Below are 239,383 nucleotides of genomic sequence, written 5' to 3' on the forward strand. Positions count from 1 at the left end.
CGTACAAGAGGTCAGTACAACAGTTTGATAACAGTGGGATAGAAGTGACTCTTCAGTCTTGCGGTAGGTGCTTTTGGGCTTTTGTATCTTTTACCCAATGGGAAGAAGGAGGGGGCATGTCTGGGTGAGTGGTGTCTTTGATTATGCTGGCTGCAGCAAGAGGACTGCACATAATCCATGTCGGGGAGGCTGACTGCGGTGATGTGCCGAGCTGTGTCCACAGCTCTCCACGTTCCTTGTGGTCACAGGCAGAGCGGTAGCCGTACAAAGACGTGCTGCATTCAGATGGGATGTTTTCTGTGGTACATGAACAGAAGCTGGTGAGGGTCAAGGGGAACATGAAGAATTTCTTTAGTCTCCTGAGAAAACAGAAGTTCTGATGTGTGCTCTTGGCCTTCTTATAACCTTAGTCAATCGGGGAGGGAAATAAATGTCAGTTTTGACAATGAATCCCACAGATGAAGGATAGACAGATAATTATTTGGCTTTGAATGGTCAGGATTATGAATTTTTATGTATTCAGATATACAGCACAGGAACATACCCCTCTGGCCCAAAGAGTCTGCTCCACCCAATTATACCTACATAACCAATTTACTCTGTGCTTTCTCAAGGTTCAAGTCAAGTCAAGTCACTTTTTATTGTCATTTCGACCATAACTACTGGTACAGTACACAGTAAAAACGAGACAGCTACATGAAACAGTACAAAAACTACACTGAACTACATAAAAACAACACAGAAAAAAATGACACTAGACTACAAACCTACCCAGGACTGCATAAAATGCGTAAAACAGTGCAGGCATTACAATAAATAATAAGCAAGACAATAGGCACAGCAGAGGGCAATAAGTTGGTGTCAGCCCAGGCTCTGGGTATTGAGGAGTCTGATGGCTTGGGGGAAGAAACTGTTACATAGTCTGGTCGTGAGAGCCCAAATGCTTCGGTGCCTTTTCCCAGATGGCAGGAGGGAGAAGAGTTTGTATGAGGGAAGTGTGGGGTCCTTCATAATGCTGTTTGCTTTGCAGATGCAGCGTGTAGTGTAAATGTCCGTAATGGTGGGAAGAGAGACCCCGATGATCTTCTCAGTTGACCTCACTATCCACTGCAGGGTCTTGCGATCCGAGAAGGTGCATTTTCTGAAACAGGCAGTGATGCAGCTGCTCAGGATGCTCTCAATACAACCCCTGTAGAATGTGATGAGGATAGGGGGTGGGAGATGGACTTTCCTCAGCCTTCGCAGAAAGTAGAGACGCTGCTGGGCTTTCTTTGCTTTGGAGCTGGTGTTGAGGGACCAGGTGAGATTCTCCGCCAGGTGAACACCAAGAAATTTGGTGCTCTTAATGATCTCTACCAAGGAGCCATCGATGTTCAGTGGAGAGTGGTCGCTCTGTGCCCTCCTGAAGTCAACAACCATCTCTTTTGTTTTGTTCACATTCAGAGACAGGTTGTTGGCTCTGCTCCAGTCTATTAGCCACTGCACCTCCTCTCTGTAAGCTGACTCGTCGTTCCTGCTGATGAGACCCACCACGGTCGTGTCATCGGCAAACTTGATGATGTGATTCGAGCTGTGTGTTGCGGCACAGTCATGGGTCAGCAGAGTGAACAGCAGTGGACTGAGCACACAGCCCTGGGGGGCCCCTGCGCTCAGTGTGATGGTGTTGGAGATGCTGCTCTCGATCCGGACTGACTGAAGTCTCCCAGTCAGGAAGTCTAGGATCCAGTTGCAGAGGGAGGTGTTCAGGCCCATTAGGCTCAGCTTCCCAATCAGTTTCTGAGGAATGATCATGTTGAATGTTGAACTGAAATCTATTAACATCATTCGAACGTATGTGTCTTTTTTGTCCAGGTTGGTTAGGGCCAGGTGGAGGGTGATGGCAATGGCGTCATCTGTTGAGTGGTTGGGACGGTATGTGAACTGCAGGGGGTCCATTGAGGGGGGGCAGCAGGGTCTTGATGTGGCTCATGATGAGCCTCTCGAAACACTTCATGATGATGGATGTGAGTGCAACGGGATGGTAGTCATTTAGGCAGGACACTGAAGACTTCTTTGGCATGGGGACGATGGTGGTGGCCTTGAAGCACGTTGGAACATGGCGCTGCTCAGAGAGATGTTGAAGATGTCAGTGAGAACATCTGCTAGCTGCTCTACACATCCTCTGAGCACTCTACCAGGATTATTGTCTGGTCCAGCAGCCTTCCGTGGGTTGACCCTGCACAGGGTTCTTCTCACATCGAGCACAGTGAGACACAGCAACTGGTCATTTGGAGGAGGGGTGGACTTCCTCACTGCCACATCATCTTCTGCCTCAAAATGAGTGTAGAAGGTTGTATACTTTGATAATAAATGTATTTTGAACCTTTGAACCTTAAATTAAACCATATGTCTTTGGTATGTGGGAGGAAACTAGACCACGCAGTCACGGGGAGAACATACCAGTTCCTTACAATGGTGGAACTGAACTAGATCGCGACCACTGTAGTAGCATAACGCTACACTACAGATTGTCTGAAACTACCCTCCAATGTTATCTCAGTGGCCGTGCCAAATACTGAGTGGGAAATAGTGGCTCATTTCAGTGTGAACACTAGCACTGAGCTGCTTCCTTGCTCAGATGATCACTGCAGATCACAGCAGCACCCCCAAAAACCCCCAATTACAATACAATTTCACGCTCCTGGGTCTCAACATTTCTGAGCATCTATCCTGGGCCTGCCATATCAATGCACCTACCAAGAGGGCATAGCATTAGGAGTTTGAGGAGATTTGCCACGTCACCAAATACACTTGAAAATTTCTACAGAAGTACCGTGAAGAGCATGCTAACCGCTACTGCATCATCATCTGGTATGGGGGGGAGGGGTGCATAGGATTGAAATAAGCTGCAGGAAGTTGTAACCACAATCAGCACCATCATGGGCACCAGCCTCCATTGTATCCATAGTATAGACGATGAGTTTCATGACATACGCCAGTGATAGCTTTGGGCTGAACAACTTCGTGGACAATATTAAAACAAACAGACGAGTGAACTTTGGCAGCCAATATTGATTAAGTTTTCAGTTATCATAGAACAGGTACACACTAACCACTCGCCCCCACCGCTTTGCTTTCCCCCATCAACTTTACTCCTTCTCCTCCCCTTCTCCTCCCTCATGACCTACCCATCACTCATCCCTCTGGTTCCTCACCACTAACTATTCCATAGTCAACTATCTTCTCCCATCAGATTCTTCCTTCTTCCCTCTTCCACTTGTCACCTCCCAGTTTCTCACATCATTCTCACTTCCCACCCACTTACCCTTGAAGGGACATTGAAGCTTTGGACACTAACTCACTTTTTTTAATATACAGTATTTCTGTTTTTGCACATTTTAAAATAATCTATTCAATATACGTAATTGATTTACTTGGTTATTTATTATTATGTTTTAGGTTATTTATTACTATTATTTTTTTCTATGCTAGATTATGTATTGCATTAAACTGCTGCTGCTAAGTTAACAAATTTCACATCACAGGCCAGTGATAATAAACCTGATTCTGATTCTGATTCTCTGACCTAGACAGATCTATCCCCCACCAGCTCGTGGTCCTCCCAATCTCTGCTTCATTTTTATTTGGGCTTCCTTTCCAGTCCTAATAAAAGGTCTCAGCCCAAAACACTGATTGCTCATTCCCTCTATAGATGCTGCCTGCCCTGCTGAGTTCTTGAGGCATTGTGTGTGTGTTGCTCTGGATTACCAGCATCTGGAAAATCTCTGGTGCATACTTCCTTCTTAATAAGGAAGTTGAAATTTTAATGGATTTAATCACTTTATTACACACAGTCAATCCTCTGCTTACAAATTCAATTTCTATTTTTTTATTATCATCCTGACAAACCATTGCAGCACAAAGAAAAAGGGAATTCTTGATTCATATGACAATATTGAAGCTACTATAGCACTTTTAAACAATAATGTTTTGTAATATAGGAAATGGAATGTGATATCAGTGAGAAGTGGCCCTGGTCAATGTCTCAGGATCAGAATCAGGTCTACTATCACTGACAGACAATACGTCAAGAAATTGTTGTCTTGTGGCAGCAGTACAGTGCAATACATGAATATAATATCAATTATAATAAGAACACTATATGTATATATAAACTAAGAAATACATATTTACAGTATATTTATGTACTGCATTGTATTGCAGCCACAAGACGACAAAAATACATATGCATATTTCTACATAGTACTGTGCAAAATTCTTAGGCACATATATACAGCTATGATGCCTAAGGCCTTTGCACGGTACTGTACTTATCAATGTGGTGCAGAGAGTGACTTTGTAAATCTGGCGGGAGCAAAGGGTATTGGGAATGGCGAGGGTGAAGCGCCAAGGGAGAGGTGTGGGACAGGTGGCAGAGAAGGAGTGTCAGGGGCAGGGAGTGGTGTGGGTGCAGACACACCCAGCCCTGAGACACCAGGCAAGGTCATTTGATTCTAAACAATTGGTTTATTGATCATTACAGAATGTCTCTGTGGTGCTTCCCACTCTCTTCCCTCTCCCTTCTCCTTTTCCCAACCATGATTCCCCTCTCCATGCCCCCTTCCCACTCTCAGTCCACAATAGAGACCCGTATCAGAGTCAGGTTTATCATCACTCACGTGTGTCATGAAATTTGTTTTTTTTTTTGCAGCAGCAGCAGTACAGTGTAAAACATAAAATTACGACAGTACTGTGCAAAGATCTTTGACACCCTAGCTATAGATATGTGCCTAAGAGTTTTGCACAGTAGTGTAGCTATATAGGTACAGGAGGTATATTTATTAGGCATAGAAGGTATGTACTATATATAAGTAATTCCTAAAGCTGCAAATGCTGGAAATCTGAAATCAAATCAGAAACACTCAGTAAACCAGGCAGTATATATGGAGACTGAATCAGAGTTAATATTTCAGATTTGATGCATGATGAACGGTCTTCCACTCTTTCCACAGATGCTGCCTGACCTGCTGAGTCTTGCCATTCTCCAGACTGTTTTAGTATAGAGTTTGTGCCGTGTCGTATGATGTAGGAAATCATGCTCTTTCCTTACCATTCTTGGCAATTTTTCTACAGAAATGGTTTGCCATTGCCTTCTTCTGGGCAGTGACCCCAGCCATTATCAATACTCTTCAGAGACTGTCAGCCTGGTGTGAGTGGTTGTACAGCCAGGACTTGTGATAAGCATCAGGTGCTCATACGACCATTTACCCCCTGCTCCCATGACTTCACGTGACCCTGATCATGGAGCTAAGCAGGTGCTACACCTTGGCCAAGGCTAGCAGAGGGAATGAATGCCTTATACCCCCTTTAGTAGAGACGTATCTCCACCCCGCCACCCAAAAGTGGTCATAGTTATAATACTGGAAATGTGACAGCCATGTGGCTGCCTGTGCATCAGCCTCCTCACGATAAACAAATTCATGCAGAATTCTCCATTAAGGGAATCACCCTAACATCCCAATTATGTGGATCTTGATTGGCCTCTACACTTTCCTGAGGACCCACCAATAGAAAACACCTTAATTCTCCTACATGGGACTTTCCTCAAATTCCAGGCACCATTGTCTCTCTTAAGTAATATCCTCACAAACATGATTAGGAAAAACTTGTCTCTTCAGGAATCTTGTGCTTGAACACAATCCCACGTAATAACATAGCCTCCTCTTCTGCCACAATGAGGCCACTCTCAGAGTGGAGGGGCAACCCTGATATTCCATCCAGGTAGCCTCCAACCTGATGACACAAACATTGATTTCTCCTTCCAGTAATTATTTTTTTCTCTCTTTTCTTTTCCCCTCCCTGTTCCCTCTTCTTCTATTTCTCACTCTGGCCTCTTACCTCTTCTCTTCATCTGCCTATTGCCTCCTCATGGTGCCCTTCCTTCTTCCCTTTCTCCTACGGTCCACTATCCTCTCATAACAGATTCCTTCTTCTCCAGCTCTTTACCATTCCTACCCACCCAGCTTCACCTATCACCTTCTATCTTGTCTTCCTTCCTCTCCCTCCCACCTTTATATTCTGGTGTCTTCCCCCTTCCTTTCCAGTCCTGAAGGAATGTTGACTGTTATTCATTTCCGTAGATGCTGCCTGACCCACTGAGTTCCTCCAGCATTTTGTGTGTTACTTCTAAGTAGCTGCCTAACAAGCTGCCTTAGATACAGAAAAAGAGGTATTCCTAGGCACTGGTATGTCAAGAATAGTTTTCTTTTCTCGACTTGTATAAATAGAAGAGTTTCGTTCAGTGATAGAAATTCCTTGGTGTACTGACCTATATTTAAGAAGGTTTCACATGTTTAGCATTAACAGTTTATAGAATTTATGTGGATAAACACCAGATAAAATGGGAAAAAAGTGTTCAAAAGGAATGGCAATGAAAGATAAAACTATGTAACCAAGCAGAGCTTCCTTAGCTTTATTGATTTTTATTGTGTGCATTTGGCATACCAATCAACGCGAAGATGTAAGACCGAAATCTGTGTACATTTGCTAAGATAGAATATAAGTGAGATATGATGTACTGGTAAGTTAATAGAGACATAGGGCGCAGAAACAGGCTATTTGGCCCATCTAGTTTGTGCCGAACCATTATTCTGCCTAGTTCCCTCAACCTTTACCTGGACCTCAGCCCTCTGTATCCCTCCCAACCATATACTTATCCAAACTTCTCTTAAATGTTGAAATCGAACCCATATCCACCATTTCTGCTGGCAGCTCATTCCACACTCGCACTACCCTCCGAATGAAGGCGTTCCCACCTCATGTTCCCCTTAAGTATTTCATCTATCACCTTTAACCTATGACCTCTGGTTCTCATCTCAACCCAACCTCAGTGGGAAATGTCGTGATCTATACCCCTCATAATTTAGCATAGCTGATTACTCATTCCCATTTACAAGAATTTTCCTATCCCTTTCTCAGACTGGGCGCATTCATAGTGGCTCGCAATTCTGAAATATCACTTCAATTGTCTCCAATTAACAACGTCACACCAGATTTTAAAAGCAACATGACTCCCCGTGAGGAAAGTGGAATAAATCTGTGCCTGTGAAAGGGTTAAACTCAAATGAAAGGTTAAAAAATGTATGAAACCATATGGAACCTGCCCCCCCCCCCCAAGAGTACAGCTGGAAAACACTTGCAGAAAATAGGGCTCTTATTGACAAGAAGGTGATGCCTGCGGAGTGTAAGCAATCAGAATTCTCTTTAGGGTGGGGTTCTTCACACAATCACATCTGCAATTACAGAATATATCAATAAATCTAATAGTTCTCTTTTTTTTAAAAATCGCTTTACTGGAGTTTAGCAGAGACAAACCGGGTTGATGTTTGACTATTTGCTATTAGGAAAACCTTGGTTCTGTTTACTTGGAGCTTATTAGACCTCATTGAATGCCTATAAAAGCACTTGATCAATAACACTGGGAGTGATGGAGATTTGGCTGGTCAGTTTCGCCCATCTAGCAGAATTGATCACTAGCAACTGCAATCTAAAAATCATCTCGGCAGCCTAGTGGTTGCCTGGCAACAGTGGCTCTCTGGGCAGTGATATTTTCTGTATAGAGTTTCCTCTGAGCCTCTGTGGTCATTTGGTCAGTGGACTATAATCACTCCACGCGCAGAACCACAAACTCTTCCTGCCTGCACCTCCCCCCCACCTCAAAACAAAATCAATCCAATCCAGCAACAACATAATGTACACTCGTGTACCTAATAAAGTGGCCACTGAGTGTGTGTTCATGGTCTTCTGCTGCTGTGGCCCGTCCATTTCAAAGTGTAATGTGTTGTGCGTTCGGAGATGCGCTTCTGTTATATTATGTGGTTACTTGAGTTACTGTTGCCTTCCTATCAGCTTGAACCAGTCTGGCCATTCCCCTCTGACCTCTCTCATTATCAAGGCCTTTTCACCCACAGACTGCCACGTGGCTGCTGTGTGTAAAAATCCCTGAGATACTCAAACCACCCTGTCTAGCACTAACAATCATTCCATGGTCAAAGTCACTTAGAACCTATTTTTTCCCCATTCTGATGCCTGGTCTGAGCAATGACTGAACCACTTCACCACGTCTGCATGCTTTTATGCATTGAGTAGCTAGAACATGATTGGCAGTTCAGATGTTTGCATTAACAAGTAGGCGTACAGGTGTACCTAATAAAGTGGCCACTGAGTGTGTTTTTTTCCCATCTTTAGATCATCAAATAGAATTTATAAAGAATGGCAATATTCTGGTGTTAGAGCACATTTGTAGAGGGTCTTTCGCTTTTAAATGCTCTCGTTTCTTTCAGATTTTTGTCATTTATGTAATTTCTTTGTTAGGTGTGGTGGTGGACTGCTGAGAAAAAATCTTCTATTTCACTGTTTTCTCAGTATGGACTTGTATCCTCGCTGCTAAAAGCTAAGTAAGTCTCACTATACTTGCTTCCCACTAAGCGTGCTGACACAAAATATCACAAACATCGTCATATTTGTAAAAAGGAAGCATCTATAGAGGGGAATAAACAGTCAGTGCTTCAGGCTGAGATCCTTCAGGACTCAAAATGTTGGAGGAACTCAGCAAGACAGGCAGCATCTATGGAGGGAAATGAGACAATGCTTCAGGCCGAGCCTAATATCTCTAACATCGATACCTCAAAATAGAAGAATAAGTGATATCTACAAAGACCTGTTTTTATTACCCATCAACCGTCAGGGTCTTGAACCATTGGGAATAACTTCACTCACCCCAACACAGAACTGATTCCACAACCTGTGAACTCATTTTCAACCTACTCTACAACTCATGTTCTACTGGGGCATAGGCTGCCGAGAGCAGCTCGTCAGAATCCTCTGTCCTGGGACAATCTTTCAAATTGTCCCCAGGTGTAGCTGATCTTCAAAGATCTTTCCCCTCTGGTCTTAGGAGCTTCTCTTGGTGTTTCTGTAGCACTGGGTTTTTATGGGATGGGGTTGCTAGTACCATACCCAACTCTCTGCCTTTTGAGGCCGGGTCTGGGGAATGTCCATTCTGGAGTTATACTGTATAATTTTTTATTCTTTATAATTGTTGATTTTTTTTATTGCATGTCATACCTTGACCAACACACCACAGCAAATTTCTAATGTATATGGTGAATGAAGTTGATCTTTGATCCTCGGCCTTGCAGCTTTTCAAGTTCATATCAGTGTAAGTCTGCCTCTAGACCAGGGGTTGCCAACCTGGGGTCCACAGACCGCTGAGTTAATGGTATTGGTCCATGGCATAAAAAAGGTTGGGAACCCCTGGTCTAGTGAGAGTTGGATGATAGGACTTATGAGGAAACAGACACATGTTATTAATTTCAAGAAGGAACTCAGCAGGTCAGGCAGCATCTATGGAAAAGAATAAAGATTCGATGTTTCAGGCCAAAACCCTTCATCAGGATCAGGAGACCTGATGACGGGTCTCATCGGGAAACGTTGACTTAGATGCCGCCTGACCTGTTGAGTTCCTCCAGCATTTTGTGTGCGTTGCTCTGGATTTCTGCATCTCTTGTGTTTATTAATTTCAAGGACGTTGTGACGATACAGTGTTGGGTGACATGGTAATACGGTTGGCAGCGTGAATTTACAAGAATATGTTCTAAGCACTGCCTAGCTTCCGCCTGGGGGCTTGGTGTTATGGGGTTGGAAGAGTATACTCCACAAGTTCATAATCAAAGTACGTATATCCAAGTACCAAATACCACCTCGAGATTCATTCCACATTCTTATCATCTTTAACATAAGACCGTAATACCTAAGATATAGGAGCAGAATTGGGCCATTTGGCCCATTGAGTCTACTCATGGCTGATTCATTTTCCCTCTCAGTCCCATACTCCCTGTATCCTTTCATAGCCTGACTAGTCAAGAATCTTTCAACCTCTGTTTTAAGTATAAAGACTTGGCCTCCACAGCCACCTGTGTCAAAGAATTCCACAGATGCACCACTCTTTGGTTAAAGAAGTTCCTCCTCACCTCAGTTCTAGAAGGACGCCCCTCTATTCTGAGGCTGTGACCTCTGGTCTTAGATTCTCCCGCATAGGAAACATCCTCTCCACATCCACTCTGTTGAAGCTTTCCAACATTCAATAGGTTTCAATGAGGTCACCCACCCGTCATTCTTCTGAATTCCAGTGAATACAGGCCCAGAGCCATCACTGCTCTTCATATGTCAAACCATTCAATCCTGGAATCATTTTTGTAAACCTCCTTTGAACTCTGTCCAGTGTCAGCGCATCCCTTCTAAGATAAGCAGCCCAAAACTGCTCCCAATACTGCAAGTGAGGCCTCACCAGTGCTTTAGTAACCCTCAGCATTACATCCTTGTTTTTCTATTCTAGACATCTTGAAATGAATGCTAATATGGCATTCACCTTTTAGAAGCAATTCTTCATCAGAATATTAAGTAACATGTGGCAAGCTATAACAATGTTGAGACACGTAGTGGGCTACCTTCCAAGTCTAGGCTAGATTTATCCAGGCTCTGACAATGAAAGTTAAGAACACAAGTTGTCTTCTCAGTGACACTTCTTGCATTGACACAAGTGTCATTTTGTCTAGTGACCCTGTTGACAGAAGCCTTCCCGGAGTTATAAGTTATGACGATAGACGATGGGCTGATCACCAATCATGCTTCTGGTACATAGGTGTGTTGTGATAGATTATTGTAGATTGAAGGCTTTGTGGATTTTGTGATTTTATAAGCAGAATACCATAATTGATATAGCAGATGAGCTATGTGTTAATGAAAAGGAAACCTTTCCTGTTCCTTAAATTGAACAGGTTGACAGATGAGACTTGCAAAGCTCACGTGCATTACTTCAATTTCTCCTTTTATCTGTGGGAACTCACCCAGTCTGTGGAACTGGATGCTTTTTTCCGTCTCTTCTGCATCTCTGGTTCCATTGCAAAGGAAGCGTGGCCCTCCTAAAGAGAGTCTCAATCACATTCTTGTCACAGCGTGGAGCCACGGAGCTGATGAAATGGCAACAGTCACCTCCTTGCTGTCCAGGATTCGGTGACAGTGAAACCCAAGGTAGTGGTGACTTTGGCTCAGACGAACGTGGAAAAGTGGCTGAAAAGTTTTCACTTGGCTGTTTATTTTACTTTTTATGGATCGTGCCCTTCTGGCCCAATGAGCTGCACCAACCAGCAAAACCACCCACTTAACCCTAGCCTAGTTTGGCGGTTGTCCTATCGTGTCGGTCAGTACAGGAAACCTTGACCAATTAACCTACTAACCGGCATGTCTTTGAACTGTGGAAGAAAACCAGAGCACCCTGAGGGAACCCATGCCTTCTCGCAGGAGGAATGTACAAACTCCTTACAGGTGACATCAGAATTGAACTCTAAACTCCAACACACCAGACTGTAAGAGTGTTGCATTAACCACACCACTACCATGACTCCTGAGAAAGAAATTGACATATCCATTCATAGAGTCATAGTCAGAGAGCACTACAGCACAGGAACAGGCCCTTCAGCCCATCCAGTCCATTCTGAACTGTAGAACGTAGAACACTCCTCCCATCCATATACTTATCCAAATTTCTCTTCAATGGTTGAAATCAAACTCACATCCACCACTTCCACTAGCAGCTCATTCCACAATCTTACCAGCCTCTGAAAGAAGATGTTCTCCTTAAACATTTCACCTTTCACCCTTAACCCATGACCTCCACTTCTCATCTCACCCAACTTCAATAGAAAAAGCCTGCTTGCATTTGCCCTATCTATACCCCTCATAATTTTGTATAGCTCTATCAAATCTCCCCCTCATTCTCCTACACTCCAGAGAATAAAGTTCTAACCGACAGCATTCAACTTTGTCCTATAACTCTGGTCCCCAAGTCTTGGCAACATCCTTGTAATTTTTCTCCGTATTCTTCCAGTCTTGCTGATATCTTTCTTGTAGGTGGGTGTACATCAGTGTTTTCTCTGTACAGGTATCCTGGAGAAAACACAACCTCTTTATATGTCAATGGAAAGACAATTCCACAATTATTGTATTGGCAATCCCAAGACAACGGGCATTTAGCCGCAAGGAGATGTTTTCCTTTTGACTCATCTTGTGAGCCTCCTCTAACAACTACTCTTAGTCCATAACATGAGCATGATACTCATTGGGATGTCTATGATAGTAACAGAAATTAGAGCTATCTGCAGATCACTCTGAGCACTCAGGAAGGGTGGCACAGTAGCAAAATAGTTTGCATAACACTTCACAGTGACAGCTGTAAGATCAGAGTTCAGTTCTTGCCACTGCCTGCAAGGAGTTGGCACGTTCTCCCTGGAACTGTGTGGGTGCTCCGTTTTCCTCCCACATTCCAAAGGCGTACCAGTCAGTATGAGGAAATCGTGGGCGTGCTGTGTTGGTGCCAGAAGCATGGCAACGCATGCAGGCTGCCTCCAGCACAACCTCGGACCGCGTTGGTCGTTGACACAAATGACATGTTTAACTGTATGTTTCGATGTACATGTGACAAATAAAGCAAATCAGTGCAGTACCATTCTACACTCTGTGTTCTGTTTTAACTTTGTTCCTCTCCCTCTCCCTCTCCCTCTCCCTCTCCCTCTTCCTCTCTCACAAAGTCCTGCACTATTGCACCTTATCAAGTCATAATCATTTGCATGTAAACGTGCATAGAGGCGTGGAAGCAATAAAGCGCTGCACAGAATCGGAATAGCTGCAGCAAGTTGTCAACTCAGCCAATTCCATCATGGCTACTAGCCTCCCCATCATCAAAGGCACCTCCAAAGGGCTGTCTCCATCATTAAGGACCCCCACCCCCATCGCCCACGCCATGCCCTCTTCTCATTGCTACCACCAGGGAGGAGGACCAGGAGCCTGAAGGCACACACTCAGTGATTCAGAAGCAGCTTCTTCCCCACTGAAAGGACAATGAACCCATGTACACTACCTCAATATACATTATCCTCCGCAACTCCTGCCATCTCCAAAGGGATCCACTAAACATATCTTTACCTCCTTCCCCTCTTCGCTTTCCAGAGGGATCACTCCCTCCACGATTCCCTTGCCCATTCATCCCTCTCCACTAAACTCGCTCTGAGCACTTATCCCTGCAATCGCCAAAGTGCTACACCTCCCTCACCTCCATTCCGAGCCCTAGACAGACCTTCCAGTCGAGGCAGCACTTCCCCTGCGAACCTGCTGGGGTCACCTATTGCGACCGGTGCTCCAATGTGGCCTCCTCTACACCGGTGAGTCCTGTCGTAAACTGGGGAATCACCTCTGCACCATCTGACAAAAGTGGGACTTGCCCGCGGCCATACGTTTTACTTCCGATTCCCATTCACATTCCAAGGTGTCGGTCCATGGTCTCCTCTTGTGCCAGGATGGAGAAGGAGGAGCAAATTCCACCTGGATAGATGGAATTCCACCCAATGGCATGAATAATAATTTCTCCAAGTAAAAACCGAATTTCCCCTCTTTTCTCCTTTTCTTTCTTTTTGGACAATTCATTTAATCTAATTTTTCTTATATATACATTGTCATTTATGGTTTTATTATTATGCGTTGCAATGTCCTGCTGTCACGTAACAATAAATTTCACAAGGTTTGCCAGTGATATTAAACTTGATCCGGATTCTTTATTTACCTTCCCCTTTCCAATAATTATTTTCCTGCAAAATAGCTTGCAGCATTCCCTAGCCAGGAGGATAAACAACTTCCTGGGCACACGGAAAACCTTGCAGAAACTTCAAATGTCTAAATTTAACTTTCTTTAGCACATTCAAACAAAGAAGCAAGTTGATCTCGAAGCAGCCGGCAACAACACCCCCACAGAGCAGCTTTATTATATATCAACCTGATCTAGTTTCTGCCTGAAGTGAATATCAGTTGTTTCAAATCCCCACTGTGCACAAAGTATAGCCCAATTGACAAAAGTGGGACAGCTGTTTGACAGTTTCCAGCCACTCCACAGAAACCCGAATAGAATTGTCTCAGACAGTATTTCCAGCCTCAAAACAATTCATCAAAACATTGAAGGATTTATTTCACAGGCTCAAGGAGGTAGGCATCTGTCAGAAATACTGTATATTAGGTGTAAACCAGCTATTAATTGCGCGCGCGCGCACACACACACACACACACACACACACACACACACACACACACACACACACACACACACACACACACACACACACACACACACACACACACACACACACACACACACACACACACACACATCACCATCCGTCACAATAGACAAAAGGCCTGTTTCTGTGATGTTCTATGGTCAATGGCATATAAAAGGTTGGTCACCCCTGCTCTAGACGAAGGCTTTTTTTAACTTTGCATCATGAATGATCCACACTTTCTACCACCGGCTTCAACGGCTCGACCTCCATCCTTTCTCTTGCCCTTCCAGTCACCTAATCTACCTGACAAACCAGAATCTTCCCAGCCACTTCTCCGCTCCCTTGCTAATAACTGTTAGTCTAACTGAGAAGATTGTCAAAGACCAGGTTCAGTCCTGGCATGTTTGACTGTTTAATGGTGAAAATAGGCTGGCAAATCTCAGAATCAGAATCAAAATCAAAAGCACCTTTAACGTCACCAACATAACGTTGTGACATATGTTGTTCTGCAGCAGCAGTATATTGCAATGTTTAATTTAAAAACTATAAATTACTATTAAGAAATATATATATAAATTATATAAGTAGTGCAAGAAAAAGCAAGAAAAGAAAAAAAAGTAGTGAGGTAGTGTACGGGGGTCCAGTGTCCTTTCAGAAATTATGACGGTGGAGGGGAAGAAGCTGTTTTGAAATATTGAGTGTATGTCTTCAGGCTCCTACAGTTCCTCCCTGACAAGAAGAGGGTACGTTCTGGGTAATGAGGGTCCTTAATTTTGGATGTTACCTTTTTGACCCATCGCCTTTCGAAGATGTCCTTGAGGATGGGGAGACTGGCTGAGTTTACAACTTTCTTCAGCATTTTTTTCTGATCAAGGAAGTTTGCTGTTGCTTGCAAGAACTCGTGTTGGCTGCTAAAAAATTAGCCTCATCCTTTCAGCCTGGACATCGTTTACGGGTGCATGTTCTACCGTACAGGTGATGTCTATGACTGCTGATGCCTTAGGGGGACCTTCCATTGACAAAGTAGTGTTGCTGCCAATTGTCCTTTGTAAAGTAATGGAACTGCTTGAGCAAGCAATCCATTTGTGACCTGTTTAATAGATCTGTGACAGGCTTTGATGTTTCCAGTGGGCTGAACTTAGCTCTTAACACAGAACTGAATGGCCATTGCAATCTTTACTGATCACTGTAAGGAATGGAGGTGAACGGTATTGCAGGCATGAGTGGCTAGAGTTTTGGTAAAGTAAGGCTTCATTAGGAATGATTAATAGTCTCAGCCCGAAAAGTTGAAGCTTTATTCCTCTCCATAGATGTTGCCTGACCTGCTGAGTTCCTCCAGTATTTTGTGTGTGTTAATCTGGATCTCTAGTATCTGCAGAGCCTCTTGTGCTCTGGATGCAAGTTAATTGGAAATGAAAAGATAAGGAAACATGGGATATCTGTCACTTGTTATTGCTTCACAGAATGGCTCCCCCGTCTCTCAGCAAATGATCATTTTAAAACTGAAAACACAAAATGCTGGCAGAACTTAGCAGGCCAGACAGCATCTATGGGAGGAGGTAGTGACGACGTTTCAGGCCAAAACCCGTCATCAGGAGTGAAGTAACATGGGATGGTTGAGGGGGGATAAGAAGTGGGGGGAGGGATGAAGTAGAGAGCTAGGAAGTGATAGGCTGGAGGGAAATGGGCTAGGGGGAAGGTAGAGAATTATGGGAAATAAAAGAGAAAGAAAGGTAGGGCTGGGGGGAGATTATAGTGAGAGGGGAAAAAAGAGAGAGAAAGAGAACCAGACTAAAGTAATAGATAGGGATGGGGTAAGGGGGGGCAGGGGTATCAACGGAGGTCTGCGAGTTGAATGTTCATGCCGGCAGGTAGGAGGCTACCTAGGCGGGAGATAAGGTATTGCTCCATCGACCTGCGTGTGGCCTCATCTTGACGGTAGAGGAGGCCATGGACAGACATGTCGGAGTGGGAGTGGTCTGTGGAATTGAAGTGTGTGACCACAGGGAGATCTCGCCACTGCTGGAGGACCGAGTGCCGGTGTTCGGCGAAACGGTCTCCCAGTCTGCGGCGTGTCTCCCCAATGTATAAATGGCCACATCGGGAGCACCGGATACAGTATATCACCTCAGCTGACTCGCAGGTGAAATGGTGCCTCACCTGAAAGGACTGTCTGGGGCCTGGGATGGTGGTGAGGGAAGAAGTGTGGGGGCAGGTGTAGCACTTCTTCCGTTTGCAGAGATGAGTGCCCGGAGGGAGGTCTGTGGGGAGGGATGGGGGGGGATGAATGGATAAGGGAGTCACGTAGGGGGCGATCCCTGCGGAAAGCCGAGAGTGGGGGGGAGGGGAAGATGTGGCTGGTGGTGGGATCACGTAGGAGGTGGCGGAAGTTACGGAGGATTATACGTTGGATCTGTAGGCTGGTAGGTTGATAGGTGAAGACCAGGGGGACTCTAACCCTGGTGGGCTGGCAGGGGGATGGGGTGAGGGCAGAGGTGCGTGAAATACGGGAGACGTGATGGAGGGCAGAGTTGATAGTGGATGAAGGGAAGCCCCTTTCTTTAAAAAAGGAAGACATCTCCTTTGTCCTAGAATGAAAGGCCTCATCCTGCGAGCAGATGCGGCGGAGGCGGAGGAATTGAGAGAAAGGGATAGCATTGTTGCAGGAGACAGGGTGGGAGGAGGAATAATCCAGGTAGCTGTGGGAGTTAGTAGGTTTGTAGTAGACGTCGGTGGATAGGCTGTCTCCAGAGATAGAAACAGAAAGATCTAGAAAGGGGAGGGAGGTGTCGGAAATAGACCAGGTGAATTTGAGGGCGGGGTGAAAGTTGGAGGCGAAGTTAATGAAGTCGACGAGCTCAGCATGTGTGCAGGAAGCAGCGCCAATGCAGTCATCTTTGAATTGAAGTCGCCTTGCCTTTGAATTCACTCGTGTTGCATTTTAAAACTGAGTTCATTTTCAGTGCCACAGCAAAATCAGGACATCACATTATAATTTTATTTATTTTATTTAGAGATATGGCGTAGTAACAGACCCATCCGGCCCAACAAGCCTGTGCCTCCCAATTACACCCAATGTGACCAATCAATCGACTAACCCGTACGTCTTAGGAACGTGGGAGGGATCTGGAGCAGCTGGAGGAAACCCACGGGATCACAGGAAGAGCGTACAAACTCCTTACAGACAGCAGCAGGGATTGAAGCCAGATTGCTGCCATTGTAATAGCAGTGCGCCAACTGCTGTGCTACCGGCCACCCTAATGAAATTACAATTACAATAGAAAATACATTAAGATTAAGTCCTCAGAATCAGACTCACTGACATACAGTATAGTGTGAAATTTGTTACTATATAGCAGTAGTACATTGCAATACATAAAGTATACCTTAAGTAAAATAAGAAATTGTAAGAAATATATGTGTATGTATGTAAATAATATGCTGTAGGTTTTATTTTGTTTGTTGTTGTTTTCTCTTTTTGTGCTGTATTTACACAGTTTTTTGTCTTTTGCACACTGGTTGTTGTCGATCTTTGTTGTGTGCAGTTCTTCATGGATTCGATTGTGTTTCTGTGCATTGACTGTGAATGGCCACAAGAAAATGAATTTTGGAGAAGTATGTGGTGACATATATGTACTTTAATAATAAATGTACTTTGAACTTTGATATAATTTAAATTAAATATGTCGTACCGAACGGGAGCAAATGAGGTCGTGTTCATGGGCTCAGTGTCCATTCAGAAATCAGATGGCAGAGGGGAAGAAGCTGTTTCTGAATTGCTGAGTGTGTGTCTTCCAGCTCCTGTACCTCCTTCTTGATCATAATAATGAGAAGAGGGCATGTCCTGAGCAATGGGAGTCCTTAATGATGGGTGCTGCTTTTCTGAGCCATCACCTTTTGAAGTTGTTCCCGATGCTGGGGAAGCTAGTGCCTGTCATGGAACTGGTTGAGTTTACAATTTCCTTCAGCTTTTTGTTCAATAAGGCAAATCTGCTGTGGCTTCCAGGAGCTCATGTTGCCCATTAAAATCAGCTGCATCCTTTTAGCCTGGGCATCATTTATAGGACACGCACAAAATGCTGGTGGAAGACATTCTACCGTACAGGTGACGTCTATGACTGCTGATGCCTGAGGGGGTCCTTCCATTGACAAAGTAGTGTTGCTGCCAATTGTCCTTTGTAAAGTAATGGACCTGCTTGAGCAAACAATCTATTTGTGACCTGTCTGATAGATCTGTGATGGGCTTTGATGCTCCCAGTGGATTGGACTTGGCTCTTAACGTGGAACTGAATGGCCATTGCAATCTTTACCGATCACCGGAAGGAATGGAGGCGACGGTGGAATAGATCGCCAGGTGGCTTGGTTTTCTGGTGAAGAATGGTCTCTAGAGTTACTGTTCCTTGGACGTTTGGGGAGGATTGGTCTACCTACACTCAGAGGCCACTTTATTAGGTACAGCTGTACACCGGCTTGTTAATGCAACCATCCAATCAGCCAATCCTGTGACAGCAACTCGATGCATAAAAGCATGCAGACATGGTCAAGAGGTTTAGCTGTCGTTCAGACCAGACATCAGAATGGGGAAGAGATGGGATCGAAGTGACTTTGACCATGGAATGATTGTTGGTGCCAGAGGGAGTGGTTTGGGTATCTCAGAAACTGCTGATCTCCTGGGATTTTCATGCACAACCATCTCTATGGTTTACAGAGAATGGTGCAAAAAACAAAAAACATTGATCGACTGGCAGTTCTGTGAGTGAAAATGTCCTCGATGCTCGATGCTGGGACTAATACTGGGGCATGCATTCTATCCCCCAGTTGTATGCAGAGCTCAAAGCAGAACCAGGCCATTTGGCCCATTAGGTCTGCTCTGCCATTTCATCATGGCCAATCCACTTTCCTTTCAACTCCATTCTGCTGCCTTCTCCCCGTAACCTTTTACGGCCTGAATAATCTGGAACTTATCTTGAATTTGAACCTAATCAAGTTGGCTTGGATTCATCAGCTGCACGGAGAGGAGGAGCCTGATGCATGGGCAACCGCTTGTTCTCCCACCCTGGCTTGCACATGACAGCTCAGACACAACATCCATGGTCGACTCCGACCAACAGAGGGCCTCAATTCCGTCCCCCAGGAATGATAATCCTCATGCTAACATGAACCACGTTATGATTTTGTTTCAGTTCTTGCAGGTCCCATTTTGGCTTTGTTAGCGGATTTAGAAGTTACCCCAGGTCGTTGTGTGAGGGGCTTAAGGTGTACATTAGTTAAGAGAATTTTATTTTTGTTTTTAATGAGCAGCAGATACAAATTTGGCAATTGATTATATTTGAAGCACAGACAGTGGAAAGTCCTGTAAGGCATTTTGGTTGCAATGTGAGGGTGAGCATTAGGTTTTTGCAGTTTCTCTTGCACGTCACTAACAATGATCCTGCAGATTCATTAAGTATATGCACCAGTACATTTTCCAATTGGCTGGTCACAATTTCCATGGCAACGATCAATAACAGCAGGGCCATGCTGAACTTCACAGCAATGCTGAAGTTGTCAATGGCATCAATGAGCAGCAGCAGAGGCAGGAGAAGGGAAAATAACCCAAAGGGACCAATTGCAGATTTACCAATGCCTCACATATCAAATTTCAGTTAGAGTTCTACTGCAGCCTGCTCCTGATGCATGCTTCAGAAGTTTAACCATTCCGACTCATCTGCCTGTCAGTCTGAAATGCTATTGAGAATCAATTTTAGCCCACAATTCACCTTGTACAGTATGTCTGCACTCTCCATGTTACGATGAGACCATAAGACAAAAGAGCAGAATTAGGCCATTCAGCCCTTCGAGTGTTCACTGCCATTCAATCACGGCTGATTTATTTTCCCTCTCAACCCCATTCTCATACCTTCCCCCTGTAACCTTTGACCCCTTTACTAATGAAGAACCTATAACCCTCTGCTTTAAATATACCCAATGATATGGTCTCTGTAGCTGTCTGTGCAATGAATTCCACAAACGCACCATCCTATAGCTCAGGGGCTCCCAACCATGGACCAACACCATAAGCAAGTTGGGAACCCCTGCTGTTGCTAAACAAATTTCTCCTCTTCTCTGTTCTGAAGGGATGCTCATCTATTCTGACATTATGCCCTCTGGTCCTAAACTCCCCCAATAAAGGAAACATCTTCACCTCTACTATATGAATCCCTTTCAATATTTGGTAGGTTTCAATGAGATCCTTCCCTCATTCTTCTGATCTCCAGTGAGTACGGGCCCAGAGACAACGAACGCTCCTCGCACGTTAACCTTTTCACTACTAGGATCATTCTTGTGAACCGCCTCTGGATTCTTTCCAATGCCAGCACATCCTTTCTTAGATAACAGACACCCCTTCCCACAAACTCTCCCCCCACCACCATCCCCACACCCTAGCCACAGATGGCACTCACTGCCGTTAGGTTCATGTATATTTAACGCGGAGGTTAATAGATTCTGATTAGTAAAGGGCATCAAAGGTTACGGGGAGAAGACAGGAGCATGGGGTTCAGAGGAATAATACATCAGCCATGATGGAATGGCAGAGCAGTCTTGAGGGGCCGAATAGCCTAATTCTGCTCTTATGGTCTTACGATCTGACACTGAGAGTTGATTTTGAACTTGCTTCTCAAGCGGGTCCTGCCCCGGTTTATATTATGCGCTCACACATTCTGCTCTGGAGGACTGGGCCTTTTTATGACCTTAGGATATGAACTTTGGTTCTTTGATGATATTGACTAATTCATAGGCTTGACGCCATTGCTTCGCTGGAGTAATGTTAAGAAAACAATGTAAACAATAAGATCCACAAAGGTCAGCAACACAGCCTCTGGCTAAAGTATTGTGGTCCTTACTTCTGGGTTCTCAGGAGACCATATCCAATGTGAATCCTAAAAACAACTCTGAAACTTCTGTGAGTATTTCTACCGCTTCAGGAAGGTTTACTGGCAAATATGACATGTTTATACGCTTAAAGAACTGACATGTTTAGAGAAATGCAGCTTCCTCTGGAAGGATCCATACAGACTGAATATGGATGAGAAAATGGTGAAGACTGGGCAGTGAATGTGGTGCTGGAAGGTTCGAAGGTTTTTTAAATCAAATTTAGAAAGTTGATAAACGACAAATCACCTTTCATATTCGTCAGAGTAAACTCTAAGATAAGAAGCAAAATGATTATTCAGAAGAGATAAAAATTGTCAGAAAACATTTGATTCCATTAATGTAACATAGCATTAACATATTAGCATATTTTAGAAACACGGCTCTCTTCTGATAAACAAACATATCAAAATCAATGCCATCTAGCTATCCCTAAGCGTCAAAGAAATGTATATATTGGTGAGACCCGACGCAGACTGGGAGACCGTTTCGCAGAACACCTACGCTCAGTCCGCCAGAAAAAGCAGGATCTCCCAGTGGCCACACATTTTAATTCCACGTCCCATTCCCATTCTGCTATATCTATCCATGGCCTCCTCTATTGTCTAAATGACTCCAAACTCAGGTTGGAGGAACAACACCTTATATACCGGCTGGGTAGCCTCCAACCTGATGGCATGAACATTGACTTCTCTAACTTCCGTTGATGCCCCTCCTCCCCTTCTTACCCCATCCCTGACATATTTAGTTGTTTGCCTGTTCTCCATCTCCCTCTGGTGCTCCCTCCCCCCCTTTCTTTCTCCTGAGGCCTCCCGTCCCATGATCCTTTCCCTTCTCCAGCTCTGTATCACTTTCGCCAATCACCTTTCCAGCTCTTAGCTTCATCCCACCCCCTCTGGTCTTCTCCTATCATTTCGCATTTCCCCCTCCCTCCACTACTTCCTAGTCTCTTACTATCTTTCCTTTCGGTTAGTCCTGATGAAGGGTCTCGGCCGGAAACGTCGACAGCGCTTCTCCCTATAGATGCTGCCTGGCCTGCTGTGTTCCACCAGCATTTTGTGTGTGTTGTTTGAATTTTCAGCATCTGCAGATTTCCTCGTGTGAGAATTCCAAGGTCAGTTGAAGGGATAGCCAATCAGGACTGAGGCAAATGAACGGGGACCTATTAATTTGAGCACTCCCAGAGAGAAACACCAATAACTGTGCACTGAGGATGTCACCTCGATTGGTGATGCAATGTCTGCAAACTAATTGCCAAGCTCAGCGAACACCACAACATCAAATACATTAGCATGTTCTAAATGTCACTATACACTCAGTGGCCACTTTATTAGGTACACTTGTATACCTGCTCATTAACTGAAAATTCTAATCAGTCAATCTTGTGTCAGCAACTCCATGAATACATTCGGTTGTTGTTCACACCAAACTTCAGAATGGGGAAGAAATGTGATCTAAGTGGCTTTGACTGTGGATTGATGTTGGTGCCAGATGGGGTGGTTTGCGTATCTCAGAAACTGCTGATCTCCTGGGATTTTCACTCACAACGTTCTCTAGAGTTTACAGAAAATGTTCTGAAAAACGAAAATATGTAGAGAATGGTTCAAGCTGACAGGAAGACGATGGTAACTCAAGGACCCATGTGTTACCACAGTGGTGTGCAGAAGAGCATGAACATGCACTCAGTGGCCACTTTATTAGGCTCAGCAGATACTTAATAAAGTGGCTACCAATGCATTTTAAATCTGAGAAACAATTAGCTGATTTAATCTATATTCTAAATCCACATTTACAGCCCAGGTTTACAAAGTGTTTGGATTCAGAGCAGAAGACATCTTTGCACAGTATTAGATATATCCAGAGATAGCAACTATCTTTCGCAAGTGAGATCAGATCTTTATTGCCCTTGGGCTGTAATAAGAATAATATTCCACGGAGAAGGATCCCTGTGGTAAGATGTGAATTATAATTTATAACAGTATTAAATGTAAAAGGAACAGTCAAAGTCCAGCTTTCAGACAGGCAAATGAAATGAGCAAGCTACTTAGCCCACAGAGTTTGGTCGATTCTTCAGTGGATCATGGCTGATCTGTGATCTATCTACATACAATATTGCGCAAAATTCTTAAGCACCCTAGATTTTCTCTGTGGAGTCAAATGTTATGGCCTCCACAGAGCAGTGGTCTCAATATCCTCAAGGTTGTCTGGGATTACCTGGAGAGATGAAAGCAAGCAAGATAGCCAGAGTCTTCAGACAACCAGTGACAAGTTCTCCAAGAGGCTTGGAACAACCTACCAGATGATTTTCTTAATGAAGTTTCACCACAGTGAACCTAAGAGAATTGATGCAGTCTTACGGGCAAAGGGTGGTTACACCAAATATTGATTTGATACAGTTTTTTTTAGTTACTGCTCTTTATAGTATTTTTTGATATTTAGAAACATTTTACTTCATTATTTTTAAAAGTGTTTCCACTTTACAGAATTTGTTACGTATGCCTAAGATTTTCATAAAATTATTATTGGATTCAAACCATGAAGGCTAAAGAGCTGGACGATGCAATCTTTAGCACCCACCAGCCCACTCCTCCACAACCCCAACCACCACTACTTAATCATTTCCTGTCAGTCACCTTATATACAGACACTCCTGTGCCCAGCATCACTTTATGGGCGTACAAACTATCGATGTACATAAGCTATCTTATGTATTTATATGTATTGTGATTTTTTAAAGTTATTTTTGTGTGCTTTATCTTATTGTGTCCTTTTTGTGCTGCATCAGATCTGGAGTAATAATTATTTCATTCTCTTTTATACTTAAGTATTGGAAATTACATAAAACAATCTTGAATGTTAATTGTCTTGAAGATGCTAACTGTCTTTATCTTTAATGTGGGCTCAGATTAAAAAGAAAGAAAGAATGAGAGAGAAAGGCAGAGGTATATCTGCAAACACACAATGCAACATTCATGATGTCTAGTTATTCAGGTGAAAATCAGGAATCATACACTCAGCAGCTATTTTATTAGGTACACCTGTACACCTGCTTGTTAATGGAAATATCTAATCAGCCAATCGTGTGGCAGCAACTCAATGTGTAAAAGCATGCCGACATGGTCAAGAGGTTCAGTCGTTGCTCAGACCAAACATCAAGATGAGAAGAAATGTGATTGTAAGTGATTTTGACCTTGGAATGATTGTTGGTGCCAGATGGGGTAGTTTGAGTATCTCAGAAACTGCTGATCTCCTGGAATTTTCAAGCATAACAGTCTCTAGAGTTTACAGAGGTTGATGCACAAAACAAAGAAAAAACATCCAGTGTGCGGCTGTTCTGTGAGCAAAAATGCCTTGTTAAAGTGAGAGGTTAGAGAATGCCAGATAGGTTCCAGCTGACAGGAAGGCGAGAGTAACACAAGTAACTGTACGTTACAACAATGGTTGTCAGAAGAGCATATCTGAATGCACAACATGGCAAACCTTGAAGTGGATGGAGTAGGGTGGAGCAGAACACCATGGACATATGCTCAGTGACCACTTGAATAGGCACCTGAATGTAGCAGCCAATTTCAGCACATACATACCTCTTAAAGAAACAGTAAAATACTATTTGATCTGAATCCTGGGAAGTGTGATGCTGGGATGCATGGGTAAATACAGAACAGATTTTCTAAGTAAACGTCACAGAGAGGGAATAGAAATTGAGAGAATATCCAGCGCCTCTAAAGAGAACATTTCTATGTGTCCCCTCTACAGTACAGTGACTTATCTTTACGTGCAATGCAGATTTTCTTAGCGATTCCAAGCCCACCATCATCACAGTGGGAATTAAATCTATGCAGGTGCTCATAAAAGTTTGGGGTTGCGGCAAGAGAAACAGAAGACATAATGAAAGCATGTGTGTCTTCCAAACCTGAAATAGAACATAGAACAGTACAGCAAAGTACAGGCTGTTCAGCCCACAGTATCGTGCTGACCTTTTAACCTACTATAAGATCAATCTAACCCTTCCCTCCTACATAGTCCATTTTGTTCCATCATCCATGTGCCTATACATGAGTTTCTTAAATGCTCCTACTGTATTTGCTTCAACCAGCACCTGTGGCAGCATGTTCCATGCACCCACCACCCACTGTGTAAAAAATATATCTGCATAAATTCACCCCTATGCTTTCCTCTAATCACCATAAAATTATGCTCCCTCTACAGTATTGGCCATTTCTGCCCTGAGAAAAGTCTTTGGCTATCCACTCGATTTATGTCTCTTCTCATCTTGTACACTTCTATGAAATTACCTCTCATCCTCCTTCACTCCAGAGAGAAAAGCCCAAGCTCACTCCACCTTTTCTCATAAGACACGCTCTCTAATCCAGGCTGCATCCTGGTAAATCTCCTCTGCACCCTCTCTGAAGCTCCACATCCTTCCTATGAGGTGACAGAAGTAAACTCAATAATCCAAGTAAAGTCAAATGAAAACTGTTTTTTGATAGCTGTTGAGATTTTACTGCTTTTTCTGTCTTTTGTTTGTGTGCTTTCCAGTTGATTTATTTTCTTCCCATCTTCCTTTCCAAACCCCCTCCTCACTCTAATCATCTTCCCCCCCACATCTGGTCTTACTAACCACTGGGAAGAGGTAGACAGATTGTAAAAGAGTTAAGCATAGACCTGAAGGTTTAATTTCGGCTCTTTGGCTTTAGAACTACTGCACCATTAAACACAAGAGATGCTGCAGATGCCGGAAATCCGGGACAATGCACACAAAATGCTGGAGGAGCGCAGCAGGTCAGGCAGCATCTATGGAGAGCAATAAGCAGTCAACATTTCAGGCCGAAACCCTTCATCAAGTCATTGGTTCCTGATGAAGGGTCTCAGCAGGCCAGGCAGCATCAATGGAGAGGAATAAACAGTCGACATTCCAGCCCGAGACCCTTCATCAGGACTTGAAGACCAAAAGGTCGACTGTAGATGCTGCCTGACCTGCTGAGGTCCTCCAGCATTTCGTGTGTGTTACTTTGGATTTCCAGCATCTGCAGGTTCTCTTGTACTCAAGATCAGGAGTATGATGCATACGGATTTATCCAATCCTTGGCAAAGGTATACTGTATGTACCCTATCACACTGTCATGAAAACATGTACTATCATAGAGCATGTGGAATCCATATCAATGCTGTATCAGGCGAAGTGAAGGAAAGCCAATAAGTACCTGAGTAAAGAAAGAAAAAGGACAGCGATACTTCACAGCTTAGCTAGTGTGTTGTATAATTCAGCAACAATTATTTGAGTCGACTCAGTAATAAAGACAAGTGGTTAAAGGACAGCACTGTAATTAGAATTGTACCCAAGTTAAAAGCTCAATAAGTAATTCAGTTTCTAGATGCTCCAGTGCTCAAGTGTGTTCAACAGAAAAAAATAAAGATCCGGGGGAGAGCCATCAGAATTCCCATGCTCAAAAAAGTGTTCAGGAAATTCCTTTATATTCTTTCCCTTCTCTGTGCAAATTGCGGGATTTCAGTTTCTACCTCAACCACATTTTATAGTTTGCAGTCAAGATTTAAAAGTGACTACTATACTGTGCAAAAGTCTGAGGCACTTATATATAGCCAGGGTGCCTAAGACTTTTGCACAGTTCTGCATTCGTAAATGTGGAGCGGAGAGCGAGTTTGTACATCTGGCGGGAGCAAAAGGATGCTGGGAATGGTGAGTGTGGCACGCTGTGGGAGGGGTGTGGGACAGGTGGCAGAGAAGGAGTGCCAGGGGCGGGCTTGGTGCAGGTGCAGATGCACCCAGTCCTGAGACACCGGACAAGGACATTTGATCCCAAACATTTGATCATTGCTGAATGTCTCTCAATTGCTTCTCACTCCCTCCCCTCTCCCTGCCCCCTTCCCACTCTCAGTCCAAAATACAGTCCCATATCAGAATCAGGTTTATCTTCATATGTCATGAAGTTTGTTTTAATTTGCAGCATCAGTACAGTGCAATGCATACAATTGCTACACTACTCTGCTAAAGTCTTAGGCACCCCAGATATTGTGTGTGTGTGTGTGTGTGTGTGTGTGTGTGTGTGTGTGTGTGTGTGTGTGTGTGTGTGTGTGTGTGTGTGTGTGTGTGTGTGTGTGTGTGTGTGTGTGTGTGTGTGTGTGTGTGTGTGTATACACACCTAAGACTTTTACACAGTTCTGTATATAAAAAGAATCTAATAGGAAGAGGACAGTGGACCATGGAATAAAGGGAAGGACGAGGGTAAAGGTAATCTTTACCTCTTCCAGCTATCATCGCCCAGCTATTTACTTCATCCCCCTTCCCCCACCCACCACCTGCACTCTCAACTTTCACCAATCACCCGCCAGCTTGTATTCCTTCCTGTCGCCTACCTCCTTATTCTGGCTTCTGCCCCCTTCCTTTCCAGTCCAGATGAAAGGCCTCAGCTCAAAGTATCCACTCTTTATTCCCCTCCATAGATGCTGACTGACCTGCTGAATTCCTCCAGCAATTTTTTTTGTGTGTTTGTGACTCTGGATTTCCAGCATCTGCAGAATCCCTGTGCCGGTGAGCACAATGAATTAAGATGTTGGCTTGCACCTCTGGGACCTGGTTTCAAGGCAAAACAAATAGGTGCTACTTTAGAGAAGAGTACTATTGTTTATAATTCATGAGATAATTTCTCAATATCTAAACAACTACTATAATGTTTATATATTAAATAACTCTAATAAATCTTGTAATTAGTGTACACTGGAATTTTACAATGAATGTACCGATATTGTTAAACAATTCTCTTATTAGAAAAGTTAGATGGGGATATGAATCATTTGGATAAATGGCTTCTGTTCTACACTAGGAAGAGGCATCTAGCACATTGTAACGCACACGGATTAGGGTGAAAATAAGATCTTACAACCGTAAGTTATCTTCCCTGTTCTTCAATTTAAGCTGCCATGCTGTTGAGTATAAATGATGCGTACTGAAATTTTCAACAGCAATTCAGATTTTTTCAATTATTCAATACCTTGATGGTAATTAAGCAGCAATAAGGAACATGTGAATCGGAGACTTTAACCTTAAAATGCCAATTTAGCACTTGTCTTCAGTTTGTGTCCAAACAAATCACAAATGCATTTAACAATTCACCCAAAAATGTTGTACATATTTCAGTTATGAAAATATGTAAATTATAATGAAGGTGAAAGCGAAAGAAATAAAAAGCCTTTGGATTCGTGCAGAGGCCAGTCCAATGTAGTGCTGTTACAGGCATTGTTTGTTAGTTTAAGGGTTTGAGCAATTTGCTCTCTTCGGTTTTCGTGTGAATCCTTATGTAAATCTGCCTCCATATGAATTTTCAGACAGATGACAATAATTGTTCATTGTCACTGTAATTTCTGGGAAGTCAGTGAAGCAAAAATTAATTGCATTTTAAGTTCAAATATTTCCTAACTAAATTGTACGTTCATACACATCACCAGCACCATCAAGGACATATACACAGAAGTGAGCCAGAAAAATAGAAAGAAAATTCAGAAATCTGAGGTGCAGGATTCCCTAAAGGTTAATTTGCTGGTTGAGTCAATGGTGAGGAAGGCAAATGTGATGTTAGCATTCGGTTCAAGAGGACTAGAATATAAAAGCAAGGATGTAATGCTGAGTCTTTATAAAGCACTGGGGAGGCTCCACTTGGAGAATTGCAAGCAGTTTTGAATCCCTTATCTAAGAAAAGGCATCCTAACATTGGACAGGGTTCAAAGGGGTTTCATGAAAAGGATTTCAGGATTGAATGGGTTGTTTTATATATATAGTGTCTGATAGCTCTGGGCCTGTATTCAGTAGAATTCAGAAGAATGAGGGGTGACCTCATTGAAGACTATCAAATAGTGAAAGGTCAACATAAAATGGATGTGGAGAGGATTATTCCTCTGGTAGGAGAATCTGGGACTAGAAAAGAGGGACATTCTTTTAGAACAGAGATAAGGAGGAATTTCTTTTCTTGGTGAGTGGTGAATCTGTAGAATTTGCTGCACAGGCAGCTGTGGAGGGCAAGTTATTGGGTATATTTGGGGCAGAGTTTAATAGATTCTTGATTGGTCAGGGCATGAAGGGATACGGGGAGAAGGCAGGAGACTGGGGCTAAGTGGGAAAATGTATCAGTCATGATGAAATGGTGGAGCAGACTCGATGGGCCAAGTGGCCTAATTCTGCTCCTATATCTTATGGTCGTAAAAAGGCCAGCAATATCATGAAGGATTCCACTCTGCTCATGGATTGTTTGTGCCATTCCCATCGATGAGGAGGCTGTAGAGTATCGATGCCACGATCACCAGGTGCAAGAACAGTTACTTTCCCTGAGCAGTAAGGGAGGCTCCTGAACCCATCTCACCCCTTCACCACCACTGCATAGTCTACATATGTAACAGTTATCTGTACATTATAGAATAGTTTTTATATTTATTGTGTATTTTATCGTGTTCTTTATATTCTTATGCTGTCTTAAATGCTGCATTTTATCTGGAGTAACAATCATTTTGTCCTCCTTTACACTTCTGTACTGAAGAATGACAATACACAACCTTGAAATAATTAATTAATTAGTTCATTTATTGATTGCTTGATTCACTGATCGATTGATTGAGATACCGCGCAGAATAGGTCCTCCCAGCCCAGCAAACACCCGAGTTACTCCTAACCTAATCACGGGACAATTTACAATAATTAATTACCCTACCTACCTTTTAAATGTGGCAGCAAACCGGACCACCCTGAGGAAACCGACGCAGTCACAGGGAGAACGTACAAACTCCTTACTGGGAATCAAACCCGGGTCGCTGGTACTGTAAAACATTGTGCTAACCCACTACACTACCATGCCGCCCTCTTGAATTAACTTAGCAAAGTGTTAGAAAGTAGTTACACCAGAAATATTTTTATAATCAAAATTTACGAAGTTGGAATTGTTCCCATGCTTGCTCATCAATTCGAAGAAATAATTTAAGAAATACTTAATTTTTGTGACTTATAATCAGCAAATGTTTTACCCACCCAGTGTAGATAATTATTTGGAAGGGTGCTCTGAGAAGCAGAAATCAGAAACAAGATATCAATGCAATTCCTCGTACCAGTGACGCTACTCAATGAGATGTTGAGTGAAATGCTATTCAGTTACATTTTCCTGCACTTACTCCATTTAATTTAACATTTCTACTTAGCAAAAATGTACACTCAGTTACCACTTTAGTAGATACCTCCTGCACCTAATAAAGTGGCTGCTGAGTGTATGTTCATGGTTTTCTGCTGCAGGATCCTATCCACTTCGAGGTACAATGTGCTCTCTGTTCAGAGATGCTCTTCTGCACATCACTGTTGTAACACATGGTTATTTATCATCTTGAACCAGTCTGGCCATTCTCCTCGGATTTCTCTCATTAGCAAGGCCTTTTTGCCCACAGAACTGCAGCTTGCTGGATGATTTTTTTAATTGTTTTTTGCACTGTTCTCTGTAAACATCTAGACATTGTTGTGCATGAAAATCCCAGAAGATCAGCAGTTTCTGAGATACTCAGACCGACCCCGTCTGGCACCAACAATCATTCCATGGTCAAAGTCACTTAGATCACATCGCTTCTCCATTCTGATGTTTGCTCTGAACAACAACTGAACCTCTTGGCCATGTCTGCATTCTTTAATATATTGAGTTGCTACCATATGATTGGCTGATTAGATATTTGCATTAACGAGAAGGTGTAGAGGTGTATCTGATAATGTGGCCACTGAGTTGATGTTTCCCACATAGAAACTGAAATTCACTCAATACATGGAGCACTTGGTATGGGAGGAGGTGGGGTGGCTCTCCAGAACATTATTTTAGCAGGTGGAAAAAATTACCATCCATGTTCACTTCCAAATGCTTGACCCTAATTTTAAAGTCATGTCCCCGTAAGAATCCAAATAGATAATAAACAAAGATCTACAGGCATTTGGGAAGGATTCAGCTGTGCCCACAATATAAAACCATAAGATATAGGGGCAGAATTAAGCCATCTGGCCCATCGAGTCTGCTCTACCATTCCATCATGGTTAGCTTGCTGCCCCTCTCAACACCATTCTCCTGCCTGCTCCTCATAATCATTACTCCCTCCAGGCTGCGCGGGCGCACAGCCAAACAGTAACTGAAATGCCGAGAAATGTTCCCGTGCACATCACCCTTTATTGCCATGCAGGTGGAGTTTTCTTTTATATGTTTTATTAAAATACCATGCAGTTTTCAGGCCATGTAAAAATATTCTGTTCAAGACAATGGTTGGTCCACACAGCTATAAAAAAATAGGGGGAACACTGCCCGTAACCTTTGATGCCCTTACTAATCAAGAACCTATCAACTTCCACTTTAAATGTACCCTACTCAGTTATTTTAAGGCAATTATTCTGTCCAATGCGTTCACCTTACTTGATCCACTATGACATAAAATTTAAACAATAAACACTACAAAAGCTATACATTAATCACACTTTGTGTGCCTTGCATTTAATATAAATATAGGAGATGGATAACTACATTATGTATGCTTTTCACAAGCCTGTTGCAAACATCAGTTGAATTTTTCAGTATTAAGGTAATTGTTGCAACATTTCTTTTAGTTTTTAAATTATAGTTTTTTGATTTAACAACCAATGGAAGCACACACTGGGCAAATTATAATTTGACTGCAACCGGAAGAAGAAGGCTCTCAGATTCTTTGTGACAATCTCTGTTTTTTTAACGAACTATCAAATTGGTTTCAGCTCTTTCCACGCATCCCTGTTCTCTCTTATTTCTCTTCAAGATTACATCTATTCTCAATTTCCACTGCATTTCCAAGTAATAATTTTCATAAAACTTCTCTCATCTTCTTTGATCCTTTTGAAAATTACCTTAAATTACCATCATCTAATTATCTTTCTATTTACAATGCCAGTGCAAAATGTATTTCCTCGAGAATACTACCGAGATCCAAGATTCTTTAATGTCATTTCCAGTACAAAATGTAAAAAAGAACAAAATAGTTGCTACTCTGGATGCAATGTAGCACAAAAAAAAAACAAAATAAGATAAAAAGCACAATTTTTTTTCACAACACAATATATATAAATACATAAGATAGCTTATATACATAGATTGATCATACGTCCATAAAGTGGTGTTTGCCACAGGAGTGTTTGTACATAAGGTGACTCTCACAGGAAATGATTTAGCAGTGGTGGTGGGGGTGTGGAGGTTAGGTTAGTGGGTGGAGGTGTTGATCAGCCTTACTACTTGAGGAAAGTAATTGTTTTTGAGTCTGATGGTCTTGGCATGGATGCTACATAGCCTCCATGGGATGAACAGTCCATGAGCCGGGCACCAAGGAGAACCAAATCCCCTCATTATGTTGAATAATTTCCTTTACCTTCTTATCATGAGCATAAAATGATAACGGAATCACTAATCTTTCCACATAACAAAGGCATTTCATTCCTGGAATGAATCCACCTTGTTACTTTATAAAGAAAGAATCAGGCATAACTTTCGAGCTGTTGTGTTATGGCCACATTACATCATCAACTTTTCAAATGTCTTTCTTGTCAATTGTAAACGAGGGTGAAATCATGAATGCCTCTGATTCATTGTCAGATCTTAATGATGTTGTTCAATCTGGGCTGGATAGATAACAGCTCATTTAAATAAAACATCTTTTTCTGATCGTTGTGCAGTGGGCAAGTTCTGGTTAATTCCAAGAAGATGAAGGTATTTTGCAATGTAAAAAGAGGTGCTTGATAATAATGTTATCAATGCGATGCTTCAAAAAGGGTGGCGTCCGTCATTTAGGACCCCCATCAACCAGGACATGCCCTCTCGCCCTCTTCTCATTGCTACCATCATGGAGGAGGTACAGAAGTATGAAGACACACACTCAACGCTTCAGGAACAGATTCTTCTCCTCTGCTATTATTATTATTATATAGTATATTATTCATTTTATACATATAAATTAAATAAATTAAAGTGGTGTTTACATATAAATAATAATATGTATTATATTAATACATATAAATTAAAGTAATGCAAAAAGGGAGAATTTTTAAAACATTGAGTTAGTGTACATGGGTTCATTGCCCGATCAGAAATCTGATACATTTATCAATAATTGTAATTTATATATTTTTATTATGTATGCGATGTACTGCTGCTGCAAAACAACAGATTTCAGGACATATGCCAGTGATATTAAACCTGATTCTGATGTTCTCCAAAAGCATGTGTACTATTAGTTTCAACGACATACACATGCTTCCAGTGCTGCTTGATGGAGGATTTATAGTGAGACTATACTGCAAAAACAGTTTGTGTTATCTGTGCTCTATCACAACCTGGATAAATGGTTTGAAGTACATGATATGTGTAGAGTTTGCAGATCCAGACTGACAGTTCAGTTTCATATCTATCTGGATAACGGTACTTCAGCCTAAAAATGTGTTTTCCTTTTAAATTTATCCTGCAAGGAATAACTTAATAAATTGCTAGCTTTTCTAAATCTTATTAATTGAACCTGCTGCAGAGTACAGATCATTCATATTATAGATGCAGGAGGAAGAAAACCGCGACCCAAAATATACAAAGTCAAAATTAAGTTGTCGAAGCACGTATACTGTATGCCATTATATACTACCGAGATTTGTTTTCTTCCAGGCATTTATAGACAAAAAATATACACGTAAGCAAAGACTGGCAAACAAACAATGTGCAAAAGAAAGACATCTTTTTAAAGTCTGTGGTCAATTTGTAGCTGTCCAGGTCCTCCAGTGGCCACGGAACCTGGAGAAAGATCACCTCATTAACTGTGTGCCAAAGAGGCGAGCGGCCACGGCGCATCTCCGTTAGTAAAAAGTTCTCTGTCTTTTATTTTTTGTCCCCTTGATTGTTTTTGGGATCTTGTTGGGGCACGGGGTACAAAAATAACGGAGTCAAGACCGAATTCGTTTTGAATATGTAGGAGAAAGGCATGCGATACACCCAGCGCTAACATACAACTGTCCTCGCGTCCGAATCAAATTCCTTTTTGGCCAGATGTCTCACTCTCCGGAAACTACTCTATTTCCAAAACATCTCCTGAGGGCCTTTGAAAGTTGATTGGCTGATCAGATCAGATTTGTTTTCTTGTCGATTTTGTATTAAATATTGTACGTTTATGTTACATACTGTATACAACTGCCTGTGACTGTGATTCAGTATTGCGTAATGAGATTTCTTGAATAAAGCGCCATCGAATTGTAGCCAGTTCGGGGTTATAACAGTTCATAAACAGACCGATGTACAAGTGGAATGTAAAACTCTCACACTTTCACTAGAAGTGATTAAAGAGGAAAGTGATAGCCACTTCTGAACCTGTTATCTGAATTCATAAACTTTTATCTGATTATTCGACTTATTCTTTGCTATAAAATCAATCTTCACGATGTACCAGAGGTAACCCAGGAACCGTTTGACTCGAGGATTAAAGTAACTGGAATACGCTACACGGTTTTAATAGATTGTAGAGGGAATGTACAGAAAGTTTGATCTTGTAAAAGAGATTTCTAATTCTACATAAAATTCCCGTACGGACTAAACTTCAACCATCTTCAACATAGTTTCCCTAAAACACGCTATCAAATTTAATGTGCACCATTCTCTCTGGTGCACAGTCTAATTGCGCTCGAAATTTAATCTGTAAAAAAATAAAGATTACAGAGTCTATGTTTTCAGAGAAATTGCAATGAAGTTGCACATTTACCTCGGATATGACACAAATACAACTTGCGTATACAAAATAAATCCTACAAACACAAGGATACAATTTTATCGGCAAGGTTCCTGGTCACAGATAGAATGAATTTTACTTAATTTATTTTTAATGTATTTTCTGCTCTTTGTTCTATTTGCTTGTAAGTGACATCTTAATGCATTTGTTTGCCTTTTAGTTCTTATCAGATCACACCGTACAAGGCATTAGTGTCGGGTCTTTGTTCGGCTGCGCGGTGCAACAATAGTTAGAACTGGTTAAATTACCATTAAAGCAATATAATTAATTTCATGTTGTTGGGCCAGATTACTAGTGAAGTTGGGGAGAGGACTCATATTTCGAGGTTGCCTACCAGATTAATTTGTCATATTCTTTTACTACATTTGAAAGTTGCAATGAATCCCTACACAACAAGATAAAACTTCTATTTAAGGGGACAATTTCCATTTCGGGAATTTCGGGGACAGACTGGCGCTAAGAATGAAAAGGTAAAAATAGTATATTTGTTTTAAGCAATTCTCATAATTTCTAAACGTCGCTAAATGCGTAACAGGTGGATTTAATCCTATTTCATATATATAGCGAGAGATTGGCGCAAGATAAAGATTTGCAAAATTGGCTAAAAAGTCTTCAAAGTAATATATGATTTTGAAAATTATCTTAATCAGATTAAACGTTTACATTCATTCGTGCGTACCTGCTATATTTTAGCGTTGTTTTGTGTTTGGAACAAACACCGAAATGACATATTGGGGAACATTTCTGGAGTTCAACTAATTAAATGTGAGTTCTTGAAATAAAAAAACAATTGAAAATAAGTAAAAGACAAATAATATTTGACACATTTTTCCCTCTGAATGCTTATACAAATTCTTGATTTGTAACGTGATCGAGTTTTTGCCGAAAATAAATGGTGGCAAACAGTCGATTAAAGGCATAAACTATTTTACTTGCCTATTCATTAACACCATTCTGACACTTACGGATGCCGCTGGAAAAAATCAAACAATCTGAGCAAACTACCTGCTATAATGTTCCGATTCTAAAGGTTCCTGCTGTTTCTAACCAAAGCTGTGACTATAACCACAAAGTTAATTCTGTGCAGTGGCATTTGTTAAGCAATATGAAGTTCTAAATCAGAAAAAGAAATCTACAACTGAAGTGCTAAAAGCATAATCGGCGACAAATGAATTTACTGTATAAACTGAGCGGCCACGCTGTAACCTATACTTATAGATTAAAGCAGCGGAAATTTGTTTCAACTGCCGGCCAGTAATTACATATTTGGAAGGATTATTCTCTTCTGCCTGTATCTCACGTCACCAGCCATCCAACCAAAGATGTACATTCGTTTAAAATGAAATATTGTTTGAAGAATATCGCTGCCTCTGTACATCCGAGGAAATACCCCTCTTCATCGTTTATATTAAATAACGTTAGCGTAGATTCACTAAGACTGAAATTCCTGCGCCGACTGTAAACTGGAAGGAATTAAGAATTCCTCTGTTTTCCGTTCAAATTTTCGTTTGGGTGCGTTTTTGTTTTCAAAACATTGTAATAATATTGGAAGTATTCAAAATCTATGCGGGCAGAAATCTATTATTTGACCAACGTTATGATGATCTTGGACAGTGAATTTTGAGTTTGGCAGCGCTGGGGAATAGAGCTGGTGTAGTCGAGGCAGCAATGAGGAATATTTTCTTAGTTCATTATTTTTTATGATTTGGCGATTTTGAGCCATTCTAAAAATCACAACCATTCGTGTCCATTTTGTAATTTAATTTACGTTTCAAAACTGCGATACAAAACATCTTAAAATTAAAATTCCTGCTAAATACACGGTCAGACAATCTACCCGCGCTACACATGCGGAGTCAGACGGGGCAAACCGTTACTCGGAGAAGGCAACAGAAGCTGTAACAATCTCGGGTTACAGTGTGTCTGCTGGTTTAGTTTCCTGGCAAAACGAATTGTTCAGTGCGCGGGGAGGGGACGGGAAACCTAGTTATCCAAACCAACGCCTATGGTAAAAAAAAAGTTTCAAAATATTGTCATTTATTCTTCCATTGAATCAGCTTTGGTTAATAAAAAAAAACGAAATTTTATTGCAATGTTAACAGAGCGCTTGTTCGTATGGAGATACGAACGCGGTAGGTGATGGAGTGTTTCCCGCAGGAAGAGGGATTTCGATAATACTCCCACCCACTCCTAGCTGAGAGAGCTTGTCCCTATCAAAATCAGGCTTAAAGCCACTGGTATATGTCGTGAAATGTGTTGTCTTGCGGCTGCAGTACATTACAATACATAATTAAAAAGCTATAAATTACAGCAAGAAATACAAATTAAACAAGTCGCGTAAAAAGAGAGTGAAGAAGAAAGAAAAAAAGTAGAGAGGTCGTGTACATGTCTTCACTGTCCATTCAATAATCTGATGGCGGAGGGGGAGAAGCTGTTCCTGAAACGTTGAGTGGTTGTCTTCAGGCTTCTGTATCTCCTCTTGATGAGAGGAGGCCATGTTCTGGGTGATGGGGGGCCGATTATAATTTAATGAATTGCCATCGTTCGGTGTAATCGGCCAATTACAGTTTGTATATCTGCAAAGGCCGCAGTAGCCCGGTTATCAAACGAGGAGTACATATATCTACTGGTGGTGTTAAGGTACTCGCTTAAAATGTGGCGTGTAACTGAGAAAACTCATAATTGCCACTACAATCGTGTTCAAATGCTCTGCGGAGTTAGCCCAGTAGCTCTTGGTTATTTTTGAGTTTTGTACGCCCCAGAGAGAACAATTTTGAGAGTGTTTCTGCATGAATTAACAAATTCAATGAGCTGGTATCAAATAATTCCCCGGTAGTTTTGGGCCATTTACAGAACACAAAACCATGGCATTGTCCGCCGCTTCTCTTATTCAAAGTCTTTCTCTGTATAGCTGTAATCGGATCAATTAGAGATCTGGCCTGATCACTTGTTATAGAAGAAAATGGTCAATATATTGAGCATTTTTTTGAAAAGGGTGGAGAAAGAGTTGTGCGTTACTGCGAAAGTTAGAATGCCCAGTTTGCTATTTATGTACACGTCATGTTCCTTCAGAATATTTGTGAGTGGGGTCTAAAACTGGATTGAAATTCTGAGCAGGGTTCTTTTGGCGATGTTGAGCAAAGGCAAGGCCAATCCAGCCCGATTTTCCTTAACAAAAAGAGAACAGCGTGAAAAATGCAGCCTAAAGGTCCGTATGCGAAATCAATAATCCTATTTTGCTCAAATGTAAAGGCGTTAAATACATTGAGAAGGGGGTTGGGTGGACAGAGAAAGAGGAAGAGATACAGATTGAGAGATAGAGAGGGAGACAGACAGAGATAGCTACAGAAAGGCAGAGAGAGGCAGAAAGTGAGAGAAAAAGAAAAAGAGAGAGAGACAGAGCCAAACGCCGGCTGTACTCTTTTCCAAAGATGTTGTCTGGCCTGCTGAGAACCTCCAGCACTTTGTGTGCATTGCTTGGATTTCCAGCATCTGCAGATTTTCCCTTCTGAGAGACAGAGGTAGAGAGCGAGCCAGACACAGAGTCAAACAGAGAAAGAGACGAAGGGGGCGAGAGAAAAAGAGGGACAAAGAGAACGACAGGAAGAAAGAGAGAAAAAGTGAGAGAAAGAAAGAAAGGAAGAAAGAAAGAAAGAAAGAAAGAAAGAAAGAAAGAAAGAAAGAAAGAAAGAAAGAAAGAAAGAAAGAAAGAAAGAAAGAAAGAGAGAGAGAAAGGCACAGAGAGAGAAACGAAACTGTTTATTTTATGACAAATCACACTGATTGCAAACCACTATTAAAATCTATTTCACTCAAAAAATAGGAATTCTAGTACTGGTCAAATCTATATCCCCCTCCTTTCATAATTACTTTAAATGAGTTTAATTCCTAGATACATTTCTTATAACAATGAAATTTAAGTACCTATTTACGAAGTTGCTACAGTTTCTCCGAGTTGTTAGGATAATAGGGAGACTATTGCTGGCCACCAAGTTTTGATAATAATTCTGTCGTCGTTAAATCTTTCAGTGGCTTCACATAAATGGAATTGATTTGTAAAATGCAAGCACACAATTCAGCCCTTACGGCGAGGTTCAGTTCTGAAGAACTCCGGCTGCAGGAATTTAGCAGTATGTGTGAAATGACCACCACTGTGAAACTTCACAGCCAATGCAGTCATGTGTTTCTCTTAAAAAGACAATGAACCGTGATACTTTGAAACCTTCTGCTCAATAATTTTATATTCGGTACTTGACATTTATGACGTTTTTTGTAAAAATATTCACATTGAATAAAGAGTTAGCCATGTTACATTATGGTTAACCCGTTTTTCAATTGAATTTGTGCTCTGTGTATTAAAGGTTAACACTCAGGGAATCCTTTAACAAGATTATTTAGTAATTCTGTTGATGGAGATTACTTGATTCATTATTATTTATTGATAAACTCCATACCATTCCCGATAAAGTTCTGATCATTTTATGCATGTGAATGAAACGGAGATAGTTGACTGCAAGCAGCTACAACATCAGAAAATTATATTTCGCCTCTCCGCTACTGACTGAAATTTTTATTTTTTCCCTCTTCATGTCGAAACATTTAACATCTTGAGCACCATATCACGATGTCATATACCTTGAACACCCATTTCGAATCATTGTTGACATGGCTCCCAGCAACAAATTAGCTCCTGGGGAGAAATCATGCCGGACTCGCGGAAGTGAGGAAGAAAGGGGGGGCGGGGGGGGGGGGAGAAAGTTACAAAGATGAACACACTGGCTTTCAACAGATCAGCTGTCAATATTAGAGTGCGCGCCTCGATTTCCCCAGAACTGAGGATTTTGCCACGTCGAACATTTCATTTGGCACAAATCGCATCTTTACCAACAAAACAGATGAAACGCCAAAAAGTATTTAAGGGTAAAAGAAGCCGCGGCAGCGGGATGAATGTCGAACATTAATAACCAGCTGCTCTGTGAATATTTCCAAACTTGGTGCAATTTTTTTTTAGACTATGAAGTTTGGAATTCATTCAAGATTTTGCCTGGAAAACTTTTTTTTTAACGTAGAAGTCTTATTTTAGGCATAACCATATTAGGTAGAATTATACAAAGACGAAGCGCGAATAGTTACCGTTCAAATTTTAGGAGATTGTTTAAAATGCACCATGTTGTTTTGTGGCCTAACGCCCCAGGTTCACGTGTTGCGTGATTCTTCATGAATCGCGGAGTAACGCACACGTACGCAAAATGCTGGAGGAACTCTGCAGGTCAGGCATCATCTATGGAGAGGAATAAAGCAACGATGTTTCGGGGATGAGAGACCCTCAGACCTCAGGAGGGGTCTCGGTCCGAAACGTCGACTCTGTACTCTTTTCCATAGATGCTGCCTGACCTGCTGAGTTCCTCCAGCATTTTGTGTGTGGATTACCAGCTTCTGCAGAATCTCGTGTTTTTATGAATCGTATCTGTTTCCTGGGCTGGACTGGATGGCAGAGGCGGGCACACCGTTTTAAATGTTTTCCTGAATAATTTTACTTCTTGTATTCCGAAGGAGCCATCTAAATCCAGAAAGATCGATAGCTGTAAGGGGTGTCCATTACTTAAATGCCGTTGGTTAACCCGCGGCATCTTTAAAATTGAGACTGGATTCGGAGCTCTCCAAATTAAACACACTGCTTATGACTTATTAAGGACCCATTGCTTTGAAATATTCCAATGTAATTTGTGATTTGCTTTAAATAAATTCGGGCCTTCATTCCTTTCGGGATATTATTTACCATCATCTCATTAAATTGTTGCAAATGAATTCAAATGAAGTGAGACAATGGAAATATTTACTCCCCTCAGTTAGCCCTCAACTAAAGCAGCTGATTGAATCGAATCGAATAACCACATACAACACGAGTGAATCTGCAGATGCTGGAAATAAATAAAAACACAAAATGCTGGCAGAACTCAGCAGGCCAGACAGCATCTATGGGAATCTATTCCAGCATCCCATAGATGCTGTCTGGCCTGCTGAGTTCTGCCAGCATTTTGTGTTTTTACGAATAACCACATATGTGTATTTTAACAAAGCACGCAGTTTGAACTGTCTGTGCACGAGCACAAGGGATTCTGCAGATGCTGGAAATCCAGAACAACACACACAAAATGCCGGAGGAACTCAGCAGGTCAGGCAGCATCTATGGAGAGAGATAAACTGTCAACGTTCCGGGTCGAGACTCTTCATCGGGACTATAAAGGAAGAAGGCAAGAAGCCAAAACGCTGTTTTTAAATGTGACGAGATTCTTAATGCCATCGGACATATAAACACAAACAAGGCCGCGCGTCTGGCTAAACTACCCTGTTAAACAACTTGAAATAATCTGTGGCCCGTTCTATCGTTCTCCATTAAATAATGTTCCTGTACTTAACGCTGCCAGTCAGGTGAAATGGATGGAGCTGTCGAAATCTTTGCGCTGTTCTACACTGGAGTATAACACACAAGAACGTCAAGTACTTCCTACCCCTGCCCATCACAAGTTGGGTGGAATAAATGGACTCGAATTTATATTCAAATGGCGGGGCTTTTTTTGAATTCCATGCGCAGTGATTTTTAACTCGCAACCAATTCTTCTCTCCGCCCCCCCTCCCCCCCGACACACACACACACACACACACACACACACACACACACACACACACACACACACACATTACTCGACGTAAACAATACCCAGCACCCAGGTTAAGATGTCAATCTGTATGCGTGGCTGCAATATGTGAAACGCACTTTACCAGCTATTTGCATAAAAAAAACACCAACACTACTGGGACTTGTAAGTTACGCACAATGGAGAAACGATTTCATGGCAATTCACTTGTGGGTATAATAACGTGTAACGGAACTTTAAAATAAAAACATTCTTCGGGGAGCAAACATACACCAAAGCCAATGATAATTTAATGGCAATTTATTCTCAATGCTGTATAAAACAGTATTAAAAGCTTGGGAGATAAATAACGTGGCATCAACAGCGGCATAAGATGCTTTACGCTGAATTCTAAAAATATTTATTTCTGATTCTTGTTAAGGTTATAATAGCACGTCTTTATTTTCAACGACTGCAAACATAATATTTAAAAAGCAAGGTTGTTTAATGTCATTTCCTGTACACAAGTGTAAAGGAGAACAAAATAATTGTTACTCCGGATCTGATGCAGCACAAAAAAAACACTAAGATATAGAATACAATAATAATTTTAAAACACAATAAATATTAAATACGTAACATAGCTTCTATACATAGATTGATTGTATGCACATAAAGTAACTCCAGGCATGGCTTGCCACGATTATTTTCACGGGCGCTCGTGAAAGCACTTGGACTGACTGATTCATACTAGTTAAGGCTGCTTATGCACTGACTGGATTTGAAATCAAAAGATGTAGCGCCCGGGTAGCGGGATTGCCCCCCTGATATCTCGTCATAGTACAGCGAGAACGCGAACAGCGCCGAGGAAAGTTACACGGACAGAGCCGAGACTGCGTGCGAACACCTGTTTACTTACCCGAGGAAAGTTCGTGTGCGTTCGGGGGGGGAAGAATTAATGAAACAGGCCATTTCCCCCCCTCTCCCCCACAGATAATTCCGAGATGAATTTCCTTGGTCTGAAGAAGAGGCGGATAAGAATTAACCCGAGCCACAGAACATGCAGGGAGAAGCGATCAATACACAGCCTGACCAAAGCAGCTGGCAGATGGTTGGGAGAAAAAAACGCAACTGAACTGTTTCTCTCTGGGCCCCGGACGGCCTGCGATCACTTAAGCAGAGGAAAGTGAGAGTCTAATTACATGCAAATTTAAATTAACTATCACACGGTAATTTTGAATGAACAAAGCATCCTGCCTTGGATTTGTTCTAAGTCAGGATGCAACACCATATCTGCAGAATTTGTCTCCAAAATGCTTAGATCTCGAACCACAAATACAACACAGATCACACGAGCGTTGCACCGGCCTGATTTCCTTTGGAATGTTTTGTGCTGATGATTTGTTCGGGACCTTTCTTTGTAATTAATGATCGTATTTAAATTAATTGAAATGGCGAGCTTTCAGAAGCCGGGAGCGGAATGGGGAGCCAGCCGTACTTAAAGGGACCAGACAAGGGGCCTTTCACTGGCGTCGCGTTTCCCCGGTCGAAATTCAACCCCGTTTAATGTTGACTGAATGTTAAAAGTTGAACTTCTATCCACTTGTGCGTTTTTTTTTTAAACGGAGCATCTCGCTGTAATAATAGGACAATATTTGTACCTGCTCCGTTCACGCATTTTCAGCGCATTTGGCCGCGCTTTGACTAATGATACCTTATCGATTTTAGACGAAGCAATGAGGTGTTGCGGATCCCCCGCTTGAATGAAGAGTGTATTTAGTTTTCTAAATTATATTTTGTTAATTATAAAACGGCTGGCGGAGAAATAGGGCTTCGGCAAAGCTCTATAACCGGTGATTAAAGCGACCTTCCCTCTGCGCAATTGAACAGTAGTTTTAAATTTCTCACTACGGAATTCCCATTAGCCCGGATTTGCATTTAATTCAGCAAAAACAAATATTACAAGGCAGCATATACGTAGGGTTTAATATATCAAGGGGAAATACAGTATATAAATAAATTGTTCACATTGTCTGCATCTAATGCCTTTCATATTGATTGCAACAGAAATTCATATTTTAGAAACAAACAAATAAACATTTCCCCTTCGACGTTCCACGTTTGGAAGGGTGAATACGGAATCCAAAATAGGACAAACATACACATGTACAAGAGGAAAGGCCACGCTTCGCTTCATTTCAATTTTAAACCCCTTGGTGCTTAAATGGAGATTGCAAAATGTTCAGGCTGTAACTTGGAACATTACATTTCCAAGTGGCTGTTTCTAGGCTGATTTTTTGAACCAAATAAAGTAAAATATTTTTAAATGAACCTTCTGGGAAGTGTGTGTGTGTGTGTGTGTGTGTGTGTGTGTGTGTGTGTGTGTGTGTGTGTGTGTGTGTGTGTGTGTGTGTGTGTGTGTGTGTGTGTGTGTGTGTGTGTGTGTGTGTGTGTGTGTGTGTGTGTGTGTGTGTGTGTGTGTGTGAAGTTCGTATGGCGAGAATTGTTTCGAACAATACGGGAACAAGTTCATTAAAATCTCCTGCGCAGGGTCTATGTGCCGCCGCTTCAGACGTGTCAGTCCATATCGACTCTGTAGTGATAGTACTCTATAAACACGCGGTATATTTTAGCCGTGAAGCTGTTCTGTCAGTGGATTCGCTTGCTGCTGCGGCCAGTAAACACAGTTCAAAAGTTATGAAGCATTTTCAAAACCTTCGACCTGAGTATATTCTGAATCAAAGCACTCTCAGCTGGATTCTTGTAGTTCTTTATTTTGCAAATCCTCTGCAAGTCCCTTAATGCAACACTTTCATCCCCAAACACCCCTCTCTTTGCAGCTCCCACTCGCAGGGTCAGTGTTTTGCCAATCACGGCCCAGCCTGGAGATTTTCATCAAATCATTTGCAAATGGCTACGAAGCCACCAAATATCAGGGCTGGATCTCAAAATATTCCAAATAATAATCAGAAGTGTCAAAAACATCTAGACTTTTAGAGAGACGCTTAGATAGGCACATGAATGTGAGGAAATGGAAGGGTATGGACATTGTACAGGAGTAAGGGATTGGTTTAGTTAGCCATTCGATTAATAATTTATTTGATGCGGCACGACTTTGTGGGCCGAAGGGCCTGTTCCTGAACTGCACTGTTCTGTATTTTAATCAGATTGAATATCACTGTCAAATGTCGTGAAATTTGTTGTTTTGCGAGAATAACTATATATTACAATATAATATAGACATATATGTGTTTGTGTATGGGGTGTGTGTGTGTGTGTGTGTTCGTGAGTGTGCGTGTAATACAAAAACTGAGCAGAAAATAGTGAGGTAATGGGATGGTGCCCGTGAGTGGCCTCATTATCCGTTCAGAAATCTGATGGCGGAGGGGAAGAAGCTGGTCCGAAAACGTTGGAAGTGTGCCTTTAGGCTCCTGTACCTCCTCCCTGACGGTGGCAATGAGCAAAAGGCATGGGCAAAGCACAACCGTTTGGTCACTTGCAACGGGAATTAGTAGGGGTGGTTATACACACAGGGTGACAGAACCATCGAAAGCAAATGCAAATTGCTGGTTTTAAGTTCTACCTCTCCCCTCGTTTAAATGAAAGCTAATTAATAGGCCCAGAGTAGTCTGGTTTATTTGATTGGCATACTGCGGCGAAACGGAAGTGTTTTCTGATTCTGATCGGAGTGTTGCTTCCCTGCTGTTGTCATCTATCAATATGGCGATAAAATGTTGCTGATAACTTAATTCTTGAAAGGCTCCCCAGCGCTGAAGGTAGTTTTCGATAGAGAGCCTAGGCTACCAGCACTCTGTGACAGCAGAGGCTACTCTAGTTTGAACGGTTGATTGAGATCTCAGTAAAAAAGGAAATCTTAAGTATTAGCGAGTAGAGCAGAAGTAACCGTGTGTGCAAAGCAGGGGCTGCGAATTATCCAACAATAAACACACCGGCTTCAGTACCTCCGGCTGGAAATCTGAAGACATTGGAAACATTATTTTTTTATTTGGCGAATGATAGTGATGTTTATTTAAAAGATGCTAAAATAGTCATTGTTCTCAATTGGGCAGTGATCAGCATGTCTCAATGAAGACTTGCAATTTCTAAATTAAGGGTTTGATCTTATGGCATTCTAGTCACATAGATAGATAGATGGCCAGATAGATAGAAAGAGGGACATGGATGGATGGATGAATGGATAGATAGATAGATAGATAGATAGATAGATAGATAGATAGATAGATAGATAGATAGATAGATAGATAGATAGAGGGACATGGATGGATAGATAGATGGATAATAGATAGACAGACAGATAGATAGATAGATAGATAGATAGATAGATAGATAGATAGATAGATAGATAGATAGATAGATAGATAGATAGATAGATAGATAGATAGATAGATAGACAGCCAGCCAGATAGATAGTTAGATGACCAGATATGCGGAAAAACGGATAGACATTTCAAACAGTTGGGAGTTTGTTTTCGTGAACAGAATTTTTGCAGAGTAGGTTATGCGTCCTAGGTGAATGTGTCGGTTGCTACAATCCTCAGCTTTAAAGGCCTGATCTCCGAAAGCGGGTCTAAAGAGCAAGCCTTTTCTCTATTGCTCTCAATTATCCAGTGAATGAGTTTTAATTGGCACACTGTACTTCATTCCAAAACGATTAAGTTAGGATTAAATCTTATTCCTAAAAGTTAATAAGCGATTTTAAATTTTGTTTGATCTAATTAATCAAACGACTACAACTAACGCAATACCCGCAACCCTGCTTTCCATAACTACATCCTTGTCAATTGCAAAACTCATCCCGGGTATAAAGTTAACTGCTTGGACACAACCGAGTAAAGACAGCCCTGTGCTCTGGTTAATTGAAAACACAAAGAGCCAACAGCTCCATAAGGGGAGTTGGAGCGTGGAAAGCAACCTTGGATAATTTAGCACATACGTTGTTTGATCTGAACCTTCCGGGTTCTAGGTAAATGTAGTGATACGAGCAAGGCTCCGGAAGTCAGTAATGAGATGTGGGACTGGTGACGTCAAGGGTGGATGTGAGATTGCGCACCGACCCTCTGGCTCCCCCTCTCTCTCTCTCCAATCTGCAGCCGTTAAACATCAGCCCAAGGACCCGCACATCAGTCAGAGAGGGCGAGCGGAGCGAGCCCGTAGCACTGAATTCGAGACAGAGAAAGAGAGAGAGAGAGTGAAAGAGAGAGAAGGGGGTGGAGAGAGAGGGAGGGAGAGAGAGAGTGAGAGAGAGAGAGGGGGAGGGAGAAAGGGTGAGAGCGAAAGAGAGAGAGTGAGAGAGAAAGGGAGAGAGAGAGAGAGAGGGACTGCAAAATGCTCGATCGAACGGATGAATAGCTATTGATGCTGATCCCGCTGCAGCGACCATGGAGCTTACAATGGACAATATTGGGAATATCCACGGCGTAACCCAGGCCAGCGACCTGATGAATAGTTCTCACAATCGCCAAGCTTCTCACCGGAGTCTCTCATCCCACGGCCGACCCGCGATGGTGTCCAGCATGGCTTCGATCCTGGAAGGAGGCGAGTACCGTCCGGATCACAGCCTGTCCGCTCCCCTGCACCCGGCCATGAGTATGTCCTGCGACAGCCCCCCCGGAATGAGTCTCAGCAGCACCTACACCACGCTGACGCCCCTCCAGCACCTGCCGCCCATCTCGACGGTGTCGGACAAATTCCACCACCCTCATCATCATCATCACCACCACCACCCGCACCAGAGGCTGGCCGGCAACGTGAGTGGTAGCTTCACCCTCATGAGAGACGAGAGGGGCTTACCGTCCATGGGCAATCTCTACAGCCCCTACCACAAGGACATGGCGACGATGGGACAGCCGCTGTCCCCTCTCTCCAATGGACTGGGAACACTGCACAACTCTCAACAGTCCCTGACCCCTTATGGCGGACACATGGCGAACGAGAAGATGCTCTCCCCAAATGGTTTCGACTCCCACGCCGCTATGCTCTCCAGGGGGGACGAGCACCTAACCCGGGGGCTGGCTGCTCCTGGAGCCGGGATGATGGCCCACCTCAACGGGATGCACCATCATAGCCACCACCACGGGCAGAGCAACGGCTCCATGCTCTCCTCCGAGCGCGACCGCCAGGCCTCCGTGTCCGGATCACAAGGCGGTACCTCCAACCAAGTCGAGGAGATCAACACCAAGGAGGTGGCTCAGCGGATCACCGCCGAGCTCAAGCGCTACAGCATCCCCCAGGCCATTTTCGCACAGCGTATTCTGTGCCGGTCACAGGGCACTCTGTCGGATCTGCTGAGGAACCCCAAACCGTGGAGTAAGCTCAAATCCGGGCGGGAGACCTTCAGGAGGATGTGGAAGTGGCTTCAGGAACCAGAGTTCCAAAGGATGTCTGCACTGAGGCTGGCAGGTAGGACGAATAGTGCACGGAGGGTTTCGGTCAATTGCTTTTAATACCGATGCTAACACAACGCATATAATGCAAACTTAAAACACGCTAAATCATGCAACAAATCCGGGAAACTTTGTGCAGCACACTGAATACCTTTCCTTTGCGTAAAATGAAAGAAATGCTTCACAGTATATCCCGGTCTCTGCGCATCGATCCCCTATATTTCTATTTCTTTGTCTGTTTGACATTGTGTGTGCTTGACACCCGCGCTCACATCGTGTCTCCCTTATCCCATTCACACACGCTATTTACTACAAGAAGGCTTTTCCCATTACCCTCGTCCTCCCAACACCACCCCTCCCATCTCGTGTTTAGCATATGTAAATACCGTGATAATTCTTTGCTGCGGAAACAGATAGAGAAGGGTCGCTGCTACCTGTGCCGTCACACAAGGACAGATTGTATCTAACCTCCCGCTCTTTCCGTGTACGAGTTCTCCCAGGGAGCCATCTCTGCCCATTATACGATTCCTATTGATAAACACATTTGTTTTCGGCCGGCTACATTTTCCGCGCTGAATGAAAGGGGTCTGTGCCTTGTTTTAATTAAGTCTGGGTCTAAGAAACTGTAATGGCATTCCATCGTTGGCACTGGTAGAAAATAATGGTATTTGAATGGGGCTGGTGTGTCAGCTTCACTATTAAAGAAAGGCTTTTAATATTAGACCTGATTTTTACCAACGCTACTTCCACAGTGCAGTATTCGTACCAAGAACTATTCCTCCTCATCCTCTTCTTTTTAAGTGAAAGGAATTAATCTTTTAATGGCCTTTTATAAATGAGTTGTGGGCCACCTAGTGTAATTAATGTGACAATGAATTCAGCGTGTCCGACAGTGCATGGATTCCCCCCGCACAAATTCCGCCGAGTCCTCTCCAGGCAGAGTGGCAGGACAGACATCTGTAAAGCCCTGACCTCAGGTACGCAATCCACAAGGATCCGCATTCCCTACAATTCACCTGCCCCTTAATTAGGTACGAATCGAGGCATCTTTTAGTTACAGTCGATGCGCTATTGAAAAGCAGTTAATGTAATGCAGATTGCCATTGGTTTTACAAGGCTCTGATAAATAAAGATTTAAACTGTCCTGAATTGGTTTTTTTAAGTGTCTCTGGTGTTAAACTCAATCGAGCGTTTGTGTTTTATTTCAGTTCCAAAATGTACCATGTGAAAGTTCAGGCAATTAGCACAATTCAGTTAAACATCACTGGACGTGACAACGCAAACGCAATTAGAATGAAAACATTCAAATTAAGCATTTTTAAAAATATATAATACGTATTCTAGACTTTGAACGGCAATATCTTAAAATCAGAATCAGGTTTAATATCACTGGCACGCCGTGAAATTTGTTGTTTTGTGGCAGCGGTACATTGCAATTCACAATTAAAAAGCTATATATTTTGTCACATAAACAAATATATGAAATAAATTAAATAAGTAGTGCAAAAAGAGAGCAAAAATATAGTGAGCTAGTGTGCGTGGGTTCATTGTCCATTCAGAAATCTGATGGCGGAGGGAAAGAAGCTGTTTCTAGAACACCGAATGTGTGTCTTCTAACACTTTTAAAAAATCTAACATTTTTTAATTAATCCCTTAGTGCAGGTCTCTTTGAACTCGATATTTAAATCTAATGGACTATAAACCACCGGCGCTAGAATATAACATGACCAATATTTTAAAACAGATGGCGTGCACTGCGGATAGCATTTTTCTTTAACTGCTAGATTATATGCACTGAGGCTTTCTGTTCAGGATAAGTTCTTTGTTACCTCAGTTTCTATAACTGATCTGTAATCAGATGCGGGTTGCCTTGGGATCTAGGCGCAACCTAGACTGAAATAATTAATGGTTTGCTGTTTTTGGTTGTGTAAATGAAGAGGTTTGGGGGTATCGTGACAGTGCCCTCCGTGTGATATTGTGAGATAAGCAGGAAAAAAGTCGAAATAGCCAGAATTTTTTCCACCAGGGTGAGACAGAATCGTCGTGTTTCAAACCACAAAATCAATAGCTTCGAATTACAATTCGGAATTCATCACAGTCAAAGAAATCGATTTTTAGGGTTGTTCAAATATTTTGAAATGGGTATAACACGACCAGATAATGTTACATATGAGACTGCATGGAGAACAGAGAACTGCAAGTGAACGCGTTGGGGTTGTCTCAGATATCCTGGATGTAATTGCATGTAAAGTAGCGATGATTGGGGCACCTTGGGGGACCAATGGGAGGGAGTGTGCGGTTTCACTGGGTTTACAAGGGAAAAGGGTGATACGCGAGAAAAGTCGTTTCAGGAAGCTTTCGCAGGGTCCCAAAAGCCCGCTTGATACGTCTCCGTGTTTCTCTATATCGGATCGCTTTCACCTGTCCAGCGGTAATGAAGGTATTGTTTTCAGTAAATGTCCCACATCAATTACACAGAGTGCTAACAGCGTCAATGCCCGTCAATTTTCTAGTATCTGAACCACGCTATAATTTGTACACAATATTCTCGGTAGCACGAGGTGTCTGCGTATTAGGTTCCTCTGCTGCTGTGATCATTATAATTCTGGTCGTCCTGTCGGCGATTAGCTGTCCACACTGGGCTAAAGCTGCGTCCATTCAAACAGGCAACACCATCAACAATTCACGTGGCAACACTTCACCTCTGAGAGACTCCCCAATGACAGGCGTTAACATTGGTCGGGATAAATTCTGCAATCGGCACTTTAACACCCCGTATGCTTGTGTAGATGCGCCCAGAGGTTGCCATTTCCTGGACGTTTTAGGGATGAAGCGGGACGCACCAGCCAACTTTTTATTTAATTAAAAATACAGCACGGTCACAGGCCCTCCGGGTCGACGAGCCAGCGCTGCCCAATTAATATACTTAGTCAACTAATCGTCTTTGGGATGTGGGAAGAAAGCCACGCAGTCACGGGGAGAAAGTAAAAACTTCTTGCAGGCAGCGGCGGGAACTGATCTCCGCTCGTTGGCGCCATAAAACAACGGGCTCACCGCTACGCTACCATGTTGTTTAATGAAACCCCCCATTCATATGGGGATGTCCTCGTTTAGTGAACACACTGAGCGCTGAAATGCCGAATAGACAGATACCTAACATATTTAACCCCCTTTCCTATACCGCGCCTGCAGATTAACACTCAATTATTTAAAAGGGTTTTAACACAACTCTGGGATGGATCCATACTTTGGTGGACACGCGAAATCCAGAGCAAGACTCTCAGAATGCTGAAGAAACTCAACGGGTCAGGCGGTATCTATGTCGACGTTTCGGGCCGAGGCTCGTCGTCAGAGCTGTTGACTGTTTATTCATCTCCATAGATGCTGCCTGACTTTGTCGAGTTCCTCCAGAATTTTGTATCTATACTTTGGTGGCGATCTTGGTATCATTTGGGAACGAAAATGAGCTGGCTTGCGTTTTGTGAGGTCTGTAATCCACGTTATTTGGAGCCCTCCCAGAAGAATTGTTTGACGGCAATACAGAAAAGTTTACTCTTATTCTAAATAGAGATTGGCAAAAAATGGACATTCTTTAACCTGCTCCATCAATTAGTAACATATTAATTCAAGTCTCAGTGCCACGTACAGCCGTACACACACTGCGTACCATAATAATTATAATTATTAACCGCACCCAACCGGAATCATTCTATGCTTTCTTAAATGAAGATCTTAGGAAGCAATTCCAAGGACATTTGCAAATGTGCGACTTTCCATAGCCGGGTGCATTAAAGTGTGGATATATGGATATGACCGTGAATACGTGGATCCCGGATCGGCCTCCACGATCACCCGAACACCCACCAATAGACAGCCCCTTAGGAGATCATGCTCGACGCCAGAGACCACGCAATGACTGTTGCTGACGAAAAAGAATCAAATCTATTTCACCTGTGGGCACCCAGTTCACGTAGAACTTTGAACGCAGAGCAGCACGGCATAGGCGCAATGTTGTGCCGAGCCAAAAATAAAAATAGTAATCAAACAGCTAACTTCTGCCTACACAATATCCATATTCTTCCATTTCCCTCACACCCACGTGCCTGTCTAAATGTATCTAAAAGTCTCTAATGTATCTGCCTCCACCACCACCCCAGAAAGGGCATTCCGGGCTCCACCATATTCTGTAAAATACTTGCTACTCACATCTCCTTTGCAATTACTTCCTCTCATGCCCTCTGATATTAGACATATCAACACTTGGGAAAAGACAGCATATGTATCTAAATGCTTATTGGACACAATAGTCATCGGGTGCCTATAAAGGTAGCACAGGGAAGGTTCAGTTTTCAGAGTGGGCGCGTGGCAGGCGCTGCCAGGGCTGGTGCTGGAGTCAGATACATTAACCAACTCGTAGGCAGGCGCACGGATGATAGAAAAATGGAGAACCGTGGAAGAAGGAAGGGTTAGATTGATTTTAGGGTGGGTTAAAAGATGGGCACAACACCATGGGCCGAAGGTCTGTGCTTACTGTCATGCTCTGCGTTCTATATTGGTCTCTGTCTTTGCAGACTGAGAAGGTGGAACGGTATCCAATGCGTAATGTTCCCGGCGTGAGAAAATGAGTCAGAATCAGATTTAAAGTCAGGTTTAATTTCACTGACATATATCATCTTGTTTTACGGGAGCAGTACATAGTAACAGATAATAAAAACACTATAAATTACAATTATATATAAAAATAAAGTTAAATAAGTAGTGCAAAACGAGAGCAAAACAAAAGAAAGAAGTAGTGAGTGCTTGGGTTTATTGCCCATTCAGAAATCTGCTGGGCGCGTGGAAGAATGATGGTGTTACGGAGGGGAGAACGGGGGTTAGGTAAGGTGGGGAGCCGAGTTTGTGCCAGTACTGAACAGCCCTGTCCATGCTCCGGGGAAACACGTTCTGCTCTCCAACGTGATCCAGCGCTTGCTACCCACATCACCTCGAAGGTGGAGATTTTCTGCCGCACGTCTCTATTGTTCTAGTTAACGAAATCAAAATGGGGTGCTGGATGCAGCTCACCTGGGTTGTGAAAACAGAGATCCACATGTTCCACGCGACGTGGGGGGGGGGGGGGGGTCATCGGGCACGGGACAGGCAGGGCAGCCGGGATGATGTTTGGAAACGCAGCTTTATTCCACTGAGAAATGGGGTTGGATTCCCTAAAATAGCCTGTTCAATAAATCGCCACAGATGCTTCTGCAGAGAGTCAAACTTTATCGATTGAACAGTGATGGTCGCCAACAGCCATAAGGGGAAGCAGACCATTCACCAGGGTACAGACACTCACACACTCACACTCACACTCACACACACACTCACACACACACACACACACACTCACACACACACTCACTCACTCACACTCACACACACACACACACACTCACTCACTCACACACACACACCCACACTCACTCTCTCTCTCTCTCTCTCACACACACACACACCACACACACACACCCACACTCACTCTCTCTCTCTCTCTCTCTCACACACACACACACACACACCCACACTCACTCACTCACACACACACACCCACACTCACTCTCTCTCTCTCTCTCTCTCTCTCTCACACACACACACACACACACACACACACACACACACACACACACACACACACACACACACACACACACACACACACACACACACACACACACACACACACACAAACCCGGACACAAAAAGAATCACTCAGCTTTTTGATTGCTCGTCTACGATTGATGAACTTTCACTGGTAGTTAAAAAGAGAATGGATCAATAACTATTTTTGTCATTCTCTCTGTCGTTGCTTGTGGCATCTCACTGACTCGAGCGTTTTATGGTAAAGCAAAGCATTTCTGGTGAACAGAGAAGCCCGAGGACGGCGAATGGAGAGATGAGTCAGGAAAATCAGCAACAGAAATGCCCCAATTTACATACAAACCATAAAGAAACATGTCCGACCTTTTGCACTTTATGCATTAGTATGCGTTATATACTGACCTGTTTATATGTACTGCACGCATACACTGTGCAAGAACGTGCATGCATTTGTTATATTGACGGGGAGTTAAGAAAACGAGTAATGTGCTTTACTGTTGCTTTGCCGAGTAAAGAAAGCACCTTTAATATTTAGAGCGCCGTCTACACAACGCGATTTTTGGTTTATTATTTGTCACGATTTCAGGCGATCCTTCTCCGGGAGTAATATGAATATCTAGAGAATGATTTGGGAGCATTCACGGCGCACAGTTTAGCGGGGACACTAAACCCCTTGTCGTAACACTGTCCAGCTGCTGAGAGTCTCGGATAGATATAGGACTGTTTATGTGAACTTTGAGTGATACTGGAATCTTTAATTAATGGAATTCTTATCAAAAAGCTGCTGGGGAAACGGTGGAATCCTTCTCAAAGGTCGCCTCTGCGAGATATTGGCTATCTCGTTGTAATTTGCAGAAATTTGAAGGAATCGAAGGGACGTCGGGCTGGTCCGGAACGAAAGTTAAACAGTAACAGTGTGGAGCAGATAAAATTGAGGTTTCAAAGGTGTTCTGCGCCAGGAATAGTGCAAAGTCTCACCCCCTCCCTCCCAACACACACTACACACACACACACAACCACCATACATATTCATATACAGAGTGGGGGGGGGGTACGGTCAGAGAGAGACAGAGAGAGAGAGAGAGAGAGAGAGAGAGAGAGAGAGAGAGAGAGAGAGAGAGAGAGAGTGAGAGAGAGAGAGAGAGAGAGAGTGAGAGAGAGAGAGAGAGAGAGGAGAGAGAGAGAGAGAGAGAGATTCTGAATTTGGTAGATGTGAAGATGTGATAACGATTCGTAAGGACGTGAACACTGCCACAACCCAATCAGACAAAGACCTTTGTGTGTGTGTGTGGTGTTTATAACAAACTGGGAAACACAGGAGCAAGTAATTTCCTCTAAGGAAATATTTCTGTAAATAAATGCTATTAATTATTAGTAAAATTCGGCGGATGCGGGCGTTAGTAACCGACATGAACATGTGAGGTTTGAATATAATGCTGTCGCTGGTAATTCTAAAGTAACTGATTATAACCGATAACTGATACAGGGCGAGAGGCACAGATGAGGCAACGGAGTATTTCTAGGCTTGGGTAGTGGGTAGTATTCAGAGATGAAGGCATTGACTATTGATTCCTTCAAGAACTGAAGCGAATTCTGTACCGATACTCAGATGCTGTATTTAAGAATGCATTTTTAAATAATTCATATTATGGACGCATAAACAGAGCATTGATATTGACTAGGAACCGTATCATTGTTGTATAATTTAACTCGAAGTATTCGAGAGTTTTAGGATCGGTTTAATATCACTGACATATGTCGTGAAAATATATTATAAAGGGCAGCAAGATACTATGCGGCTGAGTATCATAACTATTATGAAACCAACTGTAGTACTATTTGCAATGTTTTGTTAACATGCAGATTACAACGAATAGAAACGACGTCAAATTCAATTGGTCATTTACGTTGAAAAGCAAGACAGTAAATTCTAATCACTAACCAGACGGAGGTTTTAAACTAAGCTGCAATAAAATTATTAAACATTGGTATCCCATTTGACTTTGTTAACCCGAACAGGAAAACAAAACGCGGGAAGTTATTAAAATCCGATTAAGGAAACTCCCCATTGCTCACACATCTTTGTTATATTCGCAGAGTGGATGTGTTCTTCGAGTACAGCACAGGAAAACTGCGCTGCGTGTGTGTGCGTGTGTGTTTGTGTGTGTGTGTGTGTGTGTGTGTGTGTGTGTGTGTGTGTGTGTGTGTGTGTGTGTGTGTGTGTGTGTGTGTGTGTGTGTGTGTGTGTGTGTGTGTGTGTGTGTGTGTGTGTGTGTGTGTGTGTGTGTGTGTGCATATTAACGTGTGTGAATGAGTGTGTGCGTGTCTGTGTATACGTTTGCGTATGTGTATGTATATGTGTTAGTGTGTGTGTGTGTGTGTGTGGGTACAGCTCACAGATAGTGGCCCGGATGACATTTCCAAATCCGCTGTCAACAGGCAAGCCTTCTGGTGACAGTTTCTGCAGTTAAGTCGAATTTTCTCCACATTAGCATTTAGATTTAAGACCAAATTGCACCGACCGATAAAATAATGAATCTCCCTGCTGTCTGAGTTGTAGCTTCATCTCCGAGCCATTAGATCTAAAAGTATATTAAGGAATTAATCAGCACCTCCACCCATTGACACACCCACAACCATAAAGCACTTTATGTACTTACGTCGCTTTATCTAGATAGAATTAGTCCATGTATGTAAACTAATCTTGAGTATATATACGGCCACACTCAACGGTTACTGTACGCTGCGTTTTATAGGATTGTATTTGCATTTATATTTGTTGTGTTTTTTCAATGTTGCATCGGATCAGGGGTAACAATCATTGTGCTCTCCGTTGCACCCGTGTATTGAAGAATGTCAATAAACAACCTTGAATGGAATAGAAATAAGAATACTTCCCATTGCCTCAACAGCATCTTGTTTTTTTTTATTATTTACAAACCGTTTTGTTGTTGCTTTCACGAGGAGAAGAGCGTAAAACCACGGGGTGATTTTCCGAACTGTTCTTTTGTTGCGGCATGTTACCCGAGTGTCGGAATCGGGTAACTAATAAGCCGTGAAAATACCCCGAACATGAATGGAGATAAACCCGGAGAGGCCGCTGTTCCCCCTCCCCTACTCCCCCAAAGGTTACCGCTCCTCAGCATGCCGAATCAACTGCCCCCGCCCCCGCCCACCTCACGAGGTCGCTCGCAGTATGGCGGGCAGCTAAGCACATCGAGACAACTGATCATATGAGCAGGAATGGTCTCGGCTCGCAACGTCGACGCTTTACTCTTTCCCATAGCTGCCGCCTGACCCGCTGAGTCCCTCCAGAATTTCTCCAGATTTCCAGCACCTGCAGGATCTCCCATGTTTATAACCGAGTATATGAACTGCATTGTGACTAGTTTTAACCGCAGGAATTGGAATTCGGTAACTTTGGACACTGACCCAGCCCGTCCCACAGACATCGGCGTTGCTCTTGAGATGCCCAAGTTAAACGACAGTCAGGTTAAACAGCTCTCATTGTCCACTCTGCTCTCCTATCGAAATCCTTTTACTCCAGCCCTTTACCTTCCCCACGCACCGATTACTTTCTAGCTAACCCTCTTTCCCCTCACCCTCCTCCACCCACTTCTTTTTTTTAATCCTGGTGTCTTTCCCCTTCCTTTTCCTGTCCTACTGAAGGGTCTCGGCCCCAAGCGCCGACTGTTTATTCATTTCCATAGCTGCCGCCTGAACTGCCGAGTCCCTCCAGTATTTTGTGTGCTGGCCTAATTTATCCCGGTAGATATTCTCAGAATATGACAGCCAATCTGTACCTAACTGGCGCACAGCCCCTTCAGCAATGCCCATTATAACACTTCAAGACTACGCTGTAAACAAGGGGTTCCCAACCTGGGGTCCACAGACCCCCCGATTAATGGTGGAGGTCCATCGCATAAAAAAAGTTTGGGAACACCCGCTGCAAACACACGGATAATCAGATAAATAAATGGTCGCATTCATTGTGGTGTACGCGCCGAGCCAAACAAAAGTTCCAAGTAAATTTATTATCAAAGGACATATATGTCACCATATACAGCCCTCAGATTCATTTTCTTACGGGCGTACTCAGTAAATCCATGATAGAACAATAACCAAAATAGAATCAACGAAAGACCGCACCAAACTGGGCGTCAAACCAGTGTGTAAAATACAACAAGCTGTGAAATACAAAAAAAGAAAGACAATAATATTAAGTAAGAATCGAGAACATGAGATGAAGAGCCCTCAAAAGTGAGCCCATTTGGTTGTGGGAACATTTCGATGATGGAGCAAGCGAAGGTGAGTGAAGTTACCCCCTCTGGTTCAAAAGCCTGATGGTTGAGGGGTAGCAACTGTTGCTGAATCATGTTCAGTGGAAAGGTCTCAGACCGAAGCATCGTGTGTCCATTTGCACAGACGCCGCCTGACCTGCTGAGCTCCTCCAGCGTTGTGTGTGTGTGTGTTATAATGAAACTCTATTAATGAAGCAAGAATTATGCGTTACCCTGTTTCTTTCCGCCATGCGGTGCAAATCCAACCCTGAGCGGAGCTTTCTGTACTTGCATACACCCTCTCTATTGAGGGAGAGTTTAACTGGAGCATCAGCATTTATGATATCACCCTTATTAAGAGCAGCCAATCAGACTTCATCTAAATACACGGGAAATCAATTAGTGCTTGTGCAGACGTCTCTGGTGAAGGAATCGTCTCCATTACCCAGCACGGTTGTGCCCGCTTCGACTTCCTCCTGTAACTCATTGGCGTCGATTTAAAAAAAAACAACACTTGGGTTCCATTCTCCACTTCCCTCCCGAGAAAGGTTGCGTTCAAACCAGACAGCCACTCACGTCCCACTCCCGAGGTCGAGACGAGTCTCAAAGACTCGTGTTCTCAATATTACTTATTTATTGTTATGATTGTATTTGCACAGTTTGTCTTTTCTTTGCTCATTGGCTGTTTGCCCGTCTGTGTGTGTGTGTGTAGTTTTTCACCGATTCTGTTGTATTACTTTGTTCCTTGTTGCCTGCAATAATTAAAAACATTAATGAGACACAGCACAGATAGGCGTTTCTGGCTCTATGATCCGCGCCGCCGTCAACTCCCCGATTTAACCCGAGCCTAATCACGGGACAATTTACAATGACCAATTAACCATCTTGTCTTTGGACTGTGGGAAGAAACCGGAGCGCCCGGAGGAAACACTCGCGGCTACGGGGAGAACGTGCAAACTCCTTACAGATGGTAGCGGGAATTGAACCCGGTTGACTGTACTGTAAAGTGTGGCGCTAACCACGACGCTACCGTGCCGGCCCCAGTGAATCTCGGTGTAGTGTATGATCACAAAAACGTACTTAGATAATAAATTTACTTTGAACTTTGAACTTGGCCACAAACCGAAACACCGAGGACAATGCCCTTTGAACTAAATATTGCAAAGAAGCAACGACATACAAGTAACCCCTAATTGTGCGTTGAAAATGTAGTTTCTCTCTGAGACTGGACGATATTTAATTGTTCCTCAGGCCGAGTTACTAAAGATGGAAAATATCAATTCCAGATAGGAGTGTGCAGTTCCCGTATCGGAAAGAAGAACATTACATCTTAAATCGATTTGTAATTACAGCTCAAACCCCGGGCGGATGTCCGATTGTTTTAGTTTTGGGTGTGGAGTTGTCAGTGATCAGGAGTTCAGAACTAACCCCCACAACCGGAACTCATTAAATTATTCCGTGAGCCGGTTCCCGATTCAAGGGACCTGGTGGCGTTGAATCGGGTAAATAAACGAATTGGCCTGATCACGGAAGACGGGGATACTCGGAGCCCAGGTAAGCAAGCAGCGGGTGAAGAGGGATCGACTATTGTCACGCCTGGGATCGGAGCACTTGGTATTCTGTGAATTTACCACAGGCGTTTGAAAATCTTTATAGAAGGACGAATGATTATTAGAATTAAAATAATTTATACCATCTTTTATTCCATATTTCACATACTTTCACATTATATTTCCAGTTGGAGAGAGAGAGAGTGTGTGGGGGTGTTTATAAATCTTTATAGAAGGACCAATGAATTATTAGAATTAAAATGAAATCTCTTATTCCACATTTCACATAATTTTGCATTATATTTCCAGTTGGAGAGAGAGAAAGGGGGAGTGTGAGAGAGACAAAAAGAGATGGGGGGTGTTTATAAATCTTTATAGGACCAACGAATCATTATAATTAAATTGTAATACTTTATATCAGCTTTTATTCCATATTTCACATAATTTCGCATTCTATTTCCAGTTGGAGAGAGAGAGTGTGTGTGTGTGGGGGGAGGTTATAAATCTTTACAGAAAGACGAATGATTTTTAAAAAAAGAATTAAATGTAATATTTGATTCTATCTTTTATTCCATATTTCACATTATATTTCCATTTTGGGTGGGGAGGAAGAGAGAGTTATAACCGGATCTTTGGGTTTGTTATTAAAAATGCGGCAGTACGGAGCGTTCTCAGTCTGTGAAATCTCTACAAACAACAATGGAACCATATTTGTTCAATGTCAACAGACGAACAGACTCTCAACGCAGTAGGTACAATGAACTGTATGTATTTTGACATTGCTATTAACAAGCGGAAGTATAAATTCTAAACACGCTGTGAATCCCGATTCCAAGCTGTCATATGTAGTACATTTTGGTTGGAATATTCTATTTTACTCTTCCACTGTATTTTAAGAAAATTATTTTACAGATAATTGCAATCAACCTGTATAAAATGTGAAAATATCTCAAACCCGTTTGATTTATTTAATCAACCGTTTTAAAAAAAAGTACGACCTTGAATGTAGCCAGTGTACACAAGGCGATATCTTTAGCGGCCAAGAGTTGGCCCGGAATAAATCCGTGAATCCAGAGAAAAAATATTAATTTTAAAATTCATATTAGGTAGAATTCTGAAGTGAAACATGTAAGTATTTAGATAGTTTATCTCATATTACTGAAGACAGCAAAACTTATTTTAAATTATTTATCACATCAATTTGGCCAATGGATTACATTAAAACAAGTTCGTTCGTTTGAATAGAAGATAACCAGAAACAATGCAATAATCCGTGATATCTTTACTTATATATAGCTACTTTTGTTCGTCGGTTTCGTTACAGATTTCATTGAAATGCGACGTTATTCCGTTGTGATTTTCAGGAATTTTAATTTAATTTAAGTAGATAATTTCAAATTTTTAAAGAACTTAAATCGGCGAAAATATTCTTTAAAATTATCAGCATTTGACAGAATTGTGTCGCTCTACATTATCGGTAACTCCCGCTGATTTTGCAACGGCAAAGACATTTGTTTGAATTTAACGTACATATTTTCCAGCTTTGAAATTATTTCTGTTAATGTCACTGATTACCTGGTCCGAATCATATTTTGGGCCTTACTCAAAACTGAGTTACTCTGGAAAGTCAAAGCTCTATTAATTATGCTAATTTCCTGGGTGATCGTTTAAGGCGATGAATGGATATTCTGGGGCGGGGTGGGGGGGGGGGGGGTTGCTATAATGTTCTGCTCTCCCGGGGTCCCTTTTACACCGCGGGTTTCTCTCCGGGGCTCCGGTAAACTCACTCCCGCCTCAGTGTCACAACGGCTCCCCCTACTGACCAAGCGCGATGTTTGCGCATCCTCCGGGTTACCTTCCGTGTTGCCGACTCGACAAGTTACATCTCCAGTAAGACCAACACTGACCGTTTCCTCCTAGATCTTTAGATTTCACCACAGAAGGACCAATATGACTTTTATCTCTCAGCCAAATAAGATTACAAATAAAACATTATTGAGAAGCAAACATTTAACTGTCTCTATCAATGAAGATTTCCCAATAGCAGCTTGTCAAAATAATCGAATTCTCGATGCTCGGAAGACAGACGACACAGTGCTTCGATATTAGGTTACAACACAGGCTTGCAGTTGACTTCATAACAAAAGAACTACAAAAATCTTTTAACATATTATGAAGAAGAAGATTAACTTTGGTAGAGCATAAGATCTGTAAGTGCAACGTGTCCTTCACCCTAATGCGAGTGGGACGAACATTTCATAAGCAGGGTGGGTGGGATCCTTCACGACGGTCCTTGATGGCCCTTTTCTGGCACTGACATACAGTCCTGTGCAAAAGTCTTAGGCACATATATATAGTTAGGGTGCCTAAGGGTTTTGCACGGTACTGTATTTGGGAACGTGAAGCTGAGAGTGAATTTGTGAATCTGGCAGGAACAAAGGATGTTAAGAATAGTGAGAGTGTGGGACAGGTGGTAGAGAAGCTGCGCCAAGGGCAGGGCTACAGACACAGCCAGTCCTGTGACACCAGGCAAGGTCATTTGATTCCAAACAATTGGTTTATTGATCATTATCAATGATCATAATTAATGATTATTATAATTGATCATTATTAATGATCATAATTGATCATTATTGAGAATATCTCTCTCGCGTTCCCGCTCCCTCCCCTCTCCGTTCCCCTTTTTCCAACCACGATTCCCCTCTCCCTTCCCCCTTCCCAATAGAGACCCATATCAGAATCTGGTTTATCGTCACTCACGTCATGATTTTGCTTTGTAAAAACGGTACAATGCAATACATAAAATTACTACAGTACTGTTGCAAGTTTAGAGGCTCCCTAGCTATACATATGTGCCCAAGACTTTTGCATGCCATGAAATTTGTTGCTTTACAGTAGCAGTACAGTGCAACACTTAAACATACTATAAATTACAACAGGAAATATTCATTTCACTACCTCGATGTACTGGTGCATGGAAAGACCGGTGTGAATGGTACACAGACAAAAGCTTTTCTGTGTGTTCTGACATATTTTGTGAAATTTTTTGGCTTGAAGCAACAATACTACAAATTACAGCAAAAATATATATGAAAAATTAATTAAATAGTGCAAAAAGTGAGCAAAAATAGTGATGTTGTGTTTAAGGGTTCATTGTTCATTCAGAAATCTGATGGTGGAAGGGAAGAACCAGTTCTTAAAAAAGAATGATAACCAGTAGTTCCTCATTTGAAGGAAGAACATCAGTAACACAAGAGTTTCTGCAGGTGCTGGAAATCCAGAGCAACACACACAAAATGCTGGAGGAGCTCAGCAGGTCAGGCAGCATCTATGGAGTGTAGTGACTAGCACAACAGTACCATTGACCCAGGTTCAAATTTGCTGCGTTTGTGTTTGTACGTTTTCCCTGGGACTACATGCATTTTCTGCGGGTGCTCCGGTTTCTTTCCCAGTCCAAAGACCTACTGGCTAGTAGGTTAATTGTTATTGTAAGTTGTCCTGTGATTAGGCTACAGTTAAGTTGTATGATTGCAGGGTGATGTGGCTCAAAGTGTTGGAAGGACCTGTTCCACCCTGTATCTCAATAAATCAATAAACAATCAATGTTTCAGGCTGACACCGGAGACAATGAGGGGTCTCGACCCGAAATGAGAACAGTTTATTTCTCTCCAACAGTATTAGTAACAGCCTTTGTTAGTGGTAAGATGGGAAATTCGGGATCCTGGAACATCTCTGCCTGTAAATTTCAACTGCTAATTCAGAAAAAAATGGAAATGATTGGTGAAAAATTACAATGAAAAGAGTAACCACAATAGTTACTTGCTGAGAGCAAGCATTTTTATTTCTTTTCAGATAGACCAGGCAAGAGTTCAAGCTGATCATACTGATTCTCTTCTAAAAGTTACATAGAAACATAGAAAATCTACAGCACAATACAGGCCCTTTGGTCCACAAAATTGTGCTGAACATGTCCCTATCTTAGAAGTTACTAGGCTTACCCTATAGCCCTCTATTTTTCTAAGCTCCATGTACCTATCTAAAAGCCTCTTAAAAGACCCTATCATATCCGCCTCCACTACCATTGCCGGCAGCCCATTCCACGCACTCACCACTCTCTGAGTGAAAAATTTACCCCTGACATCTCCTCTGTACCTACTCCCCAGCACCTTAAACCTGTGTCCTCTTGTGGCAACCATTTCAGCCCTGGGAAAAAGCCTCTGGCTATCCACACGATCAATCGCTCTCACCATCACCTCTATCAGGTCACCTCTCATTTTTCTTCGCTCCAAGGAGAAAAGGCCGAGCTCACTCAACCTATTCTCATAAGGCATGCACCCCAATCCAGGTAACATTGTAAATTTCCTCGCACCTTTTCTGTGGCTTCCAGATCCTTCCTGTAGTGAGGTGACCAGAACTGAGCACAGTACTCCAAGTGGGGTCTGACCAGGGTCCTATATAGCTGCAACATTGCCTCTTGGCTCCTAAATACAATTCCATGATTAATGAAGGCCAATACACCGTATGCCTTCTTAACCACAGAGTCAACCTGCGCAGCCATATTCTGCCATCATATTTGACCTACCAAAATGAACCACTTCACACTTATCTGGGTTGAACTCCATCTGCCACTTCTCAGCCCAGTTTTGCATCCTATCAATGTCCCACTGTAACCTCTGACAGCCCTCCACACTATCCACAACACCTCCAACCATTGTGTCATCAAAGGTTGATTGGTACATTGGACTTAAAAAGACATAGAGCTATTGGTATGCATATGCCCTTGTACAAAACTTCAAGAGGTGTGTCGCTGGGTAGTGATTAATATTCTTATGAACTGGAAGTGAAAGAGTGAAATTATAATAACAAGAGAGAAAACAGATTTACCACTCTCGAGTCCATGGACCTCCTGGTTAGTCTATGGCATAAAAAAAGTTGGTAACCCCTGCATTATAGTTTCCAAGTTTATAAAACCATTCTACAGTTGACAGTGAATTCCTGCACCTAGCATCACCTTATGTACATACAATAAGTCTACTGAAATAAACTAATCTTGTGTATATATGGCCACTCTCGAACAGTTATTTGAACATTGTGTTTTATAGGATTGCTTTTATATTTATATGTATCATTTGTTTTTTGTTTTTTTATTGTGTTCTTTACAATTATTGTGTTTTTTATGCTGCATCAGATCAGAAGTAACAATCACTTCATTCTCATTAGACACGTGTGCTAAAGAATGACAATGAACATTCCTGAATCGTGAACCTTAATTTTCAGAAGCTTGAGAATGTAGAGTTCCCATTACAGTTTTCAAGAAGAATACTCAAAAGCCATCAAGGATTGAGGATCAATGTTATTCTCCATGCGTTAAGAATTCGCTGTGGTCTGTTGGTCAGGGCGAGACCTGACGAGAAAAAATAACAACATTACTAACAATTATAAAGAATAAAGAATTACATGAAATATTAAATTAGAAGTTAAAGTACAGATATGGGTTGAAATGTGAATAAATACATAAATACTGGTATGTATTTACAATGTAAACAGCATTATACAAAGTAGTTTAAAGTGTTCCTGCTGTTGACAGTAAACTCTTAATTTTCAGAAGCTTCAGAACATGAAGAGAATTTATGTTGAAAATCTGTATGTGTAGAAAGAGAACTATAATCATCTGTGGTCTAATGGAAGTAGCTTGTGAAGGTGTGCTCAGCGTCAGCGTGCTTTCTGTAAGCAATGTTGTCAGCATCTAATCAGCTCAGATCACCCTGTTTAGTGTGTTACTGGTATCGAAGAAAATAGAAAACTATCTCTCAAGTATTTGTGTTAAACTTCAAAAATCTCATCTGTAAGCAATTCCCACATTAACTACTGAGTTTATTTCTCAAATAGGAATTCATCAGTGTTTATCCGCTTTCCTTCAAGAGTGCTGGATTCAATAAACATTTCAAAGCACACCATGATTTACATGTTACATGGTATAAAATTGATTGGTGTAGTGTTACCAATATGCTGTGAAAACACCAATAACACATGAAGAATTTGTTTAGTAATGATGTAATGATTTCCAGCACCTGCAGGATTTCTTCTGTTTTGTGGTTGTCTATCACTTTCCAGCTGCCCTCCTTCCGCTCCCCCATCTTTTTATTCTGGCATCTTCCCCATTCCTTTTCAGTCCTGAAGAAGTGTCTCGGCCTGAAATGTTGACTTTATTCATCTCCATAGATGCTGCCTAACCTGCGGAGTTCCTCTAGCATTTTGCTTTTGTGTTTTAAGTCTATCGTATGTTAATTTGTACATGATAGCTGCTCATATATTTAATTGTAAATTTAGCTACTAAGCCTGGAGGAACCATTTCTACTGACAGGGGAAGGGGCAAAGGCAGGTTACTGGTGTCTTAAAACCAGTTGCTTCGGGCAGATGAGGCTCATCAGCCATGATGGGCAGCTCATTTAGGAGGAGGAAAAATCTGATCTCAGGCCCCTGCTGCCTTGCAGCTATACCCACTCATGGGGAAGCTTTGGGAGTAAACCTCGAGGGGGAGATCTGGAGCTGGAGTGCCTAAGGCAATCCTATGTTGAGTTCAACGCTGACAGGCCACTCCTGCAACACCGCTGGTGCCAAACTGTATCGGTCTCTGCCGTTCCTTTGGGTTCATCAGATGTATAGAGAAGGGGAGCCTGCTACAGGGGCAACAGCTTGCTCTCCATATTGTACTGCCCTGGTTTGTGTATCTAGACAGCTAGGATGCAGCATCCATGGTCAACTCTGACCAATGGAGGCCAAAGAAGAATTTACCGTATCATAAAATTGGTTCTTGACCACATGACTTTTTCAGTGCTTTCATCAATGAGAAGTGATTTAAGGAATATCTGCAATCAGTTTTATGAATCAATCGCTATTTTTGAACTGGAGACTGGTAGGGGGAGTATAAGGTTGGGATGTATCACAGTGGATTGCTCAGAGAAACAATGGAATGGGTGCAATAACTAAAGATTCATTAGCAAAACATTATCGGACTCTGTGCGACTATGCAGTTATTTTCTGGAGACAAACACAACAGGCAAATTGCATAGAGCAAGGTCTCATAAATAACAAATAAGATTATGAGCAGTTAATTTGTATTGGTGGAATTGTTTTGGGGATAAATGTGAACTCTCAGCTCTTCTTCAAGTAGTGCCTTGGGATCTTTTACATCGACCCAAGTTGGCAGATGGGGCTTTTGTTTTAATATCTCAGTCTAAAAGGCAGCATTGATATGCTAACCAGAATTATTTGCTCAGGCCTAGGAGGTGAGGTTAGTTCCTTCACACTCTGATTAAGTGGCAAAGCAGCCAGCACTATATAAACTAAACTGACATTGATATCTGGGAAAGACGGAGAAAGGAGCCAGGAAGCTTTTTGCACATTGACCTTCATAAATCAAAGTTGGGATGTTATGTTGAGGTTGTATAAGACATTGGAGAGGCCTAATTTGGAGCATTGTGTGCAGTTTTGGTCACCTACCTACAGGAAAGATGTAAATAAGAATGCAGAGAAAATTTACGAGGATGTTGCCGGGACTGGAGGAACTGAATTAAACTTAAAGATTGAATAGGTTAGGACTTTATTCCTTGGAATGTAGAAGGTCGAGAGGAGATTTGTTAGAGGTATACAAAATTACGAGTGGTAGAGATAGGTTAAATGCAAGCAGGCTTTTTCACTGAGGTTGGGTGGAATGACAACCAGAGGTCATGGGTTAAGGGTGAAAGGTGAAAAGTTTAAGGGGAACATGTGGGGAAACTAGGGTGGTGAGAGTGTGGAACGAACCTCCAGCACAAATGGTGCATGCAGTTTCGATTTCAATGCTTAAAGAGAACTTTGGATAGGTATGTGGATGGGAGGGGTATGGAGGTCTCGGTGCACATCAGTGGGAGTAGGTAGCTTAAATGTTTCAGCATGGACTAGATGAGTCAAAAGGCCTATTTTTGTGCTGTACATTTCTATTATTCTATGAAGCAAGTAGCCACAGCCCTTATTCACAGCTTAATTTAAGAAGCTGTTTTAGGGCCATATTGTCCCACAAAACTTTTGAGAATTACCTGAGTTTCTGATCTGAAGCAGAGAAGAAACATCACATTAAATAAACACTTAACCAAAAGCTGGAGAAACTCAGCAGGTCAGGCACCAGCTCTGGAAATGACCAAACAGTTGACGTTTCGGGCCGAGACCTTTCTTTTGGACTGGAAAGGAAGGGGGAAGATGCCAAAATAAAAAGGTGGAGGGGAGGGGGAAGGAGGACAAGCTAGAAGGTGATAGATGAAGCCAAGTGTGAGGGGGTGCTGGGATGAAGTAAGAAGCTGGGAGGCGATAGGTGAAAAAGGTACAGGGCTGGAGAAGAAGGAATCTGATAGGAGATAAATATTATTTATCACAATAAGTAGTATATCTCATCTTCTGCCATTAAGTTACAAAGTAAAGCAGGAAGACAGGAAGCAATCCATTTGCCACAATCAGGAGCAATCCATTCTCCCTATAATGGCCATGCTTCCTGGGAGTTAACAAATAACCAAACTGCAACATGCCACCAACGTTCCCACTATATTTTTTACAGCTGTGCGGATCAAATATTGCTCTGAGCAGGAAATTTTTACATGGCCTGAAAACTGCACAGCACTCCAAAAGTTTATTTTTGTAATATGCATGTCAAACAACTACAGACCACAGCTCACACCACAAGTAAACAATGTCAGGCAATCAAATCAACCGACAGGTGCAAGGCAAAAATAAAGTTTTTTGACTAGGTGGCGTTAGCGGTCAGTAGGTTGGTGGTTTATTAACAGTGAGCTACTGACTTCCATTCTGTGTTTATTGTTACAATTTATGACAATATTGTAACTTGAAGCACGGTCAATGTAAATACATTGATGCTCTAAAATATTTCAAAGTAAAGGTTGCAGTACATTTACTTAGATAATTTACGGATTATATTCATTAATCTAATTAATTACAGAGTATTTCACAATTAGATTAATATAGATTTCAAAAATATATTAGCATTATTTCAAAATTAGATTAACATTATATAAAAGAAAATTCCAGCTGCACAGCAACAAATACTATGTGCGCAGGGTCATTTTGGTTACTGCGCGATTGTGCACCCATGCAGCTTAGAAGGAACAGTGCATGCCACACTTGTCTCTCTGCCCTTTTCAACACAACGATATTGTTGCAGTAATTTGTGCACAGACTTAAGCAAATTCTACTGTTAAGACAAAAGCCTGCCCATCTCCGGCTCTTTAGTTCCTTGTCTGAATAAAAGTGACACATTCTGCACATGCTTTCTGCTATTCTAATGATTCAGCAGAGTTTTTTATCATTAATTTCTTTCTCCTATTTAATTGTTAATCAGTTTCTCCTCTCAATTTCCCTGAAGGCTTTATTTTTTCTAGTAGAAGCAGCCTAGTGACCATCACTTATGTGCAGACAGGGAAAGTCAGGTGATCTTAAACACAAGAGATTCTGCAGATGCTGGAAATTCAGAACAACACACACAAAGTACTGGAAGAACTCAGCAGGTCAGGCAGCATCTATGGAGGGTACTAAGTCGTCAACATTTCAGGCTGAGATCTCATCAGGAGTGTGAGAGTCAAGAGATCTATTGTTTAAAAAATATATATTTTAGCTGAACATATACCTTGTTTGTTATGTGCCGTGTCGTATGATGTAGGTGATCATGGTCTATGACCATGATTGTTCTTGGCAAATTTTTCTATAGAAGTAGTTTGCCATTGCCTTCTTCTGGGCAGTGTCTTTACAAGATGGGTGACCCCATCCAATACCAATACTCTTCAGAGATTGTCTACCTGGCATCTGTGGTCACATGACCCAGACGTGATATGCAACAACTGCCCATATGACCATCCGCCACCTGCTCCCATGGCTTCACTTGACCCTCATTGGGTGGTCTGCAGGCTAGCGGAGGGAAGGAGTGCCTTACACCTCCTTTAGTAGAGATGTATCTCCACCCCACCACCCTAACAGAGTACACTCACCCAATAGTAATCAGTTTTAATAACTTTCTACATATCATGAGGTTGCTACCAAACAATTGATAATGAACAAACAATGATATCAGTTAAAAGATTTTGTAAAGTGGGAAATGTAGATCTATTGATGAATAAAGCCGATAACATAGACACAATAAACATCTGTGGAATGTCTCCAAATAGCAGACATATCGATACTTGTTCTCTATATCAATGCTTCAGTTCTCTTTCCTTGTAATTGGTAATTAATAATTAGTAATTAGTTTATCATTGTCACATGTACTGGGATGTGTAGAAAAACTTCATATTGCATTTCATCCATACAGAATTAGAATCAGAATCAGGTTTAATATCACTGGCATATGGTATCTCATGAAATTTGTTGTTTTGTGGCAACAGTACGTTGCAATATTTAATAATAAGAGCAGTAAATTAAAGTAAGAAATATATTTTAGAAGTTAAATTAAATAAGCAGTGCAAAAAAGAGCAAAATAAAACAATAGAAAAGGAAAAAAATAGTGAGGTAGTGTTCATAGGTTCATTGTCCATTCAAAAATCTGACGGCAGAGGGAAAGAAACTACTCCTGAAACATTGAGTGTGTGTCTTCAGATTCCTGTACCTCCTCCCTGATGGTAGCAATGAGAAGAGGGCATGTCCTGGGTGACGGGTATTATTAATGATGGATGCTGCCTTCTTGAGGCATTGCCTTTTAAAGATGTTCTCGATGCTGGAGATGTTCTCTATGCCCATGATGGAGGCAGCTGAGTTCACAACTTCCTTCAGCTTCTTCAAATCTTGTGCATTCGTCCCTTCATACCAGACGGTATTGAAACCAGTAAGAATGCTTTCCACGGTACTGTAGAGAGTATCACAATACATACAGGTTATTTGTAACAAGGCAGTGCACAGGGAAAAGCACGAACAGCATGTGAAATATTGTGTTAAAGATACAGTTGCACAGAAAGTACAGTGTAGATAGATAAATAATTTGCAAAGTTTACGACAAGGTAGAATGAGACATCAAGAGTGTATCTTTATTGCACAAGGGGCCTGTACAAGGGTCTTTATACAAAGGGATCTGGGAGTTCAGATACATAATTCCCTGAAAGTGGTATCACAGGTAGACAGGGTTGTAAAGAAGGCTTTTGGCATCCTGACATTCATAAATCAAAGTATTGAGTATAGGAGTTGGGTTGTTATGGTGAGGTTGTATAAGACATTGGAGAGACCAAATTTGGAGTATTGTGTGCATTTCTGGTCACCTAATTATAGGAAGGATATCAGTAAAATTGAAAGCGTGCAGAGAAGATTTACTAGGATGTTGTTGGGTCTTCAGGAGTTGAGTTACAGGGAAAAATTGAACAGGTTAGGACTTTATTCCTTGGAATGTAGAAGAATGAGGAAGATTTGAAGGAGGATTACAAAATTATGAGGGGTATAGACAGAGTAAATGCGAGTAGGTTCTTTCCACTTAGATTAGGAGAGATAAATACGAGAGGACATGGCTTTAAGGTGAAAGGGGAAAGGTTTAGGGGGAGCTTCTTCACTCAGAGTGGTGGGAGTGTGGAATGAGCTGCCACCTGACATGGTAAATACAGGCTCACTCTTAAGTTTTAAGAATAAATTGGATAGATACATGGATGGGAGAGGTCTGGAGGGTTATGAACTGGGTGCAGGTCAATGGGACTAGCGGAATAAAGTTTCGGCACAGACTAGAAGGACCAAATGGCCTGTTTTCTGTGCTGTAGTGTTCTATGGCTTTATGGGATTGAGATTGAGTGTTCAAAAGTTTATCTGTGTCGTACAAGAGGTCCACTCAGAAGCCTGTCTTGATCCTTGGCTGCTCGCAAGCTTTTGTATCTTCTGCCCAAAAGACAAGAGAATGAGGAGGGTAAATGTGGTTTATGCTTCTGTCTGTTCTTTTCCCCCGGCAGCAGGAAGTGTAGACGGAGTGAATGGAGGGCAACGAGATGGTCACTCAACTCTTTGCGGCCTGTGGCTTTCAATGTTGACCATATCAATACCCTTCATTTTGAAGAGCGTTGATGGTGGGACCACTGTTCCCGTCAGGTTGCTTAGGTGTACAGCCGCACAGTAACCAAAATGCCGCTGCGCACACAGCCTTACAGCTGGAATAAATACACGAGAAAAAGTTTACAAAATGTGAAAACATTTTCTTTGTTGTACTTTATTTCATTATACCCTTCAGTTGCTAAAAATAATCAAATTATGTGGTTTTTCAATCTTCGTTCTAAGTATTCATAGTGTGCATATTGCAAAACATTTAAAGCGCTGTGCAGTTTGTAGGCCATGTAAAAATTTCCTGCCCAGCGCCATGATAAGTCTGCACAACTGTAAAAAAGTTAGAGGGAACGTTGGGTGGGGCTGACATGTCTGTCCACTCTCCTCTCCTATCAGATTCCTTCTTCTTCAGCCTTTTATCTTTTCTACCTATCACCTCCCTGCTTCTCACTTCATCCCCCCTCACCCACTCACCTTCCCCTCGGACCTGATCTCACCCATCACCTACCAGCTAGACACAAAAATACAACTGCAGATGCTGCGGATCAAAGAATACGTACACAACGCTGGAAGAACTCAGCAGGCCAGGCAGCATCCGTGAGAAAAGAGTAGCCAACGTTTCGGGCCGAGACCCTTCATCACCTACCAGCTAGTACTCCTTTCCCTCCCTCCATTTCCTTATTCTGGTATCTTCCCCCTTCCTTTCCAGTCCTAAAGAAGGGCCTTGGCCCAAAACATCAACTGTTCATTCATTTCCATAGATGCTGCCTGACCTGCTGAGTTCCTCCAGCATCTCGTGAGTGTTGTTTTGGCGTTGTTGTTCTTGCTGATGTTCTTTGTGTTGTTCTGTGAACTTTGTGGGCATGTTATTGTTGGTGCCAGAATGTTTGGTGAATCTTGGCGGGCTGCCTGCAGTATTTCCTTAGGTTGTGAACCCTAAATGACACATTTCACTGTATGTTTCAATGTACATGAATCTAAATTTGAATCTGATCTGATCTTGGGGAGCATCATACCTAATTTTATATCTACCTGAAACCTCAAGCTCAATTCCGGGGCTGGCAGGAAGTGGGGGGGATGTTTGGATAGGGAGCATTGATAGATCTACAAAGAGCTGCCGGCATGGAATTACAGCCTATGTTTATCTTCTGTAGTCCAGGAGAGGCTCAGTATAACTCCTCTACCACCACTCAGGAAGGAGAGCCAAACATAGAATGAGCCTGAGACCTTGAAGATTTTTTCTGGAGTCATTGACAAAGCTATTGGAATAGTGTTTTAGTCATTACACCCCATAAAATATGGATGCATAGGGGAAGCCATGAAGGACACAAACTGATATGATGTTGAGTAATTGAAACAAATAACTCTTCCCTCAGTAATTTGGGAATTTACATCATGGGATGCTAAATAATTTTATTCTTTTAATAAAATTAGCAGGTCAGCTGTTTTGAACTAAGCTCCTAATCTGTGGAATACCTAAAACTATAAGGGATAAGACTCAGTTGATACTTTTAAATGCCAGTTCAAAACTATTTATTTAACCTTGCTTTTTAACTGACATCTTTTTTTCTTTTATTTTCATGTTTATTTTTGTTTCTTTATTTAACTTTGATTTTATTTTCATGTTTGCACTTTATCCCATTGTAAGGCACTTTGAACTACATCGTCTGTTTGAAAAGTGCTCTATAAATAACTTATTATTATTATTATCATCATTATTATTATTATCTTAAAACAAGCCCGAAACTGTATTTACATTAAAGGTGTTTGGAAGAATTACTTTTGTAATCCCAATGAAAGATTTAGGAAAATAACTTGTATAAATTAGAATTCCAAACAGTGGAGAATGTCTCAAAGCAGTGTAATGTTGCTTTCGAATGAATTGCTTCTTTAAATGTTGACATTTCATTTTCAGTGAAATAGCAGACATGACTTTGTGTATCTCAATTCCCAGATGCGAAGCATTTATTTTTAGCTTTACTGGCTGGAAGGACTAGGAAGTAAGAGTCAAGGACTTTCTTCAAAGTTCAAAGTGCATTTATTATCGAAGTATATATATCACATACAAACTTCAGATTCATTTTTTGTATGCAATAGAATCCACAAAAGAACACACACAGCAAAGACTGACAAGCATCCAATGTGTACAAGAGGACAAACTATGCAAATAATAAAAAAGTAAACAAATAAAATTGAGAATATGTACATTGCAATATATAATAATAAAAACTGTGAATTACAGTACAACGTGCATATATATGCAGTAATGAGGTAGTTTTCATGGGTTCATTATCCAATTAGAAATCTGAGGGCAGAGTGGAGGAAACGGTTTCTGAATTGTTGAGTGTGTGCCTTCAAACTCCTATACTTCTTCCCTGATGGTAGCAATGAGAAGAGGGCAGGTCCTGGGTGATGGATGCTGCCTTTTTGAGGCATCTCTCCTGGAAGATGTCTGAGATGCTGGGAGGCTGGTGCCCTTGATGGAGCTGAATATATTTGCAACTTTCTGCAACTTATTTCGATTCTGTGCAGTGGCCTCTCCAGGATAGCCGGTGATGTAACCAGTTAGAATGCACTTCACTGTACAACTGTAGAAAGTTGTGAGTGTCTTTAGTCACATATCATATCTTCTCAAACTCCTAATGAAATATAACTGCTGTTGTACCTTCTTTGAAACTGCGAATCTTTGTCAAACCAAAGAAAAAACAGAAACTGCAGGAAATACTCCACAGGTCAGGCAGCATCTGTTGAAGGAGAAACAGAGTTAAAATTTCAGATTGACATCATCAGAACTAATTAAAGCCTGAACTATTAACTCTGATTTTCTTTCCACAGATGCCGCCTGATCTGCATATTCTGTTTATATTTCAGATTTTCACTTCTCGCATTGAGTTGTGTGTCCAGCCTCCCGTTGCGTTGAGTTCAATGTTCTGAGCAGTGAAAACTAAAACAACAAAAGACCAAAAGAAACAAGAGAAAGAAAGTAACTAAAGGAAATAACAATCATGAATTCAAAATAACATGAAGATGATTTATAATTGATCAACATCATTAATAACTATTGCTGAATGATATAATGCCATTCTGCTTGGTCTCCACTCCAAAGCAATGTACATTTTTAAATGATAATACCATAAGATATCGAAGCAGAATTTGACCATTCAGCCCATTGTGTCCGCTCCGCCATTCCATCATAGCTGATATATTTTTCCGCTCAACCCCATTCTCCTGCTTTCTCCCCATTACCTTTGACATCCTGAGTAATCATGATCCTATCAGCCTCTGCTTTAAATGCACCCAGTGGCTTGGCCTCCACAGCTGCCTGTGGCAATGAATTCCACAGATTCACCACCCTCTAGATGAAGAAATTCCTCCTCATCTCTATTCTGATGGAATGTATTCTGAGGCTGTGCCCTCTGGTTCTAGACTCCCCCCATCTACTCTATCTAGGCCTTTCTAAAAGTCTGGTGGCCTTTTAAGTGGAAAGTTTAACTTTGAAAGTTATTTTAATATCGTGCTTTCTGTCTATGTATGTGTTAAAGACTTGTTTGTAGGAACACAACAAGCAACCTATGAGTTTAAAGCAGGTCATTTTTAAAAAATCTGATTTGTTCACTTCACACTTATCTGTTACCTTGTAATTCCCCTTCACTCTGGGTTTCCAGTTTTACAATTATAGAAACCTTTGTCTCTTTTTCCCAACTACAGAGATCTCAATGCCCATATACTTCCTGCCTTCATAACTCATGATTATGCACATTCTCTTTCCTTCATCTTCTCACACATCTACTATTGTGCTTAGTGTTAAGAGCAATTTTCCCTCTTTGGTAAACTAGTAAATGATTGTAGTTTACTGTTAAAGGCATAGACAGGATAATGTTTCACGTGTAGCAGGTAGCACAGTAGCCTGGTGGTTAACACAGCGCGTTCAAGCACCAGGGATCAGGGGTCAATTCCCATCGCTGTTTGCAAGGAGTTTTTATGTTCTCCCCCTTGATTGTGTGGGTTTCCTCCGGGTGTTCCTGTTTCCTCCCACAGTGCAAAGACGTAGACGTTAGTAAGTTGTGGGCATGCTGTTTTGGTGGAGGAAGTGTGGTGACACTTGCAGGCTGCCCTCAGCACATCTTTGGAATGTGTTGGTTGTTGATGCAAATGATAAATTTTCACTGTATGTTTCGATGTAGGTATAACAAATAGAGCTTATTTTTAGAATGTTATTGTGGTGCAAACATGCATAGACCATAGACGTGAAGAAATAAAAAACTGTTCAGTAAGGAAAATGCTTTATCAGAGAGGGAATTACATTGGTAACAATGATATCCCAAAGTGTAATTTGTTTGTAACTAGTGGATGTGATCCAATAATCTGGATGTCCTTGTAAGCAAGCCACTGAGAAGACCATCCAGGAGTAGTAAGTTATTATGAAAGCAAATTGTACGTAGGCCTTGGTATTGAAGGATTTGACCCCAGAAATGATGGCAGAGTGGAAGAAGATGTTCCTGAAACTTTGAGTGCGTGTCTTCAGATCTGGTATCTCCTCCCTGATGGTAACAATGAAGAGAGGGAAAGTCCTGGGTGATGGAGATGCTTAATGATGAATGCCACCCTTTTTGAGGCATCACCTTTTGAAGATGTCCTCAATACTGGGGAGGCTAGTGGCCACGATGGAGCTGCCTAAAGGTTTGACGTGTTATGCAGTTAGGGATGCTCTTCTGCACACCGCTATTTAACACGCGGTCACCTTCCTGCCAGCATGAACCAGTCTGGCCAGTCTCCTCCGACCTCTCTCTTAACACGATATTTTCACCGCTCACTGGATGCTTTGTTTGGTTTTCATCTTCTTGTCTGTAAACTCCAGAGACTGCGCTGCGTGAAAGTGCTAAGAGATCATTAGTTTCTGAGATATAATAGTGTTGAAGGAAAGGAGCTAAGCACTAAGCACTGATCAGTTCCTATTTGAGAAACAAACTCCATGGTTAATGTGGGAATTGCGTACAGATGTGATTTTTGAAGTTTAACATCAGAAAAGATTTTTATTTATATCGGGCAAACACAAATACTTGAGAGGTAGTTTTATATTTTATTCTATACCAATAAGAAACCAAACAGGATGATCTGAGCTGATTAGATGCTGACAACATTGCTTACAGAAGGCACGCTGACGCTGAGCACACCTTCACAAGCTACTTCCATTAGACCACAGGTAATTCTAGTTCTCTTTCCACACGTATAGATTTTCAACATTAATTCTCTCCATGTTCTGGAGCTTCTGACAATTAAGAGTTCACTGTCAACAGCAAGAGCACTTTAAACCACTTTTTATAGTGCTGTTTACATTGCAAATATATGCTGGTGTTTTTGTATTTATGCACATTTCATTCCACATCCATACTTCAACTTCTAACTTTATTTTATATATAATTTTTTATTCTTTGTATTTGTTGAATGTTCTTGTTTTTTTGTTGTTGTATGTTGCGCCCTGACCAATAGACTGCAGCAAATTCCTAATACTGTACATGTAGTGTGGCATGGTAGCGTAGTGGTTAGCACAACGCTTTACAGCATCAACGAACCCCACCGCCGCCTGTAAGGAGTTTGTACGTTCTCCCTCTGACTGTGTGGGTTTCCTCTCGGTGCTCTGGTTTCCTCCCACAGTTCAGAGATGTGCCGGTTGGTAGATAACTGGTCATTGTAAATTGTCCCATGATTAGGCTAGTATTAAATTGGGGGTTGCTGGGAGACACAACTCAAAAGGCCTGAAGGGTTTATTCTGCACTGTATCTCAATAAATAAATAAATGTATTTGGTGAATAAAGCTGATCGTTGAATTCACTAATAATTAAAGAGTTACTCAATGTCGGTGAGAAGTCTGTGCAAATAGGACAACAGAGTTCAGTTTGCTCAGTACTAGCCAACCTCTCTCTATTGTAAACCAATCAGCACAGTCTTTCTGTCACAATAAATCACAGTCTAGTGATCAGATTGTCCAGTGCACAGCTGTCAACACTTCATTTTCAAAGCTCTTGTGGAGTTACATTCGATAAATTAGATGCAAGCCGAACCAGAACGTCAAACCTTTATGAAAGCAGGTTATATGCTGCATGGATGCCTTTGAAAGGAGAATGTTATGTTCCTATTTTATAGAAGAATTAAAACAAACATTTCACGCCATCTTAGAAGTTTCTTCCCTTGACTGAATTGAGAATATCCCATTTTGGTGAAGACACTCATCTTCTATGATCAAGCTGGATCCGTTTCTGTTTTAGCATTTAATGAAACTACATGAGGCCTCCACTGGTCAGGGTCGTAGCTGTGTCTTAGCTATCTAAGTATATGGCGGGTAGGGCAGTGCGATATGGAGAGCAAGCTGTTGCCCATGCAGTTGATGAATCCAATGCAACGGCAGAGGCGGGTACAGTTTTCCACCAGGGGCATCACAGGAGTTGCCAGTCAGCGTTGAACTCAATGTAGGACCGCCGTAGGAACTCCAGCTCTGGATTTTTCCTCTGGGTTTGCTCTCAAAGCCTTCCCCGTGAGTGGGTGTAGCCGCAAGGCAGTGGAGGTTTGAGATCAGAGTTTTCCTTCTCCTAGATGAGCTGCTAATCACAGCTGACAAGCCCCATCTACCCAAAGTGACTGGTTTTAAGGCATCAGTAACCCATCTTTGCTCCTTTTCCTGTCCGCAGAAACTGTTCTGCCGGGTTTAGTAGAAGGCCAGGAGACGGACTTGGTTATCAGAGGCTATTTGAGACACATGCTATTGAGAGCATTTAATAGGTAGTGGGAGCTCATCCTCAGAACCACTCCTTCTGCAGTTATCACAACCCTTAATCAAACTACATGGTTTATTCAATTCCAAGGGTCATAGAGACTGGGGAATTTCATATTTCTAATGCAAACTTCTTAAAGTCAAATGATTTGATTCAAATTCAGATTTATGTATCACATGTTCATCAGAACAGACGGTGAACAGACGGTTAACAACAAAGGCAGAGCTGGGGGCAACCCACAAGCGACCCACATATTCCAGTACCAAAATAATGTGCCCACATTTTTCCACAGACAAGCAGCAACAGCAACAACAAAAAGAGACGACAACAGCGAAGCAGCTCCCTTCCCCTCCTCTGAGGATATCTGCCAATAGCGATGCTTCAAAAGGTGGAATCCATCATTAAGGACCCCCGTCACCCAGAACCTGCCCTCTTCTCATTGATACCATCCAAGAGGAGGTACAGGAGCCTGAAAACACACACTCAATGTTTTAGGAACAGATTCTTCCCCTCTGCCATCAGATTCCTGAATGGACAAAGAATCCATGAACACGACCTCACTTTTTTCGCTCTCTTTTTGCACTACTTATTTAATTTAATTTTTATAAATATTTTTTCTTTTAGTTTTTAAAAATTATTATGTATAGCAATGTACTGCTGCCACATGACTACAAATGTCATGACATATGCCAGTGATGTGAAACCTGATTCTGATTCTCCCTCGCACCTATCCACTCACATACCAGGCAGTCCTGCAGAGGATGGCTATCTGGCCCTTCAGTCCTTGTGCCCGGATTCTCAGATGCACAGATATTGGGCCTACAGCCGTGCACTTCACCCCAGGATGCTGAACTTGGGTTTGACAGAATAAGCCAATAATATAACTACAAAAACAGACAGCACACTGAATAATACTGAAGTTGCAGACTTCTGTGTGTGTGTGTGTCAAACTGAAATGCCATGTGTATTTTTGCTCGTTTTGGATCTAGTCTATTCTCATTTAGTTGGTTATCCATCATACCCAACAATGACAGAAGACCTGTGTGGGAGAGTTTTTAAAAGCACTGGGACAGTTCCACTCTCTCCACCTCAGACGTCCGAGTCCGGTGGTACAAGTAGACATCACAAACTGGGATCTTCCTTGGTTACAGTAGGTGACCATGACTTTTTCACGGCTTTTTGTCTCCACAAAACGTTGCAGAACCACCTTCCTGGCCTTTGGATCTCACTGTTGATCTCACCCGCCCTGTCCACCGGAGCTGACTTCGCATGTTGGGACAGGCAGGTCCCTGTCTCACTGAGATACGAGGTCTGCCGGTTTAGCCCGCCTGTTGAAGCAGCGTACTGGGGCTGTGGCCACTGTCGCATGCAAATGGCTACTTGGAGCCACAGGGGAGAGCCGAGAGCCAAAGGTGAATGAGCCCCAGACAAGCCCCTTCACCAGAGGTTCTACCCCTCTCTGGGCACCCCATACACCCCATTTGAACATGAATAACTTGTAACAAATGTAGTCATTTTGTAAATGTCTAAAGTCTGGCTTCGTATCTGTGGTCCTGTGACATTTGCTCAACTCTGCGATGAACTGAGGCTCCAATGCCTGGCTTTGTGTCTTTCATAACATTTCAGTTCTGAAGGCTATTTGCTTACTTTTATTGTTTGCATGATTTGTCTTTTTTTTCTCCGTCCTGGATGCTCGACAGTCTTTTTTTAAAGGGGTTCTTTTTGGGTTTCTTTGTTTTGTGGCTGTCTGTAAGGAGACTCATCCCAAGGCTGTACGATGCATACATACTTTGATAATAAATGTACTTTGATAAAGAATGGTGTTCAGATTCAATCTGAGGTAATTCTGGAAAATGGCTTGTACTTCCTGCTTAAGAGAACAGAAAGGATTAGGAGAGGCAGTATTACACCAAGAGAGTCGTTACCATGCCAGGCCCACACACAATTAGACAGTAAATATTGAGTTATCAGTTTATTGGTAGCAATTCACACTAATTAATTTAAAAACAATTGTCTGACTGGCAGCTACCTTGGTGAATAAGCAGTACATTACTGTGCCAATTAAATTAATGTTTTTGTCAAAATAGCAGTAAATATAGCCTAGTCAGTGTCTGAATAATCAATCACTAATACATAAATGCACACACACACAGAGCTTTAGTAAATAAGTTCATTACACTAGCAATTTTAAATACACGGGAGTTAGGACTGCTGCCAAGAATCCCATTTGCTTTTGATTGTGTTGCAAATAACTTTACATTATATAATTTTCCATTCATTAATTGTGAAACATATGAGAACCATCAGAACTTATAACTTTTAAGTATCAATCTTATTGATTCAACAACATCAACAGTGTACCTAATAAAGTAGCCACTGAGTGTATGTTCGTGGTCTTCTGCTGCTGTAGCCCATCCACTTCAAGGTTCGACGTGTTGTGTGTTCAGAGATGCTCTTCTGCACACCACTGTTGTCATGTGTGGTTATTTGAGTTACTGTCACCTTCCTGTCAGCTTGAACCAGTCTGGCCGTTCTCCTCTGACCTCTCTCATTAACAAGCATTTTCACCCACGGAACTGCCGCTGTCTAGATACTTTTTTTTGCTATTGCGCCATTCTCTGTAAACTGTAGAGACTTATGCATGAAAATCCCGGGAGATCAGCAGCTTCTGAGATACCCAACCCCACTCCCCACCCGCATCTGATACTAACAATCATTCTGTGGTCAAAGTCACTTTTCTTCCCCATTCTGACATTTGGTCTGAACAACAACTGAACCTCTTGATGTTATCTACATGCTTCTATGCATTGAGTTGCTGCTACATAATTGGTTAATTATATATTTTTGTATTAACAAGCAGCTGTACAGGTGTACCTCAGAAAGTGGCCACTGAGTGTATAATCTTACGGTATACAAGTATGTAGAACACAGAACGCTACAGCACAGTATAAGCTCTTCAGCTTATGATGTTGTGCCAGTCCTTTAACCTACTCTAAAGTCAAACGACCCCTGCCCTCCCACATAGTCCTCCATTTTTCTATCTTCCACGTGTTTGTCTACGAGCTTCTGAAATACTCCTAATGTGTCGGCCTCTACCACCACCTGTGGCAAGAGCATATCACACACTCACCACTCGCTGTGTAGAAAACCACCCCCCTTTCCTCTTCTCTATTCACCTTAAAATTATGTCCCCTATTCTTAGGCATTTCTGCCCAGTCTCAGGCTGCCCATTCGATCTAATCCTCTTATCATCTTGCACCTCTCATCCTCCTCTACTCCAGAGTGAAAAGCCCTCGCTCACTCCTCATAAGACGTGATCTCTAATCTAGGTATCATTATGGTAAATCTCCTTTGCAACCCCTCAAAAAATTATGGTCTGTGCATCTTTCAACTCTTACGTGTTTTCTCTTGTGGAAAATTCATGTAATTTGTTTGTTGTGTTTTATGGACAGATTTGGTACTGGTATCAGTTTCAATGTTCTCTTTAATTTTTTTTATATAGCTGTGCTGACCTAGCATTGCTCTAAGCATGACATTTCTACATCGCCCGAAAATTGTGCGACACCTTAAATGTTTTTTTTATAATCTGCATACTATGAATATTCAGAATGAAAAATTTAAAAACCACACACGTTTGATTTTATTTATTAATCAAAGGGTATAATGAAATACAGAACAACAAAGAAAATCTTGCACGTTTTGTAAACCTTTGAACTTAGACAGTCAGCGTTCAGAAGGCCAGTGGTTTATGAACAATTAGTTATCGACTTCCATTCTGTCTTTATTGTTACAATTTGAAACAGCGCTGTAACTTGATACACTGACAATGTACATGGGGTGATTGATAAGTTTGTGGCCTAAGGTAGAAGGAGTCAATTTTAGAAAACACAGCACATTTATTTTTCTTCATAGTCCCCTCCTACATTTACACACTTAGTCCAGCGGTCATGGAGCATACGGATCCTTCTTTGTAGAAGTCGGCATCTTGGACCTCCAGAAGTGGTCCACAGCAGGGGTGATTGATAAGTTTGTGGCCTAAGGTAGAAGGAGATAGACAATAGACAATAGGTGCAGAAGTAGACCATTCGGCCCTTCGAGCCTGCACCGTCATTTTGAGATCATGGCTGATCAACTACTATCAATACCCGGTTCCTGCCTTGTCCCCATATCCCTTGATTCCCCTATCCATAAGATACCTATCTAGCTCCTTCTTGAAAGCATCCAGAGAATTGGCCTCCACTGCCTTCCGAGGCAGTGCATTCCAGACCCCCACAACTCTCTGGGAGAAGAAGTTTTTCCTTAACTCTGTCTTAAATGACCTACCCCTTATTCTCAAACCATGCCCTCTGGTACTGGACTCTCCCAGCATCTGGAACATATTTCCTGCCTCTACCTTGTCCAATCCCTTAATAATCTTATATGTTTCAATCAGATCCCCTCTCAATCTCCTTAATTCCAGCGTGTACAAGCCCAGTCTCTCTAACCTCTCTGCGTAAGACAGTCCAGACATACCAGGAATTAACCTCGTGAATCTACGCTGCACTTCCTCTACAGCCAGGATGTCCTTCCTTAACCCTGGAGACCAAAACTGTACACAATACTCCAGGTGTGGTCTCACCAGGGCTCTGTACAAATGCAAGAGGATTTCCTTGCTCTTGTACTCAATTCCCTTTGTAATAAAGGCCAACATTCCATTAGCCTTCTTCACTGCCTGCTGCACTTGCTCATTCACCTTCAGTGACCGATGAACAAGGACTCCTAGATCTCTTTGTATTTCTCCCTTACCCAACTCTACACCGTTCAGATAATAATCTGCCTTCCTGTTCTTACTCCCAAAGTGGATAACCTCACACTTATTCACATTAAACGTCATCTGCCAAGTATCTGCCCACTCACCCAGCCTATCCAAGTCACCCTGAATTCTCCTAACATCCTCATCACATGTCACACTACCACCCAGCTCAGTATCATCAGCAAATTTGCTGATGTTATTTTCAATGCCTTCATCCAAATCGTTGACGTAAATTGTAAACAGCTGTGGTCCCAATACCGAGCCTTGTGGCAGCCCACTAGTCACCACCTGCCATTCCGAGAAACACCCATTCACCGCTACCCTTTGCTTTCTATCTGCCAACCAGTTTTCTATCCATGTCAATGTCTTCCCCCCGATGCCCTGAGCTTTGATTTTACCCACCAATCTCCTATGTGGGACCTTATCAAATGCCTTCTGAAAATCGAGGTACACTACATCCACTGGATCTCCCCCATCTAACTTCCTGGTTACATCCTTGAAAAACTCCAACAGATTAGTCAAACATGATTTACCCTTGGTAAATCCATGCTGGCTCAGCCCAATCCAACGATTGGATTGTTATACAGCTCTCGTTACATGCACGTGCAGTTCAACTCTTTGAGTGATTAGGCAGAAAGTTTGAACTCATCTCCTTCTGCTCTACCACCTGCTCCCAGGGCTTCCCAGGACCCTGATCGGTAGGGCTAAGCAGGTGCTACGCCTCGCCCAAGGGTGACCTGCAGGCCAGCGGAGGGAAGAAGCACCTTACACCTCCTTTGGAAGAGATGTATCTCCACCTTACCACCCAATTGACATTACTGTAAATAAAAGAGACAAAGGCTATGTGCGTGGGAGCATTTCAGTTACCGTGCAGTCGTGCACCCGTGAACAGTGTCCATACCGTACACAATTACATCAAGGCAGTAAAAAGACATCAGAATGCAGAACATAGTGTTGCAAATTTTGTCGATAATGTCCTGTACCATGGATGGGAATAGTTAAATTATTTTTGCCTTTAAGATTTAAGATTCAAGACTGAAGATTGTTCATTGATATTCTTCAGTACAAAGAGTAAAGGAGAGTGCAATTATTGAAACTCCGAATCCAATGCAGCATAAACACACTAAACATAAAGAGCACAATGAAAAAAAACCATATATATATAAAACCAATTCTATATGTACAAGTAGTGGTTATATCATCATCATTTTGTGCCATGTTGTATGACATGGGCGATCATCATCTTCCATCTGTCTTTAATCTGACAAGATCCAATATGCTTTTCAAAACTTTTGCCTGTCTGTCCCTTGACATAACTCATAAATGTCATGTGATGTCGACAACGATGTTTTCTTACCTCAATTTTTCCCGATGTCTGAGCTTCTCTTTCCTCAGTACATGTCCCCGAAATTGCCATTTCCTGATGGACACTTAGCAGTTATGTACAAAGACCGATCTGATTGTAATTACTGCTACACACACCATCGTCCGGTATCCAGGCCAGGCTCTATTCGCACTGCTGCTATTGGGAAGGAGGTACAGGAGCCTACGGACTCACACCACCAAGTTCAGAAACAGTTATTACGCCTCAAGCATCAGACTCTTGAACCAGAGGCAATACTTTCACTCACCCCAACACTGAACTGTTCTCATAACCTATGGACTCACTTACAAGGACTCTTCATCTCATGTTCTTGATCTTTATTGTTTATTCATTTTTTATTATTTCTGTCCATTTTTTATTTGCACAATTTGTTGTCTTTTGCACACTGGTTGTTTGTCTGTCTTGTTGGGTGTGGTCTTTCATTGACTCTATTGTGTTTCTTTGTATTTACTGTGTATGCCCACGAGGAGATGAATTTCAGGGTAGTATATGGTGACATATTGTGCTTTGATAATAGATTTACTTTGAACTTTGATATACGTAGACTAACAGCATAGATAAAAGGATGTATAGTAAATTAAATATACAAACGTGTGTTGAATGACCCCTGGAATCAATTTCAGAGGGGAAGTACAGCACACCATTACTGCAATATCCTAACAGCATTGTCCTTCAGGGCTCTGCAATGTTCACCAAGTGGCAAAGATCACTTGGGCAAAATTCCAAATCCGAGAAATTGAGTACACTGACCGTAAGCCCAATTTTTGAATACACAGCGGTAACACACACAAAATGCTGGAGTAACTCAGCGTATCAGGCAGCTTCTGATGAGGCTGTCTGTTGGTTGGGGTTGACCATGGAGATCACGGCCTAGATGTCTATGTGATACACAAGCCAGGGCAGTACAATATGGAGAGCAGGCAGCAAGCTCCCCTTCTCCACACAGCCGATGAATCCAAAGGAAACGCAGAGACTGGCACAGTTTGGCACCAGCGGCATTGAAGGAGTTGCCAGTCAGCACTGAACTTAATGCAGGACTGCCTTAGCGACTCCAGCTCCAGATTTTACATTGGGATTTACTCCTGAAGCCTTCCCCATGATTGGGTATAGCTGCAAGGCATTGGAGGTTTGAGATCAGAGGTTTTTTTTGCTCCTGCCAGCCGCAACTGTTGAGCCCCATCTGTCTGAAGCGACTGGAGCAAGTAACGCAGCTTTGCCCCCTCTCCTGTCAGTAGATAAAGTTCAGCTGGGTTTAGTCACTAAGCCACAAGTGAAGGCGAAGAGCTGGACTTGGTTGTCTGAGGCTGTTTGAGATGCCTGCCCTTGGGAGCATTCAATAGGTGGTGGAAGCTTATCCCCATTGCCACCCCCAGGTATGACATCCTTAAGGAACCAAGGCAGCAACAATGGAGAGAAATAAACAGTCAACATTTCAGGCTGAGACCCTCCACCAGAACTGCTCCTAATGAATTTTAATACCCCTAACCAGCGGCAGGAAATGCCCCCACATTCTGTCGGCTGACTCTCATGAGAACCAAGCCACTATTTCTCATTATTGCAATTCCAGAGGGCAAAGCTTTGTGTGGACCATGGCTTTTCAGAAAATCAGCTTCAATTTTCACACATAGTTTTGAAAAGAGCGGCATAAGTTTGTCTCTCCTGAGTTGGTTTTGAAATTCTGACCCTCTGTAGTTCTGTACCCTTGCCCATTGGTCAGGGGATGGATTCTACTGTGAGGAACGGTCTGTGGTTCATTTTGGGACAGAAAAGTGAAAAGCAAGCATCTAATCCAACCAATGCTGAACTGGTCCACAACCTGCAGACTCACTTTCAAGAACTCTACAACTGGCGTGCTCCGTATTATTTATTTATTTATCTATTTATCTTTCGGGCAGATGGGGCTCATCAACTGTGCTTGGCAGCTCATCTAGGAGAAGGAAAACTCTGACCTCGAACCTCTGCTGTCTCGCGGCTCTACCAACTAACCATGGGGAAGGCTTCCGGAGCAATCCCCCAAGGAAAAATCCAGAGCTGGGGTTCCTAAGGCAGCCTTACTTTGTTCAATGCTGACTGGCACCTCCTGCCACACTGCTGGAGCAAAACTGTATCGGTACCTGTTGTTCCTTTGGAGTTGTCAGCTGTGTGGAGAGGGGGAGCCTGCTACGTGGGCAATAGCTCTCCATATCGTACTGCCCTGGCTTGCATATCATGTAGACAGCTGGAACACAACATCCATAGTCAACCCTGACTAACAGAGTGTCTCACCTCACCTATCTATCTATCTATCTATCTATCTATCTATCTATCTATCTATCTATCTATCTATTTACTTACTTATTTATATAACTACTGTGTAAAGGTCTGAGGCAGATATATATAGCTAGGGTGCCTAAGACTTCTGCACAGTTCTGTAGTAATTTAATGTATTACACTGTACTGTTGCTAAAAAAAATCATCACTATGCGAGTGATGATAAACCTGATTCTGATACGGGTCTCTGTTGTGGACTGAGTGTGGGAATAGGGCAGGGAGAGGGGGATCATGGTTGGGAAAAGAGGAAGGGAGAGGGAAGAGAGTGGGAAGCACCAGAGAGACATTCTGTGATGATCAATGAACCAATTGTTCGGAATCAAGTGACCTTGCCTGGTGTCTCAGGGACGGGTGTGTCCTCACCAGCACACCCCCTCACCCCGGCACTCCTCGTCAGTCACCTGTCCGACACCCCTCACGCGGTGCTCCACTGTTGTCATTCCCAACATCCTTTGCTCCTGCTAGATTTACAAACTCGCTCTCCACTCTATGTTGACAAAACAAGTACCGTGTTTGGCCTCAGACTTCTGCACAGTTCTGTATCCATCTCTGTCCATCTATTTACTATTTGTTTCCCCTTTGTGTTTGCACGGTTTGTCTTTTGCTCGTTGGTTGTCTCTCTGTCTCTGTGTGTAGGTTTCCATTGATTCCATTGCATTTCCTTGATCTACTGTGAATGCCTGCAAGAAGGCTGACATATGTACTTTGATATCAAATTCATCTTGAAATTTAACTCTTTGGGTTTTATTCACCTTGTGTCCAAATGAAGTGGGCAGACGGGACAGAGCTGAGGTGCCTCTGTATCGCTCCACCCCAGATCCCACTGCAGCAGAACCAGACGGGAAATCCATTCCCCTCATCAACCATGCTTTCAGCTCCCTGAGTAAGATTGATAGATTAGTGTCAATTAGTCATGAATTATGGTCCGTTTTGTAGTGTGTGTGCCTCCCCACTGGGACCTGGGGTGAATCTGTGTGATAATTTACATTGGATTCTTATACCTATTAGTTTTGCCTTGAGTTGAAACCAACTCCCAGAGGTGAAAACCAACATCTTAATTCATTGTGCTCACAGACACAAGAGATTCTGCAGATGCTGGAAATCCAGAGTAACACACACAAAAAAAAATGCTGGAAGAATTCAGCAGGTTAGGCAGCATCTATGGAGGGGAATAAATAGTGGACGTTTCAAGCTAGGACCCTTCATCTGGACTGATAAGGAAGAGAGAAAAAGCCAGAATAAGCAGGTGAGGGGGAGGGGTGGGGTTCAGGGGAGGTGGTAGGTGGTAGGTGAGACCAGGTGAGAGGGAAGGTGGTGGCTGGGGGTAGGGGAGGGATGAAGTAAATAGCTGGGCGATGATAGGTGGAAGAGGTAAAGACGACCTTTACCCTTGACCTTCCCTTTATTCCATGGTCCACTGTCCTCTTCCTATTAGATTCTTTCTCCCTTAGCCCTTCACCTCTTCCAGTATGTCTGCTGGAGAGCGCAACCAGTGGCCATTGCAACAAGTGGTCAGTGTAACTGGTGGGTCAGCTGATTCAGTGTCTAGTGTGACCAGTGGTCAGTGTTACCAGTGTTCAGTGTAACTGGTGGTCAGTGCAAACAGTGAGCAGTGTAATTGGTGGTCAGTGTGACCAGTAGTCATTGTGACTTGTCACTTCACTTCTTCACTTGGGCCCTTGGCTCTAGTGTAACTTGTGGTGAGTATAACCAGTGGTCAGTGTAACTGGAGGTGAGTGTAACCAGTGGTCAGTGTAACTTGTGGTGAGTGTAACCAGTGGTCAGTGTAACTGGAGGTGAGTATAACCAGTGGTCAGTGTAACTGGAGGTGAGTGTAACCAGCAGACAATATTCTAATGGCTTGAACACTGACTCTCCAGCTTCAGGTGACTGTTCCCCCCCCCCCCTTATATATTTCTCTCTCCTCCTGGTCCATCCAGTTCCTCCTACATCCACCCCAGGCCCCATCACCCTGCTGCATTCTCTCCCCAACCACCCACTCCTTCTGCCCATCACTTTATAAAGAACACCTGCTTGTTAATGCAAATCTCTAATCAGCCAATCATGTGGTAGAAGCTCAAAGCATAAAAGCATGCCAACATGGTCAAGAGGTTCAGTCATTGTTCAAACGTCAGAGTCGGGAAGGAATGTGATCTAAGTGACTTTGACCGTGGAATGATTGCTGGTGCCAGACAGGGTGGTTTGAGTGTCTCAGAAACTACTGGTCCCCTGGAATTTTCACACACGTCAGTCTAGAGTTTACAGACAATGGAGCAAGAAACAAGAAAAAAACTCCAGTGAGCAGCAGTTCTGTGCATGAAAATGCCTTGTTAAAGAGAGAGGTCAGAGGAGAATGGTTAGACTGGTCCGAGCTGACAGGAAGGTGACAGTAACTCAAATAACCACAGTGGTGTACAGAAGACCATCTCTGAATGCACAACTCATCAAACCTTGAAGAGGATGGGCCACAACAGCAGAAGATTAAGAACATACACTTTATGGTTACAGAAGGTACCAAATAAAGCGGCCATTGGATCTTGGTTACTGGTTAGTTTTATTATTATTACCATCATCATCACATATGAGATAGGCTGAAACACTTCTGTATGTTTGCCAGCCAGGCAGATTGTAGAACAACGAACAGTACAGCACAGTACAGGGCCTTTAGTCCACAATCTTGTGCCAACCTTTTAACCTATTGGAAGATCAATTTCACGCTTTCCTCCTCCAAAGCCCTCCATATTTCTATCATCCATGTACCTGTCTAAGAGTCACTGAAATACTCTTAATGTATCTGCCTCTAACGCCACCCCTGGCAGGGTATTCCACACACCCACCACTCTCACTGGTCATTGTAAATTGTCCTATGATCGGCCTGGGGTTGAAATGTACCTATTCTGTGCTGTATCTCTAAATAAGTAAGTAAACCAACAAATAAACAAATCACCTTAAAATAATGCCCCTTGTCATCAGCCATTTCTACTCTGGGTAAAAGTCTTTGGCTGTACTCTCTAGCTGTGTCTCTTATCATCTTGTACTCATCTATCAATGCCATGCGTGAGTACAGGGAGGTAACAGAAATAAATCAGAATGTAGAAAAGGTGTTGCTTTTGCTCCATAATTCTGTAGTGATTACCACGGTAATTTCAGGCCATGGGATCCAGATATCCACCTCTCATTTAGTGAAATAACTTATCTCTCAACACCATATGTTCTACCAATTACTTTGTTAGTACTGTCTAGCCTGCACGTTCAGGCACCTCCCAGTCTCCACCCAGCTAACAGGAGTCACTTGCCACTCATTTCTAACTCGTCACCTGCAGCCTATTTGAACCCAGCTCCCATCCACAATCCTTGTTCTCTCATTGCAGCCAGCTGGCTTCAGCCAGTTGCTCCTAGCCTTTAGGTGCTTTGTTGCCTTGTTGTGTTAAGTATCCACTCCTGATGAAGGGTTTCGGCCCGTAACGTCGTCACTACCTCCTCCCATAGATGCTGTCTGGCCTGCTGAGTTCTGCCAGCATTTTGTGTTTTTAAGTATCCATTCTCTCTTGTTTTGTGGCTTGTTATTCTGCAGTTTATTAGTAAAGTTACTGCTCACCACTAAATCATCTCTGCTGCTCTGCATTTGGGTCAAGCCTTTAGTATACTTCCTGACAATTAGTTGCTGATCTAAACTGCCAAAGGAAATAAATCATGGACACTTTCGCTGATCAGACCTCTCACAATTTTATGCAGTTCAGTTAAATCTCAGTTCCTCGCCCTCTGTTCTCCCCTCCCACCCTCCATGTGTACCAAAGAAAATCCAGTCCAGCCTCTGCAGTCTCTCACAACAGGACTGTGTACTTGTGTGGGAAGGTGGGGATTGTTTTCTTGTTGTTGTTTGTAGTGTTCTGTGTTGTTCTGCCAAGCATTGTGGGTAGCTATGTTAGCAACGGAATGTGTGCGACACTTGCAGGCTGCATTTCAGTGAATGTTTCAATGCACTTGTGATATACATTAACCCGTCCACCGTGTCCCCTAACACAACACAACCCCCGGCATGCCACACCCACCATGATCACACCCCAATACACCACCCCCCCAACACACATCCCCAACGCACCACACCCCAACACTCCACCCCCCAACACACACCACAACACACCACAACCCCAACACATAACAACCCCAACACACCACATCCCCAACACACCACAACCCCCAACACACCACAACCCCAACACATCACACACCCAACACACCACAACCCCAACACATCACAACCCCCAACACACCACAACCCCAACACACCACAACCCCAACACACATCCCCAATGCACCACACCCCAACACACCACCCCCAACACACACCACAACACACCACAACCTCAACACATCACAACCCCCAACACACCACAACCCCAACACACCACAACCCCAACACATCACACCCCCAACACACCACATCCCCAACACACCACATCCCCAACGCACAACACCCCAACACACCACACCCCAACACACCACAACCCCCAACACACCACAACCCCAACACACCACCCCCCAACACCCCCCAACACACCACACCCCCAACACACCACATCCCCAACAACAACACATCCCCAACACACCACATCCCCAACACACCACACCCCCAACACACCACATCCCCAACACACCACAACCCCAACACACCACAACCCCCAACACACCACAACCCCAACACACCACCCCCCAACACCCCCAACACACACCCCAACACACCACATCCCCAACAACAACACATCCCCAACACACCACATCCCCAACACACCACATCCCCAACAACAACACATCCCCAACACACCACATCCCCAACACACCACATCCCCAATACACCACATCCCCAACACACCACACCCCCAACACACCACATCCCCAACAACATCCCCAACACACCACATCCCCAACAACATCCCCAACACACCACACCTCAACACACCATATCCCCAACACACCACACCCCCAACACACCACATCCCCAACACACCACACCCCAACACACCACCCCCCAACACACACCCCAACACACACCCCAACACACCACAACCCCAACACACCACAACCCCAACACACCACAACCCCAACACACCACAACCCCCAACACACCACAACCCCAACACACCACATCCCCAATGCACCACACCCCAACACACCACATCCCCAACGCACAACACCCCAACACACCACACCCCAACACACCACACCCCAACACACCACACCCCCAACACACCACATCCCCAACACACCACAATCCCCAACGCACCACACCCCCAACACATCACACACCCAACACACCACACCCCAACACACCACACCCCCAACACACCACATCCCCAACACACCACAATCCCCAACGCACCACATCCCCAACGCACAACACCCCAACGCACCACACCCCAACGCACCACACCCCAACACACCACAACCTCAACACACCACATCCCCAACACACCACATCCCCAACACACCACAATCCCCAACGCACCACACACCAACACACCACCCCTCAACACACCACAACCTCAACACACCACAACCTCAACACACCACGACCTCAACACACCACCCCTCAACACACCACCCCTCAACACACCACAACCTCAACACACCACAACCTCAACACACCACATCCCCAACAACAACACATCCCCAACACACCACATCCCCAACACACCACATCCCCAATACACCACATCCCCAACACACCACACCCCCAACACACCACATCCCCAACACACCACATCCCCAACAACATCCCCAACACACCACATCCCCAACAACATCCCCAACACACCACACCTCAACACACCACATCCCCAACACACCACATCCCCAACACACCACACCCCAACAACAACACATCCCCAACACACCACATCCCCAACACACCACACCCCCAACACACCACATCCCCAACACACCACACCCCAACACACCACCCCCCAACACACACCCCAACACACACCCCAACACACCACAACCCCAACACACCACAACCCCCAACACACCACAACCCCAACACACCACATCCCCAACGCACCACACCCCAACACACCACATCCCCAACGCACAACACCCCAACACACCACACCCCAACACACCACACCCCAACACACCACACCCCCAACACACCACATCCCCAACACACCACAATCCCCAACGCACCACACCCCCAACACATCACACACCCAACACACCACACCCCAACACACCACACCCCCAACACACCACATCCCCAACACACCACAATCCCCAACGCACCACATCCCCAACGCACAACACCCCAACGCACCACACCCCAACACACCACAACCTCAACACACCATATCCCCAACACACCACATCCCCAACACACCACATCCCCAACACACCACAATCCCCAACACACCACATCCCCAACACACCACCCCTCAACACACCACCCCTCAACACACCACAACCTCAACACACCACAACCTCAACACACCACGACCTCAACATATCACCCCTCAACACTCCACCCCTCACACACCACAACCTCAACACACCACAACCTCAACACACCACAACCTCAACACACCACGACCTCAACACACCACCCCTCAACACACCACCCCTCACACACCACAACCTCAACACACCACAACCTCAACACACCACGACCTCAACACACCACACCCCCAACACACCACATCCCCAACACACCACAATCCCCAACGCACCACACCCCCAACACATCACACACCCAACACACCACACCCCAACACACCACACCCCCAACACACCACAATCCCCAACGCACCACATCCCCAACGCACAACACCCCAACGCACCACACCCCAACACACCACATCCCCAACACACCACAATCCCCAACGCACCACACCCCCAACAACATCCCCAACACACCGCAACCCCAACACACCACCCCCCAACACACCACATCCCCAACACACCACAATCCCCAACACACCACAATCCCCAACACACCACATCCCCAACACACCACATCCCCAACACACCACCCCTCAACACACCACCCCTCAACACACCACCCCTCAACACACCACAACCTCAACACACCACAACCTCAACACACCACGACCTCAACACACCACAACCTCAACACACCACATCCCCAACAACATCCCCGACACACCACAACCCAACACACCACATCCCCAACACACCACAATCCCCAACACACCACATCCCCAACACGCCACCCCTCAACACACCACCCCTCAACACACCACAACCTCAACACACCACAACCTCAACACACCACGACCTCAACACACCACAACCTCAACACACCACATCCCCAACAACATCCCCGACACACCACAACCCAACACACCACATCCCCAACACACCACATCCTCAACACACCACATTCCCCAACAACATCCCCAACACACCACAACCCAACACACCACAATCCCCAACACACCACATTCCCCAACACACCACATCCCCAACACACCACATCCCCAACACACCACATCCCCAACACACCACAATCCCCAACGCACCACAATCCCCAACGCACCACACCCCAACACACCACAACCTCAACACACCACATCCCCAACACACCACATCCCCAACACACCACAATCCCCAACACACCACATCCCCAACACACCACCCCTCAACACACCACCCCTCAACACACCACCCCTCAACACACCACAACCTCAACACACCACAACCTCAACACACCACGACCTCAACACACCACAACCTCAACACACCACATCCCCAACAACATCCCCGACACACCACATCCCCAACACACCACATCCCCAACACACCACATCCTCAACACACCACATTCCCCAACAACATCCCCAACACACCACATCCCCAACACACCATCCCCCCAACACACCACACCCCCAACACACCACATCCCCAACACACCACATCCCCAACGCACCACACCCCAACACACCACATCCCCAACGCACAACACCCCAACACACCACACCCCAACACACCACACCCCAACACACCACACCCCCAACACACCACATCCCCAACACACCACAATCCCCAACGCACCACACCCCCAACACATCACACACCCAACACACCACACCCCAACACACCACACCCCCAACACACCACATCCCCAACACACCACAATCCCCAACGCACCACATCCCCAACGCACAACACCCCAACGCACCACACCCCAACACACCACAACCTCAACACACCATATCCCCAACACACCACATCCCCAACACACCACATCCCCAACACACCACAATCCCCAACACACCACATCCCCAACACACCACCCCTCAACACACCACCCCTCAACACACCACAACCTCAACACACCACAACCTCAACACACCACGACCTCAACATATCACCCCTCAACACTCCACCCCTCACACACCACAACCTCAACACACCACAACCTCAACACACCACAACCTCAACACACCACGACCTCAACACACCACCCCTCAACACACCACCCCTCACACACCACAACCTCAACACACCACAACCTCAACACACCACGACCTCAACACACCACACCCCCAACACACCACATCCCCAACACACCACAATCCCCAACGCACCACACCCCCAACACATCACACACCCAACACACCACACCCCAACACACCACACCCCCAACACACCACAATCCCCAACGCACCACATCCCCAACGCACAACACCCCAACGCACCACACCCCAACACACCACATCCCCAACACACCACAATCCCCAACGCACCACACCCCCAACAACATCCCCAACACACCGCAACCCCAACACACCACCCCCCAACACACCACATCCCCAACACACCACAATCCCCAACACACCACAATCCCCAACACACCACATCCCCAACACACCACATCCCCAACACACCACCCCTCAACACACCACCCCTCAACACACCACCCCTCAACACACCACAACCTCAACACACCACAACCTCAACACACCACGACCTCAACACACCACAACCTCAACACACCACATCCCCAACAACATCCCCGACACACCACAACCCAACACACCACATCCCCAACACACCACAATCCCCAACACACCACATCCCCAACACGCCACCCCTCAACACACCACCCCTCAACACACCACAACCTCAACACACCACAACCTCAACACACCACGACCTCAACACACCACAACCTCAACACACCACATCCCCAACAACATCCCCGACACACCACAACCCAACACACCACATCCCCAACACACCACATCCTCAACACACCACATTCCCCAACAACATCCCCAACACACCACAACCCAACACACCACAATCCCCAACACACCACATTCCCCAACACACCACATCCCCAACACACCACATCCCCAACACACCACATCCCCAACACACCACAATCCCCAACGCACCACAATCCCCAACGCACCACACCCCAACACACCACAACCTCAACACACCACATCCCCAACACACCACATCCCCAACACACCACAATCCCCAACACACCACATCCCCAACACACCACCCCTCAACACACCACCCCTCAACACACCACCCCTCAACACACCACAACCTCAACACACCACAACCTCAACACACCACGACCTCAACACACCACAACCTCAACACACCACATCCCCAACAACATCCCCGACACACCACATCCCCAACACACCACATCCCCAACACACCACATCCTCAACACACCACATTCCCCAACAACATCCCCAACACACCACATCCCCAACACACCATCCCCCCAACACACCACACCCCCAACACACCACATCCCCAACACACCACATCCCCAACACACCACACCCCCAACACACACCCCAACACACCACACCCCCAACACACCACAACCTCAACACACCATATCCCCAACGCACCACACCCCAACACACCACATCCCCAACACACCACACCCCCAACACACCACACCCCCAACACACCACATCCCCAACACACCACAACCTCAACACACCACACCCCAACAACATCCCCAACACACCACACCCCAACACACCATATCCCCAACACACCACACCCCCAACACACCACATCCCCAACACACCACACCCCAACACACCACCCCCCAACACACACCCCAACACACCACAACCCCAACACACCACAACCCCAACACATCACAACCCCCAACACACCACAACCCCAACACACCACATCCCCAATGCACCACACCCCAACACACCACATCCCCAACGCACAACACCCCAACGCACCACACCCCAACACACCACAACCTCAACACACCACATCCCCAACAACATCCCCAACACACCACATCCCCAACACACCACAATCCCCAACACACCACATCCCCAACACACCACATCCCCAACACACCACACCCCCAACACACCACAACCCCCAACACATCACACACCCAACACACCACAACCCCAACACACCACAATCCCCAACACACCACATCCCCAACACACCACCCCTCAACACACCACATCCCCAACACACCACAATCCCCAACACACCACATCCCCAACACACCACCCCTCAACACACCACATCCCCAACACACCACCCCTCAACACACACCCCAACACACACCCCAACACATCACACACCCAACACACCACAACCCCAACACACCACAATCCCCAACACACCACATCCCCAACACACCACCCCTCAACACACCACATCCCCAACACACCACAATCCCCAACACACCACATCCCCAACACACCACCCCTCAACACACCACATCCCCAACACACCACAATCCCCAACACACCACATCCCCAACACACCACCCCTCAACACACCACATCCCCAACACACCACCCCTCAACACACCACACCCCTCAACACACCACAACCTCAACACACCACAACCTCAACACACCACGACCTCAACACACCACAACCTCAACACACCACATCCCCAACAACATCCCCGACACACCACATCCCCAACAACATCCCCGACACACCACATCCCCAACACACCACAACCCAACACACCACAACCTCAACACACCACATCCCCAACACACCATCCCCCCAACACACCACACCCCCAACACACCACACCCCCAACACACCACATCCCCAACACACCACAACCTCAACACACCACATCCCCAACAACATCCCCAACACACCACATCCCCAACACACAACATCCCCAACACACCATATCCCCAACACACCACATCCCCAACACACCACATCCCCAACACACCACAACCTCAACACACCACATCCCCAATAACATCCCCAACACACCACATCCCCAACACACACGCCCCAACACACCACACCCCCAACAAACACATCCCCAACACACCATGCACCCCACCACCACAACTTTATCGTTTCCTGTTGGAGTCACCTTATGTACAGATGCTCCTGTATCTAGCATCACTTTAAGGACAAAATAATTAACATATATAAGGCAACCTTATGCATGTATATTTATAATATTTTATTGTATTCTTTATGCTTACTGTGTGTATTTTATGCTGCATCAGTCCAGAGTAACAATCATTTCATTCTCCTTTACACTCGCATGAAACAATAAACATTTTTGAATTTGAATCTTAAATAACTAAATCTAAATCTTGAATCTTCAAGTTTAAGTTTATTGTCATTCAACTATACACATGTATACAGCTAAACGAAACAACATTCCTCTGGGAAAACACAGTACATGTACCATATACAGCACATAAATACACTAACAGATACAAAAATGTATTCTGTAGATGTACAGGTTGACAGAAAGTACATAAATATGACACATTGCTAAATAAACAACAGTATATTGCTGCTGGTGCTGTCATAAATAATGTTTACTGGATGGTAGCTGGGTGCTGAGGTGGAGATACATCTCTACAAAAGGACGTGTAAGGTGTTCCTTTCCACTGCTACTGCCCGTCACTCTTGGACAAGGTGTAACACCTGCATAGCCCCCCAGACAAGGTCATGAGAAGCCATAGGAGAGGAGGGGGATGGTCCTGTGAGTAGCTGGTGCATACCACAAGTCCTGGTTATGTGGCTGCTGACACCATGTAGACAATCCCTGAAGAGTGTTGATAAGGGCTGGGGTCAACTGTCTTTAAAAGATTCTGCCCATAAGAAGGCAATGGCAAACCACTTCTGTAGCAAGATTTGCCAAGAACAATCATGGTCGTGGATAGAGAAAAGAGTAAAAACAGCAGTGTGGAGGAGATATTAAGCACAGATGGAAGACCATGATTGCCTGACAGGACACAAAAATGATGATGATGACTGGGTGTTAGCAGGGTGTTCAAAGGTCTCATAGCCTGGGGGAAGAAGATGTTACCTAGCCTAACCGTTCTCATCTTTATGCTGCCATACCTTCTGCAGGAGGTCAAAGAGATGTGGAATGGATGGGAGGGACCCTTGGCAATGCTGAGAGCTCTGTAAACACATCTCTTCTGGAATACAGTATACCCTGGATAGTGTGCAGGGAGACCCTTGTACCTTGAATCTTGAAGCTAACAGAAGTCATTCATGTAAGACTTTCTCCAGAACTGTATACTTTCCTGATGTAATTCCAGTAACCTTTCACAGAGCCCATTCCAACAAGCTAGTGTTTGAAACACTGTGTTCATTATTAATGGTCTGGTTGGTTAAGCAGGAGTTCTTGTAGATAATGGCCATGCATCCAGAATGACATCAAACTGCTTCTTCCATTGATGTCCTTGTCCATCAAATCCTCCTAAAGGCCATTCTTATAGGTCTCATCCCTTCTCTGAAAAATTTCCTGTTCCTAATTAACTAAAACCAATTTACTGATCTCTCTGCCAAGGGACATAGCTCTTCTTGTTTACCCAACCATTGCCTCTCATTATCTCATCGGTTCATTTCCATACTTTCCCCTCCAGCCTGACAACTCGGATATTTTACTCATATTTCTCTTCTCTCCGTCGCACCTTACATTCAGAAACAGAATCATGAACAAGTCAAGTTCAAGTTTATTGTCATCTGACTGTATATATGTAAATACAACCAAACTAAACAACATTCCCCTGGACCACAAAAAATATATCACATACAGCACATAAAACAAAAAATTACCATAAGTAAGTTAATAAACTATAATTCAAAATGTACGTAGTGCACAGCACAGGTAAACAGGAAACAGCTCGCTGTCCCAGTGACGAGACCTCGGTGGTGGCAGGGTAATCATTAGTCTCACAGTCTGATGGAAGAAGCTGTTTCCCAATCTGGCAGTCCTAGTCCTGATGATCCTGTACCTCCTTCCTGATGGGACTGGGTCAAAGAGGATGTGGAATGGGTGGTAGGGATTGTCAACAATGCTTTGGGCCCTTCATCTACAATATTCCGGGTAAATGTCACAAACAGAGTGTGGAAATTCTTGGTGACCCTGTTGGTTTTTACTATCCTCTGCAGGGTCTTGCAGCTTCCATACCACACAATGACACAGAGACACTCTTGATAATAATTAGGTTTATTATCACTGACATATGTCATGAAATTTATTATTTTGTGGCAGCACTACAGTGCAATACATAAAACAAAATTACAATTTTACAATAACAATAATTTTTTATGCTACTCAGCAGTGTAGCGGTTGCATAACGTATTACAGAGCCAGCGATCACCAATTGGGGTTCAATTCCTGCTGTTGCCTATACGTTTACCCCATGATCACGCGAGTTTCCTCCCGGTACTTTGGTTTCTTCCCACAGCTTAGAGACGTATGACAGAGGGTTAGTGAGTTGTGGACATGTATTGTGGGCACTGGAAACGTGGCAACACTTGCAGGCAGCCGAGCACAATCCTCGCTAATTTGATTTGATGCAACAATGTTTTGATGTACACGTGACAAATAAAGGGGTTTATAGACTGGACAGAAATCTGATGGCCAAGGTGAGGAAGCTGTTCCTAAGTTACTGAATGTGGGTCTTGAGGCTGCTGTATTTCCTTCCTGATGGTACAATGAGAAGAGGGCATGTCCTGGGTGGTGAGGATCCAAAGGTGTAACATCTCCTTTCCAATTTTCCGAAGCCATGCTTTACTTCTGCCTCCTTTCATTTGACCAGGATTTTTGCAGAGTATTTTTTTTTGTCAAGGTGGAACAGAAAGCGAGTTTGTAGATCTGGCGGGAGCCAGGAATGTTAGGAATGGCGAGGGTGAGCACTGCAGGAGGGGTGTGGGACAGGTGGCAGAGAAGCAGCACCAGTGGCAGGGGGTGGCATGGGTGCAGACACACCCAGCCCTGAGACACCAAACAAGGTCATTTGATTCCAAACAGTTGATTTATTGATCATTACGGAATGTCTCTCTGGTGCTTCCCACTTCCTCCCTCTCCCTTCCCCTTTTCCCAACCATGATTCCCCTCTCCCTATCCCCTTCCCACTCTCAGTCCACCATGGAGACCCATATCAGAATCAAGTTTTTTTTGTCACTCACATGTCAAGAAATTTATTTTTGCAGCAGCAGTAGTACAGTGTGCTACATAAAATCACTACAGTAGTGTGTTCAAGTTTTAAAACCCCTATCTGTATGTGCCTAATATGTTTGCACAGTATTGTAAGAGCAGAATTAGGCCATTCAGCCCATCGAGTCTGCTCCACCATTACATCATGGCTGATTTATTATCCTTCACATCCCTATTCACCTGCCTTCTCCCCGTAACCTTTGATACCCTTACTAATCAAAAATTAATCAACCTTTGCTTTAAAAATATCCAATGACTCGGCCCCCATAGCCATCTGTGCCATTGAATTCCACAGATTCACCACTCTCTAGCTAAAGAAATCTCTCCTCGTCTCTGCTTTAAATGGATGCCCCTCTACTTTGAGGCTGTGATCTCTGGTCGTAGATTCTCCCACTAATGGGATCATCTTTCTAGATCTTTCAATATTTGGTGGGTTACAATGAGGTTCCCTCCTCATTCTTCTAAACTCCAGTGAGTACAGTCCAAGAGCCATCAAGAGAACCCTTTCACCCCTGGGATCATTCTTGTAAATCTCCTCTGGACCCTCTCCAATGACAGCAAATTCTTTCTTGAGAACGGGCTCCAAATATTTTGAGTTGTTTTTAAAGTATCCTGAGATATTTTGTTACCCTACAAATAATTTAAAATGGTACTTACTTCTTAGATTGTTCTGGATATCAAAACAAATATACTGATATCCTAAAATCTTAGTACCTAAGTATACACACAGTGGCCACTTTGTTAGGTACAACTATACACCAACTTGTTAGTACAAATATCTGATCAGCCAATCATGTGACAGCAACTCATGCATAAAAGCATACAGACATGGTCAAAAGGTTCAGCTGTTGTTCAGACCAGACATCAGAATGGGGAGTAAATGTGATCTAAGTGACTTAGACCATAGAATTTTTGTGGGTGCCAGACGAGTTGGTTTGAGTATTTCAGAAAATGCTGATATCCTGGGGTTTTCACAAGAAAGATTCTTCAGAGTTTACTGCGAATGGTGTGAAGAAAATCAAAATAAAACATGTAGTGAGCAGCAGCTCTGTGGGCAAAAGTGTCCTGTTAATGAGAAAGTGGGCAAAAGTGTCCTGTTGATGAGAAAGTGGGCAAAAGTGGGCAAAAGTGTCCTGTTAATGAGAGGGGTCAGAGGAGGATGGCCTGACAGGTTCAAGTATACAGGAAGGTGACAGTAATCCTGATAACCATGTGTTACAACAGAAGTGTGCAGAGGAACATCTCTGAATGCACAACACATCAAACTTTCACATGGATGAGGTAAAGCAGAAGACTACACCAAGTTCTGGTATCTAATAAAGTGGCCAGTGAGTGTAGAATTTTCTGCAGTGTTGAACAATAAGATTTAGGAAGAATGATTCCTGGCCAGTACACAAGACTCCCAGTGTGGCTCACCAATGTCTTTTATAACTGCAACATAACATCTCATGTGTCTTGTATTATTGAGAGTATTATTAAGCCCCACTATCTACTCACAATAAAAATAAAGCAGCCACTTATTTTTGTAAAGAAACAATATTCCTTTCAACGCCTTCTTTCCACTTTACAAGTACACCAGTGTAGCAGAAAACAGCTTCCATTTTCCCGATCAACAATCAGCTGGGGTAACACACAAGATGCTGGAGGAACTCAGCAGGTCAGGCAGCGTCCATGGAAATGAATAAACAGTCGATGTTTCAGGCTGAGACTCTTCTGCAGGACTGGAAATGAAGGGGGAAGAAGCCAGAATAAGAAGGTTGTGGGGAAGGGGGGGGGGGGGAAGGGGATGGAAAATGAGTACAAGGTGATAGGTGAGGGGAATGGTGGGTGGGTGGGGGAGTGGGATGAAGTAGGAAGCTGGAAGACGATAGGGGGAAGAAGTAAAGGACTGAAGAAGGAAGAGGTTAATAGGAGAGGACAGTGGATCATGGAAGAAAAGGAATAATGAGGGGAACTAGAGGGAGGTGAGAGGCAGGTGAGAAGAGGAGGGATGAGAGGGTAACCAGAATGGAGACTGGAAAAAGAGAGAAGGAGGGAGAGAGTAGAAATCACTAGATGTTGGAGAATCAGTGTTCATGCCATCAAAGTGCAGGTGACCCAGATGGAATATGAACTGTTCCTCCTCCAACCAAAGTTTGGCTTCTTTGTAGCAGTAGAGAAGACCATGAATCCTTCTTCTTCAGCCCTGTAACCTCAATCATCTCAATACTTTCTGTCTAAACAGAGTATGGAAAAGTATGAAGAATGATATCCCTGAGGTAATGCTCACAAAATGTTGCAGGAACTCAGCGGGTCAGACAGCATCTATGGAGAAGAAATATACAGCCAATGTTTTGCACCAAGACCCTTCATTGGGACTGGAAAGGAAGGGGGCAGAAGTCAGAATAATATGATGGGAGGAGGGGAAGGAGTACAGGCTGGAAGGTGAAAGGTGAAACCAGGTGAATGGGAGGTTAATTGGTTCTCGATTAGTCAGGGCGTCAAAAGTTACGGGGAGAAGGCAGGAGAATGGGGTTGAGAAGGGGAAAGAATCCGGTCATGATCAAGTGACACAGCATCCTTGAGTGGCCTAATTCTGCTCCTATGTCTTATGGTCTTGGTTGTGATGCCACATCTAGTGGAATAGTCTGTTAATAACCCTGCAGATATAAATGGCCACTTGGGTTTGCAGCAGATCAGGATCAATTCCAGCAAACGACAGCAGAAGAGTAAATAAAGCGAGAAAGAGTCAATGAATATCAATGGTGTGCATGCAGTTATGACACCATCTTGACCATTTTGGTTGCTATTGGTAACAACCTGAATTGTCATAGGTTGCTGTAATTGCTTACTTCCTGACCCTGTCCGCTGGGAACCAGAATACATTTTAAGGCATTTTTTTTTACAGGCCACTTGGTATCTCTGTAAACGATAGACAATAATGAAATGGCTATTTGTTTGGTACGTCACAGCAGTTACAGAGCTGTTAATCACCAATCTGTTAAAAGGTTTTAAAAAATCTACAAATCGGGCACTGTGCGGTGCCAATTAATCATGGTTTGGCGGCTTGCATGAAATTTAGAAATTTTCCTTTGAGCGATCAATGGCAGCTTGCAGGGTTGGTGCTTTTGTTTCTCATAATGCGTGCATGACTGTGGATAGTATTGATTGATACACAATCTCCAATCACGTGATAGACTGCTGGTCGATCAATATAACTCAAAGGTGATAGTGTTTAAATTTCTGCAGTTCATATTTTTTTCCCTTGAATTCCCTGTAGATTTATGTGTGTGGAGGAGGGCTCGACTTACAGTGCCGAACCCTCAATCGACTAATTTGGTTGCTATGAGATTGTAAAACATTTCATCGATCGCCATGAACGGCACAGATTCAGAGATGTACCAAAGGCCAGGTTCGGCACCAAGACTAGTACAGAGCTAATTGAGATGCAAATTACATTGGCAACAGTCCTTATCTGATTAACATCAGCATGTTGTTCAGATTGTGTGAGACCTCAGAAAATAAACAAGTTTCTGCATCCAGAGCTTTGCATAGGTTAGAGCCAGCAATCACTCTTTTCCCTTTACCTTCCTGTAATCACAAGACTCCTGTTTGGACTCACACCAGTGCTAGTGTGCACACAATATATAATACTCCATTTTAAAGTCAGTCAGTTTAAATTACTCAGTGCAATCCAATGGGTTGTGAAGAACCACCTTTTACGATTCTAAACACTGGGGGCAATATAAGTGGCCTAGTTCAGGGTTCCTTCAGGTTCGGGTGACATGGTAGAGCAGAGGTTAGCACAACAACTGGGTTCGATTCCTGCCACTGCCTGTAAGGAGTTTGTGCGTTCTCTCCTTGACCATGTGGGTTTCCTCCCGCAGTCCAAAGACATAAGGGTTGGGAAATTAATTGGTTATTATAAATTGTCCCATGGCTAGGCTAGGATTAAATCGGGGGGATTCCAGGGTGACATGGCTTGAAGGATCGGAAGGTCTTATTCTGCACTGTATCTCAATCAATAAAATAATTAATTTGCAGGTACTCACGAGTAAAGAAGGTAAATGCAATGTTAGCATTAATTTCAAAAGGACTACAATATAAAAGCAACAATGTACTGCCAAAGCTTTATAAAGCATTAGTCAGAACGCATTTGGAATATTGTGAGCACTTTTGAATTGAATTGACTTTATTTCTTACATCCTTCACATACATGAGGAGAAAAATCTTTACGTTACGTCTCCATCTAAATGTGCCATGTGCAATCATAGCAATTTATAATAGATGGAATGGTCAATGTAATATAGAGTACACTATATTACAGTCTGATGGCCTGGTGGAAGAAGCTGTCCCCGGAGCCTGTTGGTCCTGGCTTTTATGCTGTGGTATTGTTTCCTGGATGGTAGCAGCTGGAATAGATTGTGGCTGGGGTGACTTCGCTCCCCAATGATCCTACGGGCCCTTTTTACACACCTGTCCTGAATCATTGGAAGTTCACATCTACAGATGCTCTGGGCTGTCCACACCACTCTCTGCAGAGTCCTGCGATTAAGGGAGGTACAGTTCCCATACAGGGTGGTCAAAACCCACTTTGAAAAACTAAAAGCAGTAGTGGGGCCACTGGCACAATGCACTATCGTTTCCACCTTCAAAAGGGGTAAAAACTTGAGAGACGTACTAGTCAGTACCAAATTACAGGCAGTGCCAAACTGCAGGGCATGTATATACCTGCAAATCTCAAAAAGCATACACAACAGAGCTCAGAAAGTGGGCTGAGATAGAGCTGAGGATAACTTGTGAACAAAAGAATTTAGTATATGCAATCCAGTGTAAATGATGCCATATTATATACATAGGGGAGACAGGCAACACCTTAAGAACCAGACTCATAGGTCACCTCAATAATATCACAAGAGGAAACCAGAACAGACCAATTCATAGGCACTTACTGCAGCACGGAATCTACTCCTTGGAAATCCTGGGCCTGGAAACTAACATAAACTGGTCAAACCTCCAAAGAAAAAGAGCAGAGAGGAGGTGAATTGAAACACTACAGACATATTCCTCCAACGGCCTAAATGAGGCCTAAGAAGCTAGGCCAGAAAGTAAAATACACTCACTAAAGGGCCAACACTGGACCCAATAACTAAACCTATAAATTGGGATTAGATTGAGAAAACCAGAGCAGGGAGGAAGAGGAAGATCCCCTTCAATCACCCACCCAGAAACAAAATTAAGACAGGGACCATTAAATAAGAAAGGTAAGTCTTACTTTGGAAATAGAGCCTAACAACTAAGCCTCAGAACAGAACCATATTCCCCAAATAGTAACACCTAAACAGAATAGAGAGGGGTAAGCGTAGAAATTATAGCTCTACAAAGGATGATCACTGGGAAGAATAGACTACTAACTACCAGTTTGATCCTGAGAAAAAACATTAACATACCCAGACACAGCACTCACCCCAACCCCCAAGTGCGAAATTCCACACACCCCAGCATCCCCCATAGGGAAAAATACACCTCCATCACACAGCCCTACCCTCAAACCTAACACCTTCAGACCCCCATAAACCCAAGCCCTCTTCTCGCCAGGGAGCCAAGCTCACCCTACATCACCAGTTCTACCTGCTGCCACCCCACAGATATCCCTCAACCCTGTTCCCCCCACCATAATCCTAACATCCAAAGGACTACACACCCCAACTAAACCGGACAGCACCCCAAATAACCCAAGCCACACCCCACAAAGGGGTGACATAACACTAGCCCCCGCCATCCCCTCTCGCGTCACCAGTCCTCAGCCCTACCCCTAAACCTAATATCTCCAGCCCTCTTACACACCCCCATAAACCCAAGCCTTCTCCCCACTAGGGGGCCAATTTCACCCAACATCACTAGCAGTTCGGTTCCTCTTTCAACCCTCCCCCCACTGCAAGGTCCCGCACTACCTCCACCCACCCCCGCACTGCCAGTTCCCACTCCACCTCCCTTCGCAATGAAACCTCCATCCCCATTACCTACTCTACCCCTAGTCCTTGCCCTCCCACAACAACCTTCAAATAGTTACTGCACAACCTCCAGATCACAGCACCCATTCGCTATACCCCCCGCCCCCCCATAACACTGACCATAAGCAATAACTCCACCATCGGAGGTTAACGAGGAGGAAGATCACAATAAAGGCAAGTTGGGGATCTAGATGATGACAACGTGGGCCAAAAACAAAGTGGCAGGGTGAAGTGATACTGCATCTCCAGCACAAAATACACAAGCACTAGAGGGATATTTTACCCACTACCCCTGTACCTAAGGAAAGATGTACTGGCCCTGGAGAGGGTCCAGAGGAAGTTCACAAGAATGATCTCAGGAATGAAGGCATAATGTATGAGGAGTGTTTGATGTCTTTGGGCCTTTACTTAATCAAGTTTGGAGGGATGAAGGGAGATTGCAATTAAAACTGGAAGGACTGAAATACACTGGAATTTAGAAGGATGAGAGGGGATCTGATTGAAACATATAAGATTATTAAGGGATTGGACACACAGGAGGCAGGAAGCATGTTCCCACTGATGGGTGAGTCCAGAACTGGAGGCCACAGTTTAAGAATAAAGGGTAGGCCATTTAGAACAGAGATGCGGAAAAACTTTTTCACCCAGAGAGTGGTGGATATGTGGAATGCTCTGCCCCAGAAGGCAGTGGAGGCCAAGTCTCTGGATGCTTTCAAGAGAGAGTTAGATAGAGCTCTTATAGATAGTGGGGTCAAGGGATATGGGGAGAAGGCAGGAACGGGGTACTGATTGTGTATGATCAGCCATGATCACAGTGAATGGCGGTGCTGGCTAGAAGGGCCAAATGGCCTACTCCTGCACCTACTGTCTATTGTCTATTGACTGTGCAGAGTGGTCAGGGAGAGGATGTTTCCATTAACAGGGGTAATTAGCACAGCCTCAGAATAAAGGAATGTCCTTTTGAACTGAGATGGAGAGGAATTTCTTCAGTCGGAGAGTGGTGAATCTGTGGAATTCATTGCCACAAGGAGTTTATTTAAAGATAAAGGTGAGCTTTTATTGTCACATATACATTGAAACATATAGTGAAATGAGTTGTTTTGCATCAAATCAAATTTCTGAGGATTGTGCTGGGCAGTTTGCAATTGCTGCCACTCTGATGTTGCCAACTCTCAAACCCTGATGTGGGACAAAACTGGAGCACCTGGTATGAAAGGCAGAGATTGATAGGTTCTTGAGTGTTAAGGGGTTGAGGACTATGAGGAAAGGTGGGAGGATGGGATAGAGAAAATCGGTTATGATTGAATGGCGAGGTAGACTCAATGGGCCAAGTGGCCTAATTCTGCAGACATGGGGAACAGGGGACCAGTAGCGGCTCCTCTCTTTGCTTATTCTTCTGCTCGTTCTACTAGATTAGCTCAGAGGATCTCCATTATTAAACTCTCAGAACTTTTGAAGTGAAGGTGCTGAAGAAATGTATAATGGCAACAAGAACATATAGAATAAGAATCAGCTTTAACATCACTGGCATATGGTGTGAAATTTGTTGTTAAATTAAATAAGTGATGCAACAAGACAAAAAGATGTAGTGTGGTAATGTTCATGGGTTCAATTCAGAAATCTGGTGGCAGAGGGGAAGGAGCCGTTTCTGAATCGTTGAGTGTGCCTTCCAGCTGCTGTACCTCCTCCTTGATGGAAGCAATGAGAAGAGGGCATGTCCTGGGTGATGGGGGTCCTTAATGATGGACGCCGCCTTTTTGAAGCATTGCCCCTTGAAGATGTCCTGGGTACAATGGAGGCTAGTTCCCATGATGGAGTTGACTGAGTTTACAACTTTCTGCAGCTTATTTCAATCCTGTGCAGTAGCCACCCCAGACCAGATGATGATTCAGCCAGCTAGAATCCTCTCCATGGTACATCTGTGGAAATTTGCAATTATCTTTGGTGACATGCCAAACCTCCTCAAACTCCTAAAGTAATATAGTTCCTGGAATATGACCAATATAGACTTTGCCAATTCATTCCACGTGAACCTCTCTTGCAAAGACAACAAAGACATGTCACAAAGGCGACACAGTTGCATAGCGGTTTGTGTAACGTATGAGAGCAGCAGCATCTGCGATGGAGATTTGGAGTTCAATACCTGCAGCTATCTGTAAGGTGTTTGTAGGTTCTGCCCATGACTGGATGCGTTCTCTCCCAGTATTCCACTCCCCTCATACATTCCAAAAACGTATGTGTTAGAGTTTATGAGTCGAGCGTGTGCCATGATGGCACTGGAGGCATGGTGCCACTGGACAGCTGCCTTCAGCAGGATTGTGTTGGTCGCTGACACAAAATGACGCATTCGCAGTATGTATCGATATTTTGATGTACATGAGACAAATAAAGCTAATCTCTATTCCTATTTTGTAATTAACTTCCTAAATAAATGTTTTCAATAGTGTGGAATGAGCTGCCAATGCAAGTGGTGCATTGATCTCAAAGCGTAAGAGAAGTTTGGATGGGTACGTGGATGGCGGGGTGTTGAGGGCTATGGTCCTGGAGCAGGTTGATGGGAGTAGGCGGTTTAAATGGTTCGGCATAGACTAGATGGGCCGAAGAGCCTGTTTCTATGCTGTACTTTTCTATGACATTATTTTATATTAGACATGGAGAACCGTCTTTGTTTGTTTATTTGACGTATTTCTTTCAAGACCTTTTTTGAGACAACAAATGTTTAAACAGGTCAGCTTGAATTTATTGCCTTGTGCTCAGGTACATGTCTACACAGGTACAATGAAAATATTAATTGCAGTAGCATCACAGGCAAATACCATCAGATAAGCAGCATTCACAAAAAAAAAACACAAATATAATTTTAAAATAAGCGGAAAAAGAATATTGAGATCCATCCTCAGCTGCATTGTTGAATGCACAGTGCAGGAACATACATGAGCTACATTCTTCTTTGGAAATTTTCTCCCATTGACTGCGATGTAACTGTACTTTAAAAGCTAAGTTTTGTGTGTATATGTAAACTGTATTTGGGGCACCATGGTAGTATACTGGTTAGCTCGACAGTATTCCAGCTCGAGGCATTGGAGTTTGGAGTTCAATTCCAGCACTGTCCGGCCGTGACTGCGTGTGTTTCCTCCAGGTTCTCCAGTTTCCTCCCACGTTCCAAAGACAGATCATAAATTGTCCCATCATTAGGCTAGTGTTAAATAAATGGGTTGCTGGGCGGCGTGGCTCGATGGTGCACAAGGGCCCGTTCCACGCTGTATCGCCAAACAAATTAATTAATTAATAGAATAAATATTATCAACTGGGAATGAATTTCTGCTTTGTAAAATAAGGACAGACTTTTCAAACCATTCCACTCACTTGCATTTAAAGATAATTGACATGTAATTCACACCTTAACCAAAGGCAAACTAACTAGCTGGGAATGAAAGTGAACATTGGCAAGCTTGTCCTTTATGCACCTTTAAGGCCTGGAGAAGGAATTAGAATCGGAATCAGGTTTAATACTACTGGCATACGTCATGAAATTCGTTGTTATTCGGCAGCAGTACATTGCAATACATAATAATAAAAAACTGGAAATTACAATGAGAAATATATTTTAAAATTAAATTAAGTAAGTGGTGGGGAAAGACAGCAGAAAGAAGAGTGAGGTAGTGTTCCTGGGTTCATTGACCATTCAGAACCGTCATGGCGGAGTGGAAGAAGCTGTTCTTGAAGTATGTGTTTTCAGGTTCCTATACCTTCCTCCTTGATGTCACATTCAAAGTTCAAAATCAAATTTATTATCAAATTACATATATGTCACATATACAACCTTGAGATTCACAGTAAATAAAAAAAACAAACAAATAAATAAATAAAAATCATGAGGTGAGCAGTCCTTAGAAGGGGGTCCATAGGTTGTGGGAACAGTGATGGAGTGAGTGAAGTTGAGTGCAGTTATCCCCTTTGGTTCAAGAGCCTGATGGTTGAGGGGTAATAACTGTTCATGAACCAGAGGAGTCCCGAGGCTCTTGAAACTTCGTCGTGATGGCAGCAGAGAGAAGAGAACATGACCTGGGTGGTGGGGGTCCCTGATGATGGACACTGCTTTCCTGTGCCCGTGCTTCATGTAGATATGCTCAGTGGTGGGGAGGGCTTTATCTGTGATGGCTTCTCAACATGTATTTCATCATTGTAGCGGCAGAGCAGGTAGATAAAGTTTACAGTCAGCAGTTTACACAGGAGGAAAATTAACTGTTTTATCACAATATCATTTCTTATTTTGCTGACTTAAACGTTGTAAAGTGGTGTACCTGGACTTTCCTTCTCTGATTCTTTCTGGCATTATATGATTTATTTAGAACACTAACATTAGATTATTCCCTCTAATTCAATCAAGGAATTGATTATTTTCTATTTTTATCATTCATTATCCACCTTACGTTTTTAAAATAAAAAGCATCACACACAAAATGCTGGAGGAACTCAGCAGGTCAGGCAGCGTCTATGGAAATGAATATCTGGCTGAAAGCCTTCTCCAAGGTCACAAGAATGGGTGTCAGCCCAAAACATGGACTGTTTCCTCATATCCACAGATGCTGCCTGACCTGCTGAGTTCCTCCAGCATTTGGTGTGTATTGCTTTGGACTTCCAGCATCAGCAGATTCTCTTGCATTTCTTAATGTTTTTAATGTTAGTCTTCATTCATTATAATAGTTGATCATTGTTTTCTGTTACATGTCGCACCAGCACACCACATTGAATTCCTAATACATACAGGTGATGAATAAATTTGATGCATGATCTTGGATAAGTGGTTATTATGTAAATTTAAACAATTTCAGTGACCTAATTTCTGTTTTCACCCAGCTAGAGAAACAAATTCTCCTTTTGGTTTGGATGTTCTTCACTCTTCATGTTTATTTCTTCTGTCTTTGCCTGCTTTCCACGGTAATTTACGTCCCATTCCTGTCCTGACGCCATCAGAATCAGGTTTATTATCACCGACATATATCATGAAATTTGTTGTTTTGCAGCAGCAGTACATTGCAATACATTATAATAAAAACAACTATAAATTAAAATAATAAGTATACAGCATATTTAAATTAAATAAACAGTGCAAAAAGTAAGCAAAAAAAATATTGAGTTAGTGTTCATGGGTTCATTGTCCATTCAGCAATCTGAGGGCAGAGGGGAAGAAGCTGTTCCTGAATCATTGTGTGTGTACCCTTAGGTTCATGCCCCTCAACTGGTGGTAGCAATGAGAAGAGGGCGTTTCCTGGGTGATGGGAGTCCTCAATGATGGATGCCACCTTTTGAAGTGTTGGTTTTTGCCGATCTCCTGGAGTATGGGAAAGGGGCTTGTTTTGTGGGTGTTGTCTCTCGTTGTTGTTGTTGCTGTGTTGTTCTGTGGAAAATTGTGGGTATCCTATGTTAAAACCAGAATATGTGGCCACACTTGTCGGCTGCCCCCGGCACATCCTTAGTTCCCATTTGACACATTCCACTGTCTGCTTTGATGTATATGATAAATCAATATGAATCTAAATCAAATCCTTTGACTTTGAGAAGCTTGCACTAGAAATATGAGTTCCCCTAATCTCTGTGACCCTAGGAATTGAATCTATATGACTCTTGGAAGAAGTAGTTCCTAAAATGTTGAGTGTGTGTCTTTAGACTCCTGTACCTGCTCCTTGATGGTAGCAATGAGAAGAGGGCATGTCCTGGGTGACGGGATGTTGCCTTTTAAAGATGTCCCACCTACCTTGTCCTAGGATTGGCTGCCTATCTGCTCCGCTGTGTGATGAGGAAGAATGTGGGTAAGCAAGTTAACAGCCGAGCTGGACAGAATTGGAATCTCCATCTCACACTAAGGACAGAAAACGCTGGAAACACACACTTGGTCAGGCAGCGTCCGTGGAAAGAGTAATTAAAAAAACAGTTTAAATTGAAGACTCCGTTTGAATGAAAGAGAAAAATTGTTAACTTTAACTTTCAGGAATGATGGGTGGGCAACAGATTTACAAGAGATAGGAGCAGAATTAGGCCAGTTAGTATATCGACTCTGCTCCACCATTCCATCAAGACTGATTTATTATCGCATTTTCCTGCATTTGGCCTGTGGCATTTGAAAGTGGTGGGGTGGAGATATGTCTCTACCAAAGGAGGTGTAAGGTCCACTTCCTTCCACTAGTCTGCAGGTCACCCTTGGGCAAGGTGTAGCACCTTCTTAGACCCCCGATCAGGGTCACATGAAGCCATGAGAGCAGGTCCCGATGAGAGTCACGTGAAGCCATGACAGCAGGTGGTGGATGGTCATTCGAGCAGCCGGTGCACATCACAAGTCCTGATTATGTAACCAATGATACCAAACAGACAATCTTTGAAGAGTATTGATAATGATTGGGGTCACATGTCTTGTAAAGACACTGCCCAGAAGCAGGCAATAGCAAACCACTTCTGTAGAAAACTTTGCCAAGAACAATCACGGTTATGGAAAAAACCACGATTGCCAAAGTCAATACAACACAGCACATAATGATGATGATGATGACTAATCAAAAACCTAGCAACCTCCTAATGACATGTGTCCTACAGTCACATCCAACTCTCTCACAAGCAATCCCTGTGGCACACTGGGAGAACATAAATTAAAAAAGACATTTTTTTGGATTTGCTCCTCCTCCCTGACTCATCGGTGTCAATTTGCTTGTGTTTCTATCATCTGTCAAAACTTCTGAAGAGCGGCTTCTGTAAGCAGTTTATACATCTACAGTAACCTTGTCAGTGAGTGGTAACTAAAGTGCTTAGAACATGGGTTCCTAACCTAGGGTACACGAACCACTCGGTTATTGATAGGAGTCCATAGCATAAACAGGTTGGGAACCCCTGATTTAGTGAGAGAGAGGATGGGGGTTAACAGTAGCTTTGCCCTACACCCTTTGCTCTCCTGGTCTGTTGGTATTTATTCCTTTGAATGAGTATCATTAGAGTACTCATCAGTACTCAAAGTTCTACTGTACCAATGGAGTACCAATGGAGTAGTCATCAGTACTCAGAGTACTACCGTAGCAATAGAGTATTCATCAGTACTCTGAGTACTACTGTTAAATATATAGAATGGTACAGCAAAATCCCTCAAGTGAGCTCAAATATGCAATAGGGATGTTTCACAGCAGAGCAAGTGATTTATCTGTGGTCCTTGGCCAATGTTTACCCAATAATCAACATCACTTAAGCCAGATCAATAATATATAACACATAATTAAATGTGATGCATAATAAATAATATAATGCTGTATATTATATAAATGATGTGTAACTGTCAAGTCAGCAGAAGATGGCATTGGCTACAGTTTACCATGACTGCAGGACTTGTACATGTCCAGGACAAAGAAGCAGGCAGGAAATACCATTGCCGACATTACCCACCCTGCAAACTACCTCTTCCTAAAGCTCCCTTCTGGAAGGTGCTTTAGGGCTATTCAAACAAAAACTTCATGCCGACTAAAAGGTTTTACTACCCATCCTGTTAATCTGATCAACCATTCTAGTTAGCCTCCCCACCCCCTCTATCTATTACCCTAGTCACTGCACTGTAAACACATTAAAGCACTTTTTATAATGCTGTTTACATTGTATATACATGCTGGTATTTATGTATTTATGCACATTTTATTCCATATCAATTGTTTAACCTCTAATTTTATTTTTATATAATTCTCTATAATTGTTGAATGTTGCTTTTGTTGCATGTCATGCCCTGACCAATACACCACATCAAATTCCTAATACATGTAAATATACATGGCAAATAAAATTGATCCTTGATAAGTAGCTCATTGATGAATTGGCAAGATTACTCCATGTGAAGTGATAGGCCTGTTTCCTAGATTATAACAGTATATAAAAGAATCTTTGGGATGGAAATGGACAGTCAGCATTTTAGGCTGAGACCCAAATAAACAGGACCCAAATAAACAGTTTCGATCCAAAACGTCAACTGTCCATTTTTCTCCATAGATGCTGCCTGACCTGCTGATTTCCTCCGGCATTTTGTGTGTTGCTCCAGGCGCTCGCTCCTTAAAAGTTCTTTAATTTCACTGGAAGTATTATATCAGGTCTTGCATTTTGTACATTTTAGAACTCCAGCTCAGTACTACAAGTATTCAGAGTATTTTGATTGGTATTCCAAAGTTCATTACAAGTGATATCATGAACTAGTTTTAAGATCCATTTCACATTCATTAAGCCATTCTACTGAAGTTTATAATGGTTCGTTGAATGTTTTCTGAGCATTGTGAAAAGCAGTGACCCAGCTGAATGACAAAATAAACACTCCTGTCTGTTGTCAGAGTTCCGAATTCAGTTCCGGTCTTCTCTGTGAGAATGTTTGTACGTTCTTCCAATGAGTGTCTGGATTTCCTCCGGTTTCCTCCCACAGACCAAAGATATAGCAATTAGTAGGTTAATTAGTAATTACTGTCTCCTTAAAAGTCCCTTATTCTCTTTGGGTTAAATTGGTGGATTTCTGGGCGGTGCAGCTCGATGAGCCAGAAGGGCCTGTTTTTCACTGTATCCCCAAATAAAGTAAATAAAATTTGCATTATGGACTAAAACTGTCCTATAAGTCCGAAGGGCATGTCGAGAACTCCAGAACTAATGTGAAACATACTGGAAATCTGAGTCTGGCCTTGTTTACTCCGCAACCCACAGTCTGTTTATTAATCTTCAATTGCCTTTATCAGCGAGTGATAAAGGAACCACTTATTTTCTTTATATTTCAAAAATAAATATGATTCATAATAAGCACAATGGAAGGAACAATGCAAATGTAAACAGAATCAGTACATTGTCGTGCAGGATGATCACTTAGATAGACCTGGTGATGTAGTCACATTAACTCCTCTCTGTACCCAGCAAAGCTCTGCCAAGTTTCTGCTCACTCTTTTAGGTGAGGTATTTCTTCTTTAAATCTTTAACTCAAAACATTAAAATTTAATACAAATTTAAACAGGTTTCTGGAGCAAAAGCAGATTTTAAGAGCCTTTAGACTTTAAATCATATTAGTTTATTGTCATATACAGTAGTGTCATGAAACTCTATAATTACCTGAACCATAAATACAACATTAAGCACGAAATGGCAGAATGCTGTAACAGTTATGGTGTAGAATAGTGTCAATATTGCAGTGTGTGCAAATATTGTCAGGCAAAATGGTGTAAATATTCTAGTACAAAATGGTGTAAAGATTGTAATGCATGCAGAGATAGTAACTCTATGTCTTTACACCATACTGCTGCTACCAAACAACGAATTCCACATCATCTAAATCAGTGATAATCTGACATTGATTCTGATTGCAGTGTAGAATGATGCAAACACTGTGATGTAAAATAGTATAAAGACTAGTGTAGAATGTTGTAAGGACTCTAGTGCAGAAATGTGCAGAGACTCTAGTGTAGACTGGTTCAAAGATTGTAGTATAGAATGGTGAAATGATTATTCAAAGAGTGCAATGGAGAATAGTGCAAAGACTAATATAGATTGGTGCAAAGGCTGTGGTGTAGAATGGTGTAAAGGCTAGTATACTTGTGCAAATTCTAGTGTAAAATCATGAAAAGACTAGTGTAGAATGGTGCAGAGACTGTAGTGTATAATCATGCAGAATTAGTATAGAGTGGTGCAAGGTAGTCTAGAACAGTGCAGTGTCTGGAGTGTAGAATGGTGCAATGGCTGTTGTGTAGAGTAATGCAAAGACTGTGATGCAGATTTGTGCAGAGAGAGTAGTGTAGAATGAGGCAAAGACAGTGGTGTATAATAGTGCAAATACTAGTGTGGAATAGTGCAGAAACGAGTGTAGAATGGTGCAAAGATTGCCGTGCATTGCAGAAAATAGGGCCTTGATGTCATTGAGGCTTCTGGCAAAGGTAAAGGACTGAAGACCTCGGTGTTGAGAGGGTAGAATACTGTTTGTCTCTGGCATAAGAGCAACAATACCACTGGGAGAAGGAAGCAGAACTGAAACCCAAACCACAGCCACAGACATTAGAGTAAGCACACTGATGGCAAATTGCAGAGCCTACAGGGTCCAAGTAACGTGACACAGGAAAGGACAGCTGAAACCTTTAGATCGATAGTGGCTGAGAGCTATACTGATGTTGTGTGAAATCAGGCTCCTGGGTTCGGCGAGTGGGGACAGAAGACACTCACCGCTGGTAAGTAGGTTAGCTATTTCTTTACAGGACAAGACAGACACTAAACATTCAGCAAACCCTTGTGCTTACATTCAATTACAAATACTTATCTAAATTGAGCATTCAAAAAGGCAGGACAAGACAGACACTAAATATTCACACAGAGACAAATACTTATCTAAAAGTGTGCACCTGGACCCTCTTTACTACAGCACACCCTGTGGTTTACTGTTTTCATGGTACTGCGACACCCAGCCCTTGGTGACCACAAGGAGAGACCGTGCACTAGATTTAAACTCTACCGGTTCCGTGACATCATCAGCTAAACATCAGCGAGTGGGAGGGGCTGAATTCTCCTTAAACGGGCCAATCCCTAGCTGGCACAGGGCAGTGGCTTTCAATGAACAGGTAAGATGGGCAATCGTTGCTCCACCTTATTATAGTTTTGGATTGAATTTCAACATTTGAGGCAAGGACAAAAGGTGGAATCATGTCACCCAAAGAAATGAATGCCAGCAGAGAAGAAGAGCTCCTGGATTGCAGCCGGAGCTACCGCTACATCCTCATCCTCTCTCATCCTTTCATCACCACCCAGTGACAAGGCCACTGAAGATTTAGAAACCGCTTACAGAAGCCACTCTTCAGTTGTCTTGACAGCAGATGGAAACGCAGGCAAACTGTCACTGATGAGTCAATAAGGAGAATCTAGAAAACATTTTGTCAAGTGAACTAGCTAATGTGTTCTTTTAATTAAGGGCAGGTTGCAAAGCCTAGTCACTGGAGTGATGGAGATTCCATTCAATTGCAAATCGGAAAACAGCCACCTAATAGTTAAGCAGTACAGGACAGTTCAGCCCCTTTGGTCCATGATCCTCACCGACTCTTTTTATTATTCAGAGATACAACTCAGTAACAGGGACTTTTGGCCCAATGCACCCATGCTGCCCCATTACAGCCATCTGACCAATTAACCTACTAACCCATACGTCTTTAGAATGTAGAGGAAAACCGGAGCACCTGGAGGAAACCCACGCACCTCGGGAAGAACGTACAAAGTTCTTACAGACAGCAGAGGGAGTTGAACCTGGGTCACTGGCAATGCACTAAATTCACACTGCCAGCTATGCTATGATCGATATAACCCTTCATTCCTACACAGCCGATAACCCTCCAATTCTCTTTCTCCACATGCAACTCCAAACGTCGCCCAACTGTCTGTACTGTATCAGCCTCTGCCACCAGCCTTGACAGGGAGTTCCAATCACTTACCACTTCCTGTGTAGAGAAAAAACATACTACTAATATTTTCCCTGAACTTCCCTCCTCTCACTTTAAAAAATAGTTTTCCCTAACCTTAAATTTCCAATCATCAAGGTGAGTGCATAAAAAATTGCCCGAGTGCTGATAGCTAGCATTCCAGTTAGCTATTTTCAATGAGATTTTGAACTGGACATAGACCGAAGATTCAAGATTCAAATTTATTTGTTATGTGTACATAAAAACAAAGAGGCAAATGCGTCATTTGCATTAACAACCAACACACGTGAGGGTGTGCTGGCAGCAGCCCACAAGTGTTGACACATTCTCCAGTGCCGACATAGCATACCCACAATGCTCAGCAGAATAGCACAGAACACAACAAGCAACAAAACAACACCACCAAAACAAGCCCCGTTGCTCCCTCCCACCCACTCACCTACAGTTCACAGTCCTTTAACCCTAAGACAAGCCATCTTCAGCTCCCAGCTTCCAGTGGATTCGGATTCAAACATCAGACATGCAGACATTGGGCCTTCAACTATGCCAAGGCTGTTCTGAGCCTTGACCTCCGGAATTCTGATTTGACCGTTGGGGCTTGATCCCTAAAATTCACTGAACTTTAGGCCTGGTTCAAAGATAATTGTGATTCAAAGCAACCATGAGGTGGGGGTGGTATTGATGCACCATGAATAACTCTCGGAGACGGGAGGTGAACGATAGTCTTTTATTAGCAGCAAAATGGAGCACAGCATCTCGGAGACTGAGGGGGAGCCTCCAATCGCCTTTATACAGGGGTCTGTGGGAGGAGCCCCAGGAGCAGTCAGCAGAGGGGCGTGTCCAGCCAGGTATACATAGTTTACCACAGGTGTCCAGGTGGACAGGTGAACACAAGACTAGGTGGAAGATGTTTAAATGTTTCTGTCCACCTTTAGGAAGAAGGCATGCTGGTCTGTCAACAGCAAAAGAGCGAAAGATCTCACAACCATGAGATCGCTGCTGATCTGGATATTGCTAGTGGGAGGGGGATTATGGGAAGGTCTAAGAGGGATGCTGGGCAGACCTTTGAGGTTCAACGATCAACTTTATTTTTCACATACATTTATATGTATTAGGAATTTGCTGTGGTGTGTTGGCGTGACTACAAAATACAGAAGTAAGGATGTGATGCTGAGGCTTTATAAGGCATTGGTCAGACCACACTTGGAGTATTGTGAGTAATTTTCAGACCCCTATCTAAGAAAGGATTTGCTGGCATTGGAGAGCGTCCAGAGGAAAAGAATGATCCTAGGAATAGAAGGGTTAACATATGAGGAGTGTTTGATGGCTCTGGGCTGAAGTTTAGAGAGTAAGAAAGGATCTTATTGAAACCTGTCGAATGTTGAAAGGCCTAGACAGAGTGGACATACAGAGGATGTTTGCTGTAGTGGGAGAGTCTAGGACCAGAGGGCACAGCCTCAGAATAGAGGGACTTCCATTTAGACTGATTATGCAAATAAGAGATATGAGCTTCCACAAGGTTACCAATCGGTTACCGATATCTTTATCCAACAAGTCAATTTCCGTTTAAATATGTAATTTCTTTGTTCAAACTTTAGAGCGGGCACCAGGCTGTTCTCCTTGTGCACAAGTAAATGAAGTGTGAATTTGGAACGAGTGCAAGTTTTCAGAGACCAGTGAATTGGCGACGACACTGTAATGGAATTAAACTCAGCCCCGGTTACTATACCATTTGGATGCAAGATGTAAAGAAAAACTCTGCGTAGGGTTTATACCCCAGCTCTGTGAGTCCACCGCCTTCTGAACAAACCAGTTGTAAGCAAAATTAGACCATAAGACATAGAAACAGAATTAGGCTATTCAGCCCATCACATTTGCTCTGCCATTCCATCAGGGCTTATTTATTAATCCACTCAACCCCATTCTTCTGCCTTCTTTCTGTAACCTTTGACATTCTTACAATCAAGAACCTGCCAACCTTCACTTTAAATATACTCACTGTCTTGGCTTCCACAGCTGTCTGTTGCAATGAATTCTAAATACTCACCACCCTCTGGCTAAAGAAATTCCTCTTCATCTCTATTCTAAAAGGATGCCCATCTATTTTGAGGCTGTGAGCCCCTGGTCCTGGATTCACCCACTATCGAAATCATCTCTCAAAGTCCACTCTATCTGGGCTTTTTAATATTTGGTAAGTTTCAATGAAGATTTCCCCCATCCCACCTCCTCATTCATCTAGACTCCAGTGAGTACAGGCCCAGAGCCAGCAAACACGCCTCGTGCATTAACCCTTACATTCCCAGGATCATTTTTATGAACCTCCACCAGACCCTCTTAAATGCCAGCAAATCCTTTCTTAGATAAGGGGCCCAAAACTGTTCTCAATACTTAAGGTGCAGTCTGACCAGTAACTGATAAAGCCTCATGTTATGTATTTACAAAACATAAATTCTGCAATGGGTGGCTGCCAAAGTTCCTATGTCTTATCTCTCCAAAGGAGGTGTAAAATGCTCCTTCCCTCCACTAGCCTGCAGGTCACCCTTGGGTAAGGTGCAGCACCTGATTATCCCCCCACCCCCCACCGATCAGTGTCACGTGAAGCCATGGCAGCAGGTGGTGCAACTCACAAGTCCTGGTTATGCGACAACTGACACCAAGCAGACAATCTCTGAAGAGTATTGATAATGACTGGGGCCACCCGTCTTGTGAAAACACCGCCCAGAAGAAAAAATTAAAATGGAAAGACCATGACTGTCTGTGTCAGAGAGCATGACACTTAACAAATGAATGAAATTCTGGAAATGTTAGTGCTCCATCTCACCTGGAAGAACACAAACAAAAATTATCTTCAAAAGCCACAACGTCCTTTAGGGACTGACTTACAGCAGCCAATTATTACCAGGTTTCATTTCTCAACCAGCCATGGTCATGAATTCAAGAACATCAGTTCTTATCAACCGATTAAAAGAGACCTATAAATAATTCATCATCGTCATCATCAACACCATCATCATCATGACCTAGGCAATCATGGTCACATCTTGTTCTTGACAAACCTTTCTACAGAAGTGGTTCAGTATTGCCTTCTTCAGGGCAGTGTCTTTACATGACGGGTGACCATGGCCATTATCAATAATCTTCAGAGACTGTCTGCCTGGCGTCAGCGGTCACATAACCAGGACTTGTGATGTGCACCGGCTGCTCAATCGACCATCCACCACCTGCTCCCATGGCTTCACGTGATCCTGATCAGGGTGCTAAGCAGGTGCTACACCTTGCCCAAGGGTGACCCGCTGGCTAGTGGAGGGAAGGAGTGCCTTACACCTCCTTTGGTAGAGACGTACCTCCACCCTGTCACCCAAAATAACAAATTGGATAAACTAATCGATTGATACAGTGAATGTTAATAATGTACACTCAGCAGTTGTTTTAGTAACACAGCAAGTGAGATATTAGAACATTACAAATACGTTATCAATAAAACCTTGTCACTCAATCCCATTGGCGCAACCTATCTCCATATCATTACTTTTCTATTTTACCATTATCTCTGAAATAATACAGAGGTTTTAAAATATCACTAAACATATCTCAATGGAAAATGGTCCAGAAGGGTTCAATTTCATTTAAAAGTCAGAGTTGAGTTTATTGTCATCTGCACAAGCACATGCATGCACAGCTATAATGAAAAACCTATTTGCAGGAATTTCACAGTCATTTAGCACCATACAGTCAGCATTCACACGAAAAACATAAATTGATTTAAATTATACATAGTTTTTGCAAAAGGAACACAAGAAAATAAATCTATTCATAATAGCGCAAAATGGCCAAAATGGCCATCGTGTTGTTAAATTGATCAAGGTTGTGCTGGTTGGTTCAAGAACAGAATGGTTGAAGGGAAGTAGCTGTTCTTGAACCTGATTATGTGGGTCCTTGGCCCTTCTCTTTGTCCGAAATGTCGACTGTTTACGCATTTCCATATTGCTGCCTGACCTGCTGAGTTCCTCCAGCGTTTTGTGTGTGTGGCTCTGGATTTCCAGCATCTGCAGATGTTCTTGTGTTTGTGATGCATCATCCTACCGGTATCAAAAGATCAAGAAAATAATGTTGAAAAGAGATGGAATAATGTCACAAGTGGATCCAGCTGATTTTTACTGGCAAGATTCGAAATATCATGAGATTGGAATACTTGCCTGTCATGGTGATGACTTCATATGAATGGAATTGAATTGAATTGACTTTATTTCTTACATCCTTCACGTACATGAGGAGTAAAAATCTTTATGTTACATCTCCGTCTGAATGTGCAATGTGCAATTTATAGTAATTTGTAATAAATAGTATGTACAACAGGACAGTCAGTATAACATAGAAATACAATTGTATGAGTGTGAATTAATCAGTCCGATGGCCTGGTGGAAGAAGCTGTCCCAGAGCCTGTTGGTCCTGGCTTTTATGCTGTGGGACCATTTCCTGGATGGTAGAAGCTGGAACAGTTTGTGGTTGGGATGACTCAGGTCTCCAATGATCCTTCAGGCTCTTTTTACACAACTGTCTTTGTAAACGTCCTGAATAGTGGGAAGTTTACATCCACGCCTCTCTCTGCAGAATCCTGCGACTGAGGGAAGTACAGTTCCCATACCAGGCAGTGATGCAGCCAGTCAGGATGCTCTCAATTGTGCCCCTGTAGAAAGTCCTTAGGATTTGGGGACTCATGCCGAACTTCTTCAACCGTCTGAGGTGAAAGAGGTGCTATTTTGCCCTTTTCACCACACAGCCGGTACGTACAGACCACGTGAGATTCTCGATTATGTGTATGCTGAGGAACTTAAAGCTATTTTTCACCCTCTCAACCCCAGATCCATTGCTATCAATAGGGGCTAGCCTGTCTCCATTCCTCCTATAGTCCACAACCAGCTCCTTTGTTTTTGCGACATTGAGGGAGAGGTTGTTTTCTTGACACCGCTGTGTCAGGGTGATGACATAAGGGGAGGTTCACAAAACTTTGCCTCAACAGTCATCCCTCAGCAAAAGTCAACCTTTCAGGTTGGATGTGAGGAACATGACAGATTCTGCTATGTAGAGATAGACATTCTTGCTGATGACGGAACAGAAATCTGCACTTAGAAAGCACATAAGGAATATTCAAGCTATCCACATGGAATCCTCATCTGCCATACAGTGGGATGTTACTGTGCTGCAGCTCTAAATAAAAAATATCACTAGCACAAGAAACTTTATTTTTTTTTGTCAAGGGCAAACAAATAAAACTGCAGATACTAGAACGTTGTTAGTTCTGCATTCAATGTTGGCCTAATTAAAATCAGTCTGATATGCAGTCAACTAAGAATTCTCTCCCAACTTGGCTCATCTTGGAAACTGGACAGCATTTGTGAGGTAGAATGAGCTAATGGATGAATATAGTGGTACTTGACATTTGGTGATTGGTAGCACTGAAGAACAAAGATTTTGCTTCCTGAATACTTTTGGATGTATCTTATGGATTTTGGGCTGCTGATCATGAAAGTCACCATGAAGTTTCCCAATCAGGCACCATGTTTTTGAAATCTCCTCCATTTGTTATTTCAAGTCAGAGTAACTGGTGCCAAAATTAAGGAAAGCGGTTGATCCACAAATCAAACAGATCATCAATGACTGGCAATTCGAAGAACTTTAGTGGGACCAGAGAAAATCACATTGAACATTTTCAAGGATGTTGTTGAAAATTTTCTTTGCAACTACAGAGCACCAACCTAGGTGTAGCTGGTTGACAACATGCTTCAAGCTTACATGTGCAACATGTCACTAAAGATTCACTTTCTGCATTCCCATTTAGACTTCTTCCCTGCAAATCTTAGCGCGGGGAGTGACAAGCATGGTGAAAAGTTTCACCAGGACTTTGTGGTCATGAAGAATTGCTGTTTGGGCAACTGGAATCCATCAATGTAGGCTGATTATTGTTGGACACTTAAATGAGAAGCCTTAGACACGGAGTACAAATAAAAGGCATGAACAAAGCATTTTTAGTTTTATTGAACTATTGCAAAGCATTAGCACTGTTATGCAATTAAATGCATCATATTCAATAAAAGTTAATTTCTTGTTTCTCCAAATTCTTACATGATACACACACAAAATGCCGGAGGAACACAGCAGGCCAGGCAGTATCTATGGAAAAGAGCAAACAGAGAATGTTTTGGGACGAGACTCTTCTTCAGAACTGGGACTCGTACATGATACAAGTAGTCTGAAATTTTATTTGTGTTCTGAGGAAGGAAAACTTTTGAAAAAAATTGTTGTCCAGTGTGGTCGTAATGCTCTATTATTGTCACAAGTACTGAAATACAGTGAAAAGCTTTGTTTCCATGCCATACAGACAGATCATTCCTTACATAATTAGTGGTTATACAAAAGGAAAAGAATAACAGAATGCAGCATATACATTGTGGTCTCCTGCTGCCCAAGGTTTGATGTGTTGTGTGTTCAGGGATACTCTTCCGCAAACCTCTGTTGTAACGCGTGGTTCTTTGAGTTACTGTTGACTTCCATCAGCTTAGATCAGTCTGGCTAGTCTCCTCTGACCTCTCTCATTAACAAGGTGTTTTCACCTACAGAACAGTCACTCACTGAACGTATTTTTGATTTTCACACATTCTCTGTAAACTCTAGAGACTGTCGTGTGTGAAAACCCCAGGAGATCAGCAGTTTCTGAGATACTCAAACCACCCAGTCTGACACCAACAATCATTCCACAGTCAAAATCACTTAGATCACATTTCTTCCTCTTTCTGATCTTTGGTCTGAACAACAACTGAATCTCTTGACCATGTCTGCATGCTTTTATGCATTGAGTTGCTGACACGTGATTGGCTAATTGGATATTTGCATTAATGAGCCGGTATAGGGGTGTACCTAATAAAGTGGCCACCGAGTGTAGTGTTACAATTACAGTGCTAATGTAGTGCAAGTTAACCAAAAAAAAAGGTGCAAGGTAGATTGTGAGATCAAATATTCTTTATTATAAAAGAGATGCTTTCAAAAGTTTTATAGCAGCAGGACAGAACGTGTCCTTAAGCTTGGTTTAAAGCCTTCAGTACAAGGAACACCAGTGGAAGGTGAATGAATATTTTATCAAGAAATAATCCACCAAAGCTGAGTGTCATAACCTTCACATCAGCAGCTCTGGGTTCTCACTGATCCAGTCTCCTTGGTTCACTCTTGGTTTCAATTTCAATCAGAATAATCCTTGGTCTTTTAAGTTCACAATAAATGCATGCATTCTAGTTCATTCCTGCTTGGTAGTACATTGTGTATTTACCCAGAGTACTTCAAATAACAGAGCAGTAACCGAGCTCTCTGAAAGCGATAGGGAAATCTCTCCCCACCGTAGGGCGCATCTACAAGGAGTGCTGTCACAGGAAAGCAGCATCCGTTACCAAGGACCCCCACCATCCAGGCCACGCTCTCTTCTCGCTGCAGCCATTGTGAAGGAGGTACGGCTGCCTTAGGTGCTACGATGTGCGCTGGCAACATCGGAAGTCAAGCTATCATCATCATAGCTTGTCACGCCAGACAGCCAGCCACTGTAGTGTTGTTTGGTTGATGTTGAGCAGGTCAGTGTCAGCTAAATCAGGTGAGAGTGGGCAGTTGTGCAGAGCGTGTTCAATGTTCTGCACCCTTTCGCCACACTCACAGGATTCGCTAGTCTTTAAACCCCACTTCATCATATTGTCTCCCGTCCTACAAACTCCCGCTCTCGCTCTGTTGAGAGTGCACCACTTCCGTCTGTCAAGCAGTGCCCAGTCTGGCAACATTTCTGTGGGGTCTTGCACTGTATTGTTCGGTGGAGTTCTGGCTTCTGTTTGTTGCCAGAAGTTAATCCTGTATGTTTGGGGGGTGGGGGGGGGGGGGGATGTTCCGTGCAGTAATTCCTCCACCGTAGCAAATCTTTTCCTCGAATTTAGGCGGTTGGAAACTGGCACATCATGATGTAGTGGGTGCCGTGGATCCGAGTTCTGTTTACCTTTTTCAATTTTTGTTGTCAAGTGCAGACCAAAGACAGACTCCGATGTAGAAACAGAGTTTATTCATAATAATAATTCCAAAAGAACGCCAGTAGCTCGGCCAAGCGACACCATGAGGAGTAACATTCTCAAACCAGGACCCTCGATTAGCACAAATCAGGCATCTGTTTAAATAATACAAGTAACAGGCAATCCCTGAGCCTGGCAAAATAAACTTAACAAACTTAAACAGAAATCACCAGGAGGCAGTGTTACAAAGAGCGGGTCACTTGAGAAAACACAAGGAACTCTAAACGATTAATCACTCTCATTAAACATCAATTAACCAATTCAGGTTCTCTAAAAACCTTGGCGCCCAGTGCTCTCTGGTGCCCCACACAGGCTGGGAGAGCTCATTACATCAGGACCCACACCACCAGGTTAAGGAACAGTTATTACCCTTCAACCATCAGGGTCCTAAACCAATGTAGATAACCTCACTCACCTTAACACTAAACTGATTCCACAACCTACAGACTCAATTTCAAGGATTCTAAAACTCATGTTCTCAGTATTATTTACTTAATTATTTAATTTGTTGTTATTATTTTTTGTTTTTTTTAATTTACACACTTACCTTCTTTTGCACATTGGTTATTTGTCAGTCTTTGTTTGGGTGTAGTTTTTCATCGATTCTATTGTATTTCTTTATTCTACTGTGAATGCCTGCAAGAAAATGAATCTCAGGGTAGTATATGGTGACATATACGTACTTTGATAATAAATTTTTGAACTTTGAACTGTTGGGGCTCCACCTATTTTTCGTCTGTCACCTGAAATTTCTCCTCCCCACACAGTGTCTACACGACCTCGCAATGCAAGGAAGTCTTCAGGAGTTACCACTGGTGTTGTAAAGCACATCCTCAGGTACTGCCAAGTCTGAATTTGACAGACATTGTATTTACAGATGCCTTCATTCGTAGCCGCCACACTGAAAATGCTCATCCATGTATAATCATTTTTTTTTAAATGAAGCACACTCCTATTAAGTGTATAGCTGATTTTTTTTTCTCCCAGAGACTAATTATACACTTGCCTGGGTAGCATGGTGATGTGGTGGTTAGCACACGCTTTACAGCGCCGGTGACCTGGGTTCATTTCCTACTGCGGTCTCCAAGGATTTTGTACATTCTCCCTGTGACCATGTGGGTTTCCTCCGGGTGCTCCGGTTTCCTCACACAAAACCCAAAGAAGTACCAGCTGGTAGGTTAATTGGTCATTGTAAATTGTCCCGTGATGAAGCAAGGATTAAACTGGAGGGTTGCTGGGTGGAGGGGCCTATTCTGTACATATAAAATATGGCGAATTGGCTTTAAGTGCCCGGAATGTGCCTCCTGTGATGGTGGTGGAGGCATTTAAGAAGCTATCGGATAGGCACAAGAATGTGCAGGAAACATAGTGATATGGACATTGTGTAGGCAGCAGGGATTAGTTTAGTTACCAGGTTCACTAGATTGGTATGATAGGGTGGGCTGAAGGGCCTGCAATACTATCCCACCTTCTAACATTCAATTTCTTTGACAGAATTTAGAATTTCAAACTTGTTTCGACACCTTAAGTTGTACGTTCTAGTCGTCAGTAAAGCTGGCACACAATGTCAATCTGTTCAAGGTCTTCCTCAGTTAAGTCTGAAGGATGTAGAGAGCCCAAGAGTGCAAGCAGGTAATGCGGTTTATTATAAGTTACCATTAACCTCAAAACCTCCGGGGTTACTGAGCAGTAATCTGAGGAGGATACTATTGCCCTTTAAACAACTCAAGCTCCGTCAGAGGACTGAGTTCCATGTGAAATGACTGTGAAAAGGATGTATGCTAATTATTTGCTGACACTATTTAAATGGGAGGCACACTCTGTTTGTTCCATTGTAAATGCAAAGTTTATATCTCGCTGACAAGGCTGCTTCAGTAGGATGTCCTGCTGTTTATCTCACTTGAGCACTCTACTCCCTGTTTCAATAATAGCATCTGGTATTCCAGCGTTAGCGTGTTTACCAGAAGAGAACCTGCCAGAGTAAAAGCCCGGGTTACGTCTGATAATCAAAATCAAAATCAGAATCAGGTTTATTATCATGGAATGCAGTACTGTGAAAATGGCCTAGGCATATAAACTATAGCTAGAATGCCTGAGACCTTTACACAGTACTGTAATGCCAGTGTGGAGCGGAGAGCGAGTTTGTAAATCTGGCGGGAGCAAAGGACTTTGGGAATGGCGAGGGTAGAGTGCCATGGGAGGGGTGAGGGACAGGTGGCAGAAAGGGCTGCCAGGGGGCAATGGGTGGCACACCAGCAGACACACCCAGCCCTGAGAAACAAGGCAAGGTCATTTGATTCCAAACAACTGATTTATTGATCATTACAGAATGTCTCTGGCACTTCCAACTCTTTCCCCTCTCCCTTCCCCTCTTCCCCAGATGATTCCCCTCTCCCTGCCCCCTTCCCACTCTCAGTTCACAACAGAGACCCAGATCAGAATCAGGTTTCTCATCACTCACGTATGTCACGAAGTTTGTTTCTTTTGGTGGCAGCAGTGAAGTGCAATACATAAAATTACTCCAGTACTGTGAAAAGTCTACAGCACCCTAGCGATATAAATATGTGTCTGAGACTTTTGCACAGTACTCTATGTCATGGAATTTGTTGCTTTGTGGCAGCAGTACAGTACAATACTCATTTTCCACTGAGGTTGGTGAGACTGGAGCTAGAGGTCATGGGCTAAGGGTGAGAGGTGAAATATTTAAGGGGACCATAGGGGGAACTTCTTCACTCAGAAGATGGCGAGTTGCCAGCACGGTGGGGTGGGGGGGAGTGTGGGTTCTATTTCAAAATTGAAGAGAAATTTGGATGGGTACATGGATAGGAGGGGTATGGAGGGCTATGGTCCCAGTGCAGGTCAGTGGGACTAGGCAGATTAATGTTCAGCACAGACTGGATGGGCCAAAGGGCCTGTTTCAGTGCTGTAGTGTTCTATGAGTTTATGACCCTATGACATAAAACATTACTAGAAGTAACAATGACCAATACAGAGATAATAGATAGATAGATAGATAGATAGATAGATAGATAGATAGATAGATAGGTAAATAGGTATATTGATAGACAGATGTATAGATGGGGGTGGCATGGTAGTGGTTAGTACAATGCTTTACGTTACCAGCAAACTAGGTTCAGTTCCCGCAATGGTCCATAAAGAGTTTGTACTTTTTCCTCACGACAGTGTGGGTTTCCTCCCACAGTCCAAAGACCAACCGGTTGGTAGGTTAATTGGTCCTTGTAAGTTGTCCCATGATTAGGCCAGGATTAAATTAGGAGATTGCTGGATGGCACGGATCAAAGGGCCAGAAGGGCCTGTTCTGCACTGTATCATGATAAATAAAGATTAAAGGATGTTAAAAAAGATAGATAGGAAGTTAGATAAATAGATAGGTAGATGCTACAATCATACAGACACTTTCACTGCAGTCCAAAGGGAGATCACCTCAGTGGCATGGCCAATAGTTAATCTTCAGCTGACAAATTTAGAACTGATCTCTCACAAATGGCTGTCGGTGTTGTTGACTATATGAAAATTCACAGCCATTCTTTTACCCAATGCAAAACTGACGAACCCTCAAAACTCAATCAGCAGTCAGAAAGCTCTTTGATGAGGTTGTGCAATGCACTTTCTATTGTAAGGCATCTTAAGAATTTTTGCTGTGGCCATCGGTTGTCACTTGCAGTTTTTAATAGCAACCAGCAAAGAGAAATCATAAACACAAGATTCTGCAGATGCTGGAAGTTCAGAGTAACCCACACATGATGACTCTGAGGGTTTTGGCCTGAATCGTCGACTGTTTATTCTCTCTATGGATTCTGCCTCATCTGCTGAGATCCTCCAGCATTCTAACTGTGTTGCTATTGAAGAGAAACCATCGAATCATGCAAAATTTTGGATTTTCTTTTAGTACAGCATTGTAAACCTGAGTTCTTCCAGCATTTTGTGTGTGTTGCCGTGGATTTCCAGCATCTGCAGAATCCCGTTTGTTGTCTCGTAGCAATGAGAAGAGGGTGTGTCTTGGGTGATGGGGGTCCTAAATGATGGATGCTGCTTTTCTAAGGTATCACCTTTTGAAGATGTCCTGGATGCTGGGGAGGCTGGTGCCCATGATGGAGCTGCCGAGTTTGCAACTTACGGCATCTTGTTCCGATCCTGAACAATGGGGCCTCTACACCAGACTATGATGCAACCAGTGGGAATACACTCCTCAGTATATCTGTAGAAACTTGCTAGAGTCTGTGGTGGCAGACCAAATTGCCTCAAACTCCTAATGAAATATAACCACTGGCGTGTCACCTTCTGTTCTCTGATGCTGCATATATTTGCATCTTTTAGAGTAAATGTACGACTAAGAGCCTGTTTGAATCTCCAGGAAGACCTTAAACAAACTGAAGAGGGATTCCCCTGTGTCCTGTTCAATATACGGTAAATCCCTCAGTCAACATCTCACAGGAAGGTTATCTGACCATGATCACTCCACCATTCACGGGAGCTCTCTGGCCACAATTAACATTTCTTTTTTCACTACAACTGCAAATAAGTATGTCATTTGTTGTAAAGTGCTCTAGGACAGCCTGAAATTATTCAAGGTGCTAAATAAATGCATCTTATTTTCTTATTTCTCTTCCAATACTTGAGCAGGGGTTCCCAATTTCAGGACCACGAACTCCTCAGTAAGTCTCCATGGCATAAGAAAGGTTGGGAACCCCTGCAGTAGAGTCCTGTTGGAGGTAGGTAGGGGTGCTTGAGCGATAGAGGAAGAAGTGAAAGGGGAACAAAGGCAGGGAGCAGTGGATGACAATAACTTGAATATACTGGCACCTTGCAAACAGGCATCCAGCACAAGCTCAAGAAACCCTTTTCTTCTTCTAGGGTTTTTGTGGTGGGGGTCAGGATATCTAAGTCCTATATATTTATATTTCTATCAAATTCTATGAAAAAGACCTGTATTCTTAAGGAACTGTACTATATATTTAAAGCAATAATCCTGTGGATTCTTTCTGCAAAATATTGTTAATGTTGAATTGTATTTTATTCTGTGTTAACTTTAAAATTATCCATCCCCCTCTCTTGATTATATAGACCATCAGACCATGAGATATAGAAGCAGAAATAGGCCATTCAGCCCATCAAATCAGCTCTGCCATTTCATCATGGCTGATCCATTTCCCTCTCAATCCTGATCTCCTGCCTTCTCCCCATAAATTTTCACGTCCTGAACCTATCAACTTCTACCTTAAATTGTCCCAGTAGCCTAGCCCCCACAGCCAACTGTGGCAACAAATTCCACAAATTCACCACTCTCTGGCTAAAGAAATTCCTCCTCATCTCCATTCTAAATGGATGTCCCTGTATTCTGAAGGCTGTGCCCTCTAGTCTTAGACTCCCCCACCATAGGTAACATCCTCTCCACGTTCACTCCATCAAGGCTTTTCAACATTCGATAGGTTCAAATGATGTCACCCCTCATTCATCTGAGTTTCAGTGAGTAGAGGCCCGGAGCCAACAAGTGCTCTTTATATGATAAGCTTTTCAATCCCAGAATCATATCTTGGGCACCTCGCCAGTACATGCTCAACCATCTCTTGTTGATTACAATACTCACAACTCCCATTAATGTGTTTCTTCATTAAAACAACATACTATTTAACCCTGTGTGCCCAAACCTCAATCTCAATATTACCACCTCCTCCCTCCTGCTGGTTCAGGAAACCTACCCTGGAGTTTCATTGGTTCAGAACCTCTGCCTATAGGCTGGGACCCAGTGACCCAGGTTCATCCCCGCCGCTGTCTGGAAGGAATCTTGCACATTCTCCTTGGGATGGGGTGGTTTTCCCCGGGTGCTCCAGTCTCCCTCAACATTCCAAAGATGTATGACTTAGAGTGAGTAAGTTGTGGGCTTGCTGTGTTAGTACCAGAAGCATGGTGATGGTTGTGGTCTGACCAGCACAATCCTCGTTGATTTGATTTGACGCAACATGACACATTTCACTGTATGCTTCGATGTACATGTGACAAAGATATCACTTTCCCCACTACCGCCCCTTTATCTATTTCCCCATCACTGCAATGAGTCAATAGATGACATTATATTTAACAACGTTAACTATATCGAACATTATATTTTATGTAATTTTTTATCTAATTTTTACAATCAAATCTCTAATACATGTAAATGTACAGTTCTGTGTAAAAGTCTTAGGCACATATATATAGAGTGAGGGTACTTAAGACTTTTGCACGGTACTGTATTTGGCAACGGAGTGGTGAGCAAGTTGGTAAATCTGGCGGGAGCAAATGATGTTGGGAACGGCGAGGGTGGAGTGGCGCAGGAGGGGTGTGGGACAGGTGCCAGAGAAGGAGAGCCAGGGCAAGGCTGGCGTGGGTGCAGATGCACCCAGCTCTGAGACACCGGGTGAGCTCATGTGATTCCAAACAATTGGTTTATTGATCATTACAGAATGTCTCTCTGGTGCTTCCCACTCCCTCCCCCTTTTCCCAACCATGATTCCCTTCTCCCTGCCCCCTTCCCACTCTCAGTCCACAATAGAGACCCAGATCAGAGTCAGGTTTATCATCGCTCACATATGTCATGAAATTTGTTTTTTTGCCACAGCAGCAGTACAGTGCGATACATAAAATTACTACATTACTGTGCAAAAATCTTAGGCATCATAGCTATATATACGTACCTAAGATTTTTGCACAGTACTGTATATGGTGAATAAAGCTGATTCTTGAATAAATGCCCAAGTTCACAAACACTAATCCATGGGCTGAAATTATTAATCCAGCATGTCAATGCATTTTTGTCTTTTATCGGTCTCAAAAAAATGTAGTTGCCTCACTAACGGGCTCAGTAACTCTGTCAAATCAGATTCCGCAAACTATTAATAGAAATTCAAAGATCAGATGTTAGGTTACAATATCTAATGTTTTAGCAGTCAATGTAGAGAATGAAGAAGCTGGTTTAATTTTAAAAGTCACCTGATGTTCCTCCAAATTAAATTAACATTACTTACATCCTTCAAATACATGAGGAGTAAAAATCTTTACATTATGTCTCCGTCTAAATGAGCAATGTGAAATTTATAGTAATTTATAATAAACAGTATGCACAACAGGATAGTCAATATAACATAGAAATACAGTTGTGTCAGCGTGAGTTAATCAGTCTGATGGCCTGGTGGAAGAAGCTGTCCCAGAGCCTGTTGGTTCTGGCTTTTATGCTGCGGTACTGTTTCCCAGATGGTAGCAGTTGGAACAGTTTGTGGTTGGGGTGACTCGGGTCCCCAATGATCCTATGGGCCCTTTTTCACACCTGTCTTTGTAAATGTCCTGAATAGTGGGAAGTTCACATCTATAGATGTACTGGGCTGTCCACACCACTCTCTACAGAGTCCTGCGATTGAGGGGAGAACAGTTCACATACCAGGCAGTGATACAGCCAATCAGGATGCTCTCAATTGTGCCCCAATAGAAAGTCCTTAGGAGTTGCACACCAAACTTCTTCCACCGTCTGAGGTGATGGAGGTGCTGTTGTGCATTTTTCGCCACAGAGCCGGTATGTACAGACCACATGAGATCCTTGGTGATATGGATGCTGAGGAACTTAAAGCTGTTCACCCTCTCAACCCCAGATCCATTGATGTCAATAGGGGTGAGTCTGTCTCCATTCCTCCTGCAGTCCACAACCAGCTCCTTTGTTTTTGCGACATTGAGGGAGAGGTTGTTTTCTTGACATCACGGTGTCAAGGTGATGACTTCTTCTCCGTAGGCTGCCTCACTATTATTTGAGATTAGGCCAATCAGTGAGGCAACTTCAGCAAATTTAATTAGCAGATTGGAGCTGTGGGTGGCGACACAGTCATGGATATACAGAGAGTAAAGGAGAGGGCTTAGTACACAGCCCTGAGGAGCTCCTGTGTTGAGGGTCAGAGGGGCAGAGGTGAGGGAGCCCACTCTTACCACCTGCCGGTGATCTGACAGGAAGTCCAGGATCTAGCTACACAAGGCAAGGTGAAGGCGGAGGTCCCTGAGCTTCTTGTCGAGCCTGGAGAGAATTATGATGTTGAATGCTGAATTATAGTCCAAGAACAGCATTCTCACACAAGCATCCTTCTTCTCCAGATGTGTAAGGACGGCGTGTAGAGCTCTGGCTATTGCATCATCTGTTGATCGGTTGTGTCGGTAGGAGAATTGTAGGGGGTCCAGTGTGGGTGGTAGCATGCTGCAGATGAATTTAATTGAATCTGAATATTCATTCATTTTCAAAGAGGAAGTCTTGATTTTGGCCAGGATAAACTACCAGCAGGCACATCCATATCCGGAGTGTTGTGGGCAGTTTTGGGCCCCTTATCAAAGAAAATATGTGCTGACGTTGGAGAGGGTTCAAAGGAAAATAATTCCGGGATTGAAAGGCTTGTCATATGAGCAGCGTCTGATTGCTCTGAGCCTCCACTCACTGGAATTCAGAGGAATGAGGGGAGATCTCATTGAAACCTATCAAGTGTTGAAAGGCCTTGATAGAGTGGATATGGAGAGGATATTTCCAGTGTTGAGGGCATCTAAGACCAGGGGACATAGCCTCAGAATAGAGCGATGACCATTTAGAATGGAGATGAGGAGGAATTTCTTCAGCCAGAGAGTAGTGAGTCTGTGGAATTTTTTGCCACAGGCAGCTGTGGAAGCCAGGTCATTGGGTATATTTAAGGCAGAGATTTATAGATTCTTGATTAGTCAGGGCATGAAGGTTTCCAGGGAGAAGACAGGAGATTGGGGCTGAGAGGGAAATGGATCAGCTATGATGAAATGGTTGAGCAGGCCCGATGTGCCGAATAGTCTAATTCTGCTCCTCTGTCTAATGGTCTTATTGATGATTCTTCGACCAAGTGAAGCAGATCCCTATCCAATGCCATCTTGAACTGGATCCTTTCCAGTTTACTGTTTAGAAAAGGAAACGAGGGTTATGTTTGGATCAAGGATCAACTTTACTCGCCATATACAATGATGGTACAAGCATTAGGAATTTGCTGCGGTGTGTTGGTGTGACATGCAAAAAAAACTCAATACTTACAAATTTTAAATAATAAAGATCTATATAAAAATAATACTAGAAATTAATTGACTTATATGAAATAAAATGAGCATAAATATATAAAAACAATTGTATACTGTATTTACAATGTAAACAGTACTATAAGAGCATGTTTTGAAGTGTTTACAGTGCAGTGCACTGACTGAAGTAATAGATATAGGGGGTGGGGGCAACTAGAACGGTTGATCAGATTCATTCCTGGAAACACCCTGACGAAAGCTCACAAAAACCCCAATCTGAAAGCAAACTCAAGCTCTCACCCTTCCTGTTGGTTCCTTTGATCTCCCTAACGTGCAAGGAACTAAGAATTGAAAGGATTAACACATAAGGAGCATTTGATGGCTCTGGGTCTGTACTTGCTGGAGTTTAGAAGGATGGAGGGTTGGGGGGGACCTCATTGAAACCTATCGAATATTGAAAGGTCTGGATAGAGTGGATGTGGAGGGGATGTTTCCTGTAGTGGGGGAGTCTGGCATAAGGGGGCATGGCCTCAGAATAGAAGGACATCCATTTAGAACAAAGATGAAGAGGAACTTCTTTCACCATAGCATGGGGAATCTGTGGAATTCCTTACAAATGCTAAGTCATTGGGTACATGTAAGACAGGGGTTGAAAGGTTCTTGGTTAGTCATGGTATGAAAGGATATAGGAAGAAGGCAGGAGAAATGGGGTTGAGAGGGATAATTAATCAGCCATGATGAAATAGCAGAGCAAACTTGATGGGCCAAATGACCTTATTCTGCTCCTTGGTCTTTTGGTCTTGTATTGCAGTAACAAAGGTAGGATGATTAGTCAGCCATTTTGTTTGTTGCAGAGACAGAAACCAGACATTGAAATGGTTCCCCGACTGAGGAAACAGATGCATTCAGAGAAAATGATCCCACATTCTTTAATCTGCATAATCAATTGGGATATAAACAACAGCTATACTCTTAAATGGAATAGCCTGTGTGTTCGTGTGATTTGTTTTGATCATGGCAGTATCTCTGAGAGTCAAGATCATTTGTAAAGCTTTAAAAATACATTTTTTGTAAATAATCTGGCAGTGCGGCAGCCAGAGATCAATTATAGCTGTCACTGAGCTGAAAGATCACAGAACTCTCCTGAGAGGACCTGTTTACCAATTAATCTCAGCAAAGTAAAATACAACATTGTTCTGTTCTTGTTTTATTTTGAATTGTTGTTTACAATTCAATTCTTGCAATTATTACAAATAAAAGACTGAGGTGTATATCGCACTGTACTGCTGCCACAAAAAATGACCCCACAAATTTCATGACATGTGATCGATGATAAACCTGATACTGATATGGTTCTCTAATGTGGACTGAGAGTCAGAAGGGGGCAGGGAGAGGGGAAGGAGTGGGAAGCACCAGAGAGACATTCTGTAATGATCAAGGAACCAATTGTTTGGAATCAAATGACCTTGCCTGGTGTCTCAGGACTGGGTGTGCTTGCACCCGTGCCAACCACCCCTCCCAAACCCGGGCACGTTTTCTCTGCCACCCGTCCCACACCCCTCCTGCGAGGCTCCACCCTCACCATTCCCAACATCCTTTGCTCCCACCAGATTTAGAAACTCGCTCTCTGCTCCACAATGACAAATATAGTGCTGTGCAAAAGTCTTAGGCACCTTAACTATATACAATATATGTGCCTATGACTTTTTCACAGTACTGTATTTTTCTTCTACTTACGTAGTTCACATCTTAAGAACAGGAGAAGGTAATTTTGACATTCCAACTTGTTCTGCCATTGAATCAAATCATACATCCTAAGTCCATAGATCTCTCAGTCTTCCATATCCTCAATATCTCCCATTAATTTCTCTTCTTCCCTGAGAAGGGAGATCACATTGACTGGTTTGAATGTGAGGTTGTGCATAATTCTAATATGCTCAATGGATTGTGTGTCCTCCAAACTGTTTGTAGCAAAGACCGTAGGATATAGGAGCAGAATTAGGCCATTTGGCCCATTGAGTCCACTCTGCTATTTCATCATGGCTGATGCATTTCCCTCTCAGCCCCAATCTCCTGTCTTCTCCCCGTAACCTTTCACACCCTGATTAATCAAGAACCGATCAGCCTCGGCCTTAAATACGCCCAATGACCCGGCCTCCACAGCTGCCTGTGGCAAAGGATTCCACAAATTCACCACCCTCTGGCAAAAGAAATTTCTCCTCATTTCAGTTCTAAATAGACAGTTCTAAATAGAGTCTTTTCCCTCTGATTCTAGATCCCTCACCATAGGAAACATCAGCTCTGTCTAGACATTTCAACATTTGATAGGTCTCAATGAGATTCCCTCTCAATCTTCCAAATTCCAGTGAGTAAAGCCTAAGGGCATCAATCATTTCTCATGCGATAATTCCATTCCCTGAATCATTCTTCTGAAACTCCTTGGAACTCTCCCCAGTGTCAGCACACCCCTTCTTAGAGAAGGGGCCCAAAACTGCAAACAATACTCCCAAACGAGGAATCACCAATGCTTCATAAAGTCTCAGCATTTCATCCTTGTTAATCCTCTCAGAATGAATTCTAACGTTGCATTTGCCTTCCCCACCACCGACTCAACTTGCAAATTTACTCATAGGGAATCCTGCACTAGAACTCCCAAGTCCCTTTACACCTTGGATTTTTGAATTTTATGGGTTCAATGTCCATTCGGTGGAGGGGAAGAAGCTGTTCCTCAATTGTTGAGTGTGTGCCTTCAGGCTCCTGTACCTCCTCCCTGATGGTAGCAATGAGAAGAGGGCGTGTACTGAGTGATGGGGGTCCTTAATGATGGTGTGTGTTCCCTCATCTTACCCTTTCTGAAGTCCACAATCAGTTCTTTGGTCTTTCTGACGTCGAGTGCAAGGCTGTTGTTGTGACACCACTTAACTAGCTGATATATCTCACTCCTGTACGCCCTCTTGTCATCATCTGAAATTCTGCTAATAATAATTGTGAAGTCAGCAAATTTATAGATGGCATTTGAGCTGTGCCTAGCCAAACAGTCATGGGTAGAGAGACAGTAGAGCAGTGGGCTAAGCATATATCCCCAAGGTATGCCAGTGTTGATTAGCACAGGAGATGTTATTTCCAATCTGCACAGATTGTGGTCTTCCAGTTAGGTAGTTGTTGCAAAGGGAGGTACAGAGGCCCAAGTTTTGGAGCCTTTCAATCAGAGCTGTAGGAATGATTGTGTTAAACACCTAAACAGCATCCTGACATGGATATTCATATTGTCCAGGTTGTTCAAGGCCATGTGAAGAGCCAATGAGATCGCATCTATTGTGACGATAAGCAAATTACAGAGGGTCCAGTTCCTCACTGAGGCAGGAGTTTCCTCTAGCTATAACCAGCCTCTCAATGCACTTCATCTCCTTGTATAACCCCGGGTCGCCAAACTTGAATGCCACAGATCTAGCTCTTAGGAGGCTACCAACCTCTTGATTCACCCATGTCTTTTGATCTGGGTATGTACGGTATGTTCTCACAAGCACACACTCACCCACACAGGTTTTAATGAAGTCATTGTCAGCTGTGGTGTATTCATTCAGCCCCTGAATGTGGTCCAGTCCACCGATTCAAAGCATTTTCTAAATTATCCAAGTCCATCTGCAGCCTTCCGACTTCCTCAAAACTACTTGCCTTTCCATCTATCTTTGCATCGTCCACAAACTTGGCCACAAAGCCATCAATTCCACCAACCAAATCAATGACATGCTACGTAAAAAGAAGCGGTCCTAATGCCATTCCCTGTGGAACACCACTAGTCAACAGCAGCCAATCAGAAAAGGTTCCATGTACTCCCACTTTTTGCCTCCTGCCAATCAGCCAATGTTTTTTCCTTAATACCATGGGCTCTTATGTTGCTAAGCAGCCTTCTTAACATTGGGATTCAATTCCCAATGCTGCCTGTAAGAAGTTTGAATGTTCTCCCCGTGACCATGTGGGTTTCCTCTGGGTGCTCTGGTTTCCTCCCACATTCCAAAGTGGCACGGGTAAAGTTAGTGAATTATGGGCATGCTATGCTGGCTCCGGAAGAGTGGTGACACTTGTAGGCTGCCCAGCACAATCCTCTCCGACTCAGACAACATATTTTATTGTACATGTGACCAAAAAAGCTATTCTTTATCTTTTCGAATGAGTTAGGATAGGATCAATGTAAAATTAGGTGTGGATGGTCAGTGCGACTCGATGGGCTGTTTCTGGTCTGTGTCTCTATGCGACTATGACTCAGTCAGTATCAAGGCTAATAATCGTACTCAAGTACCACTACTGGATACAATATTGGCCAGAGAGCAGGAAACAGAAGGTAACGGCGGAAAGATCTTTCACAGACTGGAGGCCTGTGACTAGTGATGTGCCCCAGGGGCTGGTATAGTTCATTGTTATTTGTCGTTGATAATAATGATTTGGAAGACAATATACATTGAAGAGTTAATAAGTCTGCAGATGACACTAACACAAGTGGTATCATAGGCAGTGAAGTGGAGTATCAAGAACTGCAGCGGGATCATGATTGTCTGTGTAGATGGGCTGAGGAATGGCAAATGGAATTTAACTTTGATAACTGTAAAGAGGTATATTTTGGATAAACAAATTTTACGTTGAAAAGAAGGGCCCTGGCTGTTGAAGAACAGGGGGGCCCTGGAGTACAGGTGCATGGTTCCCTTGAAGTGGAGTCACGGGTAGAAGAAGATATTTGGCATGCTGGCCTTCCTCAGTTAGGGCACTGACACAGAAATTGGGAGGTTGTGTTGCGGTTGTACAAGACCCACACTTGGATCACCCTGGATGTGCTTAAATTGGAGGGTGTGAAAAAGATTTTCAGGGATGTTGCCAGGCCTCGTGGGACCGAGTTATAGAGAGGCGTTAGACACTCTGGGCCTTTACTGACCTGTAACATAGGAGACTGAGAGATGGATATAAAATCAAGAGGGGGCATTGATAGGATGTATGGCTTTTTTCCAGGGTAGGGAAAAGAAAACTAAAGGACAATGTTTTGAGGTTAGAGGTTAAAAGTTTAATAAAAAAACTTGAGGGACAACTTTTTTACACTGTGGGTGGTAAACAAGTGGAACCAACTACCAGGGGAAGTGGTACATCAGATACATTTAAGAAATATGTGGAGAGGCATATGAAACATGATTTTAGAGCAGGGTTCTCAACTTGGGGTCGACAGATCACTTGATTAATGGTAGGGGTCCATGGCATAAAACATTTGAGAACCCCTAGTTTAGAGTGATATGAGCCAAGCGTTGGGAAATGGATGAGCTTAAAAAATACATGAAGATACCATTAATAACATGCCAGCAAATAGAATAATGTATATCATAAACACAAGAAATTTTGTCGATGCTGGAAGTCCAAAGTAACACACACAAAATACTAAAGGAACTTAGGAGGTCAGGCAGCATCTGTGGAAATGAACGAACAGTCCAGGCTTTGGGCTGAGACCTTTCTTCAGCTTTGCTAACCCAATTAACGTACACCAGTTGGGTTAGCAAGCAAGAATCAGAAATTAGTAAATCATATACTGAAAAAGTAAGATCATCATGCAAATACTTTGCGTGTTTATTTCATTTCCTTTTCTGCTATTTAAATTATGATATTCATCCTTTAATAATAAATGGCTCTTTTAGTATAACATGAATATTGTGAGCAGCTTTGGGCCCCTTACCCAAGAAAGGATGTGCTGGCATTGGAGAGAATCCAAAGAGGTTCACTAGAATGCTCAGGGGCATGAAAGGGTTAATATATGAGGAGGGTTTGATGGCTCTGGGCTTGTACTCACTAGAGCTTAGAAGAATGAAGGGGGATCTCGTTGATGCCTGTCAAATGTTGAAAGGCCTAGACAGAGTGGAGGTGGAGGTGGGGACTCTTATAGTGATGGAGTCTAGGACCAGAGGGCATAGCCTCAGAAGACAAAGACATCCCTTTAGAACAGGGATGAGGAGGAATTGTTATAACCAGAGGGTGGTGAAACTGTGGAATTCATTACCACAGACAGCTGTGGAGGCCAAGTCACTGGGTACATTTAAAGTGGAGGTCGATAGGTTCTTGACTAGAAAGGGCATGAGAAGTGTCAAGGTTATGAGGGCAGTGCAATTATTCTTCAAGTTTTCTCTCACATAAGAGCAAAGTTCAAAGTAAACTTATTATCAAAGTATATATATGTCACCATATTCAACCCTGAGATTTATTTCCTTGTGGGCATACACAGTAAATACAAGAAACACAATGGAATTAATGAAAGACTGCACCCCACAGGATGGATAAACAGCTGATATGCAAAAGACAGCAAGCTGTGCAAATACAAAAAGAAATTAGTAACAATAATAATATATCCAAATAGTAGATATAGCCATTCCAAACACACATAACAAAGAGAAATCAGTAAGTGATAAACACCAGAAATATGCTGAGTTAAAAAGGGAAATTGAGAGACTGTGGGACACGAACAGGGTATACATTGTCCCAACAGGAATACCTACAATTGCTGTTATCTTTAACATCAGGAAGTCAAAAGCTATTGTAAAGTGAGAGAAAGGGCATACAACAAAGCAAAAATTAGTGGGAAGACAGAGGATTGGGAAGTTTTTAAAAACCTACAGAGAGCAACTAAAAAAATCATTAGAAGGGAAAAGCTGAAATATGAAAGCTGGCTAGCAAGTAATACCAAAGCGAATAATAAAAGTTTTTTCAAGTATGTTAAAAGTAAAAGGGAAATGAGAGTGGATAGAGGACCACTAGAAAATGAGGCAGGAGAAATAATAACAGGGGATAAGGAAACGGCTGATGAACGAAATGAATATTTTGCATCAGTCTTCACTGTGGAAGACACTAGCAGTGTGCTTGACGTTGTAATGTGTGAAGGAAGAGAAGTGGGTGCAGTTACTATTACAAGGGAGAAGGTGTTCAAAAAGTTGAAAGACCTAAAGGTACATAAGTTGCCTAACCAAATGAACTGCACCCTAGGGTTCTGAAAGAGGCAGCATTAGAGATTGTGATGGCATTAGAAATGATCTTTCAAAAATCATTGGACTCTGGCATGGTGCCAGAGGACTGGAAGATTGCAAATGTCACTCCACTCTTTAAGAAAGGAGGACAGTAGCAGAAAGGAAATTATAGACCAGTTAGCCCGACCTCAGTGGATGGGAAGATGTTGGAGTTAATTGTTAAAGATGAGGTGATGGAGTACTTGGTGACACAAGTCAAGATAGTACAAAGTCAGCATGGATTCCTTTAGGGAAAATCCTGCCTGACAAACTTGTTGGAATTCTTTGAGGAGATTACAAGTAGGATAGATAAAGGGGATGCAGTGGATGTTGTATATTTGGACTTTCGGAAGGCCTTTGACAAGATGCCACACATGACGCTGCTTACCAAGTTAAAAACCCATGGTATTACAGGAAAGTTACTACCATGGTTAGAGCATTGCCTGATTGGTAGGAGGCAGCGAGTGGGAATAAAAGGATCCTTTTCTGGTTGGCTGCTAGTGACAAAAGGTGTTCTGCAGGGGTCAGTGATGGGACCACTTCATTTTATGCTCTGTATTAAAGATTTAGATGATGGAATAGATGGCTTTGCTGCTAAGTTTACAGATGATATGAAGATTGGTGGAGGGGCAGGTAGTGTTGAGGAAACAGGTAGGATGCAGAAGGACTTAGGCAGATTAGGAAAATGGGCAAGAAAGTGGCAAATGAAATACAATGTTGGAAAATGCATGGTTATACACTTTGGTAGTAGGAATAAATGTATGGACTATTTTCTAGACGGGGAGAAAACCAAAAATCTGAGATGCAAAGGGAATTGGGAGACCTTGTGCAAAACACCCTGAAGGTTAACTTACAGGTTGAGTTGGTGGTGAGGAAGGCAAATGCTGTATTAGCATTCATTTCAAGAGGTCTAGAATACAAGAGCAGGGATGTGATGCTGAGGCTTTATAAGGCACTAGTGAGGCCTCACCTTGAGTATTGTGAACAGTTTTGTGCCCCTCCTCTTAGAAAAGATGTGCTGGTATTGGAGAGGGTCCAGAGGAGGTTCACAAGGATGATTCCAGGAATGAAAGGGTTATCATACGAGGAACATTTGATGGCTCTGGGTCTGTACTCGCTGGAATTCAGAAGGATGAGGAGGGATCTCATTGAAAGCTTTTGAATGTTGAAAGGCCTAGACAGAGTAGATGTGGAAAGGATGTTTCCCATGGTGGGAGAGTCTAGGACGAGAGGGCACAGCCTCAGGATAGAGGAACATCCTTTCAAAACAGAGATGCGGAGAAATTTCTTCAGCCAAAGGGTGATGAATCTGAGGTATTTGTTGCCACATACGGATGTGAAGGCCAGGTCATTGGGTGTATTTAGGGCAGAGATTGATAGGTTCTTGATTGGACATGGCATCAAAGGTTATGGGGAGAAGGCCGGGAACTGGGGTTGAGGAGGAGAAGAAGAAAGGATCAGTCATGATTGAATGGTGGAGCAGAGTCGATGGGCCAGATGGCCTAATTCTGCTCTTATGTCTTATGGTCTTATGGTCTATCACCACACAATAGCATCAAACAATTAAGCCTACAAAGCAATACTTACGTAAATCTCCAAAAAGTGATGATACTGAACACCGCTAAAATAGTCCAAAATTTCCTAGCAATTGAGAAATGAGTGTGCTTGGCTATGCCTGTGCCTCAGGTTTTACCAGCCTGAGCTGAGAAAAAAAAACTACAATAATAATAAGCAATTAAGCATGAAGAATCAAAAACATGAGATGAAGAGTCCTTGAAAATGAGTCCAAAGGCTGTGGGAACAGTTCAGAGGTAGGGAGAGTGAAGTTAGCCCCTTTGATTCAAGAGCCTGATGGTTCAAGTCAAGTCACTTTTATTGTCATTTCGACCATAAACTGCTGGTACAGTACACAGTAAAAATGAAACAACGTTCCTCCAGGACCCTGGTGCTACATGAAACAACACAAAACTACACTAGACTATGTGAGACAGCACAAGGCTACACTAGACTACGTAAAACAACATAAAAACTGCACTAGACTACAGACCTTCACAGGACTACATAAAGTGCATAAAACAGTGCAGGGCAGTACAATAATTAATTAATAAATAAATAAATAATAAAGAAGACAATAGGCACAGTAGAGGACAAATTTCAATATAATAATAAATTATGTCAATGTCAGTCTAGACTCTGGGTATTGAGGGAATAAACTGATGGCTTGAGGGAAGAAACTGTTGCACAGTCTGGTCATGAGAGCCCGAATGCTTCGGTACCTTTTGCCAGATGGCAGGAGGGAGAGGAGTGGTTGAGGGGTAGTAACTGTTCCTGAACCTGATGGTGCGGGTGTTGAAGCACCTTCTTCCTGATGGCAGCAGTGAGAAATGGCCTGGGTGGTGGGGGTCCTTGATGGAGGATGCTGCTTTCCTGCGACAACGCTCCGTGTAGATGTACTCAGTGGTGGGAAATGCTTTGCCCATGATGAACTAGGCCATACCCATGACTCCTTGCAGGATTTTCTATTCAAGGGCATTGGAGCTTCCATACTTGGCTGTGATATCCGTCAGTCACATCTATAGAAGTTTATCAAAGCTTTAGATGTCGTGCCGAATCTTCTCAAACTTTACGGAGGTAGAGGTGCTGTCCTGTTTTCCTCGTAATAACATTTGCACACTGGACACAGGACAGATCCTCTGAGATAATAGCATCGAGGAATTTAAAGTTGCTGACCATCTCCATCTCTTATCCCCCGATGAGGACTGGCTCATGGACCCCTGGTTTCCTCCTCCTGAAGACAATAATCAGCTCCTTGATCTTGCTGACATTGAGTCAGAGTTTGTCGTGGCACCACTCAGCCAGATTTTCAGTCTCCCTCCTGTATACTTATTCTTCACCACATTCTATTTGGCCAACGACAGTGGTGTCATCAGTAAACTGAAATATGGCATTGGAGCTGTGCTTTGCCTTACAGTCTTAACTGGGTTTAACAGTAATGGGATTCTTCAATATAATATTCATCTCCAAGGGTGGATGTCAATCGGAAAAGTTCAAGTGTATTTTTCTGCAAAGGTGCTCAGAAAAGTTGTGCATGGTTTATTTATTGATTTTAGCGATACAGGACAGAATAGGTCCTTCTGACCCTTCTCCACTCCCCCCACAGCCCTAACTAACCCTAACTAATCACAGGACAATTTACAACGATCAATTAACCCAACCGGTATGTCCTTAGACTGTGGGAGGAAACTGGAGCACCTGAGGGAAACCCTTGCATTCCATGGGGAGGACGTACAAACTCCTTACAGACGGCGTTGGAATTGAACTCCAAACTCCGACACCCAAAACTGCAATAGCGTTGTACTAACTGCTATGCACTTGTAACAATGGACTGTGATCTTTCAGCTCACCCACATGGCATTTAGGATTAGATGGTCTGTCGCTACAAATACGTTAAAACAAAGCAAACCTTCTACGTATGCAAAGTATGAGGTAAACATTGCTGATTGTTCGTTGCTGATATTTCAGAATTTAAGGATAAGATGTTGATTTCCAAGAGTGTTTTGTTTTGTGAGGGGAAAGAGACATTAGTCTGAGTGAATATCTACTAGGCACTACAGTGCAAGATCACTGGAGAGCGAATAATATAATGATCTTTAAGTCAGACCACTAGCAAGTTCACTGGTTTATATTTGCCATGTTACTGAAGGCTAGCATAACAACGACATTCATTTTCAAATTCAGTACCTGAAGGGGGAACATCTTCTTTTTAAATAAGAGTAACTGTTAGCAGTTTGAGCTGTTGAACTGTACAGCAAAGGGTAGCACAGACATCCTAGTAAAACATCAAATAGAATTAGTTTTATTGGATGCTAGGGAGTGTGCCGCATAAATCTTCATTTTCTCCTTCAATTAAAACAACTATATTTAAATAAATGCTATTGAAAAGTAATCTGAAATACTGTTTAGCAGCTCTATGCTAAATGCAGACATGTCCCTCATTACTATGAAATGGACAGTTAAGTATTCCTGCGGGTATTAAAAGATTAAATGGGCATTTCCTGTCTTGTGTTCACTGTGTGCAATACAACCTTTATTTTATGTGTGAGCTGAACTTTTCTGTCACTAATTTTGTTTCCCTCTTCTCATCCTTCCTCCTGTACGTGACTACTCACCCTGCATGCTGATCTCCAGCCGGAAGAGTGGGCCAACAGGATTTAAAATCCTCCATGATAGAGATGACAGGTAGGGCAGCTGTTCACACTGGCCTGGTTCACCTCATAACCAATCCCGTCGTCCACTCACTCATCTGATTGCCCAGACCAGACCAGGCTGTAATTATACAATAAGAAATTAAGCATGTTGCTTGTATTCTACTCTACACCCCCTACTGGATCCTAAGGATTCTTTGAGGTTTTTGTGACACATCCTATAAATGGAAACCTCGAAGCAGTGGTCAAGGTAGAACTGACAGTGCCTTGGGACGGTGTCCTGATGAAGGCTCTCAGCCCGAAACGTCAACTGTTTAGATGCTGCCTGGCCTGTTGAGTTCCTCCAGCATTTTGTGCCTAGTGCCTTGGGAAGACTAGTTTGAGAAGGTGTTCCAGTGTTAGAAGGCAAAATACCAGGAGCTGTGTCAGAGACAGCAGTGGAGGGCACATTGTGAGCCTACAGAGGTGGGGTGTACAAGTTTTGCTGGCTCCTCGCTCTGTAGAACTTACTCTCTCCTTGGTATTACAGGGGCTGCCAAGGAAAGAGCCATCAGGACCGTCACAGAGGCTGCTGAGCGAGCCTCCAGATGGCTAAGGATCAGGAGATGTGACCCGTGGACCAAGGCTGCTGAGTCACAAGCCGGGGCCTGGTCAACCCTGGCTGAGTCTCTCGGGCGAGGGTGTCTGATGTTGAAATTCCAGAAACACCCAATGACCCCCCATTACATCACTGATGATGTGCACATCCTAGGATATATCTCAGGATCATAGGATTCCATTCAAGGTCATAAATATTTTTTTAAGACAACCTTGGCAATTTAGTGTAGTGCAGGATTTTCATTACAAACCATTCGAATGTCTTATCCGCAAACCTGCTGACCAATACAATCCCGGCATAGACTCTGTTCTGTCCACCACAACAAGCGGGATTTCATGGTGGCTATACACATTTCCACTCCCGTTCCTACGGCAACATGTTAATCCATGGCCTCCTCTACTGCCATGATGAGGCCTCTCTCAAGTTGAGTGAGCAGCACCTCATATTCCATCTGGGGATCCTCCAACCTGACGGCATGAAAATTAATCTCTCTAACTTCTGGTGATTTCTCCTCCCATCTCCTTTATCTCTTTCTTCATTCCCTATCTGTCTTCCCTCTTACCTCTTCTCTTCTCACCTCCACATCATCTCTCTCTGGTGCCCCTCCTCCTTCCCTTTCTCCCATGGTCCACTCTCCTCTCCTGTCAGCTTCCTTCTTTTTCAGCCCTTTATGCCTTCCACCTATCACCTCCCAGCTTCTTACTTCACCCCCTTATGCCTTCCACCTATCATCTTCCAGCTTCTTACTTCACCCCTCCCCCACCTACTCACCTTTCCCCTTACCTGGTTTCACCTACACCTAACAGCTTGTACTCCTCCCTACCCCCCCATCCCACATCCCCACCACCTTCTTGTTCTGGCTTCTTTTCTCTTGCTTTCCAGTCCGGATGAAGAGTCTTGAGCTGAAATGTTGACTGTTTATTCCTCTCCATAGATGCTGTCTGACCCGCAGACGGCATCTTGTGTGTGTTGTTCTGGATTTCCCGCATCTGCAGAATAGCTCGTGTTTATGATTACGATTTGTTCTTCCAGATAAAATCTTTATTTGAGGATAGATTGATGAATACAGCTTACACACGTTGCCTCATGACACATCACTGGCCATGATCAGGCTTAATTTATTGAGAGTTGTTAGATTTCCAAAGCAGAAATATACAACCCAGTTTTCCATTATCGCTCTCCAACACAATCACTGCCACCTGATCTGACTTCCATATTACATAGCCAAGGCTTTAACACTAAGGATAAAGTAGTTACCAGTCATAGAACATAGAAAATAGAACACAACAGCACAATACTGGCCATTCGGCCCACAATGTTGTGCTGACATTTTAGCCTACTCTAAGATCAATCTAATCCTTCCCTCCTACATAGCCCTCCATTTTTCTAACATCCATATGCTTATCTAAGTATCCTTAAATGTCCCTAATGTATCTGCCTCTAACTCCGCCATCCATGGCAGAGTGTTCCACGAATCCACCACTCTCCGAATAAAAAAACTTACCTCGGAAATCCTCCCTGTACTTTCCTCCAGTCACCTTTAAATTATGCTCCCTTGTGTTAGCCATTTCTGGCCTGGGAATAGGTCTCTGGCTATCCACTCTATCGATGCCTCTTATCATCTTGTACACCTCTATCAAGTTGCCTCTCATCCTCCTTCACTCCAAAGAGAAAAGCCCCAGCTTGCTCAACCTATCTTCATAAGACACACTCTCTAATCCAGGCAGCATCCTGGCAAGTCTCCTCTGCACTCTCTCTAAAGCTTCCACATCCTTCCTATAATGAGGTGACCAGAACTGAACACAATATTCCAAAAGTGTGTTCTAACCAGAATTTTGCATTACTGCATGGCTCTTGAACTCAATGCCATGACTAATGAAGGGGTAACAGACCATTTGTCTTCTTAACCATCCTATCAACTTTCATGGCAACTTTCAGGGATCTGTGGATGTGGACCCCAAGGTCCCTCTGTTCCTCCACACTGTCTTCATCTCAAGAATCCAAATCCAAAGCATTTTTGGCACATTACTTGCTCATATGTGCTCTGCTTAGATAAATGTAGCTTTAACAGCCTCTATTGCCAATAAAACAATACTTTCATCATTTCTTCATCTTCCATGTTATTAGTATACTGTATTATAAAGGAAGGAGGTAGTGGAGCCTTAGGTCCCACAGCACCAGGTTCAGGAACAGTTATTATCCTTCAACCATCAGGTTCTGAACCAATGTGAATAACTTCACTCACTTCAACTCTGAACTGATTCCACAACCTATGGACTCACTTTCAAGGACTCTACAACTCACGTTCTCAGTGTTATTTATGTATGTACGTATTGTATGGTATTACATAGTTTGTCTTCTTTTGCACATTGGTTGTTTGACCATCTTTGTGTGTCATTTCCATTGATTCTATTGTATTTCTTTCTATCTACCGCGAGAAAATGAATCTCAGGGTAGTACATGGTGACATACTATACGCATACTTTGATAATAAATTTACTTTGAACTTTGATGGGCACCTGAATGCAGAATGGAGTGTGAGGAAGCTTTTTTTCACGATATATCACGCCTTGAGAATGATCATCGGTCAGTAGCAGCGAATTTGTTACATCATCGCAAATACAGTGGATGACATAACATCTCTCACATTACTAGAACTGTATAAACGTATATGCACGGTACAATACAGCACAGCCGTGTAGCAGGGAGTGCAAAGCTTTACACCACCAGCAATTGCCAGCCGGGCTTCAATTCCCGCTGCTGTCTGTAAGCGGTTGGTACGTTCTCACTGTGACCGCTTGGGTTTCCTCCAGGTGCTTCGGTTGTCTCCCACAGTCCAAAGACGTACAGGTAAGGGTTAGTAAGTTGTCGGCGTGCTGTGTTGGTGTCGGAAGCACGGTGACACTTGCAGGCTGACCCCAGCGCTCTGTTGATCGTTGATGCAAATCACATTCCTTACTGGATGTTTCGGTGCACACGTGACAAATAAAGCTAATCATTAGATCTTTAAAATTAATGCAGTAATTCCCTAACAAGAGCACAGCCCTGTATACCTGGAGACAAATGCAGCTTCTCTCCCGTACTGGCTGAGTGCACTGCATTGTAGGCACGGACAGAAGGGGTTCAAGGGGCCATTTCTGAGCTGTGCAACTCTACCTCAATGGAGTATAATCACGAAGAAGGCATGGAGTGGCTCTACTTCATGAGGGGTTTGAGGAGATCTCATAGTTTCAATTTACAGATTCAAGAGATTTGCTATGTCACCAAAGACTCCAGTAAATTTGTGCAGATGTACGGTAGAGAGCATTCTGACTGCAGTATCACCTGGCACAGGATCAGAACAAGTCGCAGAGGATTGTAGCCTCAGCCAGCTTCATCACGGTCACAACCCTTCCCACCGCTGAGGACATCTTTAAAAAGTGGTGCCTCAAGACAGTGACATCCATCATTAAAGACCTTAACCACCTGGGACATGCCCTCTACTCACTACTACCTGTTAAAACCCTACAGCCATCCGGCTCCCGACTGCGTGTGGGTAACTCCACTCATCTCAACTCCTAACTGATTCCACAGCTTATAGATTCACTTTCAAGGACTCTACAACTCATGTTCTCAGTATTAAATACGCTTTTCTTTTGCACAATTGAGTTATTTTTCAACATTCACAAAATGCTGGTGGAACGCAGCAGGCCAGACAGCATTTATAGGATGACCCTTCGTCAGGGTCTCGGCCCGAAATGTCGACAGTGCTTCTTCCTATAGATGCTGCCTGGCCTGCTGCGTTCCACCAGCATTTTGTGTGTGTTGCTTGAATTTCCAGCATCTGCAGATTTCCTCGTGTTTATTTTTCGACATTGGTTGTTTGACAGTTTATGTACAGTTTTCATAAATTCTATTGCACTTCTTTATTTTCCTGTAAATAAAAGAATCTCAAGGTAGTATATGGTGACATATATGTACTTTGATAATAAGTTTACTTTGACTTTGATTTTGACTACCATCAAGGAGGAGGTACAGGAACTTGAAGACACACTCAATATTTCAGGAATAGCCTCGACCCTCTGCCATCAGATTTCTCAATGGACATCAAACCCATGAACTCTACCTTGCTATCCCGCTTTTGGATTATTTATTTATTCTTATTGTGACTTTAAGAAGTTGTTTATGTCTTGGACTTCACCACTGCAAAATTTTACGACACCTGTCAGTGATGTCAGTGGGCGCCATGGTAGCGCAGCAGTTAGCGTAACGCAATCACAGCTTGGGGCTTCGAATGTCCTCGGCAAGTGAGTTTGTACATTCCTTTCCATACGTACGTAGGTTTCCTCCAGGTGCTCCGGTTTCCTCCGTCAGTCCAAAGATGTACTGATTAGTTGGTTAATTGGTCAGTGTAAATGGTCCTGTGATTAGGCTGGGGATAGATCTGTGGGTTGCTGGGCTCGTTGGACTGGAAGGGCCTGCTCCTCATAGTATCTCTTAATAAAATAAATCTGATTCCGAGTGCCGGGGCAGTCTGCATCTTAAGCTCTCTCCAATAGTAAGCTCAAGCAACAGGGAAACTTTCTCCAGTGGTAAGCTCATCCAGTGTTGTTGCTCCCTGAACCACAAATCACAGGAAATTCCCAACAGGGGAACGCAGATGTAACTGAGCACGCATGGCTGGCAGTTGTGCCTACGGTCGGTATAGTTTTGGCAAGGTGAGTGATGTTATGTAATCTGCTGTATTTGGTACCTTCAGCACGCTTGCAGCTGGGTGCTCCCTGATGTAATTTCACTCGGTCAATATGTTATCAGTCGTTTGTCTGTCTGCTGTACAACTCCTTGCACTAGCTGTCTCGGGAGTTGCGGGAAGTGTAGGGGGCAAGCAGGTTTCATGCTTTCTCCCAGCTGTACCTCTAGTCTGTTTGCAGCAGTCAAAGTACGGTACTATACTGTCGAATGCCTTGGGGCGGAATCCTGCTGCCGCCTGGTTAAAGGGCGTCACTATAGGCAACAAAATAAAGGAGTGAATTTAAAATAAATGGCCTGTTTTGTTTATTTTTTAAGTGTGTGATGTAATGAACAATGAGTGGCCTGCGCATTGCTTAGTGGGAGAATATTCCATCTTCTCCAGAACCTACGGGAGCAATTCTACACTGGCATCACAGAGAGCATCCTCACATCAGCCATTACCGTCTGCTTTGGTGTGGCATCCTCTCACAATGTACAAAAACTACAGCGAACCATCAGGTCAGCAGAAAAGATTATTGGCTGCAGTGTGCCATCACTGCAGGACAAAGACACAAGAAGGAAAAATCATTGTGGACCCTGCAGATTGCTTTATTTTTCAAAAGATCCCTTCTGGAAAGCGCTGTAGGGCAATTAAAACAAAAAATTCATGCCATCTTAAAAGTTTCTTCCCCAGTTACATCTGATCAACCATTTTAATTAGCCTCCCCACCCCCCTCTATCTATTACCTCCTTTTAGAATGCTGATTACATTATATATTCATGTATTTATGCATATTTTATTCCTAATTCACACTTTAATTTCTAACTTTAATTTTATATAATTCTTTACTGTTTCTAATTGTCGAACGTTGTTGTTTTTTTGTTGCCTGCCAAGCCCTGACCAACACACCACAGTAAATCCCAAACACGTATCAATGTATATGGTGAATAAAGTTGATCCTTCATCCCTGATTCTTGAAACTATCTCCCCAGCTGTAAGATTAGATACTGCCTGTGGCTGATACCAGTTATTTACAGGGAATACAGATCTGATCATTGAACTGTAAGGAATGCAGGGAGCATGGACGATCCTGTGCAGATCCCAGATGAGCAGCTTCTCTGTGAAACGCAAAGTATTTGCTTCAGCAGCTGCTAATGTAAAAGCTGTGCCCGGAATGCTGACAGGCAAGTGTGTTTTGTCAGACAGGCTGGTTTTGATATTGATTTTTTTCCAATTATAGCCAGCAGAACTACACGACTAGAGGCAGAGAGTGAAATAATTTATCTGCTGAAATCTCTGATTCTGTCAAAGTTCAAAGTAAATGTATAATCAAAGTGCATATACGTCACCAAATAAAACCTGGGATTAATTTTCTTGCAGGCATTCACAGTATAAAGAAACAATAATAACAGTTATTATTATTATAGTAAATAAGGAATAAATAGTGAAAACTTGAGATAGGGTCCTTGAAAGTGAGTCCATTGGCTGTGGGATCATTTCACTGATGGGGTGAGTGAAGTTATCCGCTCTGGTTCATGAACCTGATGGTTGTGGCGTAATGACTGCTCCTGAACCTGGTGGTGTAGGGCCTGGGGTGCATGTTGGGTTGAAAAGACACTGGCCTGCAAATTTGAGTTCACCCAGAAGGATGAAGCAGATACCAAGGGGAAGCCAGCAACTCTTCCACTCATTGGTCTCAGGGTCCTAGGCATAATCTAACCTACATTTCTGTTCATGGTCTCCTCAGCAACACCTCCCATCCCATCTGGGTATTCTCCAACCTGATGGCATGTATATTGATTTCTCTAATATGTATTAATTTCTTCACCCCCCCCCCCCCCAACCCACTCTTCTCTCTTTTTACATTCCCGTTTTGACTCCCCTCTTACCCTTTCTCTTCTCCTGGCCTCGCTCTACCTCACTTCCTCCTTCCCATTCTTCCATAGTCCACTCTCCTGTCCTATCAAATTGCTTCTTTTTCAGCCTCTTACCTTTTCCATCTATCACCTCCCAGCTTCTTATCTAATTACCCCTCCCTCACCCACCCACCTTCCCCCTCCCCTGGTCTCACCTACTATCTACTGGTTTGTACTCCTTCCCCTCCTCACACCTTATTCTGGCTTCTGCCCCCTTCTTTTCCTGGTTGGATGAAGGGTCTCGGCCAGAAGTGTTGACTGCTTATTCCTCTGCATGGATGCTGTCTGACCGGCTGAATTCCTCCAGCACTTTGTATGTGTTTCTCAAGATTTTCAGCATCTGCAGAAACCCTTGCATTCACAACCCAAAGGGTGTTTATCTCCAGTGATAACATGTAATTCTTGTACTTGGTCATGAGGCCAAGTTCAGTGGCTGGATCCTGACCAGCGGCCAGACTGGGCCAGAGCTTTGGCTTATATGATGGATGACCATTGAGGTGGATGAGTGAGATTGTCATTGGTGCTTTGTGATGTGGAGTTTTGGGGAAAGGGAGAGAGATGGGGGGGGGGGGGAATGTATTGGATGTAGATCAGGAGGGCCAAGAGTGGGGGGTATTGTAGGTTTTGGAAGATGCCTAGCATGGATTGAGGTAGAATAGGATTGTGGGTTTGTAGGACCAGGAGGGAAGCTGGGGAGATGTGAGGATAAAATGATAGTGTGATTATGTTAGGCATTGTTACTGTGGAATGCTGCCAGTCTGATTCACTGATTTATTGGGGTGGGGGGGAACAGTCACTACAGTCATTGATATGGGTGATTATGGTCTCATGACCATGATTGTTCTTGGCAAATTTTTCTACAGAAGTGGTCCCTTGCCTTCTTCTGGGCAGTGTCTTTACAAGACGGGTGACCCCAGCCATTATCAACACTCTTCAGAGATTGTCTGCCTGGCGTCAGTGGTCACATAACGAGGACTTGTGATATTCACCAACTGCTCATACGACCATCCACCACCTGATCCCATGGCTTCACGTGACCCAGATTGGGGGGGCTAAGCCGGTGCTACACCTTGCCCAAGGGTGACCTCCAGGCTAACGGAAGGAAGGAGAGCCTTTCACCTCCTTTGGTAGAGACGTATCTCCACCCCACCACCCATTGGAAGATCCATGAGGATGTAGCCAAGACTCAGGGGAACACGCAATAGAGAAAGGATTGTATGTTGGGTCTTTTTTTTACTGGAGCACAGGAGAATGAGGAGTGATATCTCACAGAGGTGTACAATACCACAAGAGACATAGATAGGGAGAGTGGACACAGATTTTTCAGAGGGTTGAGGGTTCAAGAACTAGAGGGCAGAAGATTAAGATGGGAGGAGAAAGATTAAGAGAGAACCTGAGGGGAAACTTTTTCATCCGGAGGGAGCTTCCCGTATGGAATGAGCTGCTAAAGGAAATGGTCAAGGCAGATACATTAGCAACATTTAGACAGGCACTTGGATAGGAAGGGATTCGAGGGAAATGGGCTGAACGTGGACAAATGGGAATAGCTTAGGTGGGAATCTTGCTGGGCATGGGCCAAATGGGCTACTTCCATGCTGTATGACTTGATGACTCTAGGTTTGAACTTAATACCTACATGTGCAGTTGAAGATGGATGACTAGCAACTAGGGGTGTATATACAGTAAGAAGCAACATCAACGCTGAACTAATTCCACAACCTATGGCCTTACTTTGAAGCTACTGACACGATGAAGGGATCCATGAACAGCGCCAAAGATGGAGGACCTTCATTGCTGCCCTAAAATCAGTGATGTAATGGGCAAAAGAGAGAGAGATGGACTCACTTTCAGAAACTCTGCAACCCATGTTCACAGTTCTAATTATCTATCTGTCTGTCTGTCTATCTATTTGTTTGTTTGTTTGTTTATTTATTGATTATTTGGATTTTTTGGCATTTCCTCAGTTTGTCTTTTTTGCAGATTGGTTGTTTGTCAGTTATTGTGTGCAGTTTTCATTGATTCTACTGTATTTCTGTGTTCTACTGTGAATGCCTACAAGAAAATGAATGTCAGGGTAGTATCTGGTGACATAAACATAGTTTTTGCCAAGAACAATGATGGTCAAGTCCATGATCACCCATGTCATACAACACAGCACATAGTGAATGAATGAATGGGAATGTACTTCGATGATAAAAATTTTAATTTGATCTTTGAACTTTAAAACAAGGTACAGGAGAGATAAGTGAATGGAGAAGTGGTCACTACTTCATCAACTCCAGAGTAAACACGTAAAAGTATTTGCAATGCTTTGTTTTTATTGCATCTAGCATAAACTCATTGAAGTTCATACATCACACAGTTGTGTGTCTATATTACTGGTTTCCCATCTCCAATGAATGCCTGTCAAATTGACATTTTGAAAATGGGCACCAAGTAAGATCCACACACAAGATGCTGGAGCAACTCAGTGGGTCAGGCAGCTTTAATTCCCTGCCCATTACACCGCTGGTGCTTGGGGCAGTAATGATGGTCCTCCGTCTCTGGCAGTGTTCTGGGCTTCCTTCATCGTGCCACTAGCTTGCTCTCGGTTTTCACTTCTGTCGGTCACGCGAGTCCTGGGTGGAGACTCAGGAATGCCGTCGCACTCAGATGTAGAAGGATCCTTCATTGTTGTTTCTGTAACAGTTTTGTTTTACCAGTCAGGTAAAACCAGTCATTAGCATACATGTCGCAGATCAGTCAGACACATCGCGAATGTAGTGTTTAGTCTGAGGTAAACAAATTAGGATTTTTTTTAATGATGGATATATGACATTAATTATCTGATACCACGGTAACTAAATCGCACCTGGAAAGCTGATGATATTTCTTAGCCTTTCATTAATTCACCGATCAGCCAATAAAATATCCTTGTTTGACCAGGGTTGTTAGCCGTGAGCCGAACCCCCGAACCAGGAGGACTGATGGACCGCTCTTAGTCCGGTCTCCACCCCGTTGGCCTGTTTGGCACGGGTGACTCCACCCAACACAGCTCTTTGGGTCATTGAGGCATGCAAGCCTCCAAACCACGACAAGCTTGTGGTCCTCTTGGAGGAGGCAGCATCTATGGACGGAAATAAACAGTCAATGTTTCTTGTTGAGACCCCTCATCAGGACTGGAAAGGAAAGGGGTAGAAGCTGGAACATCCACAGTAAAATACCTCTGCGCACTGTGTGCTTGGTACTGTGGTCCTTCTTGTAGAAGGGAGACTTAAAGCATTTAACAATCTATAGTGTCACCTCAGCAATTAATCTCTAATTGACTTCAGAATATGATTAATTAGATAACTTCTAATCTAAGCAGTGGACTAAATAGAAGTTAGCAGTCAGACAGTGTTCTTGGTCTTAAATTACCAGCAACACAACAGAAAATCTTTAAACTTAAAACAGTGAAGTTACAACTGTTTTAACACCTTTAGTATGCTTTCCTTGTATCTACTGTTGCATCCAGTAAAACTGGTCCAGCAGCTCTTCAGGAATCAAGAATGAGGTAAAAAATGACTGTTACTTCAGATCAGATGTATTCCAGTCGACCATCAGGCTCTTGAACCAAAGGGGATAACTTCACTCAACTTGATTTGCCATCATTGAACTGTTTCACAATCTATAGACCTGCTTTCAAGGACACTTCATCTCATTTTCTGAAAATTTATTGCTTATTTATTTACAATTAATAAGCAATTGGCTGAAAAGGAAGAAGGCTGAAAAGCTGGACTTCCAGGGTGGTTATCTCTGGGTTGCTTCCAGTTCCTCGTGCTGGAGAGGGCAGGAACAGGGAGATAATGGATCTGAATGTGTGGCTGAGGAACTGGTGCAGGAAGCAAGGATTTACATTCTTGGACCACTGGGATCTGTTTTGGGGTAGGGATGAATTGTACAAAAGGGATGGGTTGCACCTTAAAAGGTGGGTGACCAGCATTCTGGCAGACAGGTTTGCCACTGCAACACGGATGTGTTTAAACTAAGTAGTGGGGGGGACGGGATGAACTGGAAATATAAGGATGGAGTTAAAGGGAAAGTGAAAATAAGAAAAGTTAAAAAGGACAACAGAATCAATGGTCAAGAAGAGATCATACAGTATGGCCAAGTGAAATAGGAATTGATATGAAAGGAGAGGGGAGTAACGAATTAAAAGTATTATATATGAATGCACGAAGTATAAGGAATAAAGTAGATGAGCTTGAGGCTCAGTTGGAAATTGGCAAGTACGATGTTGTGGGAATAACAGAGACATGGCTTCAAGCGGACAGGGCCTGGGAAATGAATATTCAAGGATATACATCTTATCGAATGGACAGACTGACTGGCAGAGGGGGTGGGGTGGCTCTGTTGGTGAGGAATGATATTCAGTCCCTTGCGAGGGGGGACATAGAATCAGGGGATGTAGAGTCAGTATGGATAGAACTGAGAAATTCTAAGGGTAGAAAGACCCTAATGGGAGTTATCTACAGGCCCCCAAACAGCAGTCTGGATGGAGGGTGTAAGTTGAATGAAGAGTTAAAATTGGCATGTCGCAAAGGTAATGATACAGTTGTCATGGGGGATTTCAACATGCAGGTAGACTGGGAGAATCAGAATGGTACTGGACCCCAAGAACGGGAGTTTGTGGAGTGGAGAGGCAATTCTAGATTTAGTGTTGTGCAATGAACCAGATTTGATCAGGGACCTCGAGGTAAAGGAACCATTAGGAGGTAGTGACCATAATATGATATGTTTTAACCTACAATTTGAGAAGGAGAAGGGAAAATCAGATGTGTCAGTATTACAGTTGAACAAAGGGAACTATGGAGCTACGAGGGAGGAGCTGGCCAAAGTTCAATGGAACAATACCCTAGCAGGGAAGACAGTGGAACAACAATGGCAAGTATTTCTGGGAATAATGCAGAAGGTGCAGGATCGGTTCATTCCAAAGAGGAAGAAAGATCCTAAGGGGAGTAAGGGGCGGCCATGGCTGACGAGGGAAGTAAAGGGCAGTATAAAAATAAAAGGGAAGAAGTATAACATAGCAAAGATGAGCAGGAAACTGGAGGACTGGGAAGCTTTTAAAGAGCAACAGAAGATAACAAAAAAGGCAATACGCCAAGAAAAATTGAGGTACGAAGGTAAACTAGCCAAGAATATAAAGGAGGATAGTACAAGCTTCTTTAGGTATGTGAATAGCAAAAAAATAGTTAAGACCAAAATTGGGCCATTGAAGACAGAAACGGGTGAATTTATTATGGGGAATAAGAAAATGGCAGACGAGTTGAACAGGTACTTTGGATCTGTCTTCACTAGGGAAGACACAAACAATCTCCCAGATGTAATAGTGGCCAAAGGAACTAGGGTAAAGGATGAACTGAAGGAAATTTATATTAGGCAAGAGATGGTGTTGGATAGACTGTTGAGTCTGAAGGCTAATAAGTCCCCGGGACCTGATGGTCTGCATCCCAGGGTACTTAAAGAGGTAGCTCTAGAAATCGTGGATGCATTGGTAATCATTTTCCAATGTTCTATAGATTCAGGAACAGTTCCTGCTGATTGGAGGGTGGCTAATGTTGTCCCACTTTTCAAGAAAGGAGGGAGAGAGAAAACAGGGAATTATAAACCGGTTAGCCTGATGTCAGTGTTGGGAAAGATGGTGGAGTCAATTATAAAAGAGGAAATTACGATACATTTGGATAGCAGTAGAAGGATCAGTCCGAGTCAGCATGGATTTATGAAGGGAAAATCATGCTTGACTAATCTTTGGGAGTTTTTTGAGGATGTAACTATGAAAATGGACAAGGGAGAGCCAGTGGATGTAGTGTACCTGGACTTCCAGAAAGCTTTTGATAAAGTCCCACATAAGAGATTAGTGGGCAACATTAGGGCACATGGTATTGGGGGCAGAGTACTGACATGGATTGAAAATTGGCTGGCTGACAGGAAACAAAGAGTAGTGATTAATGGGTCCCTTTTGGAATGGCAGGCTGTGACCAGTGGGGTACTGCAAGGTTCGGTGCTGGGACCGCAGCTGTTTACAATACACATTAATGATTTAGATGAAGGGATTAAAAGTAACATTAGCAAATTTGCCGATGACACAAAGCTGGGTGGCAGTGTGAAATGTCAGGAGGATGTTATGAGAATACAGGGTGACTTGGACAGGTTGGGTGAGTGGGCAAATGTATGGCAGATGCAGTTTAATGTGGATATATGTGAGGTTATCCACTTTGGTGGCAAGAACAGGAAGGCAGATTACTATCTAAATGGAGTCAAGCTCGGAAAAGGGGAAGTACAACGAGATCTAGGTGTTCTTGTACATCAGTCAATGAAAGCAAGCATGCAGGTACAGCAGGCAGTGAAGAAAGCTAATGGCATGCTGGCCTTTATAACAAGAGGAATTGAGTATAGGAGTAAATAGGTCCTTCTGCAGCTGTACAGGGCCCTGGTGAGACCCCACCTGGAGTATTGTGTGCAGTTTTGGTCTCCAAATTTGAGGAAGGACATTCTTGCTATTGAGAGAGTGCAGCATAGGTTCACAAGGTTAATTCCCGGAATGGCGGGACTGTCATATGTTGAAAGATTGGAGTGACTGGGCTTGTATACACTGGAATTTAGAAGGATGAGAGGGGATCTGATTGAAACATATAAGATTATTAAGGGATTGGACTCGCTGGAGGGAGGAAGCATGTTCCTGCTAATGGGTGAGTCCAGAACTAGAGGCCACAGTTTAAGAATAAGGGGTAGGCCATTTAGAACAGAGATGTGGAAAAACTTTTTCACCCAGAGAGTGGTGGATATGTGGAATGCTCTGCCCCAGAAGGCAGTGGAGGCCAAGTCTCTGGATGCATTGAAGAGAGAGTTCGATAGAGCTCTTATAGATAGTGGGGTCAAGGGATATAGGGAGAGGGCAGGAACGGGGTACTGATTGTGTATGATCAGCCATGATCACAGTGAATGGCGGTGCTGGCTAGAAGGGCCAAATGGCCTACTCCTGCACCTACTGTCTATTGTCTATTGTCTATTCTTCTTTCTGGTTGAACGCCCTAGTTGGGCGATCTTTCATTGATTCTGTAATAGTTGCTATTCTATAGATTTGTTAAGTTTGCCCACAAGAAAATGAATCTCAGGGTTGTATGTAGTGACATATATGTACTTTGAGAATAAATCTACTTAGAACTTTGAACTTTTGAACATTGCAAAAACACAATAAGATAAAGGACACAATAATAATAATAATAATAATAATAATAATAATAATAATAATAAACCTACAATCACTATAAATACATTAGATAGCTAATAGGTATAGATTGATTGTATGTCCGTAAAGTGATGTTACGTACTGGAATGTCTGAGCATAAGGTGACTCTGACAGAAAATGACACAGTAGTGGTGGTGTAACAATAACAGAAGGCGCCATGACGTGTTACAGTTACAGAGAATGTTGGAATAGAGAAAGATACAGTGCAAGGTCAGCTGACTATGAGTGCATTTACTTAGGAGTGATATAAACCCATTGCATTTTCTTATTGGAGCAGCAGTGTAGCATAATGGTTACTGCATTGCTTTACAGTGGATCAGGGTTCATTTCCCGCCGTTGCCTGTAAGGAGCCTGTATGTTCTCCCTGTGACTGCGTGTGTTTCCTCCGGGTGCTCCAGCTTCCTCCCACATTCCAAAGGTGTCTGGGTTAGTGTTAGTAACCTGTGGGCATGCTATGTTCACACTGGAAGTGTGGCAACATTTGCCGGCTGCCCCCAGCATAATCCTCACTGATTTGATTTAATTTGACGCTAATTACGCATTTCACGTCCACTTTGATGTTTTGATAGACATGTGACAAATGAAGCTTATCTCTTTTTTGCAGCAACCAGATGTACATATATTTAAAGCAGAGATTGATGGGTTTTTGATTAAGAGGGCAAAAATTATGGGGAGAAGGCAGGAGAACTGGGGTTGAGAGAGAAAGTAAATCAGCCACGATGGAATGGTGGAGCAGACTCGATGGGCCAAATGGCCTAAGTCCGCTTATGGTAAAGTTGTTCAGTAGTATTGTACCGCACGCAGCCCCTGTGTCACAGCAGCTTGGGTATTGAGAATTTTCCTCCACAGAGTTCACTACCAGATACTCAGCATGTCAGACAGCATCCACAATGAGCTAAACAGTGAATCACTGCCACAAATTCTGAAGTACGGAGCAAAATTCACTATTATAGATTTTATGCACCAATTCTTTTCTTCTCAACTTGCATTTCTAGAGGCACGCACAGGTGCTGCAGGTTTGATGGTATAGAAATCACAAAATGGTAGTTGTCTGGGAATGTTATCCAGCATTAGCTCAGTGATGGTTTTCTCAAAACGCACAAGAATTATCCCCGAGTAGGGATTGCAGTATTTATCACATTATTGGAAAATCCAAGGATGTTTCATTACTAATAAATTCCAAGAGAGTTTCATCACAGATAAAAAAGCATTTTTTAAAAAACAAAATAGATAACTTGAACTTCTAAAACTGTACCAAGTGATTTATTGTGTTAGTTGAGAGATGGGCACCTTAAGACATATGAGCAGAATTAGGCCATTCAGCCCATCAAGACTGCTCTACCACTTAATCATGGTTGGTTTATTTTCCCTAGCATGTCAATGCTTGTGGGCTGCCCCACTGCAGCAAATGATGCATTCCACTGCTCCCATGTCTTATATCTTATTTAAGACATAACATACAGGAGAATTAGGCCATTTGGCCCATCAAGTGTGCTCCGCCATTTCATCATGGCTGATCCATTTTTTCTCTCAGCCTCAATCTCCTGTCTTCTCCCCGTATATCTTCATGCCCTGACTAATCAAGAATCTATCAACCGGTGCCTTAAATATACCCAATGATTTGGCCTCCACAGCCACCTGTGGATTCACCACTCTCTGGCTAGAGAAATGTCTCCTCATCTCTGTTCTAAAAGGACACCCCTCTATTCTGAGGCTGTGTCCTCTGGTCTTAAAGTCTCCCACCATGTGGAAACATACTCTCCACATACACTCTGTCAAGGCCTTTCAACATTTAATAGGTTTCAAAGAGATCCCTATTGGTTGATGTGCAGGTGACACATAAATCTAATCTTTATTGTAAAATTCATAGAGCCAGAGAGTCAGAAACAGGGTCTTTGGCTGCCATGTAAAAGCAACCTGTCTATACTAATTGCGTTTCCTGGCACCTGGCATTTAGCCTCATTGATTCACATGCCCATCCTGTACCGAACAAAGTGCGACTGAGTTCATGAGTTTCAGCTGCAGCCCATCCACCTCAACGTTCAACCTGTCGTGCATTCAGAGATGCTCTTCTGCTCACCACTGTTGTAACAAGTGGCTGTTGAGTTACTGTCCCCTTCCTGTCAGCTTAAACCAGTCTGGCCATTCTCCTCTGATCTCTCCCACTAATAAGACGGTTTTGCGCACAGAACTGCTGTTCACTGGATGTCTTTTTTGTTTTTCACACCATTCTCTGTAAACTCTAGAGACTGTCATGTGCGAAAATCCTAGAATATCAGCAGTTTCTGAGATACTCAAACCTCCCTTTCTGGCACCCGCAATCAAAGTCACTTAGATAACATTTTTCCCCATTCTGATGTTTGGTCTGAACAACAACTGACTTCTTGACCATGTCTGCATGCTTTTATGCATTGAGTTGCTGCCACGTGATTGGCTGATTAGATATTTGCTTTAACGAGTAGGTGTACAGGTGGACACTAAATGCCAAAGCTTCTTAAATGTGTTGAGAGTGTTTGCCTGTACCAATGCCTCAGGCGGTAGTGTGAGGCAGCACTTCTTTGAGCTCACCCCAAAGATCATCATGTTTTATGGGGCACAGGCAGGGATGTGGGACGAGCATCAGATTAGCCATATTGCTGAATCAGAATCAGGTTTAATATCACTGACAAATGTCGTGCAATTTGTTGTTTTGGGGCAGCAGTGCATTAAAAAAACTTAAGTTACAATAACAAATATATTTAAAAAATAAATTAAATAAGTAATGCAAAACCAGAGCAAAAGTACTGAGATAGTGATCAGGGTTCATTGGCCATTCAGAAATCTGATAGTGGAGAGGAAGACCCTGTTCCTAAAACATTGAGCGTGGGTCTTCAGGCTCCTGGACCTCCTCCCTGTTGGAGGTAATAAGAAGATGGCATGGCCTGGATGGTGAGGGTCCTTAATGAAAGATATCACCTTTCTAAGACATCACTTTATGAAGATGTCCTTGATGTTGGGGGTGACGGGGGCTAGTGACCATGATGGAGCTGGCTGAGTTTGCAACCCTTTGCAGTTTTTTCCAATCCAGTGCATTGGACCCTCCATACAAGGTGGTAATGCAACTAGTCAGAATGCTCTTCACATTACATCTGCAGAAATCTTTCGTCTTTGATAACATATCAATTCTCCTCAAACTCCTGATGAAATATAGATGCTGACATGCCTTCTTTGTAATTGCATCAATATATTGGGCTCAGGATAAATCTTCAGAGATGTTGACAACCAGGATTAGAAATTGCTTAAATGGAGAAAAGAGACGAGATCTGCTGCTGCTGTTCCACCTGGCTCTGCAGAAGATCCAGAGATTTGCTCACCGATCACAGGATAATTTTATTGAGCTACAGATGAATAGAACAAGGTGTAATCTCCAGACTAACAAGTTAACTGTTTGTCAGTTTGACAAGTTAAGTTGTTCACATCCTTATGATTTAATTACAAGAAAAAGTCTGCCAGGAGGTTACAGGCAGACAGAGCTACACTAAACATTGTAGTTGCTAAAGATCGCAAGATAAACTCAAAGAAAGATGCCAATTTACATCCTTTCTTCCAGTGGAAGAAGTATCCATAAACCTTTTGCCATATCATCTAATTGGATTTTAAATGAATCCAGGACTGTTGGCTCCTTTTATCATGTTATAATATTTGAAGAATTTCTTCTAGATATACTGAGTCTGCACACAGTTAGAATATGTCTCCTTGTTGCATTTATTTGAAGTAGTGCTTCAGATTAAATTCTCTGTGTAATATTATAGTTTGCTGAACAAGGCGTACTACAATGAATCATATTCTACAAACTCAAAGAGGCCCCTGTTTTCTTAATTTCAAATCTCTGAGACTAAGGAACAGCCTTATGATTTTTATCCCCACCTTGTTTCCCAAGTTATTGGTGGTTGACACAAAAAGCAACATTATTAAGAAAAAGTAGGGGTTCTTTGATAATTCTCAGACATCCACTCAATGCTATCCATCCAAAGCTACATTAATCCATTTGATCCTGATTCTTCCAATGGTTCTTCCAAAAATTATTGCTTACAATCATTTTATTAAGTGTTACTAAATGTTCAAAGAAAATGAATAAGAGAGGAGAGTTGAGAGAAGAAAAAAAGTCAAAGTAAAAAGTAGCTGTGGACGTACTCATACTTAGACTAGCAATAACCAAAAGTTGCAGTGACAACAATTAAACTATGAAATAAATACCCAGATGGAAATGGCAAGACACCTGCTACTGAAAACGACAGTTTCTGGAAAAATATAGAAGCCATAGTACTGTAAGTACCAGAAGATTTCCCCTTTTCATCTTCCAAAGGACCCACATTCACTCGTATCATCATCAGCATTTTGTGCAGTGTGGTATAACATGGACGATCATGGTCCTTCCATGACCATGATAGTTCCTGGCAAATTTTTCTACAGAAGGGGTTTGCCATTGCCTTCTTCTGGGCAGTGTCTTTACAAGACGGGTGACCCCAGCCATAATCAATACTCTACAGAGATTGTCTGCCTGGTGTCAGTGGTCACATAACCAGGACTTGTGATATGCACCAGCTGCTCATACGACCATCCACCATCAACTCCCATGGTTTCACGTGACCCTGATCAGGGGGCTAAGCAGGTGCTACACATTGTCCAAGGGTGACCTGTAGGCTAGCAGAGTGAAGAGGTACCTTACTCCTCCTGTGGTAAAGACATACCTCTATTCACATTAGCCACCCTTTTCTGCTTTACATCTGTTATTTTGGGCGGTCGAGTTCTCACAATATGTATGACGGGTCTGAACCACAAGCTCTTTGAAATTCTCCTCTCTCTTCTCAAGCTTATGCTCTCTAAGTTCTACACTCATCATCACTTGGGAAGGTCTCTATCTACATTATTGAGGCTTTTATAAGTTCTCCCCTCAGCAATCTATGTTGCAGTGAGAATAAACTACATATCTGTTTTGTTTTCTAAGACCTCCATTCCATTCAAAATCCTCATGATTCTCTTCTACACTCTTTCTCACACCATCACATCCTTCCTTCCCTCCATGTAGTGTGGATACTAGCACTGTACACAGTACTCCAAGCATGGCCTGACCAATGTTTTATACATTTGCAAGATGATAACGTTCTAATTAACATGATGAGCGTTCTCCAAACAGTGTTATGTTAGCCCTGTGGCCCTAAACGGTTAAAATTTCCTTCAAATAACGCAAGTAGGGACCAGAGCATAGACCTCATTAACATTGCAATAAATGAGTTTGAGAAGATAGAGGAGAAAGAATTGCACAAGGAATCTTTTAGCACCGTAGATCTTGCCACGTTTTGTTATTCAATTTCTCTACGGAAGTAGCTGATCTCAGGAACTCCATGTTTAATTTAAACAGTTTTGGGTCATAGAGCCATAAAGTTCAAAGTACATTTATTATTAAAGTATGTATACTTTGTAGATCCTTGAGATTGGTATCCTTACAGGCAGCCATGAAACAAAGAAACCTGATATAACCCATTAGAAGCAAAAGACTGTCAAACGCCCGATATGCAAAGAGGAAAAAGAAACAAATAGTGCAAGCAATCTCATAGAAACATTTCGAATGTTGAAAGGGTTGGACAGAATAGATGTGAAAAGGCTGTTTCCCTTGGTGGTTGAGTCCAGGACAAGAGGCCACTGTCTTAGAATTAGAGGTTATCCATTTAAAACAGAGATGAGGAGAATTTTTTTTAGCCAGAGGGTTGTGGATTTATGGAATTCGTTGCCACATACGGCTGAGGAGGCTCGATCATTGAGGGTGTTTAAGGAGGAGATTGATAGGTATCTAATTTGTCAGGGTATCAAGGGGTATGGGGAAAGCTGGAAATTGGATCTAGATGGGAGAATAGTTAGCTCGTGGTGGAGTGGTGGAGCAGACTCGATGGGCTGAATGGCCTACTTCTGCTCCTTTGACTTGTGATCTTGTGAAGCAAACAGCCGGTCCAGAAGCCCACTACTTGCGGGCCACAGCCTCTATCCAGCAAACCCCACAAAGCAGCAAGCTGAACCAGATCATCCCTCGCCTCCAATGCCGACACCAAAACCATTTCAGTCTGGCCTGGCACTTAAATCGTCCAAGCCTCAGGTCCTTCTCCACATTCTGCCACTTCAATACGCCTTCAGCCTTGGGTTTCACCACTTTGATTCAGCCAAGACACGGCCTTTCCAATTTGGCTCATATCGATTAATTCTCAGATCTTTCTCAACTTCATCTTGCTCCGCTGCATCGAATTGCCTGCAAGTCCGCTCCACAACTCCGGCCTGGAGATACTTCAACCACCCCGCCTCTCCGAGACCCCAGCCCACACCTCAAGAATACCAGGCCATACAGCGAGTCAAGTCAACTTTGTCAGGAAAGCAACAGGCCACTGTTTGCTGTGATCATTTACCAGGAAAAGTGTGAACAGCGAAGTATTTAGTTGCTTTCTTTGTTTCATTGGCCACCAGCAAGAAGTCGCTGAACTTCAGCAGCGCCATCCTGGAATGGAAGCAGGCTCTTCAGCCCGAATACATCCGTGTTGACCAAGGCTTGTCCATTTGCCCTCATTTCCTTCGTTTACCCCATATCCATCTGAACTTTTTCTGTCCAACTAGTGTTGTTAATTCACTTTCCTCAAAGAGCCTTCTTTTTATTTATTTATTTAAATTGAGATACAGCACAGAATAGGCCCTTCTGGCCCTTTGAAAGGTGCCACCTGGCAATTCCTCAACTCTAATCACAGGACAATTTACAATGGCCAGTCGACGTACCAACCAGTAGGCCTTTGGACCGTGGGAGGAAATAGGAACACCCGGAGGAAACCCATGCAGTCGCGGGGAGAACGTACAAACTCCTTACAGGCAGCAACGGGAATTGAACCCGAGTCGCCTGTATGTAAAGCATTGTGCTAACCGCTAGGCCACTGCACCGTCCCTCTGGCAGCTTGTTCCATGGACGCACCACCCTCTGCATGAAGAAGCTGACCCTCAGGTCTCTTTTGAATCTTTCCCCTCTCACCTTGTCATGGTGGAGAAGCTTGGAAGTTCTCCAGATCCGGAGAGCGATACTCTCTGGAGTTTAGCTCCTGGTTGGGTAACCATGATGGTAAGGTCCAGGGGGAGGTTCCAGACAGAAAGCCGTCCAACCGAGACCTCATCAGTGGAGCTGGCGAAAGATGATGACACACCACAACGGCAGTGAAGGCAGACGAAGGCTACCTAGTCATCTTGCATTCAATGCACTGGACCCTGACCCCAATCTGTCAGGGACCACGTGACGGTTGCCTGTGCATTGGCCTCCCCATGTTAAATAAAGTCACATACAGAAGTTCTTCAATAAGGGAACAGCCCCTTGGGAGAACATCGTTCTCGACTGGAGTGATTGCACTGTTACTACTAGTGACTGAGGTATGTGTCAATGTACTCATTAGTCTGGGGCTAGTCCTAATCCAATTTCTTTTCCATGTGGTAAGGTGTGCAGTGATGAATTAATGCTTCTTCCACTTTGATCTATTGTTCAGGCTGAGGAGTAATAACTTGGCAGTGTTAGTCATTTATCACAACCACAATGGCCCAGAACTGGCAATGGAGCTAATGTCATGGGTAATGGTGCTTGTTATTATGCGCAAATGGTCCAAAACTTCAGCTGAAAGCCAGCTGCATTGTTAAAGTCACTAGAACAAAGTTTGCAGTCTGAATTGAACCACTGGAAGTTCAAAGGTCAAAGTAAATATATGTCACCATTTTCACTTTCTTGCGGGCATTCACAGTACATACAAAGAAACACAACAGAATCAATGAGAAATGGCACACAATGTTGGGAAAACAACCAATCGGCAAAAGACAACAGACTGTGCAAATACAGAAAAAAAAAACAAAATAATAATAATAAGCAATAAATATCAAAAGCATGAGATGAAGAGTCCTTGACAACTTTCAGGAAAATTTCTTTTATCAGTATGTAGATGTCCCAACTGGAGGGAGTGCAATACTAGATCTCTTATTAGGAAATCAGAGAGGGCATGTGATAGAAGTTTGTGTAGGGGTACACTGTGCATCTAGTGATCATAATGCCATTACATTCAGGGTAATTATGGAAAAGAATAGGTCTGGTCCTCGGGTTGAGATTCTAAATAGGAGAAAGGCCAAACTTAAACTTATCAGAAAGGATCTGGCAAAGATGGACTGGGATAGATTGTTGGATTGGGATAGGTTGACTTCTGGCAAAGTAATACTTAGTAGGTGAGAAGGTTTCAAAAGTGAAATTTAGAGAGTACAAAGCTTACATGTGCCTGTCAGAGTGAAAAGTAAAGACAACAGGTTTATGAAATTTTGTTTTTTTTTGAGTGAAAGAAAGATGTGCGTTACAGTAGTCGGCAGGTGGGAAAAATGAGATACCCGAGGAGTAAAAGAAATGCAAGAGAATACTTAAGAGGCAAGTCAGAAGGTTTAAAACAAGACACGAGGTTGCTCTAGCAGATAAAGTGAAGGAGAATGTTAACAGCTACTACAAATACTTAAAAGCAAAAGGATAACAAGGGACAAAATTGGTCTTCTGGAAGATCAGAGTAATAATATATGTGTGAAGCTGAAAGAGATGGGGGAAAACTAAATTGGAATTTTTGCCTCTGTATTTACTCAGGACACTGACACAGAGACTATAGGTGTGAGGTAATATAGCAGAGAGGTCATCGACCCTATACAGATTACAGAGGAGGAGATGTTTGCTGTCTTGAAGCAAATTCAGGTGGATAAATCCCCAAGGCCTAACAATGTGTTCCCTTGGACCTTTAGGAGTCTCGTGCAGAAATTTCAGGGGCCCTAGCGAGATATTTTAAACATCTTTATCCCTGAATGAGGTACTGGAGGATTGGAGGTTAACGAATTGTTTCATTGTCTAAGAAAGGCTCTAAGAATAAGCCAGGAAATTATAGCCTGATGAGCCTGACCTCAGTAGTGGGAAAGCTATTGGAAGGTGCTGATTGGAGATGGTCAACATGGCTTTGTACAAGGTAAGCCGTGTCAAACCAATCTTTTGGGGAAGCTACCTTGAAAGTTGATAAAGGCAAGGCAGTGAATGTTGTCCACAAGGACTTCAGCAAGGCCTTTGACAAGTTTCTTCATGGGGTGTTAGTCAAGAAGGTTCAGTCACTTGACATTCAAGATGAGGTCATAAATTGGATTAGACATTGGCTTTGCAGAAGAAGCCACAGAGTGGTGGGAGATGGCTGCCTCTCTGACTGGAGGCCTGTGACTAGTGGAGTGCCACAAGGATCAATGCTGGTCATCTGTATCAATGATCAGGATGATGACATGGTTAACTGGATCAGCACATCTGTGGATGACACCAAGATTGGTGGTGTAGTGGACAGCGAAGAAAATGATCAGAGTTTGTAGTGGGATCTAGCAAAATGGCAGATGGAATTTAATACTGTCAAGAACAAAATGTTACTTTGGGGGGACCAACCAGGGTAGGTCTTACACAGTGAACGGTAGGGCACTGAGGAATGCAGTAGAACAGAGGGATCTGGGAATACAGATCCATAATTCCATGAAAGTGGTGTCACAGGTAGATAGGGTCATAAAGAAAGCTTTTGACACATTGGCCTTCAAAAACCAACGTACTGTATTGAGTAAAGAAGATGGGATATTACGTTGAAAGTTGTATAAGACGTGCCTAATTTAGAGTGTTATGTGAAGTTTTGGTCACCTACTTATAGAGAAAATGTAAATAAGACTGAAGGGGTGCAAAGAAAATTTCAAGCATGTTGCCAGTACTTGAGAATCTCAGTTATAGGGAAAGGTTAAATAGGTTAGGGCATTATTCCCTGGAATGTTGAAGATTAAGGGAATATTTGTTAGAGGCATACACAATTATGAGGGGTATCAACAGGGTAAATGCAAGCAGGATTTTTCCAGAGGTTGGGTGAGACTAGAACTAGAGGTCATGGGTTAAATGTAAAAGGTGAAATGTTTAAAGGAAGCATGAGGGGGACCATCTTCACTTGTGAAAGTGAGGAACAAGCCGTGAGTGCAAGGGCTGGAAGCGGGGTTGATTTCAGTATTTAAGAGATACACAAATGAGAGGGGTACAGAGGGCTATGGTCTGAGTGCAGGTCGATGGGACTAGAAAGATTAATATCTTGGCACAGACCAGATGGGATGAAGGGCCTGCTTCTGAGCTGTAGCGTTCTATGTCTCGATGACAGTGAGTCCATATGTTGCAGGAACAGTTCAGTGTTATGGTGAGTGACGTTATCACCTCTGGTTCAAGAGCCTGATGGCTGAGGGGTAATAACTGTTCCTGAACCCAGTGGTGTGGTGCCTAAGGCTCCCATATCTGGTTCCTGATGGCAGTAGTGAGAAGAGAGCATGGCCTAGAGGGTGGGGGATCCGGAGGATGGATATTACATTGTAACCTTTGCAGAAACTCCATCTTGTGTTGGACTCAGCACTGACATTCAAGCTCAAGTTTATTGTCATTTACTGTACACATCGTGGTTAGCATGACACTCGGGGCAGTCTGGAGTTTGGAGTTCCATCCCGGCTTCTTCTGTGAGAGGTCTCTCTACGTCCTCCCTGTGAGATGCGTGAGTTTTCACTGGGCGCTCCTGTTTCCTCACACAGTCCAAAGACGTACCGGGCAGGTTAAATGGTCATCGTAATTTGTCCCAAAATCTGATTACGGTTCATCAGGGTTGTAGAGTTGCCGGGGCAGCATGGCTCAAAGGGCCAGAAGGGTTCATTTTTTTGCTGTATCACTAAAATAAAATAAATACATAGATACAACTAAAGCAAACCACGTTCCTCCAGACCACAAAACATATCACACACAGCACATAAACCAAAATATTACCAAAAATAAGCTGATAAAATATAATTCAAAATAACACATGGAGTGCACAGCACAGGTAAACAGTAAACAGCTTGCTATCGTAATGACGAGGCCTCGGTGTTGACAGGGTACGCATTGGTCACACAGCCTGGGTGAAGAAGCCGTTACCCAGTCTGACAGTCCTAGTCATGATGTTTCTGTACCCCCTTCCTGATGGTGGCGGGTCAAAGAGATAGTGGATGGGTGGCAACGATCCTCAACAATGCTTCAGGCCCTTCATGTACAACATTCTCAGTAAATGGGGGGAGCGGGAGACCCTGGTGATCCTCACGCCAGTTTATACTAGTAGGGTCTTGCAGCTTCTGTACCACACAATGCTGCAGTCAGACAGGAAAGTATATTAAATGGGGTATTAAATAGGATATTAAATTGGATTTGCATGGTAAATAGAAACAATATTCATTAGAACCTCAAATTACATCGTGTTCATGCACTTTCAAGGGCAGAATAATGATAATGTCAACAAATTTGTGTTGACAGAGAACAGTTACACCATAAGCTCATAAGACATAGGAGTAGAATTAGGCCATTTGGCCCAAGTCTCCTCTGCTATTTCATCATGGCTGATCTATTTCCCACTCAACCCCATTCTTCTACCTTCTCCCCATAACTTTTCATGCCCTGACTAATCAAGAACCTATACACCCAGTGACTCGGCCTCCATAGCTGTCTGTGGCAATAAATTCCACAGATTCACCTCACTTTGGCAAAGGAAATGCCTCCTCAACTCCATTCTAAATGGACACCCCTCTATTCTGAGGTTTTGCCCACATCCTATTTTCCCCCACTACAAAAGACACCTTCTCCACATCCACCCTATCTAGGCCTTCCAACATTCATTAGATTTCAATGAGATCCCCCTCATTCTTCTAAATTCCTGTGAATACAGGCCCAGAGCCCTCTACTGATCCTCATATGATAAGCCTTTCAATCCCAGAATCATTTTCATGAATCTACTTTGAACCCTCTCCCATTTTTTTTCAGCACATCTTTTCTAAGATAAGTGGCACAGAATTGCAAATAATTCTCCAAGTAAGGCCTGACCAGTGCTTAAAAAGCTTCAATGTTACATCCTTGCTTTTATATTCTGGTCTTGAAATGAATACTAACATTGCATTTGCCTTTCTCACCACTGACTCAACCTGCGACTTAACCTTCAGAGAATCCTGCACAAGGACTTAAGTCCCTTTGCACCTCAGATTTCCGAATTTTCTACCCGTTTAGAAAATAGGCTATACTTTTATTCACTCTACCAAAGTGCATGACCATACACTTCCTGACACTGTATTCCATCTACCACTTCTTTGCCCATCCTCCTAATTGGTCTACGTCCTTCTGCAGAATCCCTGCTTCCTCAACACTACCTGTCCCTCCACGTATCTTCATAGTGTCCACAAACATGGCCACAAAGCCATCAATTCTGTCATTCTAATCATTGACGTACAACGGAAAAAGAAGCGATCCCAACACTGACCCCTGTGAAACTCTACTATATCCTGGCAGCCAATCATCTTGTCCTGAAGAAGAGAATTGACCCCGAAGCATCATCTGTTTATCCTTTTTATTAGACGCTGCCTGGCCTGCTGAGTTCCTCCGGTATTTTGTGTGTGTTACACAGTACATTGAGCTAGAGTAAGGTGAAACAATAGCAATGCAGAATAAAGTGTAAAAGCTATTGCGAAAAATGCAGTGGAGGTAAATGATAAAGTGCAAGATGTAAATCGTGAGGCCAAAAGTCAATACAAGAGGGCCATTCAGGAGTCTGATAACAGCAGGACAGAATCTGACCTTGAGCCCAATGGTACCCGCTTTCAAGCTTTTGTATGTTCTGCCCGATGGGAGAGGGGAGATGAGAGAACGTCGAGGCTGGGTGGGGTCTTTGATTATACTTGCTGCTTCACCAAGGCAGTGAGAAGTGTAAACAGAGTTCATGAAAGGGAAGCTGGTTTCAGTGACGTGCTGAGCTGTGTCCATAACTCTCGGCAGTCTGGCGCGGAGCAGTTCCACGCCGAGCCATTATGCATCCAGGCAGAATACGTCCTATGGATGCTCAGACATGGGAGAACATAATGTAGCCCCGTTTCTATGAGAATCGCCATGCAGTGGGTTGGCCAGTGGCCTATGTGCTGTCGGTGAACCAGGTTACAATCCCATCAATGGACGTGTAATCACAGCACGTTCTGAAAATCGAGATCCCACGATCATTGTCAGTGATGTTGGTTGGCAACAAAAAATAAGCTAGGCAGAGCCAGTGATTCTAACATTGATGTCTCTGTAGAGATAATTTAATTCCTGTCTCTATTCTGCTTGCTTTGCGATGTGCTCCTTATCTTAATGCAAGTGAAAAACGTTGTGCCTTTCAACAGCCTATTTCTGTCAATAAATGCAGAAGAGGTTCCTGTGTACCAGATATTAGATACTGGCATCTGTTACGTTTTGTCACTTCAAAACATTAAACTAATTCATAGGAAGATATGGAAGTCAGGGAAAGCTGGTCTAAATTTGTGTTTACTTCAAGCCAGACGCATGCCAATCACATGGTTGTGTGATGATGTATATAATTTATGTGTTTTTCCATATAACCAGTAATTAATTATAATTACTTATATTAATTATAATTAATATAACCAGTAATCAACCAAACAAAAATGCTTAATCAAACAATATATGTATATAAGATTACACAAATATTACAGAAATATTAAATACACAACAGTATCATACCAGGCAAGGGCCAATGACTTGAGCCCAAATTACCCTAAATCAGTTTATCAGTAGTTTCCTATTCAATCTAGGAATGATTGTCTATAACAACAGGTATAACTGCGACCAATGTCCAGAATGTATGTTTCTGGGTCCCCATTTGTTTGTAGTCTGTACTGCAGTCATTTGAGATTGGCTTAGTTAACTGCTTATTAATTTATTTAGAGTAAAAAGCTGTTCCAAGAGAGGGAAGAAGATTTAGGATGGAGATGAGCAGAAACTGTTTTTCCCAGAGAGTGGTGAATCTGTGGAATTCTCTGCCCAGGGAAGAAGTTGAGGCTTCTTCACTAAATATATTTAAGACACAGTTAGATAGATTTTTACATAATAAGGGAATTAAGGGTTCTGGGGAAAAGGCAGGTAGATGGAGCTGAGTTTACGGACAGATCAGCCATGATCTTATTGAACTGCGGGGCAGGCTCGATGGGCTGGATGGCCTACTCCTGCTCCTATTTCTTATGTTCTTATTTTCTGGTCCAATTGCCCATGCAGCTCAATCACTCCCATGTGAACAATTAACCTACGTATGTTTTTTACTTTGGAATGTCGGAGTAAACCAGAGCCCCTGGAGGAAACCCACAAACTCATGGGGAGAACATACAAACTCCTTATAGACAGCGATGGAACTGAGCATGGGTCACCAGTGCTGTAATAGTGTTTCACTAACTGCTGCACTACTGTGTTTTCTACATATTTTTATCAAGAAAAGTATGTGTATGGCCCTGGCACTCTCTCTGTCACCCCTCCCACGGCACCCCACCCTCGCCATTCCCAACATCCTTTGCTCCCGCCAGATTTACAGACTCACTCTGCACTTCATGTTGCCAAATACAGAACTGTGTAGAAGACTTAGGCACACATATCAGAATCAGAATCAGGTTTATCATCACCAGCATGTGTCGTAAAATTTGTTAACAGCAGCAGTTCAATGCAATACATAATATAGGAGAAGAAAAAAAATTAATAATAATAATTAAATAAGTAAATCAATTACAGTGTACGTATATTGAATAGATTAAAAATCATGCAAAAACCAGAAATAATATATATTAAAAACTGAGGTAGTGTTCATGGGTTCAATGTCCATTTAGGAATCGGATGGCAGAAGGGAAGAAGCTGTTCCTGAATCGCTGAGTGTGTGCCTTCAGGCTTCTGTACCTCCTACCTGATGGTAACGGTGAGAAAAGGGCATGCCCTGGGTGCTGGAGGTCCTCAATAATTTTGCCTTTCTGAGACACCACTCCCTAAAGATGTCCTGGGTACTTTGTAGGTTAGTACCCAAGATGGAGCCGACTAAATTTACAACCCTCTGCAGCTTCTTTCAGCCCTGTGTGGTAGCCCCTCCATACCAGCCTGTCAGAATGCTCTCCACGGTACATCTATAGAAGTTTTTGAGTGTATTTGTTGACATACTAAATCTCTTCAAACTCCTAATGAAGTATAGTCGCTGCCTTGCCTTCTTTATAATTGCATCGATACGTTGGGAGCAGGTTAAGTCCTCAGAGATCTTGGCATATATATGCTGAATATGTGCCAAAGACTTTTACCCTTCGAGCCACACCACCCAACTACCCCTGATTTAACCCTAGCCTAATTACAGGTCAATTTACAATGATCAATTAACCTACCAATTGGTACGTTTTTGGCCTGAGAGTGGAAACCAGAGCACCTGGAGGAACCCCATGTGCTCCCAGGGAGAACATACAAACTCCTTACAGACAGCGGTGGGATTAGAACCTGGGTCACTTTACGGTAATGCGCTATGACAACTCCTACTCTACTGTGCCATCTGCATCATCTTCTATACAGGTTTTTAAAAATTTTTCAAAATAAGCTTTATTCAAAATAAAAATTATTTATGAGAATAAACCACACAATGCCTTTTCATTCATAGTCAATGATTTCACTGCAGTTCTATTATGTTCTTCAAAAACCAATTGGACTGTTGCCCCTCATCCAGCCCCTCCAGGGTTAAAATATTACAGTAATTGAGGGACTTTCTCAACCCACCAAACCCCTCTGAGTCTCTTCAAAGCGAAGTACGTGCATGTTACCATCTTCTGTGAAACGTTTACACAGGTAGAGCAGAATCCGAGTACTTACTTATATGTAGAGATCTCTCTCTCTCTCTCTCTCTCTCACTACCCCTTTCTCTCTCTCTCTCACACTCCCCCTTTTCTCTCTCTCTCTCTCTCTCACACTCCCCCTTTCTCTCTCTCTCTCTCTCTCTCTCTCACACTCCCCCTTTCTCTCTCTCTCTCTCTCTCTCTCTCTCTATCTATCTATATATATATATATAAATAGCTAGGGTGCCTAAGACTTTTGCACAGTACTGTAGTAATTTCTGTTTTGAACTGTACAGCTGCCACACAAAAAGAAGAAATTCCATGACATATGTGAGTGAGGAGAGGGAGCGGGAAGCACCAGAGAGACATTCTGTAATAATCAATAATCTAATTGATTGACCTTGCCTGGTGTCTCAGGACTGGGTGTATCCAACCATGACACTCCTTCTCTGCCCCTGTCCCACACTCCATCCTCACCATTCCAAACATCCTTTTTCTCCCATCAGATTTACAAACCAGCTCTCCGCTCCACATTGACAGATATTGTATTCTGCAAAAGTTTTAGGCACCCTAGCTATATATGTGCCTAAGACTTTTGCATAGTACTGATATTCTAAATTATTGGTTTAATTTATACAAGCTCCTGGATAATTAGCTAGGTGATAATTAAATGTTCTCAATGTAGCACTGATACTTCTAGAGACATAGTGTTGTAGATACATCAGAATTGATCCAAAAGCTGTTTGGATGGTCACCATTAAAGTTCAAAGTTCAAAGTACATTTATTATTTAAGTACGTATACATTATACAACCTTGGGATTTGTCTCCTTACAGGCAGCCACAAGTTCAAAGTAAATTTATTATTGAAATATCTACAGGTCACCATATACATTGAGATTTATTTTCTTGCAAGCATTCACAATAAAACAAAGAAATACAATAGAATCAATAAAAAAACTATTCACAAAGAAAGACTGACAAACAACCAGTGTGCCAAAGAAGACAAACTATGCAAATACAAAAAAAATATCATAATAAATAAATAATATTCAAAATATGAGTTGTAGATTCCTTGAAAGTGAGTCCATAGGTTGTTGAATAAGTTACATGAATTAGTTACATGAAATACTTCAGTCACCTCTCTGTGTAGGTCAGGGTAGATTCCCATGTATCCTTTAAACTCAGCAGGACCCTAGAAATACTTGCTTCTGTTTCCCGCACTGCCCTTAAACTTATGAGGTTCATTGAAAACTTCATTGTGTAACACCTTAAAAAAGTGACGTAAGATGTATTGAGGTATAAATTAGAATAATTTCCAAAGGTCCGGATAAGTAACAAGTCCAACACCAAAACACTGGATTAATGGAATAGTAGCATAACTTAAAAAATGTTCTATGATTATTCCACAGGTAAAATTTAATTGCTAAGCTTATTCATTACATGGTAGCATAGTGGTTAGACCATAAGACATAGGAACAGAATTAGGCTATTCGGCCTGTTGAATCTGTTCAACTTTGCCCCATTCTCCAGCCATCTCCCCGTAATGTTTGATACCCGAATTAGTCGAGAGTCTATCATGCTCCATTTTAAATATTCCCAATCAGCGACTGGGGTTCAATTCTTGCTGCTGTCTGTAAGGAATTCATATGTTCTCCCTGTGACCATGTGGGATTTCACAGGGTGCTCTGGTTTCCTCCCATATTCCAACAACACACAGGTTAGAGTTGGTGAGCTGTGGGCATGCTACATTAGAGCCAGAAGAATGGCAACAGTCGCAGATGCCCCTAACACAACCTTGGATTGCTTTAGGCATTTGACACAATTGACGAACCTCACTGAATGTTTCTACGTTTAAATGTATGTGTGATAGATAAAGAAAATCTCTTTGTCTTTATCTTTTATGGACCTAGTTCAACGGCTCACTTAAACTCATAGTTGTGCAGCATAGATGTCCTTGACTGAGGCTAATATTTACTACAGATCAATAAAAATACTAGGACTTATTTTTCATTTAATTATGTCTTCTATTATAAAAAATCAATAAATTATATAGGAACATTAAAATACTGCTGTAAATCCAACATAAAAACAGACAATGTGTAAAATACACACCAGGTCAAAGCCTGTGTACTGCAACATAAACTACCTTGGGATTAATTTCCTTGCAGGCATTTATAGGACAATAAAGAATTGCAATAGACAGAGAGAAACAGAGTTAATGTTTCTGGTTAAAGACACTTCATCAGAACTGGGAAAGGGAGAAAGCAAGTTGGTTTTAAGTTGCAAAAAAAGGTGAGCGATTAATGCGATAAAGGTCAGAGGAAATATCTGTGGAAGGGTGAGACCAGGATTATCATGTTGATAAATGCAAGGGATCATCCAATTTATGGAGGTTGTTAAAGAGAGAGAAAAAATGAACAAACACTGTGGGATGCAGGCAATTAGCCAGCGAGAAGAAAATAATATGAAGTGGGGAATGACGGGTAGGACATACCCAGTAGGTCACGCTGTACCCATGGTGAGAGAATTTGGGACTGATGTCATATAGATAGAAAGAGAACTTGGGATTTATTTCATGCAAATGGGGAGAATTTGGGATTGATTTCATGCAAATGGGGAGAATTTGGGATTGACGTCATACAGATGGAGAGAGAATTTGGGAATGATGTAATACAGTAGAAATGGCCAATTCTGATATACTGTACACTGGGAAGCAAGTCATCTGAAGTTGTATAACTAGATTCTGAGTCTAAAAAGTTCAATCATAGGAAAAGAAAATGGTTGCCTACTACCTTTCTGTAGGCTTTTCTGTTCGTAAGCATTGGTTCTTCTATACCATAATGATGGTCATCCAATCAGTTTTGGATCACTTCTGATGTACCTAAGATCAATCAAGCCTTGGATGTATCAGGGCTACATTGAAAGCTTTTAATTATTACTGAGCTGATATTCCAGGAACTAGTATAAATGAACCAATAAATAGTTGAGGCATGGTAGCGCAGTGGTTAGCACAATGCTTTACAGTACAGGTGACCCGGGTTCGATTCCTGCCACTGTCTGTAAGCAGTTTGTCCATTTTTCCTGTGATCATATGGTTCTCCAGGTTCCACCCACATTCCCAAGACGTACAGTTTAGTAGGTTAATTCATCACATGGGTGTAATTGGGTTGTGTGAGCTCAATGGGCCAGAAGAGCCTGTCAGAACCATAGAATCATAGAACATTACAGCACAGAAACAGGCCTTTTGGCCCTTCTTGGCTGTGCTGAACCATTTTTCTGCCTAGTCCCACTGACCTGCACCTGGACCTTATCCCTCCATACCCCTCTCATCCATGTACCTGTCCAAGTTTTTCTTAAATGTTAAAAGTGAGCCCACATTTACCACTCCATCTGGCAGCTCATTCCACACTCCCACCACACTCTGCGTGAAGAAGCCGCCCCTAATGTTCCTTTTAAACGTTTCCCCCTTCACCATTAACCCATGTCCTCTGTTTTTTTTTTCTCCCCTAGCCTCAGTTACTGTTCTGTATCTCTAAATAAAAATTCAAATAATTTAGAATATATACTTAGTGGCAACCTTATTAGGTACGGGTATCTGATAAAGTGTATATTCAGTACCAAGTTAGAAATGTTGCGCCATTAGAGAGTTCACAGCTATTTGGATCTATAATACCATTTCATGGTATAATTGTGTTATTCTATTATTTTCAAAACTTAGTTACAATAAATAAATAACAATCACAATTAACAAGTTTCTACTAGTTAATTAGTGATATAGTACACTCAATTTTGTTTTCCTCCCTTGAAGAGTCGATGTCACGGTGAAATATCAATAAAGACCCATAGGACTTCTCAATGTTTTATACCAAGTTTACCAGAAACTTATTTCTCTCTCCAGTGAATGCTGTCAGTGAATATCTCCTACCTTTTGATTTCGTTTGTTTTCTGTTTTCAGTGACAGCTTAACTTTACTCTGCCCTTCGATCTTTTATTCACAGTTTTCCCCTCTTTGCCTCTCCATCTCCTTCCCCTTAACCCATGAGTATAAAACAATGTCTACAATTCTCTTTTTAATGTTTTTACAGTGTGATTTTAAACTTGCATTAGTACAAAAGTGGAATTAGCTCTTACGTTGACCCTTGGGTCTAGAGAAACATGGAGAGGATGTTTCCTATAGTTGGGGGGGGGGGGGGGGGGCGGGAGTGGAGTCTAGGACCAGGGGTTACAGCCTCAGAATAGAGGGATGTTCCTTTAGAACAGAAATAAGGAGGAATTTCTTTAGCTAGAGGGTGGTGAATCTGTGGAATTCATTACCACAGACAACTGTGGAGGCCTAGTCATTTGGTATAGTTAAAGCGGAGGTTGATAGGTTCTTGATTAGTAAGGGTGTCAAATACTATGGGGAGAAGGCAGGAAAATGGGGTTGAGAAGGATAATAAATCAAAGTTCAAAGTTCAAAAGTTCCAAGTAAATTTATTATCAAAGTACACACATATATGTCACCATATACAATACTGAGATTCATTTTCTTGTGGGAATACTCAATAAATCAAACAACCATAAAAGAATCAGTTTTACGATAGTCATGGGAGATTTCAATATGCAGGTAGATTGGGAAAATCAGGCTGATGCTGACTTTATATTCCAAGAGAAAGAGTTTGTAGAATGTCTACAAAATGTTTTATTAGAGCAAATTGTATTGAGTTGACTAGGAGATCAGCTATTCTGGATTGGGTGTTGTGTAATGATCTGGATTTGATTATGGAGCTGAAGGTAATGGAACTCTAAGGAGACAGCAATCATAATATGATAGAATTCACCCTGCAATTTGAAAGGGAGAAGCTAAAATCAAACGTATCAGTATTCCAGTGGAGTAAAGGGAATTACAGAAGCATGAGAAGGGAGCTCACCAGTGTTGATTGGAAGGGGACACTAATAGGGATGATGGTGGAGCTGCAATGGCTGAAGTTACTGGGAGAAATTCGGAAAGTGTAGGATAGATACATCCCAAAGAAGAAGAAGTATTCTAAAGGGAGGATGATGCAACCATGGCTGACTAGGGAAGTCAAAGAATAAGGGATAGGCCATTTAGAACAGAGTTGAGGAAAAACTTTTTCACCCAGAGAGTTGTGGATCTATGGAATGTTCTGCCTCAGAAGGCAGTGGAGGCCAATTCTCTGGATGCTTTCAAGAGAGAGTTCGACAGAGCTCTTAAAGATAGCGGAGTCAAGGGATATGGGGAGAAGGCAGGAACGGGGTACTGATCGTGGATGATCAGCCATGATCTCATTGAATGGCGGTGCTGGCCTACTCCTGCACCTATTGTCTATTGTCAAAGCCAACATAAAAGCCAAAGAGACAGCATATAATAGAGCAAAAATTAGTAGGAAGTTAGTGGATTGGCAAGCTTTTAAAAAAACAGAAAGCAAATAAAAAGCCAAGAGAAGGGAAAGGTGAAATATGAAACTAGGATAATCAATAATATCAAAGAGGCTACAAAAAGATTTTTCAGAAAGAATAAAAGTGAGATGAGAGTAGATATTAGACCGCTAAAAAATGATGTTGGTAAGGTAGTGATGTGGGACAAGGAAATGGCGGAACAACTAAATGAATATTTTGCAGCAGTACTCACTGTGGAAGACACTAGCAATATGTTGGCAGTTCAACAGCATCAGGAGCAGAAGTGAGTGCAGTTGCTATTACGAGGGAGAAGATGTTTGTGAAACTGAAAGCTCTGAAGGTAGATAAGCCACCTGGACCCGATGGACTATGTCCCACGTTTCTGAAAGAGATAGATGAAGAGAATGTGAAGGCATTAGTAATGATCTTCCAAGAATCACTAGATTCTGTCATGGTTCTGGATGTCTGGGAAATTGCAAATGTCATTCCACTCTTCAAGAAGGGAGAGAGGCAGGAGAAATGAAATTATAGACTAGATAGTCTAACCTCAGTAGTTGGGAAGATGTTGGAGTCAATTGTTAAGGATGAGGTTCCAGGGTACTTGGAGGCACATGGTAAATTAAGCCAAAGTCTTCATGGTTTCCTTAAGGGAAAATCTTGCCTGACGAATCTGTTGACATTCTTTGAGGAAATAACAAGAAGGATAGACAAAAGAGAATTGGTTGATGTTGTCTACTTGGATTTTCAGAAGGCCTTTGACAAGGTGTGGCTGCTTAGCAAGTTAAGAGCCTATGGTATGATAGGAAAGATTCTAGCATGGATAAAGTGGAGGCTGATTGGCAGGAGGCAAAGAGTGGGAATAAAGGAAACCTTTTCTAGTTGGCTGCTGGTGGCTAGTGGTGTTCTACAGGGGTCAGCGTCGGGACCGATTCTTCTTACATTGTATGTCAATGACTTAAATGGTGGAATTGCAGCCAAGGTTGTGGATAATACCAAGGTAGGTGGGCAGCCAGATAGTGTTGAGAAAGCAGGGTTGCTGAGGAAGGACAAAGGGCAAAGAAGTTGCAGATGGAATAGTGTCAATAAGTGTATGGTCATGCACTTTGGTAGAAGGAATAAAAGCATAGACTATTTTCTAAACAGGAAGAAAATTCAAAAATCGGAGGTGCAAGTGGACTTTGGAGTCCTGCAGCATTCATTAAAGGCAAACTTGCAGGGTGAGTTGGGTGTAAGGAAGGCAAATGCAATGTGAGCATTTATTTCGAGAGAATTAGAATATGAAAATAAGGATGCAATGCTGAGGATTTATTAGCTCCCGCGCACACAGCCTTTGTTGCTGCGCAGCTGGAATTTTCTTTTCTATAATGTTAATATAAAGTGCCAGACCATGTAAAAAATTCCTGCTCAGAGACAGTGGTTGGTCCTTGCAGCTGTAAAAAAAATTAGAGGGAATGTTGAATACAACTGATACTGGGAAAGGATGTGGTCATGATGTATTTGGCAGAATTCACTGCTCTCTACAGCTTGTGGCATTCCTGCAAATTTGAATTTTCATAGCAAACCATGATGTAACATTTAGTAAGATAAGGGGAAATAAATCAGTCATTACCAAATATCGGAATATCGGAATCAGGCTTATTACTGATTATCACTGAGACATGCTATGAAATTTCATGTTTTATGGCAGCAGTACAGTGCAATAATTTTCTTAAAAACTGTAAATTAAAATAAGAAATGTATACACTAGATGACAACTTTATTAGGTATGCCTGCACATCTGCTCATTAATGCAAGTACCCAATCAACCAGTCATGTAGCAGTAACTCAATGCATAAAAGCATGCAGACATTGTCAAGAAATTCAGTTGTTGTTCAGACCAAACTTCAGAATGAGAAATAAATGTGACCTAAGTGTCTTTCCTTGTTGGTGCCAGATGGGATGGTTTGAGTATCTCTGAAACCGCTGATCTACTGGGATTTTCACACACAACAGTCTCCAGAGTTTACAGAGAATGGGGTGAAAAACTAAAAAAAAATTCAGTGAGTGGCAGTTCTGTGAGAAAAAGTGTCTTGTTAATGAGAGAAGTCAGAGGAGAATGACCAGGCTGGTTCAGGCTGACAGGAGGGCAGCAGTAACTCAAATAATCACACATTACAACAGTGGTGTACAGAAGAGCATCTCTGAATGTGCAACATGTCAAACCTTGATGTGGATGGGCTGCAGGAGCAGAAGATCACAAACAGATGCTGAGTGGCCACTTTATTAGGTACAGGAAGTGCCGACTGAGTGCATATTAAAGTAAATATGTAGAGCAATGAAAGAGCAAGAAGTGAGATGGTGTTCATAAGTCCATGTTCCATTCCGATAATTTGACGATGGTGGGGAAGAAGTTGTTCCTAAAATGTTGGGGGGGGGGGGGGCTTTTCAGGTTCCTGTACCTCCTCCCTGATGGTAGTAATTAGAAGAGGATTCTTAATGATGGTTGCCATCTTTTTGAGGTATCACCGTTTGAAGATGTCCTTGATACTGGGAGGCTAGTGCCCATGATGGACCTGGCTGAGTTTACAAACATCTGCAGCTTTTTCTGATCCTGTGCAGTGGTGTCTCCACACTTGGAAGTAATGCGACCATTCAGAATGCTCTCCGTGGAAGCACTGTCCACAGAAATTTGCAAAAGCCTCTGGTGAGATGCTAATGCGAAGGGTGGTGCTGTTGGAAATCTTTGATTTTTTTTTTGCTTCTGTAATTGCAAACGGGGCAGAATTTAGTGGGTGACGTTTCAAATGCCCAACAATAAGAGTGCATCTTCCAGCAATGAACACAAGGGTTTAACTTGCAGAATGGTACAGTAATGTAACTGTTAGCGCAACGCTTTACAGGGCCTGCTGTAAGATCAGGACTCAGTCTCTGTCGCTGTCTGTGAAGGAGTCTGTATGTTCTCCCCATGCCCGCATGGGCATCCCCCCACATTCCAAAGACATATGGGTTAGGGTTACTGAGTCGTGGGCATGCCACGTTGGTGCCAGAAGCCTGGTGAGCTACTCAGCTCATCTGATTTGTCACAAACAACTTACTTCACTGTGTGTTTCGATGTACATGTGCCAAGTAAAGCTAAGCTTTAAAGAAACTGAAGAAAGAAACAATGTTGGAAAAATGCTTTGCATGCAGTAAAAAAGTTCTGCGTTGTGATAGGTGGTTATCATGATGCCATTTCTGCTCAGGGCATGGAGTTTGGAGTTTACCTTCAGCATCCTCTGCAAACAAGTTTGAAAGCTCCTTCCCGTGTGTACGTGGGTTTCCTCCAAGTGCTCTGGTTTCCTCCCACAGTCCAAAGCCATACCGGTTAGCAGGTTAATTGGTCATTATAAATTGTCCTGGGATTAGGTTCGGGTTAAGTCAGTGGGTTACCAGGCGGTGCGGCTCGTTGGCCCGTTCGGTGCCGTATTTCTAAATTTTAAAAAACTTCAGAAGCCATTGTGATAACTACAGAGAAGAGTGTTCTATGGTTCATTGGAGAAGACATTACAAATTTCATCAAATTGTCAGTGCACTTAGATTTTGCCCCTGTGGCACGGAAGTGATACCAGTTGTTTGCTAAGAATGGATTTTTTAATAGATTTTTAATGGCATTTTACCATTTCTACTTGCCAAATAATCAGAGACAAAATGGTCTATGTGAAGAGACAAAGAATATTGAGGAACCAATTAGAACTAATTCTTCTCAACCAATCAGAATGAGAAGTACAGGGTCTGAACCAATAGATGTTGTCATTGTCCATTCAATGTTAAATTGGACAGAGGACACAGGGTAATTAACAGACAGTGAGCTAAAAAGAAAGTTTAAGTAGAGATGTACACAATTGTAAAAATCACCAACAGTAAATAAAATATGTACAAAAGAGACACTATTGCTCCACTATTATTTTCTTTTTGATTTTTGTCACTTTTTGTCTTCTTTTGCTGTTATTGCACTACTTATTTAATAACCAGGTTGGAGGTAACCTCCAACCTGATAGCATGAACATTGATTTCTCCTTCCAGGAGTTATATTTTCCCTCCCCAGCCGTCTTCTTTTATTTCCCACTCTGGCTTCCTACCTCTTTCCCTCACCTGCTTATCACCTCCCCCTGGTGCACCTTCTTCTTCCCTTTCTCCCATGGTCCATTCTTCTCTCCTATCAAATTCCTTCTTCTTCAGCCCTTTATATTTTCCACCTATCACCTCCCAGCTTCTTACTTCATCTCCCTCATCCACCCACTTGGCTTCACCTAGTAGCGCCTAGCTTATTTTCCTTCTCTTCCCTCACCTTTATATTCTGCATCTTCCCTTCCCCCCACCCACCCCTTCCTTTCCAGCCCTGATGAAGGGTCTTGGTCTGAATCATCGACCGTTTATTCCTCACCACAGATACTGCCTGACCCGCTGAGTTTCTCCAGCATTTTGTATGTGTTACTTAATTTAATTATATATATATGTATTTTGTATATATTTTTTCTTACTGTAATTTATAGTTTTTTTTATTAAGTATTGCAATGCACTCTTGCCACAAAACAATGTTTCATGATGTATACCAGTGTTAATAAACTTGATTCTGACTCACACTTCTAAATAACCATTTGTCAGTAAATTGAAAATTGGTTTATTATTGTCACAGGTACTGAGATACAGTGAAAAATGTTTTGCATGCAATCACAGATCATTGAGATTGTACAAGAGATGAGCAACAATAGAATTGGGAATAAAGTGTCACCATTACAGAGAAAGTGCAGTGCAGACAGACAATAAGGTGCAAGACCATACCGAGGTAGAGGGTGGGGTCAAGAGTGCAAGAAGACCGTTCAGTAGTTTTATACCAGTGGGATGGAAGCTGTCCTTGAGCTTGGTGGTACGTGCCTTCAGGATCTTCTGCCCAGTGTTAGGGTTGGGTGAGGTCTTTACAGAGGCAGTGGGAAGTGTAGACTTGAATCAAAGAGGAGAGGCTGCTTTCCATGATGTGCTGAGCTGTGTCCACAACTCCCTGCACTTCTTGCAATCTCAGACAGGCAAGTTGTCCTCCCAATCCATGCTACATCCAGCAATGACTTCCAAAATCTAGGGGTCTTTGAAAGATCACTTGATTATTTTCAGTTCTTTTCAAATCATTCTCTTCTTTGAGTCTCTCTTTTTATTTATTTAGTTGTTTGTCTGTTTATTTATTTAGAGATATGGCACAGAACAGCCCCTTTCAGCCCAATGAGCTGCACTGCCCAAATTATTATGCACTTATTTAACCGTAGCCTAATCACAGGACAATTTACAATGACCAAGTGACCTACTATCTGGTACATGTTTGGACTGGGGGAAGAAATGGAAGCACCCAGAGGAAATCCACATGTTCACGGGAATTACCTACAAACCTTTTACAAAGGACACCTAAATTGAACTATGAACTCTGATAGCACGAGCTATAATAGTGTTGTGCTAACTGCTATGCTATTTTGGTGCCCCATTTTCTCTCTCTCTAAACAATATAAGGTGAAATAAACCATAGTAATTATCAGTATCAGAATGAAGTTTATTATCAGTGACATATGTCGTACAGTTTTTTTTATTTTGTGGCAACAGTACAGTGCAATACATTTAAATATTACTATAAGCTACAAAAAGAAATATCTGTAGTTAAGAAGAGAGCAAAAAGTGAGGAAGTGTTCATGGGTTTATGAAATCTGATGGTCAAGGGGAAGAACCTGTTCCTAAAACTTTGACTGAATGTCTTCAGGCTCCTTGATGGTAGCAATAAAAAGTGGGCAGATCCTGGATGATGAGGGTCCTTAATGATGGATGCTGCCTTCTTGAGGCATGGCCTATTGAAGATGTTCTCGATGGTGGGGAGGCTAGTGCCCATGATGGAGATGGCTGAGTTTACAACACTTTGCAGCTTTTTCCAATCGTGTGCGCTGGTGCCTTGACACTAGACGATGATCCAACCGATCAGAATACTCTCTATGTTACATCTGTAGAAATTGGCGAGAAACTTTGGTGACATGCCTTGATGATGCAAAGACCATTTGATTATTGCCAGTTCTTTTAAATCGTTCTCTTCTTTGTATCTCTCTCTCTCTCTCTCTCTGTCTTCCTCTATTTTAGCTTGCAAGCGTAAAGAACAAGAGCAAAACCGAGACCGAGCTACCACCCCCAAAAAGCAAAGGCTTGTCTTCACCGACCTCCAGCGCCGCACCCTGATCGCCATTTTCAAAGAGAACAAACGACCCTCCAAAGAGATGCAGATCACCATTTCTCAGCAGCTGGGGCTCGAGCTCAACACGGTCAGTAACTTCTTCATGAACGCCCGCAGACGCAGCATGGACAGATGGATAGATGAGCCGTCCGGTGCGAACCTTCCTCCGGCTTCAGCCGCAAGCACTTTTACCAAAGCGTGACAGAAAGGGGAGAGAGTGGGCCGCACCCAGCAATAGCGCCCTGCCACTGCGCTCTGGAAGTCAGACTAAACAAAAACAACAACAAAACCAAAAAAAAGGCTTTAAACCAAATAAAAGACACGATTTTTAAAGATAAATAAATTCCAAAGAAAAATCCAATCGGAGACACGTGTTCACCTTGCTCCATACCAGGATTATACGGGGGCTGGTCAGGAGATAGGCTGGACTTGTGTCGCTGGCTGTTCACGCGGGTCAGGAAGCACATAAAAGTACATATTCGGGTAATTTTCATGACAAACTCTCGCACTATAAAGGTCATTGTAGAATAGCCTGTATGAGAAGATGACCTAACCATTGACTAAATATATTAAACAAAGAAGTGTTTGTTGATATTTAAGTCTGGATAGAATTTCTTTCCTAAATGTCTCTGTAACCAAAGAAGATGAAACAAACTTGTGTAAGGATTGGAGTCCTAACGAACTTCCTCCCCACTCCCCAATCTCCTTCACACCCCCCCCTCTCCTCCCTCCAACAAACAAAGAAAGATCGAAAATTGATTTGTCACTCAAAGGCTAATTGCAGAAACGAGAGGATAACGTGTGCCAATAGCAGCAGCTGCCTTAATGATACTCCCAAGGGATGGTACTACACTACTTGTTGTTGCAATACCTACAAGATGACTTGTGCCATATACAATACCAAAAAAAAACAAAACAGATCTTTTATTTCCACAAATATAAAATCTTTTTTAAATGTCTCGGGCTATCCTATGAGGCAATGGCGTCACTGGAAACTGAAATTAAAAATGCGGGTATAGTACCACCTAACGATAAAGGTTCTTTTTCACTGAACTAATTTGCTTTTGCTGTGGAAACTAGGCACCTTGACGAAGACAAAATTGAAAGCTAGTATAATTTAAAAAAACTTACTAGATTCACAAAAGAACCAAAAATAATCAAGATTTTGGTATGTAAGAGTAATAACATTATGACAAATATTCATTGTTAAACATGAATATTAAGGTACTATTAAGGCACAGATGAAATGTCTGATCAGTATGTCGCTAAAACTCCTCTAATGTTGTTTCTGTCTTGTGATGTAGTAAAGCTTGATTCTTTAACCAAATCTAGTAGTATTAAGTAGGAAGCAGATACGCTTCCGGTTGTGAACTTTGTAGAGACACTTATAGTGAGAACCAAAGAGGCTACCTCACTGAATTTCAATTTGTGATTTTAAAATCACGTCTGATACCAAAGATTTCCTTGCACGATCTGCGTTTTGAAACTGCTCCCGCTCTCAACCTCTCCGCCCGGTACAACTGCAAACATGCCCCCGGTACAAATTCTTCCAACCTTCCTTTGCCATGCAGGAGACGACTAGCAGAGAGTGACCACAAGATGAGTGCCTTGCTTGAACCAAAGCGATGACTATTTGTAGACCCCTGTGCTTTGAAACTTGTGTGTAAACCTCAGTTTTAGAATCAAGTGTTTTCTGCTTGAAGCCTTTCACTCCGTTGCGAAGTTCGGGGAGGGGGGGTGGTTTAACTAATTTTATTGAGTCAATTGGGATAGAGACGGACGGGGTACTATCCTTGGATTTAAATCTGGAAGGCGGGGTTAACCATTCTGCCTCAGGCAATTGTCTTGGCTTAAATCAGAGTTGCACCCCTGGATAATGCATGGTATTAGTGCACATGCTTTGTCAAGTTATTAAATGGAAGTGTGAGAGTCTGGGATGGTTATTAAAGCAATTTCTTCAGAAATGTCAATGTTCTTTTGCATTGTTGCAAAAAGCATAATACAAGCCGTCAGTTTTGTGTGCGTGTGTGTGTGTGTGTGTGTGTGTGTGTGTGTGCGCGCGCGCGTGCGCGTGTATGAGTTTATTTATTTAATTTATGATTTTTATTTGCTCATCCGCATTTGAAACATTATGCTTTTATTAGTCATTGCAGGCATAACCAAGTTTATAATGAGTTGGGGGAAATGATGCCCAAATCTGGGTTATGGAGACCGCTGGGAGGATGGGTGGTCCATTCACTCTATCTGCAAACACTTAGGGAAGAGGATTGAAGATCTTCAAATATTCCTCATCCAGCTCGCATCCTCCTCTCCTGAGGCACTCTTCATGATATATCTGAAATGAAAGTACTTTGAGGAAAAGGAGCAATTAGTCAAAAAATATGAATTCACATTAAGCTGATGGTTGCATTAAGATTAATTCAGAAAAATTCCACCACATCCAAAGAGTTTATTAATACTAGTAGGGGATGTCAATGAAGTGGATATTTCTCTTCAATAATGACAACCTAAGATAAAATGACAATATTCCTCTGCCCACTGAAATATGCCTTATTGTGATCAACTTCTGAATATTCCCATAGAGGTGGCTTAGGTAATGTCTCACAGTGTGGGATTTGAAGGACATGTAGTTACGTATTCAGTGTCATGTTTGGTTCCACCATAACATCTGGGTCCATTTGGGATTAAGCATTTTTTATATTTTTGCATGGATGAAAAGAAATCAATAGGTAAATGAACTTAGTCTCAGCTGGGATTATGTGCTGACGGACCCGTGCTGATGAACAGCTCGTCATATTGTAGGCTCCTGTCAATTAAATTGAAAATAAAAGGTTACAGCAGCTTCCCAGAATGTTTTTCCCTCTCCCCCTTCCCTTTTCTTGCATTCCCCACTTTAGCTCCCTTCTTACCTGTGGTAAACCATGTATATCTGCCTGGACACGCCCCCCCCGCCCCCGCCGACTGCTCCTGTGGCTCCTCCCACAGACCCCTGGATAAAGGCGATTGTGTCACTGCTCCTCCCACAGTCCAGGACAGACATCCAGCATGGATGTGGTCCATTTTACTGCTAATAAAAGCCTTTCAGTATTTACTCTATTTCCAGTCTTTTGGAGTTATTGATAGTGCATCATTACCTCATCTCAAATCCTCACCTACCTATCACCTCCCCCTGGTGTTCCTCCTTTCCTTTCTCCCATAGTCCACTCTCTTTTCCTATCAGGTTCCTTCTTCTTCAGCCCTATCACCTTTCCACCTATCACCTCCCAGCTTCTTACTTCATCCCCCACACCCCTGCCCACCAGTCTTCACCTTGTACTCCTTCCCCACCATCTTATTCTGGCTTCAGCCTCCCCCCCCCCCCCCCCCCACTTTCCTTTCCAGTCCTAAAGGGTTTCGGCCCAAAATGCCAACTGTTTAATCCTCTCCATAGATGCTGCCTGACCTGCTGAGTTCCTCCAGCATTTTATATATGTGTGTACAGCATAAGTACTGCACAGAGAAACCCCCTACCCAAAATAACCTCAAAAGAAAAGCTTGTAACAATACCAATAAAAATTTCAGGCACTATTTTACATGGAATATATACATTATGCAGTGTTTCTACATGTGATGCAATGGAGAGGCATATTTAGTAATGCACTCATAGTTTAAATGAATTATTCTTTCATTATTTGTGAAATAAACTCCAGTTCACTGTATAGTCTCTATATTTAATTAATAACATAACTGATCACTTTCTATACAGTAGTGGTAATATTTCCAGTGACAATCCCCAGTTAAGTAAATGGACTGCGGAGCAAGTACAATCATTTTTTTAGGCAACGTACCACTCAAGAGGGATTGACTGAGCAACCAAAGGGAACCTTCTCATTTGCACATCTACAAACCCATTGTCGCCCATCTCCATTTCAGCTCTTAACACAGAACGTGTGCACTAACATTCTGGTGAGACATGACTGGCTTGAATGATACCAAAGAATATACCAAAGTTTCTATCACCGCGGGTGGGCTTGTAACACAGACCGTGCAAGTTTTGACAATTTCTCAGAAATACCTCAACTATTAATGTATAGTTTGTGTGATAAGATACTAGCTAGTTTTGGAAATTGTGACTTGAAGCTTTATACTGTTAAATTATAATTTTGCAGAAGGTAGCATGTATACTTTGATGCGTTTCATGGAAGACATATGAATGTTATGGCGATGAACTAGAAAGATGATGCTGGTTGTTAAAGGACCCCCGAGTTTACACTTTTCATACTTTTACAGTCCTTTGAGGTAATTTTATGTTCATATGTGTTTCTTTCAGAGTCATGTCTTAATACAGTATTTATAAGTGTTATGTGTTCAACTGTAACTGATAAAAGACGATGAACTGAACTTATGATTTATGCATGAATATGTACTCTTTATAGAGCTAATGTATGGTTAGTATTGGAAAATGATTGATTTTAAATCCAGATTTCATTTTGAATAGGAGTTATGCATGGAAACTGTTATTTGTTGCATATTGTGGAAGAATTTTGTATATATTGTGTTTGTGATGACACTGATTGAACCGAGAGGTGCTGAGGTGGTGTGTTAACCACAGGTGGTGTCAGCTGTGCCTATGGTTAAGGAGAATTAAGCAAACCAGCCTTTCTAGAGGTGTTTGGTATCTAACAGTGCAAGGCCAGCTGTAGAGTACAGATAGGAAGGCAGTAAGTGAGAAAAGTTGTCCATGATTCTGTGTATAAATTTGAAAAAAAAGTTAAAAAAAAGCTTGAACAAATAGTGATCTTGACAATACAGCTTAGGCAAAGCATTAAAAATATCCCTACTAGCTTTTTTTCAAAGTAGATGCTCTTTTATCTCATGGAAATACCCATTGAATCAAAATAAGTGACTTTTATGTTAGTAAATGGACAATCAACATAGGTATTGTAAGATTTTTCTCAGAATACCATTTTCTCCAAGCTTATTTTAAGGAAGTTCACATTTATAATGAATAATTAAGGCTGGCGTTCTGGTTCTGTTGAGCTAGAAAAAAATGGTTCTACATATTTTATGTTACTGTGAACAGTAGCTGGACTCTGCAGAGTTTAATCTTCAGCTAAAATCTTCATTGTTCTAAAAGGCAAAGAAAGGGATGAGGAAATCATTTAATTGGATTATTTCCATAGAGTTAAGTGGGCTCATAATTTTCAAGAATATAACTCATTAAAGTTTATTGCCTCAGTGAAACAGAAGGAATGAAAAAAAAAAGCTAATGATAGGGAACCTAGTGAACAGCAAGGCAAAAGGTACTAGAAGTGTGTGGGATAAACACAAGAGATTCTGCAGATGCTGGAAATCAGACTAACACACACAAAATGCAAGAGGAACTCAGGCTAGGCAACATCTATAGAGGACCTGAAATGTCCATAAGACCATAAGATATATGAGCAGAATTAAGTAATTTGGGCCATCGAGTCTGTAGCACCATTTCGTCTTGGTTGATCCATTTTCCTCTCAGCCCCAAGCTCCTGCCTTCTCCCCGTATCCCTTCATGCCTTGACTAATCAAGAATCTATCAACCTCTGTCTTAAATACACCCAATGACTGGGCCTCCACAGCCACATGTGGCAACAAATTCCACAGATTCACCTCTCTCTGTCACCTGTTTATTCCTTTCCATAGATGCTGCCTGGTCTGCTGAGTTCCTCCAGCGTTTTGTATGTGTTTCTCTGGAGGAGTGAGGCATTTGACTGACCTATATATCAATAAGTTCTGCTTTGTGAGGTAAGCCAGTCAAAAGTTGAAAGAAGTACATGGATTTTATTTAGAACACAGTAACATAAAGTGAAAAGAATCTAAATTTCTAATTCCACACTGTCTTCATACAGTAGATAGATGCAATAACATTGCTATAACATCTCTGTGTGTTAATTGGCCTTTGGATATTGGACTGTGGTCTTGAGTTCAGGGATTCTGCTTCTAGCCAACATGAAGTGATGTGTGTGGAATGATTACTGGATTAAGGAAAATGTCAACCAGAAGTATGAACAGATTGCAGTATAGATGGTGAATTAATTGAGTTTGCTATCTTCAGTTTCCTGTCCGCTACACAATGGAAGAGCTATTTTGCTACAAGGAAGTGGGTGGTCAGATCTAATTGTCACGTGGGATTTGATTCACATTTCTGGTGGTTTCGTGTTCCCACTCTCTCAGATACAACATTGTAATTTCCTAAGGGTCCCATTTTAGTGAACAGGGGAGGATTGTCAAAGTCAAAGTTGAATTTATTGTCATATGCACAAGTATGTGTCCAAGATTTGCAGTGAAGAACTTACTTGCAGCAGCTTTACATCTTAGAAACATCATTCACAAGAGGAAACATAAATTAAACATTTGTCACTGACTAATTATGAGTCTGCTGCACCATTCCATCCTGGTTGATTTATTATCCCTCTCAACCTCTTTCTCCAATCTTCTCCCCGTAACCTTCGATAACCCTGAGTAATCAAAGTCTCTGCTTTAAATATACCCAATGAATTGGTCTCCACAGCCATCCATGGCAATGAATTCCACAGATTCACCACCATCTGGCTAAAGAAATCCTCCTCATCTCTGTTCTAAATGGATGTCACTCTATTCTGAAACTGTGCCCTCTGATCCTAGACTTACCCATTATAGGAAACATCCTCTCCACATCTACTCTACCTAGGCCTTTCAACATTAGATAGGTTTCAATGAGGAAATCCCCGCTCATTCTTCTAAACTCCAGCGAGTACTGATCCAGAGTCATCAAATGCTCCTCATACATTAACCCTTTCATCCCCAGAATTATTCTTGTGAGCCTCCTCTGGACCTTCTCTGAAGCCAGCTCATCGTTCCTTAAATAAGATCATACCTCATGAAACTACCAGCTTCTGGTCTAAACCATAATTATACAACTACAAACGCAGATAGGTGAGCTCACTCTGATTTTGCTAGCTGACCCTTTCCTCTTGTCTCCGGGGCATCAAAAAGCTTAGCAGGCTGTGAAAGTCTGGTATGAAGTAAGAGATGTCAGTCTCGGCAGGAAAGTGGAGTTACATACCAAATATTTCAGAAATCCGTGCACATATGGGGGTGAAATACAATGCTAACTAGCATTCCACATGAAGCAATCCATCACTGAGTGACCCGCCTTCACCATCACTATTGGTGATTATGTAAAAGAAGTTGAAGTCAGCATATTTTAAGCTGACAAGCAGATTCTGTTACAGTCAGGACAGACCTTGAACCAGATATCTGTGGCTGCTGAATATGTGATATTGTTTCTGGAAATGTATTCAAGGTGTAAAATTGTGTTATCCCAACTTCATGGATATTTTTGTCAGAGTGACCACATTCAACTTGATGGCTCCAAATCTGTTTCCAATAAACAAAAGGCAGGTACTAATCTAGCTTCTTTGTACAGGTTGTTTATTAGTGGCTATGACTGGCTGGGAGCAAGAGTCCATCCACCCAACATTTCAGACTTGGAATTGGTTGACAATAAAGCATCTAGATTTCTAATCCTGGTACCCGTTTTCCCTATTTGCTGAAATTCTGAACTACTTTTCCACCTCTTATCCTCAGTCCTTAGTGAATGGTAATGATAAAATAAAATTAAACTTTAATCTAATAATGGATTTCACCACAGTGGTATTGTGGCGATAAATCAAAGTTCAAAGTAAATTTATTATCAAAGTACATAGGTATATGTCACCATAGTGTCATAGAGTCATATAGAAAAGTACAGCATAGAAACAGGCCCTTCAGCCCATCTAGTCCGTGCTGAAAACATTTAAACTGCCTACTCCCATTGACTACACAAGGATCATAGCCCTTCATACCCCTCCCATCCATGTACCTATCCAAACTTTGCTGTTATATATACCATGCAGTACTAGCCTGAGATTCATTTTCTTGTGGGCATTCACAGTAGATACAAAGAAATACAATTAGGATCAATGAAAAACAGAACACAAGCAAAGATGGTCAAACAACAAATGTGCAAAGGAAAGTAAACTGTGCAATACAAAAATAAAACAAAGGCAGAACTAAATAAATAATAAATAATACTGAGAACATGAGTTGTGGAGTCCTTGAAAGTGACTCCATAGGTTGTGGAATCAGTTCAGAGTTGCGGTGAGTGAAGTTATCCACACTGGTTCAGAGGCCTAGTGGTTGAAGGATAATAACTGTTTTTTACTCAGCACTGGAACTAGCCATTTTGCCCATAATGCTGTGCTGAAACAGTTAAAAATCAAATCAAAAACACCCAAATACTAATCCCTTCTATCTAAACAATGTCCATATCTCTCCCCGCCTGCTCTATCTAAGCCTTTCATAATCTCATAAACCTCCAGCAGATCTTTCCTCAGGTATCCGATTCCTGAAAATGGTGGTGTGGGACCTAAGGCTCCTGCACCTCTTTCTCGATTATCCTTTCCTTGTCTGCTGGCCCAGATTGTTCATCTGTTTTCTCTATCTGCTAAAATTCCAAAATACTTTTCCAACTCTTATCCACGGTAAATGATAATGGTAAAATGAAGCTGAATTATAATTTAATGATTGATTTCAGCACAGTGGTATTGTGATTATAAAACCATGCGAACTGGCACTGACTCTGTAATTTGCCTCACCGCTTATTGCACTTACTACATATTTCATATTTCCCTGGACATAGAAAGAGGTCATTTGACCTATCGAGCCTATGCTAGCCGTCAGATCTATCTTGTTCTTCCACTGATTTTCCCTATAACCTCTTCTCTCCACATACTCATTAGCATACCTAATTAACCAAATTGCTGGAAAACTAATATTTATTTCCTGTTAACATTTTGATTTGGTAGTTTGGTTATGTTCTACAGAACAGTTAGTCATAGAATCTAGAGCACAACAGCACAGAAAGAGGCCCTTCAGCCTATCTAGTCCATGCTGAACTGTTAGACTGCCTAGTTCCTTTGATCCTGCACCTGGACCATAACCCTCCACACCCCTCCCATCCATGTCCTCATCCTGATTTATCTTCAATGTTGAAATCGAATCCACATCTACCACTTCCACTGGTAGCTCATCCTACCCTTGTACGGTTCTCTTAGTGAAGAAGTTCCCTTTCAGGTTCCCTTTAAACATTTCACCCTTAACCCATGACCCAAGTTCTAGTCTCATCCAACCTCCGTGGAAAAAGTCTGCTTGCATTTACCCTATCTATACCCTTGATAATTTGGTATACCTCTCTCAAATCTCCCCTTATTCTCCTACAATCCAGGAAATAAAGTCTGATCCTATTCAACCTTTCCCTATAACTCAGGTCCTCAAGTCCCAGCAACATCCTTCATTACTTCCTACAACATTCGGCACATATGCCCTATCTGGCTATCGGAAGCTGGACAACGGAAAACGGCACCTACCTAATCCACAAATAGTTCACACCAACTATAGTTTACTCCCTTCTTTTATGCATGTAGTCAAAACCTTCATCAGATAACTACATAACGGCTTGGTGAATCTTTCTGTCTCACAAATTGTAACTGTAGTCTAACTGGGAAGTTTCTCAGGCCTTCTTGCAGGTTTTCCTTTTAGAGATGCAGCATTGCAACAGGCCTTACCAGCCTAACGAGCCCATGTGACCAATTAGCCTACTCACCCGTACGTCTCTGGCACGTGGGAGGAAACTGGAACACCCGGAAGTAACCCACACAGTCACAGGAAGAACTTGCAAACTCCTTGTGGACTGTGGCGGGAATCGAACACTGGTACTCGAGTAGTGTTACGCTAACTGCTACGGTACCGTGCCGCCACCGCGGGAACAGAAGGAAGACAACTGAGTATCAGAAGAATCTGAAAGAGTAGAGAGCACGAGCGCCCAGGTCCCTTCTATAGCTCGCAGGACCACACACCTCACACCTCTCCCTTCCCTCGAGAGACCACTTCCCAGATGACTACTTTAGAATATGGCTGGCCATTGGTGGGAGAGGAATCTTGCAACGAATACTCCCCCTACCCCTACGTACACAGCAACTCTTTGCTGCTTTCTGTTCAGTTCAGTGGACACTGATTGGCAGTTTGGCAAGGAGTTCAAACCCTAAGGAGTTCCATCGCCCAAGGGAGCTATTGTACTGGACATCTCCAGGGAGGGGTCCCTCTTTGGCTAAACAGCCAACTGTTTATCTGGAGACGTAAATAATGGAACCTTGTTCCATTTAGAGATTTCTCAGTTCATATCTGCAACTTTAAGCCTAAATTTGAATATTGAAGGTGTGTCAATAGAAGTGTCTTTAAGGAACAGAACAGTTTGGGGCACCACAGTTGTGAGAGTTCAGAGTTCAATTCCTGCCACTGACTGTAAGGAGTTTGTACGTTCTCCCCATGACTGCGTGGGTTTCCTTTGAGTGCTCCGGTTTCCTCCCACAGTCCAAAGATGTACCAGTTTGTAGGTTAATTAGTCGTCAAAGCTTGCCTGTGATCAGATGAATTAGTCATTCTAAACTGTCCCGTGATTCAGCTTGTGTAAATGGGTGGGTTGCTCATTGGCCTGGAAGGGGCTGTTCCGTGCTGAGTCTTTAAATAAATAAAAAGCAAATGTCTTTCCGGTAAAGAACAATTTTGCACCATCCTGTTATCCATACTTCTGAATCTGCAATGAACCACACAATAGCATCTTCACCAGAAAGATTACAGATTGCGTGCATGATGAATTTTCCAATTTAAGACTCTGGAACCTGATACAGTATAAATTTAGACAGCACTGGCTAAGTAGTATCTCATCTGATAATTCATTGTATTAAATTCATGTATTCAACAAGGACAATCAGTGCTCAATGCTTACGATGATAAAACATGCAGTGTTGTCAGATAATCCACGCCAATCTCAGTTTAGCATCCGAATGATGGGGAAAAAAAAGCACTTTTATTATAGGAAGTTTTGAATGAGCGATATCTATAATTCACCCAGGAAGATATTTGCATGAAAACACTGTTTTCCTTCAGATGATAACCTTCAATATTAACTATTTTAATGTCCTTTTCTGCATCACGTTGTATTAATAAACACCTAAACACCTCCATTCGTCTGTTTCAAGAAATTAAACTGATTACATATTGATCAGTTACTGCAAAGATACTTGTTGTAACTGCAATCTAACATAATCATTCAGAATTTAATCATAGTTACCTTTGTTAATATAACCATAGACCTTCAATAAGCAGGTTCTATATTATGAAGTAATACCATCATTGTTAGATGACACTATCCAAATTCTGCTACATTAATCACACATGATATGATTTATTAAATAGAAAACTCTGAGCAAGTATTTTGTATTGGGAGATGGTCCACTTGGGATATATAATGCACAATTGTCAGCCAATTGCAGTTAAACTATTAAAATAGCAAAGAATTTTAACATTTTTGAGGCAATTTTGGAATTTGGGATTGAATCAAATGTTTTCAAGTGTAAATTTATTGATGACTCTGTACGGTCTTCATATATAATACTTCAACGTATTATTGCCTGACTCTAAATGACCCGACCCTTTACTGTAACTCCATGTATAGTTTAATATGAGGCCATACTGGTTTCGTGAATATTACACTTTGCCCTATTTGATATTGTTAATAAAGTCTTATTTATATTTGTTGTAGCTGTCTAAGATTCCAGTGGATTTTTGAATATAAGGGTATCTTAGTTTTGTTATAATTTGAGTACCAATAAACATCAGCTGTTTATTGCGAATGAAACCAAAGATGAACATTTCCATGCTGTGGTAATACACATTTTCTATGTAAAAAAAAATGTCATTTTACGTCACCGCTGAGGTGCAGATGGTATTGTGAAGTTGCCACTGTTGTATAATGCTTTCATGTTGTTATCGCCTGTTTTGGAGAATAATGATCTTCCACAGGGAGAATTAAAGAAATAACGTGGCATCCAGAGTGTTGAATCGGTGTGGTATTATTTGACTGAATCTTTTGTCTGATATTTTTCATTAATTATTTTTTGAGAGGGAAACATAATGAAGTCAGGATTTTCTGCATTCCGACTGCAAAGTTTCTTTGTGTACAGATATAAATACCACCTTAGCACATGGTTCTTGAAAATTGGCTGCAACTCTTTATTTAAAACTTAGCTTTGCCACTGGACCTACAGTATTTCATGATGTCTTATCTACTGTGAAATGCAATTATTAAATGTAGACACTCTGTTTCAGTGTTGTAAAACTTTTAAAATGGATAAGTGTTTGGCACTTTATACAGTTACCTAACGCTTGATATATAATCTGGTGTTTAGGTACTATAATCTTGTCACAGACTCTCCACCAAAGGCACAATTGTGTCTATTTTTTTCTGCATCTTGTCAAAAATCACTTATTTGTTCATGCTTTTCTGGCATTACTGTGCTGTAAATTTTGACATTTATGTTTAATAAATTATTTTATATTCATTCACTAATACCCGAGTCAAAAATTTGGCTTTCTTAACCCAACCCGAATCAAAATCAATATCATAACAGAAATTGCAGCAAATACCAAGTAATTCTTACAGAGCAAAAAGCATACATCTACAGTATATTTTGCTCAAAAATACAGAGTGAAAACTTGCTTTAAACATTTTTATTTTCAATACCTTATGGTGTAGACTGTTTGGAAACCAGTTATTTCTATGTAGAGCCTAATTCATTGAAGTTACATTTGGTTTTATAACAAATTACACATAAGCTATACCAGCATTAGCAAAATCAGAATCATGTTTAATATCATTGGTATACGTTGTGAAGTTTGTTATTTTCTGGCAGCAGTCTATTGAAATACAGAATAATAATAAAATATTGACCATAAGTTACAATATGAAATATATACAAAAAAATTAATTAGATCAGTAGTTCAAAAAGAGAGCAAAAAAAGAGAAAAGTACTGAGGTAGTGTTTGTGGGTTCATTGTCCATTTAATGGAGGAGGGAAAGAAGCTGTTCCTAAAATGGTGAGTGTGTGTCTTCAGGCTCCTGCACCTCCTCCCTGATGATAGTAATGAGTAGAGGGCATGTCCTGGGTGATGGGAGTCCTTAATGATGAATGCTGCCTTCTTGAGGCATCACCTTTTGAGGGTGTCCTGGGTGCTGGGGAGCCTAGTGCCCATGATGGTGCTGGCTAAGTTTACACCTTTCTGCAGCTTTTCCAATCCTGTGCAGTGGCCCCTCCATACCAGATGGTGATGCAGCCAGTTAAAGTACTCTCCGCAGTGTGAAGTTCAATGTGAAATGTTTACTCTGTTTAAATGGAGTTGTGAATCTACGCCAATGGCCAATTACGAAGCTGCTGTAATTACTGTTCAATGATCGTCACCTTATTCCTTTAGAATAATCTATATCCTGGTAAACTGTGAAATAACGTGATTATTTTTCTCCTATTTTGTCTGTCCCACATTTTAACTTCTCTTACATGTGCACAGAGACATTCCACAAACAGTACTTCATGGGTCCATGCAAAGACACATCTATCTTTAACAACACACACAATATGCAGGAGGAACTCAGCAGGCCAGGCAGCATCTATGGAAATAAGTAAACAGTTGACGTTTCCGACCAAGGCCCTTCTTCAGGACTGGAAAGGAAGAGGAAAGATGCTGGAATAAAAAGGTCGGGGGTGGTGGGGCGGGGGTAAGAGGGATAGCTAGAAGATGATAGGTGAAGCCAGGTGGGTGGGAAAGGTCAAATGCTAGAGAGGAAGGAATTTGATAGGAGAAGAGAGTGGACAAGAGGAAAAAGGGAAGGAGGAGGGTAGCCAGGGGAAGGTGATAGGCAGGTGAGAAGAGGTAAGAGGCCAGAGTGAGGAATAGAAGAAGAGGGGAGGAGGAGGAAATTTTTTTTACCGCAAGGAGAAATCGATATTCATGCCATCAGGTTGGAGGCTGCGCAGACAGAATAGAAGATGTTGCTCCTCCATGATGAGGTGGCCACATCATGGCACGAGAGGAGGCCATGGACCGACATGTTAGAGGAGGCCACGTCAGGAGCGCTGGACATAAAGGATGACCCCAGAAGATTTGCAGGTGAAGCTTTGCCTCACCTGGAAGGACTGCTAGGACCCTGAACGGAGGTGAGGGAAGAGGTGAATGGGCAGGTGTAGTACGTTGGCCGCTGACAGGGTTAGGTGCTGAGAGAGATCAGTGAGGAGGGACGAATGGACAAGGGAATCACAGAGGGAGGATGTGGCTTTATGTTGCACCTGCACATTTACAGCTCATTTCATAACCATAGGACTTGGTAAGGCAGCTCTCCAACCACCAAATGTACAATTCTGATTTGATTAGATGCAAATGATGCGTTTCAATGTACCTGTGACAAATACAGCTAATATTTATATTTTATCTTTAAGACATTGATTAGTTTGGGTGAAATATTGTGTTCAGTTTTGGTCACTTTGCTTGTAGAAACGATGCCATTCAGCTGGAAAGAGAGCAGGAAAGATTTGGGAGGGGGGGAAGGGGTTGTCAGGGATGAGGTGACTAAGTTGGGGCATCACAGTAGCGCAGTGGTTAGCACAGTGCTCTACAGTACTAGCAACCTGGGTTCAATTCCTGCCTCTGCCTGTAAGGAGTTTGTACATTCTCCCCATCCAGTTTCCTCCCACAGTCTAAAGATGTACCGGTTAGCAGGTTAACTGGTCATTGTAAGTTGTCCTGTGATTAGGTAAGAGTTGCTGAGCAGCAGGGCTCGAAGGACTGGAAGGGCCTGTTCTGTACTGCATCCCAATAAATAAATAGGTAAGTGCTGGTGAGAGAACGAGCAGGCTAGGAATTTACTTACAGCAGCGCAGGAGAATAGAGTTCAGTTTTATTTGTCAGACATATATTGAAGCATAATAACATCCTTATGTTTTGATTACGACAAGATTCAAAATATCTAATATGGGGTAATCCTGTGGAAGTGTTTTAAACCATGAGGGACATGGATGGGGTGAATATTCCCAGCCTTTTCCCCAGGCTGTACCAAGGTACAGAAGGTATGGGTTTAAGGTGAGAGGGGAGAGACAACGCTTTCACCCAGAGGGTGGTCTGTATATGGGATGAACTGTCAGAGGAAGTGGTTGAGCTAGGTACATTACCACCATTTAACAGACACTTGGACAGGTACATGGATAGGAAATGGTCAGAGGGATATGCGCCAAATACAGGCAAATTAGATTGGCTTAGATGGGCTGATGTTCAGCATACATCAGATGAGTAACAGGGCCTGTTTCTGTGCTGAGTAAGTCCATGACTGATGCTCATGGCAACATGTGGCAGCCTGTTTGACTATAACAAGGTCCAACTAAGTGTTTCTGAAAGATAATATTGATCTTAATTCGGGGAAGACCTGTGTTGGGGCAGACAGGATTTTGGTTAAGGGCTGCGCTAGTACAACCCCACCACTGCCAGGGCTGTTCTCCTTTGAGTACTTTAGAGCGGTAACTAGGCGCTCTGCGGGCCTTGATAGAGTGGATGTGGAGAGGTTGTTTCCTATGGTGGGAGAGTCTAAGACCAGAGGCCACCGCCTCAGAATAGAGGGGCATCCTTTTAGAACAGAGATGAGGAGGAATTTCTTTAGCCAGAGAGGGGGTGAATCTGTGGAATTTGTTGCTGCAGGCAGCTGTGGAGGCCAAGTCACTGGTTCCCTGTAATGCAGAGGTTGATAGATTCTTGATTGGTCAGGGCATGAAGGGATACGGGGAGAAGGCAGGAGTTTGGGGCTATGAGAATATTTGGATCAGCCATGGTGGAATGGTGGAGCAGTCTCAATGGGCCAAATGGCCTAATTCTGCTCCTATATCTTATAGTCCTGTGGGGAAAAAGAATGAGCCTGGAACACTTACTTGAAGTTGGCATTTACCTTCTTTGATATTTTACAACGTACCTCCCTTAGTAGCAACAACATTGGGTGTCATGGTAGCGTGAGACCACACTTTACAGTGAGACAACTGTAAGGTAGAATCATAGAGTCATAGAACATTACAGCACAGAAACAGGCCTCTTGGTCAATCTAGTCCATGCCGAGCTAGTGATCTGCCTTGTCCCATCAACCTAAATCTGGACCGTAAGCCTCCATACCTCACCCATCCATGTACCTACCCAAATTTCTCTTAAGTGCTGAAATCAAACCTGTATCCACCACTTCTGCTAGCAGCCGGTTCCACGCTCTCACCACCCTCTGAGTGAAGAAATTCTCCCTCATGTTAAATATTTCACCTTTCACCCTTAACCCATGACCTCTGGTTCTAGTCTTGCCCAACCTCAGTGTAAAAAGCCTGCTTGCATTTACCCTATCTATACCCTTCATAATTTTGTGTACCTCTATCACATCTCCACTCATTCTGCTGTGCTCTAGGGAATAAAGTCCTAAGCTATTCAACTTTCCCCTGTAACTCTGGTCCTCAAGGCCTGGAATCATCCTGATAAGTTTTCTCTGCACTCTTGCAATCTTATTGATATCTATCCTTTAGAGAGGTGACCAAAACTGCACACAATACACCAAACTGAGCTTCATCTACATCTTACACAATTTCAATTTACCGTAACATCCTGACTCCTGTGCTCAATAATTTGATTTACGAAGGCCAATGTGCCAAAGCATCCGAAGTTCAATTCCTGCCACTGCCAGTAGGCAGTTTGTACGTTCTTGATGTGACCTTGATATCCTGATGATATCCTCTGGGTACTCCAGCTTCCTCCCAAATCCCAAAGATGAACGTGAGTTGTGGGTATGCTACGCTTGTGCTGGAACCATGGTGAAACTTGCGGGTTGTCCCCAGCACAGCCCTGACATAAGTGATGCATTTCGCTGTATGTATGGCAAATAAAGACAGACAGACATACTTTATTGATCCCGAGGGAAATTGGGTTTCGTTACAGTCGCACCAACCAAGAATAGTGTAGAAATATAGCAATATAAAACCATAAATAATTAAATAATAATAAGTAAATTATTCCAAGTGGAAATAAGTCCAGGACCAGCCTATTGGCTCAGGGTGTCTGACACTCCGAGGGAGGAGTTGTAAAGTTTGATGGCCACAGGCAGGAATGACTTCCTATGACGCTCAGTGTTACATCTCGGTGGAATGAGTCTCTGGCTGAATGTACTCCTATGCCTAACCAGTACATTATGGAGTGGATGGGAGACATTGTCCAAGATGGCATGCAACTTGGACAGCATCCTCTTTTCAGACACCACCGTCAGAGAGTCCAGTTCCACCCCCACAACATCACTGGCCTTACGAGTGAGTTTGTTGATTCTGTTGGTGTCTGCTACCCTCAGCCTGCTGCCCCAGCACGCAACAGCAAACATGATAGCACTGGCCACCACAGACTTGTAGAACATCCTCAGCATCGTCCGGCAGATGTTAAAGGACCTCAGTCTCCTCAGGAAGTAGAGACGACTCTGACCCTTGTAGACAGCCTCAGTGTTCTCTGACCAGTTGATAAAGCTCATCTAATCTAACAGGAGATGTGAATCTTCTGAGAACCTGGTGTCGATACTCTGCAGAATTCCCGACGTTTACAAATCTCCTCTCAAGCTGCTTTTTGGGGTTCAGATAGGGTCACAGAGGATGGCGTAGTTGGATTTGGCATCGTGTTCCAAAACTCGTGGCGTGACCTGTCTAATTTTGAAACTAATCCATAGGCCAGCAAATTCTGGGTGGATTGAAGCCCCATCCACTTGCCCTGCCATGGCAGAGATCTGCAAAGCCAGCATTCCTGAAAGATGTTGTTATTAATTCTTCAACCTTCTGCAAGATGGGGTTTGACTTCAGTGACCATGTGTTGATGACACAGCTTTGGAAGCAAGAATGGGAACACAACACATTATAAACAATCCCCATAACCACTTGCAACAAATCATTTGTGAATTGTGTTGTCAGAAACACAAGAGACGACAGATAGTGGCATCCGGAACAGCAAACAATCTGCTGGAAAAACTCAGCAGGTCAAACAGCATCTGTAGAAGGAATCAGTTGAAGTTTAATGGATAACATACATTTAATATACAAAGAAGAAACAGGAAAGCGTGCCCAGCTGCAACTTAAAACAGGGGCACCACGGTAGCATAGCAGTCAGTGCAATCACAGCTCAGGGCGTCCGAGCTTGGAGTTCTGTCCCAACGCTGTCTGTAAGGGGTTTGTATGTTCTCGCCATGAAATTGTGGGTTCCCTCCCACAGTCCAAAGATGTACTGGTTAGTAAGTTAATTGGTCATCATAAATTGTCCCGTGATTAGGCGAGGGATAAAGAGGTGGATTGCTGTTCATTATGCTGGAAGAGCCCGTTCCATGCTGTGTCTCTGAATAAATAACCAATAAAACAAGCAAAGTTTGCATTAGGTTTGAGAGGACGCTGTGTTGCCATTAAGAGTTGGAAACACAAAAATGTGGAAAAATTCTGATTTTGGCAAAGGTAGAAAAGAAAATTAGAAAGAAAATGAAAGTAATATATGTAATATTCATGTTTTTAATACCACAAAATATAGGAGCAAAATTAGGCCATTTGGCCCATCAAGTCTACTCTGTCATTTTATCGTGGCTGATCTATTTTCCTCTCAGCCCCAATGTCTCATGTTCTCCCCATAATCCTTCATTTCCTATCAATCTCTGCCTTAAATATACCCAATGACTTGGCCTCCGGAGTCGTCTGTGGCAATGGATTCCACAAATTCACAACTCTCCAACTTAAGAAATTCCTCCTCATCTGTGTTCTAAATGAACATACCTTTATCCTGAGGCTGCGTTCCCTGGTCCTAGACGCCCCCACCATAAGAAACATCCTCTCCGCATCCACTCTATCGAGGCCTTTCAACATTTAACAGATTTCATTGAGATCCCCCCTCATTCTTCTGAATTATAAGAGTAATCTTGCTAGAAACATAAACCCAGTTGGTAAAAGCTTCCATTGATATGCAGAAAGGAAAACCGCATGCTAGGGGCTCTTAGATGGGTTCATGAATGTGCAGGAAATGAAAACTGATGGACAGAAAGGAGTATGGAAGTCTGGAATGTGAAGTTCAACAGAGGGCAACTAACCCATGATCAAAAGCCAGTCAGCTGCTCTGAATGCTAAAAATAAATCACTTAAAAACACATGGAAATCTCCGCTTCCAAGATTTTGGCTTTAATTCTGAGCTCTGTGGAGTCACTTCAGCATTTTTAATCAAAATTATACTCAAACTTTCTGATCTTAAAGTTCAAAGTAAACATTATCAAATCCATATATGTTGCCATATACAACCTTGAGATTCATTTTCTTGTGGGCATTTACAGGGAATAAGTACATTAGATAGAGTAGACAGGGAGTATCTTTTACCCAGGGTAGAAATGTCTAATACTAGAGGGCATACATTGAAAGTGAGATGGGGTAAGTTATTTACTCAGAGAGTGGTAGATGCCTGGAATGCACTGCCTCCTGTGAAGGTAGAGGCAAATACACTAGAGGATTTTAAAAGATGTTTAGACAGGCACATGAATATGAGGAGGATGGAGGGATATGGACATTGTGTAAGTAGGAGGGATTAGTTTTGGGGGGGGATTTTTGATTTACTTAGCTGGTTTGACACAAAACCATGGGCTGAAGGACCTGGTCTTGTGCTGTGCTGTTCTACGTTCTATGTTCTAAACTATGAAAAGCTATACATAAACAGACAAAGGTTGAAAAAGAACCGATATACAAAATAAGACAAACCATGTAAAAAAAAAGTATATTCTGCATCAAGGCTCTGATGATATGATGCAAAAATTTTATATTGTTTTAGATAAATTAAGAATCAATTTGGAAAGCTGTTCATAAATAACATCAAAAAAGGAAAATTATATGTGTTCATTTGTGAAGACTGAAGTACATTTGATGTGTACACAATTCAACTTAATCACTTATTACAGGAAGTCTGGAGATTTGATTGCATTAAAGTTAAAAGAACCATTATATCTGGAACATATTAAAATCATTTTCTTTAACAGGGATATCGTAAATCTCACTCATAATTGTAGGCCTTGTCAATTTAATTAATTTCATAAATCATAAAATAATCGGGCAAGGATGTACAGACTGGTTCTCTTTTTTGCTGTTGAAGGAGGGTGGCTGAGGAACGGAGAATCATCTATAAAATAATAGCATTTGATAATGTGGATGTAGAGGGAATGTTTCCACTTGGGGAGAAAGAGCAGGAGAAGATGTCGTGAATGTATTGTCGCCAAAATACTAAGTGGGGAATTCAGACGAAACCTTTTCCACCCAAAGACTGGCATAAGTGTGGAACCTCTACCCACAAAGTGTGTCTGAGGAAGATAGGATCCATTTAATGCAGGGTTTCCCAACCTGGGGTCCACAGACCCCTTGCTTAATGGCATTGGTTCATGGCCTAAAAAAGGTTGGGAGCCCCTAATTTAAGGGGAGGTTGGATATCAAGTCAAGTCAAGTTACTTTTATTGTCATTTTGACCATAACTGCTGGTACAGTACATAATAAAAATGAGACAGTGTTTTTCAGGACCATGGTGTTACATGACACAGTACAAAAACTAGATTGAACTACATAAAAAACAACACAGAGAAAGCTACACTAGACTACAGACCTACACTGGACTACATAAAGTGCACAAAACAGTGCAGGCATTACAATAAATAATAAACAGGACAATAGGGCAAGGTGTCAGTCCAGGCTTCGGGTATTGAGGAGTCTGATAGCTTGGGGGAAGAAACTGTGACACAGTCTGGTCGTGAGAGCCCGAATGCTTCGGAGCCTTTTCCCAGATGGCAGGAGGGAGAAGAGTTTGTATGAGAGGTGCATGGGGTCCTTCATAATGCTGTTTCCTTTGCGGATGCAGCGTGTAGTGTAAATGTCCGTGATGGCGGGAAGAGAGACGCCGATGATCTTCTCAGCAGACCTCACTATCCACTGCAGGGTCTTGCGATCCAAGATGGTGCAATTTCCGAACCAGGCAGTGATGCAGCTGCTCAGGATGCTCTCAATACAACCCCTGTAGAATGTGATGAGGATGGGGGGTGGGAGATGGACTTACCTCAGCCTTTGCAGAAAGTAGAGATGCTGCTGGGCTTTCTTTGCTATGGAGCTGGTGTTGAGGGACCAGGTGAGATTCTCTGTCAGGTGAACACCAAGAAATTTGGTGCTCTTTACAATCTCTACTGAGGAGCTGTCGATGTTCAGCGGCGAGTGGTCGCTCCGTGCCCTCCTGAAGTCAACAACCATCTCTTTTGTTTTGTTCACATTCAGAGACAGGTTGTTGGCTCTGCACCAGTCCGTTAGCTGCTGCACCTCCTCTCTGTATGCTGACTCATCATTCTTGCTGATGAGACCCACCACGGTCGTGTCATCGGTGAACTTGATGATGTGGTTTGAGCTGTGTGTTGCAGCACAGTCGTGGGTCAGCAGAGTGAACAGCAGTGGACTGAGCACACAGCCCTGGGAGGCCCCCGTGCTCAGTGTGATGGTGTTGGAGATGCTGCCTCCGATCCGGACTGACTGAGGTCTCCCAGTCAGGAAGTCTGGGATCCAGTTGCAGAGGGAGGTGTTCAGGCCCAGTAGGCTCAGCTTCCCAATCAGTTTCTGAGGAATGATCATGTTGAATGCTGAACTGAAGTCTATGAACAGCATCCAAACATATGTGTCTTTTTTGTCCAGCTGGGTTAGGGCCATGTGGAGGGTGAATTTCTACAAAATTTCTAGAATATGAATTTCTATAAAGGAGAAGAGTATTAGATTCACAGAGTCACAATGTCCCTTGGCTCTCTGGACATGGATTCTAGCCAACCAATTACAATAATCCTGTTCTAGCACTATTACCGTGCCAGAAACCCAGGTTCAATTCTCGCTGCTGTTCTGTAAGGAGTTTGTACGTTCTTACTGTGACTGTGTAGGTTTCCTCCGGATGCTCTGGTTCCCTCCCACAGTCCAAAGACATACGGTTAGCGTAACTCTATTAAAGTGTCAGCAAGCTGGGTTCACTTCCCACTGCTGTCCTGTAAGGAGTCTGAATGTTCTTCCCGTGACGTTTAACTGGTTCGATGGGTCAAATTGGGCAGTGACGGGCCGCCCAATAGGGCTGATTAGGCTAGAAGTGTCTGTATCTCTGAATAAAACTAAAAAATAATCCACTTTTAACTCTCCACATAGTCTCATCAACTACACCTACCCCATCAACGAGATTTTACCATTCACCTATACATTGACAGGGAATTTACAGCTACCTACCCTCACATGACTTTGAAGTGTTTGACATCATGCCATTGTTTGACTGCATGACTTTGAAATATTTAACCATGTGACTTCAAAATGTTTTTTTAGAAAGTAAAGCCCCCCCACCCTCAGAGAAAACCCATGTTGTCAGAGGGAGAATGTGGACACATGTCTGCTACACAGACAGCTCCTAGCATCCAGACTGACCCTTGGCCCCTGGCGCTGAGCAGCTGTGTGTTTACCAGCTACGCTAACCTGCCCCCCAGTTGGATGAGGAAAGGTAAGAGGAGGTTTTAGTGTTGTAGAAAGGCCGACATGCATTGGTTGAGCTGAGTGACTGAGCTCTGTGCCATTTTGTATGTATAGTTTTTTCATAAATTCTATTGTACTTCTTTATTTTCCTGTAAACGCCTGCAAGAAAATGAATTGGTAACATATACATACTTAGATAATAAATTTTACTTTAAACTTTGAATGTATCTCATGCAATGCTGTGTAAGCAATAACTTATTGAAATTGCAGTGGACATATGCTGCTAATTTCATCTGCAAAATCTATTCCATGTAACGGTAATGCAATCTGGGTTTTAGGTAGGAATTTTGAGCTTTCTGTTCCCAGAGTAGCATTCTAGAGCACCCCTCAGTAATTCAAGGGTTCCATTTTGTGAGTTGTGGCCCATTGCGCACCAGTATTAGGAGTATACCAATGTTTCTGATCTTGGCCAGAATACCACGAGGCTGGGATTCCCTGCTGTGATACAGCATCGTGAAGTTGTCCTCTACAATATAGATTTAGAGGCTTGAATCTTATTGTCGATGCTAAGTTGATAAAAGTTTTGGTTTATTTAAAGAAGAAATCAAAATCAGAATCGGGTTTAATGTCACTGGCGTATGACATGAAATTTGTTGTTTTTTGCATATATGAGAAGAGAGGCAGCTCCATCATCAAGACAGCCCTTCATTGGACCCCTGAAGGGTGGAGGATATGTGGGAGATCAACGACACCATACCACAGAGGCAGAAAATGAGGACCCTGAACCACACTTGGAGAACATTAGAGAAGATGGCCAAGGACAGACAGGGATGGAGGACCTTCATTGCTGCCCTAGATGCCAGTGGTGTAACAGGCAGGAGAGAGATATAATCAACTCAATTAACCCCCAGTAGTGCAAAAAGCGAGGCAAAGAAATTGAAATAATGTACAAACAGGTACATGGGTTTATTGTCCATTCAGAAATCTGATGATGGAGGGGAAGAAAATGTTCCTGAATCATTGAGTGTGTATTTTCAGTCTCCAGTACCTCCTCCCTGATGGTAGCAATGAGAAGAGGGCTTGTCCTGGGTGATGAGGGTCCTTAGTGATGGATGGCACCTCTTTGAGACATCGTCTTCTGAAGCTGTCCTCAATTCTATGGAGGCTAGTGCCCATGATGGAGCTGGCTGAATTTCCAACCTTCTTCAGCCTTTTCCAATCCTATAGTAGCAGCTTATAGCAAAGAAGGAATGAAACAAATTATAATCAACACTCAAGCTATGGAATTCTAAACTGCACTTGCCAATCAAAATTATATTGCCCATACAAATACTAAATGTGCTTCAGTTGAAATCCACTCTCCTATTTCAGTGTTTACCAGTGTAGTTAAAATCCTATCATTCTGGTGTCTTTCCCCTTCCTTCTCAATCCTGATGACGGGTCTTGGCCCAAAACGTTGACTGTTTATTTATTTCCACAGATGCTGTTTGACCTGCTGAGTTCCTCCAGCATTTTGTGAGTGTTGCTTTGGATTTCCAGCATCTGCAGACTTACTGATGTTTATCATAGAAAAGTTTTTTTTAGGTGGATCAAGAAATTGTATTATAACATTGCCTTTATGTTTTGTCAATGTTCTACCGGAACAGGCCCTTCGGCCCACAATTCTATGCCGAACCAGCTAAAAAGTAAATCAAAAACTCATCCATCCCACCTACACAATGTCCATATGCCTCCATCTTTCTCACATTCATGGGCCTATCTAAACTTATCTTAAAAGCCTCTGATTCATTTGTCTCTATCACCATACCAGGTATCCACCACACTGCGAGTCAAAAAATTACCCCACACATCCCTTATGAACCTACCCCCTCTCACCTTCAATGGATACCCCCTGGTATTAGACATTTCTACCCTGGGATCATGATACTCCCTAGCCACCCTATCTCTGCCTCTCCTAATCTTATAAACCTCTGTCAGATCTCCCCTCAGCCTCTGCCACTCCAAAAAAAACAACCCAAGTTTGTCCAGCCTCTCATGTTAGCACGTGCCCTCTAAACCAGGCACCATCCTGGTAAATATCTTCTGCACCCTCTCCAAAGCTTTAAACTCCTTCTAACAGTGGGGCGACCAGAACAGTTTTATAAATGCCTTCCTAGTATTGAGCAAGCAATTAAGAATATACTTAGTTTTATAAATTCATTTAGGAATTCTTGAAGATACGATTCTGATAATAAAATAAATCTCTGTTGATGAAGGGTCCTGATGAAGGGTTTTGGCATGAAACATTGACAGTTTATTCCCACCCATAGATCTACTTGGCCTGCTGAACTCCTCCAGCACTTTGTATGCATCGCTCTGCATTTCCACAACCTGCAGTACCTCACGTGTCTAATCTCTTTTATATGTTATTAAATTTGGTCTATGCTAGCAATTTTCCAGAAATCATTGACGCAGCAGCTTTTTCCCCAGTTCCTCTTTTATCAAAAGCCTTTTTTCAGCGAATGTAAGGGGTAATTTTTATGAGCAGTAGATTCCTTACTAAATGAGAGTGCGAGTCAGGCATGGGGCCAACTCGATCACATGTGGTGTGTGGTGCCACTGCAATGAATTCACCCTGATGGAGCCCGGCGCAGACTGCTGGCAACACACACGGGCTCTTAATGTGTCACGTGACATTCCTTAATCCTCTATTTTAATGCAAGCTTTATCCCATTTAAATGAGGTAATGTCTCTGTGAAATAGTAGACAAGGGGGTTGCAGTGGAAATGTGTTAATTGACTATCTGTTAATATAGCCTGCAGTCTTAAGGGACGTAGAGCAGTGTGTATCTTCAGACTACTTTGGAAAAGACTGGAAAAATTTAAATGCAGCATCACATTCATGCATATTGTTTCTCCTATACTTCCCTCTCCTTTCCCAAGTTACACATGCTCCAACTTAGAAAATGCACATAACTTTGTCACTCTGAGGATTTTATTTATTTATTTATTTAGCGGTACCGTCTGGAACAGGCCCTTCTGCCCCAGCAAGCTGTGGCACCCAGCAACCCACCAATTTAACACGAGCCTAATCACAGGACAATTTACAGTGACCAATTAACCTGCTTGTGGTGTATTTAATATTTCAGTTCTGTTTGAGTAATCTTGTATAAATTGTATATTGCTTGATTGGGCATTCATTACCAGTTATATGTAAAAATACTTTAATTTCATATATCATCACACTACCGTGTGATACGTGTGCATCTCCCTCAAAGTAAGAGGAAGCCAGGCCCACACTTCCAGACTCCTGTGCCTTCCTTTGAATTAATTCAACGTTTTGAAGTTACAAAACATAAAACTACTGACCGGTACATCTTTGGACCACGGGAGGAAACCAGGGCACCCAGAGGAAACCTACACATTCACAGGGAGGAACGTACAAACTTCTCACAGATGACATCGAATTGACTCCGAGCTCCAATGCCCAGAGCTGTAATTGCGTCACGCTAACTATTACGCTGCCCAGGCACCCACTGGAATGGTGCAGCTTGTATGTTATATTACTCTGCCTCGTATGATAGACAGTTCTTCACAAGCAAAATGAAGTATAAATTGGAAATTTTAAATTCGTATACTTGCCCTTGTTGTTTACATTTTTCATCACTTTCATGGCCTGAAATGAGGTAAGGAAAGACTTTACAATAGTCTTTAATTGTATCCTTCATCTACAGCATTTTGTTTAAATACTTTTAAATACACTTGCAAGACATCCATATGTATATTTTAATGTTGAAATTTTCAGAAATTATTGCACGTAGAACTGCATGCTCTTCAAGAACACTGAATGTCTCTACTTTATCATGTAAACATTGAGATGTTAAGCTTGCAGGTTCTTCCACAGTTGCTCACCTTAGCAGATCTGACAACCCCCCTGTAGCTGTGAGGTTCAAAAGGTGGGTATAGAGAGTCCTTGGATTTATAAACCATATTGCTCAAATTGCTCATTCCAGTTTAGAGAAAATTCTTTCGCATTTCTCATTACTTTGGGATTCTCTTTCATAGTTAGCATTGCCTTCCCTCTGATACAGTTGTCGTTCCTTTTTGCGCCTTCTGGCGCATCGGGTGGCAACCTTACCGTTTCTTCAGCTTTTGTCTGTTTTTTACGGGGCCGAGTTGCCAGCTCGACGCTCAACCCAGCACGGATGGAGAGCGTGCAAGGAGCTGTGCGGATTCGAACCCGAGACCACTCGCCTCGAAGTCCAGTGAGGATGCCACTGCACCACCAGCTGGCTACCTGATGTAGTATTATAACCACTTTGGAAGAATCTGAAGATTACTCCACATGGAAAGCAAGAGAATTGCTAATGGTACATTAGCTCAGCTGTGTAGACTTAGTTTTTGAACAATGCTTGGACCAGTGGTTCATGCACCCTGTAGGATTATCTATAAATACAGACTCATTATTTGTATATCTACCTTGGTCAACCCACTGCAAATCACCGTTCCAATCCTGCACAGGTGTGAGGTCGCTCACTATGTGGGGAGATGGGTTGCTCAAATAAGTCCTGCCCTCGACTGTAAGGTAGGTTGGCAGCTTAGCCAGCTGTCAAAGCTGTAAGGCTTCGAATATCTCTAAATGTTTTCACGAAAGACACTTTAAAAATCAAAAGCTATGAGAAAAAAAGAATAATTTAGTTGGTCATTGTAAAGTGTCCTGTGATTAGGCTAGGGTTAAACCAGAGGTTGCTGTGTTTCATGGCTTGAGGGGCTGCAAGGGCCTATTCTACACTGTATTTCAATAAGTAAATAATAAAACTACAAAATGTGTTAATTATTAATGCATTTTAATTTAATTAAGTTAAAATATTATAAAGCATTCATTACTTACCTGACTTCAACCTTTGAATTTCTAAATGCTCGCATGTGTGAAATATGCCTTAAAAATCAAAACTATTAAAAAACAATTAAATGGATAATATATAATTACAGCATTTTTAAATTATAAGTACATTTTTAGATAAATAATTTAATATTTTACACCATTCATGACTTATCTGGCTTCTTCAGAATTGGCTTTACTATCGGAACAGAAGCTTAGAAGACCATGTCCCCACTGCCTGTGCTGGGTTATCACAGTAAGTTTGTTTCCACCACTGCATTCCATGCGGAGTTTAATATTACAGCACAGTCAGGAAATTATCGGTCAAGGGCAGCCAACATGCTCAATTTTTACAGTAAAATACCAGCAGCTCCACTTGGAACTATCTTGTTTGCAGTGTTCTCAAATACATTGTTCTCTTGAAACCGAACCCTTTATAAAAGAGACAAATGCTCTTTCACTGTAGGTGGCGTTTTGTTACTTTTTGGCTCCACTCCACTAATATGGCAAAGGTTTTGTTCACCTTGGTTTAATGGATTTAGCTAACTTGAACACTTGGGAAACCAAAACCTTCATCCATTAGGACTAAAAACGAGTCCTTGCTCTTACAAAGGCTGAAAATGAATCGATACTGCCCGTAGACTAATTGGCAATTCTATCATAATGGTGCTTTGGAATTTTAGTTCCCGTAGTTGGCAAAGTAGACAGATGTTAATGCAATCTTCCACATGACTATCAGTATATGTGAGTTGTTCCTTCTGCTGACCCTGGCATTCCCTTTCTCCTAAGACAGGGAAAAAAGATAGTGTAGAACATCTAGCTGACATTGGGGCCCAGGGACTAGAGGCCCAAAAACTGCCCTGCAGTCATGAGGATTGTCCATCTGTTTGGGGGGCAGGGTGGGAGGAAAGGGGCTTCTTTTGCTGTTGTTGTTTTGTTGCTAGTTCTGTTCTGTGTTGTTCTGTCAAGCATTGTGGGCAATTGCGATGTTGACAAGTGTGGCAACACTTGCGGGCTGCCCTCAGCACGTTCTTGTGCGTGTTGGTTGTTAATTCAAACAACGCATTTCACTGTGTGTTTGAAGTTCAAGTTTGTAAGCATTCAACCATGTATATGTATACCGCCAACAAAACAACGTTCCTCACGGAACAAGGTGCGCAGTCCATATAACGCAAACACGACACAGAAAGTGATATCACCACAAATAAATTGACAAATAAAGTTCAAAAGTTCAAATTAAAATTTATTATCAGAGTACATACATGTCACCACATACAACCCTGAGATTCTTTTCCCTGCGGGCATACTCAGCAAATCGGTAAGAACTGCAAACAGGATCAGTGATAGAGCAAGAGCACAGAAGACAACAAACTGTGCAAATGCAATTATAAATAAATAGCAGTAAATAACGAGAGCACAAAATAACAAGATAAAGAGTCCTTAAAGTGAGATTATTGGCAGTGGGAACATCTCAATAGGTGAGTGTAATTATCCAGATTTTATTCAAGAGCCTGATGGTTGAGGGGCAGTAACTGTTCTTGAATCTGGTGGTGCGAGTCCTGAGGCACCTGTACCTTCTACATGATGGCAACAGCGAGAAAAAAGTATGCACTGGGTGGTGAGGATCTTTGATGATGGATGCTGCTTTCCGTCAACAACATTTCATGTAGATGTGCTTAATGGTTGGGAAGGCTTTACCAATCATCTACAAGGCTAAATCCACTTTGTTTTGTAGGATTTTCCATTCAAAGGCATTGGTATTCCCATACCAGGCTGTAATGCAGCCGGTCAGTAAACTTTCTCCTACACTTCTAAAGAAGTTTGCCAAGGCTTTTGATGTCATACCCTATCTCTGCAGACTCCTAAGGAAGGAGAGGTGCTATTGTGCTTTCTTTGCGATCAGATTTATATGATGGGTCCGGGACAGGTCCTTCAAGATAATGACACCCAGGAATTTGAAGTTACTGACCTTTTCTACCACTGATCCTCTGATGACTACTGGTTTATGAACCTCAGATTTCCATCTCCTGAAGTCTACAATCAATTCCTTGGACTTACTGACTGTGTGAGAAGTTGTTATTACACCATTCAGCCAGATTTTCAGTCTCCCTCCTGTATGCTGGTTCATCACCATCTTTGATTCAGCCCACAATAGTTTGTCATCAGCAAACTTGAATGTGGTGTTAGAGCTGTACTTAGCCACACAGTCATCGGTGAATAATAAGGTGCATTAATGACACCGGTTAAAAAGTTAGCTTCACGCTACCGCCGCTTCACTCATGATAAGACCTGGGTGGTGACAGGGATTTCAGTAATCTCACAGCCTGGAGGAAGAAGCTCTTTCCATGTACATACATCTGATAAATAAATCTGAATCTGTATTTTTTCTGTGTGAACTAAAGTCTTGAAAGTGCAGGACAGTTACAGTGCGTCGTATAAGGGCCGACTGGAGGCAGCGGGGCTTGGACTGAGAGTGGGGAGCAAGCCAATGTTTGGCTGCTGGAATGGACTTGGAAATGACTCAAAGTGGCAGAACTGAGGCAAGGCCTGGGCCCAGACCGAGGAACAAGCCTAGGTTTGACCAATCTATGTGCCGGGCCAAATTGAAAAGATAAGATATGGGCTGAATGAAGATAGGGTGTCCTGAGCCCAAGATCATATCAAGGCAACAGGACCTAAGTCCAAGAGCGAGGAACGACCCGCTGTTTGGCCAGGCCAGATTGGAAAGGTCAGGGTGCAGGGGCCAGAACCGAGGGATGGGCCAGTGTCCAGCTCATTGCTCTGCTGTTTAATTGTCTCTGGCTGAGTTAGGGCTGTGGCCTGCAACTACGTGCTCCTGTATCAGCTGTGACTGGCTTTGTGGCTGTGAATTCACTTTGGTGAAATACAGTTCTGAATGTTATTTGCTTACTTTGATTGCTTGCATGACTTGTTTTTCTTCTGCAAGTTGAAACTTTGAGGATCTTCTTTTTAACGGGTTCTATTGGGTTTCTTTGTTTTGTGGCTGCCTGTGAGGAGACGAATCTCAAGGTTGTGTATAGTGTACATACTTTGATAATAAATGTACTTTGAACTTTGAATATGAATCATTAATTAATAACCTTTTAAAGAGATTTTGTACCAATTTTTTAAAACTCTGTTCTCACTTTTTTACTGATTTGATTGGAGCCAAAAGTCCATCTGCATTTATTTTTAGATTCTCAAATTGTATACAGAGGTTGAAAGAGGTTCTGGAACTTCAGTGCTGTGAGATATCTTCCCATATTGTTAGTCCAGTGGAATGTTTTTTGAAATCATCTGCAATATAATTGCATGCTAGAGGAACTTAGGAGCATCTATGGGAGAAAGGAAGTCAGTCCTGATGCAGGGTTTCAACCGGAAATATGGATTTCTTTCCTCGAACTGCAGAGATCTTCCAACGTATTGTTTATTTCTCCAGTTTCTAGCAACTGCAGTCTCGTGTCTGCACCATAAATATTTCCTTCAGTTACAAATCTGCGCATTCTTCAACTTCCGGTCAAGTAGGTGCCTGCATACAACGCTCCTTCAGTCAATATCTTCTGGGTAGATCATGAAACCACACGTTTCACTTTGTTTACGTCTGTTACATTTGGTTTTCATCCTGACTGTGATTCTGGAAATGCGGGAGCCCGTGATTTGCAGTTTGGAGATCATTTGGGTGTTTCAGTGCTCTGCAGTCTCCGAGAGGATTCTGGGAGGCAGAGGCAACATTCACAAACCTCGTGGTGAGAAGACTGCAGGATGGGCCACAAACTGATGTTCGACTGTTTCACCGATTAAAGCTTCTACTCTTTGCCGATTAAAGCAACGAGGGAGGTCGAAACATCGAGGTGAATAAAGAAGGTGAGCACTGGCTGCCTGCTTCTTTCTGACTAGGGGATCACTTTGCTACCAGAGAGGGGAGACTGTCTTTTGATCGCTGGTGGAATCGCTTGCTACTAGAGAGGGAAAGGACTGCCGCTGTGCCCGGAGAATTTTACCCAAGTTTTCTGCATTTTGGATACGGACTTGGAACATAGACTTTTTTTCAGTCTTACAGTGTTTTATAGTGTGTTTTTCTCCTGATCTTTCCCGTTGTTTTCATGGGGTTGATTCTTTTGTGCAGGAAGGAGGGATTTGGGGATTGGTGATCGTGCTGTTGTTCTTTTCTTTCTCGGTTTCATGGTTATCTGGAGGAGAAGCATTTCAGAGTTGTGTACTTTGACAATAACTTAACCTTTGAACCTATTATTCAACTATTTTTAGAGACGCACAGAGGGAAGTATCCTCATTATGGCCTGATATGGAAACACAAATGCTCAGGAATGAAAAAAACTCTACAAAAGGTAGTGGGCACAGCCCAAACTATCAGAGGATAAACTCTCCCCAGCATTGAGCACATCTACATGGAGCACTGCCACAAGAGAAAAGCATCTCTCATCAAGAATCCCCACTATCCAGGCCACGCTCTCTTCTCCCTGCTGCTTTCGGAAGGAAGTACAGGAGTGTTATGACCCACACCACCAGTTTCATGAACAGTTATTACTCTTTAACCCATCAGGCTCTTGAACCAGTGTGGATAACTTCACTCACCTCAACACTGAACCGATTCCACAACCTATGGACTCACTTTTAAGAATTTTCCTACTAAAGTCCACAGTATTATTTATGTATGTATATATGTGTTTATTTAGGTAACTGTGGTGAACTACATATACCTGTCTGGACTGCTCCTGTGACTCCTCCCACAGACCCCTGTATAAAGGCGATTGAGGCCTGAGCCCGGCCTCATTCTCCAGGATGTAGTGTTGTTCATTCTTCCAGTCAATAAAAGCCGATATCTCGTTTCTTACGTCTCAGAGTGAGTTATTGATGGTGCATCAGTAACACACACAAAATGCTGGAGGAGCTCAGCAGGCCAGGCAGCATCTGTGAAAAAGAGTAAGCAGCTGACATTTTGGGCCGAGATTCTTCATCAGGACAGTCCTGATGAAGGATCTCAGCCCAAAACATCAACTGTTTACTCTTTTCCATAGATGCTGCCTGGCTTGCTGAGCTCCCCCAGCATCTTGCGTATACCACTTTGATTTCCAACATCTAGACATTTTCTTGTTACGTGTGTTTATTTATTTGTTTGTTTGTTTGTTTATTTATTTATTTATCTGCACAACTTGTCTTCTTTTGGACATAGGCTGTTTGTTAGTGTTTGTGTGTAGTTTTTCTTTGTTCTACAGTGAATGCCCATAAGAAAATGGATCTCAGGGTTGTATATGGTGGCATAAATGTACTTTGATAATGAATTTATTTTCAGTTTATATCAGTTTAATGTGAACACTTTGTTTTTGTAGAAGTTGAAAGACATCGATTCCAGGGCCTGAAGAACTGACTATACAATGAACACCTTATCAGAATTATTTCTTTTCAGAATATCGGCCTAGAAGGGAATTGTGTAGGACCAGGTTTAATGATGCCGGGAGGAATACTGTGGATTTAGGAAACACTGACTTTCAGAAATCTGTCAGTAAAGTACAAAGTACATTTATTATCAAAGTATACATACATTATAAACCCTGAGATTCGTCTCCTAACTGGCAGCCACGAAACACAAAAACCCTGAAGAGCCCGTTCATAAAGACTGTCAAATGCCCAAGGCACAGAGAGGGAAAGAAAGCAAATCGTGCAAACAATAAAAGTAAGCAAGTAGGATTCGGCGCCATCTTAAGCTGGAAGTTACTGACAGAGAGCCTAATCTGAGGATCGCCGCCTTGTTGTGGCGGAGAGGCTTGTGAGTTCCTGAGATCCCGAGAGCGATTCTTGCCTGGACTTGAACTCCTGGTAGGGTCACCTCAGATAGGAAGCTCAAGGGGGAGGTTCCAGACAAAGTGCGATCCAAGCAAGACCTTAATTGTCATTCAACCATACACGGCGAAATGAAACAGTGTTCCTCTGGGGCCTACTGTCACATACAGCACATAAACAGCAGTTATGTAACACATACAGTCACAAAGTAATAAAAACACAAGTTCCTGAGTGGCAAGGCCTGAAGATTATGACGCATGGGATGTTGTCCTTGGAGTCACGTTTCTGCAAGAAGTTCCTTGTCTTGCACTAGGTTAGCTGCAGCCAGAGGCAATCCAGCTTACCTTCCTGGGAGCGAACACTGGAGGGCAGCACCAAGGGAAACTTGGCTTCAGGGGCCAACCCCAAGCCAACATGGATTCCAGTGTACCCACTGTTCTCCCCCTCACCACCTGCGTGCAATAGGCCACGCAGGGGCATGATGGCCTGGTCCACACAGCAACCCAATGCCACACGGCTCCTCTACCGTCGGTCTCATCAACGAACTACTGAACCAGCCTTACGGTATTTTGCATTACTCATGTCCAACAGCGTCTTGCCATCACAAGCAAAACATTTAAGACAAACATTCGCACCATATATTGGACCCGGAGAGCCTGCTCCACCTTCTTACCAGAATTCAGATAGCAGACATAGTCCATCATTCTTAACATTGAATGAAAGAGGAAGAAGATATTGATGTTGATACAGGCCCGGGGTTCCCAGCCTTTTTTATGCCACATACCAATACCATTAGGCAAGGGGTTGGGAATCCCTGGAATAGTCGTCAAAGAAGTAGCAAATGAAACTCAGTATTAAAAATATAGAGTCTTGCATTTTGGTTAAAATAAAATCAATCAGGCATGTCCATAAGATATAGGAGCAGAATTAGGCCTTTTGGCCCATTGGGTCTTCTCCACCATTCCATCATAGCTGATTTATCCCTCTCTACCCCATCCCATTTTCCTGTCTTCTCCCCATAACCTTTGACTCGCTGGCTAATCACGAACCTGCCAGCATCTAACTCAACGCTTTAAATCTAACCAATGACTTGACCTCCACAGCTGTCCATGACAATGAATTCTACAGATTCCAGACCCTCTAACTAAAGAAATTCCTCCTTTGAACTGGGGAATGCTGGTACTGTAAAAGTATTTCTACATTTCTGGCACCAACATAGCATGCCTGCAACTTACTAACCCTAACCTGTATGTCCTGGGAATGTGGGAGGACACTGGAGCAACAAGAGGAAACAAACATGGTCACAGGGAGAATGTACAAACTCCTTACACAGATCGATGAAGGAACTGAACCCAATCATTGGCACTGTAAAGCATTGTACCAGCCATTACGCTGTCCCTGTGGGTTCCCTTACACTTGCTAGAGCTGTGGTACCTAGGTTAGGAATGAGTGAGGATATTTGACAATTAATTCTCTGCCTGGAAAGAGCCAGTGTGTAACCTTCTGTCCTTCAGTATTAAGAGCAGGAAAGCACAGAGTAAGAGCAGAGTTTCCAACCTCATGTCCCTGGATGGCAAAGTCCTGAGCTGGAATCATAATTGGGGGAGAGTTAGGTCTGAATCATAAGACCATAAAGCCATCAGATATAGGAGCAGAAGTAGGTCATTTGGCCCATCGAGTCTGCTCCGCCATTCAATCATGGGCTGATCCAATTCTTCCAGTCATCCCCACTCTCCTGCCTTCTCCCCATACCCTTTGATGTCCTGGCTAATCAAGAACCTATCTATCTCTGCCTTAAATGCACCCAATGACTTGGCCTCCACAGCCGCTTGTGGCAACAAATTCCACAGATTTACCACCCTCTGACTGAAGTAATTTCTCCGCATCTCAGTTCTAAAAGGATGTCCTTCAATCCTGAAGTTGTGGCCTCTTGTCCAAGAATCCCCTACCATGGGAAATAACTTTGCCATATCTAATCTGTTCAGGCCTTTTAACATTCTATAAAAATCCCCTCATTCTCCTGAACTCCAGAGAATACAACCTAAGAATCACATCAGTATAAAAGTAGCCAACATAATCATGGACTCCGCTCACCCTGGACATTCCGTCAACAGGCAGAAGATACAAAAGCCTAAAATCATGTTCCACCAGGCCCAAGGACAGCTTCTACCCCACTGCTATAAAACTATTGAATGCATTGTAAAAGATTGTCCCTTGACCTCACAATCTGCCTCAGCCTGGCCTTGAACCTGATTGTCTTCCTGCAATGCACCTTCCCTATAACTGTAACACTTTATTCTGCATTCTGTTAATGTTTTTCCCCCGTGCTGCCTCAATACATTGATGTGGTGAAATGATCTGTTTGGATGGTGTGTTGAACAGTTTCTTCACTGTATTGCACACAGTACATGTGACAACAGAGATTCAAGATTGAAGATTACTTAATGTCATTCCCAGTACACAGCTGTAAAGGAGAATTAAATAATCGTTACTCCAGGTCTGATGCAGCTCAAAAAACACAATAAGGTAAAGAACATAATAATTTAAAAAAACACAATGAATATAAATACATAAGATAGCCTATAGATTATACCAATAAGAAGCCAATTTAGTGCTCTGTAGTAAATATCAAAGACTATCACTGTGAAACTTGTGTTACTTTTAAATGGAACAGGTAAACCTTTGAATAATATTCTCCTATAGATTTCTCAGCCCTTCTGCCAATGGGGAATGTCTGTCTGCACTTAATAGAACGAGGATACAACATGTATTAGAGTTAACAAGTAGCAGTCAGTAGTGATTTAACCACCGACTCTATTGCACACATCGCATCAGCTTGTTGATAAATACTCTACTGAGGCCGCTTGAAATGATGCCTCGCTGCTGCTGTTCTGTTTCTCTGGCAGCTTCTGCCAATCAGCTGAGTGGCAATTCGTTAAACAGCGGTTGAATTAACCCCGATATAACCACTAGCTTCAATATTACAGAGTGTCAACAGCACATAAACACTTGAGGTGATTACATGCAAAGCTCTCCTCCTGCCATTTTACGGATTAATTTTAACAGCAATCATGAATGATTTATCTAACATTTTAAAACCATTTAAGTGAATAGCCGGCTTAAATTCATAGCTCAGTAATAAAGGCTTGACTCTATTTTTTATATTCAGTCCATTGTTCTAAACTGGTCAATCAAAATATGTTCCCCCGTTAATCCAATACACTTAGTGGCCACTTTATTAGGTACATCTGTACATCTGTTCATTAATGTAAATATCTAATCAGCCAATCAGGTGGCAGCAACTCAATGCATACAAGCATGCAGCATGGTCAAAAGGTTCAATTGTTCCTCAGACCAAACATCAGCATGAGGAAGAAATGTGACCTAAGTGACTTTGACTGTGGAATGATTGTTGGTGCCAGACAGGGTGGTTTGAGTATCTCAGAAACTGCTGATCTCCTGGGGTATTCATGCACATCAGTCTCTAGAGTTTACAGAGAATGGTGTAAAAAGCAAGAAACATCCAGTGAGCGGCAGTTCTGTGGGCAAAAAATACCTTGTTAATTTGAGAGGTCAGAGGAGAATGGCCAGACTGGTTCAAGCACTTAGAAAGGCAATAACTGCACATTACCACAGTGGTGTGCAGAAAGTCATCTCTGAACACATAACATGTCAAACCTTGGAGAAGATGGGCTACAGAACCAGAAGAGCACAGTGGGGTCCACTCCTGTACTTAGTAATGAGTTAATTAATTACACTGTAAGCATTTACGTTCCAGGGAATACAACCCGCTTTGTTAATAACACACAACGAAAATGCTGGAGGAACCCAGTAGGCCAAGCTGCATCTATTTTGTACCAAGACCCTTCGTTAGGACTAGAAATGAAGGGGGAAGAGAACATGAGTAAGAAGTTGGAGGGAGGGGTAGAAATACAAGCTGGAAAGTGGTAAGTGAAGCCAGGTGAGGGGAAGATAGGTGAGGGAATGATGTGAAAAGAAGATAGGCGGAAGGTGGAAGAGGGAAAGGGCTGAAGAAGAAGGAATCTGACAGGAGAGAAGAGTGGGCCATGGGACCGTTAAATAAACTTTGTTTGCTTAATCTCTTTGTTTAACTTCTTCCTTGGAAACCGGGTAGAACTCCAGTAATTCTACACCCTTTAGAAGAGCAGGGTATCCTTCTTAAGGTGTGTTGACCAGTGTTGCTCAGTGATACATTTAGGGTCTAAGCAGGGATCTGTATAGCTCCCTTATATTCTTGCTTATGCTTCAACCTCAACAGTTCCTTCCCTCCCTCGGATGCTACTCAACCCATTGAGTTTATTTTATGCCCCTGTAGTATCCCAGCATATCCCAGCATCTGTAGTCGCTTGTGCCTCCAGAGTCCTGTGGTAGATTTCAACAGCTATCGGCAAATAACAGGGATCAGAATCAAGTTTATTATCACTGACATATATCATGAAATTTGTTGTCCTGTAGCAGCAGTACAGAGCAAGACATGAGACATATGCGTGGTGGCCTCTTTTTTAGGTTTCTTCTGCTGCTGTAGCCCATCCACTGCTGCCCACCCCACCGTTGTAGCGCGTGGTATTTGAATTACAGTCACCTAGACTGCCAGCTTGAACCAGTCTAGCCTTTCTCCTCAGACCACCCTCATTTCAACTACAGCACTGTGATTTTTTGTTATCGCACCATTCTCTGTAAACTCTAGAGACTGGTGTGTATGAAAATCCCAGGTGATTTTCATGCACCAGTGAGGGTAAGAATAGAATGATTTGGCAGATCAATGAATGGTTGAGGAATTAGTACAGGGGGCATTGTTTCAGATTTCTGGATCATTGAGATCTCTTTTGGGGAAGGTACGACCTGTCCAAAAAGGACTGATCACACCTGAAGCCAAGGGGGAACCTATATAACTGCAGGCTAGAGCTGTTGGCGAGGGCTTAAACTAATTTGGCAGGGAAATGGGAATCAGAGTGATGGGGCTGAGGGTGGGGCAGTAGGTACATAAGTAGATGCAATGTGTAGTGAGACTGAGGAAAGACAGGCAGATGATAGGGCAAAATTGCAGTCAGTGGATGAGTTGAGGTGTAACAAGGGGGACAAAATCAAAAAGGGTGACAGTTACTGGACTGAAGGTGTTATATTTGAAAGCATGTAGTATACAGAATAAAGTAGATGATCTTGTAGTAGTTAGACATTGGCAGGTGCAACGTTGTGGGCATCACTGAGTCATGGCTGAAGAAGATCGTAGTTGGGAGCTTAACATTCAAGAATATACATTACAGGCATGTAGGCAGAGGGGGTGGGAGGCTCTATTGATAAAAAATGAAATCAAATCCTTAAAAAGAGTAGACATGGAATTGGAAGATGTAGAATCTTCGTGGGTAGAATTAAGACACGGCAAGGGTAAGAAGACTGTGATGGGAGTTATATACAGGCCTCCAAACAGAATCCAGGATGTGGAATACAAATTACAATGGGAGATAGAAAGGGCTTGTCAAAAGTGCAATGTTACAATAACCCTAAGGTATTTCAATATGGAGGTAGATTGGGAAAATCAGGTTGGTGCTGGATCCTAAGACAGGGTATTTGTAGAATGCATAGACGTTGTCTTTTCAGAGCAGCCTGTGGTTGAGCCCACTAGGGGAAAAGCTATTTGGGATTGGGCATTGTGTAATGAACCAGATTTGTTTAGGGAGCTTAAGGTAAAGGAACCCTTGGGAGGTAGTGATCATAATATGATAGAATTTTCCTTGCAGCTTGAAAGGGTTACGCAAAACACAAAATTTTTGTGTTTTGAAAGGGTTACGGATGTATCAGTATTACAGTGGAGTAAAGTGAATTAGAGAGGCATGAGAGAGGAGCTGGATAAGGGAACACTATATTCGTTCATACTATTGCTATTCATTTCTCAAGTATTCCACATTTGTTCTGGCCATTGTCTTTTCTTAATATAAAAGATAATCTTTTTGCAGAAACACAGGAGATTTTGCAGAAGCCGGAAATCCAGAGTAACAGACATAAAATGCTGAAGGTGCTCGGCAGGTCAAGCAGTATCTACGGAGAGGAATAAAGAGTCGTTTCTTTGGCCCGAGACCCTTCATCAACCTTTGTTTATCTAGCTTTGATACCTGTGGAAGATTTTGTGTCCCCCTTTGCCATTTCAATTACTAGGGTCACTGCTAGTTTATCCAAGTTCAAGTTTATTGTCTTTCAGCCATACATATTTATATAGTTGAATGCAACACTGTTCTTCTGAGGCCAAAGTGAGAAACACAGTACATACAATCACATGTGGCACACAGAATGTATAGTTACAATTGCACATACAGTCACAAAAAAAAATCAGCAGGAGTCCCTGAGGGGCGTGGTACGAAGATTGATGGTGCATGAAATGGTGTCCTAGAGCCATGTTCCTGCAAGAACAAGTACGCAGCAGTTCCACATCTCACACTGAGTCAGCTGCAGAAGAAGGCTATTCAGCTTGTCTTCCAGGGAGTGAACACAGGAAAGCAGCATCAATGAGACAGCCAGCCTACAGGGTCCAGCCCACAATCCCGCACAGATTCCAGCACACCCAACTTTCACACTGCCTCTAGCATCTCCTCTCATCGTAGCTCCTACAGCCTCTTAACTCCTCTTTCATCAATGTCTTTTCATCTGACAAGCAGAACATCTCTCTTTTTGATGTCAACTAGCTCTGTATTATCTTGAGTTCCGTTTGTGATCACCTCTGTTTCACTCATTAGCAGATTTGTCCAATGTACCATAGATGATAACTTCTGAAGGTGCTTAAGTTCAAAGCACATTTATTATCAAAGTACAATATACCCCCTTATACAACACTGACATTTATTTTTTGTAGCTATGCTCAATAAATCCATGGAGTAATAACCGTAATGGAATCAATGAAAGACAACACCAACTAGGGTGTTCAACCAGTTTGCAAAAGGCAACAAACTGTGGAAATACAAAAAGAAAAACAATATAATAATAACAGTAAAGAAATAAATAAATAAGGAATAAATATCAGGAACATGAGGTGAAGAGTCATTGAAAGTGAGTTCATAGATTGTGGGAACATTTCAATAATAGGGCAAGTGAAGTTATCCCCTTTGGTCCAAGGTCTTGATGGTTGAGGGGTAATAACTGTTCCTGAACCTGGTGGTGTGACGCCTGAAGTTCTTGTACCTTGTCCCTGAAGGTGAGGAAGTGAAGTGAGCCATATCCAAGTCTTAGGAGCACTTGCACGTTATTTCCCTTCTAACATGTCAAACAGAATCATGTTAGCATCACTGAAAGATAAGATGTTGATACAAACATAGATCCATCTCCTAAGTAAGTGGAGTATAACATCCCCCTTGCATCCGTAACAATTACAGCAAATTAAAGCCAACACGTAAAAAATTGCCAACCCACTGATATGAACTGCTCTACAGAATTCCAGTTTATGCAAGATCTAAACTTCATTCATCCGTTAAAATCAGACTGACTTTACTACACACTTGTAGATTTATATTTATAAATTCTAACAGTACAAAACTGTTTCTGGGTTTCTGTGAGGAAGGGTGCTTGACTACTGATGCACCATCAATAACTCTGAGATGTGGGTTAAGGTAGGCTTTTATTGGCTGGAAGAAAGCACAAGCAGCAAGCGACCACCACACAACATCCTGGAGACTGAGGAAGGGTCTGTGGCTCCAATCGCCTTGATACCGGGGTCTGTGGGAGGAGCCACAGGAGCAGTCAGCGGGTGGGGCGTGTCCAGACAGGTATATGTAGTTCACCACAACTACTTACTTAAATCCTTCTCTGATTCATAATTCTACCAATTTTCATTGGCATTTTTATCTTCTTTTATCTCCGAAAGGATTCTATCCCTTTCAAATGCTTACCTGTCTAGCACACCATGTTCCCCAACTTGTTAGAGTTTACAGCTCTTACTGTCAGGCAACCATCTCTCGTCAGTAGCCACATCATTTACCCTTCCAGAATAATTGGCAGTTGGGATCCTCGTATGCCATGTATAAAGGATAGTTATATTGGCAGCATCCTAATCGCCAATTAGAATGCTGCCGATGTGACAATTCTTTACGCATGGCGTACAAGATGCAGTGTCTTCACCTGAAACTTTGACAATTGCTTTCCCCAACACCCAGCTCATGTTCTCCATATTTATTCATTATTTATTTATTATTATTATATTGTTTTTCTTTTCGCATAGTAGGGCAATTAAGGATTATGGGGAAAAGGCAGGTAGCTGGAGATGAGTTCATGGCCAGATCAGTCATGATCTTATTGAATGGCGGAGCAGGCTCGATGGGCTCCTGTTCCTTACGTTCATAGATGCTGCCCAACCCACTGAATTCTACCAGCAGTTTGATTTTATGCTCCAGATTCCAGCATCTGCAGTGTCGCATCAGTATTCCAATCTATTCTTCAGCTCTGATGCAGCCCTCACATTTATTTACTTACAATCTCTCAATTTAATTACTTCCAATTTTGTTTAGCTTTCTTGTATTCCTCACAGCATAAAAGATAAAAGGAATTATCTCCACATTTAGACCATAAATGAATGGTAACATAGTGGTTGGCGCGTCGCTGTTACAGCTCGGGCCGTCGGAGTTCAGAGTTCAGTTCCGGCATCTTCTGCAAGCACGTTTGAGTACTCTTTCCCGTGTGTGCGTGGGTTTCCTCCCACAGTCCAAAGACGTACTGGTTAGTAAGTGAAATGGTCATCGTAAATTGTCCTGTGGTTAGGCCAGGATCAAATCAGGGGATTACTGGATAGCACAACTCAAAGGGCCGGAAGGGCCTGTTTCACTCTGCATCTCAATAAAGTAAAATAAATAAATAGTGATGAGTTTAAGCTGTCAGTTTGATATTATGAGTATCGATATCCTTAAGGACATCAGACATAGGACACAGACCATAGACCATAGAACACAGAACAGACAGTACTATGCAAAGTACTATGGGCACATAAATATACAGTAGGCAGTGTATCTAATAGTTTAGCACAGTACTGTACTTGTGATTAGTCTAGGGTTAAATAGGTGGGTTGCCAGGCAGCACAGCTCATTGGGCCAGAAGGGCCTGTTGTATACTGTACCTCTAAATAAAATTTAAAAATGAATGAACATGGAAGTACTTCCAAATCTGAAGCTTTTCTGAACAAGAAGCTTCATATTTGTTACTTTAACCTTACTATAATGTGACATAGAAATGTCAATTCGATCTCTAATTAAGCCAAAAGGTCTAATTCAGCTTCTATGTCTTATGATGTTCTGACGTACAGAAATTAAGTGCACTGGACCGCAAGGCCCTTCAGTAGACAGTCAAAACTGGCGAGAGGATCACCAGGGTCTCCCTCCACCCAACCCCCCACCAATTTGTGACATTTACCAGGAGTGCTTAATGAAGAGCCCAAAGAATTTGAGGAAGTGTAATGGCTAGCACAATGCTTTACAGTACCAGCAACAGGGGTTCAAATCTCACTGCTGACTGTAAAGTGTTTGTACGTTCTCCCCGTGATTGTGTGGGTTTCCTCCGGGTGCTCCAGTTTCATCCCACAGTCCAAAGAATTACCAGTTGGTAGATAAAATGAGATTGTAAATTGTCCCATGATTAGGCTCGGGTTAAATCAGGGGATTGCTGGGCACCATGGCTCAAAGGGCTGGAAGGGACTATTCCTTGCTTGATATAAGATTAACTTACCTCTACCATCCATCATACAATCTCGTTTACTCACTACCACCAGGAAGGAGGTACAGGAGCAGCGGCACCAGGACTGCCAGACAGAAGAACATAAGAAATAGGAGCAGGAGTCGGCCATCCGGCCCCTCGAGACTGCTCCACCATTCAATAAGATCATGGCTGGTCTGACCATGGACTCATCTCCACCTGCCTGCCTTTTCCCCAGAACCCTTAATTCCCCTACTATGTAAAAAGTATAGACTAGGTAGCATCTTTTTCCCTCAGGCTGTGAGACTAATGACCACCCTGTCACCACCGAGATCTCATCACTAGGACAGTGAGCAGTTCATCTGTGCTGCACACTACACTTCATTTTGAACTATATTTTATTAACATGTTTGTAGTAATATTTTTGCTTTATGTGCTGTGTGTGATATATGTACTGTTGTTAGGTTAACTGGTCATTGTAAATTGTCCCATGATTAGGCTAGGGTTAAATTGGGTGTTGCTGGGCGACACAGCTTGAAAGGCCAGAAGGGCCTATTCCACTCTGTATAAAATAACATTAGCCCTACCACCCAGCCACGGAGGTGCAGGAGCATCGGAAGTAGGACTGCCATTCTGGGTAACCCATCCCTCAGGTTATGAAGCTAATGAATACCCTGCCATCACTGAGGTCTCGTCACTAGGACAGTCAGCAGTTCATCTGTGCTGCACACTTCTCCTGAGATTTTATCCAAGTTTTTATCTGCAACTTGAGAAGGATAAGGGCAGCTCAGAGGTGTCGGTGTTGCAGTTGAACAGGGGAGACTATGGAGCCATGAGGGAGGAGCTGGCCAAAGTTAACTGGATGGATATCCTAGCAGAAAAGACAGTGGAACAGCAATGGCAGGTATTCTTGGGAATAATGCACAAGGTGCAAAATCAGTTCATCCCCCGGAGAAGGAAGGATTCAAACGGGGGAAAGGGGCCACAGTGGTTGACAAAGGAAGTCAGAGATTGCATAGCATTAAAAAAAAGGAAGTATGACAGAGCTAAGGTGAGTGGGAGGACAGATGATTGGGAAGTCTTTAAGGAACAACAGAACTTAACTAAAAAGGCAATACGGGGAGAAAAAATGAGGTACGAACGCAAGCTAGCCAGGAATATAAAGGAGGATAGCAAAAGCTTTTTTAGGTATGTGAAGAGAAAGAAGATAGTTAAGAACAATGTTGGGCCCTTGAAGAATGAATTGGGTGAAATTGTTATGGGAAACAGAGAAATGGCAGAAGAATTTAATAAGTACTTTAGATCTGTCTTCACTAGGGAAGACACAAGCAATCTCCCAGATGTATGGATGGGCCAAGGACATAGGGTAACAGAGGAAATGAAACAGATTGACATTAGGAAGGAAACGGTGATGAGTAGACTGATGGGACTGAAGGCTGACAAATCCCCAGGTCCAGATGGTCTGCATCCTAGGGTCCTAGATAGCAGTGATAGGATTGGGCAGAGCCAGCATGGATTTACCAAGGGCAAATCATGCTTGACTAATCTATTGGAGTTTATCGAGGATGTAACCAGGAAGTTAGACAAGGAAGATCCAGTGGATGTAGTGTACCTCGATTTTCAGAAGGCATTTGATAAGGTCCCACATAGGAGATTGGTGGGTAAGTACAGAGTCGACTGTACTTCCTTAGAAGGTTGGCGTCATTCAATGTCTGTAGTGAGATGCTGAAGATGTTCTATAGGTCAGTTGTGGAGAGAGCCCTCTTCTTTGTGGTGGCGTGTTGGGGAGGAAGCATTAAGAAGAAGGACGCCTCACGTCTTAATAAGCTGGTAAGGAAGGCGGGCTCTGTCGTGGGCAAAGTACTGGAGAGTTTAACATCGGTAGCTGAGCGAAGGGCGCTGAGTAGGCTACGGTCAATTATGGAAAACTCTGAACATCCTCTACATAGCACCATCCAGAGACAGAGAAGCCGTTTCAGCGACAGGTTACTATCGATGCAATGCTCCTCAGACAGGATGAAGAGGTCAATTCTCCCCAATGCCATTAGGCTTTACAATTCAACCGCCAGGACTTAAGAACTTTTTAAAAGCTAATATTAATGCTTTTTGAGATAGTGATTTAGATGCATATCATATTTTTTTACTGAGTTAAGTATTGTATGTAATTAGTTTTGCTACAACAAGTGTATGGGACATTGGAAAAAAAGTTGAATTTCCCCATGGGGATGAATAAAGTATCTATCTATCTATCTATCTATCAAAATCAGAGCTCATGGCATTGGGGGGAAGACATTGACATGGATAGAAAACTGGTTGGCAGATAGAAAGCAAAGGGTAACGGTGAATGGGTGTTTCTCGGAATGGCAGGTGATGTCTAGTGGGGTGCCACAGGGCTCGGTATTGGGACCACAGCTGTTTACGATTTAGATGAAGGCATTGAGAATAACATCAGCAAGTTTGCTGATGATACTAAGCTGGGTGGCAGTGTGACATGTGATGAGGATGTTAGGAGAATTCAGGGTGACTTGGATAGGCTGGGTGAGTGGGCAGATACTTGGCAGATGATGCTTAATGTGAATAAGTGTGAGGTTATCCACTTTGGGAGTAAGAACAGGAAGGCAGATTATTATCTGAATGGTGTAGAGTTAGGTAAGGGAGAAATACAAAGAGATCTAGGAGTCCTTGTTCATCAGTCACTGAAGGTGAATGAGCAAGTGCAGCAGGCAGTGAAGAAGGCTAATGGAATGTTGGCCTTTATTACAAAGGGAACTGAGTACAAGAGCAAGGAAATTCTTTTGCATTTGTACAGGGCCCTGGTGAGACCACACCTGGAGTATTGTGTACAGTTTTGGTCTCCAGGGTTAAGGAAGGACATCCTGGCTATAGAGGAAGTGCAGCGTAGATTCACGAGGTTAATTCCTGGGATGTCCGGTCTGTCTTACGAAGAGAGGTTAGAGAGACTGGGCTTGTACATGCTGGAATTAAGGAGATTGAGAGGGGATCTGATTACAACATATAAGATTATTAAGGGATTGGACAAGATAGAGGCAGGAAATATGTTCCAGATGCTGGGAGAGTCCAGTACCAGAGGGCATGGTTTGAGAATAAGGGGTAGGTCATTTAGGACAGAGTTAAGGAAAAACTTCTTCTCCCAGAGAGTTGTGGGGGTGTGGAATGCACTGCCTCGGAAGGTAGTGGAGGCCAATTCTCTGGATGCTTTCAAGAAGGAGCTAGATAGGTATCTTATGGATAGGGGAATCAAGGGATATGGGGACAAGGCAGGAACCGGGTATTGATAGTAGATGATCAGCCATGATCTCAGAATGGCGGTGCGGGCTCGAAGGGCTGAATGGTCTACTTCTGCACCTATTGTCTATTGTCCTGCATTTTGAATAATATTTTTGTTAGATGTGCTACGTGAGAGATATGGAATGTGGGTTCACTGTGATCTGGACAAGAGCCTGAACTCGTTCAGTGGTAAATTTTGTTTGTTTCTACAGCCATTTCAAACTATTGAAAGCATTATCCTGATGAAGTTGTTTGAGAGCAACTGACTTGCAGGACATCTAGTTGTGTTGAAACCACATAATTCCAACAGTAACTTTTTACATTGATTTATAGCACCCACCCCACACACTGCCTTTCCTGAAAGCTCCCTTCTGGAAAGCTCGCTAGGTCCATTAAAACTAAAACTTCACGCCATCTTGAAAGTTTCTTCCCTTAGGCAGTTAATCTGATCAACCATTCCAGTTCCCAACCCTCACCCCCTCTATTTACCTCAGTTACTGCACTGAAAACAATCTAAACCACTTTTTATAATGGGGTCTACATTGTAAATCACTGAGGACAATACCAAGCAAACTGCTTTTTCCAAAAGCTCCCTTCTGGAAAGTATTATAGTGCTACTCAGCTAAAATACTTCATGCCACCTCATCACCCTCTGCTTTCTATCTGTAAATATTTTAAGACACTTTAAATACTAAATGCTGGTATCTTCTATGAGACATTTTCAAGGAGCAGTGGCAGAGAAAAGCGGCGTCCATCATTAAGGACCCCAGTCACCCAGGACATGCCCTCTTCTCATTGCTACCATCAGGGAGGAGGTACAGAAGCCTGAAGACAAACACTCAGCGATTCAGGAATGGCTTCTTCCCTTCTTCCATGTGATTTCTTAATGAACATGAACCCATGAACACTACCTCACTACTTTTTTCTGTTTTTTCACTACAATTTTGAATTTAACTATTTAATATACATATCCATATTTACTGTAATTCAGAATTTTTCCTGCAGTTATCATGCGCTGATTTGTACTGGTGCTGCTGAATTAACAAATCTCACAGCATAGGCCGGTGATATTAAACCTGATTCTAGTATTTCTGTGTTACTTCACATTTTATTCCATATCTGCACTTTAACTTCTAAGTTATTTTATATAATTTTTATTCTTTATAATTGTTGAATGTTGTTTTTATTGCATGTCACACCAACACACCACAGCAAATTCCTAGTATGTGTAAATGTAAATGGCAAATAATGAGTCTGCTCGAATATTTCTGAACCTCACATACTGTAATAACAAGCTCCATCATCATCAGTGGGATCTGAGAGCAAATTTTGACCCAATAAACCCCACCCTGTAACTAAATTCCCTTTACTTAAACAGACGACGATTGTGCTAGGCACCGTCAGCTATTTATTAAGGTGAAGAACACATGGGACTCTGCAGATACTGTGGAAGTCCAGAGCAACACACAGAAACAATGCTGGAGGAATTCAGCAGGTCAGGCAGCATCTACGGAAATAAGCAAATTGTGCCATGATCAGGCTAGGGTTAATTTGCGCAGCTTGAAAGGCCAGAAGGCCTGCATCTCAGTAAATGAATAAATTAGTCAACGTTTATGGGCCAAGGCCCTTCTTTGGGATTGAAAAGAGGAGGAAGATGCCAGAATAAAAAGGTGGGGGAGGGGAAGGAGGATAGCTAGAAGGTGATAGGTGACACCAGGTGGGTGGGGAAGATACAGGGTTGGAGAACAAGGAATCTGACAGGAGAGGAGAGTGGACCACAGGAGAAAGGGAAGGAGGAGGGGACCTGGGGGAGGTGATAAGCAGGTGAGGAAAAGAGGTAAGAAGCTGGAGAGGGGAATAGAAGAGGGAAGGGGGAGAAAAGAATTACCAGAAGGAGAAATCGATTCGTTTTTCTACAAATATTGCAGAAGAATAATGTAGATCTGGGGAGTGCTTGAACTTAAGGCACAGATGGCTCCAAACCCCAGCAATCCATCCTTCACTCCAATTTGTTTTAATGTCCCCTATTGCCTGCGTTCTTGTTTGGATTTCTTTTGCCTGGAGATTGTAATGTGGTCTATTGATGTTATTGTCTCACTGGGGAGATAAATCCTAAATCACAGCACCAGGAGCTGCCACTACAGAAAACAGAGATAGCAACAAATTAATATAAGGACTGATTTAAATTTTAAATAGGGCTCCAGGCTCCATTGTGCTTTACGATCTCGTCTCCCAGGAGGAAAACGCTTGTGCATTCCTTATGCAGCATCAAAAGACAGAATGTTAGCACGCTCCCCGAGGGAAAGAACTCAGTTGGCAGGAACCAAAGATACATTTATAATCTCATTAATTTATTTATCAGAACTTTTGGAAAACTGGCCTGTAAAATGTAAGGAGGTTAGAGAGGGTGCAGAGTAGATTTACCAGGATGCTGCCTGGACTAGAGAGCATGTCTTTTGAGGATCGGTCGAGCGAGCTCGGGCGTTTCTCTCTGGAGCAAAGGGGGATGAGAGATGACTTGATAGAGGTGTACAAGACGATGAAAAGCAAAGATCCAGTGGGTAGCCAGAGACGTTTTCTCAGGACAGAAATGGCTAATACAAGGGGCATATATTTAATGTGATTGGAGTAAAGCAGGGGTTCCCAACCTGGGGTCCATGGTTTAGCCAAGCAGAAGCCCAGTTCCACATTCGGCAGATATCCTCTGATTCCACGTGTTACTACCACGTGGTGAGCGCCCTTGACCAGGAGACGGCCGCTCAGGTTGCGGATTTCACACAGTCGCCCCCGGAAGAAGGCAGATATGAAGCATTCAAAGTGCTGCTCATTGAGACCTTTGGCCTCTCACGGCGTGAGCGGGGTGCCCGCCTGCTTCACCTGGATGGTTTGGGAGACAGACTGCCGTCAGCATTGATGAACGAGATGCTGTCCCTGGGTGACGGACACAAGCCCTGCCTCATGTTCGAGCAAGCGTTCCTAGAGCGACTGCCCGAGGACATACATCTGCTGCTGGCCGACGCAGATTTCAGCGACCCCCGGAAGGTGGCGGCCCGGGCAGACGTGCTGTGGAAAGCCAAGAGGGAGAGTGTGGTGTCCGTCCATCAGATTACCAGACCAGGCCCGGCGGGGGGCGCACACAACACACAGGCAGGAGTGAGGAGGCCAGTGAACAGTGGTGTTTCTACCACCAGCAGTGGGGCACAAAAGCCCGCCGTTGTCACCCGCCCTGCAAGGGCCAGGGCCAGCTGTCACTAATGACTCTGGCGGCTGGCCACCAGGACAGCCTCTTGTACGTCTGGGACAAACAGTCAGGACGCCGCTTCTTGGTCGACACTGGAGCGCAGATCAGTGTCTTGCCCCCGACAGGGTACGACACCCGCAACAGGAACCCAGGATCCACCCTGAGGGCCGCAAACGGCAGCACGATACGGACCTACGGCACCCACACAGTGCAGCTGCAGTTCAGCGCCAGCCGGTTCACGTGGGACTTCACACTGGCCACAGTGGCCCAACCACTCCTGGGGGTGGACTTCTTGCGAGCTCACAGCCTGCTGGTCGACTTGCAAGGGAAAAGACTGGTACATGCCGAGACTTCCCAGACATTCGTCCAAATAGATGAACGCAAAGTCCAGGTCGCGTCCCACCGCATCTATTAGTCGCTGGAACGTCTGTGTGGCATTCTTCAGGCCGAACGGCATTCGGAGGAACTCGAACAGGCCGAACGGGGTGATGAGTGCTGTTTTGGGGATGCCTTCAGGGTGCACCGGGATTTGATGGTATCCCCGGACGAGGTCTACTTTGGAAAAGATTCTTGCCCTTCTTTGCAGGTTTGCTGCAAAGTCCTGTATGTGCGGCACGGGGTAGTGGTTTGGAGTGGTAGCCTTGTTCAGTCTGTGTTGAAGTGCCATATCAGATGGGTTATAAAACTGGAATCCCTTTTCAACACATGAACTCATTCTCAGCACGTGAGACAGTCGAGTTTAGAATATACACCCACCCCGAGAGTCAGTGCGATTGGGCGAGGTTTATGCCAGGCTCCTGTTGGTAAAATGCAGATCAGCTCCACTCCTACAGCTCACCGAGGGACTAACGCCTCATAGTCTTTAAGTGCAAAGTGTTGGCTTGTAAAAGCCAAAGCCTGAACAACTCTTGATGACCCCTTTCTCTACAGAGCAAACAAGAAGACGAACGAATCAAAGAAAATCTTTCTGGATTGATGCAATTTAGTGCAGATGCAGGTCGATGGAAATAGCAGATCAACGGCTAGGCTTGGACTAGATGGGATGAAGGGACTGCTTCTAAGCTGTAGTGTTCTATGAGTCTAATTTAAACAATGATTGACACTGTGGTGCAAATTGCAGAGCCACTGCCTCACAACTCCTTAAACCTGATTCAATCCTGCCATCTAGGACTGTTCATGTGGAGTCCACACATTATGCCCGGGCTCTT

At 42.7% G+C, this 239,383-nt stretch overlaps 1 protein-coding gene across 3 annotated transcripts; it reads left to right on the top strand.

Moving 5' to 3' along the window:
- Positions 1-46,667: 46,667 nt before the first annotated feature.
- On the top strand, positions 46,668-189,565 carry LOC140739725 (one cut domain family member 2-like). 3 transcript variants are annotated; one of them, XM_073068183.1, is made up of 4 exons: positions 46,668-47,920; positions 127,461-127,530; positions 146,970-147,020; positions 188,756-188,902. In XM_073068183.1, the coding sequence occupies exons 1-4, from the start codon at positions 46,900-46,902 to the stop codon at positions 188,766-188,768; spliced, it is 1,155 nt and encodes a 384-aa protein (XP_072924284.1). In that variant the 5' UTR covers positions 46,668-46,899; the 3' UTR covers positions 188,769-188,902. The 3 variants fall into 3 exon arrangements, with proteins under 3 accessions (XP_072924284.1, XP_072924285.1, XP_072924283.1); XM_073068184.1 differs by lacking the exon at positions 146,970-147,020; XM_073068182.1 differs by lacking the exons at positions 127,461-127,530; positions 146,970-147,020 and having other exon boundaries at positions 188,756-189,565.
- Positions 189,566-239,383: the final 49,818 nt, after the last annotated feature.

Source organism: Hemitrygon akajei, chromosome 16 (genome assembly GCF_048418815.1).
Source record: "Hemitrygon akajei chromosome 16, sHemAka1.3, whole genome shotgun sequence".
NCBI lineage: Eukaryota > Metazoa > Chordata > Chondrichthyes > Myliobatiformes > Dasyatidae > Hemitrygon > Hemitrygon akajei.

Coding starts and splice junctions, on each gene's coding strand:
- LOC140739725 (XM_073068182.1), top strand. CDS start 46,900: ATGGAGCTTACAATGGACAATATTGGGAATATCCACGGCGTAACCCAG. Junction 47,921..188,755: donor GTCTGCACTGAGGCTGGCAG/GTAGGACGAATA, acceptor CCTCTATTTTAG/CTTGCAAGCGTAAAGAACAA.